Source organism: Eubalaena glacialis, chromosome 20, assembly GCF_028564815.1.
Source record: "Eubalaena glacialis isolate mEubGla1 chromosome 20, mEubGla1.1.hap2.+ XY, whole genome shotgun sequence".
Classification (NCBI taxonomy): Eukaryota; Metazoa; Chordata; class Mammalia; order Artiodactyla; family Balaenidae; genus Eubalaena; species Eubalaena glacialis.
Window position 1 is genome coordinate 48,512,245 of NC_083735.1, and position 288,358 is coordinate 48,800,602.

Here is a 288,358-nt window from a genome sequence, read left to right on the forward strand (position 1 = left end):
CACCACTGCCACTTCCACCAACAGTACCGCCTCAATTACCATCGACACCACCACCACCACTACCACCAACAACACCGCCTCAAGTGCCAACAGCATCATCACCGTCACTACCACCGCCAGAACAACCTCAAGTAACATGGACATCTCCACCGCCACTACCTTGGCCAGCACCTCCTCAAGGACCATCGACACCACCACCACCACTACCACCGCCAGCACCGCCTCAAGTACCATCGATACCACCACGGCCGCCACCACCGCCAGCACCCACTCAACTACCATCGACAGCACCAGCATCACCACCACCGGCAGCAACGCCTCAATTACCACTGAGAGCACCACCGCTGCCACCACCGGCAGCACCCCCTCAAGTACCATTGACACCACCACTGCCGCCACCACTGTCAGCACCCCTCAAGTACCATCAACACCACAACGGCCACTACCATCACCACAACACCATCCACTATCATTACAACCAAAACCACCAGTACCATCAGGATCACCCCCTCCAGTACCTTCACAACCACCACCACCAGTACCATCACCACTACCCCCTCCACAACTATCACCCACACACCCTCCACTACCATCACCACCACCACCACCACTACCACCACCAGCACCCCTCATGTACCATCGACACCACCACCGCCACTACCGCCATCTATACCGCCTCAAGTATCATCGACACCACTACCGCCCCTACCATCACCACAACCCCCTTCACTACCATCAAAACCACCACCACCATTACCAGCACTACTACCTCCTCCACAACTATCAACCTCATACCCTCCACTACCATCACCACCACCACCACCACTACCACCACCAGCACCCCTCAAGTACCATCGACACCACGACCGCCACTACCACCGTCTACACCGCCTCAAGTACCATTGACACCACCACCGCCACTACCACCGCCTACACCGCCTCAAGTATCATCGACACCACCACCGCCACTACCATCACCACAACCCCCTTCACTACCATCAACACCACAACCGCCACTACCACCACCAGCACCTCCTCAATTACCATGATCACCGCCAACGCCACTACCACCACCAGCACCACTTCAAGTACCATCAACACCACCACCGCCACTACCATCACCACAACCCCCTCCACTACCATCATAACCACCACCACCAGTACCATCAGCAAAATCCCTTCCACTACCATCACAACCTCCACCACCAGTACCATCAGCACAACATCCTCCACTACCATCACATCCAAAACCAACAGTACCATCACCACTATCCCCTCCCCAACTATCACCCACACACCCTCCACTACCATCACCACCACCACCACCACCACCACCAGCACTTCTCAAGTACCATCAACACCACCACTGCTACTACCACCACCAGCACCCCATCAAGTGCCATCAACACCACCACTGCCACTACCAAAACCAGCATCCCCTCAAGTACCATCAATACCAACACCGCCACTACCACCACCAGCACCCCCTCAAGTACCATCACCACCACCACCGCCACTACCACCACCATCAACCCCTCAAGTACCATCAACACCACCACCGCCAGTGCCATCACCACAAGCCCCTCCACTACCATCACAACCACGACCACTAGTGCTATCACCACTACCCAGTCCACAACTATCACCCACACACCCTCCACTACCATCACAACCACCACCACCACTACCACCACTAGCAACCCCTCAAGTACCATCAACACCACCACCTCCACTACCACCACCACTACCCCCCTCAAGTACCATCAACAACACCACCACCACTACCACCACCAACACCCCCTCACGTACCATCAGCACCACCATCGCTACTACCACCACCAGAACCCCCTCAAGTACGATCAACAGCACCACCGCCACTACCACCACTGGCAACCTCTCAAGTACCATCACCACCACCACCGCCAGTACCACAACCAGCACCCCCTCATTACCATCACCACCACCACCGCCACTACCATCACCACAAACCCCTACACTACCATCACAAGCAACACCACTAGTACCATCAGCACAACCCCCTGCACTACCATCAAACCCCCACTACCGGCACCATCACCACTACCCCCTCCACAACTGTCACCCTCACACCCACCACTACCATCACCCCCACCACCACCACAACCACCACCAGAACCCCCTCTAGTACCATCAACACCACAGATGCCACTACCCCCACCAGCACTCTGTCAAATACCATCGACACCAACGCCACTAACACCACTAGAACAGCCTAAATTACCATCGACACCACCACCACCACTACCACCACCAACACCGCCTCAAGTACCATCGAAACCACCACCCCCACTACCACCACCAGCACCGCCTCAAGTGCAATCGACACCACCACCGCCATTACCACCGCCAGCACCGCCTCAAGTACCACCGACACCAACACAGACACTACCACCGGCAACACCCCCTCTAGTACAATCCACACCACCATCGCTGCCACCACCAGCAGCAACCCCTCAAGTACCACGACACCACCACCGCTGCCACCAGCCGAATCAGCCCCTCAGGTACCATCGACACCACCACCGCCGCCAACACCAGCAGCATCTCCTCATGTACCATCGACATGACCACCGCCACCACCACCGGCAGCACCCCCTCAAGTACCATCGACATCACCACCGCCGCCACCACCGTCAGCACCCCTCAACTACCATCAACACCACCACCGCCGCCACCACCGGAAGAACCCCCTCAAGTACCATCGAAACCACCACCGACACTACCACCACCAGCACCGCTGAACTACCATCGACACCACCACCGCCAGTACCACCAACAGCACTGCCTCCAGTACCATCGAAACCACCACTGCCACTTCCACCAACAGTACCGCCTCAATTACCATCGACACCACCACCACCACTACCACCAACAACACCGCCTCAAGTGCCAACAGCATCATCACCGTCACTACCACCGCCAGAACAACCTCAAGTAACATGGACATCTCCACCGCCACTACCTTGGCCAGCACCTCCTCAAGGACCATCGACACCACCACCACCACTACCACCACCAGCACCGCCTCAAGTACCATCGATACCACCACGGCCGCCACCACCGCCAGCACCCACTCAACTACCATCGACAGCACCAGCATCACCACCACCGGCAGCAACGCCTCAATTACCACTGAGAGCACCACCGCTGCCACCACCGGCAGCACCCCCTCAAGTACCATTGACACCACCACTGCCGCCACCACTGTCAGCACCCCTCAAGTACCATCAACACCACAACGGCCACTACCATCACCACAACACCATCCACTATCATTACAACCAAAACCACCAGTACCATCAGGATCACCCCCTCCAGTACCTTCACAACCACCACCACCAGTACCATCACCACTACCCCCTCCACAACTATCACCCACACACCCTCCACTACCATCACCACCACCACCACCACTACCACCACCAGCACCCCTCATGTACCATCGACACCACCACCGCTACTACCGCCATCTATACCGCCTCAAGTATCATCGACACCACTACCGCCCCTACCATCACCACAACCCCCTTCACTACCATCAAAACCACCACCACCATTACCAGCACCACTACCTCCTCCACAACTATCAACCTCATACCCTCCACTACCATCACCACCACCACCACCACTACCACCACCAGCACCCCTCAAGTACCATCGACACCACGACCGCCACTACCACCGTCTACACCGCCTCAAGTACCATTGACACCACCACCGCCACTACCACCGCCTACACCGCCTCAAGTATCATCGACACCACCACCGCCACTACCATCATCACAACCCCCTTCACTACCATCAACACCACAACCGCCACTACCACCACCAGCACCTCCTCAATTACCATGATCACCGCCAACGCCACTACCACCACCAGCACCACTTCAAGTACCATCAACACCACCACCGCCACTACCATCACCACAACCCCCTCCACTACCATCACAACCACCACCACCAGTACCATCAGCAAAATCCCTTCCACTACCATCACAACCTCCACCACCAATACCATCAGCACAACATCCTCCACTAACATCACATCCAAAACCAACAGTACCATCACCACTATCCCCTCCCCAACTATCACCCACACACCCTCCACTACCATCACCACCACCACCACCACCACCACCAGCACTTCTCAAGTACCATCAACACCACCACTGCTACTACCACCACCAGCACCCCATCAAGTACCATCAACACCACCACTGCCACTACCAAAACCAGCATCCCCTCAAGTACCATCAATACCAACACCGCCACTACCACCACCAGCACCCCCTCAAGTACCATCACCACCACCACCGCCACTACCACCACCATCAACCCCTCAAGTACCATCAACACCACCACCGCCAGTGCCATCACCACAAGCCCCTCCACTACCATCACAACCACGACCACTAGTGCTATCACCACTACCCAGTCCACAACTATCACCCACACACCCTCCACTACCATCACAACCACCACCACCACTACCACCACTAGCAACCCCTCAAGTACCATCAACACCACCACCTCCACTACCACCACCACTACCCCCCTCAAGTACCATCAACAACACCACCACCACTACCACCACCAACACCCCCTCACGTACCATCAGCACCACCATCGCTACTACCACCACCAGAACCCCCTCAAGTACGATCAACAGCACCACCGCCACTACCACCACTGGCAACCTCTCAAGTACCATCACCACCACCACCGCCAGTACCACAACCAGCACCCCCTCATTACCATCACCACCACCACCGCCACTACCATCACCACAAACCCCTACACTACCATCACAAGCAACACCACTAGTACCATCAGCACAACCCCCTGCACTACCATCAAACCCCCACTACCGGCACCATCACCACTACCCCCTCCACAACTGTCACCCTCACACCCACCACTACCATCACCCCCACCACCACCACAACCACCACCAGAACCCCCTCTAGTACCATCAACACCACAGATGCCACTACCCCCACCAGCACTCTGTCAAATACCATCGACACCAACGCCACTAACACCACTAGAACAGCCTAAATTACCATCGACACCACCACCGCCACTACCACCACCAACACCGCCTCAAGTACCATCGAAACCACCACCCCCACTACCACCACCAGCACCGCCTCAAGTGCAATCGACACCACCACCGCCATTACCACCGCCAGCACCGCCTCAAGTACCACCGACACCAACACAGACACTACCACCGGCAACACCCCCTCTAGTACAATCCACACCACCATCGCTGCCACCACCAGCAGCAACCCCTCAAGTACCACGACACCACCACCGCTGCCACCAGCCGAATCAGCCCCTCAGGTACCATCGACACCACCACCGCCGCCAACACCAGCAGCATCTCCTCATGTACCATCGACATGACCACCGCCACCACCACCGGCAGCACCCCCTCAAGTACCATCGACATCACCACCACTGCCACCACCGGCAGCACCCCCTCACGTACCATTGACATCTCCACCGCCACTACCTTGGCCAGCACCGCCTAAAGTAACATTGACACCACCACCGCCACTATCACCGCCAGCACCCCCTCAAGTACCATCGACACCACCACCGCCACTTCCACCGCCACACCGCCTCAAGTACCATCAACACAACCATCGATATTACCAATGCCAGCAACGCCTCAAGTACCATCAACACCACAACCGCCACTACCATCACCAAAACACCCTCCACTACCATCACAACCACCACGACCAGTACCATCAGGACAACCCCCTCCAGTACTACCACAACCAACACCACCAGTACCATCACCACTACCCCCTCCACAACGCTCACCCTCACACCCACAATACCATCACCAGCACCACCACCACTACCAACACCTGCCCCCCTCAAGCACCATCATAAGCACCACCGCCCCTACCCCCACAAGCACCCCCTCAAGTACCATCAACACCACCACCGCCGACACCACCGACAGCACACCCTCTAGTACAATCCACACCACCACCGCTGCCACCACTGGCAACACCCGCTCAAGTACCATCGTCAACACCACTGCCGCCACCACCTGCAGCACCCCCTCAAGTACCATCGACAGCACCACTACCGCCACAACCGGCAGCACCGCCTCAAGTACCATCGACAGCACCACTACCGCCACCACCGGCAGCACCCCCTTAAGTATCATCGACACCACAACCGCCGCCGCCACCGGCAGCACCCCCTCAATTACCATCGCAGCACCACTGCCTCCACCACTGGCAGCACCCTCTCAAGTACCATCAACACCACCACCGCCGCTACTAAAACCAGCACCCCATCAAGTTCCATCAACACCACCACCGCCACTACCAACGCCAGCACACCCTCAAGTACAATTGACACCACCACTGCCACTACCACCGCCATCACCATGTCAAGTTTCATCAACACCACCACCGCCACTACCATCACACAACTCACTCCACTACCATCACAACCGCCACCGCCATTACCATCAGCATAACCTCCTCCACTACCGTCACAATGACCACCATCAGTACCATCACCACTACCACCTCCACAACTATCACCCTCACACCCACAACTACCATCACCACCACAACCACCATCACCACCACAACCAACACCACCACCACCAGCGAGCCCTCAAGTACCATCACAAGCACCACCGCCCCTACCAGCACCAGCAAATCCTCAAGTACAATCAAAATCACCATTGCCACTAACAAAACCAGCACCCCCTCAAGTACCATTGACACCACCACCGCCACTTCCACCTCCAGAACCTCCTCAAGTACCATCAACACCACCACCGCCACTACCATCACCACAACCCCCTCCACTACCATCACAACCACCACCACCAGTACCATCAGCACAACCACCGCCACAACTATCAAGCTCACTCCCACAACTACCATCACCACCACCAGCACCCCTCAAACACAATCACAACACCACCGCCCCTACCTCCACCAGCACCCCCTCAAGTACCATCAACACCACCACCGCCGCCACCACCGGCAGCACCCCTTCTAGTACAATCCACACCACCACCGCTGCCACCCCCGGCAGCACCCCCTCAATTACCACGACACCACCACCGCTGCCACCAGTCGAATCAGCCCCTCAGGTACCATCGACACCACCACCGCCGCCAACACCAGCAGCATCTCCTCATGTACCATCGACACCACCACCGCCGCCACCACCGGCAGCACCCCCTCAAGTACCATCGACACCACCACCGCCACCACCACCGTCAGCACCCCTCAACTACCATCAACACCACAACCGCCGCCACCACCGGAAGAACCTCCTCAAGTACCATCGACACCACCACTGCCGGCACCACGGAAAACACCCCCTCAATCACCATAGACAGAACCACTGCCGCCACCTCCTGCAGCACCCCCTCAAGTACCGTCGACAGCACCACCGCCGCCACCACCGGCAGCACCGCCTCAAGTACCCCCGAGAGCACCACCACCGCCACCACCGACAGAATCCCTTCAAGTACCATCGACAGCACCACTGCCGCCCCCACCGGCAGTAACGCCTCAAGTACCTTCAAGAGCACCACGGCCGTCACCACCGGCAGCACCCCCTGAAGTACCATCGACGCCACCACCAGCGGCACCGCCTCAAGTACCATCGACAGCACCAACGCCGCCAACACCGGCAGCACCCCTTCAAGTACCACGACACCACCTCCGCTGCCACCAGCCGAATCAGCCCCTCAGGTACCATCGACACCACCCCCGCCACCACCACCGGCAGTATCCCCACAAGTACCATCGACAGCACCACCACCGCCACCACCAGCAGCACCCCCTCTAGTACCATTGACAGCACCACCGCCACCACCACAGGCAGCATGCCCTCAAGTACCATCGACACCTCCACCGCCACTTCCAATGCCAGCACCACCTCAAGTACCATGAACACCACAATGGCCACTACCATCACCACAAAACCCTCCACTTCCTTCACAACCACCACCACCGGTACCATCACCACTACCCCCTCCACAACTATCACCCTCAAACCCAGAAGTACCATCTCCAACACCACCACCACTACCACCACAAGCACCCCTCAAGCACCATCACAAGTACCACTGCCCCTACCACCAACAACACCACCTCAAGTATCATCAACACCACCACCGCCGCTTCCAGCAGAATCATCCCCTCAAGTATCATCGAAGCCACCACCGCCGCCACCGCCGGCAGCACCCCCTCAAGGACTATCGACAGCAAAACCGCCGCCACCACCGGCTGCACCCCCTCAAGAACCATCAACAGCACCACCGCCGCCACCACCGGCAGCACGCCCTCAGGTACCATTGACAGCACCATCGCTGCCACCACCGGCAGCACCGCCTCAAGTATCATCGACACCACCACCGCCACTACCACCTCCAGCACCGCCTTATGTACCATTGACACCACCACTGACACTACCACCACCAGCACCCCTCACGCTCCATCACAAGCACCACTGCCCCTACCACCACCAGCACCCCCTCCAGTACCATCAACACCACCACCGCCACCACCACCGGCAGCACCCCTTCTAGTACAATCCACACCACCACCGCTGCCACCAAGGGCAGCACCCCCTCAACTGCAATCGAGAACACCACCTCCGCTACCACCGGCAGCACCCCCTCAAGTACCATCGACATCACCACCACAGCCACCACCGGCAGCACCGCCTCAAGTACCCCCGAGAGCACCACCACCGCCACCACCGACAGAACCCCTTCAAGTACCATCGACAGCACCAACGCCGCCAACACCGGCAGCACCCCCTCAAGTACCACGACACCACCACCGCTGCCACCAGCCGAATCAGCCCCTCAGGTACCATTGACATCACAACTGCCACTACTATCACCACAACACCCTCCACTACCCTCACAACCACCACCACCAGTACCATCACCACTACCCCCTCCACAACTATCACCCTCAAACCCACAAGTACCATCACCAACACCTCCACCACTACCACCACCAGCACCCCTCAAGCACCATCATAAGCACCACCGCCCCTACCACCACCAGCACCCCTCAAGTGCCATCGACACCACCACCGCCACTACCACTGTCTACACCACCTCAAGTACCATTGACACCACCACCGCCACTACCACCGCCTACACCGCCTCAGGTATCATCGACACCACCACCGCCACTACCATCACCACAACCGCCTTCACTACCAGCAACACCACCACCGCCACTACCACCACCAGCACCTCCTCAATTACCAGGAACACCGCCAATGCCACTACCACCACCAGCACCACCTCAAGTACCATCAACACCACCACCGCCACTACCATCACCACAACCCCCTCCACTAACATCACAACCACCACCACCAGTACCATCAGCACAACATCCTCCACTACCATCACATCCACCACCAACAGTACCATCACCACTATCCCCTCCACAACTATCACCCACACACCCTCCACTACCATCACCACCACCACCACCACTACCACCACCAGCACTTCTCAAGTACCATCAACACCACCACTGCTACTACCACCACCAGCACCCCATCAAGTACCATCAACACCACCACTGCCACTACCAAAACCAGCACCCCCTCAAGTACCATCAATACCAACACCGCCACTACCACCATCAGCACCCCCTCAAGTACCATCACCACCACCACCGCCACTACCACCACCATCAACCCCTCAAGTACCATCAACACCACCACCGCCAGTTCCATCACCACGAGCCCCTCCACTACCATCACAACCACGACCACTAGTGCTATCACCACTACCCAGTCCACAACTATCACCCACACACCCTCCACTACCATCACAACCACCACCACCAGTACCATCAGCACAACATCCTCCACTACCATCACATCCACCACCAACAGTACCATCACCACTATCCCCTCCACAACTATCACCCACACACCCTCCACTACCATCACCACCACCACCACCACTACCACCACCAGCACTTCTCAAGTACCATCAACACCACCACTGCTACTACCACCACCAGCACCCCATCAAGTACCATCAACACCACCACTGCCACTACCAAAACCAGCACCCCCTCAAGTACCATCAATACCAACACCGCCACTACCACCATCAGCACCCCCTCAAGTACCATCACCACCACCACCGCCACTACCACCACCATCAACCCCTCAAGTACCATCAACACCACCACCGCCAGTTCCATCACCACGAGCCCCTCCACTACCATCACAACCACGACCACTAGTGCTATCACCACTACCCAGTCCACAACTATCACCCACACACCCTCCACTACCATCACAACCACCACCACCACTACCACCACTAGCAACCCCTCAAGTACCATCAACACCACCACCTCCACTACCACCACCACTACCCCCCTCAAGTACCATCAACAACACCACCACCACTACCACCACCAACACCCCCTCACGTACCATCAGCACCACCATCGCTACTACCACCACCAGAACCCCCTCAAGTACGATCAACAGCACCACCGCCACTACCACCACTGGCAACCTCTCAAGTACCATCACCACCACCACCGCCAGTACCACAACCAGCACCCCCTCATTACCATCACCACCACCACCGCCACTACCATCACCACAAACCCCTACACTACCATCACAAGCAACACCACTAGTACCATCAGCACAACCCCCTGCACTACCATCAAACCCCCACTACCGGCACCATCACCACTACCCCCTCCACAACTGTCACCCTCACACCCACCACTACCATCACCCCCACCACCACCACAACCACCACCAGAACCCCCTCTAGTACCATCAACACCACAGATGCCACTACCCCCACCAGCACTCTGTCAAATACCATCGACACCAACGCCACTAACACCACTAGAACAGCCTAAATTACCATCGACACCACCACCACCACTACCACCACCAACACCGCCTCAAGTACCATCGAAACCACCACCCCCACTACCACCACCAGCACCGCCTCAAGTGCAATCGACACCACCACCGCCATTACCACCGCCAGCACCGCCTCAAGTACCACCGACACCAACACAGACACTACCACCGGCAACACCCCCTCTAGTACAATCCACACCACCATCGCTGCCACCACCAGCAGCAACCCCTCAAGTACCACGACACCACCACCGCTGCCACCAGCCGAATCAGCCCCTCAGGTACCATCGACACCACCACCGCCGCCAACACCAGCAGCATCTCCTCATGTACCATCGACATGACCACCGCCACCACCACCGGCAGCACCCCCTCAAGTACCATCGACATCACCACCGCCGCCACCACCGTCAGCACCCCTCAACTACCATCAACACCACCACCGCCGCCACCACCGGAAGAACCCCCTCAAGTACCATCGAAACCACCACCGACACTACCACCACCAGCACCGCTGAACTACCATCGACACCACCACCGCCAGTACCACCAACAGCACTGCCTCCAGTACCATCGAAACCACCACTGCCACTTCCACCAACAGTACCGCCTCAATTACCATCGACACCACCACCACCACTACCACCAACAACACCGCCTCAAGTGCCAACAGCATCATCACCGTCACTACCACCGCCAGAACAACCTCAAGTAACATGGACATCTCCACCGCCACTACCTTGGCCAGCACCTCCTCAAGGACCATCGACACCACCACCACCACTACCACCACCAGCACCGCCTCAAGTACCATCGATACCACCACGGCCGCCACCACCGCCAGCACCCACTCAACTACCATCGACAGCACCAGCATCACCACCACCGGCAGCAACGCCTCAATTACCACTGAGAGCACCACCGCTGCCACCACCGGCAGCACCCCCTCAAGTACCATTGACACCACCACTGCCGCCACCACTGTCAGCACCCCTCAAGTACCATCAACACCACAACGGCCACTACCATCACCACAACACCATCCACTATCATTACAACCAAAACCACCAGTACCATCAGGATCACCCCCTCCAGTACCTTCACAACCACCACCACCAGTACCATCACCACTACCCCCTCCACAACTATCACCCACACACCCTCCACTACCATCACCACCACCACCACCACTACCACCACCAGCACCCCTCATGTACCATCGACACCACCACCGCTACTACCGCCATCTATACCGCCTCAAGTATCATCGACACCACTACCGCCCCTACCATCACCACAACCCCCTTCACTACCATCAAAACCACCACCACCATTACCAGCACCACTACCTCCTCCACAACTATCAACCTCATACCCTCCACTACCATCACCACCACCACCACCACTACCACCACCAGCACCCCTCAAGTACCATCGACACCACGACCGCCACTACCACCGTCTACACCGCCTCAAGTACCATTGACACCACCACCGCCACTACCACCGCCTACACCGCCTCAAGTATCATCGACACCACCACCGCCACTACCATCATCACAACCCCCTTCACTACCATCAACACCACAACCGCCACTACCACCACCAGCACCTCCTCAATTACCATGATCACCGCCAACGCCACTACCACCACCAGCACCACTTCAAGTACCATCAACACCACCACCGCCACTACCATCACCACAACCCCCTCCACTACCATCACAACCACCACCACCAGTACCATCAGCAAAATCCCTTCCACTACCATCACAACCTCCACCACCAATACCATCAGCACAACATCCTCCACTAACATCACATCCAAAACCAACAGTACCATCACCACTATCCCCTCCCCAACTATCACCCACACACCCTCCACTACCATCACCACCACCACCACCACCACCACCAGCACTTCTCAAGTACCATCAACACCACCACTGCTACTACCACCACCAGCACCCCATCAAGTACCATCAACACCACCACTGCCACTACCAAAACCAGCATCCCCTCAAGTACCATCAATACCAACACCGCCACTACCACCACCAGCACCCCCTCAAGTACCATCAACACCACCACCGCCGCTACTAACACCAGCACCCCATCAAGTTCCATCAACACCACCACCGCCACTACCACCACCAGAACACCCTCAAGTACCATCGACACCACCACCACCACTACCACCGCCAGCACCGCGTCAAGTTCCATCAACATCACCACGGCCACTAACATCACCACAACCCACTCCACTACCATCACAGCCACCACCGCCATTACCATCAACACAACCTCCTCCTCTATCATCACAACGACCACCACCAGTACCATCACTACTACCCCCTCAACAACTATCACCCTCACACCCACAACTACCATCACAACCACCACCACCACTACCACCACCAGCGCCCCCTCAAGTACCATCACAAGCACCAAAGCCCCTACCACCACCAGCACCTCCTCAAGTACAATCAAAACCACCATTGCCACTAAGAAAATCAGCACCCCATCAATTACCATCAACACCACCACCGCCACTACCATCACACAACTCTCTCCACTACCATCACAACCGCCACCGCCATTACCATCAGCACAACCTCCTCCACTACCATCACAATGACCACCATCAGTACCATCACCACTACCACCTCCACAACTATCACCCTCACACCCACAACTACCATCACCACCACAACCACCATCACCACCACAACCACCAGCGAGCCCTCAAGTACCATCACAAGCACCACCGCCCCTACCACCACCAGCAACTCCTCAAGTACAATCAAAATCACCATTGCCACTAACAAAACCAGCACCCCCTCAACTACCATTGACACCACCACCGCCACTTCCACCTCCAGCACCTCCTCAACTACCATCAACACCACCACCGCCACTACCATCACCACAACCCCCTCCACTACCATCACAACCACCACCACCAGTACCATCAGGACAACCACCTCCACAACTATCACGCTCACTCCCACAAGTACCATCAACACCACCACGACCACACTACGACCACCAGCACCCCTCAAACACAATCACAACACCACCGCCCCTACCTCCACCAGCACCCACTCAAGTACCATCAACACCACCACCGCCGCCACCACCGGCAGCACCCCTTCTAGTACAATCCACACCATCACCGCTGCCACCACCGGCAGCAACCCCTCAAGTACCACGACACCAGCACCGCTGCCACCAGCCGAATCAGCCCCTCAGGTACCATCGACACCACCACCGCCGCCAACACCAGCAGCATCTCCTCATGTACCATCGACACCACCACCGCCGCCACCACCGTCAGCACCCCTCAACTACCATCAACACCACAACCGCCGCCACCACCGGAAGAACCTCCTCAAGTACCATCGACACCACCACTGCCGGCACCACCGAAAACACCCCCTCAATCACCATAGACAGAACCACTGCTGCCACCTCCGGCAGCACCCCCTCAAGTACCATCGACAGCACCACCGTCGCCTCCACCGGCAGCTCCCCCTAAGGTACCATCGACAACACCAATGCCAACACCACCGGCAGCACCCCCTCAAGTACCATCGACACCACCACTGCCGCCACCACTGGCAGCACCACCTCAAGTACCATCAACACCACCACTGCCGCCCTCACCGGCAGCAACGCCTCAAGTACCTTCAAGAGCACCACGGACGTCACCACCGGCAGCACACCCTGAAGTACCATCGACGCCACCACGGGCGGCAGCGCCTCAAGTACCATCGACAGCACCAACGCCGCCAACACCGGCAGCACCCCCTCAAGTACCACGACACCACCACCGCTGCCACCAGCCGAATCAGCCACTCATGTACCATTGTCACCACCACCGCGGCCACCACCGGCAGTATCCCCACAAGTACCATCGACAGCACCACCACCGCCACCACCAGCAGCACCCCCTCTAGTACCATCGACAGCACCACCACCACCACCACAGGCAGCACGCCCTGAAGTACCATCGACACAATCACCGCCACCCCAATCGGCAGCACAACGTCAAGTACCATCGATACCACCTCTGCCGCCACCTCCGGCATCACCCTTTCTAGTACAATCCACACCACCACCGCTGCCACAACCGGCAGCACCCCCTCAAATACCACGACACCACCACCGCCGCCACCACCGTCAGCACCCCTCAACTACCATCAACACCACAACCGCCGCCACCACCGGAAGAACCTCCTCAAGTACCATCGACACCACCACTGCCGGCACCACCGAAAACACCCCCTCAATCACCATACACAGAACCACTGCTGCCACCTCCGGCAGCACCCCCTCAAGTACCATATACAGCACCACCGCCGCCACCACCGGTAGCTCCCCCTAAAGTACCATCGACAACACCAATGCCAACACCACCGGCAGCACCCCCTCAAGTACCATCGACAGCACCACCGTCGCCTCCACCGGCAGCTCCCCCTAAAGTACCATCGACACCACCACTGCCGCCACCACTGGCAGCACCACCTCAAGTACCATCAACACCACCACTGCCGCCCCCACCGGCAGCAACGCCTCAAGTACCTTCAAGAGCACCACGGACGTCACCACCGGCAGCACCCCCTGAAGTACCATCGACGCCACCACGGGCGGCACCGCCTCAAGTACCATCGACAGCACCAACGCCGCCAACACCGGCAGCACCCCCTCAAGTACCACGACACCACCACCGCTGCCACCAGCTGAATCAGCCCCTCAGGTACCATTGACACCACCACCGCCGCCACCATCGGCAGTATCCCCACAAGTACCATCGACAGCACCACCACCGCCACCACCAGCAGCACCCCCTCTAGTACCATCGACAGCACCACCACCACCACCACAGGCAGCACGCCCTCAAGTATCATCGACACCATCACCGCCGCCACCAGCGGCAGCACAACGTCAAGTACCATCGATACCACCTCTGCCGCCACCTCCGGCATCACCCTTTCTAGTACAATCCACACCACCACCGCCGCCACAACCGGCAGCACCCCCTCAAATACCACGACACCATCACCGCCACCACCACCGGAATCACCCCCGCAAGTACCATCGACAAACCACCGCCCCCACCACCAGCAGCACCTCCTCAAGTACCATCGACAGCACCACCGCCGCCACAACTGGCAGCACCCCCTCAAGTACCATCGACAGCACAACCGCCGCCACCACCGGCAGCAACCCCTCAAGTACCATCAACACCACCACCGCTGCTACTAACACCAGCACCCCATCAAGTTCCATCAACACCACCACCGCCACTACCACCACCAGCAAACCCTCAAGTACCATCGACACCACCACCACCACTACCACCGCCAGCACCGCGTCAAGTTCCATCAACACCACCACCGCCACTACCATCACCACAACCCACTCCACTACAATCACAGCCACCACCGCCATTACCATCAGCACAACCTCCTCCACTACCATCAGAACCACCACCACCAGTACCATCACTACTACCCCCTCCACAACTATCACCCTCACACCCACAACTACCATCACAACCACCACCACCACTACCACCACCAGCGACCCCTCAAGTACCATCACAAGCACCAAAGCCCCTACCACCACCAGCACCTCCTCAAATACAATCAAAAACACCAATGCCACTAAGAAAACCAGCAGCCCTTCAAATACCATCAACACCGCCAACGCCACTACCACCGGCATCACCCCCTAAAGTACCATTGACATCTCCACCGCCACTACCTTGGCCAGCACCGCCTAAAGTAACATTGACACCACCACCGCCACTATCACCGCCAGCACCCCCTCAAGTACCATCGACACAACCATCGACATTACCACTGCCAGCAACGCCTCAAGTACCATCAACACCACAACCGCCACTACCATCACCAAAACACCCTCCACTACCATCACAACCACCACCACCAGTACCATCAGGACAACCCCCTCCAGTACTACCACAACGAACACCACCAGTACCATCACCACTACCCCCTCCACAACTCTCACCCTCACACCCACAATACCATCTCCACCACCACCACCACTACCAACACCAGCACCCCTCAAGCACCATCACAAGCACCACCACCCTTACCACCACCAGCACCTCCTCAAGTACAATCAAAACCACCAATGCCACTAAGAAAACCAGCAGCCCCTCAAATACCATCAACACCGCCAGCGCCACTACCACCAGCAGCACACCCTCAAGTACCATCACCAACACCACCGCCACTACCACCACCAGCACCGCATAAATTACCATCGACACCACCACCGCCACTACCACCACCAGCACCACTCAACTACCATCGACACCACCACCGCCAGTACCACCAACAGCACCGCCTCAAGTACCATCGACACCACCACAGCCACTACCACCACCAGCAGAGCCTCAAGTACTATCGACACCACCACCGCCACTACAAACCCAGCACCGCCTCCAGTACCATCGAAACCACCACTGCCACTACCACCACCAGTACCGCCTCAATTACCATCGACACCACCACCACCACTACCACCAACAGCACCGCCTCAAGTGCCAACGGCATCATCACCGTCACTACCACCGCCAGAACAACCTCAAGTAACATGGACATTTCCACCGCCACTACCTTGGCCAGCACCTCCTCAAGGATCATCGACACCACCACCACCACTACCACCGCCAGCACCACCTCAAGTACGATCGATACCACCATGGCCGCCACCACCGCCAGCACCCACTCAAGTACCATCGACAGCACCAGCATCACCACCACTGGCAGCACTGCCTCAATTACCATTGAGAGCACCACCGCTGCCACCACCGGCAGCACCCCCTCAAGTACCATCGATACCACAACCGCCGCCACCACCGGCAGCACCCATCAAGTACCATCGACACCACCACCACTGCCACCACCGGCAGCACCCCTCAAGTACCATTGACATCTCCACCACCACTAGCTTGGCCAGCACCGCCTAAAGTAACATTGACACCACCACCGCCACTATCACCGCCAGCACCCCCTCAAGTACCATCGACACCACCACCGCCACTTCCACCGCCACACCGCCTCAAGTACCATCGACACAACCATCGATATTACCACTGCCAGCAACGCTTCAAGTACCATCAACACCACAACCGCCACTACCATCACCAAAACACCCTCCACTACCATCACAACCACCACCACCAGTACCGTCAGGACAACCCCCTCCAGTACTACCATAACCAACACCACCAGTACCATCACCACTACCCCCTCCACAACGCTCACCCTCACACCCACAATACCATCACCAGCACCACCACCACTACCAACACCTGCCCCCCTCAAGCACCATCATAAGCACCACCGCCCCTACCCCCACAAGCACCCCCTCAAGTACCATCAACACCACCACCGCCGACACCACCGACAGCACACCCTCTAGTACAATCAACACCACCACCGCTGCCACCACTGGCAACACCCGCTCAAGTACCATCGACAACACGACCGCCGCCACCACCTGCAGCACCCCCTCAAGTACCATCGACAGCACCACCGCCGCCACAACTGGCAGCACCGCCTCAAGTACCATCGACAGCACCACTACTGCCACCACCGGCAGCACCCCCTTAAGTATCATCGACACCACAACCGCCGCCGCCACCGGCAGCACCCCCTCAATTACCATCGACAGCACCACTGCCTCCACCACTGGCAGCACCCTCTCAAGTACCATCAACACCACCACCGCCGCTACTAAAACCAGCACCCCATCAAGTTCCATCAACACCACCACCGCCACTACCAACGCCAGCACACCCTCAAGTACAATCGACACCACCACTGCCACTACCACCGCCATCACCACGTCAAGTTTCATCAACACCACCACCGCCACTACCATCACACAACTCACTCCACTACCATCACAACCGCCACCGCCATTACCATCAGCACAACCTCCTCCACTACCGTCACAATGACCACCATCAGTACCATCACCACTACCACCTCCACAACTATCACCCTCACACCCACAACTACCATCACCACCACAAACACCATCACCACCACAACCACCACCACCACCACCAGCGAGCCCTCAAGTACCATCACAAGCACCACCGCCCCTACCACCACCAGCAACTCCTCAAGTACAATCAAAATCACCATTGCCACTAACAAAACCAGCACCCCCTCAAGTACCATTGACACCACCACCGCCACTTCCACCTCCAGCACCTCCTCAAGTACCATCAACACCACCACCGCCACTACCATCACCACAACCCCCTCCACTACCATCACAACCACCACCACCAGTACCATCAGGACAACCACCTCCACAACTATCACGCACTCCCACAAGTACCATCACCACCACCAGCACCCCTCAAACACAATCACAACACCACTGCCCCTACCTCCACCAGCACCCCCTCAAGTACCATCAACACCACCACCGCCGCCACCACCGGCAGCACCGCTTCTAGTACAATCCACACCACCACCGCTGCCGCCACCGGCAGCACCCCCTCAAGTACCACGACACCACCTCCGCTGCCACCAGCCGAATCAGCCCCTCAGGTATCATCGACACCACACCCGCCGCCACCACCGGGGATCCCCACAAGTACCATCGACAGCACCACCACCGCCACCACCAGCAGCACCCCCTCTAGTACCATCGACAGCACCACCGCCTCCACCACAGGCAGCATGCCCTCAAGTACCATCGACACCACCACCGCCGCCACCACTGGCAGCACGCCCTCTAGTACCATCGACACCACCACCGGCACTTCCAATGCCAGCACCACCTCAAGTACCATCAACACCACAATGGCCACCACCATCACCACAAAACCCTCCACTACCCCCACAACCACCACCACTGGTACCATCACCACTACCCCCTCCACAACTATCACCCTCAAACCCAGAAGTACCATCACCAACACCTCCACCACTACCACCACCAGCACCCCTCAAGTACCATCAACACCACAACGGCCACTACCATCACCACAACACCATCCACTATCATTACAACCAAAACAACCAGTACCATCAGCACCACCCCCTTCAGTACCTTCACAACCACCACCACCTCCAGTACCTTCACAACCACCACCACCAATACCATCACCACTACCCCCTCCACAACTATCACCCACACACCCTCCACTACCATCACCACCACCACCACCACTGCCACCACCAGCACCCCTCATGTACCATCGACACCACCACCGCCACTACCGCCATCTATACCGCCTCAAGTATCATCGACACCACTACTGCCACTACCATCACCACAACCGCCTTCACTACCATCAAAACCACCACCACCATTACCAGCACCACTATCTCCTCCACAACTATCAACCTCATACCCTCCAATACCATCACCACCACCACCACCACTACCACCACCAGCACCCCTCAAGTACCATCGACACCACCACCGCCACTACCACCGTCTACACCCCCTCAAGTACCATTGACACAACCACCGCCACTACCACTGCCTACACCGCCTCAGGTATCATCGACACCACCACCGCCACTACCATCACCACAACCCCCTTCACTACCAGCAACACCACCACCGCCACTACCACCACCAGCACCTCCTCAATTACCATGAACACCGCCAATGCCACTACCACCACCAGCACCACCTCAAGTACCATCAACACCACCACCGCCACTACCATCACCACAACCCCCTCCACTACCATCACAACCACCACCACCAGTACCATCTGCAAAATCCCTTCCACTACCATCACAACCACCACCACCAATACCATCAGCACAACATCCTCCACTACCATCACATCCACCACCAACAGTACCATCACCACTATCCCCTCCACAACTATCACCCACACACCCTCCACTACCATCACCACCACCACCACCACTACCACCACCAGCACTTCTCAAGTACCATCAACACCACCACTGCTACTACCACCACCAGCACCCCATCAAGTACCATCAACACCACCACTGCCACTACCAAAACCAGCACCCCCTCAAGTACCATCAATACCAACACCGCCACTACCACCACCAGCACCCCCTCAAGTACCATCACCACCACCACCGCCACTACCACCACCATCAACCCCTCAAGTACCATCAACACCACCACCGTCAGTGCCATCACCACAACCCCCTCCACTACCATCACAACCACCACCACCAGTACCATCTGCAAAATCCCTTCCACTACCATCACAACCACCACCACCAATACCATCAGCACAACATCCTCCACTACCATCACATCCACCACCAACAGTACCATCACCACTATCCCCTCCACAACTATCACCCACACACCCTCCACTACCATCACCACCACCACCACCACTACCACCACCAGCACTTCTCAAGTACCATCAACACCACCACTGCTACTACCACCACCAGCACCCCATCAAGTACCATCAACACCACCACTGCCACTACCAAAACCAGCACCCCCTCAAGTACCATCAATACCAACACCGCCACTACCACCACCAGCACCCCCTCAAGTACCATCACCACCACCACCGCCACTACCACCACCATCAACCCCTCAAGTACCATCAACACCACCACCGTCAGTGCCATCACCACAAGCCCCTCCACTACCATCACAACCACGACCACTAGTGCTATCACCACTACCCAGTCCACAACTATCACCCACACACCCTCCACTACCATCACAACCACCACCACCACTACCACCACTAGCAACCCCTCAAGTACCATCAACACCACCACCTCCACTACCACCACCACTACCCCCCTCAAGTACCATCAACAACACCACCACCACTACCACCACCAACACTCCCTCACTTACCATCAGCACCACCATCGCTACTACCACCACCAGAACCCCCTCAAGTACGATCAACAGCACCACCGCCACTACCACCACTGGCAACCTCTCAAGTACCATCACCACCACCACCGCCAGTACCACAACCAGCACCCCCTCATTACCATCACCACCACCACCGCCACTACCATCACCACAAACCCCTACACTACCATCACAAGCAACACCACTAGTACCATCAGCACAACCCCCTGCACTACCATCAAACCCCCACTACCGGCACCATCACCACTACCCCCTCCACAACTGTCACCCTCACACCTACCACTACCATCACCCCCACCACCACCACTACCACCACCAGCACTCTGTCAAATACCATCGACACCACCACCGCCACTAACACCACTAGAACAGCCCAAATTACCATCGACACCACCACCGCCACTACCACCGCCAGCACCGCCTCGAGTACCATCGACACCACCACTGCCACTACCACCACCAGCACCGCCTCAACTGCAATCGACACCACCACCGCCACTACCACTGCCAGCACCGCCTCAAGTACCACCGACACCACCACAGACACTACCACCGGCAACACCCCCTCTAGTACAATCCACACCACCACCACCGCCACCACCGGCAGCACCCCCTCAAGTACCACGACACCATCACGGCCGCCACCACCGGAATCATCCCCTCAAGTACCATCAACACCACCACTGCCGCCACCACCGGCAGCACACCCTCAAGTACCATCGACAAAACCACCCCCGCCACCACCGGCAGCATCCCCTCAAGTACCATCGACAGCACGACTGCCACCACCACTGGCAGCATCCCCTCAAGTACCATCGACAGCACGACTGCCACCACCACCGGCAGCACCCCCTCAAGTTACATTGACACCAACACCGCTGCCACCACCAGCAGCACGGCAACAAGTACCATCGACAGCACCACCACCACTATCACCGCCAGCTCCCCCTCAAGTACCATCGACACCACCACCGACACTACCACCTCCAGCACCGCCTCAAGTACCATCAACACCACCACCGCCACTACCATCACCACAACACCCTCCACCACCCTCACAACCACCACCACCAGTACCATCACCACTACCCCCTCCACAACTATCATCCTCACACCCACAAGTACCATCACCAACACCTCCACCACTACCACCACCTGCCCCCCTCAAGCACCATCATAAGCACCACCGCGCCTACCCCCACAAGCACCCCCTCAAGTACCATCAACACCACCACCGCCGACACCACCGACAGCACACCCTCTAGTACAATCCACACCACCACTGCCGCCACCACCGGCAGCACCCCCTCAAGTACCACGACACCAAAACTGCCGCCACCAGCGGAATCACCCCCTCAAGTACCATCGACACCACCATTGCTGCCACCACTGGCAACACCCGCTCAAGTACCATCGACAACACCACCACTGCCACCACCTGCAGCACCCCCTCAAATACCATCGACAGCACCACTGCCGCCACAACCGGCAGCACCAACTCAAGTACCATCGACAGCACCACTACCGCCACCACCGGCAGCACCCCCTTAAGTATCATCGACACCACAACTGCCGCCGCCACCGGCAGCACCCCCTCAATTACCATCGACAGCACCACTGCCTCCACAACTGGCAGCACCCTCACAAGTACCATCAACACCACCACTGCCGCTACTAAAACCAGCACCCCATCAAGTCCCATCAACACCACCACCGCCACTACCAACACCAGCACATCCTCAAGTACAATTGACACCACCACTGCCACTACCACTGCCATCACCACGTCAAGTTTCATCAACACCACCACCGCCAATACCATCACACAACTCACTCCACTACCATCACAACAGCCACCGCCATTACCATCAGCACAACCTCTCCACTACCATCACAATGACCACCATCAGTGCCATCACCACTACCACCTCCACAACTATCACCCTCACACCCACAACTACCATCACCACCACAACCACCATCACCACCACAACCACCAGCGAGCCCTCAAGTACCATCACAAGCACCACCGCCCCTACCACCACCAGCAACTCCTCAAGTACAATCAAAATCACCATTGCCACTAACAAAACCAGCACCCCCTCAACTACCATTGACACCACCACCGCCACTTCCACCTCCAGCACCTCCTCAACTACCATCAACACCACCACCGCCACTACCATCACCACAACCCCCTCCACTACCATCACAACCACCACCACCAGTACCATCAGGACAACCACCTCCACAACTATCACGCTCACTCCCACAAGTACCATCAACACCACCACGACCACACTACGACCACCAGCACCCCTCAAACACAATCACAACACCACCGCCCCTACCTCCACCAGCACCCACTCAAGTACCATCAACACCACCACCGCCGCCACCACCGGCAGCACCCCTTCTAGTACAATCCACACCACCACCGCTGCCACCACCGGCAGCAACCCCTCAAGTACCACGACACCAGCACCGCTGCCACCAGCCGAATCAGCCCCTCAGGTACCATCGACACCACCACCGCCGCCAACACCAGCAGCATCTCCTCATGTACCATCGACACCACCACCGCCGCCACCACCGGCAGCACCCCCTCAAGTACCATCGACACCACCACCGCCGCCACCACCGTCAGCACCCCTCAACTACCATCAACACCACAACCGCCGCCACCACCGGAAGAACCTCCTCAAGTACCATCGACACCACCACTGCCGGCACCACTGAAAACACCCCCTCAATCACCATAGACAGAACCACTGCTGCCACCTCCGGCAGCACCCCCTCAAGTACCATCGACAGCACCACCGTCGCCTCCACCGGCAGCTCCCCCTAATGTACCATCGACAACACCAATGCCAACACCACTGGCAGCACCCCCTCAAGTACCATCGACACCACCACTGCCGCCACCACTGGCAGCACCACCTCAAGTACCATCAACACCACCACTGCCGCCCCCACCGGCAGCAACGCCTCAAGTACCTTCAAGAGCACCACGGACGTCACCACCGGCAGCACACCCTGAAGTACCATCGACGCCACCACGGGCGGCACCGCCTCAAGTACCATCGACAGCACCAACGCCGCCAACACCGGCAGCACCCCCTCAAGTACCACGACACCACCACCGCTGCCACCAGCCGAATCAGCCACTCATGTACCATTGTCACCACCACCGCGGCCACCACCGGCAGTATCCCCACAAGTACCATCGACAGCACCACCACCGCCACCACCAGCAGCACCCCCTCTAGTACCATCGACAGCACCACCACCACCACCACAGGCAGCACGCCCTGAAGTACCATCGACACAATCACCGCCACCCCAATCGGCAGCACAACGTCAAGTACCATCGATACCACCTCTGCCGCCACCTCCGGCATCACCCTTTCTAGTACAATCCACACCACCACCGCTGCCACAACCGGCAGCACCCCCTCAAATACCACGACACCACCACCGCCGCCACCACCGTCAGCACCCCTCAACTACCATCAACACCACAACCGCCGCCACCACCGGAAGAACCTCCTCAAGTACCATCGACACCACCACTGCCGGCACCACCGAAAACACCCCCTCAATCACCATACACAGAACCACTGCTGCCACCTCCGGCAGCACCCCCTCAAGTACCATATACAGCACCACCGCCGCCACCACCGGTAGCTCCCCCTAAAGTACCATCGACAACACGAATGCCAACACCACCGGCAGCACCCCCTCAAGTACCATCGACAGCACCACTGCCGCCACCACTGGCAGCACCACCTCAAGTACCATCAACACCACCACTGCTGCCACCACCAGCAGCACCCCCTCAAGTACCATCGACAGCACCACCGTCGCCTCCACCGGCAGCTCCCCCTAAAGTACCATCGACACCACCACTGCCGCCACCACTGGCAGCACCACCTCAAGTACCATCAACACCACCACTGCCGCCCCCACCGGCAGCAACGCCTCAAGTACCTTCAAGAGCACCACGGACGTCACCACCGGCAGCATCCCCTGAAGTACCATCGACGCCACCACGGGCGGCACCGCCTCAAGTACCATCGACAGCACCAATGCCGCCAACACCGGCAGCACCCCCTCAAGTACCACGACACCACCACCGCTGCCACCAGCTGAATCAGCCCCTCAGGTACCATTGACACCACCACCGCCGCCACCATCGGCAGTATCCCCACAAGTACCATCGACAGCACCACCACCACCACCACCAGCAGCACCCCCTCTAGTACCATCGACAGCACCACCACCACCACCACAGGCAGCACGCCCTCAAGTATCATCGACACCATCACCGCTGCCACCAGCGGCAGCACAACGTCAAGTACCATCGATACCACCTCTGCCGCCACCTCCCGCATCACCCTTTCTAGTACAATCCACACCACCACCGCCGCCACAACCGGCAGCACCCCCTCAAATACCACGACACCATCACCGCCACCACCACCGGAATCACCCCCGCAAGTACCATCGACAAACCACCGCCCCCACCACCAGCAGCACCTCCTCAAGTACCATCGACAGCACCACCGCCGCCACAACTGGCAGCACCCCCTCAAGTACCATCGACAGCACAACCGCCGCCACCACCGGCAGCAACCCCTCAAGTACCATCAACACCACCACCGCTGCTACTAACACCAGCACCCCATCAAGTTCCATCAACACCACCACCGCCACTACCACCACCAGCAAACCCTCAAGTACCATCGACACCACCACCACCACTACCACCGCCAGCACCGCGTCAAGTTCCATCAACACCACCACCGCCACTACCATCACCACAACCCACTCCACTACAATCACAGCCACCACCGCCATTACCATCAGCACAACCTCCTCCACTACCATCAGAACCACCACCACCAGTACCATCACTACTACCCCCTCCACAACTATCACCCTCACACCCACAACTACCATCACAACCACCACCACCACTACCACCACCAGCGACCCCTCAAGTACCATCACAAGCACCAAAGCCCCTACCACCACCAGCACCTCCTCAAATACAATCAAAAACACCAATGCCACTAAGAAAACCAGCAGCCCTTCAAATACCATCAACACCGCCAACGCCACTACCACCGGCATCACCCCCTAAAGTACCATTGACATCTCCACCGCCACTACCTTGGCCAGCACCGCCTAAAGTAACATTGACACCACCACCGCCACTATCACCGCCAGCACCCCCTCAAGTACCATCGACACAACCATCGACATTACCACTGCCAGCAACGCCTCAAGTACCATCAACACCACAACCGCCACTACCATCACCAAAACACCCTCCACTACCATCACAACCACCACCACCAGTACCATCAGGACAACCCCCTCCAGTACTACCACAACCAACACCACCAGTACCATCACCACTACCCCCTCCACAACTCTCACCCTCACACCCACAATACCATCTCCACCACCACCACCACTACCAACACCAGCACCCCTCAAGCACCATCACAAGCACCACCACCCTTACCACCACCAGCACCCCCTCAAGTACCATGAACACCACCACCGCCACCACCACAGGCAGCACCCCTTTGAGTACAATCCACACCACCACCGCCGCCACCACTGGCATCACCCCCTCAAGTACCACGACACAATCACGGCCGCAACCACCGGAATCACCCCCTCAAGTACCATCAACACCACCACTGCCGCCACCACCGGCAGCACCCCCTCAAGTACCATCGACAAAACCACTCCCGCCACCACTGGCAGCATCCCCTGAAGTACCATCGACAGAACGACTGCCACCACCACCGGCAACATCCCCTCAAGTACCATCGACAGCACGACTGCCACCACCACCGGCAGCACCCCCTCAAGTTCCATCGACAGCACCACCGCCACCTCCTGAGGCAGCACCCCCTCAAGAAACATCGACACCAACACCGCTGCCACCACCAGCAGCACCGCAAAAAGTACCATCGACAGCACCACCGCCACTACCACCGCCAGCACCCCCTCAAGTACCATTGACACCACCACCAACACTACCACCTCCAGCACCGCCTCAAGTACCATCAACACCACCACCGGCACTACCATCACCACAACACCCTCCACCACCCTCACAACCACCACCACCAGTACCATCACCACTACCCCCTCCACAACTATCACCCTCACACCCACAAGTACCATCACCAACACCTCCTCACTACCACCACCTGCCCCCCTCAAGCACCATCATAAGCACCACTGCCCCTACCCCACAAGCACCCGCTTAAGTACCATCAACACCACCACCGCCGACACCACCGACAGCACACCCTCTAGTACAATCCACACCACCACTGCCGCCACCACCGGCAGCACCCCCTCAAGTACCACAACACCAAAACTGCCGCCACCAGCGGAATCACCCCCTCAAGTACCATGGACACCACCACTGCTGCCACCACTGGCAACACCCGCTCAAGTACCATCGACAACACCACCACCACCACCACCTGCAGCACCCCCTCAAATACCATCGACAGCACCACTGCCGCCACAACCGGCAGCACCACCTCAAGTACCATCGACAGCACCATTACCGCCACCACCGGCAACACCCCCTTAAGTATCATCGACACCACAACCGCCGCCGCCACCGGCAGCACCCCCTCAATTACCATCGACAGCACCACTGCCTCCACAACTGGCAGCACCCTCACAAGTACCATCAACACCACCACTGCCGCTACTAAAACCAGCACCCCATCAAGTTCCATCAACACCACCACCGCCACTACCAACACCAGCACACCCTCAAGTACAATCGACACCACCACTGCCACTACCACTGCCATCACCACGTCAAGTTTCATCAACACCACCGCCAATACCATCACACAACTCACTCCACTACCATCACAACCGCCACCGCCATTACCATCAGCAGAACCTCCTCCACTACCATCACAATGACCACCATCAGTACCATCACCACTACCACCTCCACAACTATCACCCTCACACCCACAACTACCATCACCACCACAACCACCATCACCACCACAAGCACCAGCGAGCCCTCAAGTACCATCACAAGCACCACCGCCCCTACCACCACCAGCAACTCCTCAAGTACAATCAAAATCACCATTGCCACTAACAAACCCAGCACCCCCTCAAGTACCATTGACAGCACCACTGCCACTTCCACCTCCAGCACCTCCTCAACTACCATCAACACCACCACCGCCACTACCATCACCACAACCCCATCCACTACCATCACAACCACCACCACCAGTACCATCAGGACAACCACCTCCACAACCAGCACGCTCACTCCCACAAGTACCATCAACACCACCACCACCACCACTACGACCACCAGCACCCCTCACACACAATCACAACACCACCGCCCCTACCTCCACCAGCATCCCCTCAAGTACCATCAACACCACCACCGCCGCCACCACCGGCAGCACCCCTTCTAGTACAATCCACACCACCACCGCTGCCACCACCGGCAGCACCCCCTCAAGTACCACGACACCACCACCGTTTCCACCAGCCGAATCAGACCCTCAGGTACCATCGACACCACCACCGCCGCCAACACCAGCAGCATCTCCTCATGTACCATCGACACCACCACCGCCGCCACCACCGTCAGCACCCCTCAACTACCATCAACACCACAATCGCCGCCACCACCGGAAGAACCTCCTCAAGTACCATCGACACCACCACTGCCGGCACCACCGAAAACACCCCCTCAATCACCATAGACAGAACCACTGCTGCCACCTCCGGCAGCACCCCCTCAAGTACCATATACAGCACCACCGCCGCCACCACCGGCAGCTCCCCCTAAAGTACCATCGACAACACCAATGCCAACACCACCGGCAGCACCCCCTCAAGTACCATCGACACCACCACTGCCGCCACCACTGGCAGCACCACCTCAAGTACCATCAACACCACCACTGCTGCCACCACCAGCAGCACCCCCTCAAGTACCATCGACAGCACCACCGTCGCCTCCACCGGCAGCTCCCCCTAAAGTACCATCGACAACACCAATGCCAACACCACCGGCAGCACCCCCTCAAGTACCATCGACACCACCACTGCCGCCACCACTGGCAGCACCACCTCAAGTACCATCAACACCACCACTGCCGCCCCCAACGGCAGCAACGCCTCAAGTACCTTCAAGAGCACCACGGACGTCACCACCGGCAGCACCCCCTGAAGTACCATCGACGCCACCACGGGCGGCACCGCCTCAAGTACCATCGACAGCACCAACGCCGCCAACACCGGCAGCACCCCCTCAAGTACCACGACACCACCACCGCTGCCACCAGCCGAATCAGCCCCTCAGGTACCATTGACACCACCACCGCCGCCACCACCGGCAGTATCCCCACAAGTACCATCGACAGCACCACCACCGCCACCACCAGCAGCACCCCCTCTAGTACCATTGACAGCACCACCACCACCACCACAGGCAGCACGCCCTCAAGTACCATCGACACCATCACCGCCGCCACCATCGGCAGCACAACGTCAAGTACCATCGATACCACCTCTTCCGCCACCTCTGGCATCACCCTTTCTAGTACAATCCACACCACCACCGCCGCCACCACTGGCAGCACCCCCTCAAATACCACGACACCATCACGGCCGCCACCACCGGAATCACCCCCTCAAGTACCATCAACACCACCACTGCCGCCACCACCGGCAGCACCCCCTCAAGTACCATCAACAAAACCACCCCCGCCACCACCGGCAGCATCCCCTCAAGTACCATCGACAGCACGACTGCCACCACCACCGGCAGCATCCCCTCAAATACCATCAACAGCACGACTGCCACCACCACCGGCAGCACCCCCTCAAGTTCCATCGACAGCACCACCACCTCAACCACTGGCAGCACCCCGTAAATTAACATTGACAGCACCACCACCGCCACCACCGGCAGCAACCCCTCAAGTACCATCAACACCACCACCGCCGCTACTAACACCAGCACCCCATCAAGTTCCATCAACACCACCACCGCCACTACCACCACCAGAACACCCTCAAGTACCATCGACACCACCACCACCACTACCACCGCCAGCACCGCGTCAAGTTCCATCAACATCACCACGGCCACTAACATCACCACAACCCACTCCACTACCATCACAGCCACCACCGCCATTACCATCAACACAACCTCCTCCTCTATCATCACAACGACCACCACCAGTACCATCACTACTACCCCCTCAACAACTATCACCCTCACACCCACAACTACCATCACAACCACCACCACCACTACCACCACCAGCGCCCCCTCAAGTACCATCACAAGCACCAAAGCCCCTACCACCACCAGCACCTCCTCAAGTACAATCAAAACCACCATTGCCACTAAGAAAATCAGCACCCCATCAATTACCATCAACACCACCACCGCCACTACCATCACACAACTCTCTCCACTACCATCACAACCGCCACCGCCATTACCATCAGCACAACCTCCTCCACTACCATCACAATGACCACCATCAGTACCATCACCACTACCACCTCCACAACTATCACCCTCACACCCACAACTACCATCACCACCACAACCACCATCACCACCACAACCACCACCACCACCACCAGCGAGACCTCAAGTACCAACACAAGCACCACCGCCCCTACCACCACCAGCAACTCCTCAAATACAATCAAAATCACCATTGCCACTAACAAAACCAGCACCCCCTCAAATACCATTAACACCACCACCGCAACTTCCACCTCCAGCACCTCCTCAAGTACCATCAACACCACCACCGCCACTACCATCACCACAACCCCCTCCACTACCATCACAACGACTACCACCTGTACCATCAGCACAACCACCTCCACAACTATCACGCTCACTCCCACAAGTACCATCACCACCACCACCACCACCACTACCACCACCAGCACCCCTCAAACACAATCACAACACCACCGCCCCTACCTCCACCAGCACCCCCTCAAGTACCATCAACACCAGCACCGCCGCAACCACCGGCAGCACCCCTTCTAGTACAATCCACACCACCACCTCTGCCACCACCGGCAGCACCCCCTCAAATACCACGACACCACCACCGCTGCCACCAGCCGAATCAGCCCCTCAGGTACCATCGACACCAACACCGCCGCCAACACCAGCAGCATCTCCTCATGTACCTTCGACACCACCATCGCCGCCACCACCGGCAGCACCCCCTCAAGTACCATCGACACCACCACTGCCGGCACCACCGAAAACACCCCCTCAATCACCATAGACAGAACCACTGCCGCCACCTCCTGCAGCACCCCCTCAAGTACCATCGACAGCACCACCGCCGCCACCACCGGCAGCACCGCCTGAAGTACCCCGAGAGCACCACCACCGCTACCACCGACAAAACCCCTTAAAGTACCATCGACAGCACCACTGCCGCCCCCACCGGCAGCAACGCCTCAAGTACCTTCAAGAGCACCATGGCCGTCACCACCGGCAGCACACCCTTAAGTATCATCGACACCACAAACGCCGCCGCCACCGGCAGCACCCCCTCAAGTACCATCGACAGCACCAACGCCGCCAACACAGGCAGCACCCCCTCAAGTACCACGACAACATCACCGCTGCCACCAGCCGAATCAGCCCCTCAGGTACCATCGACACCACCACCGCCGCCACCAACGGCAGTATCCCCACAAGTACCATCGACACCACCACCGCCGCCACCACCGGCAACACACCTTCAAGTACCATCGATACCACCTCTGCCGCCACCTCCGGCATCACCCTTTCTAGTACAATCCACACCACCACCGCCGCCACAACCGGCAGCACCCCCTCTAATACCACGACACCATCACCGCCACCACCACCGGAATCACCCCCGCAAGTACCATCGACAACACCACCGCCGCCACCACCAGCAGCACCTCCTCAAGTACCATCGACAGCACCACCGCCGCCACAACTGGCAGCACCCCCTCAAGTACCATCGACAGCACAACCGCCGCCACCACCGGCAGCAACCCCTCAAGTACCATCAACACCAGCACCGCCGCTACTAACACCAGCACCCCATCAAGTTCCATCAACACCACCACCGCCACTAACACCACAAGCACACCCTCAATTACCATCGACACCACCACCACCACTACCACCGCCAGCACCGCGTCAAGTTCCATCAACACCACCACCGCCACTACCATCACCACAACCCACTCCACTACAATCACAGCCACCACCGCCATTACCATCAGCACAACCTCCTCCACTACCATCAGAACCACCACCACCAGTACCATCACTACTACCCCCTCCACAACTATCACCCTCACACCCACAACTACCATCACAACCACCACCACCACTACCACCACCAGCGACCCCTCAAGTACCATCACAAGCACCAAAGCCCCTACCACCACCAGCACCTCCTCAAATACAATCAAAAACACCAATGCCACTAAGAAAACCAGCAGCCCTTCAAATACCATCAACACCGCCAACGCCACTACCACCGGCATCACCCCCTAAAGTACCATTGACATCTCCACCGCCACTACCTTGGCCAGCACCGCCTAAAGTAACATTGACACCACCACCGCCACTATCACCGCCAGCACCCCCTCAAGTACCATCGACACAACCATCGACATTACCACTGCCAGCAACGCCTCAAGTACCATCAACACCACAACCGCCACTACCATCACCAAAACACCCTCCACTACCATCACAACCACCACCACCAGTACCATCAGGACAACCCCCTCCAGTACTACCACAACCAACACCACCAGTACCATCACCACTACCCCCTCCACAACTCTCACCCTCACACCCACAATACCATCTCCACCACCACCACCACTACCAACACCAGCACCCCTCAAGCACCATCACAAGCACCACCACCCTTACCACCACCAGCACCCCCTCAAGTACCATGAACACCACCACCGCCACCACCACAGGCAGCACCCCTTTGAGTACAATCCACACCACCACCGCCGCCACCACTGGCATCACCCCCTCAAGTACCACGACACAATCACGGCCGCAACCACCGGAATCACCCCCTCAAGTACCATCAACACCACCACTGCCGCCACCACCGGCAGCACCCCCTCAAGTACCATCGACAAAACCACCCCCGCCACCACCGGCAGCATCCCCTCAAGTACCATCGACAGCACGACTGCCACCACCACCGGCAGCATCCCCTCAAATACCATCAACAGCACGACTGCCACCACCACCGGCAGCACCCCCTCAAGTTCCATCGACAGCACCACCACCTCAACCACTGGCAGCACCCCGTAAATTAACATTGACAGCACCACCACCGCCACCACCGGCAGCAACCCCTCAAGTACCATCAACACCACCACCGCCGCTACTAACACCAGCACCCCATCAAGTTCCATCAACACCACCACCGCCACTACCACCACCAGAACACCCTCAAGTACCATCGACACCACCACCACCACTACCACCGCCAGCACCGCGTCAAGTTCCATCAACATCACCACGGCCACTAACATCACCACAACCCACTCCACTACCATCACAGCCACCACCGCCATTACCATCAACACAACCTCCTCCTCTATCATCACAACGACCACCACCAGTACCATCACTACTACCCCCTCAACAACTATCACCCTCACACCCACAACTACCATCACAACCACCACCACCACTACCACCACCAGCGCCCCCTCAAGTACCATCACAAGCACCAAAGCCCCTACCACCACCAGCACCTCCTCAAGTACAATCAAAACCACCATTGCCACTAAGAAAATCAGCACCCCATCAATTACCATCAACACCACCACCGCCACTACCATCACACAACTCTCTCCACTACCATCACAACCGCCACCGCCATTACCATCAGCACAACCTCCTCCACTACCATCACAATGACCACCATCAGTACCATCACCACTACCACCTCCACAACTATCACCCTCACACCCACAACTACCATCACCACCACAACCACCATCACCACCACAACCACCACCACCACCACCAGCGAGACCTCAAGTACCAACACAAGCACCACCGCCCCTACCACCACCAGCAACTCCTCAAATACAATCAAAATCACCATTGCCACTAACAAAACCAGCACCCCCTCAAATACCATTAACACCACCACCGCAACTTCCACCTCCAGCACCTCCTCAAGTACCATCAACACCACCACCGCCACTACCATCACCACAACCCCCTCCACTACCATCACAACGACTACCACCTGTACCATCAGCACAACCACCTCCACAACTATCACGCTCACTCCCACAAGTACCATCACCACCACCACCACCACCACTACCACCACCAGCACCCCTCAAACACAATCACAACACCACCGCCCCTACCTCCACCAGCACCCCCTCAAGTACCATCAACACCAGCACCGCCGCAACCACCGGCAGCACCCCTTCTAGTACAATCCACACCACCACCTCTGCCACCACCGGCAGCACCCCCTCAAATACCACGACACCACCACCGCTGCCACCAGCCGAATCAGCCCCTCAGGTACCATCGACACCAACACCGCCGCCAACACCAGCAGCATCTCCTCATGTACCTTCGACACCACCATCGCCGCCACCACCGGCAGCACCCCCTCAAGTACCATCGACACCACCACTGCCGGCACCACCGAAAACACCCCCTCAATCACCATAGACAGAACCACTGCCGCCACCTCCTGCAGCACCCCCTCAAGTACCATCGACAGCACCACCGCCGCCACCACCGGCAGCACCGCCTGAAGTACCCCGAGAGCACCACCACCGCTACCACCGACAAAACCCCTTAAAGTACCATCGACAGCACCACTGCCGCCCCCACCGGCAGCAACGCCTCAAGTACCTTCAAGAGCACCACGGCCGTCACCACCGGCAGCACACCCTTAAGTATCATCGACACCACAAACGCCGCCGCCACCGGCAGCACCCCCTCAAGTACCATCGACAGCACCAACGCCGCCAACACAGGCAGCACCCCCTCAAGTACCACGACAACATCACCGCTGCCACCAGCCGAATCAGCCCCTCAGGTACCATCGACACCACCACCGCCGCCACCAACGGCAGTATCCCCACAAGTACCATCGACACCACCACCGCCGCCACCACCGGCAACACACCTTCAAGTACCATCGATACCACCTCTGCCGCCACCTCCGGCATCACCCTTTCTAGTACAATCCACACCACCACCGCCGCCACAACCGGCAGCACCCCCTCTAATACCACGACACCATCACCGCCACCACCACCGGAATCACCCCCGCAAGTACCATCGACAACACCACCGCCGCCACCACCAGCAGCACCTCCTCAAGTACCATCGACAGCACCACCGCCGCCACAACTGGCAGCACCCCCTCAAGTACCATCGACAGCACAACCGCCGCCACCACCGGCAGCAACCCCTCAAGTACCATCAACACCAGCACCGCCGCTACTAACACCAGCACCCCATCAAGTTCCATCAACACCACCACCGCCACTAACACCACAAGCACACCCTCAATTACCATCGACACCACCACCACCACTACCACCGCCAGCACCGCGTCAAGTTCCATCAACACCACCACCGCCACTACCATCACCACAACCCACTCCACTACAATCACAGCCACCACCGCCATTACCATCAGCACAACCTCCTCCACTACCATCAGAACCACCACCACCAGTACCATCACTACTACCCCCTCCACAACTATCACCCTCACACCCACAACTACCATCACAACCACCACCACCACTACCACCACCAGCGACCCCTCAAGTACCATCACAAGCACCAAAGCCCCTACCACCACCAGCACCTCCTCAAATACAATCAAAAACACCAATGCCACTAAGAAAACCAGCAGCCCTTCAAATACCATCAACACCGCCAACGCCACTACCACCGGCATCACCCCCTAAAGTACCATTGACATCTCCACCGCCACTACCTTGGCCAGCACCGCCTAAAGTAACATTGACACCACCACCGCCACTATCACCGCCAGCACCCCCTCAAGTACCATCGACACAACCATCGACATTACCACTGCCAGCAACGCCTCAAGTACCATCAACACCACAACCGCCACTACCATCACCAAAACACCCTCCACTACCATCACAACCACCACCACCAGTACCATCAGGACAACCCCCTCCAGTACTACCACAACCAACACCACCAGTACCATCACCACTACCCCCTCCACAACTCTCACCCTCACACCCACAATACCATCTCCACCACCACCACCACTACCAACACCAGCACCCCTCAAGCACCATCACAAGCACCACCACCCTTACCACCACCAGCACCCCCTCAAGTACCATGAACACCACCACCGCCACCACCACAGGCAGCACCCCTTTGAGTACAATCCACACCACCACCGCCGCCACCACTGGCATCACCCCCTCAAGTACCACGACACAATCACGGCCGCAACCACCGGAATCACCCCCTCAAGTACCATCAACACCACCACTGCCGCCACCACCGGCAGCACCCCCTCAAGTACCATCGACAAAACCACCCCCGCCACCACCGGCAGCATCCCCTCAAGTACCATCGACAGCACGACTGCCACCACCACCGGCAGCATCCCCTCAAATACCATCAACAGCACGACTGCCACCACCACCGGCAGCACCCCCTCAAGTTCCATCGACAGCACCACCACCTCAACCACTGGCAGCACCCCGTAAATTAACATTGACAGCACCACCACCGCCACCACCGGCAGCAACCCCTCAAGTACCATCAACACCACCACCGCCGCTACTAACACCAGCACCCCATCAAGTTCCATCAACACCACCACCGCCACTACCACCACCAGAACACCCTCAAGTACCATCGACACCACCACCACCACTACCACCGCCAGCACCGCGTCAAGTTCCATCAACATCACCACGGCCACTAACATCACCACAACCCACTCCACTACCATCACAGCCACCACCGCCATTACCATCAACACAACCTCCTCCTCTATCATCACAACGACCACCACCAGTACCATCACTACTACCCCCTCAACAACTATCACCCTCACACCCACAACTACCATCACAACCACCACCACCACTACCACCACCAGCGCCCCCTCAAGTACCATCACAAGCACCAAAGCCCCTACCACCACCAGCACCTCCTCAAGTACAATCAAAACCACCATTGCCACTAAGAAAATCAGCACCCCATCAATTACCATCAACACCACCACCGCCACTACCATCACACAACTCTCTCCACTACCATCACAACCGCCACCGCCATTACCATCAGCACAACCTCCTCCACTACCATCACAATGACCACCATCAGTACCATCACCACTACCACCTCCACAACTATCACCCTCACACCCACAACTACCATCACCACCACAACCACCATCACCACCACAACCACCACCACCACCACCAGCGAGACCTCAAGTACCAACACAAGCACCACCGCCCCTACCACCACCAGCAACTCCTCAAATACAATCAAAATCACCATTGCCACTAACAAAACCAGCACCCCCTCAAATACCATTAACACCACCACCGCAACTTCCACCTCCAGCACCTCCTCAAGTACCATCAACACCACCACCGCCACTACCATCACCACAACCCCCTCCACTACCATCACAACGACTACCACCTGTACCATCAGCACAACCACCTCCACAACTATCACGCTCACTCCCACAAGTACCATCACCACCACCACCACCACCACTACCACCACCAGCACCCCTCAAACACAATCACAACACCACCGCCCCTACCTCCACCAGCACCCCCTCAAGTACCATCAACACCAGCACCGCCGCAACCACCGGCAGCACCCCTTCTAGTACAATCCACACCACCACCTCTGCCACCACCGGCAGCACCCCCTCAAATACCACGACACCACCACCGCTGCCACCAGCCGAATCAGCCCCTCAGGTACCATCGACACCAACACCGCCGCCAACACCAGCAGCATCTCCTCATGTACCTTCGACACCACCATCGCCGCCACCACCGGCAGCACCCCCTCAAGTACCATCGACACCACCACTGCCGGCACCACCGAAAACACCCCCTCAATCACCATAGACAGAACCACTGCCGCCACCTCCTGCAGCACCCCCTCAAGTACCATCGACAGCACCACCGCCGCCACCACCGGCAGCACCGCCTGAAGTACCCCGAGAGCACCACCACCGCTACCACCGACAAAACCCCTTAAAGTACCATCGACAGCACCACTGCCGCCCCCACCGGCAGCAACGCCTCAAGTACCTTCAAGAGCACCACGGCCGTCACCACCGGCAGCACACCCTTAAGTATCATCGACACCACAAACGCCGCCGCCACCGGCAGCACCCCCTCAAGTACCATCGACAGCACCAACGCCGCCAACACAGGCAGCACCCCCTCAAGTACCACGACAACATCACCGCTGCCACCAGCCGAATCAGCCCCTCAGGTACCATCGACACCACCACCGCCGCCACCAACGGCAGTATCCCCACAAGTACCATCGACACCACCACCGCCGCCACCACCGGCAACACACCTTCAAGTACCATCGATACCACCTCTGCCGCCACCTCCGGCATCACCCTTTCTAGTACAATCCACACCACCACCGCCGCCACAACCGGCAGCACCCCCTCTAATACCACGACACCATCACCGCCACCACCACCGGAATCACCCCCGCAAGTACCATCGACAACACCACCGCCGCCACCACCAGCAGCACCTCCTCAAGTACCATCGACAGCACCACCGCCGCCACAACTGGCAGCACCCCCTCAAGTACCATCGACAGCACAACCGCCGCCACCACCGGCAGCAACCCCTCAAGTACCATCAACACCAGCACCGCCGCTACTAACACCAGCACCCCATCAAGTTCCATCAACACCACCACCGCCACTAACACCACCAGCAAACCCTCAAGTACCATCGACACCACCACCACCACTACCACCGCCAGCACCGCGTCAAGTTCCATCAACACCACCACCGCCACTACCATCACCACAACCCACTCCACTACAATCACAGCCACCACCGCCATTACCATCAGCACAACCTCCTCCACTACCATCAGAACCACCACCACCAGTACCATCACTACTACCCCCTCCACAACTATCACCCTCACACCCACAACTACCATCACAACCACCACCACCACTACCACCACCAGCGACCCCTCAAGTACCATCACAAGCACCAAAGCCCCTACCACCACCAGCACCTCCTCAAATACAATCAAAAACACCAATGCCACTAAGAAAACCAGCAGCCCTTCAAATACCATCAACACCGCCAACGCCACTACCACCGGCATCACCCCCTAAAGTACCATTGACATCTCCACCGCCACTACCTTGGCCAGCACCGCCTAAAGTAACATTGACACCACCACCGCCACTATCACCGCCAGCACCCCCTCAAGTACCATCGACACAACCATCGACATTACCACTGCCAGCAACGCCTCAAGTACCATCAACACCACAACCGCCACTACCATCACCAAAACACCCTCCACTACCATCACAACCACCACCACCAGTACCATCAGGACAACCCCCTCCAGTACTACCACAACCAACACCACCAGTACCATCACCACTACCCCCTCCACAACTCTCACCCTCACACCCACAATACCATCTCCACCACCACCACCACTACCAACACCAGCACCCCTCAAGCACCATCACAAGCACCACCACCCTTACCACCACCAGCACCCCCTCAAGTACCATGAACACCACCACCGCCACCACCACAGGCAGCACCCCTTTGAGTACAATCCACACCACCACCGCCGCCACCACTGGCATCACCCCCTCAAGTACCACGACACAATCACGGCCGCAACCACCGGAATCACCCCCTCAAGTACCATCAACACCACCACTGCCGCCACCACCGGCAGCACCCCCTCAAGTACCATCGACAAAACCACCCCCGCCACCACCGGCAGCATCCCCTCAAGTACCATCGACAGCACGACTGCCACCACCACCGGCAGCATCCCCTCAAATACCATCAACAGCACGACTGCCACCACCACCGGCAGCACCCCCTCAAGTTCCATCGACAGCACCACCACCTCAACCACTGGCAGCACCCCGTAAATTAACATTGACAGCACCACCACCGCCACCACCGGCAGCAACCCCTCAAGTACCATCAACACCACCACCGCCGCTACTAACACCAGCACCCCATCAAGTTCCATCAACACCACCACCGCCACTACCACCACCAGAACACCCTCAAGTACCATCGACACCACCACCACCACTACCACCGCCAGCACCGCGTCAAGTTCCATCAACATCACCACGGCCACTAACATCACCACAACCCACTCCACTACCATCACAGCCACCACCGCCATTACCATCAACACAACCTCCTCCTCTATCATCACAACGACCACCACCAGTACCATCACTACTACCCCCTCAACAACTATCACCCTCACACCCACAACTACCATCACAACCACCACCACCACTACCACCACCAGCGCCCCCTCAAGTACCATCACAAGCACCAAAGCCCCTACCACCACCAGCACCTCCTCAAGTACAATCAAAACCACCATTGCCACTAAGAAAATCAGCACCCCATCAATTACCATCAACACCACCACCGCCACTACCATCACACAACTCTCTCCACTACCATCACAACCGCCACCGCCATTACCATCAGCACAACCTCCTCCACTACCATCACAATGACCACCATCAGTACCATCACCACTACCACCTCCACAACTATCACCCTCACACCCACAACTACCATCACCACCACAACCACCATCACCACCACAACCACCACCACCACCACCAGCGAGACCTCAAGTACCAACACAAGCACCACCGCCCCTACCACCACCAGCAACTCCTCAAATACAATCAAAATCACCATTGCCACTAACAAAACCAGCACCCCCTCAAATACCATTAACACCACCACCGCAACTTCCACCTCCAGCACCTCCTCAAGTACCATCAACACCACCACCGCCACTACCATCACCACAACCCCCTCCACTACCATCACAACGACTACCACCTGTACCATCAGCACAACCACCTCCACAACTATCACGCTCACTCCCACAAGTACCATCACCACCACCACCACCACCACTACCACCACCAGCACCCCTCAAACACAATCACAACACCACCGCCCCTACCTCCACCAGCACCCCCTCAAGTACCATCAACACCAGCACCGCCGCAACCACCGGCAGCACCCCTTCTAGTACAATCCACACCACCACCTCTGCCACCACCGGCAGCACCCCCTCAAATACCACGACACCACCACCGCTGCCACCAGCCGAATCAGCCCCTCAGGTACCATCGACACCAACACCGCCGCCAACACCAGCAGCATCTCCTCATGTACCTTCGACACCACCATCGCCGCCACCACCGGCAGCACCCCCTCAAGTACCATCGACACCACCACTGCCGGCACCACCGAAAACACCCCCTCAATCACCATAGACAGAACCACTGCCGCCACCTCCTGCAGCACCCCCTCAAGTACCATCGACAGCACCACCGCCGCCACCACCGGCAGCACCGCCTGAAGTACCCCGAGAGCACCACCACCGCTACCACCGACAAAACCCCTTAAAGTACCATCGACAGCACCACTGCCGCCCCCACCGGCAGCAACGCCTCAAGTACCTTCAAGAGCACCACGGCCGTCACCACCGGCAGCACACCCTTAAGTATCATCGACACCACAAACGCCGCCGCCACCGGCAGCACCCCCTCAAGTACCATCGACAGCACCAACGCCGCCAACACAGGCAGCACCCCCTCAAGTACCACGACAACATCACCGCTGCCACCAGCCGAATCAGCCCCTCAGGTACCATCGACACCACCACCGCCGCCACCAACGGCAGTATCCCCACAAGTACCATCGACACCACCACCGCCGCCACCACCGGCAACACACCTTCAAGTACCATCGATACCACCTCTGCCGCCACCTCCGGCATCACCCTTTCTAGTACAATCCACACCACCACCGCCGCCACAACCGGCAGCACCCCCTCTAATACCACGACACCATCACCGCCACCACCACCGGAATCACCCCCGCAAGTACCATCGACAACACCACCGCCGCCACCACCAGCAGCACCTCCTCAAGTACCATCGACAGCACCACCGCCGCCACAACTGGCAGCACCCCCTCAAGTACCATCGACAGCACAACCGCCGCCACCACCGGCAGCAACCCCTCAAGTACCATCAACACCAGCACCGCCGCTACTAACACCAGCACCCCATCAAGTTCCATCAACACCACCACCGCCACTAACACCACAAGCACACCCTCAATTACCATCGACACCACCACCACCACTACCACCGCCAGCACCGCGTCAAGTTCCATCAACACCACCACCGCCACTACCATCACCACAACCCACTCCACTACAATCACAGCCACCACCGCCATTACCATCAGCACAACCTCCTCCACTACCATCAGAACCACCACCACCAGTACCATCACTACTACCCCCTCCACAACTATCACCCTCACACCCACAACTACCATCACAACCACCACCACCACTACCACCACCAGCGACCCCTCAAGTACCATCACAAGCACCAAAGCCCCTACCACCACCAGCACCTCCTCAAATACAATCAAAAACACCAATGCCACTAAGAAAACCAGCAGCCCTTCAAATACCATCAACACCGCCAACGCCACTACCACCGGCATCACCCCCTAAAGTACCATTGACATCTCCACCGCCACTACCTTGGCCAGCACCGCCTAAAGTAACATTGACACCACCACCGCCACTATCACCGCCAGCACCCCCTCAAGTACCATCGACACAACCATCGACATTACCACTGCCAGCAACGCCTCAAGTACCATCAACACCACAACCGCCACTACCATCACCAAAACACCCTCCACTACCATCACAACCACCACCACCAGTACCATCAGGACAACCCCCTCCAGTACTACCACAACCAACACCACCAGTACCATCACCACTACCCCCTCCACAACTCTCACCCTCACACCCACAATACCATCTCCACCACCACCACCACTACCAACACCAGCACCCCTCAAGCACCATCACAAGCACCACCACCCTTACCACCACCAGCACCCCCTCAAGTACCATGAACACCACCACCGCCACCACCACAGGCAGCACCCCTTTGAGTACAATCCACACCACCACCGCCGCCACCACTGGCATCACCCCCTCAAGTACCACGACACAATCACGGCCGCAACCACCGGAATCACCCCCTCAAGTACCATCAACACCACCACTGCCGCCACCACCGGCAGCACCCCCTCAAGTACCATTGACAAAACCACTCCCGCCACCACTGGCAGCATCCCCTGAAGTACCATCGACAGAACGACTGCCACCACCACCGGCAACATCCCCTCAAGTACCATCGACAGCACGACTGCCACCACCACCGGCAGCACCCCCTCAAGTTCCATCGACAGCACCACCGCCACCTCCTGAGGCAGCACCCCCTCAAGAAACATCGACACCAACACCGCTGCCACCACCAGCAGCACCGCAAAAAGTACCATCGACAGCACCACCGCCACTACCACCGCCAGCACCCCCTCAAGTACCATTGACACCACCACCAACACTACCACCTCCAGCACCGCCTCAAGTACCATCAACACCACCACCGGCACTACCATCACCACAACACCCTCCACCACCCTCACAACCACCACCACCAGTACCATCACCACTACCCCCTCCACAACTATCACCCTCACACCCACAAGTACCATCACCAACACCTCCTCACTACCACCACCTGCCCCCCTCAAGCACCATCATAAGCACCACTGCCCCTACCCCACAAGCACCCGCTTAAGTACCATCAACACCACCACCGCCGACACCACCGACAGCACACCCTCTAGTACAATCCACACCACCACTGCCGCCACCACCGGCAGCACCCCCTCAAGTACCACAACACCAAAACTGCCGCCACCAGCGGAATCACCCCCTCAAGTACCATGGACACCACCACTGCTGCCACCACTGGCAACACCCGCTCAAGTACCATCGACAACACCACCACCGCCACCACCTGCAGCACCCCCTCAAATACCATCGACAGCACCACTGCCGCCACAACCGGCAGCACCACCTCAAGTACCATCGACAGCACCATTACCGCCACCACCGGCAACACCCCCTTAAGTATCATCGACACCACAACCGCCGCCGCCACCGGCAGCACCCCCTCAATTACCATCGACAGCACCACTGCCTCCACAACTGGCAGCACCCTCACAAGTACCATCAACACCACCACTGCCGCTACTAAAACCAGCACCCCATCAAGTTCCATCAACACCACCACCGCCACTACCAACACCAGCACACCCTCAAGTACAATCGACACCACCACTGCCACTACCACTGCCATCACCACGTCAAGTTTCATCAACACCACCGCCAATACCATCACACAACTCACTCCACTACCATCACAACCGCCACCGCCATTACCATCAGCAGAACCTCCTCCACTACCATCACAATGACCACCATCAGTACCATCACCACTACCACCTCCACAACTATCACCCTCACACCCACAACTACCATCACCACCACAACCACCATCACCACCACAAGCACCAGCGAGCCCTCAAGTACCATCACAAGCACCACCGCCCCTACCACCACCAGCAACTCCTCAAGTACAATCAAAATCACCATTGCCACTAACAAACCCAGCACCCCCTCAAGTACCATTGACAGCACCACTGCCACTTCCACCTCCAGCACCTCCTCAACTACCATCAACACCACCACCGCCACTACCATCACCACAACCCCATCCACTACCATCACAACCACCACCACCAGTACCATCAGGACAACCACCTCCACAACCAGCACGCTCACTCCCACAAGTACCATCAACACCACCACCACCACCACTACGACCACCAGCACCCCTCAAACACAATCACAACACCACCGCCCCTACCTCCACCAGCATCCCCTCAAGTACCATCAACACCACCACCGCCGCCACCACCGGCAGCACCCCTTCTAGTACAATCCACACCACCACCGCTGCCACCACCGGCAGCACCCCCTCAAGTACCACGACACCACCACCGTTTCCACCAGCCGAATCAGACCCTCAGGTACCATCGACACCACCACCGCCGCCAACACCAGCAGCATCTCCTCATGTACCATCGACACCACCACCGCCGCCACCACCGTCAGCACCCCTCAACTACCATCAACACCACAATCGCCGCCACCACCGGAAGAACCTCCTCAAGTACCATCGACACCACCACTGCCGGCACCACCGAAAACACCCCCTCAATCACCATAGACAGAACCACTGCTGCCACCTCCGGCAGCACCCCCTCAAGTACCATATACAGCACCACCGCCGCCACCACCGGCAGCTCCCCCTAAAGTACCATCGACAACACCAATGCCAACACCACCGGCAGCACCCCCTCAAGTACCATCGACACCACCACTGCCGCCACCACTGGCAGCACCACCTCAAGTACCATCAACACCACCACTGCTGCCACCACCAGCAGCACCCCCTCAAGTACCATCGACAGCACCACCGTCGCCTCCACCGGCAGCTCCCCCTAAAGTACCATCGACAACACCAATGCCAACACCACCGGCAGCACCCCCTCAAGTACCATCGACACCACCACTGCCGCCACCACTGGCAGCACCACCTCAAGTACCATCAACACCACCACTGCCGCCCCCAACGGCAGCAACGCCTCAAGTACCTTCAAGAGCACCACGGACGTCACCACCGGCAGCACCCCCTGAAGTACCATCGACGCCACCACGGGCGGCACCGCCTCAAGTACCATCGACAGCACCAACGCCGCCAACACCGGCAGCACCCCCTCAAGTACCACGACACCACCACCGCTGCCACCAGCCGAATCAGCCCCTCAGGTACCATTGACACCACCACCGCCGCCACCACCGGCAGTATCCCCACAAGTACCATCGACAGCACCACCACCGCCACCACCAGCAGCACCCCCTCTAGTACCATTGACAGCACCACCACCACCACCACAGGCAGCACGCCCTCAAGTACCATCGACACCATCACCGCCGCCACCATCGGCAGCACAACGTCAAGTACCATCGATACCACCTCTTCCGCCACCTCTGGCATCACCCTTTCTAGTACAATCCACACCACCACCGCCGCCACCACTGGCAGCACCCCCTCAAATACCACGACACCATCACGGCCGCCACCACCGGAATCACCCCCTCAAGTACCATCAACACCACCACTGCCGCCACCACCGGCAGCACCCCCTCAAGTACCATCAACAAAACCACCCCCGCCACCACCGGCAGCATCCCCTCAAGTACCATCGACAGCACGACTGCCACCACCACCGGCAGCATCCCCTCAAATACCATCAACAGCACGACTGCCACCACCACCGGCAGCACCCCCTCAAGTTCCATCGACAGCACCACCACCTCAACCACTGGCAGCACCCCGTAAATTAACATTGACAGCACCACCACCGCCACCACCGGCAGCAACCCCTCAAGTACCATCAACACCACCACCGCCGCTACTAACACCAGCACCCCATCAAGTTCCATCAACACCACCACCGCCACTACCACCACCAGAACACCCTCAAGTACCATCGACACCACCACCACCACTACCACCGCCAGCACCGCGTCAAGTTCCATCAACATCACCACGGCCACTAACATCACCACAACCCACTCCACTACCATCACAGCCACCACCGCCATTACCATCAACACAACCTCCTCCTCTATCATCACAACGACCACCACCAGTACCATCACTACTACCCCCTCAACAACTATCACCCTCACACCCACAACTACCATCACAACCACCACCACCACTACCACCACCAGCGCCCCCTCAAGTACCATCACAAGCACCAAAGCCCCTACCACCACCAGCACCTCCTCAAGTACAATCAAAACCACCATTGCCACTAAGAAAATCAGCACCCCATCAATTACCATCAACACCACCACCACCACTACCATCACCACAACCCCCTCCACTACCATCAAAACCACCACCACCAGTCCCATCAGGACAACCACCTCCAGTACCATCAAAACCACCACCACCAGTACCATCACAACTACCCCCTGCACAACTATCACCCTCACACCCACAAGTACCATCACCACCACCACCACCACTACCAACACCAGCACCCCACAAGCACCATCATAAGCACCACAGCCCCTACCTCCACCAGCACCACCTCAAGTACTATCAACACCACCACCGCCGCCACCACCGGCAGCACCCCTTCTAGTACAATCCACACCACCACCGCTGCCACCACCGGCAGCACCCCCTCAAGTACTGCGACACCACCACCGCTGCCACCAGCCGAATCAGCCCCTCAGGTACCATCGACACCACCACTGCCGCCAAAACCAGCAGCACCTGCTCATGTACCATCGACACGACCACCGCCACCACCACCGGCAGCACCCCCTCAAGTACCATCGACATCACCACCGCCGCCACCACCGTCAGCACCCCTCATCTACCATCAACACCATAACCGCCGCCATCACTGGAAGAACCCCCTCAAGTACCATCGAAACCACCACCGACCCTACCACCTCCAGCACCGCCTCAAGTACCATAAACACCACCACCGCCACTACCATCACCACAACACCCTCCACCACGCTCACAACCACCACCACCAGTACCATCACCACTACCCCCTCCACAACTATCACCCTCATACCCACAAGTACCATCACCAACAACTCCACCACCTGCCCCCCTCAAGCACCATCATAAGCACCACTGCCCCTACCACCACAAACACCCCCTCAAGTACCATCAACACCACCAGCGCCGACACCACCGACAGCACACCCTCTACTACAATCCACACCACCACTGCCGCCATCACTGGCAGCACCCCCTCAAGTACCACGACACCAAAACTGCCGCCACCAGCGGAATCACCCCCTCAAGTACCATCGACACCACCACCGCTGCCACCACTGGCAACACCCGCTCAAGTACCATCGACAATATCACCGCCGCCACCACCTGCAGCACCCCCTCAAGTACCATCGACAGCACCACCGCCGCCACAACTGGCAGCACCGCCTCAAGTACCATCGACAGCACCACTACCGCCACCACCGGCAGCACCCCCTTAAGTATCATCGACACCACAACCGCCGCCGTCACCGGCAGCACCCCCTCAATTACCATCGACAGCACCACTGCCTCCACCACTGGCAGCACCCTCTCATGTACCATCAACACCACCACCGCCGCTACTAAAACCAGCACCCCATCAAGTTCCATCAACACCACCACCGCCACTACCACCACCAGCACACCCTCAAGTACAATCGACACCACCACTGCCACTACCACCGCCATCACCACGTCAAGTTTCATCAACACCACCACGGCCACTACCATCACACAACTCACTCCACTACCATCACAACCGCCACCGCCATTACCATCAGCACAACCTCCTCCACTAACATCACAATGACCACCATCAGTACCATCACCACTACCACCTCCACAACTATCACCCTCACACCCACAACTACCATCACCACCACAACCACCATCACCACCACAACCACCACCACCACCACTAGCGAGCCCTCAAGTACCATCACAAGCACCAACGCCCCTACCACCACCAGCAACCCCTCAAGTACAATCAAAATCACCATTGCCACTAACAAAACCAGCACCCCCTCAAGTACCATTGACACCACCACCGCCACTTCCACCTCCAGCACCTCCTCAACTACCATCAACACCACCACCGCCACTACCATCACCACAACCCCCTCCACTACTATCACAACCACCACCACCAGTACCACCAGGACAACCACCTCCACAACTATCACGCTCACTCCCACAAGTACCATCACCACCGCCACCACCACAACTACGACCACTAGCACCCCTCAAACACAATCACAACACCACCGCCCCTACCTCCACCAGCACCCCCTCAAGTACCATCAACACCACAACCGCCATTACCATCACCAAAACACCCTCCACTACCATCAGAACCACCACCACCAGTACCATCAGGACAACCCCCTCCAGTACTACGACAACCAACACCACCACTACTATCACCACTACCCCCTCCACAACTCTCACCCTCACACCCACAATACCATCACCACCACCACCACCACTACCAACACCAGCACCCCTCAAGCACCATCACAAGCACCACCGCCCTTACCAACACCAGCACCCTCTCAAGTACCATTAACACAACCACCGCCACCACCACCGGCAGCACCCTTTTGAGTACAATCCACACCACCACCGCCGCCACCAGCGGCAGCACCCCCTCAAGTACCACGACACCACAACTGCCGCCACCATCGTAATCACCCCCTAAAGTACCATCGACATCACCACCGCAGCCACCATCGGCAGCATCCCCTCAAGTACCATCAACACCAACACCGCTGCCACCACCAGCAGCACCGCAACAAGTACTATCGACAGCACCACCGCCACTACCACCGCCAGCACCACCTCAAGTACCATCGACACCACCACCGACACTACCACCACCAGCACCGCATAAATTACCATCGACACCACCACCGCCACTACCACCACCAGCACCGCTCAACTATCATCGACACCACCAGCGCCAGTACCACCAACAGCACCGCCTCAAGTACCATGGACACCACCACAGCCACTACCACCACCAGCAGTTCCTCAAGTACTATCGACACCACCACTGCCACTACAAACCCAGCACCGCCTCCAGTACCATCGAAACCACCACTGCCACTAACACCACCAGTACCGCCTCAATTACCATCGACACCACCACCACCACTACCACGAACAGCACCGCCTCAAGTGCCAACGGCATCATCACCGTCACTACCACCGCCAGAACAACCTCAAGTAACATGGACATCTCCACTGCCACTAACTTGGCCAGCACCACCTCAAGGACCATCGACATCACCACCACCATCACTACCACCGCCAGCACCGCCTCAAGTACCATCGATACCACCACGGCCGCCACAACCGCAAGCACCCACTCAAGTACCATCGACAGCACCAGCAACACCACCACCGGCAGCACCGCCTCAATTACCATTGAGAGCACCACCGCTGCCGCCACCGGCAGCACCCCCTCAAGTACCATCGATACCACAACCGCCGCCACCACCGGCAGCACACCCTCAAGTACCATCAACACCACCACTGCCGCCACCACCGGCAGCACCCCCTCAAGTACCATCGAAAAAACCACCACCGCCACCACCGGCAGCACCCCATCAAGTACCATCGACAGCACGACTGCCACCACCACTGGCAGCAGCCCCTCAAGTTCCATCGACAACACCACCACCTCAACCACTGGCAGCACCCCGTAAATTACCATTGACAGCACCACCACCGCCACCACCGGCAGCACCCCCTCAACTACCATCGACAGCACCACTTCCGCCACCAATGGCAGCAACACCTGAAATACCATTGACACCACCACTGCCGCAACCACCGGAAGCTCCCCCTCAAGTACCATCGACTGCACCACCACCGCCTCCTGAGGCAGCACACCCTCAAAAACATCGACACCAACACTGCTGCCACCACCAGCAGCACCGCAACAAGTACCATCAACAGCACCACCGCCACTACCACCGCCAGCACCCCCTCAAGTACCATCGACACCACCACCGACACTACCACCTCCAGCACCGCCTCAAGTACCATCAACACCACCACCGCCACTACCATCACCACAAAACCCTCCACCACCCTCACAACCACCACCACCAGTACCATCACCACTACCCCCTCCACAACTATCACCCTCAAACCCACAAGTACCATCACCAACACCTCCACCACTACCACCACCTGCCCCCCTCAAGCACCATCATAAGCAACACTGCCCCTACCACCAGAAGCACCCCCTCAAGTACCATCAACACCACCACCGCCGACACCACCGACAGCACACCCTCTAGTACAATCCACACCACCACTGCCGCCACCACCAGCAGCACCCCGTCAAGTACCACGACACCAAAACTGCCGCCACCAGCGGAATCACCCCCTCAAGTACCATCGACACCACCACCGCTGCCACCACTGGCAACACCCGCTCAAGTACCATTGACAACACCACCGCCGCCACCACCTGCAGCACCCCCTCAAGTACCATCGACAGCACCACCGCCGCCACAACCGGCAGCACCGCCTCAAGTACCATCGACAGCACCACTACCGCCACCACCGGCAGCACCCCCTTAAGTATCATCGACACCACAACCGCCGCCGCCACCGGCAGCACCCCCTCAATTACCATCGACAGCACCACTGCCTCCACCACTGGCAGCACCCTCTCAAGTACCATCAACACCACCACCGCCGCTACTAAAACCAGCACCCCATCAAGTTCCATCAACACCACCACCGACACTACCATCACCAGCACACCCTCAATTACATTGACACCACCACTGCCACTACCACCGCCATCACCACGTCAAGTTTCATCAACACCACCACCGCCACTACCATCACACAACTCTCTCCACTACCATCACAACCGCCACCGCCATTACCATCAGCACAACCTCCTCCACTACCATCACAATGACCACCATCAGTACCATCACCACTACCACCTCCACAACTATCACCCTCACACCCACAACTACCATCACCACCACAACCACCATCACCACCACAACCACCACCACCACCACCAGCGAGACCTCAAGTACCAACACAAGCACCACCGCCCCTACCACCACCAGCAACTCCTCAAATACAATCAAAATCACCATTGCCACTAACAAAACCAGCACCCCCTCAAATACCATTAACACCACCACCGCAACTTCCACCTCCAGCACCTCCTCAAGTACCATCAACACCACCACCGCCACTACCATCACCACAACCCCCTCCACTACCATCACAACGACTACCACCTGTACCATCAGCACAACCACCTCCACAACTATCACGCTCACTCCCACAAGTACCATCACCACCACCACCACCACCACTACCACCACCAGCACCCCTCAAACACAATCACAACACCACCGCCCCTACCTCCACCAGCACCCCCTCAAGTACCATCAACACCAGCACCGCCGCAACCACCGGCAGCACCCCTTCTAGTACAATCCACACCACCACCTCTGCCACCACCGGCAGCACCCCCTCAAATACCACGACACCACCACCGCTGCCACCAGCCGAATCAGCCCCTCAGGTACCATCGACACCAACACCGCCGCCAACACCAGCAGCATCTCCTCATGTACCTTCGACACCACCATCGCCGCCACCACCGGCAGCACCCCCTCAAGTACCATCGACACCACCACTGCCGGCACCACCGAAAACACCCCCTCAATCACCATAGACAGAACCACTGCCGCCACCTCCTGCAGCACCCCCTCAAGTACCATCGACAGCACCACCGCCGCCACCACCGGCAGCACCGCCTGAAGTACCCCGAGAGCACCACCACCGCTACCACCGACAAAACCCCTTAAAGTACCATCGACAGCACCACTGCCGCCCCCACCGGCAGCAACGCCTCAAGTACCTTCAAGAGCACCACGGCCGTCACCACCGGCAGCACACCCTTAAGTATCATCGACACCACAAACGCCGCCGCCACCGGCAGCACCCCCTCAAGTACCATCGACAGCACCAACGCCGCCAACACAGGCAGCACCCCCTCAAGTACCACGACAACATCACCGCTGCCACCAGCCGAATCAGCCCCTCAGGTACCATCGACACCACCACCGCCGCCACCAACGGCAGTATCCCCACAAGTACCATCGACACCACCACCGCCGCCACCACCGGCAACACACCTTCAAGTACCATCGATACCACCTCTGCCGCCACCTCCGGCATCACCCTTTCTAGTACAATCCACACCACCACCGCCGCCACAACCGGCAGCACCCCCTCTAATACCACGACACCATCACCGCCACCACCACCGGAATCACCCCCGCAAGTACCATCGACAACACCACCGCCGCCACCACCAGCAGCACCTCCTCAAGTACCATCGACAGCACCACCGCCGCCACAACTGGCAGCACCCCCTCAAGTACCATCGACAGCACAACCGCCGCCACCACCGGCAGCAACCCCTCAAGTACCATCAACACCAGCACCGCCGCTACTAACACCAGCACCCCATCAAGTTCCATCAACACCACCACCGCCACTAACACCACAAGCACACCCTCAATTACCATCGACACCACCACCACCACTACCACCGCCAGCACCGCGTCAAGTTCCATCAACACCACCACCGCCACTACCATCACCACAACCCACTCCACTACCATCACAGCCACCACCGCCATTACCATCAGCACAATCTCCTCCACTACCATCACAACCACCACCAGTACCATCACTACTACCCCCTCCACAACTATCACCCTCACACCCACAACTACCATCACAACCACCACCACCACTACCACCACCAGCGACCCCTTAAGTACCATCACAAGCACCAAAGCCCCTACCACCACCAGCACCTCCTCAAGTACAATCAAAACCACCAATGCCACTAAGAAATCCAGCAGCCCCTCAAATACCATCAACACCGCTAATGCCACTACCACCAGCAGCACACCCTCAAGTACCATCACCAACACCACCGCCACTACCACCCGCAGCACCGCATAAATTACCATCGACACCACCACCGCCACTACCACCACCAGCACCGCTCAACTACCATCGACACCACCACCGCCAGTACCACCAACAGCACTGCCTCAAGTACCATCGACACCACCACAGCCACTACCACCACCAGGAGAGCCTCAAGTACTATCGACACCACCACCGCCACTATAAACCCAGCACCGCCTCCAGTACCATCGAAACCACCACTGCCACTACCACCACCAGTACCGCCTCAATTACCATCGACACCACCACCACCACTACCACCAACAGCCCCGCCTCAAGTGCCAACGGCATCATCACCGTCACTACCACCGCCAGAACAACCTCAAATAACATGGACATCTCCACCGCCACTACCTTGGCCAGCACCTCCTCAAGGACCATCGACACCACCACCACCACTACCACCGCCAGCACCGCCTCAAGTACCATCGATACCACCACAACCGACACCACCGCCAGCACCCACTCAACTACCATCGACAGCACCAGCATCACCACCACCGGCAGCACCGCCTCAATTACCATTGAGAGCACCACCGCTGCCACCACCGGCAGCACCCCCTCAAGTACCATCGATACCAAAACCGCCGCCACCACCGGCAGCACCCCATGAAGTACCATCGACACCACCACCACTGCCACCACCGGCAGCACCCCCTCAACTACCATTGACATCTCCACCGCCACTACCTTGGCCAGCACCGCCTAAAGTAACATTGACACCACCACCGCCACTATCACCGCCAGCACCCCCTCAAGTACCATCGACACCACCACCGCCACTTCCACTGCCACACCGCCTCAAGTACCATTGACACAACCATCGACATGACCACTGCCAGCAATGCCTCAAGTACCATCAACAACACAACCGCCACTACCATCACCAAAACACCCTCCACTACCATCACAACCACCACCACCAGCACCATCAGGACAACCCCATCCAGTACTACCACAACCAACACCACCAGTACCATCACCACTACCCCCTCCACAACTCTCACCCTCACACCCACAATACCATCACCACCACCACCACCACTACCAACACCAGCACCCTCAAGCACCATCACAAGCACCACCGCCCTTACCACCACCGGCACCCCCTCAAGTACCATTAACACCACCACCGCCACCACCACCGGCAGCACGCCCTAGAGTACCATCGACATCACCACCACCGACACCACCGGCAGCACGCCCTCTAGTACCATCGACACCACCACCGCCCCTTCCAATGCCAGCACCACCTCAAGTACCATCAACACCACAATGGCCACTACCATCACCACAAAACCCTCCACTACCCTCACAATCACCACCACCGGTACCATCACCACAACCCCCTCCACAACTATCACCCTCAAACCCAGAAATACCATCACCAACACCACCACCACTACCACCACCAGCACCCCTCAAGCACCATCACAAGTACCACTGCCCCTACCACCAACAACACCACCTCAAGTATCATCAACACTACCACCGCCGCCTCTAACAGAATCATCCCCTCAAGTACCATCGAAGCCACCACCGCCGCCACCACCAGCAGCACCCCCTCAAGGACCATCGACAGCAAAACCGCCGCCACCACCGGCTGCACCCCCTCAAGAACCATCGACAGCACCACCGCCGCCACCACCGGCAGCACACCCTCAAGTACCATTGACAGCACCATCGCTGTCACCACCGGCAGCACCGCCTCAAGTATCATCCACACCACCACCGCCACTACCACCGCTAGCACCGTCTTAAATACCATTGACACCACCACTGACACTACCACCACCAGCAACCCTCACGCACCATCACAAGCACCACTGCCCCTACCACCACCAGCACCCCCTCCAGTACCATCAACACCACCACCATCGCCACCACTGGCAGCACCCCTTCTAGTACAATCCACACCACCACCGCTGCCACCAAGGGCAGCACCCCCTCAACTGCAGTCGGGAACACCACCTCCGCCACCACCGGCAGCACCCCCTCAAGTACCATCGACATCACCACCACAGCCACCACCGGCAGCACCGCCTCAACTACCCCGAGAGCACCACCACCGCCACCACCGACAGAACCCCTTCAAGTACCATCGATAGCACCACTGCCGCCCCCACCGGCAGAAACGCCTCAAGTACCTTCAAGAGCACCACGGCCGTCACCACTGGCAGCACCCCCTCAAGTACCATCGACACCACCACCGCCGCCACCACCTGCAGCACCCCCTCAAGTACCATCGCCAGCACCACCGTCGCCTCCAACAACAGCACCGCTTGAATTACCATCGACAGCACCACCACCGCCACCACCAGCAGCACCGCCTCAAGTACTATCGAGAGCACCACGGCTGCCAACACCAGCACCACCCCCTCAAGTACCATAGACACCAACACCGCCGCCACCACCGACAGCACACCCTCTAGTACAATCCACACGACCACTGCCACCACACCGGCAGCAGCACCTCAAGTACCACGACACCAAAACCGCCGCCACAAGCGGAATCATCCCCTCAAGTACCATCGATACCGTGACCGCCGCCACCACCGGCAGCACACCGTCAAGTACCATAGATACCACCTCTGCCGCCACCTCCGGCATCACCCTTTCTAGTACAATCCACACCACCACCGCCGCCACAACCGGCAGCACCCCCTCAAATACCACGACACCAACACCGCCACTACCAACGGAATCACCCCCGCAAGTACCATCGACAGCACCACCGCCGCCACAACTGGCAGCACCCCCTCAAGTACCATCGACAGCACAACCGCCGCCACCACCGGCAGCAACCCCTCAAGTACCATCAACACCAGCACCGCCGCTACTAACACCAGCACCCCATCAAGTTCCATCAACACCACCACCGCCACTAACACCACCAGCACACCCTCAAGTACCATCGACACCACCACCACCACTACCACCGCCAGCACCGCGTCAAGTTCCATCAACACCACCACCGCCACTACCATCACCACAACCCACTCCACTGCCATCACAGCCACCACCGCCATTACCATCAGCACAACCTCCTCCACTACCATCACAACGACCAACACCAGTACCATCACTACTACCCCCTCCACAACTATCACCCTCACACCCACAACTACCATCACAACCACCACCACCAGTACCACCACCAGCGACCCCTCAAGTACCATCACAAGCACCAAAGCCCCTACCACCACCACCACCTCCTCAAGTACAATCAAAACCACCAATGCCACTAAGAAAACCAGCAGCCCCTCAAATACCATCAACACCGCCAACGCCACTACCACCAGCAGCACACCCTCAAGTACCATCACCAACACCACCGCCACTACCACCACCAGCACAGCATAAATTACCATCGACACCACCACCGCCACTACCACCACCAGCACCGCTCAACTATCATTGACACCACCACCGCCAGGACCACCAACAGCACCGCCTCAAGTACCATCGACACCACCACAGCCACTACCACCACCAGCAGTGCCTCAAGTACTATAGACACCACCACCGCCACTACAAACCCAGCACCGCCTCCAGTACCATCGAAACCAGCACTGCCACTACCACCACCAGTACCGCCTCAATTACCATCGACACCACCACCACCACTACCACCAACAGCACCGCCTCAAGTGCCAATGGCATCATCACCGTCACTACCACCGCCAGAACAACCTCAACTAACATGCACATCTCCACCGCCACTACCTTGGCCAGCACCTCCTCAAGGACCATCGACACCACCACCACCACTACCACCGCCAGCACCGCCTCAAGTACCATCGATACCACACCGCCGCCACCACCGACAGCACACCCTCTAGTACAATCCACACCACCACTGCCACCACCACCGGCAGCAGCACCTCAAGTACCACGACACCAAAACCGCTGCCACCAGCGGAATCACCCCCTCAAGTACCATCGATACCGTGACCGCCACCACCACCAGCAGCACACTGTCAAGTACCATCGATACCACCTCTGCCGCCACCTCCGGCATCACCCTTTCTAGTACAATCCACCCCACCACCGCCGCCACAACTGGCAGCACCCCCTCAAGTACCATCGACAGCAAAACCGCCGCCACCACCGGCAGCAACCCCTCAAGTACCATCAACACCACCACCGCCGCTACTAACACCAGCACCCCATCAAGTTCCATCAACACCACCTCTGCCACTACCACCACCAGCACACCCTCAAGTACCATCGACAGCACCAGCATCACCACCACTGGCAGCATCGCCTCAATTACCATTGAGAGCACCACCGCTGCCACCACCGGCAGCACCCCCTCAAGTACCATCGATACCACAACCGCTGCCACCACCGGCAGCACCTCATCAAGTACCATCGACACCACCACCACTGTCATCACCGGCAGCACCCCCTCAAGTACCAATGACATCTCCACCGCCACTACCTTGGCCAGCACCGCCTAAAGTAACATTGACACCACCAGCGCCACTATCACCGCCAGCACCCCCTCAAGTACCATCGACACCACCACCGCCACTTCCACTGCCACACCGCCTCAAGTACCATCGAAACAACCATCGACATGACCACTGCCAGCAACGCCTCAAGTACCATCAACACCACATCCGCCACTAACATCACCAAAACACCCTCCACTACCATCACAACCACCACCACCAGTACCATCAGGTCAACCCCGTCCAGTACTACCACAACCAACACCACCAGTACCATCACCACTACCCCCTCCACAACTCTCACCCTCACACCCACAATACCATCACCACCACCACCACCACTACCAACACCAGCACCACTCAAGCACCATCACAAGCACCACCGCCCTTACTACCACCAGCACCCCCTCAAGTACCATTAACACCACCACCGCCACCACCACCGGCAGCACCCCTTTGAGTACAATCCACACCACCACCGCTGCCACCACCGGCAGCACCCCCTCAAGTACCACGAAACCACAACTGCCGCCACCACCGTAATAACCCCCTCAAGTACCATTGACACCAGCACCGCCGCCACCACCGGCAGCACCCCCTGAAGTACCATCGGCAGCACCACTGCCGCCACCACCGGCAGCACCCCCTCAAGTACCATCGACATCACCACCGGAGCCACCATCAGCAGCATCCCCTCAAGTACCATTGACACCAACACCGCTGCCACCACCAGAAGCACCGCAACAAGTACCATCGACAGCACCACCGCCACTACCACCGCCAGCACCCCCTCAAGTACCATCGACAACACCACTGCCGCCACCACCTCAGCACCCCCTCAAGTACCATCGACAGCACCACCGCCGCCACAACCGGCAGCACTGCCTCAAGTACCATCGACAGCACCACTACCGCCACCACCAGCAGCACCCCCTTAAGTATCATCGACACCACAAACGCCGCCGCCACCGGCAGCACCCCCTCAATTACCATTGACAGCACCACTGCCTCCACCACTGGCAGCACCCTGTCAAGTACCATCAACACCACCACCGCCGCTACTAAAACCAGCACCCCATCACGTTCCATCAACACCACCACCGCCACTACCAACGCCAGCACACCCTCAAGTACAATCGACACTACCACTGCCACTACCACCGCCATCACCACGTCAAGTTTCATCAACACCGCCACCGCCACTACCATCACACAACGCACTCCACTACCATCACAACCGCCACCGCCATTACCATCAGCACAACCTCCTCCACTACCGTCACAATGACTACCATCAGTCCCATCACCACTACCACCTCCACCACTATCACCCTCACACCCACAACTACCATCACCACCACAACCACCATCACCACCATAACCACCACCACCACCACCAGCGAGCCCTCAAGTACCATCACAAGCACCACCGCCCCTACCACCACCAGCAACTCCTCAAGTACAATCAAAATCACCTTTGCCACTCACAAAACCAGCACCCCCTCAAGTACCATTGACACCACCACCGCCACTTCCACCTCCAGCACCTCCTCAAGTACCATCAACACCACCACCGCCACAACCATCACCACAACCCCCTCCACCACCATCACAACCACCACCACTAGTACCATCAGGACAACCACGTCCACAACTATCACGCTCACTCCCACAAGTACCATCACCACACCAGCACCCCTCAAACACAATCACAACACCACCGCCCCTACCTCCACCAGCACCCCCTCAAGTTCCATCAACACCACCACCGCCACTACATCACCACAACCCACTCCACTACCATCACAGCCACCACCGCCATTACCATCAGCACAACCTCCTCCACTACCATCAGAACCACCACCACCAGTACCATCACTACTACCCCCTCCACAACTATCACCCTCACACCCACAACTACCATCACAACCACCACCAGCACTACCACCGCCAGCGACCCCTCAAGTACAATCACAAGCACCAAAGCCCCTACCACCGCCAGCACCTCCTCAAGTACAATCAAAACCACCAATGCCACTAAGAAAACCAGCAGCCCCTCAAATACCATCAACACCGCCAACGCCACTACCACCGGCAGCACCCCCTCAAGTACCATTGACATCTCCACCGCCGCTACCTTGGCCAGCACCGCCTAAAGTAACATTGACACCACCACCGCCACTATCACCGCCAGCACCCCCTCAAGTACCATCGACACCACCACCGCCACTTCCACCGCCACACCGCCTCAAGTACCATCGACACAACCATCGACATTACCACTGCCAGCAACACCTCAAGTACCATCAAAACCACAACCGCCATTACCATCACCAAAACACCCTCCACTACCATCACAGCCACCACCACCAGTACCATCAGGAAAACCCTCTCCAGTACTACCACAACCAACACCACGACTACCATCACCACTACCCCCTCCACAACTCTCACCCTAACACCCACAATACCATCACCACCAACACCACCACTACCAACACCAGCACCCCTCAAGCACCATCACAAGCACCACCGCCCTTTCCACCACCAGCACCCCCTCAAGTACCATTAACACCACCACCGCCACCACGACCGGCAGCACCCTTTTGAGTACAATCCACACCACCACCGCCGCCACCACCGGCAGCACCCCCTAAAGTACCACGACAGCACAACTGCCGCCACCACCGTAATCACCCCCTCAAGTACCATTGACACCACCACCGCTGCCACCACCAGCAGCACCGCAACAAGTACTATCGACAGCACCACCGCCACTACCACCGCCAGCACCCCCTCAGGTACCATCGACACCACCACCGACACTACCACCTCCAACACCGCCTCAAGTACCATCCACACCACCACCGCCACTACCATCACCACAACACCCTCCACCACGCTCACAACCACCACCTCCAGTACCATCACCACTACCCCCTCCACAACTATCCCCCTCACACCCACAAGTACCATCACCAACACCTCCACCACTACCACCACCTGCCCCCCTCAAGTACCATCATAAGCACCACCGCCCCTACCACCACAAGCACCCCCTCAAGTACCATCAACACCACCACAGCTGACACCATCGACAGCACAACCTCTAGTACAATCCACACCACCACTGCCGCCACCACCGGCAGCACCCCCTCAAGTACCACGACACCAAAACTGCCGCCACCAGCGGAATCACCCCCTCAAGTACCATCGACACCACCACCGCCGCCACCACCTGTAGCACCCCCTCAAGTACCATCGACATCACCAACGCCGCCACCACAGGCAGCACGCCCTCAAGTACCATCGACACCACCACCGCCGCCACCACTGGCAGCACCCCCTAGAGTACCATCGACATCACCACCACCGACACCACCGGCAGCACGCCCTCTAGTACCATCGACACCACCACCGCCACTTCCAATGCCAGCACCACCTCAAGTACCATCAACACCACAATGTCCACTACCATCACCACAAAACCCTCCATTACCCTCACAACCACCTCCACCGTTACCATCACCACTACCCCCTCCGCAACTATCACCCTCAAACCCAGAAATACCATCTCCAACACCACCACCACTACCACCACCAGCACCCCGCAAGCACCATCACAAGTACCACTGCCCCTACCACCAACAACACCACCTCAAGTATCATCAACACCACCACCGCCGCCTCCAGCAGAATCATCCCCTCAAGTACCATCGAAGCCACCACCGCCGCCGCCACCGGCAGCACCCCCTCAAGGACCATCGACAGCAAAACCGCCGCCACCACCGGCTGCACCCCCTCAAGAACCATCGACAGCACCACCGCCGCCACGACCGGCAGCACGCCCTCAAGTACCATTGACAGCACCATCGCTGCCACCACCGGCAGCACCGCCTCAAGTATCATCCACACCACCACCGCCACTACCACCGCCAGCACCGCTCAACTACCATCGACACCACCACCGCCAGTACCACCAACAGCACCGCCTCAATTACTATCGACACCACCACTGCCACTACAAACCCAGCACCGCCTCCAGTACCATCGAAACCACCACTGCCACTACCACCACCAGTAACGCCTCAATTACCATCGACACCACCACCACCACTACCACCAACAGCACCGCCTCAAGTGTCAACGGCATCATCACCGTCACTACCACCGCCAGAACAACCTCAAGTAACATGGACATCTCCACTGCCACTAACTTGGCCAGCACCTCCTCAAGGATCATCGACACCACCACCACCACTACCACCGTCAGCACCGCCTCAAGTACCATCGACAGCACCACCACCACCACCACAGGCAGCACGCCCTCAAGTATCATCGACACCATCACCGCCGCCACCATCGGCAGCACAACGTCAAGTACCATCGATACCACCTCTGCCGCCACCTCTGGCATCACCCTTTCTAGTACAATCCACACCACCACCGCCGCCACAACCGGCAGCACCCCCTCAAACACCATGACACCAACACCGCCACCACCACCGGAATCACCCCCGCAAGTACCATCGACAGCACCACCGCCGCCACAACTGGCAGCACCCCCTCAAGTACCATCGACAGCAAAACCGCCACCACCACCGGCAGCCACCCCTCAAGTTCCATCGACAGCACCACTGCCTCCACCACTGGCAGCACCCTCTCAAGTACCATCAACACCACCACCGCTGCTACTAAAACCAGCACCCCATCACGTTCCATCAACACCACCACCGCCACTACCAACGCCAGCACACCCTCAAGTACAATCGACACTACCACTGCCACTACCACCGCCATCACCACGTCAAGTTTCATCAACACCGCCACCGCCACTACCATCACACAACTCACTCCACTACCATCACACCGCCACTGCCGTTACCATCAGCACAACCTCCTCCACTACCGTCACAATGACTACCATCAGTACCATCACCACTACCACCTCCACCACTATCACCCTCACACCCACAACTACCATCACCACCACAACCACCATCACCACCATAACCACCACCACCACCACCAGCGAGCCCTCAAGTACCATCACCAGCACCACCGCCCCTACCACCACCAGCAACTCCTCAAGTACAATCAAAATCACCATTGCCACTCACAAAACCAGCACCCCCTCAAGTACCATTAACACCACCACCGCCACTTCCACCTCCAGCACCTCCTCAAGTACCATCAACACCACCACCGCCACTACCATCACCACAACCCCCTCCACTACCATCACAACCACCACCACCAGTACCATCAGGAAAACCACCTCCACAACTATCACGCTCACTCCCACAAGTACCATCACCACCACCAGCACCCCTCAAACACAATCACAACTCCACCGCCCCTACCTCCACCAGCACCCCCTCAAGTACCATCAACACCACCACCGCCGCCACCACCGGCAGCACCCCTTCTAGTACAATCCACACCACCACCGCTGCCATAACCGGCAGCACCCCCTCAATTACCACGACACAACCACCGCTGTGACCAGCCGAATCAGCCCCTCAGGTACCATCGACACCACCACCGCCGCCAACACCAGCAGCATCTCCTCATGTACCATCGACACCACCACCGCCGCCACCACCGGCAGCACCCCCTCAAGTACCATCGACACCACCACCGCCACTACCATCACCACAACCCACTCCACTACCATCACAGCCACCACCGCCATTACCATCAGCACAACCTCCTCCACTACCATCACAACGACCACCACCAGTACCATCACTACTACCCCCTCCACAACTATCACCCTCACACCCACAACTACCATCACAACCACAACCACCACTACCACCACCAGCGACCCCTCAAGTACCATCACAAGCACCAAAGCCCCTACCACCACCAGCACCTCCTCAAGTACAATCAAAACCACCAATGCCACTAAGAAACCCAGCAGCCCCTCAAATACCATCAACACCGCCAAAGCCACTACCACCAGCAGCACACCCTCAAGTACCATCAACAACACCACCGCCACTACCACCACCAGCACCGCATAAATTACCATCGACACCACCACCGCCACTACCACCACCAGCACCGCTCAACTACCATCGACACCACCACCGCCAGTACCACCAACAGGACCGCCTCAAGTACCATCGACACCAACACACCACCACTGCCACCACCGGCAGCACCCCCTCAAGTACCATTGACATCTCCACCGCCACTACCTTGGCCAGCACCGCCTAAAGTAACATTGATACCACCACCGCCACTATCACCGCCAGCACCCCCTCAAGTACCATCGACACCACCACCGCCACTTCCACCGCCACACCGCCTCAAGTACCATCGACACAACCATCGACATGACCACTGCCAGCAACGCCTCAAGTACTATCAACACCACAACCGCCACTACCATCACCAAAACACCCTCCACTACCATCACAACCACCACCACCAGTACCATCAGGACAAACCCTCCAGTACTACCACAACCAACACCACCAGTACCATCACCACTACCCCCTCCTCAACTCTCACCCTCACACCCACAATACCATCACCACCACCACCACCACTACCAACACCAGCACCCCTCAAGCACCATCACAAGCACCACCGCCCTTACCACCACCAGCATGCCCTCAAGTACCATCATCATCACCACCGCCACTACCATCACCACAACCCACTCCACTACCATCACAACCACCACCACCAGTACCATCAGCAAAATCCCTTCCACTACCATCACAACCACCACCACCAGTACCATCAGCACAACATCCTCCACTACCATCACATCCAAAACCAACAATACCATCACCACTATCCCCTCCACAACTATCACCCACACACCCTCCACTACCATCACCACCACCACCACCACCACCACCAGCACTTCTCAAGTACCATCAACACCACCACTGCTACTACCACCACCAGCACCCCATCAAGTACCATCAACACCACCACTGCCACTACCAAAACCAGCACCCCCTCAAGTACCATCAATACCAACACCGCCACTACCACCACCAGCACCCCCTCAAGTACCATCACCACCACCACCGCCACTACCACCACCATCAACCCCGCAAGTACCATCAACACCACCACCGCCAGTGCCATCACCACAAGCCCCTCCACTACCATCACAACCACGACCACTAGTGCTATCACCACTACCCAGTCCACAACTATCACCCACACACCCTCCACTACCATCACAACCACCACCACCACTAGCAGCCCCTCAAGTACCATCAACACCACCACCTCCACTACCACCACCACTACCCCCCTCAAGTACCATCAACAACACCACCACCACTACCACCACCAACACCCCCTCACGTACCATCAGAACCACCATCGCTACTACCACCACCAGAACCCCCTCAAGTACGATCAACAGAACCACCGCCACTACCGCCACTGGCAACCTCTCAAGTACCATCACCACCACCACCGCCAGTACCACAACCAGCACCCCCTCATTACCATCACCACCACCACCGCCACTACCATCACCACAAACCCCTACACTACCATCACAAGCAACACCACTAGTACCATCAGCACAACCCCCTGCACTACCATCAAACCCCCACTACCGGCACCATCACCACTACCCCCTCCACAACTGTGACCCTCACACCCACCACTACCATCACCCCCACCACCACCAATACCACCACCAGAACCCCCTCTAGTACCATCAACACCACAGACGCCACTACTCCCACCAGCACTCTGTCAAATACCATCGACACCACCACCGCCACTAACACCACTAAAACAGCCTAAATTACCATCGACACGACCACCGCCACTACCACCGCCAGCAACGCTTTAAGTACCATTGACACCACCACTGACACTACCGCCACCAGCACCCCTCACACACCATCAAAAGCACCACTGCCCCTACCACCACCAGCACCCCCTCAAGTACCATCAACACCACCACTGCCGCCCCCACCGGCAGCAACGCCTCAAGTACCTTCAAGAGCACCATGGCCGTCACCACCGGCAGCACCCCCTGAAGTACCATCGACGCCACCACCGGCGGCACCGCCTCAAGTACCATCGACAGCACCAACGCCGCCAACACCGGCAGCACCCCCTCAAGTACCACGACACCACCACCGCTGCCACTAGCCGAATCAGCCCCTCAGGTTCCATCGACACCACCACCGCCACCAACACCAGCAGCATCTCCTCATGTACCATCGACACCACCACCGCCGCCACCACCGGCAGCACCCCCTCAAGTACCATCGACACCACCACCGCCGCCACCACCGTCAGCACCCCTCAACTACCATCAACACCACAACCGCCGCCACCACTGGAAGAACCTCCTCAAGTACCATCGACAGCACCACTGCCGGCACCACCGAAAACACCCCCTCAATCACCATAGACAGAACCAGTGCCGCCACCACCTGCAGCACCCCCTCAAGTACCATCGACAGCACCACCGCCGCCACCACTGGCAGCACCGCTTCAAGTACCCCCGAGAGCACCACCACCGCCACCACCGACAGAACCCCTTCAACTACCATCGACAGCACCACTGCCGCCCCCACCGGGAGCAACGCCTCAAGTACCTTCAAGAGCACCACGGCCGTCACCACCGGCAGCACCCCCTGAAGTACCATCGACGCCACCACCGGCGGCACCGCCTCAAGTACCACGACACCACCACCGCTGCCACTAGCCGAATCAGCCCCTCAGGTACCATCAACACCACCACCGCCGCCACCACCGGCAGTATCCCCACAAGTACCATCGAAAGCACCACCACCGCCACCACCAGCAGCACCCCCTCTAGTACCATCGACAGCACCACGGCCACCACCACAGGCAGCATGCCCTCAAGTACCATCGACACCACCACCGCTGCCACCACTGGCAGCATCCCCTAGAGTACCATCAACATCACCACCACCGACACCACCGACAGCAGCACCTCAAGTACCATGACACCAAAACCGACGCCACCAGCGGAATCACCCCCTCAAGTACCATCGATACCATGACCTCCGCCACCACCGGCAGCACACTGTCAAGTACCATCGCTACCACCTCTGCCACCACCTCCGGCATCACCCTTTCTAGTACAATCCACACCACCACCGCTTCCACAACCGGCAGTACCCCCTCAAATACCACGACACCAACACCGCCACCACCACGGGAATCACCCCCACAAGTACCATCGACAGCACCACCGCTGCCACCACCAGCAGCACCTCCTCAAGTACCATCGACAGCACCACCGCCGCCACAACTGGCAGCACCCCATCAAGTATCATCGACAGCACAACTGCCGCCACCAGCGCCAGCAACACCTCAAGTACCATCAACACCACCACCGCCGCTACTAACACCAGCACCCCATCAAGTTCCATCAACACCACCACCGCCACTACCACCACCAGCACACCCTCAAGTACCATCGACACCACCACCGCCACTACCACCGCCAGCACCACGTCAAGTTCCATCAACACCACTACCGCCACTACCATCACCACAACCCACTCCACTACCATCAGAGCCACCACCGCCATTACCATCAGCACAACCTCCTCCACTACCATCACAACGACCACCGCCAGTACCATCACTACTACCCCCTCCACAACTATCGCCCTCACACCCACAACTACCATCACAACCACCACCACCACAACCACCACCAGCGACCCCTCAAGTACCCTCATAAGCACCAAAGCCCCTACTACCACCAGCACCTCCTCAAGTACAATCAAAATCACCAATGCCACTAAGAAAACCAGCAGCCCCTCAAATACCATCAACACCGCCAACGCCACTACCACCAGCAGCACACCCTCAAGTACCATCACCAACACCACCGCCACTACCACCACCAGCACCGCATAAATTACCATCGACACCACCACCGCCACTACCACCACCAGCACCGCTCAACTACCATCGACACCACCACCGCCAGTACCACCAACAGCACCGCCTCAAGTACCATCAACACCACCACAGCCACTACCACCACCAGCAGAGCCTCAAGTACTATCGACACCACCACCGCCACTACAAACCCAGCACCGGCTCCAGTACCATCGAAACCACCACTGCCACTACCACCACCAGTACCGCCTCAATTACATCGACACCACCACCACCACTACCACCAACAGCACCGCCTCAAGTACCAACGGCATCATCACCGTCACTACCATCGCCAGAACAACCTCAAGTAACATGGACATTTCCACCGCCACTACCTTGGCTAGCACCTCCTCAAGGACCATGGACACCACCACTACCACCGCCAGCACCGCCTCAAGTACCATCGATACCACCACGGCCGCCACCACCGCCAGCACCCACTCAACTACCATCGACATCACCAGCATCACCACCACCGGCAACACCGCCTCAATTACCATTGAGAGCACCACCGCTGCCACCACCAGGAGCACCCCCTCAAGTACCATCGATACCACAACCGCCGCCACCACCGGCAGCACCCCATCAAGTACCATCGACACCACCACCACTGCCACCACCGGCAACACCCCCTCAAGTACCATTGACATCTCCACCGCCACTACCTTGGCCAGCACCGCCTAAAGTAACATTGACACCACCACCGCCACTATCACCGCCAGCACCCCCTCAAGTACCATCGACACCACCACCGCCACTTCCACCGCCACACCGCCTCAAGTACCATCGACACAACCATCGACATGACCACTGCCAGCAACGCCTCAAGTACCATCAACACCACAACCGCCACTACCATCACCAAAACACCCTCCACTACCATCACAACCACCACCACCAGTACCATCAGGACAACCCCCTCCAGTACTACCACAACCAACACCACCAGTACCATCACCACTACCCCCTCCACAACTCTCACCCTCACACCCACAATACCATCACCACCACCACCACCACTACCAACACCAGCACCCCTCAAGCACCATCACAAGCACCACCGCCCTTACCACCACCAGCACCCCCTCAAGTACCATGAACACCACCACCGCCACCACCACCGGCAGCACCCCTTTGAGTACAATCCACACCACCACCATCGCCACCACGGGCAGCACCCCCTCAAGTACCACGACACCACAACTGCCGCCACCACCGTAATCACCCCCTCAAGTACCATTGACACCACCACCGGCGCCACCACCGGCAGCACCCCCTGAAGTACCATCGGCAGCACCACTGCCGCCACCACCAGCAGCACCCACTGAAGTACCATCGACATCACCACCGCAGCAACCATCAGCAGCATCCCCTCAAGTACCATCAACACCACCACCGCCAACACCACCGACAGCACACCCTCTAGTACAATCCACACCACCACTGCCGCCACCACCGGCAGCACACCCTCAAGTACCACGACACCAAAACTGCCGCCACCAGCGGAATCACCCCCTCAAGTACCATCGACAGCACCACTACCGGCACCAGCGGAAGAACCCCCTCAAGTACCATCAACACCACCACCGCCGCCACCACCGTCAGCACCCATCAAGTACCATCGACACCACAACCGCCGCCACCACCGGAAGAACCCCCTCAAGTACCATTGACACCACCACCGCCGCCACCGCCGAAAACACCCCCTCAATTACCATCGACAGCACCACTGCCGCCACCACCGGCAGCACCCCCTCAAGTACCATCAACACCACCACCGCCACTACCATCACCACAACCTCTTCCAGAACCATCACAACCAACACCACCAGTACCATCAGGACAACCACCTCCACAACTATCACCCTCACACCCAAAAGTACCATCACCACCACCACCACCACTACCACCACCAGCACCCCTCAAACACAATCACAAGCACCACCACCCCTACCTCCAGCAGCACCCCCTTAAGTACCATCGACACCACCACCGCCACAACCTCCGGCAGCACCCCCTTTAGTACAATCCACAACACCACCACCGCCACCACCGGCAGCACCCCCTCAAGTACCATCGACACCACCACCGCCGCCACCACCAGCAGTATCCCCACAAGTACCATTGACAGCACCACCACCGCCACCACTAGCAGCACCCCCTCTAGTACCATCGACAGAACCACCGCCACCACCACAGGCAGCACGCCCTCAAGTACCATCGACACCATCCCTGCCGCCACCACTGGCAGCACCCCCTAGACTACCATCGACATCACCACCACCGACACCACCAGCAGCACACCCTCTAGTACCATCGACACCACCACTGGCACTTCCAATGCCAGCACCACCTCAAGTACCATCAACCCCACAATGGCCACTACCATCACCACAAAACCCTCCACTACTCTCACAACCACCACCACCGGTACCATCACCACTACCCCCTCCGCAACTATCACCCTCAAACCCAGAAGTACCATCACCAACACCACCACAACTACCACCACCAGCACCCCTCAAGCACCATCACAAGTACCAGTGCCCCTACCACCAACAACACCACCTCAATTATCATCAACACCACCACCGCCGCCTCCAGCAGAATCATCCCCTCAAGTACCATCGAAGCCACCACCACCGCCACCACCGGCAGCACCCCCTCAAGGACCATCGACAGCAAAACCGCCGCCACCACCGGCTGCACCCCCTCAAGAACCATCGACAGCACCACCGCCGCCACCACCGGCAGCACGCCCTCAACTACCATTGACAGCACCATCGCTGCCACCACCGGCAGCACCGCCTGAAGTATCCTCCACACCACCACCACCACTACCACCGCCAGCACCGCCTTAAGTACCATTGACACCACCACTAACACTACCACCACCAGCACCCCTCATGCACCATCACAAGCACCACTGCCCCTACCACCACCAGCACCCCCTCAAGTACCATCAACACCACCACCGCCGCCACCACCTGCTGCACCCCTTCTAGTACAATCCACAACACCACCGCTGCCACCAAGGGCAGCACCCCCTCAACTGCAATCGGGAACACCACCTCCGCCACCACCGGCAGCACCCCCTCAAGTACCATCGACATCACCACCACTGCCACCACCGGCAGCACCGCCTCAAGTACCCCCGAGAGCACCACCACCGCCACCACCAACAGAACCCCTTCAAGTACCATCGACAGCACCACTGCCGCCCCCACCGGCAGCAACGCCTCAAGTACCTTCAAGAGCACCACGGCCGTCATTACTGGCAACACCCCCTCAAGTACCATCGACACCACCCCCGCCGCCACCACTGGCAGCACCCCCTCAAGTACCATCGCCAGCACCACCGTCGCCTCCACCGACAGCACCGCTTGAATTACCATCGACAGCACCACCACCGCCACCACCAGCAGCACCGCCTCAAGTACCATCAAGAGCACCACAGCTGCCAACACCAGCACCACCCCCTCAAGTACCATAGACACCACCACCGCCGCCACAACCGACAGCACACCCTCTAGTACAATCCACACCACCACTGCCACAACTACCGGCAGCAGCACCCCAAATACCACGACAACAAAACCGCCACCACCAGCAGAATCACCCCCTCAAGTGCCATCGATACCGTGACCGCCGCCTCCACCGGCAGCACACCGTCAAGTACCATCGATACCACCTCTGCCGCCACCTCCGGCATCACCCTTTCTAGTACAATCCACACCACCACCGCCGCCACAACCGGCAGCACCCCCTCAAATACCACGACACCAAAACCGCCACCACCACCGGAATCACCCCCGCAAGTACCATCGACAGCACCACCGCCACCACCACCAGCAGCACCGTGTCAAGTTCCATCAACACCACCACCGCCACTACCATCACCACAACCCACTCCACTACCATCACAGCCACCACCGTCATTACCATCAGCACAACCTCCTCCACTACTATCACAACAACAACCACCAGTACCATCACTACTACCCCCTCCACAACTATCACCCTCACACCCACAACTACCATCACAACCACCACCACAACTACCACCACCAGCGACCCCTCAAGTACCATCACAAGCACCAAAGCCCCTACCACCACCAGCACCTCCTCAAGTACAATCAAAACCACCAATGCCACTAAGAAACCCAGCAGCCCCTCAAATACCATCAACACCGCCAACGCCACTACCACCAGCAGCACACCCTCAAGTACCATCACCAACACCACCGCCACTACCACCACCAGCACCGCTCAACTACCATCGACACCACCACCGCCAGTACCACCAACAGCACCGCCTCAAGTACCATCGACACCACCACAGCCACTACCACCACCAGCGGAGCCTCAAGTACTATCGACACCACCACCGCCACTACAAACCCAGCACCGACTCCAGTACCATCGAAACCACCACTGCCACTACCACCACCAGTACCGCCTCAATTACCATCGACACCACCACCACCACTACCACCAAGAGCACCGCCTCAAGTGTCAACGGCATCATCACCGTCACTACCACCGCCAGAACAACCTCAAGTAACATGGACAACTCCACCGCCACTACCTTGGCCAGCACCTCCTCAAGGACCATCGACACCACCACCACCACTACCACCGCCAGCACCACCTCAAGTACCATCGATACCACCACGGCCGCCACCACCGCCAGCACCCACTCAACTACCATCGACAGCACCAGCATCACCACCACCGGCAGTACCGCCTCAATTACCATTGAGAGAACCACCGCTGCCACCACCGGCAGCACCCCCACAAGTACCATCGATACCACAACCGCCGCCACCACCGGCAGCACCCCATCAAGTACCATCGACACCACCACCACTGCCACCACCGGCAGCACCCCCTCAATTACCATTGACAGCACCACTGCCTCCACAACTGGCAGCACCCTCACAAATACCATCAACACCACCACTGCCGCTACTAAAACCAGCACCCCATCAAGTTCCATCAACACCACCACCGCCACTACCAACACCAGCACACCCTCAAGTACTATCGACACCACCACTGCCACTACCACTGCCATCACCACGTCAACTTTCATCAACACCACCACCGCCAATACCATCACACAACTCACTCCAATACCATCACAACCGCCACCGCCATTACCATCAGCACAACCTCCTCCACTACCATCACAATGACCACCATCAGTACCATCACCACTACCACCTCCACAACTATCACCCTCACACCCACAACTACCATCACCACCACAACCACCATCACCACCACAACCACCAGCGAGCCCTCAAGTACCATCACAAGCACCACCGCCCCTACCACCATCAGCAACTCCTCAAGTACAATCAAAATCACCATTGCCACTAACAAAACCAGCACCACCTCAAGTACCATTGACACCACCACCGCCACTTCCACCTCCAGCACCTCCTCAACTACCATCAACACCACCACCGCCACTACCTTCACCACAACCCCCTCCACTACCATCACAACCACCACCACCAGTACCATCAGGACAACCACCTCCACAACTATCACGCTCACTCCCACAAGTACCACCAACACCACCACCACCACACTACGACCACCAGCACCCCTCACACACAATCACAACACCACCGCCCCTACCTCCACCAGCACCCACTCAAGTACCATCAACACCACCACCGCCGCCACCACCGGCAGCACCCCTTCAAGTACAATCCACACCACCACCGCTGCCACCACCGGCAGCACCCCCTCAAGTACCACGACACCACCACCGTTGCCACCAGCCGAATCAGCCCCTCAGGTACCATCGACACCACCACCGCCGCCAACACCAGCAGCATCTCCTCATGTACCATCGACACCACCACCGCCGCCACCACCGGCAGCACCCCCTCAAGTACCATCGACACCACCACCGCCGCCACCACCGTCAGCACCCCTCAACTACCATCAACACCACAACCGCCGCCACCACCGGAAGAACCTCCTCAAGTACCATCGACACCACCACTGCCGGCACCACAGAAAACACCCCCTCAATCACCATAGACAGAACCACTGCTGCCACCTCCGGCAGCACCCCCTCAAGTACCATATAAAGCACCACCGCTGCCACCACCGGCAGCTCCCCCTAAAGTACCATCAACAACACCAATGCCAACACCACCGGCAGCACCCCCTCAAGTACCATCGACACCACCACTGCCGCCACCACTGGCAGCACCACCTCAAGTACCATCAACACCACCACTGCTGCCACCACCAGCAGCACCCCCTCAAGTACCATCGACAGCACCACCGTCGCCTCCACCGGCAGCTCCCCCTAAAGTACCATCGACACCACCACTGCCGCCACCACTGGCAGCACCACCTCAAGTACCATCAACACCACAACCGCCATTACCATCACCAAAACACCCTCCACTACCATCAGAACCACCACCACCAGTACCATCAGGACAACCCCCTCCAGTACTACGACAACCAACACCACCACTACTATCACCACTACCCCCTCCACAACTCTCACCCTCACACCCACAATACCATCACCACCACCACCACCACTACCAACACCAGCACCCCTCAAGCACCATCACAAGCACCACCGCCCTTACCAACACCAGCACCCTCTCAAGTACCATTAACACAACCACCGCCACCACCACCGGCAGCACCCTTTTGAGTACAATCCACACCACCACCGCCGCCACCAGCGGCAGCACCCCCTCAAGTACCACGACACCACAACTGCCGCCACCATCGTAATCACCCCCTAAAGTACCATCGACATCACCACCGCAGCCACCATCGGCAGCATCCCCTCAAGTACCATCAACACCAACACCGCTGCCACCACCAGCAGCACCGCAACAAGTACTATCGACAGCACCACCGCCACTACCACCGCCAGCACCACCTCAAGTACCATCGACACCAACACCGACACTACCACCACCAGCACCGCATAAATTACCATCGACACCACCACCGCCACTACCCCCACCAGCACCGCTCAACTATCATCGACACCACCACCGCCAGTACCACCAACAGCACCGCCTCAAGTACCATGGACACCACCACAGCCACTACCACCACCAGCAGTGCCTCAAGTACTATCGACACCACCACTGCCACTACAAACCCAGCACCGCCTCCAGTACCATCGAAACCACCACTGCCACTAACACCACCAGTACCGCCTCAATTACCATCGACACCACCACCACCACTACCACGAACAGCACCGCCTCAAGTGCCAACGGCATCATCACCGTCACTACCACCGCCAGAACAACCTCAAGTAACATGGACATCTCCACTGCCACTAACTTGGCCAGCACCACCTCAAGGACCATCGACATCATCACCACCATCACTACCACCGCCAGCACCGCCTCAAGTACCATCAATACCACCACGGCCGCCACAACCGCAAGCACCCACTCAAGTACCATCGACAGCACCAGCAACACCACCACCGGCAGCACCGCCTCAATTACCATTGAGAGCACCACCGCTGCTGCCACCGGCAGCACCCCCTCAAGTACCATCGATACCACAACCGCCGCCACCACCGGCAGCACACCCTCAAGTACCATCAACACCACCACTGCCGCCACCACCGGCAGCACCCCCTCAAGTACCATCGAAAAAACCACCACCGCCACCACCGGCAGCACCCCATCAAGTACCATCGACAGCACGACTGCCACCACCACTGGCAGCAGCCCCTCAAGTTCCATCGACAACACCACCACCTCAACCACTGGCAGCACCCCGTAAATTACCATTGACAGCACCACCACCGCCACCACCGGCAGCACCCCCTCAACTACCATCGACAGCACCACTTCCGCCACCAATGGCAGCAACACCTGAAATACCATTGACACCACCACTGCCGCAACCACCGGAAGCTCCCCCTCAAGTACCATCGACTGCACCACCACCGCCTCCTGAGGCAGCACACCCTCAAAAACATCGACACCAACACTGCTGCCACCACCAACAGCACCGCAACAAGTACCATCGACAGCACCACCGCCACTACCACCGCCAGCACCCCCTCAAGTACCATCGACACCACCACCGACACTACCACCTACAGCACCGCCTCAAGTACCATCAACACCACCACCGCCACTACCATCACCACAAAACCCTCCACCACCCTCACAACCACCACCACCAGTACCATCACCACTACCCCCTCCACAACTATCACCCTCAAACCCACAAGTACCATCACCAACACCTCCACCACTACCACCACCTGCCCCCCTCAAGCACCATCATAAGCAACACTGCCCCTACCACCAGAAGCACCCCCTCAAGTACCATCAACACCACCACCGCCGACACCACCGACAGCACACCCTCTAGTACAATCCACACCACCACTGCCGCCACCACCGGCAGCACCCCGTCAAGTACCACGACACCAAAACTGCCGCCACCAGCGGAATCACCCCCTCAAGTACCATCGACACCACCACCGCTGCCACCACTGGCAACACCCGCTCAAGTACCGTTGACAACACCACCGCAGCCACCACCTGCAGCATCCCCTCAAGTACCATCGACAGCACCACCGCCGCCACAACCGGCAGCACCGCCTCAAGTACCATCGACAGCACCACTACCGCCACCACCGGCAGCACCCCCTTAAGTATCATCGACACCACAACCGCCGCCGCCACCGGCAGCACCCCCTCAATTACCATCGACAGCACCACTGCCTCCACCACTGGCAGCACCCTCTCAAGTACCATCAACACCACCACCGCCGCTACTAAAACCAGCACCCCATCAAGTTCCATCAACACCACCACCGACACTACCAACACCAGCACACCCTCAATTACATTGACACCACCACTGCCACTACCACCGCCATCACCACGTCAAGTTTCATCAACACCACCACCGCCACTACCATCACACAACTCTCTCCACTACCATCACAACCGCCACCGCCATTACCATCAGCACAACCTCCTCCACTACCATCACAATGACCACCATCAGTACCATCACCACTACCACCTCCACAACTATCACCCTCACACCCACAACTACCATCACCACCACAACCACCATCACCACCACAACCACCACCACCACCACCAGCGAGACCTCAAGTACCATCACAAGCACCACCGCCCCTACCACCACCAGCAACTCCTCAAATACAATCAAAATCACCATTGCCACTAACAAAACCAGCACCCCCTCAAATACCATTAACACCACCACCGCAACTTCCACCTCCAGCACCTCCTCAAGTACCATCAACACCACCACCGCCACTACCATCACCACAACCCCCTCCACTACCATCACAACGACCACCACCTGTACCATCAGCACAACCACCTCCACAACTATCACGCTCACTCCCACAAGTACCATCACCACCACCACCACCACCACTACCACCACCAGCACCCCTCAAACACAATCACAACACCACCGCCCCTACCTCCACCAGCACCCCCTCAAGTACCATCAACACCAGCACCGCCGCAACCACCGGCAGCACCCCTTCTAGTACAATCCACACCACCACCTCTGCCACCACCGGCAGCACCCCCTCAAATACCACGACACCACCACCGCTGCCACCAGCCGAATCAGCCCCTCAGGTACCATCGACACCAACACCGCCGCCAACACCAGCAGCATCTCCTCATGTACCTTCGACACCACCATCGCCGCCACCACCGGCAGCACCCCCTCAAGTACCATCGACACCACCACTGCCGGCACCACCGAAAAAACCCCCTCAATCACCATAGACAGAACCACTGCCGCCACCTCCTGCAGCACCCCCTCAAGTACAATCGACAGCACCACCGCCGCCACCACCGGCAGCACCGCCTGAAGTACCCCGAGAGCACCACCACCGCTACCACCGACAAAACCCCTTAAAGTACCATCGACAGCACCACTGCCGCCCCGACCGGAAGCAACGCCTCAAGTACCTTCAAGAGCACCACGGCCGTCACCACCGGCAGCACACCCTTAAGTATCATCGACACCACAAACGCCGCCGCCACCGGCAGCACCCCCTCAAGTACCATCGACAGCACCAACGCCGCCAACACAGGCAGCACCCCCTCAAGTACCACGACAACATCACCGCTGCCACCAGCCGAATCAGCCCCTCAGGTACCATCGACACCACCACCGCCGCCACCAACGGCAGTATCCCCACAAGTACCATCGACACCACCACCGCCGCCACCACCGGCAACACACCTTCAAGTACCATCGATACCACCTCTGCCGCCACCTCCGGCATCACCCTTTCTAGTACAATCCACACCACCACCGCCGCCACAACCGGCAGCACCCCCTCTAATACCACGACACCATCACCGCCACCACCACCGGAATCACCCCCGCAAGTACCATCGACAACACCACCGCCGCCACCACCAGCAGCACCTCCTCAAGTACCATCGACAGCACCACCGCCGCCACAACTGGCAGCACCCCCTCAAGTACCATCGACAGCACAACCGCCGCCACCACCGGCAGCAACCCCTCAAGTACCATCAACACCAGCACCGCCGCTACTAACACCAGCACCCCATCAAGTTCCATCAACACCACCACCGCCACTAACACCACAAGCACACCCTCAAGTACCATCGACACCACCACCACCACTACCACCGCCAGCACCGCGTCAAGTTCCATCAACACCACCACCGCCACTACCATCACCACAACCCACTCCACTACCATCACAGCCACCACCGCCATTACCATCAGCACAATCTCCTCCACTACCATCACAACCACCACCAGTACCATCACTACTACCCCCTCCACAACTATCACCCTCACACCCACAACTACCATCACAACCACCACCACCACTACCACCACCAGCGACCCCTTAAGTACCATCACAAGCACCAAAGCCCCTACCACCACCAGCACCTCCTCAAGTACAATCAAAACCACCAATGCCACTAAGAAATCCAGCAGCCCCTCAAATACCATCAACACCGCCAATGCCACTACCACCAGCAGCACACCCTCAAGTACCATCACCAACACCACCGCCACTACCACCCGCAGCACCGCATAAATTACCATCGACACCACCACCGCCACTACCACCACCAGCACCGCTCAACTACCATCGACACCACCACCGCCAGTACCACCAACAGCACTGCCTCAAGTACCATCGACACCACCACAGCCACTACCACCACCAGGAGAGCCTCAAGTACTATCGACACCACCACCGCCACTATAAACCCAGCACCGCCTCCAGTACCATCAAAACCACCACTGCCACTACCACCACCAGTACCGCCTCAATTACCATCGACACCACCACCACCACTACCACCAACAGCCCCGCAACAAGTGCCAACGGCATCATCATCGTCACTACCACCGCCAGAACAACCTCAAATAACATGGACATCTCCACCGCCACTACCTTGGCCAGCACCTCCTCAAGGACCATCGACACCACCACCACCACTACCACCGCCAGCACCGCCTCAAGTACCATCGATACCACCACGACCGACACCACCGCCAGCACCCACTCAACTACCATCGACAGCACCAGCATCACCACCACCGGCAGCACCGCCTCAATTACCATTGAGAGCACCACCGCTGCCACCACCGGCAGCACCCCCTCAAGTACCATCGATACCAAAACCGCCGCCACCACCGGCAGCACCCCATGAAGTACCATCGACACCACCACCACTGCCACCACCGGCAGCACCCCCTCAACTACCATTGACATCTCCACCGCCACTACCTTGGCCAGCACCGCCTAAAGTAACATTGACACCACCACCGCCACTATCACCGCCAGCACCCCCTCAAGTACCATCGACACCACCACCGCCACTTCCACTGCCACACCGCCTCAAGTACCATTGACACAACCATCGACATGACCACTGCCAGCAATGCCTCAAGTACCATCAACAACACAACCGCCACTACCATCACCAAAACACCCTCCACTACCATCACAACCACCACCACCAGCACCATCAGGACAACCCCATCCAGTACTACCACAACCAACACCACCAGTACCATCACCACTACCCCCTCCACAACTCTCACCCTCACACCCACAATACCATCACCACCACCACCACCACTACCAACACCAGCACCCTCAAGCACCATCACAAGCACCACCGCCCTTACCACCACCGGCACCCCCTCAAGTACCATTAACACCACCACCGCCACCACCACCGGCAGCACGCCCTAGAGTACCATCGACATCACCACCACCGACACCACCGGCAGCACGCCCTCTAGTACCATCGACACCACCACCGCCCCTTCCAATGCCAGCACCACCTCAAGTACCATCAACACCACAATGGCCACTACAATCACCACAAAACCCTCCACTACCCTCACAATCACCACCACCGGTACCATCACCACAACCCCCTCCACAACTATCACCCTCAAACCCAGAAATACCATCACCAACACCACCACCACTACCACCACCAGCACCCCTCAAGCACCATCACAAGTACCACTGCCCCTACCACCAACAACACCACCTCAAGTATCATCAACACCACCACCGCCGCCTCTAACAGAATCATCCCCTCAAGTACCATCGAAGCCACCACCGCCGCCACCACCAGCAGCACCCCCTCAAGGACCATCGACAGCAAAACCGCCGCCACCACCGGCTGCACCCCCTCAAGAACCATCGACAGCACCACCGCCGCCACCACCGGCAGCACACCCTCAAGTACCATTGACAGCACCATCGCTGTCACCACCGGCAGCACCGCCTCAAGTATCATCCACACCACCACCGCCACTACCACCGCTAGCATCGTCTTAAATACCATTGACACCACCACTGACACTACCACCACCAGCAACCCTCACGCACCATCACAAGCACCACTGCCCCTACCACCACCAGCACCCCCTCCAGTACCATCAACACCACCACCACCGCCACCACTGGTAGCACCCCTTCTAGTACAATCCACACCACCACCGCTGCCACCAAGGGCAGCACCCCCTCAACTGCAGTCGGGAACACCACCTCCGCCACCACCGGCAGCACCCCCTCAAGTACCATCGACATCACCACCACAGCCACCACCGGCAGCACCGCCTCAACTACCCCGAGAGCACCACCACCGCCACCACCGACAGAACCCCTTCAAGTACCATCGATAGCACCACTGCCGCCCCCACCGGCAGAAACGCCTCAAGTACCTTCAAGAGCACCACGGCCGTCACCACTGGCAGCACCCCCTCAAGTACCATCGACACCACCACCGCCGCCACCACCTGCAGCACCCCCTCAAGTACCATCGCCAGCACCACCGTCGCCTCCAACAACAGCACCGCTTGAATTACCATCGACAGCACCACCACCGCCACCACCAGCAGCACCGCCTCAAGTACTATCGAGAGCACCACGGCCGCCAACACCAGCACCACCCCCTCAAGTACCATAGACACCAACACCGCCGCCACCACCGACAGCACACCCTCTAGTACAATCCACACGACCACTGCCACCACACCGGCAGCAGCACCTCAAGTACCACGACACCAAAACCGCCGCCACAAGCGGAATCATCCCCTCAAGTACCATCGATACCGTGACCGCCGCCACCACCGGCAGCACACCGTCAAGTACCATAGATACCACCTCTGCCGCCACCTCCGGCATCACCCTTTCTAGTACAATCCACACCACCACCGCCGCCACAACCGGCAGCACCCCCTCAAATACCACGACACCAACACCGCCACCACCAACGGAATCACCCCCGCAAGTACCATCGACAGCACCACCGCCGCCACAACTGGCAGCACCCCCTCAAGTACCATCGACAGCACAACCGCCGCCACCACCGGCAGCAACCCCTCAAGTACCATCAACACCAGCACCGCCGCTACTAACACCAGCACCCCATCAAGTTCCATCAACACCACCACCGCCACTAACACCACCAGCACACCCTCAAGTACCATCGACACCACCACCACCACTACCACCGCCAGCACCGCGTCAAGTTCCATCAACACCACCACCGCCACTACCATCACCACAACCCACTCCACTGCCATCACAGCCACCACCGCCATTACCATCAGCACAACCTCCTCCACTACCATCACAACGACCAACACCAGTACCATCACTACTACCCCCTCCACAACTATCACCCTCACACCCACAACTACCATCACAACCACCACCACCACTACCACCACCAGCGACCCCTCAAGTACCATCACAAGCACCAAAGCCCCTACCACCACCAGCACCTCCTCAAGTACAATCAAAACCACCAATGCCACTAAGAAAACCAGCAGCCCCTCAAATACCATCAACACCGCCAACGCCACTACCACCAGCAGCACACCCTCAAGTACCATCACCAACACCACCGCCACTACCACCACCAGCACAGCATAAATTACCATCGACACCACCACCGCCACTACCACCACCAGCACCGCTCAACTATCATTGACACCACCACCGCCAGGACCACCAACAGCACCGCCTCAAGTACCATCGACACCACCACAGCCACTACCACCACCAGCAGTGCCTCAAGTACTATAGACACCACCACCGCCACTACAAACCCAGCACCGCCTCCAGTACCATCGAAACCAGCACTGCCACTACCACCACCAGTACCGCCTCAATTACCATCGACACCACCACCACCACTACCACCAACAGCACCGCCTCAAGTGCCAATGGCATCATCACCGTCACTACCACCGCCAGAACAACCTCAACTAACATGCACATCTCCACCGCCACTACCTTGGCCAGCACCTCCTCAAGGACCATCGACACCACCACCACCACTACCACCGCCAGCACCGCCTCAAGTACCATCGATACCACACCGCCGCCACCACCGACAGCACACCCTCTAGTACAATCCACACCACCACTGCCACCACCACCGGCAGCAGCACCTCAAGTACCACGACACCAAAACCGCTGCCACCAGCGGAATCACCCCCTCAAGTACCATCGATACCGTGACCGCCACCACCACCAGCAGCACACTGTCAAGTACCATCGATACCACCTCTGCCGCCACCTCCGGCATCACCCTTTCTAGTACAATCCACCCCACCACCGCCGCCACAACTGGCAGCACCCCCTCAAGTACCATCGACAGCAAAACCGCCGCCACCACCGGCAGCAACCCCTCAAGTACCATCAACACCACCACCGCCGCTACTAACACCAGCACCCCATCAAGTTCCATCAACACCACCTCTGCCACTACCACCACCAGCACACCCTCAAGTACCATCGACAGCACCAGCATCACCACCACTGGCAGCATCGCCTCAATTACCATTGAGAGCACCACCGCTGCCACCACCGGCAGCACCCCCTCAAGTACCATCGATACCACAACCGCTGCCACCACCGGCAGCACCCCATCAAGTACCATCGACACCACCACCACTGTCATCACCGGCAGCACCCCCTCAAGTACCAATGACATCTCCACCGCCACTACCTTGGCCAGCACCGCCTAAAGTAACATTGACACCACCAGCGCCACTATCACCGCCAGCACCCCCTCAAGTACCATCGACACCACCACCGCCACTTCCACTGCCACACCGCCTCAAGTACCATCGAAACAACCATCGACATGACCACTGCCAGCAACGCCTCAAGTACCATCAACACCACATCCGCCACTAACATCACCAAAACACCCTCCACTACCATCACAACCACCACCACCAGTACCATCAGGTCAACCCCGTCCAGTACTACCACAACCAACACCACCAGTACCATCACCACTACCCCCTCCACAACTCTCACCCTCACACCCACAATACCATCACCACCACCACCACCACTACCAACACCAGCACCACTCAAGCACCATCACAAGCACCACCGCCCTTACTACCACCAGCACCCCCTCAAGTACCATTAACACCACCACCGCCACCACCACCGGCAGCACCCCTTTGAGTACAATCCACACCACCACCGCTGCCACCACCGGCAGCACCCCCTCAAGTACCACGAAACCACAACTGCCGCCACCACCGTAATAACCCCCTCAAGTACCATTGACACCAGCACCGCCGCCACCACCGGCAGCACCCCCTGAAGTACCATCGGCAGCACCACTGCCGCCACCACCGGCAGCACCCCCTCAAGTACCATCGACATCACCACCGGAGCCACCATCAGCAGCATCCCCTCAAGTACCATTGACACCAACACCGCTGCCACCACCAGAAGCACCGCAACAAGTACCATCGACAGCACCACCGCCACTACCACCGCCAGCACCCCCTCAAGTACCATCGACAACACCACTGCCGCCACCACCTCAGCACCCCCTCAAGTACCATCGACAGCACCACCGCCGCCACAACCGGCAGCACCGCCTCAAGTACCATCGACAGCACCACTACCGCCACCAGCAGCAGCACCCCCTTAAGTATCATCGACACCACAAACGCCGCCGCCACCGGCAGCACCCCCTCAATTACCATTGACAGCACCACTGCCTCCACCACTGGCAGCACCCTGTCAAGTACCATCAACACCACCACCGCCGCTACTAAAACCAGCACCCCATCACGTTCCATCAACACCACCACCGCCACTACCAACGCCAGCACACCCTCAAGTACAATCGACACTACCACTGCCACTACCACCGCCATCACCACGTCAAGTTTCATCAACACCGCCACCGCCACTACCATCACACAACGCACTCCACTACCATCACAACCGCCACCGCCATTACCATCAGCACAACCTCCTCCACTACCGTCACAATGACTACCATCAGTCCCATCACCACTACCACCTCCACCACTATCACCCTCACACCCACAACTACCATCACCACCACAACCACCATCACCACCATAACCACCACCACCACCACCAGCGAGCCCTCAAGTACCATCACAAGCACCACCGCCCCTACCACCACCAGCAACTCCTCAAGTACAATCAAAATCACCTTTGCCACTCACAAAACCAGCACCCCCTCAAGTACCATTGACACCACCACCGCCACTTCCACCTCCAGCACCTCCTCAAGTACCATCAACACCACCACCGCCACAACCATGACCACAACCCCCTCCACCACCATCACAACCACCACCACCAGTACCATCAGGACAACCACGTCCACAACTATCACGCTCACTCCCACAAGTACCATCACCACACCAGCACCCCTCAAACACAATCACAACACCACCGCCCCTACCTCCACCAGCACCCCCTCAAGTTCCATCAACACCACCACCGCCACTACATCACCACAACCCACTCCACTACCATCACAGCCACCACCGCCATTACCATCAGCACAACCTCCTCCACTACCATCAGAACCACCACCACCAGTACCATCACTACTACCCCCTCCACAACTATCACCCTCACACCCACAACTACCATCACAACCACCACCAGCACTACCACCGCCAGCGACCCCTCAAGTACAATCACAAGCACCAAAGCCCCTACCACCGCCAGCACCTCCTCAAGTACAATCAAAACCACCAATGCCACTAAGAAAACCAGCAGCCCCTCAAATACCATCAACACCGCCAACGCCACTACCACCGGCAGCACCCCCTCAAGTACCATTGACATCTCCACCGCCGCTACCTTGGCCAGCACCGCCTAAAGTAACATTGACACCACCACCGCCACTATCACCGCCAGCACCCCCTCAAGTACCATCGACACCACCACCGCCACTTCCACCGCCACACCGCCTCAAGTACCATCGACACAACCATCGACATTACCACTGCCAGCAACACCTCAAGTACCATCAAAACCACAACCGCCATTACCATCACCAAAACACCCTCCACTACCATCACAGCCACCACCACCAGTACCATCAGGAAAACCCTCTCCAGTACTACCACAACCAACACCACCACTACCATCACCACTACCCCCTCCACAACTCTCACCCTAACACCCACAATACCATCACCACCAACACCACCACTACCAACACCAGCACCCCTCAAGCACCATCACAAGCACCACCGCCCTTTCCACCACCAGCACCCCCTCAAGTACCATTAACACCACCACCGCCACCACCACCGGCAGCACCCTTTTGAGTACAATCCACACCACCACCGCCGCCACCACCGGCAGCACCCCCTAAAGTACCACGACAGCACAACTGCCGCCACCACCGTAATCACCCCCTCAAGTACCATTGACACCACCACCGCTGCCACCACCAGCAGCACCGCAACAAGTACTATCGACAGCACCACCGCCACTACCACCGCCAGCACCCCCTCAGGTACCATCGACACCACCACCGACACTACCACCTCCAACACCGCCTCAAGTACCATCCACACCACCACCGCCACTACCATCACCACAACACCCTCCACCACGCTCACAACCACCACCACCAGTACCATCACCACTACCCCCTCCACAACTATCCCCCTCACACCCACAAGTACCATCACCAACACCTCCACCACTACCACCACCTGCCCCCCTCAAGTACCATCATAAGCACCACCGCCCCTACCACCACAAGCACCCCCTCAAGTACCATCAACACCACCACAGCTGACACCATCGACAGCACAACCTCTAGTACAATCCACACCACCACTGCCGCCACCACCGGCAGCACCCCCTCAAGTACCACGACACCAAAACTGCCGCCACCAGCGGAATCACCCCCTCAAGTACCATCGACACCACCACCGCCGCCACCACCTGTAGCACCCCCTCAAGTACCATCGACATCACCAACGCCGCCACCACAGGCAGCACGCCCTCAAGTACCATCGACACCACCACCGCCGCCACCACTGGCAGCACCCCCTAGAGTACCATCGACATCACCACCACCGACACCACCGGCAGCACGCCCTCTAGTACCATCGACACCACCACCGCCACTTCCAATGCCAGCACCACCTCAAGTACCATCAACACCACAATGTCCACTACCATCACCACAAAACCCTCCATTACCCTCACAACCACCACCACCGTTACCATCACCACTACCCCCTCCGCAACTATCACCCTCAAACCCAGAAGTACCATCTCCAACACCACCACCACTACCACCACCAGCACCCCGCAAGCACCATCACAAGTACCACTGCCCCTACCACCAACAACACCACCTCAAGTATCATCAACACCACCACCGCCGCCTCCAGCAGAATCATCCCCTCAAGTACCATCGATGCCACCACCGCCGCCGCCACCAGCAGCACCCCCTCAAGGACCATCGACAGCAAAACCGCCGCCACCACCGGCTGCACCCCCTCAAGAACCATCGACAGCACCACCGCCGCCACGACCGGCAGCACGCCCTCAAGTACCATTGACAGCACCATCGCTGCCACCACCGGCAGCACCGCCTCAAGTATCATCCACACCACCACCGCCACTACCACCGCCAGCACCGCTCAACTACCATCGACACCACCACCGCCAGTACCACCAACAGCACCGCCTCAATTACTATCGACACCACCACTGCCACTACAAACCCAGCACCGCCTCCAGTACCATCGAAACCACCACTGCCACTACCACCACCAGTAACGCCTCAATTACCATCGACACCACCACCACCACTACCACCAACAGCACCGCCTCAAGTGTCAACGGCATCATCACCGTCACTACCACCGCCAGAACAACCTCAAGTAACATGGACATCTCCACTGCCACTAACTTGGCCAGCACCTCCTCAAGGATCATCGACACCACCACCACCACTACCACCATCAGCACCGCCTCAAGTACCATCGACAGCACCACCACCACCACCACAGGCAGCACGCCCTCAAGTATCATCGACACCATCACCGCCGCCACCATCGGCAGCACAACGTCAAGTACCATCGATACCACCTCTGCCGCCACCTCCGGCATCACCCTTTCTAGTACAATCCACACCACCACCGCCGCCACAACCGGCAGCACCCCCTCAAACACCATGACACCAACACCGCCACCACCACCGGAATCACCCCCGCAAGTACCATCGACAGCACCACCGCCGCCACAACTGGCAGCACCCCCTCAAGTACCATCGACAGCAAAACCGCCACCACCACCGGCAGCCACCCCTCAAGTTCCATCGACAGCACCACTGCCTCCACCACTGGCAGCACCCTCTCAAGTACCATCAACACCACCACCGCTGCTACTAAAACCAGCACCCCATCACGTTCCATCAACACCACCACCGCCACTACCAACGCCAGCACACCCTCAAGTACAATCGACACTACCACTGCCACTACCACCGCCATCACCACGTCAAGTTTCATCAACACCGCCACCGCCACTACCATCACACAACTCACTCCACTACCATCACACCGCCACTGCCGTTACCATCAGCACAACCTCCTCCACTACCGTCACAATGACTACCATCAGTACCATCACCACTACCACCTCCACCACTATCACCCTCACACCCACAACTACCATCACCACCACAACCACCATCACCACCATAACCACCACCACCACCACCAGCGAGCCCTCAAGTACCATCACAAGCACCACCGCCCCTACCACCACCAGCAACTCCTCAAGTACAATCAAAATCACCATTGCCACTCACAAAACCAGCACCCCCTCAAGTACCATTAACACCACCACCGCCACTTCCACCTCCAGCACCTCCTCAAGTACCATCAACACCACCACCGCCACTACCATCACCACAACCCCCTCCACTACCATCACAACCACCACCACCAGTACCATCAGGAAAACCACCTCCACAACTATCACGCTCACTCCCACAAGTACCATCACCACCACCAGCACCCCTCAAACACAATCACAACTCCACCGCCCCTACCTCCACCAGCACCCCCTCAAGTACCATCAACACCACCACCGCCGCCACCACCGGCAGCACCCCTTCTAGTACAATCCACACCACCACCGCTGCCATAACCGGCAGCACCCCCTCAATTACCACGACACAACCACCGCTGCCACCAGCCGAATCAGCCCCTCAGGTACCATCGACACCACCACCGCCGCCAACACCAGCAGCATCTCCTCATGTACCATCGACACCACCACCGCCGCCACCACCGGCAGCACCCCCTCAAGTACCATCGACACCACCACCGCCACTACCATCACCACAACCCACTCCACTACCATCACAGCCACCACCGCCATTACCATCAGCACAACCTCCTCCACTACCATCACAACGACCACCACCAGTACCATCATTACTACCCCCTCCACAACTATCACCCTCACACCCACAACTACCATCACAACCACAACCACCACTACCACCACCAGCGACCCCTCAAGTACCATCACAAGCACCAAAGCCCCTACCACCACCAGCACCTCCTCAAGTACAATCAAAACCACCAATGCCACTAAGAAACCCAGCAGCCCCTCAAATACCATCAACACCGCCAAAGCCACTACCACCAGCAGCACACCCTCAAGTACCATCAACAACACCACCGCCACTACCACCACCAGCACCGCATAAATTACCATCGACACCACCACCGCCACTACCACCACCAGCACCGCTCAACTACCATCGACACCACCACCGCCAGTACCACCAACAGGACCGCCTCAAGTACCATCGACACCAACACACCACCACTGCCACCACCGGCAGCACCCCCTCAAGTACCATTGACATCTCCACCGCCACTACCTTGGCCAGCACCGCCTAAAGTAACATTGATACCACCACCGCCACTATCACCGCCAGCACCCCCTCAAGTACCATCGACACCACCACCGCCACTTCCACCGCCACACCGCCTCAAGTACCATCGACACAACCATCGACATGACCACTGCCAGCAACGCCTCAAGTACTATCAACACCACAACCGCCACTACCGTCACCAAAACACCCTCCACTACCATCACAACCACCACCACCAGTACCATCAGGACAAACCCTCCAGTACTACCACAACCAACACCACCAGTACCATCACCACTACCCCCTCCTCAACTCTCACCCTCACACCCACAATACCATCACCACCACCACCACCACTACCAACACCAGCACCCCTCAAGCACCATCACAAGCACCACCGCCCTTACCACCACCAGCATGCCCTCAAGTACCATCATCATCACCACCGCCACTACCATCACCACAACCCACTCCACTACCATCACAACCACCACCACCAGTACCATCAGCAAAATCCCTTCCACTACCATCACAACCACCACCACCAGTACCATCAGCACAACATCCTCCACTACCATCACATCCAAAACCAACAATACCATCACCACTATCCCCTCCACAACTATCACCCACACACCCTCCACTACCATCACCACCACCACCACCACCACCACCAGCACTTCTCAAGTACCATCAACACCACCACTGCTACTACCACCACCAGCACCCCATCAAGTACCATCAACACCACCACTGCCACTACCAAAACCAGCACCCCCTCAAGTACCATCAATACCAACACCGCCACTACCACCACCAGCACCCCCTCAAGTACCATCACCACCACCACCGCCACTACCACCACCATCAACCCCGCAAGTACCATCAACACCACCACCGCCAGTGCCATCACCACAAGCCCCTCCACTACCATCACAACCACGACCACTAGTGCTATCACCACTACCCAGTCCACAACTATCACCCACACACCCTCCACTACCATCACAACCACCACCACCACTAGCAGCCCCTCAAGTACCATCAACACCACCACCTCCACTACCACCACCACTACCCCCCTCAAGTACCATCAACAACACCACCACCACTACCACCACCAACACCCCCTCACGTACCATCAGAACCACCATCGCTACTACCACCACCAGAACCCCCTCAAGTACGATCAACAGAACCACCGCCACTACCGCCACTGGCAACCTCTCAAGTACCATCACCACCACCACCGCCAGTACCACAACCAGCACCCCCTCATTACCATCACCACCACCACCGCCACTACCATCACCACAAACCCCTACACTACCATCACAAGCAACACCACTAGTACCATCAGCACAACCCCCTGCACTACCATCAAACCCCCACTACCGGCACCATCACCACTACCCCCTCCACAACTGTGACCCTCACACCCACCACTACCATCACCCCCACCACCACCAATACCACCACCAGAACCCCCTCTAGTACCATCAACACCACAGACGCCACTACTCCCACCAGCACTCTGTCAAATACCATCGACACCACCACCGCCACTAACACCACTAAAACAGCCTAAATTACCAACGACACGACCACCGCCACTACCACCGCCAGCAACGCTTTAAGTACCATTGACACCACCACTGACACTACCGCCACCAGCACCCCTCACACACCATCAAAAGCACCACTGCCCCTACCACCACCAGCACCCCCTCAAGTACCATCAACACCACCACTGCCGCCCCCACCGGCAGCAACGCCTCAAGTACCTTCAAGAGCACCATGGCCGTCACCACCGGCAGCACCCCCTGAAGTACCATCGACGCCACCACCGGCGGCACCGCCTCAAGTACCATCGACAGCACCAACGCCGCCAACACCGGCAGCACCCCCTCAAGTACCACGACACCACCACCGCTGCCACTAGCCGAATCAGCCCCTCAGGTTCCATCGACACCACCACCGCCACCAACACCAGCAGCATCTCCTCATGTACCATCGACACCACCACCGCCGCCACCACCGGCAGCACCCCCTCAAGTACCATCGACACCACCACCGCCGCCACCACCGTCAGCACCCCTCAACTACCATCAACACCACAACCGCCGCCACCACTGGAAGAACCTCCTCAAGTACCATCGACAGCACCACTGCCGGCACCACCGAAAACACCCCCTCAATCACCATAGACAGAACCAGTGCCGCCACCACCTGCAGCACCCCCTCAAGTACCATCGCCAGCACCACCGCCGCCACCACTGGCAGCACCGCTTCAAGTACCCCCGAGAGCACCACCACCGCCACCACCGACAGAACCCCTTCAACTACCATCGACAGCACCACTGCCGCCCCCACCGGGAGCAACGCCTCAAGTACCTTCAAGAGCACCACGGCCGTCACCACCGGCAGCACCCCCTGAAGTACCATCGACGCCACCACCAGCGGCACCGCCTCAAGTACCACGACACCACCACCGCTGCCACTAGCCGAATCAGCCCCTCAGGTACCATCAACACCACCACCGCCGCCACCACCGGCAGTATCCCCACAAGTACCATCGAAAGCACCACCACCGCCACCACCAGCAGCACCCCCTCTAGTACCATCGACAGCACCACGGCCACCACCACAGGCAGCATGCCCTCAAGTACCATCGACACCACCACCGCCGCCACCACTGGCAGCATCCCCTAGAGTACCATCAACATCACCACCACCGACACCACCGACAGCAGCACCTCAAGTACCATGACACCAAAACCGACGCCACCAGCGGAATCACCCCCTCAAGTACCATCGATACCGTGACCTCCGCCACCACCGGCAGCACACTGTCAAGTACCATCGCTACCACCTCTGCCACCACCTCCGGCATCACCCTTTCTAGTACAATCCACACCACCACCGCTGCCACAACCGGCAGTACCCCCTCAAATACCACGACACCAACACCGCCACCACCACGGGAATCACCCCCACAAGTACCATCGACAGCACCACCGCTGCCACCACCAGCAGCACCTCCTCAAGTACCATCGACAGCACCACCGCCGCCACAACTGGCAGCACCCCATCAAGTATCATCGACAGCACAACCGCCGCCACCAGCGCCAGCAACACCTCAAGTACCATCAACACCACCACCGCCGCTACTAACACCAGCACCCCATCAAGTTCCATCAACACCACCACCGCCACTACCACCACCAGCACACCCTCAAGTACCATCGACACCACCACCGCCACTACCACCGCCAGCACCACGTCAAGTTCCATCAACACCACTACCGCCACTACCATCACCACAACCCACTCCACTACCATCAGAGCCACCACCACCATTACCATCAGCACAACCTCCTCCACTACCATCACAACGACCACCGCCAGTACCATCACTACTACCCCCTCCACAACTATCGCCCTCACACCCACAACTACCATCACAACCACCACCACCACAACCACCACCAGCGACCCCTCAAGTACCCTCATAAGCACCAAAGCCCCTACTACCACCAGCACCTCCTCAAGTACAATCAAAACCACCAATGCCACTAAGAAAACCAGCAGCCCCTCAAATACCATCAACACCGCCAACGCCACTACCACCAGCAGCACACCCTCAAGTACCATCACCAACACCACCGCCACTACCACCACCAGCACCGCATAAATTACCATCGACACCACCACCGCCACTACCACCACCAGCACCGCTCAACTACCATCGACACTACCACCGCCAGTACCACCAACAGCACCGCCTCAAGTACCATCGACACCACCACAGCCACTACCACCACCAGCAGAGCCTCAAGTACTATCGACACCACCACCGCCACTACAAACCCAGCACCGGCTCCAGTACCATCGAAACCACCACTGCCACTACCACCACCAGTACCGCCTCAATTACATCGACACCACCACCACCACTACCACCAACAGCACCGCCTCAAGTACCAACGGCATCATCACCGTCACTACCACCGCCAGAACAACCTCAAGTAACATGGACATTTCCACCGCCACTACCTTGGCTAGCACCTCCTCAAGGACCATCGACACCACCACTACCACCGCCAGCACCGCCTCAAGTACCATCGATACCACCACGGCAGCCACCACCGCCAGCACCCACTCAACTACCATCGACAGCACCAGCATCACCACCACCGGCAACACCGCCTCAATTACCATTGAGAGCACCACCGCTGCCACCACCGGCAGCACCCCCTCAAGTACCATCGATACCACAACCGCCGCCACCACCGGCAGCACCCCATCAAGTGCCATCGACACCACCACCACTGCCACCACCGGCAACACCCCCTCAAGTACCATTGACATCTCCACCCACACTACCTTGGCCAGCACCGCGTAAAGTAACATTGACACCACCACCGCCACTATCACCGCCAGCACCCCCTCAAGTACCATCGACACCACCACCGCCACTTCCACCCCCACACCGCCTCAAGTACCATCGACACAACCATCGACATGACCACTGCCAGCAACGCCTCAAGTACCATCAACACCACAACCGCCACTACCATCACCAAAACACCCTCCACTACCATCACAACCACCACCACCAGTACCATCAGGACAACCCCCTCCAGTACTACCACAACCAACACCACCAGTACCATCACCACTACCCCCTCCACAACTCTCACCCTCACACCCACAATACCATCACCACCACCACCACCACTACCAACACCAGCACCCCTCAAGCACCATCACAAGCACCACCGCCCTTACCACCACCAGCACCCCCTCAAGTACCATGAACACCACCACCGCCACCACCACCGGCAGCACCCCTTTGAGTACAATCCACACCACCACCATCGCCACCACGGGCAGCACCCCCTCAAGTACCACGACACCACAACTGCCGCCACCACCGTAATCACCCCCTCAAGTACCATTGACACCACCACCGGCGCCACCACCGGCAGCACCCCCTGAAGTACCATCGGCAGCACCACTGCCGCCACCACCAGCAGCACCCACTGAAGTACCATCGACATCACCACCGCAGCAACCATCAGCAGCATCCCCTCAAGTACCATCAACACCACCACCGCCAACACCACCGACAGCACACCCTCTAGTACAATCCACACCACCACTGCCGCCACCACCGGCAGCACACCCTCAAGTACCACGACACCAAAACTGCCGCCACCAGCGGAATCACCCCCTCAAGTACCATCGACAGCACCACTACCGGCACCAGCGGAAGAACCCCCTCAAGTACCATCAACACCACCACCGCCGCCACCACCGTCAGCACCCATCAAGTACCATCGACACCACAACCGCCGCCACCACCGGAAGAACCCCCTCAAGTACCATTGACACCACCACCGCCGCCACCGCCGAAAACACCCCCTCAATTACCATCGACAGCACCACTGCCGCCACCACCGGCAGCACCCCCTCAAGTACCATCAACACCACCACCGCCACTACCATCACCACAACCTCTTCCAGAACCATCACAACCACCACCACCAGTACCATCAGGACAACCACCTCCACAACTATCACCCTCACACCCAAAAGTACCATCACCACCACCACCACCACTACCACCACCAGCACCCCTCAAACACAATCACAAGCACCACCACCCCTACCTCCAGCAGCACCCCCTTAAGTACCATCGACACCACCACCGCCGCAACCTCCGGCAGCACCCCCTTTAGTACAATCCACAACACCACCACCGCCACCACCGGCAGCACCCCCTCAAGTACCATCGACACCACCACCGCCGCCACCACCAGCAGTATCCCCACAAGTACCATTGACAGCACCACCACCGCCACCACTAGCAGCACCCCCTCTAGTACCATCGACAGAACCACCGCCACCACCACAGGCAGCACGCCCTCAAGTACCATCGACACCATCCCTGCCGCCACCACTGGCAGCACCCCCTAGACTACCATCGACATCAACACCACCGACACCACCAGCAGCACACCCTCTAGTACCATCGACACCACCACCGGCACTTCCAATGCCAGCACCACCTCAAGTACCATCAACCCCACAATGGCCACTACCATCACCACAAAACCCTCCACTACTCTCACAACCACCACCACCGGTACCATCACCACTACCCCCTCCGCAACTATCACCCTCAAACCCAGAAGTACCATCACCAACACCACCACAACTACCACCACCAGCACCCCTCAAGCACCATCACAAGTACCAGTGCCCCTACCACCAACAACACCACCTCAATTATCATCAACACCACCACCGCCGCCTCCAGCAGAATCATCCCCTCAAGTACCATCGAAGCCACCACCGCCGCCACCACCGGCAGCACCCCCTCAAGGACCATCAACAGCAAAACCGCCGCCACCACCGGCTGCACCCCCTCAAGAACCATCGACAGCACCACCGCCGCCATCACCGGCAGCACGCCCTCAACTACCATTGACAGCACCATCGCTGCCACCACCGGCAGCACCGCCTGAAGTATCCTCCACACCACCACCGCCACTACCACCGCCAGCACCGCCTTAAGTACCATTGACACCACCACTAACACTACCACCACCAGCACCCCTCATCCACCATCACAAGCACCACTGCCCCTACCACCACCAGCACCCCCTCAAGTACCATCAACACAACCACCGCCGCCACCACCTGCAGCACCCCTTCTAGTACAATCCACAACACCACCGCTGCCACCAAGGGCAGCACCCCCTCAACTGCAATCGGGAACACCACCTCCGCCACCACCGGCAGCACCCCCTCAAGTACCATCGACATCACCACCACTGCCACCACCGGCAGCACCGCCTCAAGTACCCCCGAGAGCACCACCACCGCCACCACCAACAGAACCCCTTCAAGTACCATCGACAGCACCACTGCCGCCCCCACCGGCAGCAACGCCTCAAGTACCTTCAAGAGCACCACGGCCGTCATCACTGGCAACACCCCCTCAAGTACCATCGACACCACCCCCGCCACCACCACTGGCAGCACCCCCTCAAGTACCATCGCCAGCACCACCGTCGCCTCCACCGACAGCACCGCTTGAATTACCATCGACAGCACCACCACCGCCACCACCAGCAGCACCGCCTCAAGTACCATCAAGAGCACCACAGCTGCCAACACCAGCACCACCCCCTCAAGTACCATAGACACCACCACCGCCGCCACAACCGACAGCACACCCTCTAGTACAATCCACACCACCACTGCCACAACTACCGGCAGCAGCACCCCAAATACCACGACACCAAAACCGCCACCACCAGCAGAATCACCCTCTCAAGTGCCATCGATACCGTGACCGCCGCCACCACCGGCAGCACACCGTCAAGTACCATCGATACCACCTCTGCCGCCACCTCCGGCATCACCCTTTCTAGTACAATCCACACCACCACCGCCGCCACAACCGGCAGCACCCCCTCAAATACCACGACACCAAAACCGCCACCACCACCGGAATCACCCCCGCAAGTACCATCGACAGCACCACCGCCACCACCACCAGCAGCACCGTGTCAAGTTCCATCAACACCACCACCGCCACTACCATCACCACAACCCACTCCACTACCATCACAGCCACCACCGTCATTACCATCAGCACAACCTCCTCCACTACTATCACAACAACCACCACCAGTACCATCACTACTACCCCCTCCACAACTATCACCCTCACACCCACAACTACCATCACAACCACCACCACAACTACCACCACCAGCGACCCCTCAAGTACCATCACAAGCACCAAAGCCCCTACCACCACCAGCACCTCCTCAAGTACAATCAAAACCACCAATGCCACTAAGAAACCCAGCAGCCCCTCAAATACCATCAACACCGCCAACGCCACTACCACCAGCAGCACACCCTCAAGTACCATCACCAACACCACCGCCACTACCACCACCAGCACCGCTCAACTACCATCGACACCACCACCGCCAGTACCACCAACAGCACCGCCTCAAGTACCATCGACACCACCACAGCCACTAACACCACCAGCAGAGCCTCAAGTACTATCGACACCACCACCGCCACTACAAACCCAGCACCGACTCCAGTACCATCGAAACCACCACTGCCACTACCACCACCAGTACCGCCTCAATTACCATCGACACCACCACCACCACTACCACCAAGAGCACCGCCTCAAGTGTCAACGGCATCATCACCGTCACTACCACCGCCAGAACAACCTCAAGTAACATGGACAACTCCACCGCCACTACCTTGGCCAACACCTCCTCAAGGACCATCGACACCACCACCACCACTACCACCGCCAGCACCACCTCAAGTACCATCGATACCACCACGGCCGCCACCACCGCCAGCACCCACTCAACTACCATCGACAGCACCAGCATCACCACCACCGGCAGTACCGCCTCAATTACCATTGAGAGAACCACCGCTGCCACCACCGGCAGCACCCCCACAAGTACCATCGATACCACAACCGCCGCCACCACCGGCAGCACCCCATCAAGTACCATCGACACCACCACCACTGCCACCACCGGCAGCACCCCCTCAATTACCATTGACAGCACCACTGCCTCCACAACTGGCAGCACCCTCACAAATACCATCAACACCACCACTGCCGCTACTAAAACCAGCACCCCATCAAGTTCCATCAACACCACCACCGCCACTACCAACACCAGCACACCCTCAAGTACTATCGACACCACCACTGCCACTACCACTGCCATCACCACGTCAACTTTCATCAACACCACCACCGCCAATACCATCACACAACTCACTCCAATACCATCACAACCGCCACCGCCATTACCATCAGCACAACCTCCTCCACTACCATCACAATGACCACCATCAGTACCATCACCACTACCACCTCCACAACTATCACCCTCACACCCACAACTACCATCACCACCACAACCACCATCACCACCACAACCACCAGCGAGCCCTCAAGTACCATCACAAGCACCACCGCCCCTACCACCATCAGCAACTCCTCAAGTACAATCAAAATCACCATTGCCACTAACAAAACCAGCACCACCTCAAGTACCATTGACACCACCACCGCCACTTCCACCTCCAGCACCTCAACTACCATCAACACCACCACCGCCACTACCTTCACCACAACCCCCTCCACTACCATCACAACCACCACCACCAGTACCATCAGGACAACCACCTCCACAACTATCACGCTCACTCCCACAAGTACCACCAACACCACCACCACCACACTACGACCACCAGCACCCCTCACACACAATCACAACACCACCGCCCCTACCTCCACCAGCACCCACTCAAGTACCATCAACACCACCACCGCCGCCACCACCGGCAGCACCCCTTCAAGTACAATCCACACCACCACCGCTGCCACCACCGGCAGCACCCCCTCAAGTACCACGACACCACCACCGTTGCCACCAGCCGAATCAGCCCCTCAGGTACCATCGACACCACCACCGCCGCCAACACCAGCAGCATCTCCTCATGTACCATCGACACCACCACCGCCGCCACCACCGGCAGCACCCCCTCAAGTACCATCGACACCACCACCGCCGCCACCACCATCAGCACCCCTCAACTACCATCAACACCACAACCGCCGCCACCACCGGAAGAACCTCCTCAAGTACCATCGACACCACCACTGCCGGCACCACAGAAAACACCCCCTCAATCACCATAGACAGAACCACTGCTGCCACCTCCGGCAGCACCCCCTCAAGTACCATATAAAGCACCACCGCTGCCACCACCGGCAGCTCCCCCTAAAGTACCATCAACAACACCAATGCCAACACCACCGGCAGCACCCCCTCAAGTACCATCGACACCACCACTGCCGCCACCACTGGCAGCACCACCTCAAGTACCATCAACACCACCACTGCTGCCACCACCAGCAGCACCCCCTCAAGTACCATCGACAGCACCACCGTCGCCTCCACCGGCAGCTCCCCCTAAAGTACCATCGACAACACCAATGCCAACACCACCGGCAGCACCCCCTCAAGTACCATCGACACCACCACTGCCACCACCACTGGCAGCACCACCTCAAGTACCATCAACACCACCACTGCCGCCCCCACCGGCAGCAACGCCTCAAGTACCTTCAAGATCACCATGGACGTCACCACCGGCAGCACCCCCTGAAGTACCATCGACGCCACCACGGGCAGCACCGCCTCAAGTACCATCGACAGCACCAACGCCGCCAACACCGGCAGCACCCCCTCAAGTACCACGACACCACCACTGCTGCCACCAGCCGAATCAGCCCCTCAGGTACCATTGACACCACCACCGCCGCCACCACCGGCAGTATCCCCACAAGTACCATCGACAGCACCACCACCACCACCACAGGCAGCACGCCCTCAAGTATCATTGACACCATCACCGCCGCCACCATCGGCAGTACAACGTCAAGTACCATCGATACCACCTCTGCCGCCACCTCCGGCATCACCCTTTCTAGTACAATCCACACCACCACCGCCGCTACAACCGGCAGCACCCCCTCAAATACCACGACACCATCACGGCCACCACCACCGGAATCACCCCCGCAAGTACCATCGACAACACCACCGCCGCCACCACCAGCAGCACCTCCTCAAGTACCATCGACAGCACCACCGCCACCACAACTGGCAGCACCCCCTCAAGTACCATCGAGAGCACAACCGCCACCACCACCGGCAGCAACCCCTCAAGTACCATCAACACCACCACCGCTGCTACTAACACCAGCACCCCATCAAGTTCCATCAACACCACCACCGCCACTACCACCGGCAGCAAACCCTCAAGTACCATCGACACCACCACCACCACTACCACCGCCAGCACCGCGTCACGTTCCATCAACACCACCACCGCCACTACCATCACCACAACCCACTCCACTACCATCACAGCCACCCCCGCCATTACCATCAGCACAACCTCCTCCACTACCATCAGAACCACCACCACCAGTACCATCACTACTACCCCCTCCACAACTATCACCCTCACACCCACAACTACCATCACAACCACCACCACCACTACCACCACCAGCGACCCCTCAAGTACCATCACAAGCACCAAAGCCCCTACCACCACCAGCACCTCCTCAAGTACAATCAAAACCACCAATGCCACTAAGAAAACCAGCAGCCCTTCAAATACCATCAACACCGCCAACGCCACTACCACCGGCATCACCCCCTCAAGTACCATTGACATCTCCACCGCCACTACCTTGGCCAGCACCGCCTAAAGTAACATTGACACCACCACCGCCACTATCACCGCCAGCACCCCCTCAAGTACCATCGACACCACCACCGCCACTTCCACCGCCACACCGCCTCAAGTACCATCGACACAACCATCGACATGACCACTGACAGCAACCCCTCAAATACCATCAACACCACAACCGCCACTACCATCACCAAAACACCCTCCACTACCATCACAACCACCACCACCAGTACCATCAGGACAACCCCCTCCAGTACTACCACAACCAACACCACCAGTACCATCACCACTACCCCCTCCACAACTCTCACTCTCACACCCACAATACCATCACCACCACCACCACCACTACCAACACCAGCACCCCTTAAGCACCATCACAAGCAGCACCGCCTTTACCACCACCAGCACCCCCTCAAGTACCACGACACCATCACGTTCGCCACCACCGGAATCACCCCCTCAAGTACCATCAACACCACCACTGCCGCCACCACCGGCAGCACCCCCTCAAGTACCATCGACAAAACCACTCCCGCCACCACCGGCAGCATCCCCTGAAATACCATCGACAGCACGACTGCCACCACCACCGGCAGCACCCCCTCAAGTTCCATCGACAGCACCATCGCCACCTCCTGATGCAGCAACCCCTCAAGAAACATCGACACCAACACCGCTGCCACCACCAGCAGCACCGCAACAAGTACCATCGACAGCACCACCGCCACTACCACCGCCAGCACCCCCTCAAGTACCATCGACACCACCACCGACACTACCACCTCCAGCACCGCCTCAACTACCATCAACACCACCACCGCCACTACCATCACCACAACACCCTCCACCACCCTCACAACCACCACCACCAGTACCATCACCACTACCCCCTCCACAACTATCACCCTCACACCCACAAGTACCATCACCAACACCTCCACCACTACCACCACCTGCCCCCCTCAAGCACCATCATAAGCAACACCGCCCCTACCCCCACAAGCACCCCCTCAAGTACCATCAACACCACCACCGCCGACACCACCGACAGCACACCCTCTAGTACAATCCACACCACCACTGCCGCCACCACCGGCAGCACCCCCTCAAGTACCACGACACCAAAACTGCCGCCACCACTGGCAACAGCAGCTCAAGTACCATCGACAACACCACCACCGCCACCACCTGCAGCACCCCCTGAAATACCATCGACAGCACCACTGCCGCCACAACCGGCAGCACCACCTCAAGTACCATCGACAGCACCATTACCGCCACCACCGGCAGCACCCCCTTAAGTATCATCGACACCACAACCGCCGCCGCCACCGGCAGCACCCCCTCAATTACCATCGACAGCACCACTGCCTCCACAACTGGCAGCACCCTCACAAGTACCATCAACACCACCACTGCCGCTACTAAAACCAGCACCCCATCAAGTTCCATCAACACCACCACCGCCACTACCAACACCAGCACACCCTCAAGTACAATCGACACCACCACTGCCACTACCACTGCCATCACCACGTCAAGTTTCATCAACACCACCACCGCCAATACCATCACACAACTCACTCCACTACCATCACAACCACCACCGCCATTACCATCAGCACAACCTCCTCCACTACCTTCACAATGACCACCATCAGTACCATCACCACTACCACCTCCACAACTATCACCCTCACACCCACAACTACCATCACCACCACAACCACCATCACCACCACAACCACCAGCGAGCCCTCAAGTACCATCACAAGCACCACCGCCCCTACCACCACCAGCAACTCCTCAAGTACAATCAAAATCACCATTGCAAATAACAAAACAAGCACCCCCTCAAGTACCATTGACACCACCACCGCCACTTCCACCTCCAGCACATCCTCAACTACCATCAACACCACCACCGCCACTACCATCACCACAACCCCCTCCACTACCATCACAACCACCACCACCAGTACCATCAGGACAACCACCTCCACAACTATCACGCTCACTCCCACAAGTACCATCAACACCACCACCACCACCACTACGACCACCAGCACCCCTCAAACACAATCACAACACCACCGCCCCTACCTCCACTAGCATCCCCTCAAGTACCATCAACACCACCACCGCCGCCACCACCGGCAGCACCCCTTCTAGTACAATCCACACCACCACCGCTGCCACCACCGGCAGCACCCCCTCAAGTACCACGACACCACCACCGTTGCCACCAGCCGAATCAGCCCCTCAGGTACCATCGACACCACCACCGCCGCCAACACCAGCAGCATCTCCTCATGTACCATCGACACCACCACCGCCGCCACCACCGGCAGCACCCCCTCAAGTACCATCGACACCACCACCGCCGCCACCACCGTCAGCACCCCTCAACTACCATCGACACCACCACCGCCGCCACCACCGGCAGCACCCCCTCAAGTACCATCGACACCACCACTGCCGGCACCACCGAAAACACCCCCTCAATCACCATAGACAGAACCACTGCTGCCACCTCTGGCAGCACCCCCTCAAGTACCATATACAGCACCACCGCCGCCACCACCGGCAGCTCCCCCTAAAGTACCATCGACAACACCAATGCCAACACCACCGGCAGCACCCCCTCAAGTACCATCGACACCACCACTGCCGCCACCACTGGCAGCACCACCTCAAGTACCATCAACACCACCACTGCTGCCACCACCAGCAGCACCCCCTCAAGTACCATCGACAGCACCACCGTCGCCTCCACCGGCAGCTCCCCCTAAAGTACCATCGACAACACCAATGCCAACACCACCGGCAGCACCCCTTCAAGTACCATCGACACCACCACTGCCGCCACCACTGGCAGCACCACCTCAAGTACCATCAACACCACCACTGCCGCCCCCACCGGCAGCAACGCCTCAAGTACCTTCAAGAGCACCATGGACGTCACCACCGGCAGCACCCCCTGAAGTACCATCGACGCCACCACGGGCGGCACCGCCTCAAGTACCATCGATTGCACCAACGCCGCCAACACCGGCAGCACCCCTTCTAGTACAATCCACACCACCACCGCTGCCACCACCGGCAGCACCCCCTCAAGTACCACGACACCACCACTGCAGCCACCAGCCGAATCAGCCCCTAAGGTACCATCGACACCACCACTGCCGCCAACAACAGCAGCATCTCCTCATGTACCATCGACACGACCACCGCCACCACCACCGGCAGCACCCCCTCAAGTACCATCGACATCACCACCGCCGCCACCACCGTCAGCACCCCTCAACTACCATCAACACCACAACCGCTGCCACCACTGGAAGAACCCCCTCAAGTACCATCGAAACCACCACCGACCCTACCACCTCCAGCACCGCCTCAAGTACCATCAACACCACCACCGCCACTACCATCACCACAACACCCTCCAGCACGCTCACAACCACCACCACTAGTACCATCACCACTACCCCCTCCACAACTATCACCCTCACACCCACAAGTACCATCACCAACAACTCCACCACCTGACCCCCTCAAGCACCATCATAAGCACCACTGCCCCTACCACCACAAGCACCCCCTCAAGTACCATCAACACCACCACCGCCGACACCACCGACAGCACACCCTCTACTACAATCCACACCAACACTGCCGCCATCACCGGCAGCACCCCCTCAAGTACCACGACACCAAAACTGCCGCCACCAGCGGAATCACCCCCTCAAGTACCATCGACACCACCACCGCTGCCACCACTGGCAACACCCGCTCAAGTACCATCGACAATATCACCGCCGCCACCACCTGCAGCACCCCCTCAAGTACCATCGACAGCACCACCGCCGCCACAACCGGCAGCACCGCCTCAAGTACCATCGACAGCACCACTACCGCCACCACCAGCAGCACCCCCTTAAGTATCATCGACACCACAACCGCCGCCGTCACCGGCAGCACCCCCTCAATTACCATCGACAGCACCACTGCCTCCACCACTGGCAGCACCCTCTCAAGTACCATCAACACCACCACCGCCGCTACTAAAACCAGCACCCCATCAAGTTCCATCATCAACACCACCACCGCCACTACCAACACCAGCACACCCTCAAGTATGATTGACACCACCACTGCCACTACCACCGCCATCACCACGTCAAGTTTCATCAACACCACCACGGCCACTACCATCACACAACTCACTCCACTACCATCAGAACCGCCACCACCATTACCATCAGCACAACCTCCTCCACTACCATCACAATGACCACCATCAGTACCATCACCACTACCACCTCCACAACTATCACCCACACACCCACAACTACCATCACCACCACAACCACCAGCGAGCCCTCAAGTACCATCACAAGCACCACCGCCCCTACCACAACCAGCAACTCCTCAAGTACAATCAAAATCACCATTGCCACTAACAAAACCAGCATCCCCTCAAGTACCATTGACACCACCACCGCCACTTCCACCTCCAGCACCTTCTCAAGTATCATCAACACCACCACCGCCACTACCATCACCACAACCCCCTCCACTACCATCACAGCCACCACCACCAGTACCATCAGGACAACCACCTCCACAACTATCACGCTCACTCCCACAAGTACCATCACCACCACCACCACCACCACTACCACCACCAGCACCCCTCAAACACAATCACAACACCACCGCCCCTACCTCACCAGCACCCCCTCAAGTACCATCAACACCACCAACGCCGCCACCACCGGCAGCACCCCTTCTAGTACAATCCACACCACCACCGCTGCCACCACCGGCAGCACCCCATCAAGTACCACGACACCACGACCGCTGCCACCAGCCGAATCAGCCCCTCAGGTACCATGGACACCACCACCGCCGCCAACACCAGCAGCAACTCCTCATGTACCATCGACAACACCACTGCCGTCACCACCGCCTGCACCGCCTCAAGTACCATCGACACCACCACCGCCGCCACCACCGGAAGCACCCCCTCAAGTACCACGACAGCAAAACTGCCGCCACCACCGTAATCACCCCCTCAAGTACCATCGACACCACCACCGCCGCCACCACCGGCAGCACCCCCTGAAGTAACATCGGCAGCACCACTGCCGCCACCACCGGCAGCACCCCTCAAGTACCATCGACATCACCACCGCAACCACCATCGGCAGCATCCCCTCAAGTACCATCGACACGAAAACCGCTGCCACCACCAGCAGCACCGCAACAAGTACCATCGACAGAACCACCGCCACTACCACCGCCAGCACCCCCTCAAGTACCATCGACACCACCACCGATACTACCACCTCCAGCACCGCCTCAAGTAGCATCAACACCACCACCGCCACTACCATCACCACAACCCACTCCATTACCATCACAGCCACCACCGCCATTACCATCAGCACAACCTCCTCCACTACCATCACAACGACCACCACCAGTACCATCACTACTACCCCCTCCACAACTATCACCCTCACACCCACAACTACCATCACAACCACCACCACCACTACCACCACCAGCGACCCCTCAAGTACCATCACAAGCACCAAAGCCCCTACCACCACCAGCACCTCCTCAAGTACAATCAAAACCACCAATGCCACTCAGAAAACCAGCAGCCCCTCAAATACCATCAACACCACCAACGCCACTACCATCAGCAGCACACCCTCAAGTACCATCACCAACACCACCGCCACTACCACCAGCAGCACCGCATAAATTACCATTGACACCACCACCGCCACTACCACCACCAGCACCGCTCAACTACCATCGACACCACCACCGCCAGTACCACCAACAGCACCGCCTCAAGTACCATCGACACCACCACAGCCACTACCACCACCAGCAGAGCCTCAAGTACTATCGACACCACCACCGCCACTACAAACCCAGCACCGCATCCAGTACCATCGAAACCACCACTGCCACTACCACCACCAGTACCGCCTCAATTACCATCGACACCACCACCACCACTACCACCAACAGCACCGCCTCAAGTGCCAACGGCATCATCACCGTCACTACCACTGCCAGAACAACCTCAAGTAACATGGACATCTCCACCGCCGCTACCTTGGCCAGCACCTCCTCAAGGACCATCGACACCACCACCACCACTACCACCGCCAGCACCGCCTCAAGTAACATCGATACCACCACGGCCGCCACCACCGCCAGCACCCACTCAACTACCATCGACAGCACCAGCATCACCACCACCGGCAGCACCGCCTCAATTACCACTGAGAGCACCACCGCTGCCACCACCGGCAGCACCCCCTCAAGTACCATCGATACCACAACCGCCGCCACCACCGGCAGCACCCCATCAAGTACCATCGACACCACCACCACTGCCACCACCGGCAGCACCCCCTCAAGTACCATTGACATCTCCACCGCCACTACCTTGGCCAGCACCGCCTAAAGTAACATTGACACCACCACCGCCACTATCACCGCCAGCACCCCCTCAAGTACCATCGACACCACCACCGCCACTTCCACCGCCACACCGCCTCAAGTACCATCGACACAACCATCGACATGACCACTGCCAGCAACGCCTCAAGTACCATCAACACCACAACCGCCACTACCATCACCAAAACACCCTCCACTACCATCACAGCCACCACCACAAGTACCATCAGGACAACCCCCTCCAGTACTACCACAACCAACACTACCAGTACCATCACCACTACCCCCTCCACAACTCTCACCCTCACACCCACAATACCATCAACACCACCACCACCACTACCAACACCAGCACCCCTCAAGCACCATCACAAGCACCACCGCCCTTACCACCACCAGCACCCCCTCAAGTACCATTAACACCAGCACCACCACCACCACCGGCAGCACCCCTTTGAGTACAATCCACACCACCACCGCCGCCACCACCGGCAGCACCCCCTCAAGTACCAAGACACCACAACTGCCGCCACCACCGTAATCACCCCCTCAAGTACCATTGACACCACCACCGCAACCACCACCGGCAGCAACCCCTGAAGTACCATCGGCAGCACCACTGCCGCCACCACCAGCAGCACCCCCTGAAGTACCATCGACATCACCACCGCAGCCACCATCAGCAGCATCCCCTCAAGTACCATCAACACCACCACCGCCGACACCACCGACAGCACACCCTCTAGTACAATCCACACCACGACTGCCGCCACCACCGGCAGCACCCCCTGAAGTACCATCGACACCACCACCGCCGCCACAACCGGCAGCACCGCCTCAAGTACCATCAACACCACCACCGCCACTACCATCACCACAACCCCCTCCAGAACCATCACAACCACCACCACCAGTACCATCAGGACAACCACCTCCACAACTATCACCCTCACACCCACAAGTACCATCACCACCACCACCACCATTACCACCACCAGCACCCCTCAAACACAATCACAAGCACCACCACCCCTACCTCCAGCAGCACCCCCTTAAGTACCATCGACACCACCACCGCCACAACCTCCAGCGGCACCCCCTTTAGTATAATCCACAACACCACCACCGACACCACCGGCAGCACCCCCTCAAGTACCATCGACACCACCACCGCCGCCACCACCAGCAGTATCCCCACAAGTACCATTGACAGCACCACCGCCGCCACCACTGGCAGCACCCCCTAGAGTACCATCGACATCACCACCACCGACACCACCTGCAGCACGCCCTCTAGTACCATCGACACCACCACCGCCACTTCCAATGCCAGCACCACCTCAAGTACCATCAACACCACAATGGCCACTACCATCACCACAAAACCCTCCACTACCCTCACAACCACCACCACCGGTACCATCACCACTACCCCCTCCACAACTATCACCCTCAAACCCAGAAGTACCATCACCAACACCACCACCACTACCAGCACCAGCACCCCTCAAGCACCATCACAAGTACCACTGCCCCTACCACCAACAACACCACCTCAAGTATCATCAACACCACCACCGCCGCCTCCAGCAGAATCATCCCCTCAAGTACCATCGAAGCCACCACCGCTGCCACCACCGGCAGCACCCCATCAAGGACCATCGACAGCAAAACCGCCGCCAACACCGGCTGCACCCCCTCAAGAACCATCGACAGCACCACCGCCGCCACAACCGGCAGCACGCCCTCAAGTACCATTGACAGCACCATCGCTGCGACCACCGGCAGCACCGCCTCAAGTATCATGCACACCACCACCGCCACTACCACTGCCAGCACCGCCTTAAGTACCATTGACACCACCACGGACACTACGACCACCAGCACCCCTCATGCACCATCACAAGCACCACTGCCCCTACCACCACCAGCACCCCCTCAAGTACCATCAACACCACCACCGCCGCCACCACTGGCAGCACCCCTTCTAGTACAATCCACACCACCACCGCTGCCACCAAGGGCAGCACCCCCTCAACTGCAATCGGGAACACCACCTCCGCCACCACCGGCAGCACCCCCTCAAGTACCATCGACACCACCACCACTGCCACCACCCACAGCACCCCCTCAAGTACCATTGACATCTCCACCGCCACTACCTTGGCCAGCACCGCCTAAAGTAACATTGACACCACCACCGCCACTATCACCGCCAGCACCCCCTCAAGTACCATCGACACCACCACCGCCACTTCCACCGCCACACCGCCTCAAGTACCATCGACACAACCATCGACATTACCACTGCCAGCAACGCCTCAAGTACCATCAACACCACAACCGCCACTACCATCACCAAAACACCCTCCACTACCATCACAACCACCACCACCAGTACCATCAGGACAAACCCTCCAGTACTACCACAACCAACACCACCAGTACCATCACCACTATCCCCTCCACAACTCTCACCCTCACACCCACAATACCATCACCACCACCACCACCACTACCAACACCAGCACCCCTCAAGCACCATCACAAGCACCACCGCCCTTACCACCACCAGCACCCCCTCAAGTACCTTCAACATCACCACCGCCACTACCATCACCACAACCCCCTCCACTACCATCACAACCACCACCACCAGTACCATCAGCAAAATCCCTTCCACTACCATCACAACCACCATCACCAGTACCATCAGCAAAACATCCTCCACTACCATCACAATGACCACCATCAGTACCATCACCACTCCCACCTCCACAACTATCACCCTCACACCCACAACTACCATCACCACCACAACCACCATCACCACCACAACCACCACCACCACCACCAGCGAGCCCTCAGGTACCATCACAAGCACCACCGCCCCTACCACCACCCGCAACTCCTCAAGTACAATCAAAATCACCATTACCACTAACAAAACCAGCACCCCCTCAAGTACCATTGACACCACCACCGCCACTTCCACCTCCAGCACCTCCTCAATTACCATCAACACCACCACCGCCAGTACCATCACCACAACCCCCTCCACTACCATCACAACCACCACCACCAGTACCATCAGGACAACCACCTCCACAACTATCACGCTCACTCCCACAAGTCCCATCACCACCACCACCACCACCACTACCACCACCAGCACCACTCAAACACAATCAAAACACCACCGCACCTACCTCCACCAGCACCCCCTCAAGTACCATCAACACCACCACCGCTGCCACCACCAGCAGCACCCCTTCTAGTACAACCCACACCACCACCGCCGCCACCACCGGCAGCACCCCCTCAAGTACCATCGACACCACCACCGCCGCCACCACCGTCAGCACCCCTCAACTACCATCAACACCACAACCGCCGCCACCACCGGAAGAACCTCCTCAAGTACCATCGACAGCACCACTGCCGCCACCACCGGCAGCACCGCCTCAAGTACCCCCGAGAGCACCACCACCGCCACCACCGACAGAACCCCTTCAAGTACCATCGACAGCACCACTGCCGCCCCCACCGGCAGCAACACCTCAAGTACCTTCAAGAGCACCACGGCCGTCACCACCGGCAGCACCCCCTGAAGTACCATCGACGCCACCACCGGCGGCACCGCCTCAAGTATCACGACACCGCCACCGCTGCCACTAGCCGAATCAGCCCCTCAGGTACCATCAACACCACCACCGCCGCCACCACCGGCAGTATCCCCACAAGTATCATCGAAAGCACCACCACCGCCACCACCAGCAGCACCCCCTCTAGTACCATCGACAGCACCACCGCCACCACCACAGGCAGCACCCCCTAGAGTACCATCAACATCACCACCACCGACACCACCGGCAGCAGCACCTCAAGTACCATGACACCAAAACTGACGCCACCAGTGGAATCACCCCCTCAAGTACCATTGATACCGTGACCGCCACCACCACCGGCAGCACACCGTCCAGTACCATCGATACCACCTCTGCCAACACCTCCGGCATCACCCTTTCTAGTACAATCCACACCACCACCGCCGCCACAACCGGGAGCACCCCCTCAAATACCACGACACCAACACCGCCACCACCCAGGGAATCACCCCCTCAAGTACCATCGACAGCACCACCGCCGCCACAACTGGCAGCACCCCTTCAAGTATCATCGACAGCACAACCGCCGCCAACACCGCCAGCAACCCCTCAAGTACCATCAACACCACCACCGCCGCTACTAACACCAGCACCCCATCAAGTTCCATCAACACCACCCCCGCCACTACCACCACCAGCACACCCTCAAGTACCATCGACACCACCACCACCACTACCACCGCCAGCACCACGTCAAGTTCCATCAACACCACCACCGCCACTACCATCACCACAACCCACTCCACTACCATCACAGCCACCACCGCCATTACCATCAGCACAACCTCCTCCACTACCATCACAACGACCACCAACAGTACCATCACTACTACCCCCTCCACAACTATCACCCTCACACCCACAACTACCATCACAACCACCACCACCACTACCACCACCAGCGACCCCTCAAGTACCATCACAAGCACCAAAGCCCTACTACCACCAGCACCTCCTCAAGTACAATCAAAACCACCAATGCCACTAAGAAAACCAGCAGCCCCTCAAATAACATCAACACCGCCAACGCCACTACCACCAGCGGCACACCCTCAAGTACCATCACCAACACCACCGCCACTACCACCACCAGCACCGCATAAATTACCATCGACACCACCACCGCCACTACCACCACCAGCACCGCTCAACTACCATCGACACCACCACCGCCAGTACCACCAACAGCACCGCCTCAAGTACCATCGACACCACCACAGCCACTACCACCACCAGCAGAGGCTCAAGTACTATCGACACCACCACCGCCACTACAAACCCAGCACCGCCTCCAGTACCATCGACACCACCACCACCACTACCACCAACAGCACCGCCTCAAGTGCCAACGGCATCATCACCGTCACTACCACCGCCAGAACAACCTCAAGTAACATGGACATCTCCACCGCCACCACCTTGGCCAGCACCTCCTCAAGGACCATCGACACCACCACCACCACTACCACCGCCAGCACCGCCTCAAGTACCATCGATACCACCATGGCCGCCACCACCGCCAGCACCCACTCAAGTACCATCGACAGCACCAGCATCACCACCACTGGCAGCACCGCCTCAATTACCATTGTGACCACCACCGCTGCCACCACCCGCAGCACCCCCTCAAGTACCATCGATACCACAACCGCCGCCACCACCGGCAGCACACCATCAAGTACCATCGACACCACCACCACTGCCACCACCGGCAGCACCCCCTCAAGTACCATTGACATCTCCACCACCACTACCTTGGCCAGCACCAACTAAAGTAACATTGACACCACCACCGCCACTATCACCGCCAGCACCCCCTCAAGTACCATCGACACCACCACCGTCACTTCCACCGCCACACCGCCTCAAGTACCATCGACACAACCATCGACATGACCACTGCCAGCAACGCCTCAAGTACCATCAACACCACAACCGCCACTACCATCACCAAAACACCCTCCACTACCATCACAACCACCACCACCAGTACCATCAGGACAACCCCTCCAGTACTACCACAACCAACACCACCAGTACCATCACCACTACTCCCTCCACAACTCTCACCCTCACACCCACAATACCATCACCACCACCACCACCACTACCAACACCAGCACCCCTCAAGCACCATCACAAGCACCACCGCCCTTACCACCACCAGCACCCCGTCAAGTACCATTAACACCACCACCGCCACCACCACCGGCAGCACGCCCTAGAGTACCATCGACATCACCACCACCGACACCACCGGCAGCACGCCCTCTAGTACCATCGACACCACCACCGCCACTTCCAATGCCAGCACCACCTCAGGTACCATCAACACCACAATGGCCACTACCATCACCACAATACCCTCCACTACCCTCACAACCACCACCACCGGTACCATCACCACTACGCCCTCCACAACTATCACCCTCAAACCCAGAAGTACCATCACCAACACCACCACCACTACCACCACCAGCACCCCTCAAGCACCATAACAAGTACCACTGCCCCTACCACCAACAACACCAACTCAAGTATCATCAACACCACCAACGCCGCCTCTAGCAGAATCATCCCCTCAAGTACCATCGAAGCCACCAACGCCGCCACCACGGGCAGCACCCCCTCAAGGACCATCGACAGCAAAACCATCGCCACCACCAGCTGCACCCCCTCAAGAACCATCGACAGCACCACTGCCGCCACCACCGGCATCACGCCATCAAGTACCATTGACAGCACCATCGCTGTCACAACCGTCAGCACCGCCTCAAGTATCATCCACACCACCACCGCCACTACCACCGCCAGCACCGCCTTAAGTACCATTGACACCACCACTGACACTACCACCACCAGCACCCCTCACGCACCATCACGAGCACCACTGCCCCTACCACCACCAGCACCCCCTCAAGTACCATCAACACCACCACCGCCGCCACCACCGGCAGCACCCCATCTAGTACAATCCACACCACCACCGCTGCCACCAAGGGCAGCACCCCCTCAACTGCAATCGGGAACAACACCTCCGCCACCACCGGCAACACCCCCTCAACTACCATCGACATCACCACCACAGCCACCACCGGCAGCACCGCCTCAAGTACCCCCGAGAGCACCACCACCGCCACCACCGACAGAACCCCTTCAAGTACCATCGACAGCACCACTGCCGCCCCCACCGGCAGCAACGCCTCAAGTACCTTCAAGAGCACCACGGCCGTCACCACTGGCAGCACCCCCTCAAGTACCAGCGACAGCACCACCGCCGCCACCACCGGCAGCACCCCCTCAAGTACCATCGCAAGCAACACCGTCGCCTACACCGACAGCACCGCTTGAATTACCATGGACAGCACCACCACCGCCACCACCAGCACCACCGCCTCAAGTACCATCGAGAGCACCACAGCCGCCAACACCGGCACCAACCCCTCAAGTACCATAGACACCACCACCGCCGCCACCAACGACAGCACACCCTCTAGTAAAATCCAAACCACCACTGCCACCACCACCGGCAGCAGCACCTCAAGTACCACGACACCAAAACCGCCGCCACCAGCGGAATCACCCCCTCAATACCATCGATACCGTGACCGCCACCACCACCTGCAGCACACCGTCAAGTACCATCGATACCACCTCTGCCGCCACCTCCGGCATCACCCTTTCTAGTACAATCCACACCACCACCGCCGCCACAACCGGCAGCACCCCCTCAAATACCACGACACCAACATTGCCACCACCACCGGAATCACCCCCGCAAGTACCATCGACAGCACCAGTGCCGCCACCACCAGCACCACCTCCTCAAGTACCATCGACAGCACCACTGCCGCCACAACTGGCAGCAACCCCTCAAGTACCATCGACAGCACCAGCATCACCACCACCGGCAGCACCGCCTCAATTACCATTGAGAGCACCACCGCTGCCACCACGCGCAGCACCCCCTCAAGTACCATCGATCCCACAACCGCCGCCACCACCGGCAGCACACCATCAAGTACCATTGACATCTCCACCGCCACTACCTTGGCCAGCACCGCCTAAAGTACCATTGACACCACCACCGCCACTATCACCACCAGCACCCCCTCAAGTACCATCGACACCACCACCGCCACTTCCACCACCACACCGCCTCAAGTACCATCGACACAACCATCGACATGACCACTGCCAGCAACGCCTCAAGTACCATCAACACCACAACCGCCACTACCATCACCAAAACACCCTCCATTACCATCACAACCACCACCACCAGTACCATCAGGACAACCCCCTCCAGTACTACCACAACCAACACCACCACTACCATCACCACTACCCCCTCCACAACTCTCACCCTCACACCCACAATACCATCACCACCACCACCACCACTACCAACACCAGCACCCCTCAAGCACCATCACAAGCACCACCGCCCTTACCACCACCAGCACCCCCTCAAGTACCATTAACACCACCAACGCCACGACCACCCGCAGCACCCCTTTGAGTACAATCCACACCACCACCGCCGCCACCACCGTAATCAACCCCTCAAGTACCATTGACACCACCACCGCCGCCACCACGGACAGCACCCCCTCAAGTACCATCGACATCACCACCGGAGCCACCATCAGCAGCATCCCCTCAAGTACTATCGACACCAACACCGCTGCCAACACCAGAAGCACCGCAACAAGTACCATTGACAGCACCACCGCCACTACCACCGCTAGCACCCCCTCAAGTACCATCGACACCACCACCGACACTACCACCTCCAGCACCGCCTCAAGTACCATCAACACCACCACCGACACTACCATCACCACAACACCCTCCACCACCCTCACAACCACCACCACCAGTACCATCACCACTACCGCCTCCACAACTATCACCCTCACACTCACAAGTACCATCACCAACACCTCCACCACTACCACCACGTGCCCCCCTCAAGCACCATCATAAGCACCACCGCCCCTACCATCACAAGCACCCCCTCAAGTGCCATCAACACCACCACCGCTGACACCACCGACAGCACACCCTCTAGTAAAATCCACACCACCACCGCTGCCACCACTGGCAACGCCCGCTCAAGTACCATCGACAACACCACCACCGCCACCACCTGCAGCACCCCCTCAAGTACCATCGACAGCACCACCGCCGCCACAACCGGCAGCACCGCCTCAAATACCATCGACAGCACCACTACCGCCGCCACCGGCAGCACCCCCTCAATTACCATCGACAACACCACTGCCTCCACCACTGGCAGCACCCTCTCAAGTACCATCAACACCACCACCGCCGCTACTAAAACCAGCACCCCATCAAGTTCCATCAACACCACCACCGCCCTTACCACCACCAGCACCCCCTCAAGTACCATTAACAGCACCACCGCCACCACCACCGGCAGCACCCTTTCGAATACAATCCACACCACCACCGCCGCCACCACCGGCAACACCCTTTTGAATACAATCCACACCACCACCGCTGCCACCACCAGCAGCACCGCAACAAGTACCATCGACAGCACCACCGCCACTACCACCGCCAGCACCCCCTCAAGTACCATCGACACCACCACCGACACTACCACCTCCAGCACCGCCTCAAGTACCATCAACAGCACCACCGCCACTACCATCACCACAACACCCTCCACCACCCTCACAACCACCACCACCAGTACCATCACCACTACCTCCTCCACAACTATCACCCTCACACCCACAAGTACCATCACCAACACCTCCACCACTACCACCACCTGCCCCCCTCAAGTACCATCATAAGCTCCACCGAACCTACCACCACAAGCACCCCCTCAAGTACCATCAACACCACCACAGCCGACACCACCGACAGCACACCCTCTACTACAATCCACACCACCACTGCCGCCACCACCGGCAGCACCCCCTCAATTACCACGACACCAAAACTGCCGCCACCAGCGGAATCACCCCCTCAAGTACCATCGACACCACCACCACTGCCACCACTGGCAACACCCCCTCAAGTACCATCGACAACACCACCGCTGCCACCACCTGCAGCACCCCCTCAAGTACCATCGACAGCACCAATGCCGCCACCACAGGCAGAACTCCCTCAAGTACCATCGACACCACCACCGCCGCCACCACTGGCAGCACCCCCTAGAGTACCATCGACATCACCACCACCGACACCACCGGCAGCACGCCCTCTAGTACCATCGACACCACCACCGCCACTTCCAATGCCAGCACCACCTCAAATACCATCAACACCACAATGGCCACTACCATCACCACAAAACCCTCCACTACCCTCACAACCACCACCACCGTTACCATCACCACTACCCCCTCCACAACTATCACCCTCAAACCCAGAAGTACCATCGCCAACACCACCACCACTACCACCACCAGCACCCCTCAAGCACCATCACAAGTACCACTGCCCCTACCACCAACAACACCACCTCACGTATCATCAACACCACCACCGCCGCCTCCAGCAGAATCATCCCCTCAAGTACCATCGAAGCCACCAACGCCGCCACCACCGGCAGCACCCCCTCAAGGACCATCGACAGCAAAACCGCCGCCACCACCGGCTGCACCCCCTCAAGAACCATCGACAGCACCACCGCCGCCACCACCGGCAGCACGCCCTCAAGTACCATTGACAGCACCATCGCTGCCACCACCGGCAGCACCGCCTGAAGTATCATCCACAACACCACCGCCACTACCACCGCCAGCACCGCCTTAAGTACCATTGACACCACCACTGACACTACCACCACCAGCACCCCTTACGCACCATCACAAGCACCACTGCCCTTACCACCACCAGCACCCCCTCAAGTACCATCAACACCACCACCGCCGCCACCACCGGCAGCACCCCTTCTAGTACAATCCACACCACCACCGCTGCCACCAAGGACAGCACCCCCTCAACTGCAATCGGGAACACCACCTCCGCCACCACCGGCAGCACCCCCTCAAGTACCATCGACATCAGCACCACAGCCACCACCGGCAGCACCGCCTCAAGTACCCCCAAGAGCACCACCACCGCCACCACCGACAGAACCCCTTCAAGTACCATCGACAGCACCACTGCCACCCATACCGGCAGCAACGCCTCAAGTACCTTCAAGAGCACCCCGGCCGTCACCACTGGCAGCACCCCCTCAAGTACCATCGACACCACCACCGCCGCCACCACCGGCAGCACCCCCTCAAGTACCATCGCCAGCACCACCGTCGCCTCCACCGACAGCACCGCTTGAATTACCATCGACAGCACCACCACCGCCACTACCGCCATCTATACCGCCTCAAGTATCATCGACACCACTACTGCCACTACCATCACCACAACCCCCTTCACTACCATCAAAACCACCACCACCATTACCAGCACCATTACCTCCTCCACAACTATCAACCTCATACCCTCCACTACCATCACCACCACCACCACCACTACCACCACCAGCACCCCTCAAGTACCATCGACACCACCACCGCCACTATCACCGCCTACACCGACTCAGGTATCATCGACACCACCACCGCCACTACCATCACCACAACCCCCTTCACTACCAGCAACACCACCACTGCCACTACCACCACCAGCACCTCCTCAATTACCATGAACACCGCCAATGCCACTACCACCACCAGCACCACCTCAAGTACCATCAACACCACCACCGCCACTACCATCACCACAACCCCCTCCACTACCATCACAACCACCACCACCAGTACCATCAGCAAAATCCCTTCCACTACCATCACAACCACCACCACCAGTACCATCAGCACAACATCCTCCACTACCATCACATCCACCACCAACAGTACCATCACCACTATCCCCTCCACAACTATCACCCACACACCCTCCACTACCATCACCACCACCACCACCACTACCACCACCAGCACTTCTCAAGTACCATCAACACCACCACTGCTACTACCACCACCAGCACCCCATCAAGTACCATCAACACCACCACTGCCACTACCAAATCCAGCACCCCCTCAAGTACCATCAATACCAACACCGCCACTACCACCACCAGCACCCCCTCAAGTACCATCACCACCACCACCGCCACTACCACCACCATCAACCCCTCAAGTACCATCGAAACCACCACCCCCACTACCACCACCAGCACCGCCTCAAGTGCAATCGACACCACCATCGCCATTACCACCGCCAGCACCGCCTCAAGTACCACCGACACCAACACAGACACTACCACCGGCAACACCCCCTCTAGTACAATCCACACCACCATCGCTGCCACCACCAGCAGCAACCCCTCAAGTACCACGACACCACCACCGCTGCCACCAGCCGAATCAGCCCCTCAGGTACCATCGACACCACCACCGCCGCCAACACCAGCAGCATCTCCTCATGTACCATCGACATGACCACCGCCACCACCACCGGCAGCACCCCCTCAAGTACCATCGACATCACCACCGCCGCCACCACCGTCAGCAACCCTCAACTACCATCAACACCACCACCGCCGCCACCACCGGAAGAACCCCCTCAAGTACCATCGAAACCACCACCGACACTACCACCTCCAGCACCGCCTCAAGTACCATCAACACCACCACCGCCACTACCATCACCACAACACCCTCCACCACGCTCACAACCACCACCACCAGTACCATCACCACTACCCCCTCCACAACTATCACCCTCACACCCACAAGTACCATCACCAACAACTCCACCACCTGCCCCCCTCAAGCACCATCATAAGCACAACTGCCCCTACCACCACAAGCACCCCCTCAAGTACCATCAACACCACCACCGCCGAAACCACCGACAGCACACCCTCTAGTACAATCCACACCACCACTGCCGCCACCACCGGCAGCACCCCCTCAAGTACCACGACACCAAATCTGCCACCACCAGCGGAATCACCCCCTCAAGTACCATCGACACCACCACCGCTGCCACCACTGGCAACACCCGCTCAAGTACCATCGACAACATCACCGCCACCACCACCTGCAGCACCCCCTCAAGTACCATCGACAGCACCACCGCCGCCACAACCGGCAGCAACGCCTCAAGTACCATCGACAGCACCACTACCGCCACCACCGGCAGCACCCCCTTAAGTATCATCGACACCACAACCGCCGCCGCCACCGGCAGCACCCCCTCAATTACCATCGACAGCACCACTGCCTCCACCACTGGCAGCACCCTCACAAGTACCATCAACACCACCACCGCCACTACTAAAACCAGCATCCCATCAAGTTCCATCAACACCACCACCGCCACTACCAACACCAGCACACCCTCAAGTACAATCGACACCACCACTGCCACTACCACCGCCATCACAACGTCAAGTTTCATCAACACCACCACCACCACTACCATCACACAACTCACTCCACTACCATCACAACTGCCACCGCCATTACCATCAGCACAGCCTCCTCCACTACCATCACAATGACCACCATCAGTACCATCACCACTACCACCTCCACAACTATCACCCTCACACCCACAACTACCATCACCACCACAACCACCAGCGAGCCCTCAAGTACCATCACAAGCACCACCGCCGCTACCACAACCAGCAACTCCTCAAGTACAATCAAAATCACCATTGCCACTAACAAAACCAGCACCCCCTCAAGTACCATTGACACCACCACCGCCACTCCCACCTCCAGCACCTTCTCAAGTACCATCAACACCACCACCGCCACTACCATCACCACAACCCCCTCCACTACCATCACAACCACCACCACCAGTACCATCAGGACAACCACCTCCACAACTATCACGCTCACTCCCACAAGTACCATCACCACCACCACCACCACCACTACCACCACCAGCACCCCTCAAACACAATCACAACACCACCGCCCCTACCTCCACCAGCACCCCCTCAAGTACCATCAACACCACCACCGACGCCACCACCGGCAGCACCCCTTCTAGTACAATCCACACCACCACCGCTGCCACCAGCCGAATCAGCCCCTCAGGTACCATCGACGCCACCACCGCCGCCAACACCAGCAGCATCTCCTCATGTACCATCGACACCACCACCGCCGCCGCCACCACCGGCAGCACCCCCTCAAGTACCATCGACAGCACCTCCGCCGTCACCACCGTCAGCACCCCTCAAGTACCATCGACACCACAACCGCCGCCACCACCGGGAGAACCCCCTCAAGTACCATCGACACCACCAACGCCGCCACCACCGAAAACACCCACTCAATTACTATCGACAGCACCACTGCCGCCACCACCTGCAGCACCCCCTCAAGTACCATCAACAGCACCACTGCCTCCACCACCGGCAGCACCCCCTCAAGTACTATCAACACCACCACCGCCACTACCATCACAACAACACCCTCCACTACCATCACAAACACCACCACCAGTACCATCAGGACAACCACCTCCACAACTATCACCCTCACACCCACAAGTACCATCACCACCACCACCACCACTACCACCACCAGCACCCCTCAAACACAATCACAAGCACCACCGCCCCTACCTCCAGCAGCACCCCCTTAAGTACCATCGACAGCACCACCGCCACAACCTCCGGCAGCATCCCCTTTAGTACAATCCACACCACCACCATCGCCACCACCGGCAGCACCGCAACAAGTACCATCGACCGCACCACCGCTACTACCACCGCCAGCACCTCCTCAAGTACCATCAACACCACCACCAACATTTCCACCGCCAGCACCGCCTCAAGTACCATCGACACCACTACCGACACTACCACCTCCAGCACCGCCTCAAGTACCATCAACACCACCACCGCCACTACCATCACCACAACTCCCTCCACTACCCTCACAACCACCAACACCAGTACCATCACCACTACCCCCTCCACAACTATCACCCTCACACCCAAAAATACCATCACCAACACCTCCACCACTACCACCACCAGCACCCCTCAAGCACCATCATAAGCACCACCGCCCCTACCACCACCAGCACCCCTCAAGTACCATCAACACCACCACCGCCGCCACCACCGACAGCACACCCTCTAGTACAATCCACACCACCACTGCTGCCACCACCAACAGCACCTCCTCAAGTACCATCGACGACACCAAAACCGACGCCACCAACGGAATCACCCCCTCAAGTACCATCGACAGCACCTCCGCCGCCACAACCGGCAGCACCACCTCAAGTACCATCGACAGCACCACTACCGCCACCTCCGGAAGAACCCCCTCAAGTACCATCGACACCACCAGCGCCGCCACCACCGTCAGCACCCCTCAAGTACCATCGACACCACAACTGCCGCCACCACCGGAAGAACACCCTCAAGTACCATCGACACCACCACCGCCGCCACCACCGAAAACACCCCTTCAATTACCATCGACAGCACCACTGCCGCCACCACCTGCAGCACCACCTCAAGTACCATCAACAGCACCACTGCCTCCACCACCGGCAGCACCCCCTCAAATACCATCGACACCACCACTGCCGGCACCACCGAAAACACCCCCTCATTCACCATAGACAGAACCACTGCCGCCACCTCCTGCAGCATCCCCTCAAGTACCATCGACAGCACCACTGCCGCCACCACTGGCAGCACCGCCTCAAGTACCCCCGAGAGCACCACCACCGCCACCACCGACAGAACCCCTTCAAGTACCATCGACAGCACCACTGCCGCCCCCACCGGCAGCAACGCCTCAAGTACCTTCAAGAGCACCATGGCCGTCACCACCGGCAGCACCCCCTGAAGTACCGTCGATGCCACCACCGGTGGCACCGCCTCAAGTACCACGACACCACCACCGCTGCCACTAGCCGAATCAGCCCCTCAGGTACCATCAACACCACCACCGCCGCCACCACCGGCAGTATCCCCACAAGTACCATCGAAAGCACCACCACCGCCACCACCAGCAGCACCCCCTCTAGTACCATCGACAGCACCACCGCCACCACCACAGGCAGCACGCCCTCAAGTACCATCGACACCACCACCGCCGCCACCACTGGCAGCACCCGCTAGAGTACCATCAACATCACCACCACCGACACCACCGGCAGCAGCACCTCAAGTACCATGACACCAAAAGCGACGCCACCAGCGGAATCACCCCCTCAAGTACCATCGATACCGTGACCGCCGCCACCACCGGCAGCACACTGTCAAGTACCATCGATACCACCTCTGCCACCACCTCCGGCATCACCCTTTCTAGTACAATCCACACCTCCACCGCTGCCACAACCGGCAGCAACCCCTCAAATACCACGACACCAACCCCGCCACAACCACCGGAATCACCCCCGCAAGTACCATCGACAGCACAACCGCCGCCACCACCAGCAGCACCTCCTCAAGTACCATAAACACCACCACCGCCGCTACTAACACCAGCACCCCATCAAGTTCCATCAACACCACCACCGCCACTACCACCACCAGCACACCCTCAAGTACCATCGACACCACCACCACCACTACCACCGCCAGCAACACAAGTTCCATCAACACCACCACCGCCACTACCTTCACCACAACCCACTCCACTACCATCACAGCCACCACCGCCATTACCATCAGCACAACCTCCTGCACTACCATCACAACGACCACCACAAGTACCATCAGTACTACCCACTCCAAAACTATCACCCTCACACCCACAACTACCATCACAACCACCACCACCACTACCACCACCAGCGACCCCTCAAGTACCATCACAAGCACCAAAGCCCCTACCACCACCAGCACCTCCTCAAGTACAATCAAAACCACCAATGCCACTAAGAAAACCAAGAGCCCCTCAAATACCATCAACACCGCCAGCGCCACTACCACCAGCAGCACACCCTCAAGTACCATCACCAACACCACCGCCACTACCACCACCAGCACTACATAAATTACCATCGACACCACCACCGCCACTACCACCACCAGCACCGCTCCACTACCATCGACACCACCACCGCCAGTACCACCAACAGCACCGCCTCAAGTACCATCGACACCACCACAGCCACTACCACCACCAGCAGAGCCTCAAGTACTATTGACACCACCACCGCCACTACAAACCCAGCACCGCCTCCAGTACCATCGAAACCACCACGGCCACGACCACCACCAGTACCGCCTCAATTACCATCAACACCACCACCACCACTACCACCAACAGCACCGCCTCAAGTGCCAACGGCATCATCACCGTCACTACCACCGCCAGAACAACCTCAAGTAATATGGACATTTCCACCGCCACTACCTTGGCCAGCACCTCCTCAAGGACCATCGACAACACCACCACCACTACCACCGGCAGTACCCCCTCAAGTACCATCGATACCACAACCGCCGCCACCACCGGCAGCACCCCATCAAGTACCATCGACACCACCACCACTGCCACCACTGGCAGCACTCCCTCAAGTACCATTGACATCTCCACCGCCACTACCTTGGCCAGCACCGCCTAAAGTAACATTGACACCACCATCGCCACTATCACCGCCAGCACGCCCTCAAGTACCATCGACACCACCACCGCCACTTCCACCGCCACACCGCCTCAAGTACCATCGACACAACCATCGAGATTAACACTGCCAGCAACGCCTCAAGTACCATCAACACCACAACCGCCACTACCATCACCAAAACACCCTCCACTACCATCACAACCACCACCACCAGTACCATCAGGACAACCCCCTCCAGTACTACCACAACCAACACCACCAGTACCATCACCACTACCCCCTCCACAACTCTCACCCTCACACCCACAATACCATCACCACCACCACAACCACTACCAACACCAGCACCCCTCAATCACCATCACAAGCACCACTGCCCTTACCACCACCAGCACCCCCTCAAGTACCATAAACACCACCACCGCCACCACCACCGGCAGCACCCCTTTGAGTACAATCCACACCACCACCGCTGCCACCACCGGCAGTACCCCCTCAAGTACCACGACACCACAACTGCCGCCACCACCGTAATCACCCCCTGAAGTACCATTGACACCACCACCGCCGCCACCACCGGCAGCACCCCCTGAAGTACCATCGGCAGCACCACCGCCAGTACCACCAACAGCACCGCCTCAAGTACCATCGACACCACCACAGCCACTACCACCACCAGCAGAGCCTCAAGTACTATCGACACCACCACCGCAACTACAAACCCAGCACCGCCTCCAGTACCATCGACACCACCACCACCACTACCACCAACAGCACCGCCTCAAGTACCATCGATACCACCACAGCCGCCACCACCGCCAGCACCCACTCAACTACCATCGACAGCACCAGCATCACCACCACCGGCAGCATCGCCTCAATTACCATTGAGAGCACCACCGCTGCCATCACCGGCAGCACCCCCTCAAGTACCATCGATACCACAACCGCCGCCCCCACCGGCAGCACCCCATCAAGTACCATCGACACCACCACCACTGCCACCACCGGCAGCACCCCCTCAAGTACCATTGATATCTCCACCGCCACTACCTTGGCCAGCACCGCCTAAAGTAACATTGACACCACCACCGCCACTATCACCGCCAGCACCCCCTCAAGTACCATCGACACCACCACCGCCACTTCCACCGCCACACCGCCTCAATTACCATTGACACAACCATCGATATTACCACTGCCAGCAACGCCTCAAGTACCATCAACACCACAACCGCCACTACCATCACCAAAACACCCTCCACTACCATCACAACCACCACCACCAGTACCATCAGGACAACCCCCTCCAGTACTACCACAACCAACACCACCAGTACCATCACCACTACCCCCTCCACAACGCTCACCCTCACACCCACAATACCATCACCAGCACCACCACCACTACCAACACCTGCCCCCCTCAAGCACCATCATAAGCACCACCGCCCCTACCCTCACAAGCACCCCCTCAAGTACCATCAACACCACCACCGCCGACACCACCGACAGCACACCCTCTAGTACAATCCACACCACCACCGCTGCCACCACTGGCAACACCCGCTCAAGTACCATCGACAACACCACCGCCGCCACCACCTGCAGCACCCCCTCAAGTACCATCGACAGCACCACCGCCGCCACAACCGGCAGCACCGCCTCAAGTACCATCGACAGCACCACTACCGCCACCACCGGCAGCACCCCCTTAAGTATCATCGACACCACAACCGCCGCCGCCACCGGCAGCACCCCCTCAATTACCATCGACAGCACCACTGCCTCCACCACTGGCAGCACCCTCTCAAGTACCATCAACACCACCACCGCCGCTACTAAAACCAGCACCCCATCAAGTTCCATCAACACCACCACCGCCACTACCAACGCCAGCACACCCTCAAGTACAATCGACACCACCACTGCCACTACCACCGCCATCACCACGTCAAGTTTCATCAACACCACCACCGCCACTACCATCACACAACTCACTCCACTACCCTCACAACCGCCACCGCCATTACCATCAGCACAACCTCCTCCACTACCGTCACAATGACCACCATCAGTAACATCACCACTACCACCTCCACAACTATCATCCTCACACCCACAACTACCATCACCACTACAACCACCATCACCACCACAACCACCACCACCACCACCAGCGAGCCCTCAAGTACCATCACAAGCACCACCGCCCCTACCACCACAAGCAAATCCTCAAGTACAATCAAAATCACCATTGCCACTAACAAAACCAGCACCCCCTCAAGTACCATTGACACCACCACCGCCACTTCCACCTCCAGCACCTCCTCAAGTACCATCAACACCACCACCGCCACTACCATCACCACAACCCCCTCCACTACCATCACAACCACCACCACCAGTACCATCAGGACAACCACCTCCACAACTATCACGCTCACTCCCACAAGTACCATCACCACCACCAGCACCCCTCAAACACAATCACAACACCACCGCCCCTACCTCCACCAGCACCCCCTCAAGTACCATCAACACCACCACCGCCGCCACCACCGGCAGCACCCCTTCTAGTACAATCCACACCACCACCGCTGCCACCCCCGGCAGCACCCCCTCAATTACCACGACACCACCACCGCTGCCACCAGTCGAATCAGCCCCTCAGGTACCATCGACACCACCACCGCCGCCAACACCAGCAGCATCTCCTCATGTACCATCGACACCACCACCGCCGCCACCACCGGCAGCACCCCCTCAAGTACCATCGACACCACCACCGCCGCCACCACCGTCAGCATCCCTCAACTACCATCAACACCACAACCGCCGCCACCACCGGAAGAACCTCCTCAAGTACCATCGACACCACCACTGCCGGCACCACGGAAAACACCCCCTCAATCACCATAGACTGAACCACTGCCGCCACCTCCTGCAGCACCCCCTCAAGTACCATTGACAGCACCACCGCCGCCACCACCGGCAGCACCGCCTCAAGTACCCCCGAGAGCACCACCACCGCCACCACCGACAGAACCCCTTCAAGTACCATCGACAGCACCACTGCCGCCCCCACTGGCAGTAACGCCTCAAGTACCTTCAAGAGCACCACGGCCGTGACCACCGGCAGCACCCCCTGAAGTACCATCGACGCCACCACCAGCGGCACCGCCTCAAGTACCATCGACAGCACCAACGGCGCCAACACCGGCAACACCACTTCAAGTACCACGACACCACCTCCGCTGCCACCAGCCGAATCAGCCCCTCAGGTACCATCGACACCACCCCCGCCGCCACCACCGGCAGTATCCCCACAAGTACCATCGACAGCACCACCACCGCCACCACCAGCAGCACCCTCCCTAGTACCATCGACAGCACCACCGCCACCACCACAGGCAGCATGCCCTCAAGTACCATCGACACCACCACCGCCGCCACCACTGGCAGCACCCCCTAGAGTACCATCGACATCACAACCACCGACACCACCGGCAGCAGCACCTCAAGTACCACGACACCAAAACCGCCGCCACCAGCGGAATCACCTCCTCAAGTACCATCGATACCACAACCCCCGCCACCACCGGCAGCACCCCATCAAGTACCATCGACACCACCACCACTGCTACCACCGGCAGCACCCCATCAAGTACCATCGACATCTCCACCGCCCCTACCTTGGCCAGCACCGCCTAAAGTACCATTGACACCACCACCGCCACTATCACCGCCAGCACCCCCTCAAGTACCATCGACACCACCACCGCCACTTCCACCGCCACACCGCCTCAAGTACCATCGACACAACCATCGACATAACCACTGCCAGCAAATCCTCAAGTACCATCAACACCACAACCGCCACTACCATCACCAAAACACCCTCCACTACCATCACAACCACCACCACAAGTACCATCAGGACAACCCCCTCCAGTACTACCACAACCAACACCACCAGTACCATCACCATTACCCCCTCCACAACTCTCACCCTCACACCCACAATACCATCACCACCACCACCACCACTACCAACACCAGCACCCCTCAAGCACCATCACAAGCACCACCGCCCTTACCACCACCAGCACCCCCTCAAGTACCATGAACACCACCACCGCCACCACCACCGGCAGCACCCCTTTGAGTACAATCCACACCACCACCACCGCCACCACCGGCAGTACCCCCTCAAGTACCACGACACCACAACTGCCACCACCACCGTAATCACCCCCTGAAGGACCATTGACACCACCACCGCCGCCACCACCGGCAGCACCCCCTGAAGTACCATCGGCAGCACCCCCTCAAGTACCATCGACATCACCACCGCAGCCACCATCAGCAGCATCCCCTCAAGTACCATCAACACCACCACCGCCGACACCACCGACAGCACACCCTCTAGTACCACGACACCAAAACTGCCGCCACCTGCGGAATCACCCCCTCAAGTACCATCGACACCACCACCGCTGCCACCACTGGCAACACCCGCTCAAGTACCATCGACAGCACCACCACCGCCACCACCGGCAGCACGCCCTGAAGAACCATCGACAGCACCACCGCCGCCACCACCGGCAGCACGCCCTCAAGTACCATTGACAGCACCATCGCTGCCACCACCGGCAGCACCGCCTCAAGTATCATCGACACCACCACCGCCACTATCACCGCCAGCACCGCCTTAAGTACCATTGACACCACCACTGACACTACCACCACCAGCACCCCTCACGCACCATCACAAGCACCACTGCCCCTACCACCACCAGCACCCTATCAAGTACCATCAACACCACCACCGCCGCCACCACCGGCAGCACCCCTTCTAGTACAATCCACACCACCACCGCTGCCACCAAGGGCAGCACCCCCTCAACTGCAATCGGGAACACCACCTCCGCTACCACCGGCAGCACCCCCTCAAGTACCATCGGCATCACCACCACAGCCACCACCGGCAGCACCGCCTCAATTACCCCCGAGAGCACCACCACCGCCACCACCGACAGAACCCCTTCAAGTACCATCGACAGCACCAACGCCGCCAACACCGGCAGCACCCACTCAAGTACCACGTCACCACCACCGCTGCCACCAGCCGAATCAGCCCCTCAGGTACCATCGACACCACAACCGCCACTACCATCACCACAATACCCTCCACTACCCTCACAACCACCACCACCAGTACCATCACCACTACCCCCTCCACAACTACCAACCTCACACCCACAAGTTCCATCACCAACACCTCCACCACTACCACCACCAGCACCCCTCAAGAACCATCATAAGCAACACCGCCCCTACCACCACCAGCACCCCTCAAGTACCATCCACACCACCACCGCCGGCACCACTGACAGCACACCCTCTACTACAATCAACACCAACACCGCTGCCACAACCGGCAGTACCCCCTCAAATACCATTGACACCACCACCGCTGCCACCACCAGCAGCACCGCAACAAGTACCATCGACAGCACCACCACCGCCACCACCGCCAGCACCCCTCAAGTACCATCGACAGCACCACCGCTACTACCACCGCCAGCACCCCATCCAGTACCATCGACACCACCACCAACATTTCCACCGCCCGCACCGCCTCAAGTACCATCGACACCAAAACCGACACTACCACCTCCAGCAACACCTCAAATACCATCAACAACACAACCGCCACTACCATCACCACAACACCATCCACTACCCTCACAACCACCACCACCAGTACCATCACCACTACCCCCTCCACAACTATCAACCTCACACCCACAAATACCATCACCAACACCTCCACCACTACCACCACCAGCACCCCCAAGCACCATCATAAGCACCACCGCCCCTACCACCACCGCACCCCTCAAGTACCATCAACACCACCACCGCCACCACCACCGACAGCACACCCTCTAGTACAATCCACACCACCACTGCTGCCACCACCGGCAGCACCTACTCAAGTACCATCGACGACACCAAAACTGCCACCGCCAGCGGAATCACCCCCTCAAGTACCATCGACAGCACCACCGCCGCCACAACCGGCAACACGGCCTCAAGTACCATCGACAGCACCACTACCGCCACCACCGGAAGAACCCCCTCAAGTACCATCAACACCACCACCGCCGCCACCACCGTCAGCACCCCTCAAGTACCATCGACACCACAACCGCCGCCACCACCGGAAGAACACCCTCAAGTACCATTGACACCACCACCGAAAACACCCACTCAATTACCATCGACAGCACCACTGCCGCCACCACCTGCAGCACCCCCTCAAGTACCATCAACAGCACCACTGCCTCCACCACCGGCAGCACCCCCTCAAGTACCAGCAACACCACCACCGCCACTACCATCACCACAACCCCCTCCAGAACCATCACAACCACCACCACCAGTACCATCAGGACAACCACCTCCACAACTATCACCCTCACACCCACAAGTACCATCACCACCACCACCACCACTACCACCACCAGCACCCCTCAAACACAATCACAAGCACCACCACCCCTACCTCCAGCAGCACCCCCTTAAGTACCATCGACACCACCACCGCCGCAACCTCCGGCAGCACCCCCTTTAGTACAATCCACAACACCACCACCGCCACCACCGGCAGCACCCCCTCAAGTACCATCGACATCACCACCGCCGCCACAACCGGGAGCACCGCCTCAAGTACCATCGACAGCACCACTACAGCCACCACCGGCAGCACCCCCTTAAGTACCATCACACCACCACCGCCGCTACTAAAACCAGCACCCCATCAAGTTCCATCAACACCACCACCGCCACTACCAACACCAGCACACCCTCAAGTACCATCGACACCACCACTGCCACTACCACCGCCATCACCACGTCAAGTTTCATCAACACCACCACCGCCACTACCAAAACCAGCACACCGTCAAGTACCATCAACACCACCACCGCCACTACCATCACCACAACCCACTCCTCTACCATCACAGCCACCACCGCCATTACCATCAGCACAACCTCCTGCACTACCATCACAACGACCACCACCAGTACCATCACTACTACCCCCTCCACAACTATCACGCTCACACCCACAACTACCATCACAACCACCACCACCACTACCACCACCAGCGACCCCTCAAGTACCATCACAAGCACCAAAGCCCCTACCACCACCAGCACCTCCTCAAGTACAATCAAAACCACCAATGCCACTAAGAAAACCAGCAGCCCCTCAAATACCATCAACACCGCCAACGCCACTACCACCAGCAGCACACCCTCAAGTACCATCACCAACACCACCGCCACTACCACCACCAGCACCGCATAAATTACCATCGACACCACCACCGCCACTACCACCACCAGCACCGCTCAACTACCATCGACACCACCACCGCCAGTACCACCAACAGCACCGCCTCAAGTACCATCGACACCACCACAGCCATTACCACCACCAGCAGAGGCTCAAGTACTATCGACACCACCACCGCCACTACAAACCCAGCACCGCCTCCAGTACCATCGACACCACCACCACCACTACCACCAACAGCACCGCCTCAAGTGCCAACGGCATCATCACCGTCACTACCACCGCCAGAACAACCTCAAGTAACATGGACATCTTCACCGCCACTACTTTGGCCAGCACCTTCTCAAGGACCATCGACACCACCACCACCACTACCACCGCCAGCACCGCCTCAAGTACCATCGATACCACCACGGCCGCCACCACCGCCAGCACCCACTCAACTACCATCGACAGCACCAGCATCACCACCACCGGCAGCATCGCCTCAATTACCATTGAGAGCACCACCGCTGCCATCACCGGCAGCACCCCCTCAAGTACCATCGATACCACAACCGCCGCCCCCACCGGCAGCACCCCATCAAGTACCATCGACACCACCACCACTGCCACCACCGGCAGCACCCCCTCACGTACCATTGACATCTCCACCGCCACTACCTTGGCCAGCACCGCCTAAAGTAACATTGACACCACCACCGCCACTATCACCGCCAGCACCCCCTCAAGTACCATCGACACCACCACCGCCACTTCCACCGCCACGCCGCCTCAAGTACCATCAACACAACCATCGATATTACCAATGCCAGCAACGCCTCAAGTACCATCAACACCACAACCGCCACTACCATCACCAAAACACCCTCCACTACCATCACAACCACCACCACCAGTACCATCAGGACAACCCCCTCCAGTACTACCACAACCAACACCACCAGTACCATCACCACTACCCCCTCCACAACGCTCACCCTCACACCCACAATACCATCACCAGCACCACCACCACTACCAACACCTGCCCCCCTCAAGCACCATCATAAGCACCACCTCCCCTACCCCCACAAGCACCCCCTCAAGTACCATCAACACCACCACCGCCGACACCACCGACAGCACACCCTCTAGTACAATCCACACCACCACCGCTGCCACCACTGGCAACACCCGCTCAAGTACCATCGACAACACCACTGCCGCCACCACCTGCAGCACCCCCTCAAGTACCATCGACAGCACCACTACCGCCACAACCGGCAGCACCGCCTCAAGTACCATCGACAGCACCACTACCGCCACCACCGGCAGCACCCCCTTAAGTATCATCGACACCACAACCGCCGCCGCCACCGGCAGCACCCCCTCAATTACCATCGCAGCACCACTGCCTCCACCACTGGCAGCACCCTCTCAAGTACCATCAACACCACCACCGCCGCTACTAAAACCAGCACCCCATCAAGTTCCATCAACACCACCACCGCCACTACCAACGCCAGCACACCCTCAAGTACAATCGACACCACCACTGCCACTACCACCGCCATCACCATGTCAAGTTTCATCAACACCACCACCGCCACTACCATCACACAACTCACTCCACTACCATCACAACCGCCACCGCCATTACCATCAGCATAACCTCCTCCACTACCGTCACAATGACCACCATCAGTACCATCACCACTACCACCTCCACAACTATCACCCTCACACCCACAACTACCATCACCACCACAACCACCATCACCACCACAACCAACACCACCACCACCAGCGAGCCCTCAAGTACCATCACAAGCACCACCGCCCCTACCAGCACCAGCAAATCCTCAAGTACAATCAAAATCACCATTGCCACTAACAAAACCAGCACCCCCTCAAGTACCATTGACACCACCACCGCCACTTCCACCTCCAGAACCTCCTCAAGTACCATCAACACCACCACCGCCACTACCATCACCACAACCCCCTCCACTACCATCACAACCACCACCACCAGTACCATCAGGACAACCACCGCCACAACTATCAAGCTCACTCCCACAACTACCATCACCACCACCAGCACCCCTCAAACACAATCACAACACCACCGCCCCTACCTCCACCAGCACCCCCTCAAGTACCATCAACACCACCACCGCCGCCACCACCGGCAGCACCCCTTCTAGTACAATCCACACCACCACCGCTGCCACCACCGGCAGCACCCCCTCAATTACCACGACACCACCACCGCTGCCACCAGTCGAACCAGCCCCTCAGGTACCATCGACACCACCACCGCCGCCAACACCAGCAGCATCTCCTCATGTACCATCGACACCACCACCGCCGCCACCACCGGCAGCACCCCCTCAAGTACCATCGACACCACCACCGCCACCACCACCGTCAGCACCCCTCAACTACCATCAACACCACAACCGCCGCCACCACCGGAAGAACCTCCTCAAGTACCATCGACACCACCACTGCCGGCACCACGGAAAACACCCCCTCAATCACCATAGACAGAACCACTGCCGCCACCTCCTGCAGCACCCCCTCAAGTACCATCGACAGCACCACCGCCGCCACCACCGGCAGCACCGCCTCAAGTACCCCCGAGAGCACCACCACTGCCACCACCGACAGAATCCCTTCAAGTACCATCGACAGCACCACTGCCGCCCCCACCGGCAGTAACGCCTCAAGTACCTTCAAGAGCACCACGGCCGTCACCACCGGCAGCACCCCCTGAAGTACCATCGACGCCACCACCGGCGGCACCGCCTCAAGTACCATCGACAGCACCATCGCCGCCAACACCGGCAGCACCCGTTCAAGTACCACGACACCACCTCCGCTGCCACCAGCCGAATCAGCCCCTCAGGTACCATCGACACCACCCCCGCCACCACCACCGGCAGTATCCCCACAAGTACCATCGACAGCACCACCACCGCCACCACCAGCAGCACCCCCTCTAGTACCATTGACAGCACCACCGCCACCACCACAGGCAGCATGCCCTCAAGTACCATCGACACCTCCACCGCCACTTCCAATGCCAGCACCACCTCAAGTACCATGAACACCACAATGGCCACTACCATCACCACAAAACCCTCCACTTCCTTCACAACCACCACCACCGGTACCATCACCACTACCCCCTCCACAACTATCACCCTCAAACCCAGAAGTACCATCTCCAACACCACCACCACTACCACCACAAGCACCCCTCAAGCACCATCACAAGTACCACTGCCCCTACCACCAACAACACCACCTCAAGTATCATCAACACCACCACCGCCGCTTCCAGCAGAATCATCCCCTCAAGTATCATCGAAGCCACCACCGCCGCCACCGCCGGCAGCACCCCCTCAAGGACTATCGACAGCAAAACCGCCGCCACCACCGGCTGCACCCCCTCAAGAACCATCAACAGCACCACCGCCGCCACCACCGGCAGCACGCCCTCAGGTACCATTGACAGCACCATCGCTGCCACCACCGGCAGCACCGCCTCAAGTATCATCGACACCACCACCGCCACTACCACCTCCAGCACCGCCTTATGTACCATTGACACCACCACTGACACTACCACCACCAGCACCCCTCACGCTCCATCACAAGCACCACTGCCCCTACCACCACCAGCACCCCCTCCAGTACCATCAACACCACCACCGCCACCACCACCGGCAGCACCCCTTCTAGAACAATCCACACCACCACCGCTGCCACCAAGGGCAGCACCCCCTCAACTGCAATCGAGAACACCACCTCCGCTACCACCGGCAGCACCCCCTCAAGTACCATCGACATCACCACCACAGCCACCACCGGCAGCACCGCCTCAAGTACCCCCGAGAGCACCACCACCGCCACCACCGACAGAACCCCTTCAAGTACCATCGACAGCACCAACGCCGCCAACACCGGCAGCACCCCCTCAAGTACCACGACACCACCACTGCTGCCACCAGCCGAATCAGCCCCTCAGGTACCATTGACATCACAACCGCCACTACTATCACCACAACACCCTCCACTACCCTCACAACCACCACCACCATTACCATCACCACTACCCCCTCCACAACTATCACCCTCAAACCCACAAGTACCATCACCAACACCTCCACCACTACCACCACCAGCACCCCTCAAGCACCATCATAAGCACCACCGCCCCTACCACCACCAGCACCCCTCAAGTGCCATCGACACCACCACCGCCACTACCACTGTCTACACCACCTCAAGTACCATTGACACCACCACCGCCACTACCACCGCCTACACCGCCTCAGGTATCATCGACACCACCACCGCCACTACCATCACCACAACCGCCTTCACTACCAGCAACACCACCACCGCCACTACCACCACCAGCACCTCCTCAATTACCAGGAACACCGCCAATGCCACTACCACCACCAGCACCACCTCAAGTACCATCAACACCACCACCGCCACTACCATCACCACAACCCCCTCCACTACCATCACAACCACCACCACCAGTACCATCAGCACAACATCCTCCACTACCATCACATCCACCACCAACAGTACCATCACCACTATCCCCTCCACAACTATCACCCACACACCCTCCACTACCATCACCACCACCACCACCACTACCACCACCAGCACTTCTCAAGTACCATCAACACCACCACTGCTACTACCACCACCAGCACCCCATCAAGTACCATCAACACCACCACTGCCACTACCAAAACCAGCACCCCCTCAAGTACCATCAATACCAACACCGCCACTACCACCATCAGCACCCCCTCAAGTACCATCACCACCACCACCGCCACTACCACCACCATCAACCCCTCAAGTACCATCAACACCACCACCGCCAGTTCCATCACCACGAGCCCCTCCACTACCATCACAACCACGACCACTAGTGCTATCACCACTACCCAGTCCACAACTATCACCCACACACCCTCCACTACCATCACAACCACCACCACCACTACCACCACTAGCAACCCCTCAAGTACCATCAACACCACCACCTCCACTACCACCACCACTACCCCCCTCAAGTACCATCAACAACACCACCACCACTACCACCACCAACACCCCCTCACGTACCATCAGCACCACCATCGCTACTACCACCACCAGAACCCCCTCAAGTACGATCAACAGCACCACCGCCACTACCACCACTGGCAACCTCTCAAGTACCATCACCACCACCACCGCCACTACCATCACCACAAACCCCTACACTACCATCACAAGCAACACCACTAGTACCATCAGCACAACCCCCTGCACTACCATCAAACCCCCACTACTGGCACCATCACCACTACCCCCTCCACAACTGTCACCCTCACACCCACCACTACCATCACCCCCACCACCGCCACTACCACCACCAGCACCGCCTCGAGTACCATCGACACCACCACTGCCACTACCACCACCAGCACCGCCTCAAGTGCTATCGACACCACCACCGCCACTACCACCGCCAGCACCGCCTCAAGTACCACCGACACCACCACAGACACTACCACCGGCAAAACCCCCTCTAGTACAATCCACACCACCACCGCCGCCACCACCGGCAGCACCCTCTCAAGTACCACGACACCATCACGGCCGCCACCACCGGAATCACCCCCTCAAGTACCATCAACACCACCACTGCCGCCACCACCGGCAGCACCCCCTCTAGTACCATCAACACCACAACGGCCACTACCATCACCACAACACCATCCACTATCATTACAACCAACACCACCAGTACCATCAGGACCACCTCCTCTAGTACCATCACAACCACCACCACCAGTACCATCACCACTACCCCCTCCACAACTATCACCCACACACCCTCCACTACCATCACCACCACCACCACCACTACCACCACCAGCACCCCTCATGTACCATCGACACCACCACCGCCACTACCGCCATCTATACCGCCTCAAGTAACATCAACACCACTACTGCCACTACTATCACCACAACCCCCTTCACTACCATCAAAACCACCACCACCATTACCAGCACCACTACCTGCTCCACAACTATCAACCTCATACCCTCCACTACCATCACCACCACCACCACCACTACCACCACCAGCACCCCTCAAGTACCATCAACACCACCACCGCCACTACCACCGTCTACACCGCCTCAAGTACCATTGACACCACTACCGCCACTACCACCGCCTACACCGCCTCAAGTATCATCGACACCACCACCGCCACTACCATCACCACAACCCCCTTCACTACCATCAACACCACCACCGCCACTACCACCACCAGCACCTCCTCAATTACCATGAACACCGCCAACGCCACTACCACCACCAGCACCACCTCAAGTACCATCAACACCACCACCGCCACTACCATCACCACAACCCCCTCCACTACCATCAGAACCACCACAACAGTACCATCAGCACAACATCCTCCACTACCATCACATCCACCACCAACAGTACCATCACCACTATCCCCTCCACAACTATCACCCACACACCCTCCACTACCATCACCACCACCACCACCACTACCACCACCAGCACTTCTCAAGTACCATCAACACCACCACTGCTACTACCACCACCAGCACCCCATCAAGTACCATCAACACCACCACTGCCAGTACCAAAACCAGCACCCCATCAAGTACCATCAATACCAACACCGCCACTACCACCACCAGCACCCCCTCAAGTACCATCACCACCACCACCACCACTACCACCACCAGCACTTCTCAAGTACCATCAACACCACCACTGCTACTACCACCACCAGCATCCCATCAAGTACCATCAACTCCACCACTGCCACTACCAAAACCAGCAACCCCTCAAGTACCATCAACACCAACACCGCCACTACCACCACCAGCACCCCCTCAAGTACCATCACCACCACCACCGCCACTACCACCACCATCAACCCCTCAAGTACCATCAACACCACCACCGCCAGTGCCATCACCACAAGCCCCTCCACTACCATCACAACCACGACCACTAGTGCTATCACCACTACCCAGTCCACAACTATCACCCACACACCCTCCACTACCATCACAACCACCACCAACACTACCACCACTAGCAACCCCTCAAGTACCATCAACACCACCACCTCCACTACCACCACCACTACCCCCCTCAAGTACCATCAACAACACCACCACCACTACCACCACCAACACCCCCTCACGTACCATCAGCACCACCATCGCTACTACCACCACCAGAACCCCCTCAAGTACGATCAACAGCACCACCGCCACTACCGCCACTGGCAACCTCTCAAGTACCATCACCACCACCACCGCCAGTACCACAACCAGCACCCCCTCATTACCATCATCACCACCACCGCCACTACCATCACCACAAACCCCTACACTACCATCACAAGCAACACCACTAGTACCATCAGCACAACCCCCTGCACTACCATCAAACCCCCACTACCGGCACCATCACCACTACCCCCTCCACAACTGTCACCCTCAAACACACCACTACCATCACCCCCACCACCACCACTACCACCACCAGAACCCCCTCTAGTACCATCAACACCACAGACGCCACTACTCCCACCAGCACTCTGTCAAATACTATCGACACCACCACCGCCACTAACACCACTAGAACAGCCTAAATTACCATCGACACCACCACCGCCACTACCACCACCAACACCGCCTCAAGTACCATCGACACCAGCACTGCCACTACCACCACCAGCACCGCCTCAAGTGCAATCGACACCACCACCGCCACTACCACCGCCAGCACCGCCTCAAGTACCACCGACACTAGCACAGACACTACCACCGGCAACCCCCCCTCTAGTACAATCCACAGCACCACCGCCGCCACCACCAGCATCACCCCCTCAAGTACCACGACACCATCACTGCTGCCACCACCGGAATCACCCCCTCAAGTACCATCAACACCACCACTGCCGCCACCACCGGCAGCACCCCCTCAAGTACCATCGACAAAACCACCGCCGCCACCACCGGCAGCACCCCCTCAAGTTCCATCGACAGCACCACCACCTCAACCACTGGCAGCACCCCGTAAATTACCATTGACAGCACCACCACCGCCACCACCGGCAGCACCCCCTCAACTACCATCGACAGCACCACTGCCGCCACCAATGGCAGCAACACCTGAAATACCATTCACACCACCACTGCCGCCACCACCGGCAGCTCCCCCTCAAGTACCATCGACTGCACCACCGCCGCCTCCTGAGGCAGCACCCATTCAAGAAACATCGACACCACCACTGCCGCCACCACCTGCAGCACCCCCTCAAGTACCATCGACACCACAACCTCCGCCACTACCAGAAACACCCCCTCAAGTACCAACGACAGCACCACTGCCACCACCACCGGCAGCACCGCCTCAAGTACCATCAACAGAACCACCGCCACTACCACCACCAGCACCCCCTGAAGTACCATCGAAAGCACCACTGCATTCACCACTGGCAGCACACACTCAAGTACCATCGACACCACCACCGCCGCTACTAAAACCAGCACCCCATCAAGTTCCATCGACACCACCACCGCCACTACCACCGCCATCACCGCGTCAAGTTCCATCAACACCACCAGCGCCACTACCATCACCACAACACACTCCACTAACATCACAACCACCAGCATCATTACCATCAGCACAACCGCTTCCACTACCATCACAAACACCATCACCATTACCATAAGCACAGCCCACTCCACTACCATCACATCCACCACCATCAGTACCATCACCACTACCCCCTCCACAACTATCACCCTCACACCCACAACTACCATCACCACCACCACCACCACTACCACAACCAGCGACCCCTCAAGTATCATCACAAGCACCACCGCCCCTACCACCACCAGCACCCCTCAAGTACCATCCACACCACCACCGCCGCCACCACTGGCAACACAACCTCTACTACAATCGACACCAACACCGCCGCCACCACCGGCAGCACCCCCTCAAGTACCATTGACACCATCACCGCTGCCACCACCAGCAGCACCGCAACAAGTACCATCGACAGCACAACCATCGCCACCACCGCCAGCACCCCTCAAGTACCATCGACAGCACCACCGCTACTACCACCGCCAGCACCCACTCAAGTACCATCGACACCACAACCGACATTTCCACCGCCAGCACCGCCTCAAGTACCATCGACACCACCACTGACACTACCACCTCCAGCACCGCCTCAAGTACCACCAACACCACAACCGCCACTACCATCATCACAACACCCTCCACTACCCTCACAACCACCACCACCAGTACCATCACCACTAACCCCTCCACAACTATCACCCTCACACCCACAAATACCATCACCAACACCTCCACCACTACCACCACCAGCACCCCTCAAGGACCATCATAAGCACCACCACCCCTACCACCACCAGCACCCCTCAAGTACCATCAACACCACCACCGCCGCCACCACCGACAGCACACCCTCTAGTACAATCCACACCACCACTTCCGCCACCACCGGCAGCACCTCCTCAAGTACCATCGACGACACCAAAACCGCCGCCACCAGCGGAATCACCCCCTCAAGTACCATCGACACCACCACTGCTGCCACCACTGGCAACACCCGCTCAAGTACCATCGACAACACCACCACCGCCACCACCTGCAGCACCCCCTCAAATACCATCGACAGCACCACTGCCGCCACAACCGGTAGAACCGCATCAACTACCATCAACAGCACCATTACCGCCACCACCGGCAGGACCCCATTAAGTATCATCGACACCACAACCGCCGCCACCACAGGCAGCACCCCCTCAATTACCATCGACAGCACCACTGCCTCCACCACTGGCAGCACCCTCTCAAGTACCATCAACACCACCAATGCCGCTACTAAAACCAGCACCCCATCAAGTTCCATCAACACCACCACCGCCACTACCAACACCAGCACACCCTCAAGAGCAATCGACACCACCACTGCCACTACCACCACCATCACCACGTCAAGTTTCATCAACACCACCACCGCCACTACCATCACACAACTCACTCCACTACCATCACAACCGCCACCGCCATTACCATCAGCACAACCTCCTCCACTACCATCAAAATGACCACCATCAGTACCATCACCACTACCACCTCCACAACTATCACCCTCACACCCACAACTACCATCACCACCACAACCACCATCACCACCACAACCACCACCACCACCACCAGCGAGCCCTCAAGTACCATCACAAGCACCACCACCACTACCACTACCAGCAACCCCTCAAGTACAATCAAAATCACCATTGCCACTAACAAAACCAGCACCCCCTCAAGTACCATTGACACCACCACCGCCACTTCCACCTCCAGCACCTCCTCAACTACCATCAACACCACCACCGCCACTACCATCACCACAACCCCCTCCACTACCATCACAACCACCACCACCAGTACCATCAGGACAACCAGCTCCACAACTATCACGCTCACTCCCACAAGTACCATCACCACCACCACCACCACCACTACCACCACCAGCACCCCTCAAACACAATCACAACACCACCGCCCCTACCTCCACCAGCACCCCCTCAAGTACCATCAACACCACCACCGCCGCCACCACCGGCAGCACCCCTTCTAGTACAATCCACACCACCACCGCTGCCACCACCGGCAGCACCCCCTCAAGTACCACGACACCACCACTGTTGCCACCAGCCGAATCAGCCCCTCAGGTACCATCGACAACACCACCGCCGCCAACACCAACAGCATCTCCTCATGTACCATCGACACCACCACCGCCGCCACCACCGGCAGCACCCCCTCAAGTACCATCGACACCACCACCGCCGCCACCACCGTCAACACCCCTCAACTACCATCAACACCACAACCTCCGCCACCACCGGAAGAACCTCCTCAAGTACCATCGACACCACCACTGCCGGCACCACCGAAAACACCCCCTCAATCACCATAGAACCACTGCCGCCACCACCGGCAGCAACCCCTGAAGTACCATCAACACCACCACCGCCTCTACTAACACCAGCACCCCATCAAGTTCCATCAACACCACCACCGCCACTACCACCACCAGCACACCCTCAAGTACCATCGACACCACCACCACCACTACCACCGCCAGCACCGCGTCAAGATCCATCAACACCACCACCGCCACTACCATCACCACAACCCACTCCACTACCATCACAGCCACCACAGCCATTACCATCAGCACAACCTGCTCCACTACCATCAGAACCACCACCACCAGTACCATCACTACTACCCCCTGCACAACTATCACCCTCACACCCACAACTACCATCACAACCACCACCACCACTACCACCGCCAGCGACCCCTCAAGTACCATCACAAGCACCAAAGCCCCTACCACCGCCAGCACCTCCTCAAGTACAATCAAAACCACCAATGCCACTAAGAAAACCAGCAGCCCCTCAAATACCATCAACACCGCCAACGCCACTACCACCGGCAGCAACCCCTCAATTACCATTGACATCTCCACCGCCGCTACCTTGGCCAGCACCGCCTAAAGTAACATTGACACCACCACCGCCACTATCACCGCCAGCACCCCCTCAAGTACCATCGACACCACCACCACCACTTCCACCGCCACACCGCCTCAAGTACCATCGACACAACCATCGACATGACCACTGCCAGCAACGCCTCAAGTACCATCAACACCACAACCGCCATTACCATCACCAAAACACCCTCCACTACCATCACAACCACCACCACCAGTACCATCAGGACCACCCCCTCCAGTACTACCACAACCAACACCACCACTACCATCACCACTACCCCCTCCACAACTCTCACCCTCACACCCACAATACCATCACCACCACCACCACCACTACCAACACCAGCAGCCCTCAAGCACCATCACAAGCACCACCGCCCTTACCACCACCAGCACCCCCTCAAGTACCATTAACACCACAACCGCCACCACCACCGGCAGCACCCTTTTGAGTACAATCCACACCACCACCGCCGCCACCACCGGCAGCACCCCCTCAAGTACCACGACACCACAACTGCCACCACCACCGTAATCACCCCCTCAAGTACCATTGACACCACCACCTCCGCCACCACCGGCAGCACCCCCTCAAGTACCATCGGCAGCACCACTGCCGCCACCACCGGCAGCACCCCCTCAAGTACTATCGACATCACCACCGCAGCCACCATCGGCAGCATCCCCTCAAGTACCATCGACACCAACACCGCTGACACCACCAGCAGCACCGCAACAAGTACTATCGACAGCACCACCGCCACTACCACGCCAGCACCCCCTCAAGTACCATCGACACCACCACCGACACTACCACCTCCAGCACCGCCTCAAGTACCATCAACACCACCACCACCACTACCATCACCACAACACCCTCCACCACGCTCACAACCACCACCACCAGTACCATCACCACTACCCCCTCCACAACTATCACCCTCACACCCACAAGTACCATCACCAACACCTCCACCACTACCACCACCTGCCCCCCTCAAGTACCATCATAAGCACCACCGCCCCTACCACCACAAGCACCCCCTCAAATACCATCAACACCACCACAGCCGACCCCACCGACAGCACACCCTCTAGTACAATCCACACCACCACTGCCGCCACCACCGGCATCACCCCCTCAAGTACCACGACACCAAAACTGCCGCCACCAGCGGAATCACCCCCTCAAGTACCATCGACACCACCACCGCCGCAACCACTAGCAGCAGCCCGTAGAGTACCATCGACATCACCACCACCGACACCACCGGCAGCATGCCCTCTAGTACCATCGACACCACCACCGCCACCTCCAATGCCAGCACCACCTCAAGTACCATCAACACCACAATGTCCACTACCATCACCATAAAACCCTCCACTACCCTCACAACCACCACCACCATTACCATCACCACTACCCCCTCCACAACTATCACCCTCAAACCCAGAAGTACCATCTCCAACACCACCACCACTACCACCACCAGCACCCCGCAAGCACCATCACAAGTACCACTGCCCCTACCACCAACAACACCACCTCAAGTATCATCAACACCACCACCGCCGCCTCCAGCAGCATCATCCCCTCAAGTACCATCGAAGCCACCACCGCCGCCACCACCGGCAGCACCCCCTAAAGGACCATCGACAGCAAAACCACCGCCACCACCGGCTGCAACCCCTCAAGAACCATCGACAGCACAACCGCCGCCACCACCGGCAGCACGCCCTCAAGTACCATTGACAGCACCATCGCTGCCACCACCGGCAGCACCGCCTCAAGTATCATCCACACCACCACGGCCACTACCACCGCCAGCACCGCTCAACTACCATCGACACCACCAACGCCAGTACCACCAACAGCACCGCCTCAAGTACTATCGACACCACCACTGCCACTACAAACCCAGCACCGCCTCCAGTACCATCGAAACCACCACTGCCACTACCACCACCAGTACCGCCTCAATTACCATCGACACCACCACCACCACTACCACCAACAGCACCGCCTCAAGTGCCAACGGCATCATCACCGTCACTACCACCGCCAGAACAACCTCAAGTAACATGGACATCTCCACTGCCACTAACTTGGCCAGCACCTCCTCAAGGACCATCGACACCACCACCACCACTACCACCGCCAGCACCGCCTCAAGTACCATCGATACCACCACGGCCGCCACCACCGCAAGCACCCACTCAAGTACCATCGACAGCACCAGCAACACCACCACCGGCAGCACCGCCTCAATTACCATTGAGAGCACCACCGCTGCCGCCACCGGCAGCACCCCCTCAAGTACCATCGATACCACAACCGCCGCCACCACCGGCAGCACACCCTCAAGTACCATCAACACCACCACTGCCGCCACCACCGGCAGCACCCCCTCAAGTACCATCCAAAAAACCACCGCCGCCACCACCGGCAGCAACCGTCAACTACCATCGACAGCACGACTGCCACCACCACCGGCAGCAGCCCCTCAAGTTCCATTGACAGCACCACCACCGCCACCACCGGCAGCACCCCCTCAACTACCATCGACAGCACCACTGCCGCCACCAAAGGCAGCAACACCTGAAATACCATTGACACCACCACTGCCACAACCACCGGAAGCTCCCCCTCAAGTACCATCGACTGCACCACCACCGCCTCCTGAGGCAGCACTCCCTCAAGAAACATTGACACCAACACCGCTGCCACCACCAGCAGCACCGCAACAAGTACCATCGACAGCACCACCGCCACTACCACCGCCAGCACCACCTCAAGTACCATCGACACCACCACCGACACTACCACCTCCAGCACCGCCTCAAGTACCATCAACACCACCACCGCCACTACCATCACCACAAAACCCTCTACCACCCTCACAACCACCACCACCAGTACCATCACCACTACCCCCTCTACAACTATCACCCTCAAACCCACAAGTACCATCAAGAACACCTCCACCACTACCACCACCTGCCCCCCTCAAGCACCATCATAAGCAACACTGCCCCTACCACCACAAGCACCCCCTCAAGTACCATCAACACCACCACCGCCGACACCACCGACAGCACACCCTCTAGTACAATCCACACCACCACTGCCGCCACCACCGGCAGCACCCCCTCAAGTACCACGACACCAAAACTGCCGCCACCAGCGGAATCACCCCCTCAAGTACCATCGACACCACCACCGCTGCCACCACTGGCAACACCCGCTCAAGTACCATCGACAACACCACCTCCACCACCACCTGCAGCACCCCCTCAAGTACCATCGACAGCACCACCGCCGCCACAACCGGCAGCACCGCCTCAAGTACCATCGACAGCACCACTACTGCCACCACCGGCAGCACCCCCTTAAGTATCATCGACACCACAGCCGCCGCCGCCACCGGCAGCACCCCCTCAATTACCATCGACAGCACCACTGCCTCCACCACTGGCCGCACCCTCTCAAGTACCATCAACACCACCACCGCCGCTACTAAAACCAGCACCCCATCAAGTTCCATCAACACCACCACCGACACTACCAACACCAGCACACCCTCAAGTACCATTGACACCACCACTGCCACTACCACCGCCATCACCACGTCAAGTTTCATCAACACCACCACCGCCACTACCATCACACAACTCACTCCACTACCATCATAACCGCCACCGCCATTACCATCAGCACAACCTCCTCCACTACCATCACAATGACCACCATCAGTACCATCACCACTACCACCTCCACAACTATCACCCTCACACCCACAACTACCATCACCAACACAACCACCATCACCACCACAACCACCACCACCACCACCAGCGAGCCCTCAAGTAACATCACAAGCACCACCGCCCCTACCACCACCAGCAACTCCTCAAGTACAATCAAAATCACCATTGCCACTAACAAAACCACCACCCCCTCCAGTACCATTGACACCACCACCGCCACTTCCACCTCCAGCACCTCCTCAAGTACCATCAACACCACCACCGCCACTACCATCACCACAACCCCCTCCACTACCATCACAACGACCACCACCTGTACCATCAGGACAACCACCTCCACAACTATCACGCTCACTCCCACAAGTACCATCACTACCACCACCACCACCACTACCACCACCAGCACCCCTCAAACACTATCACAACTCCACCCCCCCTACCTCCACCAGCACCCCCTCAAGTACCATCAACACCACCACCGCCGCCACCACCGGCAGCACCCCTTCTAGTACAATCCACACCACCACCGCTGCTACCACCGCCAGCACCCCCTCAAGTACCATCGACACCACCACCGCCACTTCCACCACCACACCGCCTCAAGTACCATCGACACAACCATCGACATGACCACTGCCAGCAACGCCTCAAGTACCATCAACACCACAACCGCCACTACCATCACCAAAACACCCTCCACTACCATCACAACCACCACCACCAGCACCGTCAGGACAACCCCATTCAGTACTACCACAACCAACACCACCAGTACCATCACCACTACCCCCTCCACAACTCTCACCCTCACACCCACAATACCATCACCACCACCACCACCACTACCAACACCAGCACCCCTCAAGCACCATCACAAGCACCACCGACCTTACCACCAGCAGCACCCCCTCAAATACCATTAACACCACCACCGCCACCACCACCGGCAGCACGCCCTAGAGTACCATCGACATCACCACCACCGACACCACCGGCAGCACGCCCTCTAGTACCATCGACACCACCACCGCCCCTTCCAATGCCAGCACCACCTCAAGTACCATCAACACCACAATGGCCACTACCATCACCACAAAAACCTCCACTACCCCCACAACCACCACCACCGGTACCATCACCACTACCCCCTCCACAACTATCACCCTCACACCCACAAGTACCATCACCAACACCTCCACCACTACCACCACCTGCCCCCCTCAAGCACCATCACAAGCACCACTGCCCCTACCTCCACAAGCACCCCCTCAAGTACCATCAACACCACCACCGCCGCCACCACCGGAAGCACCCCTTCTAGTACAATCCACACCACCACCGCTGCCACCAAGGGCAGCACCCCCCAACTGCAATCGGGAACACCACCTCCGCCACCACCGGCAGCACCCCCTCAAGTACCATTGACATCACCACCGCAGCCACCACCGGCGGCACTGCCTCAAGTACCCCCGAGAGCACCACCACCACCACCACCGACAGAACCCCTTCAAGTACCATCGACAACACCAACGCCACCCACACCAGCAGCACCCCCTCAAGTACCACGACACCACCACCGCTGCCACAAGCCGAATCAGCCCCTCAGGTACCATCGACACCACAACCGCCACTACTATCACCACAACACCCTCCACTACCCTCACAATCACCACCACCAGTACCATCACCACTACCCCCTCCACAACTATCACCCTCACACCCACAAGTACCATTACCAACACCTCCACCACTACCACCACCAGCACCCCTCAAGCACCATCATAAGCACCACCGCCCCTACCACCACCAGCACCCCTCAAGTACTATTCACACCATCACCGCCGCCACCACTGGCAGCACCCCCTCTACTACAATCCACACCACCAGTGCCGCCACCACCAGCAGCACGCCCTCAAGTACCATAGATACAACCACCGCCGTCACCCCCGGCACCACCCCATCTAGTACGATCCACACCACGACCGCCACCATCACCAGCAGCACCCCCTCAAGTTACTCGACACCACCACCGCCGCCACCACCGAAGTCACCCCCTCAAGTACCATTGACACCACCACTGCCGCCACCACTATAAGCACCCCTCAAGTACCATCAACACCACAACGGCCACTACCATCACCACAACACCATCCACTATCATTACAACCAAAACCACCAGTACCATCAGGACCACCCCCTCCAGTACCTTCACAACCACCACCACCAGTGCCATCACCACTACCCCCTCCACAACTATCACCCACACACCCTCCACTACCATCACCACCACCACCACCACTACCACCACCAGCACCCCTCATGTACCATCGACACCACCACCGCCACTACCGCCATCTATACCGCCTCAAGTATCATCGACACCACTACTGCCACTACCATCACCACAACCCCCTTCACTACCATCAAAACCACCACCACCATTACCAGCACCACTACCTCCTCCACAACTATCAACCTCATACCCTCCACTACCATCACCACCACCACCACCACTACCACCACCAGCACCCCTCAAGTACCATCGACACCACCACCGCCACTACCACCGTCTACACCACCTCAAGTACCATTGACACCACCACCGCCACTACCACTGCCTACACCGCCTCAGGTATCATTGACACCACCACCGCCACTACCATCACCACAACCCCCTTCACTACCAGCAACACCACCACCGCCACTACCACCACCAGCACCACCTCAACTACCATCAAAACCACCACCGCCACTACCATCACCACAACCCCCTCCACTACCATCAAAACCACCACCACCAGTACCATCAGCAAAATCTCTTCCACTACCATCACAACCACCACCACCAGTACCATCAGCACAACATCCTCCATTACGATCATATCCACCACCAACAGTACCATCACCACTATCCCCTCCACAACTATCACCCACACACCCTCCACTACCATCACCACCACCACCACCACTACCACCACCAGCACTTCTCAAGTACCATCAACACCACCACTGCTACTACCACCACCAGCACCCCATCAAGTACCATCAACACCACCACTGCCACTACCAAAACCAGCACCCCCTCAAGAACCATCAATACCAACACCACCACTACCACCACCAGCACCGCCTCAAGTACCACCGAAACCACCACAGACACTACCACCAGCAACACCCCCTCTAGTACAATCCACACCACCACCGCCGCCACCACCGGCAGCACCCCGTCAAGTACCACGACACCATCACGGTCGCCACCACCGGAATCACCCCCTCAAGTACCATCAACAGCACCACTGCCGCCACCACCGGCAGCACCCCCTCAACTACATCGACTAAACCACCGCCACCACCACCGGCAGCATCCCCTCAAGTACCATCGACAGCACGACTGCCACCACCACCGGCATCACCCCCTCAAGTTCCATCGACAGCACCACCGCCGCCACCTGAGGCAGCACCCCCTCAAGAAACATCGACACCAACACCGCTGCCACCACCAGCAGCACCGCAACAAGTACCATCGACAGCACCACCGCCACTACCACCGCCAGCACCCCCTCAAGTACCATCGACACCACCACCGACACTACCACCTCCAGCACCGCCTCAAGTACCATCAACACCACCACCGCCACTACCATCACCACAACACCCTCCACCACCCTCACAACCACCACCACCAGTACCATCACCACTACCCCCTCCACAACTATCACCCTCACACCCACAAGTACCATCACCAACACCTCCACCACTACCACCACCTGTCCCCCTCAAGCACCATCATAAGCACCACCGCCCCTACCCCCACAAGCACCCCCTCAAGTACCATCAACACCACCACCGCCGACACCACCGATAGCACACCCTCTAGTACAATCCACACCACCGCTGCCGCCACCACCGGCAGCACCCCCTCAAGTACCATGACACCAAAACTGCCGCCACCAGCGGAATCACCCCCTCAAGTACCATCGACACCACCACCGCTGCCAGCACTGGCAACACCCGCTCAAGTACCATCGACAACACCACCACCGCCACCACCTGCAGCACCCCCTCAAATACCATCGACAGCACCTCTCCCGCCACAACCGGCAGCACCGCCTCAAGTACCATCGACAGCACCATTACCGCCACCACTGGCAGCACCCCCTTAAGTATCATCGACACCACAACCGCCGCCGCCACCGGCAGCACCCCCTCAATTACCATCGACAACACCACTGCCTCCACCACTGGCAGCACCCTCTCAGGTACCATCAACACCACCACTGCCGCTACTAAAACCAGCACCCCATCAAGTTCCATCAACACCACCACCGCCACTACCAACACCAGCACACCCTCAAGTACAATCGACACCACCACCGCCACTACCATCACACAACTCACTCCACTACCATCACAACCGCCACCGCCATTACCATCAGCACAACCTCCTCCACTACCATCACAATGACCACCATCAGTACCATCACCACTACCACTTCCACAACTATCACCCTCACATCCACTACTACCATCACCACCACAACCACCATCACCACCACAACCACCAGTACCACCACCAGAGAGCCCTCAAGTACCATCACAAGCACCACCGCCCCTACCACCACCAGCAACCCCTCAAGTACAATCAAAATCACCATTGCCACTAACAAAACCAGCACCACCTCAAGTACCATTGACACCACCACCGCCACTTCCACCTCCAGCACCTCCTCAACTACCATCAACACCACCACCGCCACTACCATCACCACAACCCCCTCTACTACCATCACAACCACCACCACCAGTACCATCAGGACAACCACCTCCACAACTATCACGCTCACTCCCACAAGTACCATCACCACCACCACCACCACCACTACGACCACCAGCACCCCTCAAACACAATCACAACACCACTGCCCCTACCTCCACCAGCACCCCCTCAAGTACCATCAACACCGCCACTACCATCACCACAAGCCCCTCCACTACCATCACAACCACCACCACCAGTACCATCAGGACAACCACCTCCACAACTATCACGCTCACTCCCACAAGTACCATCACCACCACCACCACCACCACTACGACCACCAGCACCCCTCAAACACAATCACAACACCACCGCCCCTACCTCCACCAGCACCCCCTCAAGTACCATCACCGCCACCACCGCCACTACCACCACCATCAACCCCTCAAGTACCATCAACACCACCACCGCCAGTGCCATCACCACAAGCCCCTCCACTACCATCACAACCATGACCACTAGTGCTATCACCACTACCCAGTCCACAACTATCACCCACACACCCTCCACTACCATCGCAATCACCACCACCACTACCACCACTAGCAACCCCTCAAGTACCATCAACACCACCACCTCCACTACCACCACCACTAGCCCCCTCAAGTACCATCAACAACACCACCACCACTACCACCACCAACACCCCCTCACGTACCATTAGCACCACCATCGCTACTAACACCACCAGAACCCCCTCAAGTACGATCAACAGCACCACCGCCACTACCACCACTGGCAACCTCTCAAGTACCATCACCACCACCACCGCCAGTACCACAACCAGCACCCCCACATTACCATCACCATCACCACCGCCACTACCATCACCACAAACCCCTACACTACCATCACAAGCAACACCACTAGTACCATCAGCACAACCCCCTGCACTACCATCAAACCCCCACTACCGGCACCATCACCACTACCCCCTCCACAACTGTCACCCTCACACCCACCACTACCATCACCCCCACCACCGCCACTACCACCACCAGCACCACCTCGAGTACCATCGACACCACCACTGCCAGTACCACCACCAGCACCGCCTCAAGTGCAATTGACACCACCACCGCCACTACCACCGCTAGCACCACCTCAAGTACCACCGACACCACCACAGACACTACCACCAGCAACACCCCCTCTAGTAAAATCCACACCACCACCTCCGCCACCACCGGCAGCACCCCCTCAAGTACCATGACACCATCACGGCCGCCACCACCGGAATCACCCCCTCAAGTACCATCAACACCACCACTGCCACCACCACTGGCAGCACCCCCTCAAGTACCATCGACAAAACCACCGCCGCCACCACCGGCAGCATCCCCTCAAGTACCATTGACAGCACGACTGCCACCACCACCGGCAGCACCCCCTCAAGTTCCATCAACAGCACCACCGCCGCCTCCGGAGGCAGCACCCCCTCAAGAAACATCGACACCAACACCGCTGCCACCACCAGCAGCACCGCAACAAGTACCATCGACAGCACCACCGCCACTACCACCGCCAGCACCCCCTCAAGTACCATCGACACCACCACCGACACTACCACCTCCAGCACCGCTTCAAGTACCATCAACACCACCACCGCCACTACCATCACCACAACACCCTCCACCACCCTCACAACCACCACCACCAGTACCATCACCACTACCCCCTCCACAACTATCACCCTCACACCCACAAGTACCATCACCAACACCTCCACCACTACCACCACCTGCCCCCCTCAAGCACCATCATAAGCACCACCGCACCTACCCCCACAAGCACCCCCTCAAGTACCATCAACACCACCACCGCCGACACCACCGACAGCACACCGTCTAGTACAATCCACACAACCACTGCCGCCACCACCGGCAGCACCCCCTCAAGTACCATGACACCAAAACTGCCGCCACCAGCGGAATCACCCCCTCAGGTACCATCGACACCACGACCGCTGCCAGCACTGGCAACACCCGCTCATGTACCATCGACAACACCACCTCCGCCACCACCTGCAGCACCCCCTCAAATACCATCAACAGCACCACTGCCGCCACAACCGGCAGCACCGCCTCAAGTACCATCGACAGCACCATTATCGCCACCACCGGCAGCACCCCCTTAAGTATCATCGACACCACAACCGCCGCCGCCACCGGCAGCACCCCCTCAATTACCATCGACAGCACCACTGCCTCCACCACTGGCAGCACCCTCTCAAGTACCATCAACACCACCACTGCCGCTACTAAAACCAGCACCCCATCAAGTTCCATCAACACCACCACCGCCACTACCAACACCAGCACACCCTCAAGTACAATCTACACCACCACTGCCACTACCACCGCCATCACCACGTCAAGTTTCATCAACACCACCACCGCCACTACCATCGCACAACTCACTCCACTACCATCACAACCGCCACCGCCATTACCATCAGCACAACCTCCTCCACTACCATCACAATGACCACCATCAGTACCATCACCACTACCACCTCCACAACTATCACCCTCACGCCCACAACTATCATCACCACCACAACCACCATCACCACCACAACCACCACCACCACCACCAGCGAGCCCTCAAGTACCATCACAAGCACCACCGCCCCTACCACCACCAGCAACCCCTCAAGTACACTCAAAATCACCATTGCCACTAACAAAACCAGCACCCCCTCAAGTACCATTGACACCACCACCGCCACTTCCAACTCCAGCACCTCCTCAACTACCATCAACACCACCACCGCCACTACCATCACCACAACCCCCTCCACTACCATCACAACAACCACCACCAGTACCATCAGGACAACCACCTCCACAACTATCACGCTCACTCCCACAAGTACCATCACCACCACCACCACCACCACTACGACCACCAGCACCCCTCAAACACAATCACAACACCACCGCCCCTACCTCCACCAGCACCCCCTCAAGTACCTTCAACACCACCACCGCTGCCACCACCGGCAGCACCCCTTCTAGTACAATCCACATCACCACCGCTGCCACCACTGGCAGCACCCCCTCAAGTACCACGACACAACCACCGTTGCCACCAGCTGAATCAGCCCCTCAGGTACCATCGCCACCACCACCGCCGCCACCACCGTCATCACCCCTCAACTACCATCAACACCACAACCGCCGCCACCACCGGAGGAACCTCCTAAAGTACCATCGACACCACCACTGCCGGCACCACCGAAAACACCCCTTCAATCACCATAGACAGAACCACTGCCGCCACCTCCTGCAGCACCCCCTCAAATACCATCGACAGCACCACCGCCGCCACAACCGGCAGCTCCCCCTAAAGTACCATCGACAACACCAATGCCAACACCACTGGCAGCACCACCTCAAGTACCATCAACACCACCACTGCTGCCACCACCAGCAGCACCCCCTCAAGTACCATCGACAGCACCACCGTCGCCTCCACCGGCAGCTCCCCCTAAAGTACCATCGACAACACCAATGCCAACACCACCGGCAGCACCCCCTCAAGTACCATCGACACCACCACTGCCGCCACCACTGGCAGCACCACCTCAAGTACCATCAACACCACCACTGCCGCCCCCACCGGCAGCAACGCCTCAAGTACCTTCAAGAGCACCACGGCCGTCACCACCTGCAGCACCCCCTGAAGTAGCATCGACGCCACCACGGGCGGCACCGCCTCAAGTACCATCGACAGCACCAACGCCGCCAACACCGGCAGCACCCCCTCAAGTACCACGACACCACCACCGCTGCCACCAGCCGAATCAGCCCCTCAGGTACCATCGACACCACCACCGCCGCCACCACCGGCAGTATCCCCACAAGTACCATCGACAGCACCACCACCGCCACCACCAGCAGCACCCCCTCTAGTACCATCGACAGCACCACCACCACCACCACAGGCAGCACGCCCTCAATTACCATCGACAACACCACCGCCGCCACCACCGGCAGCACACCGTCAAATACCATCGATACCACCTCTGCCGCCACCTCCGGCATCACCCTTTCTAGTACAATCCACACCACCACCGCCGCCACAACCGGCAGCACCCCCTCAAATACCACGACACCATCACCGCCACTACCACCACCAGCACACCCTCAAGTACCATCGACACCACCACCACCACTACCACCGCCAGCACCGCGTCAAGTTCCATCAACACCACCACCGCCACTACCACCGGCAGCACCCTTTTGAGTACAATCCACACCACCACCGCCGCCACCACCAGCAGCACACCCTCAAGTACCACGACACCAAAACTGCCGCCACCAGCGGAATCACCCCCTCAAGTACCGTCAACACCACCACCACTGCCACCACTGGCAAAACCCGCTCAAGTACCATCGACAACACCACCGCCGCCACCACCTGCAGCACCCCCTCTAGTACCATCGACAGCACCAACGCCGCCACCACAGGCAGCACGCCCTCAAGTACCATCGACACCACCACCGCCGCCACCACTGGCAGCACCCCCTAGAGTACCATCGACATCACCACCACCGACACCACCAGCAGCACGCCCTCTACTACCATCGACACCACCACCGCCACTTCCAATGCCAGCACCACCTCAAGTACCATCAACAGCACAATGGCCACTACCATCACCACAAAACCCTCCACTACCCTCACAACCACCACCACCGTTACCATCACCACTACCCCCTCCACAACTATCACCCTCAAACCCAGAAGTACCATCTCCAACACCACCACCACTACCACCACCAGCACCCCTCAAGCACCATCACAAGTACCACTGCCCCTACCACCAACAACACCACCTCAAGTATCATCAACACCACCACCGCCGCCTCCAGCAGAATCATCCCCTCAAGTACCATCGAAGCCACCAACGCCGCCACCACCGGCAGCACCCCCTCAAGGACCATCGACAGCAAAACCGCCGCCACCACCGGCTGCACCCCCTCAAGAACCATCGACAGCACCACCGCCGCCACCACCGGCAGCACGCCCTCAAGTACCATTGACAGCACCATCGCTGCCACCACCGGCAGCACCGCCTCAAGTATGATCCACACCACCACCGCCACTACCACTGCCAGCAACGCCTTAAGTACCATTGACACCACCACTGACACTACCACCACCAGCACCCCTCACGCACCATCACAAGCACCACTGCCCCTACCACCACCAGCACCCCCTCAAGTACCATCAACACCACCACCGCCGCCACCACCGGCAGCACCCCTTCTAGTACAATCCACACCACCACCGCTGCCACCAAGGGCAGCACCCCCTCAACTGCAATCGGGAACACCACCTCCGCCACCACCGGCAGCACCCCCTCAAGTACCATCGACATCACCACCACAGCCACCACCGGCAGCACCGCCTCAAGTACCCCCGAGAGCACCACCACCGCCACCACCGACAGAACCCCTTCAAGTACCATCGACAGCACCACTGCCGCCCCCACCGGCAGCAACGCATCAAGTACCATCAGGAGCACCCCGGCCGTCACCACCGACAGCACCCCTCAAGTACCATTGACACCACCACCGCCGCCACCACCGGCAGCACCCCCTCAAGTACCATCGCCAGCACCACCGTCGCCTCCACCGACAGCACCGCTTGAATTACCATCGACAGCACCACCACCGCCACCACCAGCAGCACCGCCTCAAGTACCATCGAGAGCACCACAGCCGCCAACACCAGCACCACCCCCTCAAGTACCATAGACACCACCAACGCCGCCACCACTGACAGCACACCCTCTAGTACAATCCACACCACCACTTCCACCACCACCGGCAGCAGCACCTCAATACCACGACACCAAAACCGCCGCCACCAGCTGAATCACCCCCTCAAGTACCATCGATACCGTGACCGCCGCCACCACCGGCAGCACACCGTCAAGTACCATCGATACCACCTCTGCCGCCACCTCCGGCATCACCCTTTCTAGTACAATGCACACCACTACCGCCGCCACAACCGGCAGCACCCCCTTAAATATCACGACACCAACACCGCCACCACCACCGGAATCACCCCCGCAAGTACCATCGACAGCACCACCGCCGTCACCACCAGCAGCACCTCCTCAAGTACCATCGACAGCACCACCGCCACCACAACTGGCAGCACCCCCTCAAGTACCATCGACAGCACAACCGCCGCCACCACCGGCAGCAACCCCTCAAATACCATCAACACCACCACCGCCGCTACTAACACCAGCACCCCATCAAGTTCCATCAACACCATCACCGCCACTACCACCACCAGCACACCCTCAAGTACCATTGACACCACCACCGCCACTACCACCGCCAGCACCGCGTCAAGTTCCATCAACACCACCACCGCCACTACCATCACCACAACCCTCTCCACTACCATCAAGCCACCACCGCCATTACCATCAGCACAACCTCCTCCACTACCATCACAACCACCACCACCAGTACCATCACTACTACCCCCTCCACAACTATCACCCTCACACCCACAACTACCATCACAACCACCACTACCACTACCACCACCAGCGACCCCTCAAGTACCATCACAAGCACCAAAGCCCCTACCACCACCAGCACCTCCTCAAGTACAATCAAAACCACCAATGCCACTAACAAAACCAGCAGCCCCTCAAATACCATCAACACCGCCAACGCCACTACCACCAGCAGCACACCCTCAAGTACCATCACCAACACCACTGCCACTACCACCACCAGCACCGCATAAATTACCATCGACACCACCACAGCCACTACCACCACCAGCAGTGCCTCAAGTACAATCGACACCACCACTGCCACTACAAACCCAGCACCGCCTCCAGTACCATCGAAACCACCACTGCCACTACCACCACCAGTACCGCCTCAATTACCATCGACACCACCACCACCACTACCACCAACAGCACCGCCTCAAGTGCCAACGGCATCATCACCGTCACTACCACCGCCAGAACAACCTCAAGTAACATGGACATCTCCACTGCCACGAACTTGGCCAGCACCTCCTCAAGGACCATCGACACCACCACCACCACTACCACCGCCAGCACCGCCTCAAGTACCATCGATACCACCACGGCCGCGACCACCGCAAGCACCCACTCAAGTACCATCGACAGCACCAGCAACACCACCACCGGCAGCACCGCCTCAATTACCATTGAGAGCACCACCGCTGCCACCACCGGCAGCACCCCCTCACGTACCATCAAAAAAACCACCGCCGCCACCACCGGCAGCACCCCCTCAAGTACCATCGACAGCACAACTGCCACCACCACCGGCAGCAGCCCCTCAAGTTCCATCGACAGGACCACCACCTCAACCACTGGCAGCACCCCGTAAATTACCATTGACAGCACTACCACCGCCACCACCGGCAGCACCCCCTCAACTACCATCGACAGCACCACTGCCGCCACCAATGGCAGCAACACCTGAAATACCATTGACACCACCACTGCCGCCACCACCGGCAGCTCCCCCTCAAGTACCATCGACTGCACCACCACCGCCTCCTGAGGCAGCACCCCCTCAAGAAACATCGACACCAACACCGCTGCCACCACCAGCAGCACCGCAACAAGTACCATTGACAGCACCACCGCCACTACCACCGCCAGCACCCCCTCAAGTACCATCGAAACCACCACCGACACTACCACCTCCAGCACCGCCTCAAGTACCATCAACACCACCACCGCCACTACCATCACCACAACACCCTCCACCTCCCTCACAACCACCACCACCAGTACCATCACCACTACCCCTTCCACAACTATCACCCTCACACCCACAAATACCATCACCAACACCTCCAACACTACCACCACCTGCCCCCCTCAAGCACCATCATAAGCACCACCGGCCCTACCAGCACAAGCACCCCCTCAAGTACCATCAACACCACCACCGCCGACACCACCGACAGCACACCCTCTAGAACAATCCACACCACCACTGCCGCCACCACCGGCAGCACCCCCTCAAGTACCACGACACCAAAACTGCCGCCACCAGCGGAATCACCCCCTCAAGTACCATCGACACCACCACCGCTGCCACCACTGGCAACACCTGCTCAAGTACCATCGACAACACCACCGCCGACACCACCTGCAGCACCCCCTCAAGTACCATCGACAGCACCACCGCTTCCACCAGCCGAATCAGCCCCTCAGGTACCATCGACACCAACACAGCCGCCAACACCAGCAGCATCTCCTCATTTACCATCGACACCACCACCGCCGCCACCACCGGCAGCACCCCCTCAAGTACCATCGACACCACCACCGCCGCCAAAACCGTCAGCACCCCTCAAGTACCATCAACACCACAACCGCCGCCACCACCGGAAGAACCTCCTCAAGTACCATCGACATCACCACTGCCGGCACCACCGAAAACATCCCCTCAATCACCATAGACAGTACCTCTGCCGCCACCTCCTGCAGCACCCCCTCAAGTACCATCAACACCACAGACGCCACTACTCCCACCAGCACTCTGTCAAATACCATCGACACCACCACCGCCACTAACACCACTAGAACAGCCTAAATTACCATCGACACGACCACCGCCACTACCACCGCCAGCACCGCCTTAAGTACCATTGACACCACCACTGACACTACCGCCACCAGCACCCCTCACACACCATCAAAAGCAACACTGCCCCTACCACCACCAGCACCCCCTCAAGTACCATCAACACCACCACCGCTGCCACCACCGGCAGCACCCCTTCTAGTACAATCCAAACCACCACTGCTGCCACCAAGGGCAGCACCTCCTCAACTGCAATAGGGAACACCACCTCCGCCACCACCGGCAGCACCCCCTCAAGTACCGTCGACATCACCACCACAGCCACCACCGGCAGCACCGTCTCAAGTACCCCAGAGAGCACCACCACCGCCACCACCGACAGAACCCCTTCAAGTACCATCGACAGCACCACTGCCGCCCCCACCGGCAGCAACGCCTCAAGTACCTTCAAGAGCACCACGGCCGTCACCACTGGCAGCACCCCCTCAAGTACCATCGCCAGCACCACCGTCGCCTCCACCGACAGCACCGCTTGAATTACCATCGACAGCACGACCACCACCACCACCAGCAGCACCGCCTCAAGTACCATCGAGAGCACCACAGCCGCCAACACCGGCACCACCCCCTCAAGTACCATAGATACTACCACCGCCGTCACCACCGACAGCACACCCTCTAGTACAATCCACACCACCACTGCCACCACCACCGGCAGCAGCACCTCAAGTACCACGACACCAAAACCGCCGCCACTAGCGGAATCACCCCCTCAAGTACCATCGATACCGTGACCGCCGCCACCACCGGCAGCACACCGTCAAGTATCATCGATGCCACCTCTGCCGCCACCTCTGGCATCACCCTTTCTAGTACAATCCACACCACCACCGCCGCCACAACCGGCAGCACCCCCTCAAATACCACGACACCAACACCGCCACCACCACCGGAATCACCCTCGCAAGTACCATCGGCAGCACCACCGCCGCCACCACCAGCAGCACCTCCTCAAGTACCATCGACAGCACCACGGCCGCTACTAACACCAGCACCCCATCAAGTTCCATCAACACCACCACCACCACTACCACCACCAGCACACCCTCAAGTACCATCGACACCACCACCACCACTACCACCACCAGCGATCCCTCAAGTACCATCACAAGCACCAAAGCCCCTACCACCACCAGCACCTCCTCAAGTACAATCAAAACCACCAATGCCACTAAGAAAACCAGCAGCCCCTCAAATACCATCAACACCGCCAACGCCACTACCACCAGCAGCACACCCTCAAGTACCATCACCAACACCACCGCCACTACCACCACCAGCACCGCATAAATTACCATTGACACCACCACCGCCACTACCACCACCAGCACCGCTCAACTACCATCGACACCACCACCGCCAGTACCACCAACAACACCACCTCAAGTATCATCAACACCACCACCGCCGCCTCCAGCAGAATCATCCCCTCAAGTACCATCGAAGCCACCACCGCCGCCACCACCGGCAGCACCCCTCAAGGACGATCGATACCACCACCGCCGCCACCACCGTCAGCACCCCTCAACTACCATCAACACCACAACCGCCGCCACCACCGGAAGAACCTCCTCAAGTACCATCGACACCACCACTGCCGGCACCACCGAAAACACCCCCTCTATCACCATAGACAGAACCACTGCTGCCACCTCCTGCAGCACCCCCTCAAGTACCATCGACAGCCACACCGCCGCCACCACCGGCAGCTCCCCCTAAAATACCATCGACAACACCAATGCCAACACCACCGGCAGCACCCCCTCAAGTACCATTGACACCACCACTGCTGCCACCACCAGCAGCACCGCCACAAGTACCATCGACAGCACCACCACCGCCACCACCGCCAGCACCCCTCATGTAGCATCGACAGCACCACCGCCACTGTCACCGCCTGCACTGCCTCAAGTACCATCGACGGCACCACCGCCACTACCACCGCCTGCACCGCCTCAAGTACCATCGACACCACCACCGCCACTTCCACCTCCAACACCTCTTCAAGTACCATCGACACCACCACTGACACTACCACCGCCAGCACCGCCTCAAGTACCATCAACACCACAATGGCCACTACCATCACCACAACACCATCCACTACCATCACAACCACCACCACCAATACCATCACCACTACCCCCTCCACAACTATCACCCTCGTACCCACAAATAACATCACCAACACCACCAACACTACCACCACCAGCACCCCTCAAGAACCATCAACACCACCACTGCAGCCACCACTGGCAGCACCCCCTCAAGTACCATCGACACCACCACCGCCACCACCACCGGCAGCACCCCCTCTACTACAATCCACACCACCACCGCCGCCACCACCAGCAGCACGCCCTCAAGTACCATAGATACAACCACCGCCGCCACCCCCGGCACCACCCCATCTAGTACAATCCACACCACGACCGCCACCATCACCGGCAGCTCCCCCTCAAGTTACTCGACACCACCACCGCCACCACCACCGGAATCATCCCCTCAAGTACCATTGACACCACCACTGCCGCCACCACCGTCAGCACCCCTCAAGTACCATCGAGAGCACCACTACCGCCACCACCGGCAGCACCCCCTTTAGTATCATCGACACCACAACCGCCGCCGCCACTGGCAGCACCCCCTCAATTACCATCGACAGCACCACTGCCTCCACCACTGGCAGCACCCTCACAAGTACCATCAACACCACCACCGCCGCTACTAAAACCACCATCCCATCAAGTTCCATCAACACCACCACCGCCACTACCAACACCAGCACACCCTCAAGTACAATCGACACCACCACTGCCACTACCACCGCCATCACCACGTCAAGTTTCATCAGCACCACCACCGCCACTACCATCACACAACTCACTCCACTACCATCACAACCGCCACCGCCATTACCATCAGAACAACCTCCTCCACTACCATCAAAATGACCACCATCAGTACCATCACCACTACCACCTCCACAACTATCACCCTCACATCCACAACTACCATCACCACCACAACCACCATCACCACCACAACCACCACCACCACCACCAGCGAGCCCTCAAGTACCATCACAAGCACCACCGCCCCTACCACCACCAGCAACTCCTCAAGTACAATCAAAATCACCATTGCCACTATCAAAACCAGCACCCCCTCAAGTACCATTGACACCACCACCGCCACTTCCACCTCCAGCACCTCCTCAAGTACCATCAACACCACCACCGCCACTACCATCACCACAACCCCCTCCACTACCATCACAACCACCACCACCTGTACCATCAGGACAACCACCTCCACAACTATCACGCTCACTCCCACAAGTACCATCACCACCACCACCACCACCACTACCACCACCAGCACCCCTCAAACACAATCACAACACCACCGCCCCTACCTCCACCAGCACCTCCTCAAGTACCATCAACACCACCACCGCTGCCACCACCGGCAGCACCCCTTCTAGTACAATCCACACCGCCACCGCTGCCACCACCGGCAGCACCCCCTCAAGTACCACGACACCACCACCACTGCCACCAGCCGAATCAGCCCCTCAGGTACCATCGACACCACCACCGCCGCCAACACCAGCAGCATCTACTCATGTACCATCGACACCACCACCGCCGCCACCACCGTCAGCACCCCTCAACTACCATCAACACCACAACCGCCGCCACCACGAGAAGAACCTCCTCAAGTACCATCGACACCACCACTGCCGGCACCACCGAAAACACCCCCTCAATCACCATAAACAGAACCACTGCCGCCACCTCCTGCAGCACCCCCTCAAGTACCATCGACAACACCACCGCCGCCACCACTGGCAGCACCCTCTCAAGTACCATCAACACCACCACCGCCGCTACTAAAACCAGCACCCAATCAAGTTCCATCAACACCACCACCGCCACTACCAACACCAGCACACCCTCAAGTACCATTGACACCACCACTGCCACTAGCACCGCCATCACCACGTCAAGTTTCATCAACACCACCACCGCCACTATCATCACACAACTCACTCCACTACCATCATAACCGCCACCGCCATTACCATCAGCAAAATCCCTTCCACTACCATCACAACCACCACCACCAGTACCATCAGCACAATATCCTCCACTACCATCACATCCAAAACCAACAGTACCATCACCACTATCCCCTCCACAACTATCACCCACACACCCTCCACTACCATCACTACCACCACCACCACCAGCACTTCTCAAGTACCATCAACACCACCACTGCTACTACCACCACCAGCACCCCATCAAGTACCATCAACACCACCACTGCCACTACCAAAACCAGCACCCCCTCAAGTACCATCAATACCAACACCGCCACTACCACCACCAGCACCCCCTCTAGTACCATCACCACCACCACCGCCACTACCACCACCATCAACCCCTCAAGTACCATCAACACCAACACCGCCAGTGCCATCACCACAAGCCCCTCCACTACCATCACAACCACGACCACTAGTGCTATCACCACTACCCAGTCCACAACTATCACCCACACACCCTCCACTACCATCACAACCACCACCACCACTACCACCACTAGCAACCCCTCAAGTACCATCAACACCACCACCTCCACTACCACCACCACTACCCCCCTCAAGTACCATCAACAACACCACCACCACTACCACCACCAACACCCCCTCACGTACCATCAGCACCACCATCGCTACTACCACCACCAGAACCCCCTCAAGTACGATCAACAGCACCACCGCCACTACCGCCACTGGCAACCTCTCAAGTACCATCACCACCACCACCGCCAGTACCACAACCAGCACCCCCTCATTACCATCACCACCACCACCGCCACTACCATCACCACAAACCCCTACACTACCATCACAAGCAACACCACTAGTACCATCAGCACAACCCCCTGCACTACCATCAAACCCCCACTACCGGCACCATCACCACTACCCCCTCCACAACTGTCACCCTCACACCCACCACTACCATCACCCCCACCACCACCACTACCACCACCAGAACCCCCTCTAGTACCATCAACACCACAGACGCCACTACTCCCACCAGCACTCTGTCAAATACCATCGACACCACCACCGCCACTAACACCACTAGAACAGCCTAAATTACCATCGACACGACCACCGCCACTACCACCGCCAGCACCGCCTTAAGTACCATTGACACCACCACTGACACTACCGCCACCAGCACCCCTCACACACCATCAAAAGCACCACTGCCCCTACCACCACCAGCACCCCCTCAAGTACCATCAACACCACCACCGCTGCCACCACCGGCAGCACCCCTTCTAGTACAATCCAAACCACCACCGCTGCCACCAAGGGCAGCACCCCCTCAACTGCAATAGGGAACACCACCTCCGCCACCACCGGCAGCACCCCCTCAAGTACCGTCGACATCACCACCACAGCCACCACCGGCAGCACCGTCTCAAGTACCCCAGAGAGCACCACCACCGCCACCACCGACAGAACCCCTTCAAGTACCATCGACAGCACCACTGCCGCCCCCACCGGCAGCAACGCCTCAAGTACCTTCAAGAGCACCACGGCCGTCACCACTGGCAGCACCCCCTCAAGTACCATCGCCAGCACCACCGTCGCCTCCACCGACAGCACCGCTTGAATTACCATCGACAGCACGACCACCACCACCACCAGCAGCACCGCCTCAAGTACCATCAAGAGCACCACAGCCGCCAACACCGGCACCACCCCCTCAAGTACCATAGATACTACCACCGCCGTCACCACCGACAGCACACCCTCTAGTACAATCCACACCACCACTGCCACCACCACCGGCAGCAGCACCTCAAGTACCACGACACCAAAACCGCCGCCACCAGCGGAATCACCCCCTCAAGTACCATCGATACCGTGACCGCCGCCACCACCGGCAGCACACCGTCAAGTATCATCGATGCCACCTCTGCCGCCACCTCCGGCATCACCCTTTCTAGTACAATCCACACCACCACCGCCGCCACAACCGGCAGCACCCCCTCAAATACCACGACACCAACACCGCCACCACCACCGGAATCACCCTCGCAAGTACCATCGGCAGCACCACCGCCGCCACCACCAGCAGCACCTCCTCAAGTACCATCGACAGCACCACGGCCGCTACTAACACCAGCACCCCATCAAGTTCCATCAACACCACCACCACCACTACCACCACCAGCGATCCCTCAAGTACCATCACAAGCACCAAAGCCCCTACCACCACCAGCACCTCCTCAAGTACAATCAAAACCACCAATGCCACTAAGAAAACCAGCAGCCCCTCAAATACCATCAACACCGCCAACGCCACTACCACCAGCAGCACACCCTCAAGTACCATCACCAACACCACCGCCACTACCACCACCAGCACCGCATAAATTACCATTGACACCACCACCGCCACTACCACCACCAGCACCGCTCAACTACCATCGACACCACCACCGCCAGTACCACCAACAACACCACCTCAAGTATCATCAACACCACCACCGCCGCCTCCAGCAGAATCATCCCCTCAAGTACCATCGAAGCCACCACCGCCGCCACCACCGGCAGCACCCCTCAAGGACGATCGATACCACCACCGCCGCCACCACCGTCAGCACCCCTCAACTACCATCAACACCACAACCGCCGCCACCACCGGAAGAACCTCCTCAAGTACCATCGACACCACCACTGCCGGCACCACCGAAAACACCCCCTCTATCACCATAGACAGAACCACTGCTGCCACCTCCTGCAGCACCCCCTCAAGTACCATCGACAGCCACACCGCCGCCACCACCGGCAGCTCCCCCTAAAATACCATCGACAACACCAATGCCAACACCACCGGCAGCACCCCCTCAAGTACCATTGACACCACCACTGCTGCCACCACAGGCAGCACCACCTCAAGTACCATCAACACCACCACTGCTGCCACCACCAGCAGCACCGCCACAAGTACCATCGACAGCACCACCACCGCCACCACCGCCAGCACCCCTCATGTAGCATCGACAGCACCACCGCCACTGTCACCGCCTGCACTGCCTCAAGTACCATCGACGGCACCACCGCCACTACCACCGCCTGCACCGCCTCAAGTACCATCGACACCACCACTGCCACTTCCACCTCCAACACCTCTTCAAGTACCATCGACACCACCACTGACACTACCACCACCAGAACCCCCTCAAGTACGATCAACAGCACCACCGCCACTACCACCACTGGCAACCTCTCAAGTACCATCACCACCACCACCGCCAGTACCACAACCAGCACCCCCTCATTACCATCACCACCACCACCGCCACTACCATCACCACAAACCCCTACACTACCATCACAAGCAACACCACTAGTACCATCAGCACAACCCCCTGCACTACCATCAAACCCCCACTACCGGCACCATCACCACTACCCCCTCCACAACTGTCACCCTCACACCCACCACTACCATCACCACCACCACCACCACAACCACCACCAGAACCCCCTCTAGTACCATCAACACCACAGATGCCACTACCCCCACCAGCACTCTGTCAAATACCATCGACACCAACGCCACTAACACCACTAGAACAGCCTAAATTACCATCGACACCACCACCGCCACTACCACCACCAACACCGCCTCAAGTACCATCAAAACCACCACCCCCACTACCACCACCAGCACCGCCTCAAGTGCAATCGACACCACCACCGCCATTACCACCGTCAGCACCGCCTCAAGTACCACCGACACCAACACAGACACTACCACCGGCAACACCCCCTCTAGTACAATCCACACCACCATCGCTGCCACCACCAGCAGCAACCCCTCAAGTACCACGACACCACCACCGCTGCCACTAGCCGAATCAGCCCCTCAGGTACCATCGACACCACCACCGCCGCCAACACCAGCAGCATCTCCTCATGTACCATCGACATGACCACCGCCACCACCACCGGCAGCACCCCCTCAAGTACCATCGACACCACCACCGCCGCCACCACCGTCAGCACCCCTCAACTACCATCAACACCACCACCGCCGCCACCACCGGAAGAACCCCCTCAAGTACCATCGAAACCACCACCGACACTACCACCTCCAGCACCGCCTCAAGTACCATCAACACCACCACCGCCACTACCATCACCACAACACCCTCCACCACGCTCACAACCACCACCACCAGTACCATCACCACTACCCCCTCCACAACTATCACCCTCACACCCACAAGTACCATCACCATCAACTCCACCACCTGCCCCCCTCAAGCACCATCATAAGCACAACTGCCCCTACCACCACAAGCACCCCCTCAAGTACCATCAACACCACCACCGCCGAAACCACCGACAGCACACCCTCTAGTACCATCCACACCACCACTGCCGCCACCACCGGCAGCACCCCCTCAAGTACCACGACACCAAAACTGCCACCACCAGCGGAATCACCCCCTCAAGTACCATCGACACCACCACCGCTGCCACCACTGGCAACACCCGCTCAAGTACCATCGACAACATCACCGCCACCACCACCTGCAGCACCCCCTCAAGTACCATCGACAGCACCACCGCCGCCACAACCGGCAGCAACGCCTCAAGTACCATCGGCAGCACCACTACCGCCACCACCGGCAGCACCCCCTTAAGTATCATCGACACCACAACCGCCGCCGCCACCGGCAGCACCCCCTCAATTACCATCGACAGCACCACTGCCTCCACCACTGGCAGCACCCTCACAAGTACCATCAACACCACCACCGCCACTACTAAAACCAGCATCCCATCATGTTCCATCAACACCACCACCGCCACTACCAACACCAGCACACCCTCAAGTACAATCGACACCACCACTGCCACTACCACCGCCATCACAACGTCAAGTTTCATCAACACCACCACCACCACTACCATCACACAACTCACTCCACTACCATCACAACTGCCACCGCCATTACCATCAGCACAGCCTCCTCCACTACCATCACAATGACCACCATCAGTACCATCACCACTACCACCTCCACAACTATCACCCTCACACCCACAACTACCATCACCACCACAACCACCAGCGAGCCCTCAAGTACCATCACAAGCACCACCGCCCCTACCACAACCAGCAACTCCTCAAGTACAATCAAAATCACCATTGCCACTAACAAAACCAGCACCCCCTCAAGTACCATTGACACCACCACCGCCACTCCCACCTCCAGCACCTTCTCAAGTACCATCAACACCACCACCGCCACTACCATCACCACAACCCCCTCCACTACCATCACAACCACCACCACCAGTACCATCAGGACAACCACCTCCACAACTATCACGCTCACTCCCACAAGTACCATCACCACCACCACCACCACCACTACCACCACCAGCACCCCTCAAACACAATCACAACACCACCGCCCCTACCTCCACCAGCACCCCCTCAGGTACCATCAACACCACCACCGACGCCACCACCGGCAGCACCCCTTCTAGTACAATCCACACCACCACCGCTGCCACCAGCCGAATCAGCCCCTCAGGTACCATCGACGCCACCACCGCCGCCAACACCAGCAGCATCTCCTCATGTACCATCGACACCACCACCGCCGCCGCCACCACCGGCAGCACCCCCTCAAGTACCATCGACAGCACCTCCGCCGTCACCACCGTCAGCACCCCTCAAGTACCATCGACACCACAACCGCCGCCACCACCGGGAGAACCCCCTCAAGTACCATCGACACCACCAACGCCGCCACCACCGAAAACACCCACTCAATTACTATCGACAGCACCACTGCCGCCACCACCTGCAGCACCCCCTCAAGTACCATCAACAGCCCCACTGCCTCCACCACCGGCAGCACCCCCTCAAGTACTATCAACACCACCACCGCCACTACCATCACAACAACCCCCTCCACTACCATCACAAACACCACCACCAGTACCATCAGGACAACCACCTCCACAACTATCACCCTCACACCCACAAGTACCATCACCACCATCACCACCACTACCACCACCAGCACCCCTCAAACACAATCACAAGCACCACCGCCCCTACCTCCAGCAGCACCCCCTTAAGTACCATCGACACCACCACCGCCACAACCTCCGGCAGCATCCCCTTTAGTACAATCCACACCAACACCATCGCCACCACCGGCAGCACCGCAACAAGTACCATCGACCGCACCACCGCTACTACCACCGCCAGCACCTCCTCAAGTACCATCAACACCACCACCAACATTTCCACCGCCAGCACCGCCTCAAGTACCATCGACACCACTACCGACACTACCACCTCCAGCACCGCCTCAAGTACCATCAACACCACCACCGCCACTACCATCACCACAACTCCCTCCACTACCCTCACAACCACCAACACCAGTACCATCACCACTACCCCCTCCACAACTATCACCCTCACACCCACAAATACCATCACCAACACCTCCACCACTACCACCACCAGCACCCCTCAAGCACCATCATAAGCACCACCGCCCCTACCACCACCAGCACCCCTCAAGTACCATCAGCACCACCACCGCCGCCACCACCGACAGCACACCCTCTAGTACAATCCACACCACCACTGCTGCCACCACCAACAGCACCTCCTCAAGTACCATCGACGACACCAAAACCGCCACCACCAGCGGAATCACCCCCTCAAGTACCATCGACAGCACCACCGCCGCCACAACCGGCAACACCGCCTCAAGTACCATCGACAGCAACACTACCGCCACCACCGGAAGAACCCCCTCAAGTACCATCAACACCACCACCGCCGCCACCACCGTCAGCACCCCTCAAGTACCATCGACACCACAACCGCCGCCACCACCGGAAGAACACCCTCAAGTACCATTGACACCACCACCGAAAACACCCACTCAATTACCATCGACAGCACCACTGCCGCCACCACCTGCAGCACCCCCTCAAGTACCATCAACAGCACCACTGCCTCCACCACCGGCAGCACCCCCTCAAATACCATCGACACCACCACTGCCGGCACCACCGAAAACACCCCCTCATTCACCATAGACAGAACCACTGCCGCCACCTCCTGCAGCATCCCCTCAAGTACCATCGACAGCACCACTGCCGCCACCACTGGCAGCACCGCCTCAAGTACCCCCGAGAGCACCACCACCGCCACCACCGACAGAACCCCTTCAAGTACCATCGACAGCACCACTGCCGCCCCCACCGGCAGCAACGCCTCAAGTACCTTCAAGAGCACCATGGCCGTCACCACCGGCAGCACCCCCTGAAGTACCGTCGATGCCACCACCGGAGGCACCGCCTCAAGTACCACGACACCACCACCGCTGCCACTAGCCGAATCAGCCCCTCAGGTACCATCAACACCACCACCGCCGCCACCACCGGCAGTATCCCCACAAGTACCATCGAAAGCACCACCACCGCCACCACCAGCAGCACCCCCTCTAGTACCATCGACAGCACCACTGCCTCCACCACTGGCAGCACCCTCTCAAGTACCATCAACACCACCACCGCCGCTACTAAAACCAGCACCCCATCAAGTTCCATCAACACCACCACCGCCACTACCAACGCCAGCACACCCTCAAGTACAATCGACACCACCACTGCCACTACCACCGCCATCACCACGTCAAGTTTCATCAACACCACCACCGCCACTACCATCACACAACTCACTCCACTACCATCACAACCGCCACCGCCATTACCATCAGCACAACCTCCTCCACTACCGTCACAATGACCACCATCAGTAACATCACCACTACCACCTCCACAACTATCACCCTCACACCCACAACTACCATCACCACTACAACCACCATCACCACCACAACCACCACCACCACCACCAGCGAGCCCTCAAGTACCATCCCAAGCACCACCGCCCCTACCACCACAAGCAAATCCTCAAGTACAATCAAAATCACCATTGCCACTAACAAAACCAGCACCCCCTCAAGTACCATTGACACCACCACCGCCACTTCCACCTCCAGCACCTCCTCAAGTACCATCAACACCACCACCGCCACTACCATCACCACAACCCCCTCCACTACCATCACAACCACCACCACCAGTACCATCAGGACAAACACCTCCACAACTATCACGCTCACTCCCACATGTACCATCACCACCACCAGCACCCCTCAAACACAATCACAACACCACCGCCCCTACCTCCACCAGCACCCCCTCAAGTACCATCAACACCACCACCGCCGCCACCACCGGCAGCACCCCTTCTAGTACAATCCACACCACCACCGCTGCCACCCCCGGCAGCACCCCCTCAATTACCACGACACCACCACCGCTGCCACCAGTCGAATCAGCCCCTCAGGTACCATCGACACCACCACCGCCGCCAACACCAGCAGCATCTCCTCATGTACCATCGACACCACCACCGCCGCCACCACCGGCAGCACCCCCTCAAGTACCATCGACACCACCACCGCCGCCACCACCGTCAGCATCCCTCAACTACCATCAACACCACAACCGCCGCCACCACCGGAAGAACCTCCTCAAGTACCATCGACACCACCACTGCCGGCACCACGGAAAACACCCCCTCAATCACCATAGACAGAACCACTGCCGCCACCACCTGCAGCACCCCCTCAAGTACCATCGACAGCACCACCACCGCCACCACCGACAGAACCCCTTCAAGTACCATCCACAGCACCACTGCCGCCCCCACTGGCAGTAACGCCTCAAGTACCTTCAAGAGCACCACGGCCGTCACCACCGGCAGCACCCCCTGAAGTACCATCGATGCCACCACCAGCGGCACGGCCTCAAGTACCATCGACAGCACCAACGGCGCCAACACCGGCAACACCACTTCAAGTACCACGACACCACCTCCGCTGCCACCAGCCGAATCAGCCCCTCAGGTACCATCGACACCACCCCCGCCGCCACCACCGGCAGTATCCCCACAAGTACCATCGACAGCACCACCACCGCCACCACCAGCAGCACCCCCCCTAGTACCATCGACAGCACCACCGCCACCACCACAGGCAGCATGCCCTCAAGTACCATCGACACCACCACCGCCGCCACCACTGGCAGCACCCCCTAGAGTACCATCGACATCACAACCACCGACACCACCGGCAGCAGCACCTCAAGTACCACGACACCAAAACCGCCGCCACCAGCGGAATCACCTCCTCAAGTACCATCGATACCACAACCCCCGCCACCACCGGCAGCACCCCATCAAGTACGATCGACACCACCACCACTGCTACCACCGGCAGCACCCCATCAAGTACCATCGACATCTCCACCGCCCCTACCTTGGCCAGCACCGCCTAAAGTACCATTGACACCACCACCGCCACTATCACCGCCAGCACCCCCTCAAGTACCATCGACACCACCACCGCCACTTCCACCACCACACCGCCTCAAGTACCATCGACACAACCATCGACATTACCACTGCCAGCAACTCCTCAAGTACCATCAACACCACAACCGCCACTACCATCACCAAAACACCCTCCACTACCATCACAACCACCACCACAAGTACCATCAGGACAACCCCCTCCAGTACTACCACAACCAACACCACCAGTACCATCACCATTACCCCCTCCACAACTCTCACCCTCACACCCACAATACCATCACCACCACCACCACCACTACCAACACCAGCACCCCTCAAGCACCATCACAAGCACCACCGCCCTTACCACCACCAGCACCCCCTCAAGTACCATGAACACCACCACCGCCACCACCACCGGCAGCACCCCTTTGAGTACAATCCACACCACCACCACCGCCACCACCGGCAGTACCCCCTCAAGTACCACGACACCACAACTGCCGCCACCACCGTAATCACCCCGTGAAGTACCATTGACACCACCACCGCCGCCACCACCGGCAGCACCCCCTGAAGTACCATCGGCAGCACCCCCTCAAGTACCATCGACATCACCACCGCAGCCACCATCAGCAGCATCCCCTCAAGTATCATCAACACCACCACCGCCGACACCACCGACAGCACACCCTCTAGTACCACGACACCAAAACTGCCGCCACCTGCGGAATCACCCCCTCAAGTACCATCGACACCACCACCGCTGCCACCACTGGCAACACCCGCTCAAGTACCATCGACAGCACCACCACCGCCACCACCGGCAGCACGCCCTGAAGAACCATCGACAGCACCACCGCCGCCACCACCGGCAGCACGCCCTCAAGTACCATTGACAGCACCATCGCTGCCACCACCGGCAGCACCGCCTCAAGTATCATCGACACCACCACCGCCACTATCACCGCCAGCACCGCCTTAAGTACCATTGACACCACCACTGACACTACCACCACCAGCACCCCTCACGCACCATCACAAGCACCACTGCCCCTACCACCACCAGCACCCTATCAAGTACCATCAACACCACCACCGCCGCCACCACCGGCAGCACCCCTTCTAGTACAATCCACACCACCACCGCTGCCACCAAGGGCAGCACCCCCTCAACTGCAATCGGGAACACCACCTCCGCTACCACCGGCAGCACCCCCTCAAGTACCATCGGCATCACCACCACAGCCACCACCGGCAGCACCGCCTCAATTACCCCCGAGAGCACCACCACCGCCACCACCGACAGAACCCCTTCAAGTACCATCGACAGCACCAACGCCGCCAACACCGGCAGCACCCACTCAAGTACCACGTCACCACCACCGCTGCCACCAGCCGAATCAGCCCCTCAGGTACCATCGACACCACAACCGCCACTACCATCACCACAACACCCTCCACTACCCTCACAACCACCACCACCAGTACCATCACCACTACCCCCTCCACAACTACCAACCTCACACCCACAAGTTCCATCACCAACACCTCCACCACTACCACCACCAGCACCCCTCAAGAACCATCATAAGCAACACCGCCCCTACCACCACCAGCACACCTCAAGTACCATCCACACCACCACCGCCGCCACCACTGACAGCACACCCTCTACTACAATCAACACCAACACCGCCGCCACAACCGGCAGTACCCCCTCAAATACCATTGACACCACCACCGCTGCCACCACCAGCAGCACCGCAACAAGTACCATCGACAGCACCACCACCGCCACCACCGCCAGCACCCCTCAAGTACCATCGACAGCACCACCGCTACTACCACCGCCAGCACCCCATCCAGTACCATCGACACCACCACCAACATTTCCACCGCCCGCACCGCCTCAAGTACCATCGACACCAAAATCGACACTACCACCTCCAGCAACACCTCAAATACCATCAACAACACAACCGCCACTACCATCACCACAACACCATCCACTACCCTCACAACCACCACCACCAGTACCATCACCACTACCCCCTCCACAACTATCAACCTCACACCCACAAATACCATCACCAACACCTCCACCACTACCACCACCAGCACCCCCAAGCACCATCATAAGCACCACCGCCCCTACCACCACCGCACCCCTCAAGTACCATCAACACCACCACCGCCACCACCACCGACAGCACACCCTCTAGTACAATCCACACCACCACTGCTGCCACCACCGGCAGCACCTACTCAAGTACCATCGACGACACCAAAACCGCCACCACCAGCGGAATCACCCCCTCAAGTACCATCGACAGCACCACCGCCGCCACAACCGGCAACACCGCCTCAAGTACCATCGACAGCAACACTACCGCCACCACCGGAAGAACCCCCTCAAGTACCATCAACACCACCACCGCCGCCACCACCGTCAGCACCCCTCAAGTACCATCGACACCACAACCGCCGCCACCACCGGAAGAACACCCTCAAGTACCATTGACACCACCACCGAAAACACCCACTCAATTACCATCGACAGCACCACTGCCGCCACCACCTGCAGCACCCCCTCAAGTACCATCAACAGCACCACTGCCTCCACCACCGGCAGCACCCCCTCAAGTACCAGCAACACCACCACCGCCACTACCATCACCACAACCCCCTCCAGAACCATCACAACCACCACCACCAGTACCATCAGGACAACCACCTCCACAACTATCACCCTCACACCCACAAGTACCATCACCACCACCACCACCACTACCACCACCAGCACCCCTCAAACACAATCACAAGCACCACCACCCCTACCTCCAGCAGCACCCCCTTAAGTACCATCGACACCACCACCGCCGCAACCTCCGGCAGCACCCCCTTTAGTACAATCCACAACACCACCACCGCCACCACCGGCAGCACCCCCTCAAGTACCATCGACATCACCACCGCCGCCACAACCGGGAGCACCGCCTCAAGTACCATCGACAGCACCACTACAGCCACCACTGGCAGCACCCCCTTAAGTACCATCACACCACCACCGCCGCTACTAAAACCAGCACCCCATCAAGTTCCATCAACACCACCACCGCCACTACCAACACCAGCACACCCTCAAGTACCATCGACACCACCACTGCCACTACCACCGCCATCACCACGTCAAGTTTCATCAACACCACCACCGCCACTACCAAAACCAGCACACCCTCAAGTACCATCAACACCACCACCGCCACTACCATCACCACAACCCACTCCTCTACCATCACAGCCACCACCGCCATTACCATCAGCACAACCTCCTGCACTACCATCACAACGACCACCACCAGTACCATCACTACTACCCCCTCCACAACTATCACGCTCACACCCACAACTACCATCACAACCACCACCACCACTACCACCACCAGCGACCCCTCAAGTACCATCACAAGCACCAAAGCCCCTACCACCACCAGCACCTCCTCAAGTACAATCAAAACCACCAATGCCACTAAGAAAACCAGCAGCCCCTCAAATACCATCAACACCGCCAACGCCACTACCACCAGCAGCACACCCTCAAGTACCATCACCAACACCACCGCCACTACCACCACCAGCACCGCATAAATTACCATCGACACCACCACCGCCACTACCACCACCAGCACCGCTCAACTACCATCGACACCACCACCGCCAGTACCACCAACAGCACCGCCTCAAGTACCATCGACACCACCACAGCCTTTACCACCACCAGCAGAGGCTCAAGTACTATCGACACCACCACCGCCACTACAAACCCAGCACCGCCTCCAGTACCATCGACACCACCACCACCACTACCACCAACAGCACCGCCTCAAGTGCCAACGGCATCATCACCGTCACTACCACCGCCAGAACAACCTCAAGTAACATGGACATCTTCACCACCACTACTTTGGCCAGCACCTTCTCAAGGACCATCGACACCACCACCACCACTACCACCGCCAGCACCGCCTCAAGTACCATCGATACCACCACGGCCGCCACCACCGCCAGCACCCACTCAACTACCATCGACAGCACCAGCATCACCACCACCGGCAGCATCGTCTCAATTACCATTGAGAGCACCACCGCTGCCATCACCGGCAGCACCCCCTCAAGTACCATCGATACCACAACCGCCGCCCCCACCGGCAGCACCCCATCAAGTACCATCGACACCACCACCACTGCCACCACTGGCAGCACCCCCTCACGTACCATTGACATCTCCACCGCCACTACCTTGGCCAGCACCGCCTAAAGTAACATTGACACCACCACCGCCACTTCCACCGCCACACCGCCTCAAGTACCATCAACACAACCATCGATATTACCAATGCCAGCAACGCCTCAAGTACCATCAACACCACAACCGCCACTACCATCACCAAAACACCCTCCACTACCATCACAACCACCACCACCAGTACCATCAGGAAAACCCCCTCCAGTACTACCACAACCAACACCACCAGTACCATCACCACTACCCCCTCCACAACTACCAACCTCACACCCACAATACCATCACCAGCACCACCACCACTACCAACACCTGCCCCCCTCAAGCACCATCATAAGCACCACCGCCCCTACCCCCACAAGCACCCCCTCAAGTACCATCAACACCACCACCGCCGACACCACCGACAGCACACCCTCTAGTACAATCCACACCACCACCGCTGCCACCACTGGCAACACCCGCTCAAGTACCATCGACAACACCACTGCCGCCACCACCTGCAGCACCCCCTCAAGTACCATCGACAGCACCACTACCACCACAACCGGCAGCACCGCCTCAAGTACCATCGACAGCACCACTACCGCCACCACCGGCAGCACCCCCTTAAGTATCATCGACACCACAACCGCCGCCGCCACCGGCAGCACCCCCTCAATTACCATCGCAGCACCACTGCCTCCACCACTGGCAGCACCCTCTCAAGTTCCATCAACACCACCACCGCCACTACCAACGCCAGCACACCCTCAAGTACAATCGACACCACCACTGCCACTACCACCGCCATCACCATGTCAAGTTTCATCAACACCACCACCGCCACTACCATCACACAACTCACTCCACTACCATCACAACCGCCACCGCCATTACCATCAGCATAACCTCCTCCACTACCGTCACAATGACCACCATCAGTACCATCACCACTACCACCTCCACAACTATCACCCTCACACCCACAACTACCATCACCACCACAACCACCATCACCACCACAACCAACACCACCACCACCAGCGAGCCCTCAAGTACCATCACAAGCACCACCGCCCCTACCAGCACCAGCAAATCCTCAAGTACAATCAAAATCACCATTGCCACTAACAAAACCAGCACCCCCTCAAGTACCATTGACACCACCACCGCCACTTCCACCTCCAGAACCTCCTCAAGTACCATCAACACCACCACCGCCACTACCATCACCACAACCCCCTCCACTACCATCACAACCACCACCACCAGTACCATCAGGACAACCACCGCCACAACTATCAAGCTCACTCCCACAACTACCATCACCACCACCAGCACCCCTCAAACACAATCACAACACCACAGCCCCTACCTCCACCAGCACCCCCTCAAGTACCATCAACACCACCACCGCCGCCACCACCGGCAGCACCCCTTCTAGTACAATCCACACCACCACCGCTGCCACCACCGGCAGCACCCCCTCAATTACCACGACACCACCACCGCTGCCACCAGTCGAATCAGCCCCTCAGGTACCATCGACACCACCACCGCCGCCAACACCAGCAGCATCTCCTCATGTACCATCGACACCACCACCGCCGCCACCACCGGCAGCACCCCCTCAAGTACCAACGACACCACCACCGCCACCACCACCGTCAGCACCCCTCAACTACCATCAACACCACAACCGCCGCCACCACCGGAAGAACCTCCTCAAGTACCATCGACACCACCACTGCCGGCACCACGGAATACACCCCCTCAATCACCATAGACAGAACCACTGCCGCCACCTCCTGCAGCACCCCCTCAAGTACCGTCGACAGCACCACCGCCGCCACCACCGGCAGCACCGCCTCAAGTACCCCCGAGAGCACCACCACCGCCACCACCGACAGAATCCCTTCAAGTACCATCGACAGCACCACTGCCGCCCCCACCGGCAGTAACGCCTCAAGTACCTTCAAGAGCACCACGGCCGTCACCACCGGCAGCACCCCCTGAAGTACCATCGACGCCACCACCAGCGGCACCGCCTCAAGTACCATCGACAGCACCAACGCCGCCAACACCGGCAGCACCCCTTCAAGTACCACGACACCACCTCCGCTGCCACCAGCCGAATCAGCCCCTCAGGTACCATCGACACCACCCCCGCCACCACCACCGGCAGTATCCCCACAAGTACCATCGACAGCACCACCACCGCCACCACCAGCAGCACCCCCTCTAGTACCATTGACAGCACCACCGCCACCACCACAGGCAGCATGCCCTCAAGTACCATCGACACCTCCACCGCCACTTCCAATGCCAGCACCACCTCAAGTACCATGAACACCACAATGGCCACTACCATCACCACAAAACCCTCCACTTCCTTCACAACCACCACCACCGGTACCATCACCACTACCCCCTCCACAACTATCACCCTCAAACCCAGAAGTACCATCTCCAACACCACCACCACTACCACCACAAGCACCCCTCAAACACCATCACAAGTACCACTGCCCCTACCACCAACAACACCACCTCAAGTATCATCAACACCACCACCGCCGCTTCCAGCAGAATCATCCCCTCAAGTATCATCGAAGCCACCACCGCCGCCACCGCCGGCAGCACGCCCTCAAGGACTATCGACAGCAAAACCGCCGCCACCACCGGCTGCACCCCCTCAAGAACCATCAACAGCACCACCGCCGCCACCACCGGCAGCACGCCCTCAGGTACCATTGACAGCACCATCGCTGCCACCACCGGCAGCACCGCCTCAAGTATCATCGACACCACCACCGCCACTACCACCTCCAGCACCGCCTTATGTACCATTGACACCACCACTGACACTACCACCACCAGCACCCCTCACGCTCCATCACAAGCACCACTGCCCCTACCACCACCAGCACCCCCTCCAGTACCATCAACACCACCACCGCCACCACCACCGGCAGCACCCCTTCTAGTACAATCCACACCACCACCGCTGCCACCAAGGGCAGCACCCCCTCAACTGCAATCGAGAACACCACCTCCGCTACCACCGGCAGCACCCCCTCAAGTACCATCGACATCACCACCACAGCCACCACCGGCAGCACCGCCTCAAGTACCCCCGAGAGCACCACCACCGCCACCACCGACAGAACCCCTTCAAGTACCATCGACAGCACCAACGCCGCCAACACCGGCAGCACCCCCTCAAGTACCACGACACCACCACCGCTGCCACCAGCCGAATCAGCCCCTCAGGTACCATTGACATCACAACCGCCACTACTATCACCACAACACCCTCCACTACCCTCACAACCACCACCACCAGTACCATCACCACTACCCCCTCCACAACTATCACCCTCAAACCCACAAGTACCATCACCAACACCTCCACCACTACCACCACCAGCACCCCTCAAGCACCATCATAAGCACCACCGCCCCTACCACCACCAGCACCCCTCAAGTGCCATCGACACCACCACCGCCACTACCACTGTCTACACCACCTCAAGTACCATCGACACCACCACCGCCACTACCATCACCACAACCGCCTTCACTACCAGCAACACCACCACCGCCACTACCACCACCAGCACCTCCTCAATTACCAGGAACACCGCCAATGCCACTACCACCACCAGCACCACCTCAAGTACCATCAACACCACCACCGCCACTACCATCACCACAACCCCCTCCACTACCATCACAACCACCACCACCAGTACCATCAGCACAACATCCTCCACTACCATCACATCCACCACCAACAGTACCATCACCACTATCCCCTCCACAACTATCACCCACACACCCTCCACTACCATCACCACCACCACCACCACTACCACCACCAGCACTTCTCAAGTACCATCAACACCACCACTGCTACTACCACCACCAGCACCCCATCAAGTACCATCAACACCACCACTGCCACTACCAAAACCAGCACCCCCTCAAGTACCATCAATACCAACACCGCCACTACCACCATCAGCACCCCCTCAAGTACCATCACCACCACCACCGCCACTACCACCACCATCAACCCCTCAAGTACCATCAACACCACCACCGCCAGTGCCATCACCACGAGCCCCTCCACTACCATCACAACCACGACCACTAGTGCTATCACCACTACCCAGTCCACAACTATCACCCACACACCCTCCACTACCATCACAACCACCACCACCACTACCACCACTAGCAACCCCTCAAGTACCATCAACACCACCACCTCCACTACCACCACCACTACCCCCCTCAAGTACCATCAACAACACCACCACCACTACCACCACCAACACCCCCTCACGTACCATCAGCACCACCATCGCTACTACCACCACCAGAACCCCCTCAAGTACGATCAACAGCACCACCGCCACTACCACCACTGGCAACCTCTCAAGTACCATCACCACCACCACCGCCACTACCATCACCACAAACCCCTACACTACCATCACAAGCAACACCACTAGTACCATCAGCACAACCCCCTGCACTACCATCAAACCCCCACTACTGGCACCATCACCACTACCCCCTCCACAACTGTCACCCTCACACCCACCACTACCATCACCCCCACCACCGCCACTACCACCACCAGCACCGCCTCGAGTACCATCGACACCACCACTGCCACTACCACCACCAGCACCGCCTCAAGTGCTATCGACACCACCACCGCCACTACCACCGCCAGCACCGCCTCAAGTACCACCGACACCACCACAGACACTACCACCGGCAAAACCCCCTCTAGTACAATCCACACCACCACCGCCGCCACCACCGGCAGCACCCTCTCAAGTACCACGACACCATCACGGCCGCCACCACCGGAATCACCCCCTCAAGTACCATCAACACCACCACTGCCGCCACCACCGGCAGCACCCCCTCTAGTACCATCGACAGCACCACCGCCACCACCACCGGCAGCACCACCTCAAGTACCATCAACACCACAACGGCCACTACCATCACCACAACACCATCCACTATCATTACAACCAACACCACCAGTACCATCAGGACCACCTCCTCTAGTACCATCACAACCACCACCACCAGTACCATCACCACTACCCCCTCCACAACTATCACCCACACACCCTCCACTACCATCACCACCACCACCACCACTACCACCACCAGCACCCCTCATGTACCATCGACACCACCACCGCCACTACCGCCATCTATACCGCCTCAAGTAACATCAACACCACTACTGCCACTACTATCACCACAACCCCCTTCACTACCATCAAAACCACCACCACCATTACCAGCACCACTACCTGCTCCACAACTATCAACCTCATACCCTCCACTACCATCACCACCACCACCACCACTACCACCACCAGCACCCCTCAAGTACCATCAACACCACCACCGCCACTACCACCGTCTACACCGCCTCAAGTACCATTGACACCACTACCGCCACTACCACCGCCTACACCGCCTCAAGTATCATCGACACCACCACCGCCACTACCATCACCACAACCCCCTTCACTACCATCAACACCACCACCGCCACTACCACCACCAGCACCTCCTCAATTACCATGAACACCGCCAACGCCACTACCACCACCAGCACCACCTCAAGTACCATCAACACCACCACCGCCACTACCATCACCACAACCCCCTCCACTACCATCAGAACCACCACAACAGTACCATCAGCACAACATCCTCCACTACCATCACATCCACCACCAACAGTACCATCACCACTATCCCCTCCACAACTATCACCCACACACCCTCCACTACCATCACCACCACCACCACCACTACCACCACCAGCACTTCTCAAGTACCATCAACACCACCACTGCTACTACCACCACCAGCACCCCATCAAGTACCATCAACACCACCACTGCCAGTACCAAAACCAGCACCCCATCAAGTACCATCAATACCAACACCGCCACTACCACCACCAGCACCCCCTCAAGTACCATCACCACCACCACCACCACTACCACCACCAGCACTTCTCAAGTACCATCAACACCACCACTGCTACTACCACCACCAGCATCCCATCAAGTACCATCAACTCCACCACTGCCACTACCAAAACCAGCAACCCCTCAAGTACCATCAACACCAACACCGCCACTACCACCACCAGCACCCCCTCAAGTACCATCACCACCACCACCGCCACTACCACCACCATCAACCCCTCAAGTACCATCAACACCACCACCGCCAGTGCCATCACCACAAGCCCCTCCACTACCATCACAACCACGACCACTAGTGCTATCACCACTACCCAGTCCACAACTATCACCCACACACCCTCCACTACCATCACAACCACCACCAACACTACCACCACTAGCAACCCCTCAAGTACCATCAACACCACCACCTCCACTACCACCACCACTACCCCCCTCAAGTACCATCAACAACACCACCACCACTACCACCACCAACACCCCCTCACGTACCATCAGCACCACCATCGCTACTACCACCACCAGAACCCCCTCAAGTACGATCAACAGCACCACCGCCACTACCGCCACTGGCAACCTCTCAAGTACCATCACCACCACCACCGCCAGTACCACAACCAGCACCCCCTCATTACCATCATCACCACCACCGCCACTACCATCACCACAAACCCCTACACTACCATCACAAGCAACACCACTAGTACCATCAGCACAACCCCCTGCACTACCATCATACCCCCACTACCGGCACCATCACCACTACCCCCTCCACAACTGTCACCCTCAAACACACCACTACCATCACCCCCACCACCACCACTACCACCACCAGAACCCCCTCTAGTACCATCAACACCACAGACGCCACTACTCCCACCAGCACTCTGTCAAATACTATCGACACCACCACCGCCACTAACACCACTAGAACAGCCTAAATTACCATCGACACCACCACCGCCACTACCACCACCAACACCGCCTCAAGTACCATCGACACCAGCACTGCCACTACCACCACCAGCACCGCCTCAAGTGCAATCGACACCACCACCGCCACTACCACCGCCAGCACCGCCTCAAGTACCACCGACACTAGCACAGACACTACCACCGGCAACCCCCCCTCTAGTACAATCCACAGCACCACCGCCGCCACCACCAGCATCACCCCCTCAAGTACCACGACACCATCACTGCCGCCACCACCGGAATCACCCCCTCAAGTACCATCAACACCACCACTGCCGCCACCACCGGCAGCACCCCCTCAAGTACCATCGACAAAACCACCGCCGCCACCACCGGCAGCACCCCCTCAAGTTCCATCGACAGCACCACCACCTCAACCACTGGCAGCACCCCGTAAATTACCATTGACAGCACCACCACCGCCACCACCGGCAGCACCCCCTCAACTACCATCGACAGCACCACTGCCGCCACCAATGGCAGCAACACCTGAAATACCATTCACACCACCACTGCCGCCACCACCGGCAGCTCCCCCTCAAGTACCATCGACTGCACCACCGCCGCCTCCTGAGGCAGCACCCATTCAAGAAACATCGACACCACCACTGCCGCCACCACCTGCAGCACCCCCTCAAGTACCATCGACACCACAACCTCCGCCACTACCAGAAACACCCCCTCAAGTACCAACGACAGCACCACTGCCACCACCACCGGCAGCACCGCCTCAAGTACCATCAACAGAACCACCGCCACTACCACCACCAGCACCCCTCAAGTACCATCCACACCACCACCGCCACCACCACTGGCAACACAACCTCTACTACAATCGACACCAACACCGCCGCCACCACCGGCAGCACCCCCTCAAGTACCATTGACACCATCACCGCTGCCACCACCAGCAGCACCGCAACAAGTACCATCGACAGCACAACCATCGCCACCACCGCCAGCACCCCTCAAGTACCATCGACAGCACCACCGCTACTACCACCGCCAGCACCCACTCAAGTACCATCAACACCACAACCGACATTTCCACCGCCAGCACCGCCTCAAGTACCATCGACACCACCACTGACACTACCACCTCCAGCACCGCCTCAAGTACCACCAACACCACAACCGCCACTACCATCATCACAACACCCTCCACTACCCTCACAACCACCACCACCAGTACCATCACCACTAACCCCTCCACAACTATCACCCTCACACCCACAAATACCATCACCAACACCTCCACCACTACCACCACCAGCACCCCTCAAGGACCATCATAAGCACCACCACCCCTACCACCACCAGCACCCCTCAAGTACCATCAACACCACCACCGCCGCCACCACCGACAGCACACCCTCTAGTACAATCCACACCACCACTTCCGCCACCACCGGCAGCACCTCCTCAAGTACCATCGACGACACCAAAACCGCCGCCACCAGCGGAATCACCCCCTCAAGTACCATCGACACCACCACTGCTGCCACCACTGGCAACACCCGCTCAAGTACCATCGACAACACCACCACCGCCACCACCTGCAGCACCCCCTCAAATACCATCGACAGCACCACTGCCGCCACAACCGGTAGAACCGCATCAACTACCATCAACAGCACCATTACCGCCACCACCGGCAGGACCCCATTAAGTATCATCGACACCACAACCGCCGCCACCACAGGCAGCACCCCCTCAATTACCATCGACAGCACCACTGCCTCCACCACTGGCAGCACCCTCTCAAGTACCATCAACACCACCAATGCCGCTACTAAAACCAGCACCCCATCAAGTTCCATCAACACCACCACCGCCACTACCAACACCAGCACACCCTCAAGAGCAATCGACACCACCACTGCCACTACCACAACCATCACCACGTCAAGTTTCATCAACACCACCACCGCCACTACCATCACACAACTCACTCCACTACCATCACAACCGCCACCGCCATTACCATCAGCACAACCTCCTCCACTACCATCAAAATGACCACCATCAGTACCATCACCACTACCACCTCCACAACTATCACCCTCACACCCACAACTACCATCACCACCACAACCACCATCACCACCACAACCACCACCACCACCACCAGCGAGCCCTCAAGTACCATCACAAGCACCACCGCCCCTACCACTACCAGCAACCCCTCAAGTACAATCAAAATCACCATTGCCACTAACAAAACCAGCACCCCCTCAAGTACCATTGACACCACCACCGCCACTTCCACCTCCAGCACCTCCTCAACTACCATCAACACCACCACCGCCACTACCATCACCACAACCCCCTCCACTACCATCACAACCACCACCACCAGTACCATCAGGACAACCACCTCCACAACTATCACGCTCACTCCCACAAGTACCATCACCACCACCACCACCACCACTACCACCACCAGCACCCCTCAAACACAATCACAACACCACCGCCCCTACCTCCACCAGCACCCCCTCAAGTACCATCAACACCACCACCGCCGCCACCACCGGCAGCACCCCTTCTAGTACAATCCACACCACCACCGCTGCCACCACCGGCAGCACCCCCTCAAGTACCACGACACCACCACCGTTGCCACCAGCCGAATCAGCCCCTCAGGTACCATCGACAACACCACCGCCGCCAACACCAACAGCATCTCCTCATGTACCATCGACACCACCACCGCCGCCACCACCGGCAGCACCCCCTCAAGTACCATCCACACCACCACCGCCGCCACCACCGTCAGCACCCCTCAACTACCATCAACACCACAACCTCCGCCACCACCGGAAGAACCTCCTCAAGTACCATCGACACCACCACTGCCGGCACCACCGAAAACACCCCCTCAATCACCATAGAACCACTGCCGCCACCACCGGCAGCAACCCCTGAAGTACCATCAACACCACCACCGCCTCTACTAACACCAGCACCCCATCAAGTTCCATCAACACCACCACCGCCACTACCACCACCAGCACACCCTCAAGTACCATCGACACCACCACCACCACTACCACCGCCAGCACCGCGTCAAGATCCATCAACACCACCACCGCTACTACCATCACCACAACCCACTCCACTACCATCACAGCCACCACAGCCATTACCATCAGCACAACCTGCTCCACTACCATCAGAACCACCACCACCAGTACCATCACTACTACCCCCTGCACAACTATCACCCTCACACCCACAACTACCATCACAACCACCACCACCACTACCACCGCCAGCGACCCCTCAAGTACCATCACAAGCACCAAAGCCCCTACCACCGCCAGCACCTCCTCAAGTACAATCAAAACCACCAATGCCACTAAGAAAACCAGCAGCCCCTCAAATACCATCAACACCGCCAACGCCACTACCACCGGCAGCAACCCCTCAATTACCATTGACATCTCCACCGCCGCTACCTTGGCCAGCACCGCCTAAAGTAACATTGACACCACCACCGCCACTATCACCGCCAGCACCCCCTCAAGTACCATCGACACCACCACCACCACTTCCACCGCCACACCGCCTCAAGTACCATCGACACAACCATCGACATGACCACTGCCAGCAACGCCTCAAGTACCATCAACACCACAACCGCCATTACCATCACCAAAACACCCTCCACTACCATCACAACCACCACCACCAGTACCATCAGGACAACCCCCTCCAGTACTACCACAACCAACACCACCACTACCATCACCACTACCCCCTCCACAACTCTCACCCTCACACCCACAATACCATCACCACCACCACCACCACTACCAACACCAGCACCCCTCAAGCACCATCACAAGCACGACCGCCCTTACCACCACCAGCACCCCCTCAAGTACCATTAACACCACAACCGCCACCACCACCGGCAGCACCCTTTTGAGTACAATCCACACCACCACCGCCGCCACCACCGGCAGCACCCCCTCAAGTACCACGACACCACAACTGCCGCCACCACCGTAATCACCCCCTGAAGTACCATTGACACCACCACCGCCGCCACCACCGGCAGCACCCCCTCAAGTACCATCGGCAGCACCACTGCCGCCACCACCGGCAGCACCCCCTCAAGTACTATAGACATCACCACCGCAGCCACCATCGGCAGCACCCCCTCAAGTACCATCGGCAGCACCACTGCCGCCACCACCGGAATCACCCCCTCAAGTACCATCAACACCACCACCGCCACTACCATCACCACAACACCCTCCACCACCCTCACAACCACCACCACCAGTACCATCACCACTACCCCCTCCACAACTATCACCCTAAAACCCAGAAGTACCATCACCACCACAACCACCAGCGAGCCCTCAAGTACCATCAACACCACCACTGCCGCCACCACTGGCAGCACCCCCTCAAGTACCATCCAAAAAACCACCGCCGCCACCACCGGCAGCAACCGTCAAGTACCATCGACAGCACGACTGCCACCACCACCGGCAGCAGCCCCTCAAGTTCCATTGACAGCACCACCACCGCCACCACCGGCAGCACCCCCTCAACTACCATCGACAGCACCACTGCCGCCACCAAAGTCAGCAACACCTGAAATACCATTGACACCACCACTGCCACAACCACCGGAAGCTCCCCCTCAAGTACCATCGACTGCACCACCACCGCCTCCTGAGGCAGCATTCCCTCAAGAAACATTGACACCAACACCGCTGCCACCACCAGCAGCACCGCAACAAGTACCATCGACAGCACCACCGCCACTACCACCGCCAGCACCACCTCAAGTACCATCGACACCACCACCGACACTACCACCTCCAGCACCACCTCAAGTACCATCAACACCACCACCGCCACTACCATCACCACAAAACCCTCTACCACCCTCACAACCACCACCACCAGTACCATCACCACTACCCCCTCTACAACTATCACCCTCAAACCCACAAGTACCATCACCAACACCTCCACCACTACCACCACCTGCCCCCCTCAAGCACCATCATAAGCAACACTGCCCCTACCACCACAAGCACCCCCTCAAGTACCATCAACACCACCACCGCCGACACCACCGACAGCACACCCTCTAGTACAATCCACACCACCACTGCCGCCACCACCGGCAGCACCCCCTCAAGTACCACGACACCAAAACTGCCGCCACCAGCGGAATCACCCCCTCAAGTACCATCGACACCACCACCGCTGCCACCACAGGCAACACCCGCTCAAGTACCATCGACAACACCACCTCCACCACCACCTGCAGCACCCCCTCAAGTACCATCGACAGCACCACCGCCGCCACAACCGGCAGCACCGCCTCAAGTACCATCGACAGCACCACTACTGCCACCACCGGCAGCACCCCCTTAAGTATCATCGACACCACAACCGCCGCCGCCACCGGCAGCACCCCCTCAATTACCATCGACAGCACCACTGCCTCCACCACTGGCAGCACCCTCTCAAGTACAATCAACACCACCACCGCCGCTACTAAAACCAGCACCCCATCAAGTTCCATCAACACCACCACCGACACTACCAACACCAGCACACCCTCAAGTACCATTGACACCACCACTGCCACTACCACCGCCATCACCACGTCAAGTTTCATCAACACCACCACCGCCACTACCATCACACAACTCACTCCACTACCATCATAACCGCCACCGCCATTACCATCAGCACAACCTCCTCCACTACCTTCACAATGACCACCATCAGTACCATCACCACTACCACCTCCACAACTATCACCCTCACACCCACAACTACCATCACCAACACAACCACCATCACCACCACAACCACCACCACCACCACCAGCGAGCCCTCAAGTAACATCACAAGCACCACCGCCCCTACCACCACCAGCAACTCCTCAAGTACAATCAAAATCACCATTGCCACTAACAAAACCACCACCCCCTCCAGTACCATTGACACCACCACCGCCACTTCCACCTCCAGCACCTCCTCAAGTACCATCAACACCACCACCGCCACTACCATCACCACAACCCCCTCCACTACCATCACAACGACCACCACCTGTACCATCAGGACAACCACCTCCACAACTATCACGCTCACTCCCACAAGTACCATCACTACCACCACCACCACCACTACCACCACCAGCACCCCTCAAACACTATCACAACTCCACCCCCCCTACCTCCACCAGCACCCCCTCAAGTACCATCAACACCACCACCGCCGCCACCACCGGCAGCACCCCTTCTAGTACAATCCACACCACCACCGCTGCTACCACCGCCAGCACCCCCTCAAGTACCATCGACACCACCACCGCCACTTCCACCACCACACCGCCTCAAGTACCATCGACACAACCATCGACATGACCACTGCCAGCAACGCCTCAAGTACCATCAACACCACAACCGCCACTACCATCACCAAAACACCCTCCACTACCATCACAACCACCACCACCAGCACCGTCAGGACAACCCCATTCAGTACTACCACAACCAACACCACCAGTACCATCACCACTACCCCCTCCACAACTCTCACCCTCACACCCACAATACCATCACCACCACCACCACCACTACCAACACCAGCACCCCTCAAGCACCATCACAAGCACCACCGACCTTACCACCAGCAGCACCCCCTCAAGTACCATTAACACCACCACCGCCACCACCACCGGCAGCACGCCCTAGAGTACCATCGACATCACCACCACCGACACCACCGGCAGCACGCCCTCTAGTACCATCGACACCACCACCGCCCCTTCCAATGCCAGCACCACCTCAAGTACCATCAACACCACAATGGCCACTACCATCACCACAAAAACCTCCACTACCCCCACAACCACCACCACCGGTACCATCACCACTACCCCCTCCACAACTATCACCCTCACACCCACAAGTACCATCACCAACACCTCCACCACTACCACCACCTGCCCCCCTCAAGCACCATCACAAGCACCACCGCGCCTACCTCCACAAGCACCCCCTCAAGTACCATCAACACCACCACCGCCGCCACCACCGCAAGCACCCTTTCTAGTACAATCCACACCACCACCGCTGCCACCAAGGGCAGCACCCCCCAACTGCAATCGGGAACACCACCTCCGCCACCACCGGCAGCACCCCCTCTAGTACCATCGACAGCACCACCGCCACCACCACCGGCAGCACCACCTCAAGTACCATCAACACCACAACGGCCACTACCATCACCACAACACCATCCACTATCATTACAACCAACACCACCAGTACCATCAGGACCACCTCCTCTAGTACCATCACAACCACCACCACCAGTACCATCACCACTACCCCCTCCACAACTATCACCCACACACCCTCCACTACCATCACCACCACCACCACCACTACCACCACCAGCACCCCTCATGTACCATCGACACCACCACCGCCACTACCGCCATCTATACCGCCTCAAGTAACATCAACACCACTACTGCCACTACTATCACCACAACCCCCTTCACTACCATCAAAACCACCACCACCATTACCAGCACCACTACCTGCTCCACAACTATCAACCTCATACCCTCCACTACCATCACCACCACCACCACCACTACCACCACCAGCACCCCTCAAGTACCATCAACACCACCACCGCCACTACCACCGTCTACACCGCCTCAAGTACCATTGACACCACTACCGCCACTACCACCGCCTACACCGCCTCAAGTATCATCGACACCACCACCGCCACTACCATCACCACAACCCCCTTCACTACCATCAACACCACCACCGCCACTACCACCACCAGCACCTCCTCAATTACCATGAACACCGCCAACGCCACTACCACCACCAGCACCACCTCAAGTACCATCAACACCACCACCGCCACTACCATCACCACAACCCCCTCCACTACCATCAGAACCACCACAACAGTACCATCAGCACAACATCCTCCACTACCATCACATCCACCACCAACAGTACCATCACCACTATCCCCTCCACAACTATCACCCACACACCCTCCACTACCATCACCACCACCACCACCACTACCACCACCAGCACTTCTCAAGTACCATCAACACCACCACTGCTACTACCACCACCAGCACCCCATCAAGTACCATCAACACCACCACTGCCAGTACCAAAACCAGCACCCCATCAAGTACCATCAATACCAACACCGCCACTACCACCACCAGCACCCCCTCAAGTACCATCACCACCACCACCACCACTACCACCACCAGCACTTCTCAAGTACCATCAACACCACCACTGCTACTACCACCACCAGCATCCCATCAAGTACCATCAACTCCACCACTGCCACTACCAAAACCAGCAACCCCTCAAGTACCATCAACACCAACACCGCCACTACCACCACCAGCACCCCCTCAAGTACCATCACCACCACCACCGCCACTACCACCACCATCAACCCCTCAAGTACCATCAACACCACCACCGCCAGTGCCATCACCACAAGCCCCTCCACTACCATCACAACCACGACCACTAGTGCTATCACCACTACCCAGTCCACAACTATCACCCACACACCCTCCACTACCATCACAACCACCACCAACACTACCACCACTAGCAACCCCTCAAGTACCATCAACACCACCACCTCCACTACCACCACCACTACCCCCCTCAAGTACCATCAACAACACCACCACCACTACCACCACCAACACCCCCTCACGTACCATCAGCACCACCATCGCTACTACCACCACCAGAACCCCCTCAAGTACGATCAACAGCACCACCGCCACTACCGCCACTGGCAACCTCTCAAGTACCATCACCACCACCACCGCCAGTACCACAACCAGCACCCCCTCATTACCATCATCACCACCACCGCCACTACCATCACCACAAACCCCTACACTACCATCACAAGCAACACCACTAGTACCATCAGCACAACCCCCTGCACTACCATCATACCCCCACTACCGGCACCATCACCACTACCCCCTCCACAACTGTCACCCTCAAACACACCACTACCATCACCCCCACCACCACCACTACCACCACCAGAACCCCCTCTAGTACCATCAACACCACAGACGCCACTACTCCCACCAGCACTCTGTCAAATACTATCGACACCACCACCGCCACTAACACCACTAGAACAGCCTAAATTACCATCGACACCACCACCGCCACTACCACCACCAACACCGCCTCAAGTACCATCGACACCAGCACTGCCACTACCACCACCAGCACCGCCTCAAGTGCAATCGACACCACCACCGCCACTACCACCGCCAGCACCGCCTCAAGTACCACCGACACTAGCACAGACACTACCACCGGCAACCCCCCCTCTAGTACAATCCACAGCACCACCGCCGCCACCACCAGCATCACCCCCTCAAGTACCACGACACCATCACTGCCGCCACCACCGGAATCACCCCCTCAAGTACCATCAACACCACCACTGCCGCCACCACCGGCAGCACCCCCTCAAGTACCATCGACAAAACCACCGCCGCCACCACCGGCAGCACCCCCTCAAGTTCCATCGACAGCACCACCACCTCAACCACTGGCAGCACCCCGTAAATTACCATTGACAGCACCACCACCGCCACCACCGGCAGCACCCCCTCAACTACCATCGACAGCACCACTGCCGCCACCAATGGCAGCAACACCTGAAATACCATTCACACCACCACTGCCGCCACCACCGGCAGCTCCCCCTCAAGTACCATCGACTGCACCACCGCCGCCTCCTGAGGCAGCACCCATTCAAGAAACATCGACACCACCACTGCCGCCACCACCTGCAGCACCCCCTCAAGTACCATCGACACCACAACCTCCGCCACTACCAGAAACACCCCCTCAAGTACCAACGACAGCACCACTGCCACCACCACCGGCAGCACCGCCTCAAGTACCATCAACAGAACCACCGCCACTACCACCACCAGCACCCCTCAAGTACCATCCACACCACCACCGCCACCACCACTGGCAACACAACCTCTACTACAATCGACACCAACACCGCCGCCACCACCGGCAGCACCCCCTCAAGTACCATTGACACCATCACCGCTGCCACCACCAGCAGCACCGCAACAAGTACCATCGACAGCACAACCATCGCCACCACCGCCAGCACCCCTCAAGTACCATCGACAGCACCACCGCTACTACCACCGCCAGCACCCACTCAAGTACCATCAACACCACAACCGACATTTCCACCGCCAGCACCGCCTCAAGTACCATCGACACCACCACTGACACTACCACCTCCAGCACCGCCTCAAGTACCACCAACACCACAACCGCCACTACCATCATCACAACACCCTCCACTACCCTCACAACCACCACCACCAGTACCATCACCACTAACCCCTCCACAACTATCACCCTCACACCCACAAATACCATCACCAACACCTCCACCACTACCACCACCAGCACCCCTCAAGGACCATCATAAGCACCACCACCCCTACCACCACCAGCACCCCTCAAGTACCATCAACACCACCACCGCCGCCACCACCGACAGCACACCCTCTAGTACAATCCACACCACCACTTCCGCCACCACCGGCAGCACCTCCTCAAGTACCATCGACGACACCAAAACCGCCGCCACCAGCGGAATCACCCCCTCAAGTACCATCGACACCACCACTGCTGCCACCACTGGCAACACCCGCTCAAGTACCATCGACAACACCACCACCGCCACCACCTGCAGCACCCCCTCAAATACCATCGACAGCACCACTGCCGCCACAACCGGTAGAACCGCATCAACTACCATCAACAGCACCATTACCGCCACCACCGGCAGGACCCCATTAAGTATCATCGACACCACAACCGCCGCCACCACAGGCAGCACCCCCTCAATTACCATCGACAGCACCACTGCCTCCACCACTGGCAGCACCCTCTCAAGTACCATCAACACCACCAATGCCGCTACTAAAACCAGCACCCCATCAAGTTCCATCAACACCACCACCGCCACTACCAACACCAGCACACCCTCAAGAGCAATCGACACCACCACTGCCACTACCACAACCATCACCACGTCAAGTTTCATCAACACCACCACCGCCACTACCATCACACAACTCACTCCACTACCATCACAACCGCCACCGCCATTACCATCAGCACAACCTCCTCCACTACCATCAAAATGACCACCATCAGTACCATCACCACTACCACCTCCACAACTATCACCCTCACACCCACAACTACCATCACCACCACAACCACCATCACCACCACAACCACCACCACCACCACCAGCGAGCCCTCAAGTACCATCACAAGCACCACCGCCCCTACCACTACCAGCAACCCCTCAAGTACAATCAAAATCACCATTGCCACTAACAAAACCAGCACCCCCTCAAGTACCATTGACACCACCACCGCCACTTCCACCTCCAGCACCTCCTCAACTACCATCAACACCACCACCGCCACTACCATCACCACAACCCCCTCCACTACCATCACAACCACCACCACCAGTACCATCAGGACAACCACCTCCACAACTATCACGCTCACTCCCACAAGTACCATCACCACCACCACCACCACCACTACCACCACCAGCACCCCTCAAACACAATCACAACACCACCGCCCCTACCTCCACCAGCACCCCCTCAAGTACCATCAACACCACCACCGCCGCCACCACCGGCAGCACCCCTTCTAGTACAATCCACACCACCACCGCTGCCACCACCGGCAGCACCCCCTCAAGTACCACGACACCACCACCGTTGCCACCAGCCGAATCAGCCCCTCAGGTACCATCGACAACACCACCGCCGCCAACACCAACAGCATCTCCTCATGTACCATCGACACCACCACCGCCGCCACCACCGGCAGCACCCCCTCAAGTACCATCCACACCACCACCGCCGCCACCACCGTCAGCACCCCTCAACTACCATCAACACCACAACCTCCGCCACCACCGGAAGAACCTCCTCAAGTACCATCGACACCACCACTGCCGGCACCACCGAAAACACCCCCTCAATCACCATAGAACCACTGCCGCCACCACCGGCAGCAACCCCTGAAGTACCATCAACACCACCACCGCCTCTACTAACACCAGCACCCCATCAAGTTCCATCAACACCACCACCGCCACTACCACCACCAGCACACCCTCAAGTACCATCGACACCACCACCACCACTACCACCGCCAGCACCGCGTCAAGATCCATCAACACCACCACCGCTACTACCATCACCACAACCCACTCCACTACCATCACAGCCACCACAGCCATTACCATCAGCACAACCTGCTCCACTACCATCAGAACCACCACCACCAGTACCATCACTACTACCCCCTGCACAACTATCACCCTCACACCCACAACTACCATCACAACCACCACCACCACTACCACCGCCAGCGACCCCTCAAGTACCATCACAAGCACCAAAGCCCCTACCACCGCCAGCACCTCCTCAAGTACAATCAAAACCACCAATGCCACTAAGAAAACCAGCAGCCCCTCAAATACCATCAACACCGCCAACGCCACTACCACCGGCAGCAACCCCTCAATTACCATTGACATCTCCACCGCCGCTACCTTGGCCAGCACCGCCTAAAGTAACATTGACACCACCACCGCCACTATCACCGCCAGCACCCCCTCAAGTACCATCGACACCACCACCACCACTTCCACCGCCACACCGCCTCAAGTACCATCGACACAACCATCGACATGACCACTGCCAGCAACGCCTCAAGTACCATCAACACCACAACCGCCATTACCATCACCAAAACACCCTCCACTACCATCACAACCACCACCACCAGTACCATCAGGACAACCCCCTCCAGTACTACCACAACCAACACCACCACTACCATCACCACTACCCCCTCCACAACTCTCACCCTCACACCCACAATACCATCACCACCACCACCACCACTACCAACACCAGCACCCCTCAAGCACCATCACAAGCACGACCGCCCTTACCACCACCAGCACCCCCTCAAGTACCATTAACACCACAACCGCCACCACCACCGGCAGCACCCTTTTGAGTACAATCCACACCACCACCGCCGCCACCACCGGCAGCACCCCCTCAAGTACCACGACACCACAACTGCCGCCACCACCGTAATCACCCCCTGAAGTACCATTGACACCACCACCGCCGCCACCACCGGCAGCACCCCCTCAAGTACCATCGGCAGCACCACTGCCGCCACCACCGGCAGCACCCCCTCAAGTACTATAGACATCACCACCGCAGCCACCATCGGCAGCACCCCCTCAAGTACCATCGGCAGCACCACTGCCGCCACCACCGGAATCACCCCCTCAAGTACCATCAACACCACCACCGCCACTACCATCACCACAACACCCTCCACCACCCTCACAACCACCACCACCAGTACCATCACCACTACCCCCTCCACAACTATCACCCTAAAACCCAGAAGTACCATCACCACCACAACCACCAGCGAGCCCTCAAGTACCATCAACACCACCACTGCCGCCACCACTGGCAGCACCCCCTCAAGTACCATCCAAAAAACCACCGCCGCCACCACCGGCAGCAACCGTCAAGTACCATCGACAGCACGACTGCCACCACCACCGGCAGCAGCCCCTCAAGTTCCATTGACAGCACCACCACCGCCACCACCGGCAGCACCCCCTCAACTACCATCGACAGCACCACTGCCGCCACCAAAGTCAGCAACACCTGAAATACCATTGACACCACCACTGCCACAACCACCGGAAGCTCCCCCTCAAGTACCATCGACTGCACCACCACCGCCTCCTGAGGCAGCATTCCCTCAAGAAACATTGACACCAACACCGCTGCCACCACCAGCAGCACCGCAACAAGTACCATCGACAGCACCACCGCCACTACCACCGCCAGCACCACCTCAAGTACCATCGACACCACCACCGACACTACCACCTCCAGCACCACCTCAAGTACCATCAACACCACCACCGCCACTACCATCACCACAAAACCCTCTACCACCCTCACAACCACCACCACCAGTACCATCACCACTACCCCCTCTACAACTATCACCCTCAAACCCACAAGTACCATCACCAACACCTCCACCACTACCACCACCTGCCCCCCTCAAGCACCATCATAAGCAACACTGCCCCTACCACCACAAGCACCCCCTCAAGTACCATCAACACCACCACCGCCGACACCACCGACAGCACACCCTCTAGTACAATCCACACCACCACTGCCGCCACCACCGGCAGCACCCCCTCAAGTACCACGACACCAAAACTGCCGCCACCAGCGGAATCACCCCCTCAAGTACCATCGACACCACCACCGCTGCCACCACAGGCAACACCCGCTCAAGTACCATCGACAACACCACCTCCACCACCACCTGCAGCACCCCCTCAAGTACCATCGACAGCACCACCGCCGCCACAACCGGCAGCACCGCCTCAAGTACCATCGACAGCACCACTACTGCCACCACCGGCAGCACCCCCTTAAGTATCATCGACACCACAACCGCCGCCGCCACCGGCAGCACCCCCTCAATTACCATCGACAGCACCACTGCCTCCACCACTGGCAGCACCCTCTCAAGTACAATCAACACCACCACCGCCGCTACTAAAACCAGCACCCCATCAAGTTCCATCAACACCACCACCGACACTACCAACACCAGCACACCCTCAAGTACCATTGACACCACCACTGCCACTACCACCGCCATCACCACGTCAAGTTTCATCAACACCACCACCGCCACTACCATCACACAACTCACTCCACTACCATCATAACCGCCACCGCCATTACCATCAGCACAACCTCCTCCACTACCTTCACAATGACCACCATCAGTACCATCACCACTACCACCTCCACAACTATCACCCTCACACCCACAACTACCATCACCAACACAACCACCATCACCACCACAACCACCACCACCACCACCAGCGAGCCCTCAAGTAACATCACAAGCACCACCGCCCCTACCACCACCAGCAACTCCTCAAGTACAATCAAAATCACCATTGCCACTAACAAAACCACCACCCCCTCCAGTACCATTGACACCACCACCGCCACTTCCACCTCCAGCACCTCCTCAAGTACCATCAACACCACCACCGCCACTACCATCACCACAACCCCCTCCACTACCATCACAACGACCACCACCTGTACCATCAGGACAACCACCTCCACAACTATCACGCTCACTCCCACAAGTACCATCACTACCACCACCACCACCACTACCACCACCAGCACCCCTCAAACACTATCACAACTCCACCCCCCCTACCTCCACCAGCACCCCCTCAAGTACCATCAACACCACCACCGCCGCCACCACCGGCAGCACCCCTTCTAGTACAATCCACACCACCACCGCTGCTACCACCGCCAGCACCCCCTCAAGTACCATCGACACCACCACCGCCACTTCCACCACCACACCGCCTCAAGTACCATCGACACAACCATCGACATGACCACTGCCAGCAACGCCTCAAGTACCATCAACACCACAACCGCCACTACCATCACCAAAACACCCTCCACTACCATCACAACCACCACCACCAGCACCGTCAGGACAACCCCATTCAGTACTACCACAACCAACACCACCAGTACCATCACCACTACCCCCTCCACAACTCTCACCCTCACACCCACAATACCATCACCACCACCACCACCACTACCAACACCAGCACCCCTCAAGCACCATCACAAGCACCACCGACCTTACCACCAGCAGCACCCCCTCAAGTACCATTAACACCACCACCGCCACCACCACCGGCAGCACGCCCTAGAGTACCATCGACATCACCACCACCGACACCACCGGCAGCACGCCCTCTAGTACCATCGACACCACCACCGCCCCTTCCAATGCCAGCACCACCTCAAGTACCATCAACACCACAATGGCCACTACCATCACCACAAAAACCTCCACTACCCCCACAACCACCACCACCGGTACCATCACCACTACCCCCTCCACAACTATCACCCTCACACCCACAAGTACCATCACCAACACCTCCACCACTACCACCACCTGCCCCCCTCAAGCACCATCACAAGCACCACCGCGCCTACCTCCACAAGCACCCCCTCAAGTACCATCAACACCACCACCGCCGCCACCACCGCAAGCACCCTTTCTAGTACAATCCACACCACCACCGCTGCCACCAAGGGCAGCACCCCCCAACTGCAATCGGGAACACCACCTCCGCCACCACCGGCAGCACCCCCTCAAGTACCATTGACATCACCACCACAGCCACCACCGGCGGCACCGCCTCAAGTACCCCCGAGAGCACCACCACCACCACCACCGACAGAACCCCTTCAAGTACCATCGACAACACCAACGCCGCCCACACCAGCAGCACCCCCTCAAGTACCACGACACCACCACCGCTGCCACCAGCCGAATCAGCCCCTCAGGTACCATCGACACCACAACCGCCACTACTATCACCACAACACCCTCCACTACCCTCACAATCACCACCACCAGTACCATCACCACTACCCCCTCCACAACTATCACCCTCACACCCACAAGTACCATTACCAACACCTCCACCACTACCACCACCAGCACCCCTCAAGCACCATCATAAGCACCACCGCCCCTACCACCACCAGCACCCCTCAAGTACCATTCACACCATCACCGCCGCCACCACTGGCAGCACCCCCTCTACTACAATCCACACCACCAGTGCCGCCACCACCAGCAGCACGCCCTCAAGTACCATAGATACAACCACCGCCGCCACCCCCGGCACCACCCCATCTAGTACGATCCACACCACGACCGCCACCTTCACCAGCAGCACCCCCTCAAGTGACTCGACACCACCACCGCCGCCACCACCGAAATCACCCCCTCAAGTACCATTGACACCACCACTGCCGCCACCACTGTCAGCACCCCTCAAGTACCATCAACACCACAACGGCCACTACCATCACCACAACACCATCCACTATCATTACAACCAAAACCACCAGTACCATCAGGACCACCCCCTCCAGTACCTTCACAACCACCACCACCAGTGCCATCACCACTACCCCCTCCACAACTATCACCCACACACCCTCCACTACCATCACCACCACCACCACCACTACCACCACCAGCACCCCTCATGTACCATCGACACCACCACCGCCACTACCGCCATCTATACCGCCTCAAGTATCATCGACACCACTACTGCCACTACCATCACCACAACCCCCTTCACTACCATCAAAACCACCACCACCATTACCAGCACCACTACCTCCTCCACAACTATCAACCTCATACCCTCCACTACCATCACTACCACCACCACCACTACCACCACCAGCACCCCTCAAGTACCATCGACACCACCACCGCCACTACCACCGTCTACACCACCTCAAGTACCATTGACACCACCACCGCCACTACCACTGCCTACACCGCCTCAGGTATCATTGACACCACCACCGCCACTACCATCACCACAACCCCCTTCACTACCAGCAACACCACCACCGCCACTACCACCACCAGCACCACCTCAAGTACCATCAAAACCACCACCGCCACTACCATCACCACAACCCCCTCCACTACCATCACAACCACCACCACCAGTACCATCAGCAAAATCTCTTCCACTACCATCACAACCACCACCACCAGTACCATCAGCACAACATCCTCCACTACCATCATATCCACCACCAACAGTACCATCACCACTATCCCCTCCACAACTATCACCCACACACCCTCCACTACCATCACCACCACCACCACCACTACCACCACCAGCACTTCTCAAGTACCATCAACACCACCACTGCTACTACCACCACCAGCACCCCATCAAGTACCATCAACACCACCACTGCCACTACCAAAACCAGCACCCCCTCAAGTACCATCAATACCAACACCGCCACTACCACCACCAGCACCCCCTCAAGTACCATCACCACCACCACCGCCTCTACCACCACCATCAAACCCTCAAGTACCATCAACACCACCACCGCCAGTGCATTCACCACAAGCCCCTCCACTACCATCACAACCACGACCACTAGTGCTATCACCACTACCCAGTCCACAACTATCACCCACACACCCTCCACTACCATCACAACCACCACCACCACTACCACCACTAGCAACCCCTCAAGTACCATCAACACCACCACCTCCACTACCACCACCACTACCCCCCTCAAGTACCATCAACAACACCACCACCACTACCACCACCAAAACCCCCTCACGTACCATCAGCACCACCATCGCTACTACCACCACCAGAACCCCCTCAAGTATGATCAACAGCACCACCGCCACTACCACCCCTGGCAACCTCTCAAATACCATCACCAACACCACCGCCTGTACCACAACCAGCACCCCCACATTACCATCACCATCACCACCGCCACTACCATCACCACAAACCCCTACACTACCATCACAAGCAACACCACTAGTACCATCAGCACAACCCCCTGCACTACCATCAAACCCCCACTACCGGCACCATCACCACTACCCCCTCCACAACTGTCACCCTCACACCCACCACTACCATCACCCCCACCACCGCCACTACCACCACCAGCACCGCCTCGAGTACCATCGACACCACCACTGCCACTACCACCACCAGCACCGCCTCAAGTGCAATTGACACCACCACCGCCACTACCACCGCCAGCACCGCCTCAAGTACCACCGAAACCACCACAGACACTACCACCAGCAACACCCCCTCTAGTACAATCCACACCACCACCGCCGCCACCACCGGCAGCACCCCGTCAAGTACCACGACACCATCACAGCCGCCACCACCGGAATCACCCCCTCAAGTACCATCAACAGCACCACTGCCGCCACCACCGGCAGCACCCCCTCAACTACATCGACTAAACCACCGCCACCACCACCGGCAGCATCCCCTCAAGTACCATCGACAGCACGACTGCCACCACCACCGGCATCACCCCCTCAAGTTCCATCGACAGCACCACCGCTGCCACCTGAGGCAGCACCCCCTCAAGAAACATCGACACCAACACCGCTGCCACCACCAGCAGCACCGCAACAAGTACCATCGACAGCACCACCGCCACTACCACCGCCAGCACCCCCTCAAGTACCATCGACACCACCACCGACACTACCACCTCCAGCACCGCCTCAAGTACCATCAACACCACCACCGCCACTACCATCACCACAACACCCTCCACCACCCTCACAACCACCACCACCAGTACCATCACCACTACCCCCTCCACAACTATCACCCTCACACCCACAAGTACCATCACCAACACCTCCACCACTACCACCACCTGTCCCCCTCAAGCACCATCATAAGCACCACCGCCCCTACCCCCACAAGCACCCCCTCAAGTACCATCAACACCACCACCGCCGACACCACCGATAGCACACCCTCTAGTAAAATCCACACCACCACTGCCGCCACCACCGGCAGCACCCCCTCAAGTACCACGACACCAAAACTGCCGCCACCAGCGGAATCACCCCCTCAAGTACCATCGACACCACCACCGCTGCCAGCACTGGCAACACCCGCTCAAGTACCATCGACAACACCACCACCGCCACCACCTGCAGCACCCCCTCAAATACCATCGACAGCACCTCTCCCGCCACAACCGGCAGCACCCCCTCAATTACCATCGACAACACCACTGCCTCCACCACTGGCAGCACCCTCTCAGGTACCATCAACACCACCACTGCCGCTACTAAAACCAGCACCCCATCAAGTTCCATCAACACCACCACCGCCACTACCAACACCAGCACACCCTCAAGTACAATCGACACCACCACCGCCACTACCATCACACAACTCACTCCACTACCATCACAACCGCCACCGCCATTACCATCAGCACAACCTCCTCCACTACCATCACAATGACCACCATCAGTACCATCACCACTACCACCTCCACAACTATCACCCTCACATCCACTACTACCATCACCACCACAACCACCATCACCACCACAACCACCAGTACCACCACCAGCGAGCCCTCAAGTACCATCACAAGCACCACCGCCCCTACCACCACCAGCAACCCCTCAAGTACAATCAAAATCACCATTGCCACTAACAAAACCAGCACCACCTCAAGTACCATTGACACCACCACCGGCACTTCCACCTCCAGCACCTCCTCAACTACCATCAACACCACCACCGCCACTACCATCACCACAACCCCCTCTACTACCATCACAACCACCACCACCAGTACCATCAGGACAACCACCTCCACAACTATCACGCTCACTCCCACAAGTACCATCACCACCACCACCACCACCACTACGACCACCAGCACCCCTCAAACACAATCACAACACCACCGCCCCTACCTCCACCAGCACCCCCTAAAGTACCATCAACACCGCCACTACCATCACCACAAGCCCCTCCACTACCATCACAACCACCACCACCAGTACCATCAGGACAACCACCTCCACAACTATCACGCTCACTCCCACAAGTACCATCACCACCACCACCACCACCACTACGACCACCAGCACCCCTCAAACACAATCACAACACCACCGCCCCTACCTCCACCAGCACCCCCTCAAGTACCATCACCGCCACCACCGCCACTACCACCACCATCAACCCCTCAAGTACCATCAACACCACCACCGCCAGTGCCATCACCACAAGCCCCTCCACTACCATCACAACCATGACCACTAGTGCTATCACCACTACCCAGTCCACAACTATCACCCACACACCCTCCACTACCATCGCAATCACCACCACCACTACCACCACTAGCAACCCCTCAAGTACCATCAACACCACCACCTCCACTACCACCACCACTAGCCCGCTCAAGTACCATCAACAACACCACCACCACTACCACCACCAACACCCCCTCACGTACCATTAGCACCACCATCGCTACTAACACCACCAGAACCCCCTCAAGTATGATCAACAGCACCACCGCCACTACCACCACTGGCAACCTCTCAAGTACCATCACCACCACCACCGCCAGTACCACAACCAGCACCCCCACATTACCATCACCATCACCACCGCCACTACCATCACCACAAACCCCTACACTACCATCACAAGCAACACCACTAGTACCATCAGCACAACCCCCTGCACTACCATCAAACCCCCACTACCGGCACCATCACCACTACCCCCTCCACAACTGTCACCCTCACACCCACCACTACCATCACCCCCACCACCGCCACTACCACCACCAGCACCGCCTCGAGTACCATCGACACCACCACTGCCAGTACCACCACCAGCACCGCCTCAAGTGCAATTGACACCACCACCGCCACTACCACCGCCAGCACCACCTCAAGTACCACCGACACCACCACAGACACTACCACCAGCAACACCCCCTCTAGTAAAATCCACACCACCACCTCCGCCACCACCGGCAGCACCCCCTCAAGTACCATGACACCATCACGGCCGCCACCACCGGAATCACCCCCTCAAGTACCATCAACACCACCACTGCCACCACCACTGGCAGCACCCCCTCAAGTACCATCGACAAAACCACCGCCGCCACCACCGGCAGCATCCCCTCAAGTACCATTGACAGCACGACTGCCACCACCACCGGCAGCACCCCCTCAAGTTCCATCAACAGCACCACCGCCGCCTCCGGAGGCAGCACCCCCTCAAGAAACATCGACACCAACACCGCTGCCACCACCAGCAGCACCGCAACAAGTACCATCGACAGCACCACCGCCACTACCACCGCCAGCACCCCCTCAAGTACCATCGACACCACAACCGACACTACCACCTCCAGAACCGCTTCAAGTACCATCAACACCACCACCGCCACTACCATCACCACAACACCCTCCACCACCCTCACAACCACCACCACCAGTACCATCACCACTACCCCCTCCACAACTATCACCCTCACACCCACAAGTACCATCACCAACACCTCCACCACTACCACCACCTGCCCCCCTCAAGCACCATCATAAGCACCACCGCACCTACCCCCACAAGCACCCCCTCAAGTACCATCAACACCACCACCGCCGACACCACCGACAGCACACCGTCTAGTACAATCCACACAACCACTGCCGCCACCACCGGCAGCACCCCCTCAAGTACCATGACACCAAAACTGCCGCCACCAGCGGAATCACCCCCTCAGGTACCATCGACACCACGACCGCTGCCAGCACTGGCAACACCCGCTCAAGTACCATCGACAACACCACCTCCGCCACCACCTGCAGCACCCCCTCAAATACCATCAACAGCACCACTGCCGCCACAACCGGCAGCACCGCCTCAAGTACCATCGACAGCACCATTATCGCCACCACCGGCAGCACCCCCTTAAGTATCATCGACACCACAACCGCCGCCGCCACCGGCAGCACCCCCTCAATTACCATCGACAGCACCACTGCCTCCACCACTGGCAGCACCCTCTCAAGTTCCATCAACACCACCACTGCCACTACCAACACCAGCACACCCTCAAGTACAATCTACACCACCACTGCCACTACCACCGCCATCACCACGTCAAGTTTCATCAACACCACCACCGCCACTACCATCACACAACTCACTCCACTACCATCACAACCGCCACCGCCATTACCATCAGCACAACCTCCTCCACTACCATCACAATGACCACCATCAGTACCATCACCACTACCACCTCCACAACTATCACCCTCACGCCCACAACTATCATCACCACCACAACCACCATCACCACCACAACCACCACCACCACCACCAGCGAGCCCTCAAGTACCATCACAAGCACCACCGCCCCTACCACCACCAGCAACCCCTCAAATACACTCAAAATCACCATTTCCACTAACAAAACCAGCACCCCCTCAAGTACCATTGACACCACCACCGCCACTTCCAACTCCAGCACCTCCTCAACTACCATCAACACCACCACCGCCACTACCATCACCACAACCCCCTCCACTACCATCACAACAACCACCACCAGTACCATCAGGACAACCACCTCCACAACTATCACGCTCACTCCCACAAGTACCATCACCACCACCACCACCACCACTACGACCACCAGCACCCCTCAAACACAATCACAACACCACCGCCCCTACCTCCACCAGCACCCCCTCAAGTAACTTCAACACCACCACCGCTGCCACCACCGGCAGCACCCCTTCTAGTACAATCCACATCACCACCGCTGCCACCACTGGCAGCACCCCCTCAAGTACCACGACACAACCACCGTTGCCACCAGCTGAATCAGCCCCTCAGGTACCATCGCCACCACCACCGCCGCCACCACCGTCAGCACCCCTCAACTACCATCAACACCACAACCGCCGCCACCACCGGAGGAACCTCCTAAAGTACCATCGATACCACCTCTGCCGCCACCTCCAGCATCACCCTTTCTAGTACAATCCACACCACCACCGCCGCCACAACCGGCAGCACCCCCTCAAATACCACGACACCATCACCGCCACTACCACCACCAGCACACCCTCAAGTACCATCGACACCACAACCACCACTACCACCGCCAGCACCGCGTCAAGTTCCATCAACACCACCACCGCCACTACCACCGGCAGCACCCTTTTGAGTACAATCCACACCACCACCGCCGCCACCACCAGCAGCACACCCTCAAGTACCACGACACCAAAACTGCCGCCACCAGCGGAATCACCCCCTCAAGTACCATCAACACCACCACCACTGCCACCACTGGCAACACCCGCTCAAGTACCATCGACAACACCACCGCCGCCACCACCTGCAGCACCCCCTCTAGTACCATCGACAGCACCAACGCCGCCACCACAGGCAGCACGCCCTCAAGTACCATCGACACCACCACCGCCGCCACCACTGTCAGCACCCCCTAGAGTACCATCGACATCACCACCACCGACACCACCAGCAGCACGCCCTCTACTACCATCGACACCACCACCGCCACTTCCAATGCCAGCACCACCTCAAGTACCATCAACAGCACAATGGCCACTACCATCACCACAAAACCCTCCACTACCCTCACAACCACCACCACCGTTACCATCACCACTACCCCCTCCACAACTATCACCCTCAAACCCAGAAGTACCATCTCCAACACCACCACCACTACCACCACCAGCACCCCTCAAGCACCATCACAAGTACCACTGCCCCTACCACCAACAACACCACCTCAAGTATCATCAACACCACCACCGCCGCCTCCAGCAGAATCATCCCCTCAAGTACCATCGAAGCCACCAACGCCGCCACCACCGGCTGCACCCCCTCAAGAACCATCGACAGCACCACCGCCGCCACCACCGGCAGCACGCCCTCAAGTACCATTGACAGCACCATCGCTGCCACCACCGGCAGCACCGCCTCAAGTATGATCCACACCACCACCGCCACTACCACTGCCAGCAACGCCTTAAGTACCATTGACACCACCACTGACACTACCACCACCAGCACCCCTCACGCACCATCACAAGCACCACTGCCCCTACCACCACCAGCACCCCCTCAAGTACCATCAACACCACCACCGCCGCCACCACCGGCAGCACCCCTTCTAGTACAATCCACACCACCACCGCTGCCACCAAGGGCAGCACCCCCTCAACTGCAATCGGGAACACCACCTCCGCCACCACCGGCAGCACCCCCTCAAGTACCATCGACATCACCACCACAGCCACCACCGGCAGCACCGCCTCAAGTACCCCCGAGAGCACCACCACCGCCACCACCGACAGAACCCCTTCAAGTACCATCGACAGCACCACTGCCGCCCCCACCGGCAGCAACGCATCAAGTACCATCAGGAGCACCCCGGCCGTCACCACCGGCAGCACCCCTCAAGTACCATCGACACCACCACCGCCGCCACCACCGGCAGCACCCCCTCAAGTACCATCGCCAGCACCACCGTCGCCTCCACCGACAGCACCGCTTGAATTACCATCGACAGCACCACCACCGCCACCACCAGCAGCACCGACTCAAGTACCATCGAGAGCACCACAGCCGCCAACACCAGCACCACCCCCTCAAGTACCATAGACACCACCAACGCCGCCACCACTGACAGCACACCCTCTAGTACAATCCACACCACCACTTCCACCACCACCGGCAGCAGCACCTCAATACCACGACACCAAAACCGCCGCCACCAGCTGAATCACCCCCTCAAGTACCATCGATACCGTGACCGCCGCCACCACCGGCAGCACACCGTCAAGTACCATCGATACCACCTCTGCCGCCACCTCCGGCATCACCCTTTCTAGTACAATGCACACCACTACCGCCGCCACAAGCGGCAGCACCCCCTTAAATATCACGACACCAACACCGCCACCACCACCGGAATCACCCCCGCAAGTACCATCGACAGCACCACCGCCGTCACCACCAGCAGCACCTCCTCAAGTACCATCGACAGCACCACCGCCACCACAACTGGCAGCACCCCCTCAAGTACCATCGACAGCACAACCGCCGCCACCACCGGCAGCAACCCCTCAAATACCATCAACACCACCACCGCCGCTACTAACACCAGCACCCCATCAAGTTCCATCAACACCATCACCGCCACTACCACCACCAGCACACCCTCAAGTACCATTGACACCACCACCGCCACTACCACCGCCAGCACCGCGTCAAGTTCCATCAACACCATCACCGCCACTACCATCACCACAACCCTCTCCACTACCATCAAGCCACCACCGCCATTACCATCAGCACAACCTCCTCCACTACCATCACAACCACCACCACCAGTACCATCACTACTACCCCCTCCACAACTATCACCCTCACACCCACAACTACCATCACAACCACCACCACCACTACCACCACCAGCGACCCCTCAAGTACCATCACAAGCACCAAAGCCCCTACCACCACCAGCACCTCCTCAAGTACAATCAAAACCACCAATGCCACTAAGAAAACCAGCAGCCCCTCAAATACCATCAACACCGCCAACGCCACTACCACCAGCCCCACACCCTCAAGTACCATCACCAACACCACCGCCACTACCACCACCAGCACCGCATAAATTACCATCGACACCACCACCGCCACTACCACCACCAGCACCGCTCAACTACCATCGACACCAACACCGCCGCCACCACCGGCAGCACCCCCTCAAGTACCATCAACACCACCACCGCTGCCACCACCGGCAGCACCCCTTCTAGTACAATCCACACCGCCAACGCTGCCACCACCGGCAGCACCCCCTCAAGTACCACGACACCACCACCACTGCCACCAGCCGAATCAGCCCCTCAGGTACCATCGACACCACCACCGCCGCCAACACCAGCAGCATCTACTCATGTACCATCGACACCACCACCGCCGCCACCACCGTCAGCACCCCTCAACTACCATCAACACCACAACCACCGCCACCACGAGAAGAACCTCCTCAAGTACCATCGACACCACCACTGCCGGCACCACCGAAAACACCCCCTCAATCACCATAAACAGAACCACTGCCGCCACCTCCTGCAGCACCCCCTCAAGTACCATCGACAACACCACCGCCGCCACCACTGGCAGCACCCTCTCAAGTACCATCAACACCACCACCGCCGCTACTAAAACCAGCACCCCATCAAGTTCCATCAACACCACCACCGCCACTACCAACACCAGCACACCCTCAAGTACAATCGACACCACCACTGCCACTACCACCGCCATCACCACGTCAAGTTTCATCAGCACCACCACCGCCACTACCATCACACAACTCACTCCACTACCATCACAACCGCCACTGCCATTACCATCAGAACAACCTCCTCCACTACCATCAAAATGACCACCATCAGTACCATCACCACTACCACCTCCACAACTATCACCCTCACATCCACAACTACCATCACCACCACAACCACCATCACCACCACAACCACCACCACCACCACCAGCGAGCCCTCAAGTACCATCACAAGCACCACCGCCCCTACCACCACCAGCAACTCCTCAAGTACAATCAAAATCACCATTGCCACTATCAAAACCAGCACCCCCTCAAGTACCATTGACACCACCACCGCCACTTCCACCTCCAGCACCTCCTCAAGTACCATCAACACCACCACCGCCACTACCATCACCACAACCCCCTCCACTACCATCACAACCACCACCACCTGTACCATCAGGACAACCACCTCCACAACTATCACGCTCACTCCCACAAGTACCATCACCACCACCACCACCACCACTACCACCACCAGCACCCCTCAAGCACAATCACAACACCACCGCCCCTACCTCCACCAGCACCTCCTCAAGTACCATCAACACCACCACCGCTGCCACCACCGGCAGCACCCCTTCTAGTACAATCCACACCGCCACCGCTGCCACCACCGGCAGCACCCCCTCAAGTACCACGACACCACCACCACTGCCACCAGCCGAATCAGCCCCTCAGGTACCATCGACACCACCACCGCCGCCAACACCAGCAGCATCTACTCATGTACCATCGACACCACCACCGCCGCCACCACCGTCAGCACCCCTCAACTACCATCAACACCACAACCGCCGCCACCACGAGAAGAACCTCCTCAAGTACCATCGACACCACCACTGCCGGCACCACCGAAAACACCCCCTCAATCACCATAAACAGAACCACTGCCGCCACCTCCTGCAGCACCCCCTCAAGTACCATCGACAACACCACCGCCGCCACCACTGGCAGCACCCTCTCAAGTACCATCAACACCACCACCGCCGCTACTAAAACCAGCACCCAATCAAGATCCATCAACACCACCACCGCCACTACCAACACCAGCACACCCTCAAGTACCATTGACACCACCACTGCCACTAGCACCGCCATCACCACGTCAAGTTTCATCAACACCACCACCGCCACTATCATCACACAACTCACTCCACTACCATCATAACCGCCACCGCCATTACCATCAGCAAAATCCCTTCCACTACCATCACAACCACCACCACCAGTACCATCAGCACAACATCCTCCACTACCATCACATCCAAAACCAACAGTACCATCACCACTATCCCCTCCACAACTATCACCCACACACCCTCCACTACCATCACTACCACCACCACCACCAGCACTTCTCAAGTACCATCAACACCACCACTGCTACTACCACCACCAGCACCCCATCAAGTACCATCAACACCACCACTGCCACTACCAAAACCAGCACCCCCTCAAGTACCATCAATACCAACACCGCCACTACCACCACCAGCACCCCCTCAAGTACCATCACCACCACCACCGCCACTACCACCACCATCAACCCCTCAAGTACCATCAACACCACCACCGCCAGTGCCATCACCACAAGCCCCTCCACTACCATCACAACCACGACCACTAGTGCTATCACCACTACCCAGTCCACAACTATCACCCACACACCCTCCACTACCATCACAACCACCACCACCACTACCACCACTAGCAACCCCTCAAGTACCATCAACACCACCACCTCTACTACCACCACCACTACCCCCCTCAAGTACCATCAACAACACCACCACCACTACCACCACCAACACCCCCTCACGTACCATCAGCACCACCATCGCTACTACCACCACCAGAACCCCCTCAAGTACGATCAACAGCACCACCGCCACTACCGCCACTGGCAACCTCTCAAGTACCATCACCACCACCACCGCCAGTACCACAACCAGCACCCCCTCATTACCATCACCACCACCACCGCCACTACCATCACCACAAACCCCTACACTACCATCACAAGCAACACCACTAGTACCATCAGCACAACCCCCTGCACTACCATCAAACCCCCACTACCGGCACCATCACCACTACCCCCTCCACAACTGTCACCCTCACACCCACCACTACCATCACCCCCACCACCACCACTACCACCACCAGAACCCCCTCTAGTACCATCAACACCACAGACGCCACTACTCCCACCAGCACTCTGTCAAATACCATCGACACCACCACCGCCACTAACACCACTAGAACAGCCTAAATTACCATCGACACGACCACCGCCACTACCACCGCCAGCACCGCCTTAAGTACCATTGACACCACCACTGACACTACCGCCACCAGCACCCCTCACACACCATCAAAAGCACCACTGCCCCTACCACCACCAGCACCCCCTCAAGTACCATCAACACCACCACCGCTGCCACCACCGGCAGCACCCCTTCTAGTACAATCCAAACCACCACCGCTGCCACCAAGGGCAGCACCCCCTCAACTGCAATAGGGAACACCACCTCCGCCACCACCGGCAGCACCCCCTCAAGTACCGTCGACATCACCACCACAGCCACCACCGGCAGCACCGTCTCAAGTACCCCAGAGAGCACCACCACCGCCACCACCGACAGAACCCCTTCAAGTACCATCGACAGCACCACTGCCGCCCCCACCGGCAGCAACGCCTCAAGTACCTTCAAGAGCACCACGGCCGTCACCACTGGCAGCACGCCCTCAAGTACCATCGCCAGCACCACCGTCGCCTCCACCGACAGCACCGCTTGAATTACCATCGACAGCACGACCACCACCACCACCAGCAGCACCGCCTCAAGTACCATCGAGAGCACCACAGCCGCCAACACCGGCACCACCCCCTCAAGTACCATAGATACAATCACCGCCGTCACCACCGACAGCACACCCTCTAGTACAATCCACACCACCACTGCCACCACCACCGGCAGCAGCACCTCAAGTACCACGACACCAAAACCGCCGCCACCAGCGGAATCACCCCCTCAAGTACCATCGATACCGTGACCGCCGCCACCACCGGCAGCACACCGTCAAGTACCATCGATGCCACCTCTGCCGCCACCTCCGGCATCACCCTTTCTAGTACAATCCACACCACCACCGCCGCCACAACCGGCAGCACCCCCTCAAATACCACGACACCAACACCGCCACCACCACCGGAATCACCCTCGCAAGTACCATCGACAGCACCACCGCCGCCACCACCAGCAGCACCTCCTCAAGTACCATCGACAGCACCACGGCCGCTACTAACACCAGCACCCCATCAAGTTCCATCAACACCACCACCACCACTACCACCACCAGCACACCCTCAAGTACCATCGACACCACCACCACCACTACCACCACCAGCGATCCCTCAAGTACCATCAGAAGCACCAAAGCCCCTACCACCACCAGCACCTCCTCAAGTACAATCAAAACCACCAATGCCACTAAGAAAACCAGCAGCCCCTCAAATACCATCAACACTGCCAACGCCACTACCACCAGCAGCACACCCTCAAGTACCATCACCAACACCACCGCCACTACCACCACCAGCACCGCATAAATTACCATTGACACCACCACCGCCACTACCACCACCAGCACCACTCAACTACCATCGACACCACCACCGCCAGTACCACCAACAACACCACCTCAAGTATCATCAACACCACCACCGCCGCCTCCAGCAGAATCATCCCCTCAAGTACCATCGAAGCCACCACCGCCGCCACCACCGGCAGCACCCCTCAAGGACGATCGATACCACCACCGCCGCCACCACCGTCAGCACCCCTCAACTACCATCAACACCACAACCGCCGCCACCACCGGAAGAACCTCCTCAAGTACCATCGACACCACCACTGCCGGCACCACCGAAAACACCCCCTCTATCACCATAGACAGAACCACTGCTGCCACCTCCTGCAGCACCCCCTCAAGTACCATCGACAGCCACACCGCCGCCACCACCGGCAGCTCCCCCTAAAATACCATCGACAACACCAATGCCAACACCACCGGCAGCACCCCCTCAAGTACCATTGACACCACCACTGCTGCCACCACAGGCAGCACCACCTCAAGTACCATCAACACCACCACTGCTGCCACCACCAGCAGCACCGCCACAAGTACCATCGACAGCACCACCACCGCCACCACCGCCAGCACCCCTCATGTAGCATCGACAGCACCACCGCCACTGTCACCGCCTGCACTGCCTCAAGTACCATCGACGGCACCACCGCCACTACCACCGCCTGCACCGCCTCAAGTACCATCGACACCACCACCGCCACTTCCACCTCCAACACCTCTTCAAGTACCATCGACACCACCACTGACACTACCACCGCCAGCACCGCCTCAAGTACCATCAACACCACAATGGCCACTACCATCACCACAACACCATCCACTACCATCACAACCACCACCACCAATACCATCACCACTACCCCCTCCACAACTATCACCCTCGTACCCACAAATAACATCACCAACACCACCAACACTACCACCACCAGCACCCCTCAAGAACCATCAACACCACCACTGCAGCCACCACTGGCAGCACCCCCTCAAGTACCATCGACACCACCACCGCCACCACCACCGGCAGCACCCCCTCTACTACAATCCACACCACCACCGCCGCCACCTCCAGCAGCACGCCCTCAAGTACCATAGATACAACCACCGCCGCCACCCCCAGCACCACCCCATCTAGTACAATCCACACCACGACCGCCACCATCACCGGCAGCTCCCCCTCAAGTTACTCGACACCACCACCGCCACCACCACCGGAATCATCCCCTCAAGTACCATTGACACCACCACTGCCGCCACCACCGTCAGCACCCCTCAAGTACCATCGACACCACCACTGCCACTACCATCACCACAACCCCCTCCACTACCATCACAACCACCACCACCAGTACCATCAGGACAACCACCTCCACAACTATCACGCTCACTCACACAAGTACCTTCACCACCAACACCACTAAAACCACAAGCACCCCTCAAACACAATCACAACACCACTGCCCCTACCTCCACCAGCACCCCCTCAACTAGCATCAACACCACCACCGCCGCCACGACCGGCAGCACCCATTCTAGTACAATCCACACCACCACCGCTGCCACCACCAGCAGCACCCCCTCAAGTACCATGACACCAACACCGCCGCCACCAGCTGAATCCCGCCCTCATGTACCATCAAAACCACCACCGCCGCCACCACCGGCAGCACCTTCTCATGTACCATCGACACCGCCACCACCGCCACCACCAGCAGCACCCCCTCAATCACCATAGACAGAACCATTGCCACCACCACCTGCAGCACCCCCTCAAGTACCATCGACTGCACCACCGCCACCACCACCGATATCTCCCCCTCAAGTACCATCAACAACACCACCGCCGCCACCACCGACAGCTCCCCCTCAAGTACCATCGGCACCACCACTGCCGCCACCACCGGCAGCACAGCCACAAGTATCATTGACAGCACCACCGCCGCCACCACCGCCAGCACCCCTCAAGTAGCATTGACAGCACCACCACCACTGTCACCGCCTGCACTGCCTCAAGTACCATCGACACCACCACCGCCACTTCCACCGCCACACCGCCTCAAGTACCATTGACACAACCATCGATATTACCACTGCCAGCAACGCCTCAAGTACCATCAACACCACAACCGCCACTACCATCACCAAAACACCCTCCACTACCATCACAACCACCACCACCAGTACCATCAGGACAACCCCCTCCAGTACTACCACAACCAACACCACCAGTACCATCACCACTACCCCCTCCACAACGCTCACCCTCACACCCACAATACCATCACCAGCACCACCACCACTACCAACACCTGCCCCCCTCAAGCACCATCATAAGCACCACCGCCCCTACCCCCACAAGCACCCCCTCAAGTACCATCAACACCACCACCGCCGACACCACCGACAGCACACCCTCTAGTACAATCCACACCACCACCGCTGCCACCACTGGCAACACCCGCTCAAGTACCATCGACAACACCACTGCTGCCACCACCTGCAGCACCCCCTCAAGTACCATCGACAGCACCACTACCGCCACAACCGGCAGCACCGCCTCAAGTACCATCGACAGCACCACTACCGCCACCACCGGCAGCACCCCCTTAAGTATCATCGACACCACAACCGCCGCCGCCACCGCCAGCACCCCCTCAATTACCATCGACAGCACCACTGCCTCCACCACTGGCCACACCCTCTCAAGTACCATCAACACCACCACCGCCGCTACTAAAACCAGCACCCCATCAAGTTCCATCAACACCACCACCGCCACTACCAATGCCAGCACACCCTCAAGTACAATCGACACCACCACTGCCACTACCACCGCCATCACCATGTCAAGTTTCATCAACACCACCACCGCCACTACCATCACACAACTCACTCCACTACCATCACAACCGCCACCGCCATTACCATCAGCATAACCTCCTCCACTACCGTCACAATGACCACCATCAGTACCATCACCACTACCACCTCCACAACTATCACCCTCACACCCACAACTACCATCACCACCACAACCACCATCACCACCACAACCACCACCACCACCACCAGCGAGCCGTCAAGTACCATCACAAGCACCACCGCCCCTACCACCACCAGCAAATCCTCAAGTACAATCAAAATCACCATTGCCACTAACAAAACCAGCACCCCCTCAAGTACCATTGACACCACCACGGCCACTTCCACCTCCAGAACCTCCTCAAGTACCATCAACACCACCACCGCCACTACCATCACCACAACCCCCTCCACTACCATCACAACCACCACCACCAGTACCATCAGCACAACCACCACCACAACTATCAAGCTCACTCCCACAACTACCATCACCACCACCAGCACCCCTCAAACACAATCACAACACCACCGCCCCTACCTCCACCAGCACCCCCTCAAGTACCATCAACACCACCACCGCCGCCACCACCGGCAGCACCCCTTCTAGTACAATCCACAGCACCACCGCTGCCACCACTGGCAGCACCCCCTCAATTACCACGACAGCACCACCGCTGCCACCAGTCGAATCAGCCCCTCAGGTACCATCGACACCACCACCGCCGCCAACACCAGCAGCATCTCCTCATGTACCATCGACACCACCACCGCCGCCACCACCGGCAGCACCCCCTCAAGTACCATCGACACCACCACCGCCGCCAAAACCGTCAGCACCCCTCAACTACCATCAACACCACAACCGCCGCCACCACCGGAAGAACCTCCTCAACTACCATCGACACCACCACTGCCGGCAGCACCGAAAACACCCCCTCAATCACCATAGACAGAACCTCTGCCGCCACCTCCTGCAGCACCCCCTCAACTACCATCGACAGCACCACCGCCGCCACCACCGGCAGCAACGCCTCAAGTACCTTCAAGAGCACCATGGCCGTCACCACCGGCAGCACCCCCTGAAGTACCATCGACGCCAACACGGGCGGCACTGCCTCAAGTACCATCGACAGCACCAACGCCGCCAACACCGGCAGCACCCCCTCAAGTACCACGACACCACCACCGCTGCCACCAGCCGAATCAGCCCCTCAGGTACCATCGACACCACCACCGCCGCCACCACCGGCAGTATCCCTACAAGTACCATCGACAGCACCACCACCGCCACCACCAGCAACATCCCCTCTAGTAACATCGACAGCACCACCGCCACCACCACAGGCAGCACGCCCTCAAGTACCATCGACACCACCAGCGCCGCCACCACCGGCAGCATACTGTCAAGTACCATCGATACCACCTCTGCTGCCACCTCTGGCATCACCCTTTCTAGTACAATCCACACCACCACCGCCACCACAACCGGCAGCACCCCCTCTAATACCACGACACCATCACCGCCACCACCACCGGAATCACCCCCGCAAGTACCATCGACAGCACCACCGCCGCCACCACCAGCAGCACCTCCTCAAGTACCATCGACAGCACAACCGCCGCCACAAGTGGCAGCAACCCCTCAAGTACCATCGACAGCACAACCGCCAACACCACCGGCAGCAACCCCTCAAGTACCATGAACACCACCACCGCCGCTACTAACACCAGCACCCCATCAAGTTCCATCAACACCACCACCGCCACTAACACCACCAGCACCCCCTCAAGTACCATCGACACAACCACCACCACTACCACCGCCAGCACCGCATCAAGTTCCATCAACACCACCACCGCCACTACCATCACCACAACCCACTCCACTACCATCACAGCCACCACCGCCATTACCATCAGCACAACCTCCTCCACTACCATCACAACCACCACCACCAGTACCATCACTATTACCCCCTCCACAACTATCACCCTCACACCCACAACTACCATCACAACCACCACCACCACTACCACCACCAGCGACCCCTCAAGTACCATCACAAGCACCAAAGCCCCTACCACCACCAGCACCTCCTCAAGTACAATCTAAACCACCAATGCCACTAAAAAAACCAGCAGCCCTTCAAATACCATCAACACCGCCAACGCCACTACCACCACCAGCACCTCCTCAAGTACAATCAAAACCACCAATGCCACTAAAAAAACCAGCAGCCCTTCAAATACCATCAACACTGCCAACGCCACTACCACCACCAGCACCGCCTCCAGTACCATCGAAACCACCACTGCCACTTCCACCAACAGTACCGCCTCAATTACCATCGACACCACCACCACCACTACCACCAACAACACCGCCTCAAGTGCCAACAGCATCATCACCGTCACTACCACCGCCAGAACAACCTCAAGTAACATGGACATCTCCACCGCCACTACCTTGGCCAGCACCTCCTCAAGGACCATCGACACCACCACCACCACTACCACCGCCAGCACCGCCTCAAGTACCATCGATACCACCACGGCCGCCACCACCGCCAGCACCCACTCAACTACCATCGACAGCACCAGCATCACCACCACCGGCAGCAACGCCTCAATTACCACTGAGAGCACCACCGCTGCCACCACCGGCAGCACCCCCTCAAGTACCATTGACACCACCACTGCCGCCACCACTGTCAGCACCCCTCAAGTACCATCAACACCACAACGGCCACTACCATCACCACAACACCATCCACTATCATTACAACCAAAACCACCAGTACCATCAGGATCACCCCCTCCAGTACCTTCACAACCACCACCACCAGTACCATCACCACTACCCCCTCCACAACTATCACCCACACACCCTCCACTACCATCACCACCACCACCACCACTACCACCACCAGCACCCCTCATGTACCATCGACACCACCACCGCCACTACCGCCATCTATACCGCCTCAAGTATCATCGACACCACTACCGCCCCTACCATCACCACAACCCCCTTCACTACCATCAAAACCACCACCACCATTACCAGCACTACTACCTCCTCCACAACTATCAACCTCATACCCTCCACTACCATCACCACCACCACCACCACTACCACCACCAGCACCCCTCAAGTACCATCGACACCACGACCGCCACTACCACCGTCTACACCGCCTCAAGTACCATTGACACCACCACCGCCACTACCACCGCCTACACCGCCTCAAGTATCATCGACACCACCACCGCCACTACCATCACCACAACCCCCTTCACTACCATCAACACCACAACCGCCACTACCACCACCAGCACCTCCTCAATTACCATGATCACCGCCAACGCCACTACCACCACCAGCACCACTTCAAGTACCATCAACACCACCACCGCCACTACCATCACCACAACCCCCTCCACTACCATCATAACCACCACCACCAGTACCATCAGCAAAATCCCTTCCACTACCATCACAACCTCCACCACCAGTACCATCAGCACAACATCCTCCACTACCATCACATCCAAAACCAACAGTACCATCACCACTATCCCCTCCCCAACTATCACCCACACACCCTCCACTACCATCACCACCACCACCACCACCACCACCAGCACTTCTCAAGTACCATCAACACCACCACTGCTACTACCACCACCAGCACCCCATCAAGTGCCATCAACACCACCACTGCCACTACCAAAACCAGCATCCCCTCAAGTACCATCAATACCAACACCGCCACTACCACCACCAGCACCCCCTCAAGTACCATCACCACCACCACCGCCACTACCACCACCATCAACCCCTCAAGTACCATCAACACCACCACCGCCAGTGCCATCACCACAAGCCCCTCCACTACCATCACAACCACGACCACTAGTGCTATCACCACTACCCAGTCCACAACTATCACCCACACACCCTCCACTACCATCACAACCACCACCACCACTACCACCACTAGCAACCCCTCAAGTACCATCAACACCACCACCTCCACTACCACCACCACTACCCCCCTCAAGTACCATCAACAACACCACCACCACTACCACCACCAACACCCCCTCACGTACCATCAGCACCACCATCGCTACTACCACCACCAGAACCCCCTCAAGTACGATCAACAGCACCACCGCCACTACCACCACTGGCAACCTCTCAAGTACCATCACCACCACCACCGCCAGTACCACAACCAGCACCCCCTCATTACCATCACCACCACCACCGCCACTACCATCACCACAAACCCCTACACTACCATCACAAGCAACACCACTAGTACCATCAGCACAACCCCCTGCACTACCATCAAACCCCCACTACCGGCACCATCACCACTACCCCCTCCACAACTGTCACCCTCACACCCACCACTACCATCACCCCCACCACCACCACAACCACCACCAGAACCCCCTCTAGTACCATCAACACCACAGATGCCACTACCCCCACCAGCACTCTGTCAAATACCATCGACACCAACGCCACTAACACCACTAGAACAGCCTAAATTACCATCGACACCACCACCACCACTACCACCACCAACACCGCCTCAAGTACCATCGAAACCACCACCCCCACTACCACCACCAGCACCGCCTCAAGTGCAATCGACACCACCACCGCCATTACCACCGCCAGCACCGCCTCAAGTACCACCGACACCAACACAGACACTACCACCGGCAACACCCCCTCTAGTACAATCCACACCACCATCGCTGCCACCACCAGCAGCAACCCCTCAAGTACCACGACACCACCACCGCTGCCACCAGCCGAATCAGCCCCTCAGGTACCATCGACACCACCACCGCCGCCAACACCAGCAGCATCTCCTCATGTACCATCGACATGACCACCGCCACCACCACCGGCAGCACCCCCTCAAGTACCATCGACATCACCACCGCCGCCACCACCGTCAGCACCCCTCAACTACCATCAACACCACCACCGCCGCCACCACCGGAAGAACCCCCTCAAGTACCATCGAAACCACCACCGACACTACCACCACCAGCACCGCTGAACTACCATCGACACCACCACCGCCAGTACCACCAACAGCACTGCCTCCAGTACCATCGAAACCACCACTGCCACTTCCACCAACAGTACCGCCTCAATTACCATCGACACCACCACCACCACTACCACCAACAACACCGCCTCAAGTGCCAACAGCATCATCACCGTCACTACCACCGCCAGAACAACCTCAAGTAACATGGACATCTCCACCGCCACTACCTTGGCCAGCACCTCCTCAAGGACCATCGACACCACCACCACCACTACCACCACCAGCACCGCCTCAAGTACCATCGATACCACCACGGCCGCCACCACCGCCAGCACCCACTCAACTACCATCGACAGCACCAGCATCACCACCACCGGCAGCAACGCCTCAATTACCACTGAGAGCACCACCGCTGCCACCACCGGCAGCACCCCCTCAAGTACCATTGACACCACCACTGCCGCCACCACTGTCAGCACCCCTCAAGTACCATCAACACCACAACGGCCACTACCATCACCACAACACCATCCACTATCATTACAACCAAAACCACCAGTACCATCAGGATCACCCCCTCCAGTACCTTCACAACCACCACCACCAGTACCATCACCACTACCCCCTCCACAACTATCACCCACACACCCTCCACTACCATCACCACCACCACCACCACTACCACCACCAGCACCCCTCATGTACCATCGACACCACCACCGCTACTACCGCCATCTATACCGCCTCAAGTATCATCGACACCACTACCGCCCCTACCATCACCACAACCCCCTTCACTACCATCAAAACCACCACCACCATTACCAGCACCACTACCTCCTCCACAACTATCAACCTCATACCCTCCACTACCATCACCACCACCACCACCACTACCACCACCAGCACCCCTCAAGTACCATCGACACCACGACCGCCACTACCACCGTCTACACCGCCTCAAGTACCATTGACACCACCACCGCCACTACCACCGCCTACACCGCCTCAAGTATCATCGACACCACCACCGCCACTACCATCATCACAACCCCCTTCACTACCATCAACACCACAACCGCCACTACCACCACCAGCACCTCCTCAATTACCATGATCACCGCCAACGCCACTACCACCACCAGCACCACTTCAAGTACCATCAACACCACCACCGCCACTACCATCACCACAACCCCCTCCACTACCATCACAACCACCACCACCAGTACCATCAGCAAAATCCCTTCCACTACCATCACAACCTCCACCACCAATACCATCAGCACAACATCCTCCACTAACATCACATCCAAAACCAACAGTACCATCACCACTATCCCCTCCCCAACTATCACCCACACACCCTCCACTACCATCACCACCACCACCACCACCACCACCAGCACTTCTCAAGTACCATCAACACCACCACTGCTACTACCACCACCAGCACCCCATCAAGTACCATCAACACCACCACTGCCACTACCAAAACCAGCATCCCCTCAAGTACCATCAATACCAACACCGCCACTACCACCACCAGCACCCCCTCAAGTACCATCACCACCACCACCGCCACTACCACCACCATCAACCCCTCAAGTACCATCAACACCACCACCGCCAGTGCCATCACCACAAGCCCCTCCACTACCATCACAACCACGACCACTAGTGCTATCACCACTACCCAGTCCACAACTATCACCCACACACCCTCCACTACCATCACAACCACCACCACCACTACCACCACTAGCAACCCCTCAAGTACCATCAACACCACCACCTCCACTACCACCACCACTACCCCCCTCAAGTACCATCAACAACACCACCACCACTACCACCACCAACACCCCCTCACGTACCATCAGCACCACCATCGCTACTACCACCACCAGAACCCCCTCAAGTACGATCAACAGCACCACCGCCACTACCACCACTGGCAACCTCTCAAGTACCATCACCACCACCACCGCCAGTACCACAACCAGCACCCCCTCATTACCATCACCACCACCACCGCCACTACCATCACCACAAACCCCTACACTACCATCACAAGCAACACCACTAGTACCATCAGCACAACCCCCTGCACTACCATCAAACCCCCACTACCGGCACCATCACCACTACCCCCTCCACAACTGTCACCCTCACACCCACCACTACCATCACCCCCACCACCACCACAACCACCACCAGAACCCCCTCTAGTACCATCAACACCACAGATGCCACTACCCCCACCAGCACTCTGTCAAATACCATCGACACCAACGCCACTAACACCACTAGAACAGCCTAAATTACCATCGACACCACCACCGCCACTACCACCACCAACACCGCCTCAAGTACCATCGAAACCACCACCCCCACTACCACCACCAGCACCGCCTCAAGTGCAATCGACACCACCACCGCCATTACCACCGCCAGCACCGCCTCAAGTACCACCGACACCAACACAGACACTACCACCGGCAACACCCCCTCTAGTACAATCCACACCACCATCGCTGCCACCACCAGCAGCAACCCCTCAAGTACCACGACACCACCACCGCTGCCACCAGCCGAATCAGCCCCTCAGGTACCATCGACACCACCACCGCCGCCAACACCAGCAGCATCTCCTCATGTACCATCGACATGACCACCGCCACCACCACCGGCAGCACCCCCTCAAGTACCATCGACATCACCACCACTGCCACCACCGGCAGCACCCCCTCACGTACCATTGACATCTCCACCGCCACTACCTTGGCCAGCACCGCCTAAAGTAACATTGACACCACCACCGCCACTATCACCGCCAGCACCCCCTCAAGTACCATCGACACCACCACCGCCACTTCCACCGCCACACCGCCTCAAGTACCATCAACACAACCATCGATATTACCAATGCCAGCAACGCCTCAAGTACCATCAACACCACAACCGCCACTACCATCACCAAAACACCCTCCACTACCATCACAACCACCACGACCAGTACCATCAGGACAACCCCCTCCAGTACTACCACAACCAACACCACCAGTACCATCACCACTACCCCCTCCACAACGCTCACCCTCACACCCACAATACCATCACCAGCACCACCACCACTACCAACACCTGCCCCCCTCAAGCACCATCATAAGCACCACCGCCCCTACCCCCACAAGCACCCCCTCAAGTACCATCAACACCACCACCGCCGACACCACCGACAGCACACCCTCTAGTACAATCCACACCACCACCGCTGCCACCACTGGCAACACCCGCTCAAGTACCATCGTCAACACCACTGCCGCCACCACCTGCAGCACCCCCTCAAGTACCATCGACAGCACCACTACCGCCACAACCGGCAGCACCGCCTCAAGTACCATCGACAGCACCACTACCGCCACCACCGGCAGCACCCCCTTAAGTATCATCGACACCACAACCGCCGCCGCCACCGGCAGCACCCCCTCAATTACCATCGCAGCACCACTGCCTCCACCACTGGCAGCACCCTCTCAAGTACCATCAACACCACCACCGCCGCTACTAAAACCAGCACCCCATCAAGTTCCATCAACACCACCACCGCCACTACCAACGCCAGCACACCCTCAAGTACAATCGACACCACCACTGCCACTACCACCGCCATCACCATGTCAAGTTTCATCAACACCACCACCGCCACTACCATCACACAACTCACTCCACTACCATCACAACCGCCACCGCCATTACCATCAGCATAACCTCCTCCACTACCGTCACAATGACCACCATCAGTACCATCACCACTACCACCTCCACAACTATCACCCTCACACCCACAACTACCATCACCACCACAACCACCATCACCACCACAACCAACACCACCACCACCAGCGAGCCCTCAAGTACCATCACAAGCACCACCGCCCCTACCAGCACCAGCAAATCCTCAAGTACAATCAAAATCACCATTGCCACTAACAAAACCAGCACCCCCTCAAGTACCATTGACACCACCACCGCCACTTCCACCTCCAGAACCTCCTCAAGTACCATCAACACCACCACCGCCACTACCATCACCACAACCCCCTCCACTACCATCACAACCACCACCACCAGTACCATCAGCACAACCACCGCCACAACTATCAAGCTCACTCCCACAACTACCATCACCACCACCAGCACCCCTCAAACACAATCACAACACCACCGCCCCTACCTCCACCAGCACCCCCTCAAGTACCATCAACACCACCACCGCCGCCACCACCGGCAGCACCCCTTCTAGTACAATCCACACCACCACCGCTGCCACCCCCGGCAGCACCCCCTCAATTACCACGACACCACCACCGCTGCCACCAGTCGAATCAGCCCCTCAGGTACCATCGACACCACCACCGCCGCCAACACCAGCAGCATCTCCTCATGTACCATCGACACCACCACCGCCGCCACCACCGGCAGCACCCCCTCAAGTACCATCGACACCACCACCGCCACCACCACCGTCAGCACCCCTCAACTACCATCAACACCACAACCGCCGCCACCACCGGAAGAACCTCCTCAAGTACCATCGACACCACCACTGCCGGCACCACGGAAAACACCCCCTCAATCACCATAGACAGAACCACTGCCGCCACCTCCTGCAGCACCCCCTCAAGTACCGTCGACAGCACCACCGCCGCCACCACCGGCAGCACCGCCTCAAGTACCCCCGAGAGCACCACCACCGCCACCACCGACAGAATCCCTTCAAGTACCATCGACAGCACCACTGCCGCCCCCACCGGCAGTAACGCCTCAAGTACCTTCAAGAGCACCACGGCCGTCACCACCGGCAGCACCCCCTGAAGTACCATCGACGCCACCACCAGCGGCACCGCCTCAAGTACCATCGACAGCACCAACGCCGCCAACACCGGCAGCACCCCTTCAAGTACCACGACACCACCTCCGCTGCCACCAGCCGAATCAGCCCCTCAGGTACCATCGACACCACCCCCGCCACCACCACCGGCAGTATCCCCACAAGTACCATCGACAGCACCACCACCGCCACCACCAGCAGCACCCCCTCTAGTACCATTGACAGCACCACCGCCACCACCACAGGCAGCATGCCCTCAAGTACCATCGACACCTCCACCGCCACTTCCAATGCCAGCACCACCTCAAGTACCATGAACACCACAATGGCCACTACCATCACCACAAAACCCTCCACTTCCTTCACAACCACCACCACCGGTACCATCACCACTACCCCCTCCACAACTATCACCCTCAAACCCAGAAGTACCATCTCCAACACCACCACCACTACCACCACAAGCACCCCTCAAGCACCATCACAAGTACCACTGCCCCTACCACCAACAACACCACCTCAAGTATCATCAACACCACCACCGCCGCTTCCAGCAGAATCATCCCCTCAAGTATCATCGAAGCCACCACCGCCGCCACCGCCGGCAGCACCCCCTCAAGGACTATCGACAGCAAAACCGCCGCCACCACCGGCTGCACCCCCTCAAGAACCATCAACAGCACCACCGCCGCCACCACCGGCAGCACGCCCTCAGGTACCATTGACAGCACCATCGCTGCCACCACCGGCAGCACCGCCTCAAGTATCATCGACACCACCACCGCCACTACCACCTCCAGCACCGCCTTATGTACCATTGACACCACCACTGACACTACCACCACCAGCACCCCTCACGCTCCATCACAAGCACCACTGCCCCTACCACCACCAGCACCCCCTCCAGTACCATCAACACCACCACCGCCACCACCACCGGCAGCACCCCTTCTAGTACAATCCACACCACCACCGCTGCCACCAAGGGCAGCACCCCCTCAACTGCAATCGAGAACACCACCTCCGCTACCACCGGCAGCACCCCCTCAAGTACCATCGACATCACCACCACAGCCACCACCGGCAGCACCGCCTCAAGTACCCCCGAGAGCACCACCACCGCCACCACCGACAGAACCCCTTCAAGTACCATCGACAGCACCAACGCCGCCAACACCGGCAGCACCCCCTCAAGTACCACGACACCACCACCGCTGCCACCAGCCGAATCAGCCCCTCAGGTACCATTGACATCACAACTGCCACTACTATCACCACAACACCCTCCACTACCCTCACAACCACCACCACCAGTACCATCACCACTACCCCCTCCACAACTATCACCCTCAAACCCACAAGTACCATCACCAACACCTCCACCACTACCACCACCAGCACCCCTCAAGCACCATCATAAGCACCACCGCCCCTACCACCACCAGCACCCCTCAAGTGCCATCGACACCACCACCGCCACTACCACTGTCTACACCACCTCAAGTACCATTGACACCACCACCGCCACTACCACCGCCTACACCGCCTCAGGTATCATCGACACCACCACCGCCACTACCATCACCACAACCGCCTTCACTACCAGCAACACCACCACCGCCACTACCACCACCAGCACCTCCTCAATTACCAGGAACACCGCCAATGCCACTACCACCACCAGCACCACCTCAAGTACCATCAACACCACCACCGCCACTACCATCACCACAACCCCCTCCACTACCATCACAACCACCACCACCAGTACCATCAGCACAACATCCTCCACTACCATCACATCCACCACCAACAGTACCATCACCACTATCCCCTCCACAACTATCACCCACACACCCTCCACTACCATCACCACCACCACCACCACTACCACCACCAGCACTTCTCAAGTACCATCAACACCACCACTGCTACTACCACCACCAGCACCCCATCAAGTACCATCAACACCACCACTGCCACTACCAAAACCAGCACCCCCTCAAGTACCATCAATACCAACACCGCCACTACCACCATCAGCACCCCCTCAAGTACCATCACCACCACCACCGCCACTACCACCACCATCAACCCCTCAAGTACCATCAACACCACCACCGCCAGTTCCATCACCACGAGCCCCTCCACTACCATCACAACCACGACCACTAGTGCTATCACCACTACCCAGTCCACAACTATCACCCACACACCCTCCACTACCATCACAACCACCACCACCAGTACCATCAGCACAACATCCTCCACTACCATCACATCCACCACCAACAGTACCATCACCACTATCCCCTCCACAACTATCACCCACACACCCTCCACTACCATCACCACCACCACCACCACTACCACCACCAGCACTTCTCAAGTACCATCAACACCACCACTGCTACTACCACCACCAGCACCCCATCAAGTACCATCAACACCACCACTGCCACTACCAAAACCAGCACCCCCTCAAGTACCATCAATACCAACACCGCCACTACCACCATCAGCACCCCCTCAAGTACCATCACCACCACCACCGCCACTACCACCACCATCAACCCCTCAAGTACCATCAACACCACCACCGCCAGTTCCATCACCACGAGCCCCTCCACTACCATCACAACCACGACCACTAGTGCTATCACCACTACCCAGTCCACAACTATCACCCACACACCCTCCACTACCATCACAACCACCACCACCACTACCACCACTAGCAACCCCTCAAGTACCATCAACACCACCACCTCCACTACCACCACCACTACCCCCCTCAAGTACCATCAACAACACCACCACCACTACCACCACCAACACCCCCTCACGTACCATCAGCACCACCATCGCTACTACCACCACCAGAACCCCCTCAAGTACGATCAACAGCACCACCGCCACTACCACCACTGGCAACCTCTCAAGTACCATCACCACCACCACCGCCAGTACCACAACCAGCACCCCCTCATTACCATCACCACCACCACCGCCACTACCATCACCACAAACCCCTACACTACCATCACAAGCAACACCACTAGTACCATCAGCACAACCCCCTGCACTACCATCAAACCCCCACTACCGGCACCATCACCACTACCCCCTCCACAACTGTCACCCTCACACCCACCACTACCATCACCCCCACCACCACCACAACCACCACCAGAACCCCCTCTAGTACCATCAACACCACAGATGCCACTACCCCCACCAGCACTCTGTCAAATACCATCGACACCAACGCCACTAACACCACTAGAACAGCCTAAATTACCATCGACACCACCACCACCACTACCACCACCAACACCGCCTCAAGTACCATCGAAACCACCACCCCCACTACCACCACCAGCACCGCCTCAAGTGCAATCGACACCACCACCGCCATTACCACCGCCAGCACCGCCTCAAGTACCACCGACACCAACACAGACACTACCACCGGCAACACCCCCTCTAGTACAATCCACACCACCATCGCTGCCACCACCAGCAGCAACCCCTCAAGTACCACGACACCACCACCGCTGCCACCAGCCGAATCAGCCCCTCAGGTACCATCGACACCACCACCGCCGCCAACACCAGCAGCATCTCCTCATGTACCATCGACATGACCACCGCCACCACCACCGGCAGCACCCCCTCAAGTACCATCGACATCACCACCGCCGCCACCACCGTCAGCACCCCTCAACTACCATCAACACCACCACCGCCGCCACCACCGGAAGAACCCCCTCAAGTACCATCGAAACCACCACCGACACTACCACCACCAGCACCGCTGAACTACCATCGACACCACCACCGCCAGTACCACCAACAGCACTGCCTCCAGTACCATCGAAACCACCACTGCCACTTCCACCAACAGTACCGCCTCAATTACCATCGACACCACCACCACCACTACCACCAACAACACCGCCTCAAGTGCCAACAGCATCATCACCGTCACTACCACCGCCAGAACAACCTCAAGTAACATGGACATCTCCACCGCCACTACCTTGGCCAGCACCTCCTCAAGGACCATCGACACCACCACCACCACTACCACCGCCAGCACCGCCTCAAGTACCATCGATACCACCACGGCCGCCACCACCGCCAGCACCCACTCAACTACCATCGACAGCACCAGCATCACCACCACCGGCAGCAACGCCTCAATTACCACTGAGAGCACCACCGCTGCCACCACCGGCAGCACCCCCTCAAGTACCATTGACACCACCACTGCCGCCACCACTGTCAGCACCCCTCAAGTACCATCAACACCACAACGGCCACTACCATCACCACAACACCATCCACTATCATTACAACCAAAACCACCAGTACCATCAGGATCACCCCCTCCAGTACCTTCACAACCACCACCACCAGTACCATCACCACTACCCCCTCCACAACTATCACCCACACACCCTCCACTACCATCACCACCACCACCACCACTACCACCACCAGCACCCCTCATGTACCATCGACACCACCACCGCTACTACCGCCATCTATACCGCCTCAAGTATCATCGACACCACTACCGCCCCTACCATCACCACAACCCCCTTCACTACCATCAAAACCACCACCACCATTACCAGCACCACTACCTCCTCCACAACTATCAACCTCATACCCTCCACTACCATCACCACCACCACCACCACTACCACCACCAGCACCCCTCAAGTACCATCGACACCACGACCGCCACTACCACCGTCTACACCGCCTCAAGTACCATTGACACCACCACCGCCACTACCACCGCCTACACCGCCTCAAGTATCATCGACACCACCACCGCCACTACCATCACCACAACCCCCTTCACTACCATCAACACCACAACCGCCACTACCACCACCAGCACCTCCTCAATTACCATGATCACCGCCAACGCCACTACCACCACCAGCACCACTTCAAGTACCATCAACACCACCACCGCCACTACCATCACCACAACCCCCTCCACTACCATCACAACCACCACCACCAGTACCATCAGCAAAATCCCTTCCACTACCATCACAACCTCCACCACCAATACCATCAGCACAACATCCTCCACTAACATCACATCCAAAACCAACAGTACCATCACCACTATCCCCTCCCCAACTATCACCCACACACCCTCCACTACCATCACCACCACCACCACCACCACCACCAGCACTTCTCAAGTACCATCAACACCACCACTGCTACTACCACCACCAGCACCCCATCAAGTACCATCAACACCACCACTGCCACTACCAAAACCAGCATCCCCTCAAGTACCATCAATACCAACACCGCCACTACCACCACCAGCACCCCCTCAAGTACCATCACCACCACCACCGCCACTACCACCACCATCAACCCCTCAAGTACCATCAACACCACCACCGCCAGTGCCATCACCACAAGCCCCTCCACTACCATCACAACCACGACCACTAGTGCTATCACCACTACCCAGTCCACAACTATCACCCACACACCCTCCACTACCATCACAACCACCACCACCACTACCACCACTAGCAACCCCTCAAGTACCATCAACACCACCACCTCCACTACCACCACCACTACCCCCCTCAAGTACCATCAACAACACCACCACCACTACCACCACCAACACCCCCTCACGTACCATCAGCACCACCATCGCTACTACCACCACCAGAACCCCCTCAAGTACGATCAACAGCACCACCGCCACTACCACCACTGGCAACCTCTCAAGTACCATCACCACCACCACCGCCAGTACCACAACCAGCACCCCCTCATTACCATCACCACCACCACCGCCACTACCATCACCACAAACCCCTACACTACCATCACAAGCAACACCACTAGTACCATCAGCACAACCCCCTGCACTACCATCAAACCCCCACTACCGGCACCATCACCACTACCCCCTCCACAACTGTCACCCTCACACCCACCACTACCATCACCCCCACCACCACCACAACCACCACCAGAACCCCCTCTAGTACCATCAACACCACAGATGCCACTACCCCCACCAGCACTCTGTCAAATACCATCGACACCAACGCCACTAACACCACTAGAACAGCCTAAATTACCATCGACACCACCACCACCACTACCACCACCAACACCGCCTCAAGTACCATCGAAACCACCACCCCCACTACCACCACCAGCACCGCCTCAAGTGCAATCGACACCACCACCGCCATTACCACCGCCAGCACCGCCTCAAGTACCACCGACACCAACACAGACACTACCACCGGCAACACCCCCTCTAGTACAATCCACACCACCATCGCTGCCACCACCAGCAGCAACCCCTCAAGTACCACGACACCACCACCGCTGCCACCAGCCGAATCAGCCCCTCAGGTACCATCGACACCACCACCGCCGCCAACACCAGCAGCATCTCCTCATGTACCATCGACATGACCACCGCCACCACCACCGGCAGCACCCCCTCAAGTACCATCGACATCACCACCGCCGCCACCACCGTCAGCACCCCTCAACTACCATCAACACCACCACCGCCGCCACCACCGGAAGAACCCCCTCAAGTACCATCGAAACCACCACCGACACTACCACCACCAGCACCGCTGAACTACCATCGACACCACCACCGCCAGTACCACCAACAGCACTGCCTCCAGTACCATCGAAACCACCACTGCCACTTCCACCAACAGTACCGCCTCAATTACCATCGACACCACCACCACCACTACCACCAACAACACCGCCTCAAGTGCCAACAGCATCATCACCGTCACTACCACCGCCAGAACAACCTCAAGTAACATGGACATCTCCACCGCCACTACCTTGGCCAGCACCTCCTCAAGGACCATCGACACCACCACCACCACTACCACCGCCAGCACCGCCTCAAGTACCATCGATACCACCACGGCCGCCACCACCGCCAGCACCCACTCAACTACCATCGACAGCACCAGCATCACCACCACCGGCAGCAACGCCTCAATTACCACTGAGAGCACCACCGCTGCCACCACCGGCAGCACCCCCTCAAGTACCATTGACACCACCACTGCCGCCACCACTGTCAGCACCCCTCAAGTACCATCAACACCACAACGGCCACTACCATCACCACAACACCATCCACTATCATTACAACCAAAACCACCAGTACCATCAGGATCACCCCCTCCAGTACCTTCACAACCACCACCACCAGTACCATCACCACTACCCCCTCCACAACTATCACCCACACACCCTCCACTACCATCACCACCACCACCACCACTACCACCACCAGCACCCCTCATGTACCATCGACACCACCACCGCTACTACCGCCATCTATACCGCCTCAAGTATCATCGACACCACTACCGCCCCTACCATCACCACAACCCCCTTCACTACCATCAAAACCACCACCACCATTACCAGCACCACTACCTCCTCCACAACTATCAACCTCATACCCTCCACTACCATCACCACCACCACCACCACTACCACCACCAGCACCCCTCAAGTACCATCGACACCACGACCGCCACTACCACCGTCTACACCACCTCAAGTACCATTGACACCACCACCGCCACTACCACCGCCTACACCGCCTCAAGTATCATCGACACCACCACCGCCACTACCATCACCACAACCCCCTTCACTACCATCAACACCACAACCGCCACTACCACCACCAGCACCTCCTCAATTACCATGATCACCGCCAACGCCACTACCACCACCAGCACCACTTCAAGTACCATCAACACCACCACCGCCACTACCATCACCACAACCCCCTCCACTACCATCACAACCACCACCACCAGTACCATCAGCAAAATCCCTTCCACTACCATCACAACCTCCACCACCAATACCATCAGCACAACATCCTCCACTAACATCACATCCAAAACCAACAGTACCATCACCACTATCCCCTCCCCAACTATCACCCACACACCCTCCACTACCATCACCACCACCACCACCACCACCACCAGCACTTCTCAAGTACCATCAACACCACCACTGCTACTACCACCACCAGCACCCCATCAAGTACCATCAACACCACCACTGCCACTACCAAAACCAGCATCCCCTCAAGTACCATCAATACCAACACCGCCACTACCACCACCAGCACCCCCTCAAGTACCATCACCACCACCACCGCCACTACCACCACCATCAACCCCTCAAGTACCATCAACACCACCACCGCCAGTGCCATCACCACAAGCCCCTCCACTACCATCACAACCACGACCACTAGTGCTATCACCACTACCCAGTCCACAACTATCACCCACACACCCTCCACTACCATCACAACCACCACCACCACTACCACCACTAGCAACCCCTCAAGTACCATCAACACCACCACCTCCACTACCACCACCACTACCCCCCTCAAGTACCATCAACAACACCACCACCACTACCACCACCAACACCCCCTCACGTACCATCAGCACCACCATCGCTACTACCACCACCAGAACCCCCTCAAGTACGATCAACAGCACCACCGCCACTACCGCCACTGGCAACCTCTCAAGTACCATCACCACCACCACCGCCAGTACCACAACCAGCACCCCCTCATTACCATCACCACCACCACCGCCACTACCATCACCACAAACCCCTACACTACCATCACAAGCAACACCACTAGTACCATCAGCACAACCCCCTGCACTACCATCAAACCCCCACTACCGGCACCATCACCACTACCCCCTCCACAACTGTCACCCTCACACCTACCACTACTATCACCCCCACCACCACCACTACCACCACCAGCACTTCTCAAGTACCATCAACACCACCACTGCTACTACCACCACCAGCACCCCATCAAGTACCATCAACACCACCACTGCCACTACCAAAACCAGCACCCCCTCAAGTACCATCAATACCAACACCGCCACTACCACCATCAGCACCCCCTCAAGTACCATCAACACCACCACCGCCGACACCACCGACAGCACACCGTCTAGTACAATCCACACAACCACTGCCGCCACCACCGGCAGCACCCCCTCAAGTACCATGACACCAAAACTGCCGCCACCAGCGGAATCACCCCCTCAGGTACCATCGACACCACGACCGCTGCCAGCACTGGCAACACCCGCTCATGTACCATCGACAACACCACCTCCGCCACCACCTGCAGCACCCCCTCAAATACCATCAACAGCACCACTGCCGCCACAACCGGCAGCACCGCCTCAAGTACCATCGACAGCACCATTATCGCCACCACCGGCAGCACCCCCTTAAGTATCATCGACACCACAACCGCCGCCGCCACCGGCAGCACCCCCTCAATTACCATCGACAGCACCACTGCCTCCACCACTGGCAGCACCCTCTCAAGTACCATCAACACCACCACTGCCGCTACTAAAACCAGCACCCCATCAAGTTCCATCAACACCACCACCGCCACTACCAACACCAGCACACCCTCAAGTACAATCTACACCACCACTGCCACTACCACCGCCATCACCACGTCAAGTTTCATCAACACCACCACCGCCACTACCATCACACAACTCACTCCACTACCATCACAACCGCCACCGCCATTACCATCAGCACAACCTCCTCCACTACCATCACAATGACCACCATCAGTACCATCACCACTACCACCTCCACAACTATCACCCTCACGCCCACAACTATCATCACCACCACAACCACCATCACCACCACAACCACCACCACCACCACCAGCGAGCCCTCAAGTACCATCACAAGCACCACCGCCCCTACCACCACCAGCAACCCCTCAAGTACACTCAAAATCACCATTGCCACTAACAAAACCAGCACCCCCTCAAGTACCATTGACACCACCACCGCCACTTCCAACTCCAGCACCTCCTCAACTACCATCAACACCACCACCGCCACTACCATCACCACAACCCCCTCCACTACCATCACAACAACCACCACCAGTACCATCAGGACAACCACCTCCACAACTATCACGCTCACTCCCACAAGTACCATCACCACCACCACCACCACCACTACGACCACCAGCACCCCTCAAACACAATCACAACACCACCGCCCCTACCTCCACCAGCACCCCCTCAAGTACCTTCAACACCACCACCGCTGCCACCACCGGCAGCACCCCTTCTAGTACAATCCACATCACCACCGCTGCCACCACTGGCAGCACCCCCTCAAGTACCACGACACAACCACCGTTGCCACCAGCTGAATCAGCCCCTCAGGTACCATCGCCACCACCACCGCCGCCACCACCGTCATCACCCCTCAACTACCATCAACACCACAACCGCCGCCACCACCGGAGGAACCTCCTAAAGTACCATCGACACCACCACTGCCGGCACCACCGAAAACACCCCTTCAATCACCATAGACAGAACCACTGCCGCCACCTCCTGCAGCACCCCCTCAAATACCATCGACAGCACCACCGCCGCCACAACCGGCAGCTCCCCCTAAAGTACCATCGACAACACCAATGCCAACACCACTGGCAGCACCACCTCAAGTACCATCAACACCACCACTGCTGCCACCACCAGCAGCACCCCCTCAAGTACCATCGACAGCACCACCGTCGCCTCCACCGGCAGCTCCCCCTAAAGTACCATCGACAACACCAATGCCAACACCACCGGCAGCACCCCCTCAAGTACCATCGACACCACCACTGCCGCCACCACTGGCAGCACCACCTCAAGTACCATCAACACCACCACTGCCGCCCCCACCGGCAGCAACGCCTCAAGTACCTTCAAGAGCACCACGGCCGTCACCACCTGCAGCACCCCCTGAAGTAGCATCGACGCCACCACGGGCGGCACCGCCTCAAGTACCATCGACAGCACCAACGCCGCCAACACCGGCAGCACCCCCTCAAGTACCACGACACCACCACCGCTGCCACCAGCCGAATCAGCCCCTCAGGTACCATCGACACCACCACCGCCGCCACCACCGGCAGTATCCCCACAAGTACCATCGACAGCACCACCACCGCCACCACCAGCAGCACCCCCTCTAGTACCATCGACAGCACCACCACCACCACCACAGGCAGCACGCCCTCAATTACCATCGACAACACCACCGCCGCCACCACCGGCAGCACACCGTCAAATACCATCGATACCACCTCTGCCGCCACCTCCGGCATCACCCTTTCTAGTACAATCCACACCACCACCGCCGCCACAACCGGCAGCACCCCCTCAAATACCACGACACCATCACCGCCACTACCACCACCAGCACACCCTCAAGTACCATCGACACCACCACCACCACTACCACCGCCAGCACCGCGTCAAGTTCCATCAACACCACCACCGCCACTACCACCGGCAGCACCCTTTTGAGTACAATCCACACCACCACCGCCGCCACCACCAGCAGCACACCCTCAAGTACCACGACACCAAAACTGCCGCCACCAGCGGAATCACCCCCTCAAGTACCATCAACACCACCACCACTGCCACCACTGGCAAAACCCGCTCAAGTACCATCGACAACACCACCGCCGCCACCACCTGCAGCACCCCCTCTAGTACCATCGACAGCACCAACGCCGCCACCACAGGCAGCACGCCCTCAAGTACCATCGACACCACCACCGCCGCCACCACTGGCAGCACCCCCTAGAGTACCATCGACATCACCACCACCGACACCACCAGCAGCACGCCCTCTACTACCATCGACACCACCACCGCCACTTCCAATGCCAGCACCACCTCAAGTACCATCAACAGCACAATGGCCACTACCATCACCACAAAACCCTCCACTACCCTCACAACCACCACCACCGTTACCATCACCACTACCCCCTCCACAACTATCACCCTCAAACCCAGAAGTACCATCTCCAACACCACCACCACTACCACCACCAGCACCCCTCAAGCACCATCACAAGTACCACTGCCCCTACCACCAACAACACCACCTCAAGTATCATCAACACCACCACCGCCGCCTCCAGCAGAATCATCCCCTCAAGTACCATCGAAGCCACCAACGCCGCCACCACCGGCAGCACCCCCTCAAGGACCATCGACAGCAAAACCGCCGCCACCACCGGCTGCACCCCCTCAAGAACCATCGACAGCACCACCGCCGCCACCACCGGCAGCACGCCCTCAAGTACCATTGACAGCACCATCGCTGCCACCACCGGCAGCACCGCCTCAAGTATGATCCACACCACCACCGCCACTACCACTGCCAGCAACGCCTTAAGTACCATTGACACCACCACTGACACTACCACCACCAGCACCCCTCACGCACCATCAGAAGCACCACTGCCCCTACCACCACCAGCACCCCCTCAAGTACCATCAACACCACCACCGCCGCCACCACCGGCAGCACCCCTTCTAGTACAATCCACACCACCACCGCTGCCACCAAGGGCAGCACCCCCTCAACTGCAATCGGGAACACCACCTCCGCCACCACCGGCAGCACCCCCTCAAGTACCATCGACATCACCACCACAGCCACCACCGGCAGCACCGCCTCAAGTACCCCCGAGAGCACCACCACCGCCACCACCGACAGAACCCCTTCAAGTACCATCGACAGCACCACTGCCGCCCCCACCGGCAGCAACGCATCAAGTACCATCAGGAGCACCCCGGCCGTCACCACCGACAGCACCCCTCAAGTACCATTGACACCACCACCGCCGCCACCACCGGCAGCACCCCCTCAAGTACCATCGCCAGCACCACCGTCGCCTCCACCGACAGCACCGCTTGAATTACCATCGACAGCACCACCACCGCCACCACCAGCAGCACCGCCTCAAGTACCATCGAGAGCACCACAGCCGCCAACACCAGCACCACCCCCTCAAGTACCATAGACACCACCAACGCCGCCACCACTGACAGCACACCCTCTAGTACAATCCACACCACCACTTCCACCACCACCGGCAGCAGCACCTCAATACCACGACACCAAAACCGCCGCCACCAGCTGAATCACCCCCTCAAGTACCATCGATACCGTGACCGCCGCCACCACCGGCAGCACACCGTCAAGTACCATCGATACCACCTCTGCCGCCACCTCCGGCATCACCCTTTCTAGTACAATGCACACCACTACCGCCGCCACAAGCGGCAGCACCCCCTTAAATATCACGACACCAACACCGCCACCACCACCGGAATCACCCCCGCAAGTACCATCGACAGCACCACCGCCGTCACCACCAGCAGCACCTCCTCAAGTACCATCGACAGCACCACCGCCACCACAACTGGCAGCACCCCCTCAAGTACCATCGACAGCACAACCGCCGCCACCACCGGCAGCAACCCCTCAAATACCATCAACACCACCACCGCCGCTACTAACACCAGCACCCCATCAAGTTCCATCAACACCATCACCGCCACTACCACCACCAGCACACCCTCAAGTACCATTGACACCACCACCGCCACTACCACCGCCAGCACCGCGTCAAGTTCCATCAACACCACCACCGCCACTACCATCACCACAACCCTCTCCACTACCATCAAGCCACCACCGCCATTACCATCAGCACAACCTCCTCCACTACCATCACAACCACCACCACCAGTACCATCACTACTACCCCCTCCACAACTATCACCCTCACACCCACAACTACCATCACAACCACCACTACCACTACCACCACCAGCGACCCCTCAAGTACCATCACAAGCACCAAAGCCCCTACCACCACCAGCACCTCCTCAAGTACAATCAAAACCACCAATGCCACTAACAAAACCAGCAGCCCCTCAAATACCATCAACACCGCCAACGCCACTACCACCAGCAGCACACCCTCAAGTACCATCACCAACACCACTGCCACTACCACCACCAGCACCGCATAAATTACCATCGACACCACCACAGCCACTACCACCACCAGCAGTGCCTCAAGTACAATCGACACCACCACTGCCACTACAAACCCAGCACCGCCTCCAGTACCATCGAAACCACCACTGCCACTACCACCACCAGTACCGCCTCAATTACCATCGACACCACCACCACCACTACCACCAACAGCACCGCCTCAAGTGCCAACGGCATCATCACCGTCACTACCACCGCCAGAACAACCTCAAGTAACATGGACATCTCCACTGCCACGAACTTGGCCAGCACCTCCTCAAGGACCATCGACACCACCACCACCACTACCACCGCCAGCACCGCCTCAAGTACCATCGATACCACCACGGCCGCGACCACCGCAAGCACCCACTCAAGTACCATCGACAGCACCAGCAACACCACCACCGGCAGCACCGCCTCAATTACCATTGAGAGCACCACCGCTGCCACCACCGGCAGCACCCCCTCACGTACCATCAAAAAAACCACCGCCGCCACCACCGGCAGCACCCCCTCAAGTACCATCGACAGCACAACTGCCACCACCACCGGCAGCAGCCCCTCAAGTTCCATCGACAGGACCACCACCTCAACCACTGGCAGCACCCCGTAAATTACCATTGACAGCACTACCACCGCCACCACCGGCAGCACCCCCTCAACTACCATCGACAGCACCACTGCCGCCACCAATGGCAGCAACACCTGAAATACCATTGACACCACCACTGCCGCCACCACCGGCAGCTCCCCCTCAAGTACCATCGACTGCACCACCACCGCCTCCTGAGGCAGCACCCCCTCAAGAAACATCGACACCAACACCGCTGCCACCACCAGCAGCACCGCAACAAGTACCATTGACAGCACCACCGCCACTACCACCGCCAGCACCCCCTCAAGTACCATCGAAACCACCACCGACACTACCACCTCCAGCACCGCCTCAAGTACCATCAACACCACCACCGCCACTACCATCACCACAACACCCTCCACCTCCCTCACAACCACCACCACCAGTACCGTCACCACTACCCCTTCCACAACTATCACCCTCACACCCACAAATACCATCACCAACACCTCCAACACTACCACCACCTGCCCCCCTCAAGCACCATCATAAGCACCACCGGCCCTACCAGCACAAGCACCCCCTCAAGTACCATCAACACCACCACCGCCGACACCACCGACAGCACACCCTCTAGAACAATCCACACCACCACTGCCGCCACCACCGGCAGCACCCCCTCAAGTACCACGACACCAAAACTGCCGCCACCAGCGGAATCACCCCCTCAAGTACCATCGACACCACCACCGCTGCCACCACTGGCAACACCTGCTCAAGTACCATCGACAACACCACCGCCGACACCACCTGCAGCACCCCCTCAAGTACCATCGACAGCACCACCGCTTCCACCAGCCGAATCAGCCCCTCAGGTACCATCGACACCAACACAGCCGCCAACACCAGCAGCATCTCCTCATTTACCATCGACACCACCACCGCGGCCACCACCGGCAGCACCCCCTCAAGTACCATCGACACCACCACCGCCGCCAAAACCGTCAGCACCCCTCAAGTACCATCAACACCACAACCGCCGCCACCACCGGAAGAACCTCCTCAAGTACCATCGACATCACCACTGCCGGCACCACCGAAAACATCCCCTCAATCACCATAGACAGTACCTCTGCCGCCACCTCCTGCAGCACCCCCTCAAGTACCATCAACACCACAGACGCCACTACTCCCACCAGCACTCTGTCAAATACCATCGACACCACCACCGCCACTAACACCACTAGAACAGCCTAAATTACCATCGACACGACCACCGCCACTACCACCGCCAGCACCGCCTTAAGTACCATTGACACCACCACTGACACTACCGCCACCAGCACCCCTCACACACCATCAAAAGCACCACTGCCCCTACCACCACCAGCACCCCCTCAAGTACCATCAACACCACCACCGCTGCCACCACCGGCAGCACCCCTTCTAGTACAATCCAAACCACCACCGCTGCCACCAAGGGCAGCACCTCCTCAACTGCAATAGGGAACACCACCTCCGCCACCACCGGCAGCACCCCCTCAAGTACCGTCGACATCACCACCACAGCCACCACCGGCAGCACCGTCTCAAGTACCCCAGAGAGCACCACCACCGCCACCACCGACAGAACCCCTTCAAGTACCATCGACAGCACCACTGCCGCCCCCACCGGCAGCAACGCCTCAAGTACCTTCAAGAGCACCACGGCCGTCACCACTGGCAGCACCCCCTCAAGTACCATCGCCAGCACCACCGTCGCCTCCACCGACAGCACCGCTTGAATTACCATCGACAGCACGACCACCACCACCACCAGCAGCACCGCCTCAAGTACCATCGAGAGCACCACAGCCGCCAACACCGGCACCACCCCCTCAAGTACCATAGATACTACCACCGCCGTCACCACCGACAGCACACCCTCTAGTACAATCCACACCACCACTGCCACCACCACCGGCAGCAGCACCTCAAGTACCACGACACCAAAACCGCCGCCACCAGCGGAATCACCCCCTCAAGTACCATCGATACCGTGACCGCCGCCACCACCGGCAGCACACCGTCAAGTATCATCGATGCCACCTCTGCCGCCACCTCTGGCATCACCCTTTCTAGTACAATCCACACCACCACCGCCGCCACAACCGGCAGCACCCCCTCAAATACCACGACACCAACACCGCCACCACCACCGGAATCACCCTCGCAAGTACCATCGGCAGCACCACCGCCGCCACCACCAGCAGCACCTCCTCAAGTACCATCGACAGCACCACGGCCGCTACTAACACCAGCACCCCATCAAGTTCCATCAACACCACCACCACCACTACCACCACCAGCACACCCTCAAGTACCATCGACACCACCACCACCACTACCACCACCAGCGATCCCTCAAGTACCATCAGAAGCACCAAAGCCCCTACCACCACCAGCACCTCCTCAAGTACAATCAAAACCACCAATGCCACTAAGAAAACCAGCAGCCCCTCAAATACCATCAACACTGCCAACGCCACTACCACCAGCAGCACACCCTCAAGTACCATCACCAACACCACCGCCACTACCACCACCAGCACCGCATAAATTACCATTGACACCACCACCGCCACTACCACCACCAGCACCACTCAACTACCATCGACACCACCACCGCCAGTACCACCAACAACACCACCTCAAGTATCATCAACACCACCACCGCCGCCTCCAGCAGAATCATCCCCTCAAGTACCATCGAAGCCACCACCGCCGCCACCACCGGCAGCACCCCTCAAGGACGATCGATACCACCACCGCCGCCACCACCGTCAGCACCCCTCAACTACCATCAACACCACAACCGCCGCCACCACCGGAAGAACCTCCTCAAGTACCATCGACACCACCACTGCCGGCACCACCGAAAACACCCCCTCTATCACCATAGACAGAACCACTGCTGCCACCTCCTGCAGCACCCCCTCAAGTACCATCGACAGCCACACCGCCGCCACCACCGGCAGCTCCCCCTAAAATACCATCGACAACACCAATGCCAACACCACCGGCAGCACCCCCTCAAGTACCATTGACACCACCACTGCTGCCACCACAGGCAGCACCACCTCAAGTACCATCAACACCACCACTGCTGCCACCACCAGCAGCACCGCCACAAGTACCATCGACAGCACCACCACCGCCACCACCGCCAGCACCCCTCATGTAGCATCGACAGCACCACCTCCACTGTCACCGCCTGCACTGCCTCAAGTACCATCGACGGCACCACCGCCACTACCACCGCCTGCACCGCCTCAAGTACCATCGACACCACCACCGCCACTTCCACCTCCAACACCTCTTCAAGTACCATCGACACCACCACTGACACTACCACCGCCAGCACCGCCTCAAGTACCATCAACACCACAATGGCCACTACCATCACCACAACACCATCCACTACCATCACAACCACCACCACCAATACCATCACCACTACCCCCTCCACAACTATCACCCTCGTACCCACAAATAACATCACCAACACCACCAACACTACCACCACCAGCACCCCTCAAGAACCATCAACACCACCACTGCAGCCACCACTGGCAGCACCCCCTCAAGTACCATCGACACCACCACCGCCACCACCACCGGCAGCACCCCCTCTACTACAATCCACACCACCACCGCCGCCACCACCAGCAGCACGCCCTCAAGTACCATAGATACAACCACCGCCGCCACCCCCGGCACCACCCCATCTAGTACAATCCACACCACGACCGCCACCATCACCGGCAGCTCCCCCTCAAGTTACTCGACACCACCACCGCCACCACCACCGGAATCATCCCCTCAAGTACCATTGACACCACCACTGCCGCCACCACCGTCAGCACCCCTCAAGTACCATCGAGAGCACCACTACCGCCACCACCGGCAGCACCCCCTTTAGTATCATCGACACCACAACCGCCGCCGCCACTGGCAGCACCCCCTCAATTACCATCGACAGCACCACTGCCTCCACCACTGGCAGCACCCTCACAAGTACCATCAACACCACCACCGCCGCTACTAAAACCACCATCCCATCAAGTTCCATCAACACCACCACCGCCACTACCAACACCAGCACACCCTCAAGTACAATCGACACCACCACTGCCACTACCACCGCCATCACCACGTCAAGTTTCATCAGCACCACCACCGCCACTACCATCACACAACTCACTCCACTACCATCACAACCGCCACCGCCATTACCATCAGAACAACCTCCTCCACTACCATCAAAATGACCACCATCAGTACCATCACCACTACCACCTCCACAACTATCACCCTCACATCCACAACTACCATCACCACCACAACCACCATCACCACCACAACCACCACCACCACCACCAGCGAGCCCTCAAGTACCATCACAAGCACCACCGCCCCTACCACCACCAGCAACTCCTCAAGTACAATCAAAATCACCATTGCCACTATCAAAACCAGCACCCCCTCAAGTACCATTGACACCACCACCGCCACTTCCACCTCCAGCACCTCCTCAAGTACCATCAACACCACCACCGCCACTACCATCACCACAACCCCCTCCACTACCATCACAACCACCACCACCTGTACCATCAGGACAACCACCTCCACAACTATCACGCTCACTCCCACAAGTACCATCACCACCACCACCACCACCACTACCACCACCAGCACCCCTCAAACACAATCACAACACCACCGCCCCTACCTCCACCAGCACCTCCTCAAGTACCATCAACACCACCACCGCTGCCACCACCGGCAGCACCCCTTCTAGTACAATCCACACCGCCACCGCTGCGACCACCGGCAGCACCCCCTCAAGTACCACGACACCACCACCACTGCCACCAGCCGAATCAGCCCCTCAGGTACCATCGACACCACCACCGCCGCCAACACCAGCAGCATCTACTCATGTACCATCGACACCACCACCGCCGCCACCACCGTCAGCACCCCTCAACTACCATCAACACCACAACCGCCGCCACCACGAGAAGAACCTCCTCAAGTACCATCGACACCACCACTGCCGGCACCACCGAAAACACCCCCTCAATCACCATAAACAGAACCACTGCCGCCACCTCCTGCAGCACCCCCTCAAGTACCATCGACAACACCACCGCCGCCACCACTGGCAGCACCCTCTCAAGTACCATCAACACCACCACCGCCGCTACTAAAACCAGCACCCAATCAAGTTCCATCAACACCACCACCGCCACTACCAACACCAGCACACCCTCAAGTACCATTGACACCACCACTGCCACTAGCACCGCCATCACCACGTCAAGTTTCATCAACACCACCACCGCCACTATCATCACACAACTCACTCCACTACCATCATAACCGCCACCGCCATTACCATCAGCAAAATCCCTTCCACTACCATCACAACCACCACCACCAGTACCATCAGCACAATATCCTCCACTACCATCACATCCAAAACCAACAGTACCATCACCACTATCCCCTCCACAACTATCACCCACACACCCTCCACTACCATCACTACCACCACCACCACCAGCACTTCTCAAGTACCATCAACACCACCACTGCTACTACCACCACCAGCACCCCATCAAGTACCATCAACACCACCACTGCCACTACCAAAACCAGCACCCCCTCAAGTACCATCAATACCAACACCGCCACTACCACCACCAGCACCCCCTCTAGTACCATCACCACCACCACCGCCACTACCACCACCATCAACCCCTCAAGTACCATCAACACCAACACCGCCAGTGCCATCACCACAAGCCCCTCCACTACCATCACAACCACGACCACTAGTGCTATCACCACTACCCAGTCCACAACTATCACCCACACACCCTCCACTACCATCACAACCACCACCACCACTACCACCACTAGCAACCCCTCAAGTACCATCAACACCACCACCTCTACTACCACCACCACTACCCCCCTCAAGTACCATCAACAACACCACCACCACTACCACCACCAACACCCCCTCACGTACCATCAGCACCACCATCGCTACTACCACCACCAGAACCCCCTCAAGTACGATCAACAGCACCACCGCCACTACCACCACCAGCGATCCCTCAAGTACCATCACAAGCACCAAAGCCCCTACCACCACCAGCACCTCCTCAAGTACAATCAAAACCACCAATGCCACTAAGAAAACCAGCAGCCCCTCAAATACCATCAACACCGCCAACGCCACTACCACCAGCAGCACACCCTCAAGTACCATCACCAACACCACCGCCACTACCACCACCAGCACCGCATAAATTACCATTGACACCACCACCGCCACTACCACCACCAGCACCGCTCAACTACCATCGACACCACCACCGCCAGTACCACCAACAACACCACCTCAAGTATCATCAACACCACCACCGCCGCCTCCAGCAGAATCATCCCCTCAAGTACCATCGAAGCCACCACCGCCGCCACCACCGGCAGCACCCCTCAAGGACGATCGATACCACCACCGCCGCCACCACCGTCAGCACCCCTCAACTACCATCAACACCACAACCGCCGCCACCACCGGAAGAACCTCCTCAAGTACCATCGACACCACCACTGCCGGCACCACCGAAAACACCCCCTCTATCACCATAGACAGAACCACTGCTGCCACCTCCTGCAGCACCCCCTCAAGTACCATCGACAGCCACACCGCCGCCACCACCGGCAGCTCCCCCTAAAATACCATCGACAACACCAATGCCAACACCACCGGCAGCACCCCCTCAAGTACCATTGACACCACCACTGCTGCCACCACAGGCAGCACCACCTCAAGTACCATCAACACCACCACTGCTGCCACCACCAGCAGCACCGCCACAAGTACCATCGACAGCACCACCACCGCCACCACCGCCAGCACCCCTCATGTAGCATCGACAGCACCACCGCCACTGTCACCGCCTGCACTGCCTCAAGTACCATCGACGGCACCACCGCCACTACCACCGCCTGCACCGCCTCAAGTACCATCGACACCACCACCGCCACTTCCACCTCCAACACCTCTTCAAGTACCATCGACACCACCACTGACACTACCACCACCAGAACCCCCTCAAGTACGATCAACAGCACCACCGCCACTACCACCACTGGCAACCTCTCAAGTACCATCACCACCACCACCGCCAGTACCACAACCAGCACCCCCTCATTACCATCACCACCACCACCGCCACTACCATCACCACAAACCCCTACACTACCATCACAAGCAACACCACTAGTACCATCAGCACAACCCCCTGCACTACCATCAAACCCCCACTACCGGCACCATCACCACTACCCCCTCCACAACTGTCACCCTCACACCCACCACTACCATCACCACCACCACCACCACAACCACCACCAGAACCCCCTCTAGTACCATCAACACCACAGATGCCACTACCCCCACCAGCACTCTGTCAAATACCATCGACACCAACGCCACTAACACCACTAGAACAGCCTAAATTACCATCGACACCACCACCGCCACTACCACCACCAACACCGCCTCAAGTACCATCAAAACCACCACCCCCACTACCACCACCAGCACCGCCTCAAGTGCAATCGACACCACCACCGCCATTACCACCGTCAGCACCGCCTCAAGTACCACCGACACCAACACAGACACTACCACCGGCAACACCCCCTCTAGTACAATCCACACCACCATCGCTGCCACCACCAGCAGCAACCCCTCAAGTACCACGACACCACCACCGCTGCCACTAGCCGAATCAGCCCCTCAGGTACCATCGACACCACCACCGCCGCCAACACCAGCAGCATCTCCTCATGTACCATCGACATGACCACCGCCACCACCACCGGCAGCACCCCCTCAAGTACCATCGACACCACCACCGCCGCCACCACCGTCAGCACCCCTCAACTACCATCAACACCACCACCGCCGCCACCACCGGAAGAACCCCCTCAAGTACCATCGAAACCACCACCGACACTACCACCTCCAGCACCGCCTCAAGTACCATCAACACCACCACCGCCACTACCATCACCACAACACCCTCCACCACGCTCACAACCACCACCACCAGTACCATCACCACTACCCCCTCCACAACTATCACCCTCACACCCACAAGTACCATCACCATCAACTCCACCACCTGCCCCCCTCAAGCACCATCATAAGCACAACTGCCCCTACCACCACAAGCACCCCCTCAAGTACCATCAACACCACCACCGCCGAAACCACCGACAGCACACCCTCTAGTACCATCCACACCACCACTGCCGCCACCACCGGCAGCACCCCCTCAAGTACCACGACACCAAAACTGCCACCACCAGCGGAATCACCCCCTCAAGTACCATCGACACCACCACCGCTGCCACCACTGGCAACACCCGCTCAAGTACCATCGACAACATCACCGCCACCACCACCTGCAGCACCCCCTCAAGTACCATCGACAGCACCACCGCCGCCACAACCGGCAGCAACGCCTCAAGTACCATCGGCAGCACCACTACCGCCACCACCGGCAGCACCCCCTTAAGTATCATCGACACCACAACCGCCGCCGCCACCGGCAGCACCCCCTCAATTACCATCGACAGCACCACTGCCTCCACCACTGGCAGCACCCTCACAAGTACCATCAACACCACCACCGCCACTACTAAAACCAGCATCCCATCATGTTCCATCAACACCACCACCGCCACTACCAACACCAGCACACCCTCAAGTACAATCGACACCACCACTGCCACTACCACCGCCATCACAACGTCAAGTTTCATCAACACCACCACCACCACTACCATCACACAACTCACTCCACTACCATCACAACTGCCACCGCCATTACCATCAGCACAGCCTCCTCCACTACCATCACAATGACCACCATCAGTACCATCACCACTACCACCTCCACAACTATCACCCTCACACCCACAACTACCATCACCACCACAACCACCAGCGAGCCCTCAAGTACCATCACAAGCACCACCGCCCCTACCACAACCAGCAACTCCTCAAGTACAATCAAAATCACCATTGCCACTAACAAAACCAGCACCCCCTCAAGTACCATTGACACCACCACCGCCACTCCCACCTCCAGCACCTTCTCAAGTACCATCAACACCACCACCGCCACTACCATCACCACAACCCCCTCCACTACCATCACAACCACCACCACCAGTACCATCAGGACAACCACCTCCACAACTATCACGCTCACTCCCACAAGTACCATCACCACCACCACCACCACCACTACCACCACCAGCACCCCTCAAACACAATCACAACACCACCGCCCCTACCTCCACCAGCACCCCCTCAGGTACCATCAACACCACCACCGACGCCACCACCGGCAGCACCCCTTCTAGTACAATCCACACCACCACCGCTGCCACCAGCCGAATCAGCCCCTCAGGTACCATTGACGCCACCACCGCCGCCAACACCAGCAGCATCTCCTCATGTACCATCGACACCACCACCGCCGCCGCCACCACCGGCAGCACCCCCTCAAGTACCATCGACAGCACCTCCGCCGTCACCACCGTCAGCACCCCTCAAGTACCATCGACACCACAACCGCCGCCACCACCGGGAGAACCCCCTCAAGTACCATCGACACCACCAACGCCGCCACCACCGAAAACACCCACTCAATTACTATCGACAGCACCACTGCCGCCACCACCTGCAGCACCCCCTCAAGTACCATCAACAGCCCCACTGCCTCCACCACCGGCAGCACCCCCTCAAGTACTATCAACACCACCACCGCCACTACCATCACAACAACCCCCTCCACTACCATCACAAACACCACCACCAGTACCATCAGGACAACCACCTCCACAACTATCACCCTCACACCCACAAGTACCATCACCACCATCACCACCACTACCACCACCAGCACCCCTCAAACACAATCACAAGCACCACCGCCCCTACCTCCAGCAGCACCCCCTTAAGTACCATCGACACCACCACCGCCACAACCTCCGGCAGCATCCCCTTTAGTACAATCCACACCAACACCATCGCCACCACCGGCAGCACCGCAACAAGTACCATCGACCGCACCACCGCTACTACCACCGCCAGCACCTCCTCAAGTACCATCAACACCACCACCAACATTTCCACCGCCAGCACCGCCTCAAGTACCATCGACACCACTACCGACACTACCACCTCCAGCACCGCCTCAAGTACCATCAACACCACCACCGCCACTACCATCACCACAACTCCCTCCACTACCCTCACAACCACCAACACCAGTACCATCACCACTACCCCCTCCACAACTATCACCCTCACACCCACAAATACCATCACCAACACCTCCACCACTACCACCACCAGCACCCCTCAAGCACCATCATAAGCACCACCGCCCCTACCACCACCAGCACCCCTCAAGTACCATCAGCAACACCACCGCCGCCACCACCGACAGCACACCCTCTAGTACAATCCACACCACCACTGCTGCCACCACCAACAGCACCTCCTCAAGTACCATCGACGACACCAAAACCGACGCCACCAACGGAATCACCCCCTCAAGTACCATCGACAGCACCTCCGCCGCCACAACCGGCAGCACCACCTCAAGTACCATCGACAGCACCACTACCGCCACCACCGGAAGAACCCCCTCAAGTACCATCGACACCACCACCGCCACCAAAACCGTCAGCACCCCTCAAGTACCATCGACACCACAACTGCCGCCACCACCGGAAGAACACCCTCAAGTACCATCGACACCACCACCGCCGCCACCACCGAAAACACCCCTTCAATTACCATCGACAGCACCACTGCCGCCACCACCTGCAGCACCACCTCAAGTACCATCAACAGCACCACTGCCTCCACCACCGGCAGCACCCCCTCAAATACCATCGACACCACCACTGCCGGCACCACCGAAAACACCCCCTCATTCACCATAGACAGAACCACTGCCGCCACCTCCTGCAGCATCCCCTCAAGTACCATCGACAGCACCACTGCCGCCACCACTGGCAGCACCGCCTCAAGTACCCCCGAGAGCACCACCACCGCCACCACCGACAGAACCCCTTCAAGTACCATCGACAGCACCACTGCCGCCCCCACCGGCAGCAACGCCTCAAGTACCTTCAAGAGCACCATGGCCGTCACCACCGGCAGCACCCCCTGAAGTACCGTCGATGCCACCACCGGAGGCACCGCCTCAAGTACCACGACACCACCACCGCTGCCACTAGCCGAATCAGCCCCTCAGGTACCATCAACACCACCACCGCCGCCACCACCGGCAGTATCCCCACAAGTACCATCGAAAGCACCACCACCGCCACCACCAGCAGCACCCCCTCTAGTACCATCGACAGCACCACTGCCTCCACCACTGGCAGCACCCTCTCAAGTACCATCAACACCACCACCGCCGCTACTAAAACCAGCACCCCATCAAGTTCCATCAACACCACCACCGCCACTACCAACGCCAGCACACCCTCAAGTACAATCGACACCACCACTGCCACTACCACCGCCATCACCACGTCAAGTTTCATCAACACCACCACCGCCACTACCATCACACAACTCACTCCACTACCCTCACAACCGCCACCGCCATTACCATCAGCACAACCTCCTCCACTACCGTCACAATGACCACCATCAGTAACATCACCACTACCACCTCCACAACTATCACCCTCACACCCACAACTACCATCACCACTACAACCACCATCACCACCACAACCACCACCACCACCACCAGCGAGCCCTCAAGTACCATCACAAGCACCACCGCCCCTACCACCACAAGCAAATCCTCAAGTACAATCAAAATCACCATTGCCACTAACAAAACCAGCACCCCCTCAAGTACCATTGACACCACCACCGCCACTTCCACCTCCAGCACCTCCTCAAGTACCATCAACACCACCACCGCCACTACCATCACCACAACCCCCTCCACTACCATCACAACCACCACCACCAGTACCATCAGGACAACCACCTCCACAACTATCACGCTCACTCCCACATGTACCATCACCACCACCAGCACCCCTCAAACACAATCACAACACCACCGCCCCTACCTCCACCAGCACCCCCTCAAGTACCATCAACCCCACCACCGCCGCCACCACCGGCAGCACCCCTTCTAGTACAATCCACACCACCACCGCTGCCACCCCCGGCAGCACCCCCTCAATTACCACGACACCACCACCGCTGCCACCAGTCGAATCAGCCCCTCAGGTACCATCGACACCACCACCGCCGCCAACACCAGCAGCATCTCCTCATGTACCATCGACACCACCACCGCCGCCACCACCGGCAGCACCCCCTCAAGTACCATCGACACCACCACCGCCGCCACCACCGTCAGCATCCCTCAACTACCATCAACACCACAACCGCCGCCACCACCGGAAGAACCTCCTCAAGTACCATCGACACCACCACTGCCGGCACCACGGAAAACACCCCCTCAATCACCATAGACAGAACCACTGCCGCCACCTCCTGCAGCACCCCCTCAAGTACCATCGACAGCACCACCACCGCCACCACCGACAGAACCCCTTCAAGTACCATCCACAGCACCACTGCCGCCCCCACTGGCAGTAACGCCTCAAGTACCTTCAAGAGCACCACGGCCGTCACCACCGGCAGCACCCCCTGAAGTACCATCGACGCCACCACCAGCGGCACGGCCTCAAGTACCATCGACAGCACCAACGGCGCCAACACCGGCAACACCACTTCAAGTACCACGACACCACCTCCGCTGCCACCAGCCGAATCAGCCCCTCAGGTACCATCGACACCACCCCCGCCGCCACCACCGGCAGTATCCCCACAAGTACCATCGACAGCACCACCACCGCCACCACCAGCAGCACCCCCCCTAGTACCATCGACAGCACCACCGCCACCACCACAGGCAGCATGCCCTCAAGTACCATCGACACCACCACCGCCGCCACCACTGGCAGCACCCCCTAGAGTACCATCGACATCACAACCACCGACACCACCGGCAGCAGCACCTCAAGTACCACGACACCAAAACCGCCGCCACCAGCGGAATCACCTCCTCAAGTACCATCGATACCACAACCCCCGCCACCACCGGCAGCACCCCATCAAGTACGATCGACACCACCACCACTGCTACCACCGGCAGCACCCCATCAAGTACCATCGACATCTCCACCGCCCCTACCTTGGCCAGCACCGCCTAAAGTACCATTGACACCACCACCGCCACTATCACCGCCAGCACCCCCTCAAGTACCATCGACACCACCACCGCCACTTCCACCACCACACCGCCTCAAGTACCATCGACACAACCATCGACATTACCACTGCCAGCAACTCCTCAAGTACCATCAACACCACAACCGCCACTACCATCACCAAAACACCCTCCACTACCATCACAACCACCACCACAAGTACCATCAGGACAACCCCCTCCAGTACTACCACAACCAACACCACCAGTACCATCACCATTACCCCCTCCACAACTCTCACCCTCACACCCACAATACCATCACCACCACCACCACCACTACCAACACCAGCACCCCTCAAGCACCATCACAAGCACCACCGCCCTTACCACCACCAGCACCCCCTCAAGTACCATGAACACCACCACCGCCACCACCACCGGCAGCACCCCTTTGAGTACAATCCACACCACCACCACCGCCACCACCGGCAGTACCCCCTCAAGTACCACGACACCACAACTGCCGCCACCACCGTAATCACCCCGTGAAGTACCATTGACACCACCACCGCCGCCACCACCGGCAGCACCCCCTGAAGTACCATCGGCAGCACCCCCTCAAGTACCATCGACATCACCACCGCAGCCACCATCAGCAGCATCCCCTCAAGTACCATCAACACCACCACCGCCGACACCACCGACAGCACACCCTCTAGTACCACGACACCAAAACTGCCGCCACCTGCGGAATCACCCCCTCAAGTACCATCGACACCACCACCGCTGCCACCACTGGCAACACCCGCTCAAGTACCATCGACAGCACCACCACCGCCACCACCGGCAGCACGCCCTGAAGAACCATCGACAGCACCACCGCCGCCACCACCGGCAGCACGCCCTCAAGTACCATTGACAGCACCATCGCTGCCACCACCGGCAGCACCGCCTCAAGTATCATCGACACCACCACCGCCACTATCACCGCCAGCACCGCCTTAAGTACCATTGACACCACCACTGACACTACCACCACCAGCACCCCTCACGCACCATCACAAGCACCACTGCCCCTACCACCACCAGCACCCTATCAAGTACCATCAACACCACCACCGCCGCCACCACCGGCAGCACCCCTTCTAGTACAATCCACACCACCACCGCTGCCACCAAGGGCAGCACCCCCTCAACTGCAATCGGGAACACCACCTCCGCTACCACCGGCAGCACCCCCTCAAGTACCATCGGCATCACCACCACAGCCACCACCGGCAGCACCGCCTCAATTACCCCCGAGAGCACCACCACCGCCACCACCGACAGAACCCCTTCAAGTACCATCGACAGCACCAACGCCGCCAACACCGGCAGCACCCACTCAAGTACCACGTCACCACCACCGCTGCCACCAGCCGAATCAGCCCCTCAGGTACCATCGACACCACAACCGCCACTACCATCACCACAACACCCTCCACTACCCTCACAACCACCACCACCAGTACCATCACCACTACCCCCTCCACAACTACCAACCTCACACCCACAAGTTCCATCACCAACACCTCCACCACTACCACCACCAGCACCCCTCAAGAACCATCATAAGCAACACCGCCCCTACCACCACCAGCACACCTCAAGTACCATCCACACCACCACCGCCGCCACCACTGACAGCACACCCTCTACTACAATCAACACCAACACCGCCGCCACAACCGGCAGTACCCCCTCAAATACCATTGACACCACCACCGCTGCCACCACCAGCAGCACCGCAACAAGTACCATCGACAGCACCACCACCGCCACCACCGCCAGCACCCCTCAAGTACCATCGACAGCACCACCGCTACTACCACCGCCAGCACCCCATCCAGTACCATCGACACCACCACCAACATTTCCACCGCCCGCACCGCCTCAAGTACCATCGACACCAAAATCGACACTACCACCTCCAGCAACACCTCAAATACCATCAACAACACAACCGCCACTACCATCACCACAACACCATCCACTACCCTCACAACCACCACCACCAGTACCATCACCACTACCCCCTCCACAACTATCAACCTCACACCCACAAATACCATCACCAACACCTCCACCACTACCACCACCAGCACCCCCAAGCACCATCATAAGCACCACCGCCCCTACCACCACCGCACCCCTCAAGTACCATCAACACCACCACCGCCACCACCACCGACAGCACACCCTCTAGTACAATCCACACCACCACTGCTGCCACCACCGGCAGCACCTACTCAAGTACCATCGACGACACCAAAACCGCCACCACCAGCGGAATCACCCCCTCAAGTACCATCGACAGCACCACCGCCGCCACAACCGGCAACACCGCCTCAAGTACCATCGACAGCAACACTACCGCCACCACCGGAAGAACCCCCTCAAGTACCATCAACACCACCACCGCCGCCACCACCGTCAGCACCCCTCAAGTACCATCGACACCACAACCGCCGCCACCACCGGAAGAACACCCTCAAGTACCATTGACACCACCACCGAAAACACCCACTCAATTACCATCGACAGCACCACTGCCGCCACCACCTGCAGCACCCCCTCAAGTACCATCAACAGCACCACTGCCTCCACCACCGGCAGCACCCCCTCAAGTACCAGCAACACCACCACCGCCACTACCATCACCACAACCCCCTCCAGAACCATCACAACCACCACCACCAGTACCATCAGGACAACCACCTCCACAACTATCACCCTCACACCCACAAGTACCATCACCACCACCACCACCACTACCACCACCAGCACCCCTCAAACACAATCACAAGCACCACCACCCCTACCTCCAGCAGCACCCCCTTAAGTACCATCGACACCACCACCGCCGCAACCTCCGGCAGCACCCCCTTTAGTACAATCCACAACACCACCACCGCCACCACCGGCAGCACCCCCTCAAGTACCATCGACATCACCACCGCCGCCACAACCGGGAGCACCGCCTCAAGTACCATCGACAGCACCACTACAGCCACCACTGGCAGCACCCCCTTAAGTACCATCACACCACCACCGCCGCTACTAAAACCAGCACCCCATCAAGTTCCATCAACACCACCACCGCCACTACCAACACCAGCACACCCTCAAGTACCATCGACACCACCACTGCCACTACCACCGCCATCACCACGTCAAGTTTCATCAACACCACCACCGCCACTACCAAAACCAGCACACCCTCAAGTACCATCAACACCACCACCGCCACTACCATCACCACAACCCACTCCTCTACCATCACAGCCACCACCGCCATTACCATCAGCACAACCTCCTGCACTACCATCACAACGACCACCACCAGTACCATCACTACTACCCCCTCCACAACTATCACGCTCACACCCACAACTACCATCACAACCACCACCACCACTACCACCACCAGCGACCCCTCAAGTACCATCACAAGCACCAAAGCCCCTACCACCACCAGCACCTCCTCAAGTACAATCAAAACCACCAATGCCACTAAGAAAACCAGCAGCCCCTCAAATACCATCAACACCGCCAACGCCACTACCACCAGCAGCACACCCTCAAGTACCATCACCAACACCACCGCCACTACCACCACCAGCACCGCATAAATTACCATCGACACCACCACCGCCACTACCACCACCAGCACCGCTCAACTACCATCGACACCACCACCGCCAGTACCACCAACAGCACCGCCTCAAGTACCATCGACACCACCACAGCCTTTACCACCACCAGCAGAGGCTCAAGTACTATCGACACCACCACCGCCACTACAAACCCAGCACCGCCTCCAGTACCATCGACACCACCACCACCACTACCACCAACAGCACCGCCTCAAGTGCCAACGGCATCATCACCGTCACTACCACCGCCAGAACAACCTCAAGTAACATGGACATCTTCACCGCCACTACTTTGGCCAGCACCTTCTCAAGGACCATCGACACCACCACCACCACTACCACCGCCAGCACCGCCTCAAGTACCATCGATACCACCACGGCCGCCACCACCGCCAGCACCCACTCAACTACCATCGACAGCACCAGCATCACCACCACCGGCAGCATCGTCTCAATTACCATTGAGAGCACCACCGCTGCCATCACCGGCAGCACCCCCTCAAGTACCATCGATACCACAACCGCCGCCCCCACCGGCAGCACCCCATCAAGTACCATCGACACCACCACCACTGCCACCACTGGCAGCACCCCCTCACGTACCATTGACATCTCCACCGCCACTACCTTGGCCAGCACCGCCTAAAGTAACATTGACACCACCACCGCCACTATCACCGCCAGCACCCCCTCAAGTACCATCGACACCACCACCGCCACTTCCACCGCCACACCGCCTCAAGTACCATCAACACAACCATCGATATTACCAATGCCAGCAACGCCTCAAGTACCATCAACACCACAACCGCCACTACCATCACCAAAACACCCTCCACTACCATCACAACCACCACCACCAGTACCATCAGGACAACCCCCTCCAGTACTACCACAACCAACACCACCAGTACCATCACCACTACCCCCTCCACAACGCTCACCCTCACACCCACAATACCATCACCAGCACCACCACCACTACCAACACCTGCCCCCCTCAAGCACCATCATAAGCACCACCGCCCCTACCCCCACAAGCACCCCCTCAAGTACCATCAACACCACCACCGCCGACACCACCGACAGCACACCCTCTAGTACAATCCACACCACCACCGCTGCCACCACTGGCAACACCCGCTCAAGTACCATCGACAACACCACTGCCGCCACCACCTGCAGCACCCCCTCAAGTACCATCGACAGCACCACTACCACCACAACCGGCAGCACCGCCTCAAGTACCATCGACAGCACCACTACCGCCACCACCGGCAGCACCCCCTTAAGTATCATCGACACCACAACCGCCGCCGCCACCGGCAGCACCCCCTCAATTACCATCGCAGCACCACTGCCTCCACCACTGGCAGCACCCTCTCAAGTACCATCAACACCACCACCGCCGCTACTAAAACCAGCACCCCATCAAGTTCCATCAACACCACCACCGCCACTACCAACGCCAGCACACCCTCAAGTACAATCGACACCACCACTGCCACTACCACCGCCATCACCATGTCAAGTTTCATCAACACCACCACCGCCACTACCATCACACAACTCACTCCACTACCATCACAACCGCCACCGCCATTACCATCAGCATAACCTCCTCCACTACCGTCACAATGACCACCATCAGTACCATCACCACTACCACCTCCACAACTATCACCCTCACACCCACAACTACCATCACCACCACAACCACCATCACCACCACAACCAACACCACCACCACCAGCGAGCCCTCAAGTACCATCACAAGCACCACCGCCCCTACCAGCACCAGCAAATCCTCAAGTACAATCAAAATCACCATTGCCACTAACAAAACCAGCACCCCCTCAAGTACCATTGACACCACCACCGCCACTTCCACCTCCAGAACCTCCTCAAGTACCATCAACACCACCACCGCCACTACCATCACCACAACCCCCTCCACTACCATCACAACCACCACCACCAGTACCATCAGGACAACCACCGCCACAACTATCAAGCTCACTCCCACAACTACCATCACCACCACCAGCACCCCTCAAACACAATCACAACACCACCGCCCCTACCTCCACCAGCACCCCCTCAAGTACCATCAACACCACCACCGCCGCCACCACCGGCAGCACCCCTTCTAGTACAATCCACACCACCACCGCTGCCACCACCGGCAGCACCCCCTCAATTACCACGACACCACCACCGCTGCCACCAGTCGAATCAGCCCCTCAGGTACCATCGACACCACCACCGCCGCCAACACCAGCAGCATCTCCTCATGTACCATCGACACCACCACCGCCGCCACCACCGGCAGCACCCCCTCAAGTACCATCGACACCACCACCGCCACCACCACCGTCAGCACCCCTCAACTACCATCAACACCACAACCGCCTCCACCACCGGAAGAACCTCCTCAAGTACCATCGACACCACCACTGCCGGCACCACGGAATACACCCCCTCAATCACCATAGACAGAACCACTGCCGCCACCTCCTGCAGCACCCCCTCAAGTACCGTCGACAGCACCACCGCCGCCACCACCGGCAGCACCGCCTCAAGTACCCCCGAGAGCACCACCACCGCCACCACCGACAGAATCCCTTCAAGTACCATCGACAGCACCACTGCCGCCCCCACCGGCAGTAACGCCTCAAGTACCTTCAAGAGCACCACGGCCGTCACCACCGGCAGCACCCCCTGAAGTACCATCGACGCCACCACCAGCGGCACCGCCTCAAGTACCATCGACAGCACCAACGCCGCCAACACCGGCAGCACCCCTTCAAGTACCACGACACCACCTCCGCTGCCACCAGCCGAATCAGCCCCTCAGGTACCATCGACACCACCCCCGCCACCACCACCGGCAGTATCCCCACAAGTACCATCGACAGCACCACCACCGCCACCACCAGCAGCACCCCCTCTAGTACCATTGACAGCACCACCGCCACCACCACAGGCAGCATGCCCTCAAGTACCATCGACACCTCCACCGCCACTTCCAATGCCAGCACCACCTCAAGTACCATGAACACCACAATGGCCACTACCATCACCACAAAACCCTCCACTTCCTTCACAACCACCACCACCGGTACCATCACCACTACCCCCTCCACAACTATCACCCTCAAACCCAGAAGTACCATCTCCAACACCACCACCACTACCACCACAAGCACCCCTCAAACACCATCACAAGTACCACTGCCCCTACCACCAACAACACCACCTCAAGTATCATCAACACCACCACCGCCGCTTCCAGCAGAATCATCCCCTCAAGTATCATCGAAGCCACCACCGCCGCCACCGCCGGCAGCACCCCCTCAAGGACTATCGACAGCAAAACCGCCGCCACCACCGGCTGCACCCCCTCAAGAACCATCAACAGCACCACCGCCGCCACCACCGGCAGCACGCCCTCAGGTACCATTGACAGCACCATCGCTGCCACCACCGGCAGCACCGCCTCAAGTATCATCGACACCACCACCGCCACTACCACCTCCAGCACCGCCTTATGTACCATTGACACCACCACTGACACTACCACCACCAGCACCCCTCACGCTCCATCACAAGCACCACTGCCCCTACCACCACCAGCACCCCCTCCAGTACCATCAACACCACCACCGCCACCACCACCGGCAGCACCCCTTCTAGTACAATCCACACCACCACCGCTGCCACCAAGGGCAGCACCCCCTCAACTGCAATCGAGAACACCACCTCCGCTACCACTGGCAGCACCCCCTCAAGTACCATCGACATCACCACCACAGCCACCACCGGCAGCACCGCCTCAAGTACCCCCGAGAGCACCACCACCGCCACCACCGACAGAACCCCTTCAAGTACCATCGACAGCACCAACGCCGCCAACACCGGCAGCACCCCCTCAAGTACCACGACACCACCACCGCTGCCACCAGCCGAATCAGCCCCTCAGGTACCATTGACATCACAACCGCCACTACTATCACCACAACACCCTCCACTACCCTCACAACCACCACCACCAGTACCATCACCACTACCCCCTCCACAACTATCACCCTCAAACCCACAAGTACCATCACCAACACCTCCACCACTACCACCACCAGCACCCCTCAAGCACCATCATAAGCACCACCGCCCCTACCACCACCAGCACCCCTCAAGTGCCATCGACACCACCACCGCCACTACCACTGTCTACACCACCTCAAGTACCATCGACACCACCACCGCCACTACCATCACCACAACCGCCTTCACTACCAGCAACACCACCACCGCCACTACCACCACCAGCACCTCCTCAATTACCAGGAACACCGCCAATGCCACTACCACCACCAGCACCACCTCAAGTACCATCAACACCACCACCGCCACTACCATCACCACAACCCCCTCCACTACCATCACAACCACCACCACCAGTACCATCAGCACAACATCCTCCACTACCATCACATCCACCACCAACAGTACCATCACCACTATCCCCTCCACAACTATCACCCACACACCCTCCACTACCATCACCACCACCACCACCACTACCACCACCAGCACTTCTCAAGTACCATCAACACCACCACTGCTACTACCACCACCAGCACCCCATCAAGTACCATCAACACCACCACTGCCACTACCAAAACCAGCACCCCCTCAAGTACCATCAATACCAACACCGCCACTACCACCATCAGCACCCCCTCAAGTACCATCACCACCACCACCGCCACTACCACCACCATCAACCCCTCAAGTACCATCAACACCACCACCGCCAGTGCCATCACCACGAGCCCCTCCACTACCATCACAACCACGACCACTAGTGCTATCACCACTACCCAGTCCACAACTATCACCCACACACCCTCCACTACCATCACAACCACCACCACCACTACCACCACTAGCAACCCCTCAAGTACCATCAACACCACCACCTCCACTACCACCACCACTACCCCCCTCAAGTACCATCAACAACACCACCACCACTACCACCACCAACACCCCCTCACGTACCATCAGCACCACCATCGCTACTACCACCACCAGAACCCCCTCAAGTACGATCAACAGCACCACCGCCACTACCACCACTGGCAACCTCTCAAGTACCATCACCACCACCACCGCCACTACCATCACCACAAACCCCTACACTACCATCACAAGCAACACCACTAGTACCATCAGCACAACCCCCTGCACTACCATCAAACCCCCACTACTGGCACCATCACCACTACCCCCTCCACAACTGTCACCCTCACACCCACCACTACCATCACCCCCACCACCGCCACTACCACCACCAGCACCGCCTCGAGTACCATCGACACCACCACTGCCACTACCACCACCAGCACCGCCTCAAGTGCTATCGACACCACCACCGCCACTACCACCGCCAGCACCGCCTCAAGTACCACCGACACCACCACAGACACTACCACCGGCAAAACCCCCTCTAGTACAATCCACACCACCACCGCCGCCACCACCGGCAGCACCCTCTCAAGTACCACGACACCATCACGGCCGCCACCACCGGAATCACCCCCTCAAGTACCATCAACACCACCACTGCCGCCACCACCGGCAGCACCCCCTCTAGTACCATCGACAGCACCACCGCCACCACCACCGGCAGCACCACCTCAAGTACCATCAACACCACAACGGCCACTACCATCACCACAACACCATCCACTATCATTACAACCAACACCACCAGTACCATCAGGACCACCTCCTCTAGTACCATCACAACCACCACCACCAGTACCATCACCACTACCCCCTCCACAACTATCACCCACACACCCTCCACTACCATCACCACCACCACCACCACTACCACCACCAGCACCCCTCATGTACCATCGACACCACCACCGCCACTACCGCCATCTATACCGCCTCAAGTAACATCAACACCACTACTGCCACTACTATCACCACAACCCCCTTCACTACCATCAAAACCACCACCACCATTACCAGCACCACTACCTGCTCCACAACTATCAACCTCATACCCTCCACTACCATCACCACCACCACCACCACTACCACCACCAGCACCCCTCAAGTACCATCAACACCACCACCGCCACTACCACCGTCTACACCGCCTCAAGTACCATTGACACCACTACCGCCACTACCACCGCCTACACCGCCTCAAGTATCATCGACACCACCACCGCCACTACCATCACCACAACCCCCTTCACTACCATCAACACCACCACCGCCACTACCACCACCAGCACCTCCTCAATTACCATGAACACCGCCAACGCCACTACCACCACCAGCACCACCTCAAGTACCATCAACACCACCACCGCCACTACCATCACCACAACCCCCTCCACTACCATCAGAACCACCACAACAGTACCATCAGCACAACATCCTCCACTACCATCACATCCACCACCAACAGTACCATCACCACTATCCCCTCCACAACTATCACCCACACACCCTCCACTACCATCACCACCACCACCACCACTACCACCACCAGCACTTCTCAAGTACCATCAACACCACCACTGCTACTACCACCACCAGCACCCCATCAAGTACCATCAACACCACCACTGCCAGTACCAAAACCAGCACCCCATCAAGTACCATCAATACCAACACCGCCACTACCACCACCAGCACCCCCTCAAGTACCATCACCACCACCACCACCACTACCACCACCAGCACTTCTCAAGTACCATCAACACCACCACTGCTACTACCACCACCAGCATCCCATCAAGTACCATCAACTCCACCACTGCCACTACCAAAACCAGCAACCCCTCAAGTACCATCAACACCAACACCGCCACTACCACCACCAGCACCCCCTCAAGTACCATCACCACCACCACCGCCACTACCACCACCATCAACCCCTCAAGTACCATCAACACCACCACCGCCAGTGCCATCACCACAAGCCCCTCCACTACCATCACAACCACGACCACTAGTGCTATCACCACTACCCAGTCCACAACTATCACCCACACACCCTCCACTACCATCACAACCACCACCAACACTACCACCACTAGCAACCCCTCAAGTACCATCAACACCACCACCTCCACTACCACCACCGCTACCCCCCTCAAGTACCATCAACAACACCACCACCACTACCACCACCAACACCCCCTCACGTACCATCAGCACCACCATCGCTACTACCACCACCAGAACCCCCTCAAGTACGATCAACAGCACCACCGCCACTACCGCCACTGGCAACCTCTCAAGTACCATCACCACCACCACCGCCAGTACCACAACCAGCACCCCCTCATTACCATCATCACCACCACCGCCACTACCATCACCACAAACCCCTACACTACCATCACAAGCAACACCACTAGTACCATCAGCACAACCCCCTGCACTACCATCATACCCCCACTACCGGCACCATCACCACTACCCCCTCCACAACTGTCACCCTCAAACACACCACTACCATCACCCCCACCACCACCACTACCACCACCAGAACCCCCTCTAGTACCATCAACACCACAGACGCCACTACTCCCACCAGCACTCTGTCAAATACTATCGACACCACCACCGCCACTAACACCACTAGAACAGCCTAAATTACCATCGACACCACCACCGCCACTACCACCACCAACACCGCCTCAAGTACCATCGACACCAGCACTGCCACTACCACCACCAGCACCGCCTCAAGTGCAATCGACACCACCACCGCCACTACCACCGCCAGCACCGCCTCAAGTACCACCGACACTAGCACAGACACTACCACCGGCAACCCCCCCTCTAGTACAATCCACAGCACCACCGCCGCCACCACCAGCATCACCCCCTCAAGTACCACGACACCATCACTGCCGCCACCACCGGAATCACCCCCTCAAGTACCATCAACACCACCACTGCCGCCACCACCGGCAGCACCCCCTCAAGTACCATCGACAAAACCACCGCCGCCACCACCGGCAGCACCCCCTCAAGTTCCATCGACAGCACCACCACCTCAACCACTGGCAGCACCCCGTAAATTACCATTGACAGCACCACCACCGCCACCACCGGCAGCACCCCCTCAACTACCATCGACAGCACCACTGCCGCCACCAATGGCAGCAACACCTGAAATACCATTCACACCACCACTGCCGCCACCACCGGCAGCTCCCCCTCAAGTACCATCGACTGCACCACCGCCGCCTCCTGAGGCAGCACCCATTCAAGAAACATCGACACCACCACTGCCGCCACCACCTGCAGCACCCCCTCAAGTACCATCGACACCACAACCTCCGCCACTACCAGAAACACCCCCTCAAGTACCAACGACAGCACCACTGCCACCACCACCGGCAGCACCGCCTCAAGTACCATCAACAGAACCACCGCCACTACCACCACCAGCACCCCTCAAGTACCATCCACACCACCACCGCCACCACCACTGGCAACACAACCTCTACTACAATCGACACCAACACCGCCGCCACCACCGGCAGCACCCCCTCAAGTACCATTGACACCATCACCGCTGCCACCACCAGCAGCACCGCAACAAGTACCATCGACAGCACAACCATCGCCACCACCGCCAGCACCCCTCAAGTACCATCGACAGCACCACCGCTACTACCACCGCCAGCACCCACTCAAGTACCATCAACACCACAACCGACATTTCCACCGCCAGCACCGCCTCAAGTACCATCGACACCACCACTGACACTACCACCTCCAGCACCGCCTCAAGTACCACCAACACCACAACCGCCACTACCATCATCACAACACCCTCCACTACCCTCACAACCACCACCACCAGTACCATCACCACTAACCCCTCCACAACTATCACCCTCACACCCACAAATACCATCACCAACACCTCCACCACTACCACCACCAGCACCCCTCAAGGACCATCATAAGCACCACCACCCCTACCACCACCAGCACCCCTCAAGTACCATCAACACCACCACCGCCGCCACCACCGACAGCACACCCTCTAGTACAATCCACACCACCACTTCCGCCACCACCGGCAGCACCTCCTCAAGTACCATCGACGACACCAAAACCGCCGCCACCAGCGGAATCACCCCCTCAAGTACCATCGACACCACCACTGCTGCCACCACTGGCAACACCCGCTCAAGTACCATCGACAACACCACCACCGCCACCACCTGCAGCACCCCCTCAAATACCATCGACAGCACCACTGCCGCCACAACCGGTAGAACCGCATCAACTACCATCAACAGCACCATTACCGCCACCACCGGCAGGACCCCATTAAGTATCATCGACACCACAACCGCCGCCACCACAGGCAGCACCCCCTCAATTACCATCGACAGCACCACTGCCTCCACCACTGGCAGCACCCTCTCAAGTACCATCAACACCACCAATGCCGCTACTAAAACCAGCACCCCATCAAGTTCCATCAACACCACCACCGCCACTACCAACACCAGCACACCCTCAAGAGCAATCGACACCACCACTGCCACTACCACAACCATCACCACGTCAAGTTTCATCAACACCACCACCGCCACTACCATCACACAACTCACTCCACTACCATCACAACCGCCACCGCCATTACCATCAGCACAACCTCCTCCACTACCATCAAAATGACCACCATCAGTACCATCACCACTACCACCTCCACAACTATCACCCTCACACCCACAACTACCATCACCACCACAACCACCATCACCACCACAACCACCACCACCAGCGAGCCCTCAAGTACCATCACAAGCACCACCGCCCCTACCACTACCAGCAACCCCTCAAGTACAATCAAAATCACCATTGCCACTAACAAAACCAGCACCCCCTCAAGTACCATTGACACCACCACCGCCACTTCCACCTCCAGCACCTCCTCAACTACCATCAACACCACCACCGCCACTACCATCACCACAACCCCCTCCACTACCATCACAACCACCACCACCAGTACCATCAGGACAACCACCTCCACAACTATCACGCTCACTCCCACAAGTACCATCACCACCACCACCACCACCACTACCACCACCAGCACCCCTCAAACACAATCACAACACCACCGCCCCTACCTCCACCAGCACCCCCTCAAGTACCATCAACACCACCACCGCCGCCACCACCGGCAGCACCCCTTCTAGTACAATCCACACCACCACCGCTGCCACCACCGGCAGCACCCCCTCAAGTACCACGACACCACCACCGTTGCCACCAGCCGAATCAGCCCCTCAGGTACCATCGACAACACCACCGCCGCCAACACCAACAGCATCTCCTCATGTACCATCGACACCACCACCGCCGCCACCACCGGCAGCACCCCCTCAAGTACCATCCACACCACCACCGCCGCCACCACCGTCAGCACCCCTCAACTACCATCAACACCACAACCTCCGCCACCACCGGAAGAACCTCCTCAAGTACCATCGACACCACCACTGCCGGCACCACCGAAAACACCCCCTCAATCACCATAGAACCACTGCCGCCACCACCGGCAGCAACCCCTGAAGTACCATCAACACCACCACCGCCTCTACTAACACCAGCACCCCATCAAGTTCCATCAACACCACCACCGCCACTACCACCACCAGCACACCCTCAAGTACCATCGACACCACCACCACCACTACCACCGCCAGCACCGCGTCAAGATCCATCAACACCACCACCGCTACTACCATCACCACAACCCACTCCACTACCATCACAGCCACCACAGCCATTACCATCAGCACAACCTGCTCCACTACCATCAGAACCACCACCACCAGTACCATCACTACTACCCCCTGTACAACTATCACCCTCACACCCACAACTACCATCACAACCACCACCACCACTACCACCGCCAGCGACCCCTCAAGTACCATCACAAGCACCAAAGCCCCTACCACCGCCAGCACCTCCTCAAGTACAATCAAAACCACCAATGCCACTAAGAAAACCAGCAGCCCCTCAAATACCATCAACACCGCCAACGCCACTACCACCGGCAGCAACCCCTCAATTACCATTGACATCTCCACCGCCGCTACCTTGGCCAGCACCGCCTAAAGTAACATTGACACCACCACCGCCACTATCACCGCCAGCACCCCCTCAAGTACCATCGACACCACCACCACCACTTCCACCGCCACACCGCCTCAAGTACCATCGACACAACCATCGACATGACCACTGCCAGCAACGCCTCAAGTACCATCAACACCACAACCGCCATTACCATCACCAAAACACCCTCCACTACCATCACAACCACCACCACCAGTACCATCAGGACCACCCCCTCCAGTACTACCACAACCAACACCACCACTACCATCACCACTACCCCCTCCACAACTCTCACCCTCACACCCACAATACCATCACCACCACCACCACCACTACCAACACCAGCACCCCTCAAGCACCATCACAAGCACCACCGCCCTTACCACCACCAGCACCCCCTCAAGTACCATTAACACCACAACCGCCACCACCACCGGCAGCACCCTTTTGAGTACAATCCACACCACCACCGCCGCCACCACCGGCAGCACCCCCTCAAGTACCACGACACCACAACTGCCGCCACCACCGTAATCACCCCCTGAAGTACCATTGACACCACCACCGCCGCCACCACCGGCAGCACCCCCTCAAGTACCATCGGCAGCACCACTGCCGCCACCACCGGCAGCACCCCCTCAAGTACTATAGACATCACCACCGCAGCCACCATCGGCAGCACCCCCTCAAGTACCATCGGCAGCACCACTGCCGCCACCACCGGAATCACCCCCTCAAGTACCATCAACACCACCACCGCCACTACCATCACCACAACACCCTCCACCACCCTCACAACCACCACCACCAGTACCATCACCACTACCCCCTCCACAACTATCACCCTAAAACCCAGAAGTACCATCACCACCACAACCACCAGCGAGCCCTCAAGTACCATCAACACCACCACTGCCGCCACCACTGGCAGCACCCCCTCAAGTACCATCCAAAAAACCACCGCCGCCACCACCGGCAGCAACCGTCAAGTACCATCGACAGCACGACTGCCACCACCACCGGCAGCAGCCCCTCAAGTTCCATTGACAGCACCACCACCGCCACCACCGGCAGCACCCCCTCAACTACCATCGACAGCACCACTGCCGCCACCAAACTCAGCAACACCTGAAATACCATTGACACCACCACTGCCACAACCACCGGAAGCTCCCCCTCAAGTACCATCGACTGCACCACCACCGCCTCCTGAGGCAGCACTCCCTCAAGAAACATTGACACCAACACCGCTGCCACCACCAGCAGCACCGCAACAAGTACCATCGACAGCACCACCGCCACTACCACCGCCAGCACCACCTCAAGTACCATCGACACCACCACCGACACTACCACCTCCAGCACCACCTCAAGTACCATCAACACCACCACCGCCACTACCATCACCACAAAACCCTCTACCACCCTCACAACCACCACCACCAGTACCATCACCACTACCCCCTCTACAACTATCACCCTCAAACCCACAAGTACCATCACCAACACCTCCACCACTACCACCACCTGCCCCCCTCAAGCACCATCATAAGCAACACTGCCCCTACCACCACAAGCACCCCCTCAAGTACCATCAACACCACCACCGCCGACACCACCGACAGCACACCCTCTAGTACAATCCACACCACCACTGCCGCCACCACCGGCAGCACCCCCTCAAGTACCACGACACCAAAACTGCCGCCACCAGCGGAATCACCCCCTCAAGTACCATCGACACCACCACCGCTGCCACCACAGGCAACACCCGCTCAAGTACCATCGACAACACCACCTCCACCACCACCTGCAGCACCCCCTCAAGTACCATCGACAGCACCACCGCCGCCACAACCGGCAGCACCGCCTCAAGTACCATCGACAGCACCACTACTGCCACCACCGGCAGCACCCCCTTAAGTATCATCGACACCACAGCCGCCGCCGCCACCGGCAGCACCCCCTCAATTACCATCGACAGCACCACTGCCTCCACCACTGGCAGCACCCTCTCAAGTACAATCAACACCACCACCGCCGCTACTAAAACCAGCACCCCATCAAGTTCCATCAACACCACCACCGACACTACCAACACCAGCACACCCTCAAGTACCATTGACACCACCACTGCCACTACCACCGCCATCACCACGTCAAGTTTCATCAACACCACCACCGCCACTACCATCACACAACTCACTCCACTACCATCATAACCGCCACCGCCATTACCATCAGCACAACCTCCTCCACTACCTTCAAAATGACCACCATCAGTACCATCACCACTACCACCTCCACAACTATCACCCTCACACCCACAACTACCATCACCAACACAACCACCATCACCACCACAACCACCACCACCACCACCAGCGAGCCCTCAAGTAACATCACAAGCACCACCGCCCCTACCACCACCAGCAACTCCTCAAGTACAATCAAAATCACCATTGCCACTAACAAAACCACCACCCCCTCAAGTACCATTGACACCACCACCGCCACTTCCACCTCCAGCACCTCCTCAAGTACCATCAACACCACCACCGCCACTACCATCACCACAACCCCCTCCACTACCATCACAACGACCACCACCTGTACCATCAGGACAACCACCTCCACAACTATCACGCTCACTCCCACAAGTACCATCACTACCACCACCACCACCACTACCACCACCAGCACCCCTCAAACACTATCACAACTCCACCCCCCCTACCTCCACCAGCACCCCCTCAAGTACCATCAACACCACCACCGCCGCCACCACCGGCAGCACCCCTTCTAGTACAATCCACACCACCACCGCTGCTACCACCGCCAGCACCCCCTCAAGTACCATCGACACCACCACCGCCACTTCCACCACCACACCGCCTCAAGTACCATCGACACAACCATCGACATGACCACTGCCAGCAACGCCTCAAGTACCATCAACACCACAACCGCCACTACCATCACCAAAACACCCTCCACTACCATCACAACCACCACCACCAGCACCGTCAGGACAACCCCATTCAGTACTACCACAACCAACACCACCAGTACCATCACCACTACCCCCTCCACAACTCTCACCCTCACACCCACAATACCATCACCACCACCACCACCACTACCAACACCAGCACCCCTCAAGCACCATCACAAGCACCACCGACCTTACCACCAGCAGCACCCCCTCAAGTACCATTAACACCACCACCGCCACCACCACCGGCAGCACGCCCTAGAGTACCATCGACATCACCACCACCGACACCACCGGCAGCACGCCCTCTAGTACCATCGACACCACCACCGCCCCTTCCAATGCCAGCACCACCTCAAGTACCATCAACACCACAATGGCCACTACCATCACCACAAAAACCTCCACTACCCCCACAACCACCACCACCGGTACCATCACCACTACCCCCTCCACAACTATCACCCTCACACCCACAAGTACCATCACCAACACCTCCACCACTACCACCACCTGCCCCCCTCAAGAACCATCACAAGCACCACCGCGCCTACCTCCACAAGCACCCCCTCAAGTACCATCAACACCACCACCGCCGCCACCACCGCAAGCACCCTTTCTAGTACAATCCACACCACCACCGCTGCCACCAAGGGCAGCACCCCCCAACTGCAATCGGGAACACCACCTCCGCCACCACCGGCAGCACCCCCTCAAGTACCATTGACATCACCACCACAGCCACCACCGGCGGCACCGCCTCAAGTACCCCCGAGAGCACCACCACCACCACCACCGACAGAACCCCTTCAAGTACCATCGACAACACCAACGCCGCCCACACCAGCAGCACCCCCTCAAGTACCACGACACCACCACCGCTGCCACCAGCCGAATCAGCCCCTCAGGTACCATCGACACCACAACCGCCACTACTATCACCACAACACCCTCCACTACCCTCACAATCACCACCACCAGTACCATCACCACTACCCCCTCCACAACTATCACCCTCACACCCACAAGTACCATTACCAACACCTCCACCACTACCACCACCAGCACCCCTCAAGCACCATCATAAGCACCACCGCCCCTACCACCACCAGCACCCCTCAAGTACCATTCACACCATCACCGCCGCCACCACTGGCAGCACCCCCTCTACTACAATCCACACCACCAGTGCCGCCACCACCAGCAGCACGCCCTCAAGTACCATAGATACAACCACCGCCGCCACCCCCGGCACCACCCCATCTAGTACGATCCACACCACGACCGCCACCATCACCAGCAGCACCCCCTCAAGTGACTCGACACCACCACCGCCGCCACCACCGAAATCACCCCCTCAAGTACCATTGACACCACCACTGCCGCCACCACTGTCAGCACCCCTCAAGTACCATCAACACCACAACGGCCACTACCATCACCACAACACCATCCACTATCATTACAACCAAAACCACCAGTACCATCAGGACCACCCCCTCCAGTACCTTCACAACCACCACCACCAGTGCCATCACCACTACCCCCTCCACAACTATCACCCACACACCCTCCACTACCATCACCACCACCACCACCACTACCACCACCAGCACCCCTCATGTACCATCGACACCACCACCGCCACTACCGCCATCTATACCGCCTCAAGTATCATCGACACCACTACTGCCACTACCATCACCACAACCCCCTTCACTACCATCAAAACCACCACCACCATTACCAGCACCACTACCTCCTCCACAACTATCAACCTCATACCCTCCACTACCATCACTACCACCACCACCACTACCACCACCAGCACCCCTCAAGTACCATCGACACCACCACCGCCACTACCACCGTCTACACCACCTCAAGTACCATTGACACCACCACCGCCACTACCACTGCCTACACCGCCTCAGGTATCATTGACACCACCACCGCCACTACCATCACCACAACCCCCTTCACTACCAGCAACACCACCACCGCCACTACCACCACCAGCACCACCTCAAGTACCATCAAAACCACCACCGCCACTACCATCACCACAACCCCCTCCACTACCATCACAACCACCACCACCAGTACCATCAGCAAAATCTCTTCCACTACCATCACAACCACCACCACCAGTACCATCAGCACAACATCCTCCACTACCATCATATCCACCACCAACAGTACCATCACCACTATCCCCTCCACAACTATCACCCACACACCCTCCACTACCATCACCACCACCACCACCACTACCACCACCAGCACTTCTCAAGTACCATCAACACCACCACTGCTACTACCACCACCAGCACCCCATCAAGTACCATCAACACCACCACTGCCACTACCAAAACCAGCACCCCCTCAAGTACCATCAATACCAACACCGCCACTACCACCACCAGCACCCCCTCAAGTACCATCACCACCACCACCGCCTCTACCACCACCATCAAACCCTCAAGTACCATCAACACCACCACCGCCAGTGCATTCACCACAAGCCCCTCCACTACCATCACAACCACGACCACTAGTGCTATCACCACTACCCAGTCCACAACTATCACCCACACACCCTCCACTACCATCACAACCACCACCACCACTACCACCACTAGCAACCCCTCAAGTACCATCAACACCACCACCTCCACTACCACCACCACTACCCCCCTCAAGTACCATCAACAACACCACCACCACTACCACCACCAAAACCCCCTCACGTACCATCAGCACCACCATCGCTACTACCACCACCAGAACCCCCTCAAGTATGATCAACAGCACCACCGCCACTACCACCCCTGGCAACCTCTCAAATACCATCACCAACACCACCGCCTGTACCACAACCAGCACCCCCACATTACCATCACCATCACCACCGCCACTACCATCACCACAAACCCCTACACTACCATCACAAGCAACACCACTAGTACCATCAGCACAACCCCCTGCACTACCATCAAACCCCCACTACCGGCACCATCACCACTACCCCCTCCACAACTGTCACCCTCACACCCACCACTACCATCACCCCCACCACCGCCACTACCACCACCAGCACCGCCTCGAGTACCATCGACACCACCACTGCCACTACCACCACCAGCACCGCCTCAAGTGCAATTGACACCACCACCGCCACTACCACCGCCAGCACCGCCTCAAGTACCACCGAAACCACCACAGACACTACCACCAGCAACACCCCCTCTAGTACAATCCACACCACCACCGCCGCCACCACCGGCAGCACCCCGTCAAGTACCACGACACCATCACAGCCGCCACCACCGGAATCACCCCCTCAAGTACCATCAACAGCACCACTGCCGCCACCACCGGCAGCACCCCCTCAACTACATCGACTAAACCACCGCCACCACCACCGGCAGCATCCCCTCAAGTACCATCGACAGCACGACTGCCACCACCACCGGCATCACCCCCTCAAGTTCCATCGACAGCACCACCGCTGCCACCTGAGGCAGCACCCCCTCAAGAAACATCGACACCAACACCGCTGCCACCACCAGCAGCACCGCAACAAGTACCATCGACAGCACCACCGCCACTACCACCGCCAGCACCCCCTCAAGTACCATCGACACCACCACCGACACTACCACCTCCAGCACCGCCTCAAGTACCATCAAAACCACCACCGCCACTACCATCACCACAACACCCTCCACCACCCTCACAACCACCACCACCAGTACCATCACCACTACCCCCTCCACAACTATCACCCTCACACCCACAAGTACCATCACCAACACCTCCACCACTACCACCACCTGTCCCCCTCAAGCACCATCATAAGCACCACCGCCCCTACCCCCACAAGCACCCCCTCAAGTACCATCAACACCACCACCGCCGACACCACCGATAGCACACCCTCTAGTAAAATCCACACCACCACTGCCGCCACCACCGGCAGCACCCCCTCAAGTACCACGACACCAAAACTGCCGCCACCAGCGGAATCACCCCCTCAAGTACCATCGACACCACCACCGCTGCCAGCACTGGCAACACCCGCTCAAGTACCATCGACAACACCACCACCGCCACCACCTGCAGCACCCCCTCAAATACCATCGACAGCACCTCTCCCGCCACAACCGGCAGCACCCCCTCAATTACCATCGACAACACCACTGCCTCCACCACTGGCAGCACCCTCTCAGGTACCATCAACACCACCACTGCCGCTACTAAAACCAGCACCCCATCAAGTTCCATCAACACCACCACCGCCACTACCAACACCAGCACACCCTCAAGTACAATCGACACCACCACCGCCACTACCATCACACAACTCACTCCACTACCATCACAACCGCCACCGCCATTACCATCAGCACAACCTCCTCCACTACCATCACAATGACCACCATCAGTACCATCACCACTACCACCTCCACAACTATCACCCTCACATCCACTACTACCATCACCACCACAACCACCATCACCACCACAACCACCAGTACCACCACCAGCGAGCCCTCAAGTACCATCACAAGCACCACCGCCCCTACCACCACCAGCAACCCCTCAAGTACAATCAAAATCACCATTGCCACTAACAAAACCAGCACCACCTCAAGTACCATTGACACCACCACCGCCACTTCCACCTCCAGCACCTCCTCAACTACCATCAACACCACCACCGCCACTACCATCACCACAACCCCCTCTACTACCATCACAACCACCACCACCAGTACCATCAGGACAACCACCTCCACAACTATCACGCTCACTCCCACAAGTACCATCACCACCACCACCACCACCACTACGACCACCAGCACCCCTCAAACACAATCACAACACCACCGCCCCTACCTCCACCAGCACCCCCTCAAGTACCATCACCGCCACCACCGCCACTACCACCACCATCAACCCCTCAAGTACCATCAACACCACCACTGCCAGTGCCATCACCACAAGCCCCTCCACTACCATCACAACCATGACCACTAGTGCTATCACCACTACCCAGTCCACAACTATCACCCACACACCCTCCACTACCATCGCAATCACCACCACCACTACCACCACTAGCAACCCCTCAAGTACCATCAACACCACCACCTCCACTACCACCACCACTAGCCCGCTCAAGTACCATCAACAACACCACCACCACTACCACCACCAACACCCCCTCACGTACCATTAGCACCACCATCGCTACTAACACCACCAGAACCCCCTCAAGTACGATCAACAGCACCACCGCCACTACCACCACTGGCAACCTCTCAAGTACCATCACCACCACCACCGCCAGTACCACAACCAGCACCCCCACATTACCATCACCATCACCACCGCCACTACCATCACCACAAACCCCTACACTACCATCACAAGCAACACCACTAGTACCATCAGCACAACCCCCTGCACTACCATCAAACCCCCACTACCGGCACCATCACCACTACCCCCTCCACAACTGTCACCCTCACACCCACCACTACCATCACCCCCACCACCGCCACTACCACCACCAGCACCGCCTCGAGTACCATCGACACCACCACTGCCAGTACCACCACCAGCACCGCCTCAAGTGCAATTGACACCACCACCGCCACTACCACCGCCAGCACCACCTCAAGTACCACCGACACCACCACAGACACTACCACCAGCAACACCCCCTCTAGTAAAATCCACACCACCACCTCCGCCACCACCGGCAGCACCCCCTCAAGTACCATGACACCATCACGGCCGCCACCACCGGAATCACCCCCTCAAGTACCATCAACACCACCACTGCCACCACCACTGGCAGCACCCCCTCAAGTACCATCGACAAAACCACCGCCGCCACCACCGGCAGCATCCCCTCAAGTACCATTGACAGCACGACTGCCACCACCACCGGCAGCACCCCCTCAAGTTCCATCAACAGCACCACCGCCGCCTCCGGAGGCAGCACCCCCTCAAGAAACATCGACACCAACACCGCTGCCACCACCAGCAGCACCGCAACAAGTACCATCGACAGCACCACCGCCACTACCACCGCCAGCACCCCCTCAAGTACCATCGACACCACAACCGACACTACCACCTCCAGAACCGCTTCAAGTACCATCAACACCACCACCGCCACTACCATCACCACAACACCCTCCACCACCCTCACAACCACCACCACCAGTACCATCACCACTACCCCCTCCACAACTATCACCCTCACACCCACAAGTACCATCACCAACACCTCCACCACTACCACCACCTGCCCCCCTCAAGCACCATCATAAGCACCACCGCACCTACCCCCACAAGCACCCCCTCAAGTACCATCAACACCACCACCGCCGACACCACCGACAGCACACCGTCTAGTACAATCCACACAACCACTGCCGCCACCACCGGCAGCACCCCCTCAAGTACCATGACACCAAAACTGCCGCCACCAGCGGAATCACCCCCTCAGGTACCATCGACACCACGACCGCTGCCAGCACTGGCAACACCCGCTCAAGTACCATCGACAACACCACCTCCGCCACCACCTGCAGCACCCCCTCAAATACCATCAACAGCACCACTGCCGCCACAACCGGCAGCACCGCCTCAAGTACCATCGACAGCACCATTATCGCCACCACTGGCAGCACCCCCTTAAGTATCATCGACACCACAACCGCCGCCGCCACCGGCAGCACCCCCTCAATTACCATCGACAGCACCACTGCCTCCACCACTGGCAGCACCCTCTCAAGTTCCATCAACACCACCACCGCCACTACCAACACCAGCACACCCTCAAGTACAATCTACACCACCACTGCCACTACCACCGCCATCACCACGTCAAGTTTCATCAACACCACCACCGCCACTACCATCACACAACTCACTCCACTACCATCACAACCGCCACCGCCATTACCATCAGCACAACCTCCTCCACTACCATCACAATGACCACCATCAGTACCATCACCACTACCACCTCCACAACTATCACCCTCACGCCCACAACTATCATCACCACCACAACCACCATCACCACCACAACCACCACCACCACCACCAGCGAGCCCTCAAGTACCATCACAAGCACCACCGCCCCTACCACCACCAGCAACCCCTCAAATACACTCAAAATCACCATTGCCACTAACAAAACCAGCACCCCCTCAAGTACCATTGACACCACCACCGCCACTTCCAACTCCAGCACCTCCTCAACTACCATCAACACCACCACCGCCACTACCATCACCACAACCCCCTCCACTACCATCACAACAACCACCACCAGTACCATCAGGACAACCACCTCCACAACTATCACGCTCACTCCCACAAGTACCATCACCACCACCACCACCACCACTACGACCACCAGCACCCCTCAAACACAATCACAACACCACCGCCCCTACCTCCACCAGCACCCCCTCAAGTACCTTCAACACCACCACCGCTGCCACCACCGGCAGCACCCCTTCTAGTACAATCCACATCACCACCGCTGCCACCACTGGCAGCACCCCCTCAAGTACCACGACACAACCACCGTTGCCACCAGCTGAATCAGCCCCTCAGGTACCATCGCCACCACCACCGCCGCCACCACCGTCAGCACCCCTCAACTACCATCAACACCACAACCGCCGCCACCACCGGAGGAACCTCCTAAAGTACCATCGACACCACCACTGCCGGCACCACCGAAAACACCCCTTCAATCACCATAGACAGAACCACTGCCGCCACCTCCTGCAGCACCCCCTCAAATACCATCGACAGCACCACCGCCGCCACAACCGGCAGCTCCCCCTAAAGTACCATCGACAACACCAATGCCAACACCACTGGCAGCACCACCTCAAGTACCATCAACACCACCACTGCTGCCACCACCAGCAGCACCCCCTCAAGTACCATCGACAGCACCACCGTCGCCTCCACCGGCAGCTCCCCCTAAAGTACCATCGACAACACCAATGCCAACACCACCGGCAGCACCCCCTCAAGTACCATCGACACCACCACTGCCGCCACCACTGGCAGCACCACCTCAAGTACCATCAACACCACCACTGCCGCCCCCACCGGCAGCAACGCCTCAAGTACCTTCAAGAGCACCACGGCCGTCACCACCTGCAGCACCCCCTGAAGTAGCATCGACGCCACCACGGGCGGCACCGCCTCAAGTACCATCGACAGCACCAACGCCGCCAACACCGGCAGCACCCCCTCAAGTACCACGACACCACCACCGCTGCCACCAGCCGAATCAGCCCCTCAGGTACCATCGACACCACCACCGCCGCCACCACCGGCAGTATCCCCACAAGTACCATCGACAGCACCACCACCGCCACCACCAGCAGCACCCCCTCTAGTACCATCGACAGCACCACCACCACCACCACAGGCAGCACGCCCTCAATTACCATCGACAACACCACCGCCGCCACCACCGGCAGCACACCGTCAAATACCATCGATACCACCTCTGCCGCCACCTCCAGCATCACCCTTTCTAGTACAATCCACACCACCACCGCCGCCACAACCGGCAGCACCCCCTCAAATACCACGACACCATCACCGCCACTACCACCACCAGCACACCCTCAAGTACCATCGACACCACCACCACCACTACCACCGCCAGCACCGCGTCAAGTTCCATCAACACCACCACCGCCACTACCACCGGCAGCACCCTTTTGAGTACAATCCACACCACCACCGCCGCCACCACCAGCAGCACACCCTCAAGTACCACGACACCAAAACTGCCGCCACCAGCGGAATCACCCCCTCAAGTACCATCAACACCACCACCACTGCCACCACTGGCAACACCCGCTCAAGTACCATCGACAACACCACCGCCGCCACCACCTGCAGCACCCCCTCTAGTACCATCGACAGCACCAACGCCGCCACCACAGGCAGCACGCCCTCAAGTACCATCGACACCACCACCGCCGCCACCACTGTCAGCACCCCCTAGAGTACCATCGACATCACCACCACCGACACCACCAGCAGCACGCCCTCTACTACCATCGACACCACCACCGCCACTTCCAATGCCAGCACCACCTCAAGTACCATCAACAGCACAATGGCCACTACCATCACCACAAAACCCTCCACTACCCTCACAACCACCACCACCGTTACCATCACCACTACCCCCTCCACAACTATCACCCTCAAACCCAGAAGTACCATCTCCAACACCACCACCACTACCACCACCAGCACCCCTCAAGCACCATCACAAGTACCACTGCCCCTACCACCAACAACACCACCTCAAGTATCATCAACACCACCACCGCCGCCTCCAGCAGAATCATCCCCTCAAGTACCATCGAAGCCACCAACGCCGCCACCACCGGCTGCACCCCCTCAAGAACCATCGACAGCACCACCGCCGCCACCACCGGCAGCACGCCCTCAAGTACCATTGACAGCACCATCGCTGCCACCACCGGCAGCACCGCCTCAAGTATGATCCACACCACCACCGCCACTACCACTGCCAGCAACGCCTTAAGTACCATTGACACCACCACTGACACTACCACCACCAGCACCCCTCACGCACCATCACAAGCACCATTGCCCCTACCACCACCAGCACCCCCTCAAGTACCATCAACACCACCACCGCCGCCACCACCGGCAGCACCCCTTCTAGTACAATCCACACCACCACCGCTGCCACCAAGGGCAGCACCCCCTCAACTGCAATCGGGAACACCACCTCCGCCACCACCGGCAGCACCCCCTCAAGTACCATCGACATCACCACCACAGCCACCACCGGCAGCACCGCCTCAAGTACCCCCAAGAGCACCACCACCGCCACCACCGACAGAACCCCTTCAAGTACCATCGACAGCACCACTGCCGCCCCCACCGGCAGCAACGCATCAAGTACCATCAGGAGCACCCCGGCCGTCACCACCGGCAGCACCCCTCAAGTACCATCGACACCACCACCGCCGCCACCACCGGCAGCACCCCCTCAAGTACCATCGCCAGCACCACCGTCGCCTCCACCGACAGCACCGCTTGAATTACCATCGACAGCACCACCACCGCCACCACCAGCAGCACCGACTCAAGTACCATCGAGAGCACCACAGCCGCCAACACCAGCACCACCCCCTCAAGTACCATAGACACCACCAACGCCGCCACCACTGACAGCACACCCTCTAGTACAATCCACACCACCACTTCCACCACCACCGGCAGCAGCACCTCAATACCACGACACCAAAACCGCCGCCACCAGCTGAATCACCCCCTCAAGTACCATCGATACCGTGACCGCCGCCACCACCGGCAGCACACCGTCAAGTACCATCGATACCACCTCTGCCGCCACCTCCGGCATCACCCTTTCTAGTACAATGCACACCACTACCGCCGCCACAAGCGGCAGCACCCCCTTAAATATCACGACACCAACACCGCCACCACCACCGGAATCACCCCCGCAAGTACCATCGACAGCACCACCGCCGTCACCACCAGCAGCACCTCCTCAAGTACCATCGACAGCACCACCGCCACCACAACTGGCAGCACCCCCTCAAGTACCATCGACAGCACAACCGCCGCCACCACCGGCAGCAACCCCTCAAATACCATCAACACCACCACCGCCGCTACTAACACCAGCACCCCATCAAGTTCCATCAACACCATCACCGCCACTACCACCACCAGCACACCCTCAAGTACCATTGACACCACCACCGCCACTACCACCGCCAGCACCGCGTCAAGTTCCATCAACACCATCACCGCCACTACCATCACCACAACCCTCTCCACTACCATCAAGCCACCACCGCCATTACCATCAGCACAACCTCCTCCACTACCATCACAACCACCACCACCAGTACCATCACTACTACCCCCTCCACAACTATCACCCTCACACCCACAACTACCATCACAACCACCACCACCACTACCACCACCAGCGACCCCTCAAGTACCATCACAAGCACCAAAGCCCCTACCACCACCAGCACCTCCTCAAGTACAATCAAAACCACCAATGCCACTAAGAAAACCAGCAGCCCCTCAAATACCATCAACACCGCCAACGCCACTACCACCAGCCCCACACCCTCAAGTACCATCACCAACACCACCGCCACTACCACCACCAGCACCGCATAAATTACCATCGACACCACCACCGCCACTACCACCACCAGCACCGCTGAACTACCATCGACACCAACACCGCCGCCACCACCGGCAGCACCCCCTCAAGTACCATCAACACCACCACCGCTGCCACCACCGGCAGCACCCCTTCTAGTACAATCCACACCGCCACCGCTGCC